This window comes from Macrobrachium nipponense, chromosome 30, assembly GCF_015104395.2.
Source record: "Macrobrachium nipponense isolate FS-2020 chromosome 30, ASM1510439v2, whole genome shotgun sequence".
NCBI lineage: Eukaryota > Metazoa > Arthropoda > Malacostraca > Decapoda > Palaemonidae > Macrobrachium > Macrobrachium nipponense.
In genome coordinates, this window is record NC_087218.1 from 26,030,538 (window position 1) to 26,257,802 (window position 227,265).

The 227,265-nt window shown below is 40.9% G+C and overlaps 3 protein-coding genes across 11 annotated transcripts in view; 1 reads left to right on the plus strand and 2 right to left on the minus strand.

Annotated features, from left to right (window-relative positions):
- LOC135202381 (cyclin-J-like) overlaps positions 1-19,272 on the plus strand; it is a 197,005-nt gene extending 177,733 nt beyond the window's left edge. For 6 of the 7 annotated variants that reach the window (XM_064231754.1, XM_064231753.1, XM_064231756.1 and 3 more), the window contains exon 7: positions 16,789-19,272. In XM_064231754.1, the coding sequence (XP_064087824.1) occupies positions 16,789-16,900 (112 nt within the window). In that variant the 3' untranslated portion in view covers positions 16,901-19,272. Of the gene's footprint in view, positions 1-8,758; positions 8,853-16,788 lie in introns of all 7 variants that reach the window. The other variant, XR_010311725.1, reaches the window with a different exon arrangement.
- Positions 19,273-23,521: 4,249 nt separating this feature from the next.
- LOC135202383 (sodium/calcium exchanger regulatory protein 1-like) lies at positions 23,522-42,992 on the minus strand. The gene is made up of 4 exons (XM_064231760.1): positions 42,834-42,992; positions 25,659-25,831; positions 24,110-24,223; positions 23,522-23,918 (listed from the first exon to the last, which is right to left on the minus strand). Exons 1-4 carry the CDS (start codon positions 42,901-42,903, stop codon positions 23,865-23,867), a joined length of 411 nt encoding a protein of 136 aa, XP_064087830.1. The 5' UTR covers positions 42,904-42,992; the 3' UTR covers positions 23,522-23,864.
- Positions 42,993-64,119: 21,127 nt separating this feature from the next.
- On the minus strand, positions 64,120-202,577 carry LOC135202384 (GATOR1 complex protein NPRL3-like). Of its 3 annotated transcripts, XR_010311726.1 has the most exons (11): positions 202,442-202,577; positions 200,487-200,581; positions 173,380-173,488; positions 144,097-144,297; positions 141,580-141,677; positions 141,276-141,405; positions 140,761-141,106; positions 140,398-140,560; positions 134,342-134,523; positions 128,141-128,265; positions 64,120-72,336 (listed from the first exon to the last, which is right to left on the minus strand). XR_010311726.1 is itself a non-coding variant. In XM_064231761.1 (10 exons), the coding sequence occupies exons 1-9, from the start codon at positions 202,529-202,531 to the stop codon at positions 134,361-134,363; spliced, it is 1,395 nt and encodes a 464-aa protein (XP_064087831.1). In that variant the 5' UTR covers positions 202,532-202,577; the 3' UTR covers positions 120,416-128,265; positions 134,342-134,360. The 3 variants fall into 3 exon arrangements, 2 of the variants coding, with proteins under 2 accessions (XP_064087831.1, XP_064087832.1); XM_064231761.1 differs by lacking the exon at positions 64,120-72,336 and having other exon boundaries at positions 120,416-128,265; XM_064231762.1 differs by lacking the exons at positions 64,120-72,336; positions 128,141-128,265 and adding an exon at positions 130,126-130,830.
- Between the last annotated feature and the right edge of the window lie 24,688 nt (positions 202,578-227,265).

Here is a 227,265-nt window from a genome sequence, read left to right on the forward strand (position 1 = left end):
AATAGATTTTTCCTTCGTCAAAATCCCTTTTCTGGGCTCAGCTCGTGTCGGCCTATGAAAGAGTACCAGAGAAACAGACAAGATGGGAAAAAAGGGACAATGAAAAACAGTGTAAAATGATGGATATAATATAAGTAAATCAATTACAGCATATAAACTAAGCACTTAAACTAACTTATACTAAACAGTAAAACAATAGAACGTTAGTAATCTTAAAGTACTTAAATGGTAATTACAGTAAATTACAGTGATGCATGTAATATAAACAAAAGGGGATTTACTTAACATATTTACAAAATATACAAACTCATTGTGTCCTACCCTAGCATAAAAATAAGGGTAGGTACACTGAAGTCCATCATTAATACAAGTATGGCAAAATATATACAAACACATTGTGTCCTACCCTAGCATAAAAATAAGGGTAGGTACACTGTGTCCTACCCTAGCACAAAAATAAGGGTAGGTACACTGAAGTACATTATCAGTACAAGTGTGGATGTCCCTAGCAAAAAAATAAGGGACAATCCACTATATGATTCAACGGCTAAGGCTATGATATTCGAGTAGCCTGGCGATAGGGTGAGGCATGTTGGATGAGTAGGTAGAGGAGACCTGGATCTATACTACAACTACTATACAGTATCAGGGGAAACAATGTTTCCCGCTGCTACTGCTGAAAACTTTAAAGATTCCAAGGACTTTAAATAATGCCGTTTTAAAGACTGTCGGGGATTTCCATCCAGTATACTTTCTAAGATCCTCAAAGTTCATATGTTGAAAATAATTAATTGAGGTGGCTACTCCCCTGATATCATGTGCTTTTGGGAATGACTCAGGGTTGGCTTGTTTATGAAGTAAAGGATTTGTTGTCTAATACCTTTTTACTGACAAAGTACCACCTTTTTCTCTCATGAAGAGAGCACCTGAGGATCTTGAAGAAGTACGAGATAGAAAGGCTCTAAGAGTTGATACTGGGCAGAGAGAAGGATCCTGTGGAAGTGGGATAACCTTCCAAGGAGCCCACCTTGCAAGAGGATCTTCATTTTTGGCTAAAAAGCTACGATCCGGAGCAAGTAGAACTTCTCCTGATGGGAGGAATTCCACATGACCGCATCCCTGGATAGAGCCGACAGTTCTGAAATTCTAGCTCCTGAGGCTAGGCTTAATAAGAATAATGTCTTCCTCAGGAGCATTATGAATGTACAAGATGAGTTGTCAGTATCTGAAGCTAGTTTGAGGACATCATTTAAGAACCATGAAACTGTAGTAGGCCTCTGAGAAGGTCTAAGTCTAGCACAGGCTTTGGGGATAGATGTGAAATAAGATTCAGTCAGATCTATCTGAAAACCTACTTGAAAGATTTTCTTCAAAGCTGATTTATGAGTGGTATAGTGCTAGCTGCTAAACCTTTTTCAAACAAGGATCTGAAAAAGGATATAGCCAGATTAACTGTCATGGTTGTGGTGTTCGAGTTCTCTCAAGAAAGATGCTAATTTTTAACAGCTGAGTCATATTGTCTAATGGTTGATCTCTCTTATCTGATTCTAGGAAGAGAATATTCTGTGGATCAATATCAGCATCTTTATTAGCCGCAAACTTCATGAAGTCCATAAAGTTAGGGTCTGAGAATTCCTGAGGAAGCGAACACAGTCCTCATTTGTACTGATTGTGATAGTTTGGGATGGGATCCGTTGAGGTCGGAGACCCATTCCCAGAAGAAGAGGATACCAGTTGCTCTTGGCCAGTCCGGTGCAATCAGAGCTACTATCCCTTTGAAAGACCTTAGTTTGCTTATGGACTTTCAAGAGAAGATTCACTGGAGGAACAAAAACATAAATCCTCCTCCACTGATTCCAGTCCAATGACAGGGCGTCCGTGGCATAAGCCAGAGGGTCCAGGTTGGGGGCCACATCAGCAAGGGAGCTTGTGGTTTCGCTTTGTGAGGCGAAGAGATCCACTTGGAGACCTGGGACTCTCAGGCTTACCCACTGGAATGACCCGTCGTCTAGAGACCACTCTGATTCCAGAGGAACTGACCGGGACAGGGCGTCTGCTATCACATTCCTTACTCCTGCCAGGTGAGTGGCAGACAGATGCCATTTGTGTTTGTTTGTTGCTAAGCAAAAATGGCTATCATGACATGATTCACATGCTTGGATTTGGACCCTCCTCTGTTGATGCAATGAACTACCACTGCACTGTCCAAAACTAGCCTTAGATGAGACTTCTTCGGGGGAAGCAGTCTCTTCAGAGTAAGAAATACTGCCATTGCTTCCAACACGTTTTATGTGGAGCTGGCGAAATTGAACTGACCAAGTCCCCTGAACCTGTTTGAATTGAGAGTATCCCCCCCCACCCGGACAGGGAAGCATCCGTGTGAATGGTTAACACTGGAAGGGGATATTGAAGGGGTACTTTCTTGGCTAAGTTCTTTACTTTTGACCAAGGCCGTAGTTGATTGCGGAGGATCTGTGGAATTACTGACAACTTGTCTCGATATTTGGAGTTTGCTCTTGACCGCCAAATTCGATTTATATCTTTCAGCCTTGCCTTCAGAAGGATATCTGTTACCGAAGCAAACTGAAGGGATCCTAGGATTCTCTCCTGGTTTTCTCCTTGACGTTTGTTTGCATTTTAGAAAATTGCCTGACAGATTTTGCTATTTCCTTCCGTTTGGCCACTGGAATTGACAGATTGTGGGAAGACAAATCCATTGGATTCCTAGCCACTGAAAACGAGATTCCGGAGTAAGTCTGGATTTCGTTTTGTTTATCTGGAACCCCAGATGTTCAGAAAGTGAACTACCTTTTTGGTGGCTTTGAGACATTCCTCGACGTTGTTGGTGCCCAGATCAACCAATCGTCGAGGTATGCTGCTACCATGATTCCCTGAGCTCTCAATTGTTGTACAACACTTCTGCTATTTTTGTGAATACCCTGGGGGCTACATTCAGACCGAAGGGCATCACTTTGAATGAGAATGTTTGATTTCCTAGCCTGAATCCTAGGAATGGGCGGAAGTGCCTGGCTATAGGGATATGATAGTATGCGTCTGTAAGATCGATGGAGCAATGTGACGGCTCCACGCGGAAGTAAGGTCCTTACTTGCGAGAGGGTAAGCATTTTGAACTTGTCGCAACGAATGAAAGAGTTTAGCTTTGACAAGTCTAAGATTACCCTTCTTTTTGTTGAGCCTTTCTTTGGCACGCTGAATAAGCGACCTTGAAATTTTAGATGCTTGACTCTCGCAAATAGCTCCTTTCTGAAGGAGTTCTTCCGCGTAATCTGTCAATTCTCTGACGGTATCTGGTGGAATGATTTGATTGGAGGAGGATCTTTGATCCAACTCCCAGCCCAATCCTTTGGACACTATGCTCTGTGCCCAATTGCTGAACCCCCACCTGTGGCGGAAGAGGAACAGCCTCCCTCCTACCTGGGGAGCCTCATTGTTGATGGGCGGGTTGGCCACCACGCCCTCCCTCTGAACTGCCTGCTCCTTGGTCGCCCTTCCTGCGCCACGCTGACGACGTAACCTCTCGCCCTACCTCTCGGCTGTTTGTAGCCTTGAGCCTCATATGAGGGTTGAAGGCCGGCGAGATAGCGTAGGAGTGGATGGATGGAGATTGATTGAGGGGACAAACAGGAGGATAGGCTGGTTCTGCTTCGAACTAGCAGGTTGTCCTTGTTGGGTAACTGGGACCGCCTGCACAAATTGCTGCTGTTGCTGGTGTTTCTGATACGGCTGGAACCTCTTACCAGCCTTCTTCGGTTTCTTACCAGCAGTGGGAACGGAATCTTGTTTCCTCTTCGAGGAGAGGAAATACCCCACTAGCTCTATAAGGCTCTGGTTGAGCCTAGCAGCTTCGTGGTGTACTTCGTTGACAGCGGACTCTGGGAAGAGATCCGCTCCCCACATGCTAGAGGCCAAGAGTCTATTCGGCTCATGCCTAATAGTACATTCTTGTAGAACATGCTTTCGGCAGTTCCTCCTAGCCTGGAAGAAGTCAAAAGCGTCCGTTAGTACCGTCTGGAACTGAGATTTCGCCAAAATCTTGAACAGCGGTTCCGTAGCATAAGAGAGGGCAGCCATTTCCGTAATTACAAGGGAATTGAGGGACCTGCCAAACCTGGTTCGCGCATCAAACTCCGCCTGGATTAGGGAATCCGGCAGTCTTGGTAGCTTCTCGCCGAACTGGTCCATGGCGCAGTCCGGTTTGAGCTTACCCAGCGTGAATGTAGCTGGCAAGTTCTCCCACAATTCTCCGAAAGCTGGGAAGAGCGGAGAAGTAGACTCCGCCTCCCTCAACTGTGGGATGGGCCTCATCCTTTGAGGACTGCCTGAAGGGACTTCTCCACTAATTTCGTGGCGAACGGAAGAGAAAACATCCTCTTCCGTCGCGAAAATAGTGAAGGGACTCTTTGTAGGCCTGGAGTTTAGTATTCGTACAACTCCCAGTCCTCAAGGCAGTGACCCATTCCCGCTGAGCATGATCTCTACTGTATAGTAACCGACTCTCTAGAGATCTTGTTCTTCCTAGTGAGAAGCCGTTGTTAACGGTCCAGCCTAGCATAACAACCGATGAAAGGCTGCGTCAGACCTGGAGGGTAAAACTCGAAGTCCTCAATCCTTCGAGTCCCACACTCCGGGATAGAGATCATCCCATCCTTGAAAGGAGCGTAGGCAGCTACTCTCCATGGGTTCTCCATGGAGAAAGCTGGCAGAGATTCGTGTGGCGGGAGTTGGAGAATCCCAGTGCTTTGCGGGATGGGGAGAATGGAAGAGGAAACCTGAGATAGCCCAGCTACTCGGTCCTCATTTTCTCTAAACCCTGTTAGAGAGGTCTTGGATCGATTGGCCTGATTGAGACAGAGTGCTCGACAACTGTGCGAACATCTGCTCGAATCTCGTCCCCAGGGCGGAGACTTGCGAGCCAACCAGCTCGCCCACCTGTTGCATCACCACTGCTGAGAAACGCAGAGGGATCAAATGGTGCTAGGACCCTGCTCCCCCAGGGACCAGGAGCTAGCCCCCTACGCGTAGGCCAGAGTGAAGCACGGTGGGGGCGGGAGAAGGCACTGGCTCGGCTGGGAGCGCGAGCCCTTCTCCTTAGAAGCCTTGCTTCTGGAGCTCTTCGAGTGAGAAGAGCTCGGCTTCGCTTTCACCGCATCGGCGTAGGAAGTCGACGACTTCCTAGCCGAAGAAGACGAAGAACGACTTCCTCGAAGTTGTCTTGGCTAGAGTCTTCGGTTCTCTCTGTCCCTTCACCTTTGGGGGTACAGAGAGAGCGGGAGAGCGGGTAGTGGGACCTCAGATCCCACAAAGCCTTGGAATGAAGCACTGGAAGAAGGGACAGGAGAAGATCCAGGAGCACCCAGGAAAGACTTGGGCGCCCGACACACCTACCTCAACCAACAAACATCACCACCCCTACCGCCATAGGCTCGATGTTAAGGTCCAGGGCAGCGACGTCCACGGGGACGACTCCTGGGAGGCTACGACCCCAAAGGATTGCTGGAGGTCTTGCTGGATGGAGGCTATCAGAGGGGCAGCGGACAAGGGGTCAACGTAACTGGTCGACTTGCCCGCCGGGGAAGATCTGGACGGCCAGCTTCTTATCCAGAATGTAGGGCTGGCCTTTGGCGGCGTTCTTCCCGAAGCCGCCCACCACCACGCTTTCAGGGTGGCGAGGGCGACTTCCCTCACACAGTAGCCTGAAAGAAAAGCAAGATTAGCTTCCAGTGGCGGAACGGGGTTAACAAACTTATGACTAAGGGTTGTTAGTAAAATGATAAGGAAGCCTATAACGGACTTACCCCATCTCCCAGCTGACCAACCAGGTCCGTAGCAAATGGCGCAGGCCTTCCCTGGGTGCCAGACGATCATCTCACTGTATGGACGTGGCACAGGGGGCATGAGACTGAACCTCATCGTGTCCGCAGGGGTCGTACAACGTAGCGTTGCACGCTTGCGGGGACCTGACAGTTTGGTAGCCTGTAAGTGGAAAGATACATGAAGTACCAGGTAAACACTTACAGTCTAAACAGATGCTCCGCTGGTGCCGGAGCGATATAAAGTTAGATTAAACCAGAACCCCGCCAAAATACGTGTGGTAACTAGGTTGGTTGTGCTCTAGGCTATAGCTCCGCTGATGGCGGGGACACAAAGGAAACCAACCAGGAGTGGTGGTAAATGGAAACCACGACGAAAACGGAAAATGGCGGGGATGGTAGATAAAAATATCATGTTACACAATTCATTGTAAAATTATTGGGTATATCCTTAAAATAATAATAATACAAACCTCCCTCCGCCCGTCTACTAGAAGAAGTGGCGCGGGTAAGAAGCAAGCTCCCTTCCGGTAGCGGGGGGGGGGAGAGATGTAAGGATATAGTAGGCAAGCAACCGACCACTAGAGGTGCCCGCCCCGCCCGCTAGCGGAGCCAGTAATCTATAACCAAAGGTGCCCCGGCTGCGACGGAAGGCTCCTTTCGTATAGCGAGGGAGGTGGCTGAGCAACTGGGGAGGGGGGGAGGAAGGTCTGTGGGTGTAACACGGCGGGAGTGAGAGAGGGGGGAGGGATGGCCCTACTCCTCCCCGCCTCACCGACTACCCGCACGGAGACCCGGTACCTCATGAGTGGTCGCCCTATACCCCCCGCTGGGAGGAACCCCTGGTCGCCTCAGAGAAGGAGTGAGAGAAGGCAACTGAGGTTGTCATGACAACCAAGGGGTCCCCCAGCTCCTCCCTATACCAGAAGGGGGAGGGCGGGGTAGGGTAAGGTGCGATGGAACACGTGACCGCAAGTGGCCTAGGCCGCGAGCAACACAACCGTGAGAGGGCCACGTGAACCAGGCTGTACCAATACAAGGAACAAGCACCTAGGCTAGCCTAACACCCTAAATATAATAAAATTATACATCGAAAAGATGGAAAAGACACTTTTAGTAAAAGAGAAAGAAGCCCAGGAGGAGGCAGACTGTTCCAAGAAACAGAAGCCTACTCGGAGCCAGCGATAGCCGATGAAGAGCAAGAGCCGGGATGCTGGGCCGGAAAATTCATAATAATAGCCCTAAATACCAAACTAAGAGAAATGGTAGAAGGGCTGAACTAGCTAAAACTCGATGTAAAAACAATGAACGTAATATAGTAAGCCCATAAGTATAAGAAGTCCCAGTATGGAGGACCGGGAATTCTAACGAGGCAGCATGGCGCCGCCACGAGACAACCGGGGAACCGTATATGACCTATTAAGAGGAAAATACAGGTACCCGGAAGATAAAAATGAGGTAAAATATTACTTATGAGTTACTTAACTTAGCCGTGGCAATAGCAGAGCGTTCCATGGTAGAATAGAGAGATAAATCCAGAAATAGCACAGCACAAGGGAAAATTGCGTCTTGACGCTAGCGCTAAAAATTAAGGATGTCCGCTAGGGGCGCTGCTGTCCGTGGCGTCCTCTAGTAGTAGTAGTAGCGGCTGCATCGCCCGTTGGTATCAGCTCTCTCTTGGGGGGATTCTGATTGGAAGTTCTAATTGGTGATTGTCTCGTGGTAGTGTTCCACACTCGCCCCTATTATCATACCGACACTTCTTTTTAAGAGTGAGCGAGTCAGTTTTACTGACATTTTCTTAATTTTGTTTTTCTCTGGTAATTTTAGGTTAATTTTACCTAGAAAGAATGATATTATTAAGGATCCTTTCCATAGGCCGACACGAGCTGAGCCCAGAAATAATGAAACAAAAAATTATAGAAAAATAATAGTACTACTACACTCACTACTATTTCTCTAAGAAAAGCAAATATTTTACTCTGTAGTCACCATGAAAATACTGTACATCCGCTAAAGAACTTGAAAATAAGGGGAGTTGGGGAATGTAAACAATAGCGGAGACTGTAAACTGTGCGGTGATTGGCCGACACTTACGGGCGCCTTATGGGGAAAAATGCTGATTGGCTTAGAACTGACTACCTGCTTAGTGACGCGTGCTCTCATTGGCTCACTCTTAGCTGCGCACATGCTTCCTTGTGGTTCTAACTGAGCTCTTATGAGGCTGTAACCTCCGCGCGCGCACAGCGTACATTCATGTAGACAAAATCGATAATTCCTACTGCTCAAGTAGGGATTTCGACCTTTTTGAAACTTCTGAATAGCATAGAAATGCAACAAATAGACAGATTAAACGTTGCCAAATCTACTGGTACTCCTAACTCAATATTGGTTGGGGTGGCATTTACAACTCTGTGGTTCTGAGGCCCTCATATAATATAAATATACATATATCTATATATATAGATATATATAATGTATATATTATATAATATTATATATATTATATATAGTATAATAATATATATATATATATATATATATATAATAGATATATATATTAATATATACCACACACACACACACACACACACACACACACACACACACACACAGATACATACATACAATGATACCTCGTTTGTCAAACATTTCTTATGTCGAACATTCCGTTTTTCGAAAGAAATTTTCTAGAACTCTTGATATTTATCAGCATGTTTGCTGACTTAGATACTTAGGAGTGTGAGTTATGCTAGGCACTTGGATATATGGGTTAGGGTACCACTGGGAGTTTTGACATAGGCTAGCCAATATTAGATTCTGTTAAATATAAACTAGGCAAATCCCTAATAAAATTAAATTTAGGCTAAGCCAGTTTTCCTCTTATTGTACACTTATGTCCTTATGGTGCTTCCAACTCGGCGCAGCACTTGATGATTGCTGGTTCAAGTATGCTGAAGGCATCCAGTTGAGAGGTTGCGTTCGACGATAGGGTAGAAGTCCGTCATTGTAGGTTCGGAGGTAAGCATATTGTTGTAGTAGCCCAGGAGGGTATATGTGTAGCGTAGACTAGTGCTTTATTTGTTTGCTGAGTTTGTTTCCACTTATGCATTGTTGCCACTGTTGTAACATCCCCATTTTGGGTGTTATATATTATAACGATATTTGTTATAACCTCAACTGTGAAGGAGGAAATGATAAGCTATTAATGTATGATTGCTAATCCCTTACTTGTTGCCACTGTTATAACAAAAACATCCCCCTTTTGGGTGTTATATATTATAACTACATTTTTAAAACCTCTTTCATGTAAAGGAGGAAATGATGAGCTGTTAATGTATGTTTGTTCATCCCATTCTCGTTGGGATTTGTCAGGGATGAAGGGCGATGATAAAGTGATATCTTCTTGCTTCAGTTTATTAGGGAAACTACATCTTCGAGAAAGTGTATAAAAAGTATAAGTATATAAGCACATATAATTATAGAATACAAAAAAACAAGCACTGAAGCTCAATACACTAAGGAATCATATCCTACTATATGGGGTAGAACTATTGGATCGAAGCCTGTATGTAAGATTCAACACAAGTACAATAACAATCAGTTACACTTATACATTACAATATTGTGCTTTCTTAATGTAATACCAGTGAACTGAACATGTCCATCAGACGAAGATTTCCCAGGCTCGTTACATAAGCATCCTGCATGCATGTTACATAACATCCTGTATGAAAAAGTGCTTTGAGAGAGTAGGTGACCATAGGGTATTTCCCTACTCTCCTCTTGTAACCCCCAATTTAACTGTACATAATTACCACGTTAAACAACTGTTTCCAATTGTTACGGCCTCTGAGAGAGGTCGCTTCAGGTTCGATGTGAAATAATAAAAAAAAAATATTTCAACACCAACAGTTGAAACTGGGGATATGAATATAGAAAGAAACACTAACACAACAAAGGTTTATTTACAAGCTTACTAACATAGGTAAATGCAGAATGGTATCTCCTATTTACATAAAAAAAATAAATCTTACACTGCATGAACTGGGGGAACAGTGAGGCAATTCAAATACTTGCGGGCCGGTTTAATGACTCGAAGCAGTGGCTTCACAAAAGGAGAGCGGCAATTGCAGACGTCCTCTTGACTCTTCTCTGAAGTCTGCTCGACGTCGAGATAACACGGACAGCACTCCTGAAGACGACTAGACCAGTATCCAACCAACTCTCGAACAACTTTTTTTTCTTATCCTTCGTCGGTCTCTTTCTCTCTTATCTCTCACGGATAATCTCTGCTGCTGCTGATTTCTCACTGATATTCTGACCAGTGGCTCTTACTGAGGATATCTCTCTGTGACTAACTGGTGTCTCTCTTCTACGATCTCTGCTGCTCCTGCTACGACCGTCATATTTATACGGCACTCTGGGGACGGAGCCTACGGCGAACTTCACAGACTCCAGGGATTTCTAGAACTTCTTAGATGAATCTAGACAAGGTATTGCATCAGAAATCGCGGCGTTTCTCACGTCCCGACGAGTTCCACAACACTCCTGCCGATTCTAGAACCATCAAGATAACAGGCACCTCCAACACAATTCGCTAACGCCTCCTTGCTGCCGAACTTCTCGAAAATGCATTCTCCTTTCCTTTATCTTTCTTTGCAGGAAAGCAATTACCATCACACGCCCCCCCAAAAGAGACAAAATAAAGAAATAAACTGATTTTATTTTTTTTTCTAAAGAGGAACAAGAATTAAACAGCAGGGAACAATTCTGCATAAAGCTTTAACCCAGTCAAACACGCACGCTTCTCCACATACACTCACTCGTGTGATAACAGAAAACGGTTAGTAGGCTACTCATTCTGGGAAATCTCTAGAGAGGCTATCAGCTAATACATTATCCTTTCCCTTTATATGAACTATCTTCAGGTTATAGTCTTGTAATTCTAAACTCCAACGCATTAGACGTTTATTCTTGTTCCTAAACCTCTCCAAATAAACTAATGGATTATGATCAGTATGCACAGTTAAAACAGAACCGCTACGTGCGTAAATCTCAGTGTTGCAAGGCTGTAACTAAACCAAACAATTCCTTTTCAATAGTGGAATAGTTCTGTTGCGCTTTATTCAGTTTCTTTGAATAATAGGCAACTGGGAGTTTCATTTCATTCACTTCTTGTAACAAAACCCCTCCTACACCAATATCACTGGCATCGATCGCTAAATTAAATTCCTTAACCAAAATCGGGTAATAATAGAACTGGCTCGTGAATCATTATACCTTTAACTTGTTGAAGGCTTCCACACACGCATCATCAAATACAAAACTGCGTCCTTTCTTAAACAGATTAGTTAAGGGAGCGCTTATTTCCGAGAAATTTGGTACAAATCTACGGAAATACGAAACCATTCCGAGAAATCTCATGGCCTGTTTTTAAGTTGTTGGGATTGGGAAATTCACAATAGCTTCAATGTTCCGATCCTTTGGACAGATTTTACCAAGACCTGTCTTATGTCCTAGATAAGTAATAGAGGCTTTCCCAAATTCGCACTTCTTTAGATTAAGAACAAGATTCGCTTTGGTAAGGGCCCTCAAGACTCTCGCCAAAATCCTTACATGATCCTCCCAAGTCTCTGAAAATATCACAAGATCATCTAAGTACACGACACAGTTGTTGATGCCATTTAAAACTTTATTCATTAACCTTTGGAAGGTACTGGCTGCGTTCTTTGGGCTCGAAACTACCAAATGGCATTATAAAGGTGGAAATTTTCCGGGCTCGTTCACTTAAAGGTACTTGCCAATAACCTTTAGCCAAATCAAGCTTTGAGATGAACTTGGAATTTCCGATTCTATCTAAGCAATCGTCAATCCTGGGTAAGGGAAAATTACTTTGCTTCGTTACACTGTTTACCTTCCGGAAATCAATGCACAATATATCTGATCCATCTTCCTTTTTCACCAGAACTACCGGGGAACTCCATTCACTCTCGCTAGGTACTATCAAATCATTATCTAACATGTAACTAATTTCCTTCCTCACAGATTCTGCCTTCTCTGGGTTCAGACGATATGGACTTTGCCTAATGGGTTTTGTGTCCTGCAACTCAATATCATGTTCTAAAACATTGGTTAGACCTAGTTTGTCACTAATAGTTTCAGGATAATTTACTAAAACATTACGTACTTCCCTCACCTTTTCCTCTTCTAAACCCTGATTAAAAACTTCGAAATTCTTAAGCACCTCGGAGTTTTTCTCAAAGCTAATCTCTTTCTGGGACACTATCACTACAGGCACGGGGCGTTCGTTATATTTCTTAAGCAAATTTAAATGCTGCCACTTTGCTCTACGTTTACCCATATCTATTAAATAATTCAGATTCCCCCTCTTCTCTAAAATCGAAAAAGGACCTTCGAACTTATACGATAAAGAGGGACCTTCTTTCTGGACTAATACTAAAACTTTATCTCCTACACAGAGATGTCTCTCTTTCGCTCTAAGGATCATGCTTCGTTTTTAGTTTCCCCTTGACTCTTCCACTTGGTCTCCTTCGCTAGTTGCCAAGCATCCCTTAAACTGTTTTTATAATGCTCTAGATTAGTGATGTAGTCCTCACTACCTTCTTTATTCATTAAGTTACATTTTAACATTTCCAAAGGACCTTTAGCGGTGTGACCGAAAACAAGCTCAAATGGACTAAATCCGGTAGTGTCGCTCGGGCTAACCTTAAAGCTAACAGAACGAAAGGTAACTTTTCTTCCCAGTCGTGTTCGAAGTTCTTACACAATTTCCGTAAGCAACTCTTTAATGTTTGATGAAATCTCTCCACAATGCCTTGTGATTCGGGATGATAAGGTGTGGAAGTTACGAGTTTGATGCCTAACTCTTTTATTCTATCCTTGAAATATTTGAATACAAAATTACTACCATTATCACTGTATAGTACGAGGCAGACCAAACCTAGAAAAATAATTCAACAATCGTTTAACTAAGGTCCTTGCGTTGCCGCTTCTTACGGGTACCGCCTCGGGATAGCGAGTTAGTCTATCAATGATTGTCAACAGATATATATTCCCTCCCTTACTTCTAGGCAAAGGTCCAACCATATCGATAACTACATTCTCAAAAGGTTCGCCTACCAAAGGAATATTACACAACGAAGCTCTGGGGATTACTTGATTCGGTTTCCCGGCAATTTGGCATTCATGACAGCTTAAAACATACCTCTTTACATCATTTTTCATTTTAGGCCAAAAGTACGCCGTACTAATACACTTGAAAGTTTTATTTACTCTCAAATGTCCTTGCTCATCGTGTGCTAATTTCAAAACTAGCTCACGCAGCTTCCTAGGAACCACTAATTGTTCTGTGATTTCTCCTTTAAAACCTGACTTCGGTCGAACACAACGACACAAAACTTCGTCCTTTAAACAAAAAGTTTCCTTACACACATCATCGAGATCATCATCCAGCTCACACTCAAAAATTCGGGATAGTGTCTCATCCTCTCTCTGCAACTTGACTAGCTCATCCTTATCCAAAATGTTAAAAGCCTAATTCATCACCGTAACTAGGACTAGACACAGGTACATTTACAACGTTACTCTCGACAGCTACGCCTTCCCTTTGGCTATCACTGTCAACATCGATAGAGTCTGGTCTCTCAGCCACACTCATGCCAAGATCAACTTCGCTACCTCTGTCACACTCGTCCGAATCCACGAACTTACTCTCGTTCGAATCCACGAACTTACTCATGTTCGAATCCACGAACTTATTCATGTTCGAATCCACGAACAAATTATGACTGTAGTCTACGTCTGTATCTAAACCCGACCTAGTTACTACCATTTCAGGCACTGGAATATTCCTCACAACAGGATTCACATTCTTGGATAAAGCTAAGTCGTTACCGACAATAATGTCAACGCCTTCAATGGGCAAACTGTCCACAACGGCAAGTTTCACTTCTCCTGACACTACCTGACTTTCTAAATTCAACTTCAACAAAGGACAAAGAACACAAGTGTTAGGAAATCCACCTAACATGACTTTCTCTTCCATATTGATTTCTGCCCTGTTCGGCACACACTCCTTCCTAATCAGTGAGACAGCGGCGCCTGTGTCTCGAAGCAAGACTACTTCCCTCGGATCTACTCCTCCAAGAGAGGAAACTACGCCTTCCGGCAGAAATTCACCAAAAACTTTCCTAGTTTCTCTCATCACATCATTCCTACTTGACGAAAGGTTAACTAGAGATGCTGGTCTCTTACCGTCCTTCCTTTCTACTGCACAATTTCTCGCTAAATGCCCTTTCCCATTACATCGGAAACAAGTTAATTCTGAGCCACTAGATGCCACCCTACTCTTACAAACCTTAGACGTATGACCAGGTTTTCCGCATGTATAACAGGAATAGTCACTTTTACTCACATTGCTATTACTAGGACTGAAACCTTTACTGCTTTGTACTCTACCAGACGAAGGATAATTTCGTTTCTTTCTAACACTCAAATTATGAGTTAGACTATATCCGTCAGCTAGCCTAGTTGCTCCTGCAAAAGATACTTCTCGCCTATCCTCTATATAAAGTTTAATCTCAGGGGATACGTTATCTTTGAAGTTTTCTAACAACACTAAGTTCTTCAAACCGTCAAAATCCTCAACCTTAGCGGGAGTTAACCAATCAAAAAACAGCCTATCTAACTTCTTACCGTATTCTACATACGTAATATTTTCATCCTTTCTCAAATTTCTAAATTTATTACGGTATGCCTCTGGTACTAACCTATATGCGCTAAGAACAGTTTCTTTCACGATATCGTAATTATCACATTCCTCCTTAGACATGCAACTATAGTACACAGTAAGTGCCCTACCACTCAAAACTGACTGCAAATATAAAGTCCACGTTTCATTAACTTCTCAAAACACATGAAATATGTCGTAACATCTTCCTCGTCGAACTTTGGTACTAATTTTAGCACTGCACTCATACCTAACGTATCAGCTCCGTTTTCGTTCTCGCCTGAGTGACTGTTAAGAGTACTTTCCCCTAACCGAGCAATTTCCCACTCATGCATACGTTCTTTCTCTCTCTCTTCCTGCTGCATTACCAACATTTCTCTTGCTGCATTTTCATTGCTTCTCTCTCTTGTTGCATTTTCATTGCTTCTCTCTCTTCCTGCATTTTCATTGCTTCTCTCTCTTTCTCTTGCTGCATTATCATTACTTCTCTCTCAGCCGCTCTTTCATCTCTCATACTTATCTCTTTCTTTCTTTTCAACATACTCACGGAGATCATTCCCCTCTAGACCTAGTAGCTTACCCGACTCGATAAACTCTTTCACCATCTCACTCATTCTGATTCTTTCTATATCCTCCCTGTTTCAAACTGTTAAAAGTGTTGATAGCCTAAGCAAGGTCGCCACAATGTTACGGCCTCTGAGAGAGGTCCGCTTCAGGTTCGATATGAAATAATAATAAAAAAAATACTTCAACACCAACAGTTGAAACTGGGGATACAAATATAGAAAGAAACACCAACACAACAAAGGTTTATTTACAAGCTTACTAACATAGGTAAATGCAGAATGGTATCTCCTATTTAAAAAAAATAAACCTTACACTGCATGAACTGGGGGAACAGTGAGGCAATTCAAATACTTGCGTGCCGGTTTAGTGACTCGAAGCAGTGGCTTCACAAAAGGAGAGCGGCAATTGCAGACGTCCACTTGACTCTGTATTGCAGAAACTAGTTTGCTTGTAAGGCAGGAACTCGCTAAAACCTCTAGCAGGACTTTTTCTTCTCTGAAGTCTGCTCGACGTCGAGATAACACGGACGGCACTCCTGAAGACGACTAGACCAGTATCCAACCAACTCTCGAACAACTTTTTTTTCTTATCCTTCGTCGGTCCCTTTCTCTCTTATCTCTCACGGATAATCTCTGCTGCTGCTGATTTCTCACTGATATTCTGACCAGTGGCTCTTACTGAGGATATCTCTCTGTGACTAACCGGTGTCTCTCTTCTACGATCTCTGCTGCTCCTGCTACGACCGTCGTATTTATACGGCACTCTGGGGGCGGAGCCTACGGCGAACTTCACAGACTCCAGGGATTTCTAGAACTTCTCACGTCCTGACGAGTTCCACAACACTCCTGCCGATTCTAGAACCATCATGATAACAGGCACCTCCAACACAATTCGCTAACGCCTCCTTGCTGCCGAACTTCTTGAAAATGCGTTCTCCTTTCCTTTATCTTTCTTTGCAAGGAAGCAATTACCATCACACCAGGTTACCCTGAAGACTATATAAAGGGCTCTGGTTTGTATACATAGGAAAAGTTCAAATTACTTTTAAAGTTTTTAACATACACCCCATACACTTATTGAAATATATCGTTCTGATTTTCACATCTTAGGTTCCATCTCCAAAGGAATTATCAATACCAGTAATCCTGAGAAAACTGTCCCTTAAATCTTATGGGTTTCATTTTGGGCATAATATTAATACATCATAATATTTGGGACTTATTAGCATATTTTATTATTATTATTTGTGGACATGGAACTATCATATATCAGACTTGTAGAATAATTTGAGTGCAGTTTTCAGTGCATTTGTCTATTATGAAATAAATATCATGTTATGATATGCAAAGGTTTTAAGCAAGCTTGTTCAGCCAGTCAGAAATTTTAAATAATAGGTGTTAGGTCTATTCATACATTACATAATTGTATAAATGTAATGCTGAGACTAGTTATTGTAAGCTTGAATAACTAAATGCGTAACTTTCGCTTTTCATGCAAAAACCAAATTACTTTTATGAGGAGAGTTTATGAGTTATAAGTAGAATTTACGTTATTTAATCTATTAGATCAGGGAAAGTATATGGTATATTTTCATCTGCAATTACAATGTTTTGAATGATTACTGTCTTTCCTTTTCAGAATATATGAAAAGGAGGAGAAGGGTAGTGAGTGTAGTTTGTCTGACTCGGCCTATAGCAGTAACTGTTCAAGTCTGCAAGGATCTCCTGTAACTCAGACTACAAATGAGTAACAAATAAATCTGTGATTATGATCTCAAATGCCTTCAAAAAAGACTTTTTAAGGTTTGTAGTTAAGTTGTGTTATGTGATCAATCAAGTTCTCAAGGATCGACTTCCTACTTCCTTATTGCTTATCTCTTAAGAAAAACTGGGGTACCAAAGTATGTCTACTGAATCAAGTGAATTGTATTTAGGTTGAAGTAGTTGTGATTTTTATTATTGTTCCTGTACTGTTTAGTACAAACACTTACAAGAAGAGGGCTTTCCTTACAGTTAAGTTTTCATTTTTCTCTTGTTTTAGTATTAAGGATTATCAGTGTGTTATGTTAAGTGATGTATAGCAGAAATTTGTATTTGCTTCTATGGGTAGCCATGTAAACATACTGAAATATAATAGAAATGTTTAAATACTTAAAAGTTGAACAATACAGAATATTGTACTGCTGTACATTTGCTGTTCTGGTATCTGATATTTTATGAAGACTTGAGGGATTTATTTAGTCTGGTTAAATTTAATTGATAATTTCCATGTGAGCATCCATTTTCTTTGATGGGACCTTGAATTACATAAAGTTGTGACAAAAAAGTTTATGAACTAGTGCAAGCTGTATTATGCAATTGTTTATCAGGTTAGTATGTTTGTGTGAGCTACTTCATAAGAGCTCATCTTGAATTTTTAGATTGTCTAAAAAAATCTTTGGTTAACATCAAGCTTGATTGTAGGTAAATTCCTAAAGTATACCTAAGTAAAACATGATGGCAAAATGAAAGAATTGGCGTAACTTGTTTTAATGAGTTCATACAAAACAAGCCATTGCCTGAGACAATCTTGCACTTATATTTTGTAATGTTGACAGACTTGAAACAAGAGCAAAAAAATACTTAAGGCATTGGTTTACATGTTCAAAATAATTAATGAATTTAAAAGATTTCCTATTTCTGTTTAAAGGTTAGCATAAGACTTATAGTAAGTTCAACTTAGCAGGTTTTCATTATGGTTTTATCCCTTGATTCTCCACAGGGAAATGAACACTGCAAAACACACATTCATTTTTGTCTCTAGTATATCTGTGCAAGTGTGTAGCTTTCTGATTTATACAAGATATCTGATTGTCACTGAGATTTATTTTTATATATTTATACTTAAATCTAGGTAGATTTGTTTAAATATAAAACAGTACAAGTTTATTCTGCTAAATTAAGTATTTTTATGGTTGTAAAGTAGCATACTTCCACCATCTCACTTGGAAAGGCTTAAGGTCAGTTTTTTCAACCTATTGGCTATTTTTCCTTACAGATAAGGAGCATATGTCAGTGTAGCTTTAATACTGCTTATGTCATTACTTTTCACCAGTTTCATGTTTGTCACTTTTTGACTCTCAAGTTCTGATTTGTCATTTTTGTCTTAGTTTTAAATAAACCAGCTGTTTAAGTCTCATTACCATTTGCATCCTTGTTATAGTATGGCTAATGCTTAAATTTTGACTTCTTGAAAAGACTGTGTATATATAGTTTAAGGATCTATTTTAGTACAAAATACTGAATCCTGTTAGTTGTAGAATTATCTCTCAAAGACTTTGTTGTGATGAACTTATATCACTCAGGAATTTTTTGTACACCATAAGGTGTTGGTAATTCCTTGATTGTAATTGTGATAAGCCTTTGTAAAACATTTGTCTTGTTATTTTTTGGAATACCTGACTAGTATATAGTAACATAATTAACAACTGTGGGGTGCTATTGTATTCTAAATTTGATGTGATTTTCATCACATAACTTATTGCTTTATTCTAAGACTTCCAGGTCACCTTGCAATAGCTACAGGTAGTAGCTATCAGTTAGGTATAAATCCAAGTTAACAAAGACACTTAATTGATGTAAGGCAGTGTACTTCATTGATGCATCTTCTTATGATGAAGGTTCCTAGTTCCAGTTGAACCTTAGTTTTAGTAGAATGTGTCATTTGTTTAAGACAATCAGAATTTACATCTGTTAATTATGTGTACAGTTGAAGAGTAGTTGTTTGTATTTGATCTCATTTGGTGCTAAGTGTGATCATAGAGATTGCAGTTGGTCAAAAATTAATTGACTGGGAAAGATTTTCCATGTGTGTATTAATGTTTAGCAATTGCTGAAATAAGACCATTTTACCAAGGGCTTCTTTTCAGCTGTTATATTGTTTTTGCTTGTGCTTGTACTGTATTGAAACTCTTGTTGAGGCAGCATTTATTTTCAGTACTTAAAGATGATAAATATATTTTGTGTTTCTAGTCAGGGGATTTATTGATTTTTACACATGGCCTTTTTGTTGTGTAATGGCATTGTGGACTAGGGCTTGATGTTGAGCCTAGTGAGTATTTGCATTAAAGGAATTATATGTATTTCAAGTTGTGTTCCTTGAAACTTTTTAAGACTCATTTTCCAAAAATAACTAAAGGTGTTGTCCTAAAGAGGATAGAATGATTCATGCACTGCTCCATAAAAGGATTGATTCAGTACTTGAAAAGAAGGAAAGCTTGATTTATTACAAGGGTCATTTATTTGTAGGCGTTTTATGCTTACCTTAACATTGTTGTAAGTGGTTATTTCAAAACCATGTAAATGCTTTAGAAATAATACTGGGGAGAAAATTCCTAATTAGACTATTTATTTGGGATGAATCTTACTTTCTGATAAAGTTAGCTTATATCTCCATGCCGATAGGCGAGTTGGCATTCAAACAAAAGATCGAATGGCTGCCCAGATGTCACTAGTAGTACACCTGTTCTCCACCAGGTGTGTTTCGAATGTTTTAGGTCTTGCCGCCATAGTGTGTAGGTGCTTGATGGAGTATTTCATGCCTGTTTGCTACCACTATCCTGGTACAGTACATATATTTTACTAGTATGCGTCAACTATAATCAAGGCTAAAGGTGCGTCCACACGGTCGAACAATGTCCGATGGACAAACATTGTTACCATATCATAGGCGAAGCAGGAAGACGTCAAGCGTTGAAGCGATGGAAGTAGATCTGGCGACAAACTGTGATACCAGATGAGGTTGTATACCAGTGCTTGTACTCTGCTCACAAGGCAAAGACCGGTAGACAATTGTTAATTGGTAACAATGTTTGTCCGTCGGACATTTCTCGACCGTGTGGACACACACCTTAAGGACGTTAGATTCTGTAGGAATGAATACTTTGTTAGCAGAATGTTGATTAATTAGGAGATAATTCTTTTTACACTGGCTACGGTGGTTTAAAATGTGATCTTGAGAATAGATTGGAGGAAGTAGGGATTTTTTTAAGGACTTTCCACTTAAGCTCATTAGTAGAGGAAGAGAAAGGAAGCAGATAGGTTGCAAAAGCAATTTGTTAGGACAGGTTATCAACCTTTCATTTCTCCCCCTTATCCAGGTCCTTCATCATAGTTATCCATAATCAGTCTAGGCTTTTCCTTTGGTAATGCTTTAGTTAGTACCGAGGCTGCTTTAGTTAGTACCGAGGCATTCTCTGTATCTTCATGTTTCACAAGCCCTTTGCTTTATTTCATTACCTTTCAAGGCAGCAATTCCAGTATCTTTTGGTGGATGATAATGCTGGGAAGGATTTCCTTGAATCACATCATTAATAGTTTTCAGTCTTGCCCCCTCCTCCCACACACAGTGTTTTTCAACATCACTAGAAAGTTGCATTGCCATGTTTCTTATAAATTGTTTAAGCAAAACCCAGCCTCCCCACAACTTAGTGAGCTGTCAAGGAGAATTCTGATGAGCTAAAACATTTTAAACACCTAGTGGAGAACTGGTATACTGGACAGTCATCTGAGTAGCCATTTGATCTTTTTGAATGCTAATTCACCTATCAGTGGGGAGATATAAGGTAACTTTAACAGTAGGTAAGTATCCAAATCATAAATTTAATTATGAAAATTTATACATAGGAAAATTGTCCAAAGTACTGAAAAATATTGTGCTTTGTGGTAATATTTTTTTACATGGTTGATTTATTGGTCATATGAATCATTTTCATGTATGATTGTGTGTATTTATAACTCCAATATTAACTGTGTGGTATTAGTGAGTAATAAGTGAACAAGTATTATTCCAATGATTGCAGGCTCTCAAAATATACAGTGGATCCCCATATTTGTGGGGAATGTGTACCAGACCGCCCTGCGAGTAGCTAAAATCTGTGAATACTTAGAACCCTTATAAAAACTTAAAACTGCCTATTTTGTTCATTCAAACTCAAGAAAAATTCACTAAAAATTATATATGGTGTTTTAAATAGTTTTATTGTAAAAGGTGTATTTAATCATGAAATTGATATGAAAATACAGAAATTTGCAGATATTTCTTAGAAAAATACCACATCTGCAAATAATGGGTAGATTTGGTCCATAGAGAGATCCGCGAATGCCAAGAACATGAATACAGGGGGTCCACTGTAGTCCTGTCAGGAAGCTCATTATATTATAGACCAAGAATATGCTAATTTTACTTTAGCAGCCATCTACTGAACAGGTTAGCTTAATTTTAACTGTTTGCCAAACATCTCAGAATCTGAAAAAACTGTTTGATATGCAGGGTTCTGGGATTAGTGCTATCATTGCACCTCATGTAGTGCACTGTAGGCATTATTGAAAGGTGTTTGGAAGGGAATGTGAAATTAAAGCCAAAGGCCAAGTGCTAAGATCTATTTAGTTAACGCTTAAAGGGAAATAAGTGCCTCTAAGGTGGTTTGTGTAACAGTAGAAAAACATCACAGTTGCACTACTATGAAACACTTGCTAGGATAATGTGGAAAGTAAGGTGGAAGAAATTATGAATGGCAGGACATTATAATAAGAGCAAAAGGGGTTGTAAGCACACTGAAAAGAGCAAGTACAGTAATGCCAGCAGTGCACCAGTGGGGCTGAAATGATTCTTGGGCATTCCATTGAGGGAGATGTGTATTTCTGATGATATTCTCTCTCGACCTGGTTCAGAAGTCGCGTAAAGGTGTTGGTCCCGTTGCTAAATAACCACTGTTTCCATGCAACATAAACAATAAACAAACTAACCAGTGGGGCCGAGGGTGGTTGCAGCATCCCTTCGGCATTTGCTGCATCCACACTAGACTTAGTTTTACCTCCATTGCCACTTCCTTTCTTCAGTCTTACTGTTTAACACCTTTTAACTGTTTGAGATCTTTGTACTAAGCTTTTAATTTGAATATCTTGGACCATGTGCAATCACTCCAACTTTGTTTTAAGCACTGAATAGCTAAAACTGCTGCATTGCTTGGCTTCACAGGTATAATTTCATGAGTTATGTAAATTGTTTTTAGGCCAGTAATTGCCTCGTCTTGATGGGTAAACTGATTTTTATCTAAAAGTTATTGCCTCTTCCAGTTGTTTATTTGCAATTATTATTTTTTGTGCCTAAAAGGTTTGCAATAATTAGTATTTTATGCCCAATTGGTTATTTGAGGTGGCATGTTTAGTTACTATTGTGAGTGAACCTGGGGCTCAAAATGCTGGGTTTTGTCTAGTCTTTCATAATACATATCAGTGTTTGGATATTTATAAAAACCTGTTTAGATGTTTGCCATCCACTCAATCTTTGAATCAGAATGCTAGTGTTATGGTAATCTTGAGTTTAAGAATTCGCCTATCACTAAAAACTGTGGGGGGGGCTACTTTCTCATGGTTTAACATTAAGCTATACCAATTTGTATATTGCAGAATTTCTCCTTTTACATATTTGATGTTAAAGGTCTCCCCCAAAGGCTTCACGTCAGGATTAGCTGCTGCTGTTTTTTTTTATCTAGTGTTGTCAGAGCTACATTTTGGGTGAAAGATTCATAAATTATTTTTCATAACCAATTAAAAGTTTCAGGTGGTCTAAATTTATATCACTGACCATCCATTAAAAAAAAAAAAAAAAAAAAAAAAAATAAAAAAAAAAGTGCAAGACCTTATAAACTGGACATTTGTGAATAACTGTACCAGAGAAAAAAAAGTTGAATAGGAATGAAATGGCAGAGCTTTTGCAGTTAATTTTGTTGTGAAGGAACGAAATTAATAATGACATGGATGGTCAAGTTATGGTCAAGAATAAGAAATATAGAATTAAATTTGTTTTAGGTTTCATCTTTGTAACCATTCTTACTCATTTTGAGTAGTTGGTAACACTTGACCTGCTACATTCTAATTTTGATCTTCAGAATTCTTCTGCTAACTGGTTAAGCTCATAATGCAGTTTTTGGTGGTGTAATGTGGTATGGATTATGATACATGAAAATGTTGACTATGTTGAACAGTTTAGTGTAGTTTTAGTCAAGGCCACCATTTATATTCCATTTTCGATTATTCAGTAGAATGCAGTTCAGATGATGGCTCCAATCCAGCATCTTGGCTCTGGTTGCTTATGAGGTTCTCTACCTGGGAACAATTTGAGAAATTAAAATTATATTTAATTTTCCCTTAACACTGTTAAAATTAGCTACAAAATTCGTCAGAACTTGTAGATGTCTAAACCAGTGTGTGTTATGTCAGTGGAAGTCTACTGCCATTCTTATTGTAACTTCATGCCAATTTACAAAGTATTGTACCACAGACCTTAGTTGTGCCCAAATCCTTTACAACTGGCAAGACAAACAAACCTCTATAACTGATATTTAATAGAAAGATTACAAAATACAGATATTTTATAACCCTCTTCAGGTCACACCATCAATATTTGACTTTTGACTAAAGTCCTTGTCCTAATAATCAACTCATGGAAAAATAGTTAATTAGGAATACTAGTGACAAAAAATAGTTAACTAGGAATGCAGTGATAATGTAAATTACTTTCTCAAACAAAAATCACATGAACTGGTAACATAGTGGATGTACTAGTTATAATTGCCTCAAAACCTCTCACTTAACATAAACCATAATTTGTGAGTTTGCAATGAATTTTAACAATTCTTGCAATAAAAAGTTGAAAATGCAGTTCCAGACACTTTAATCTTGGCGCTTGTAGACTCGCTTGCTGACGACATCATCAACTTTGCATTCCTGGAATGAATGAAAAATTCAACTTTTCAGACTATGAAACTAATAACTCAATAAGAACTACTATCACATTTAATATAAATTACAAAAACTCATTCATATTTATGTTTAGTTAAGATTTACAAAAACTGCATACATCTAACTCATGTTGATCACAATAGTTAAAGCTAAATATAAAATTATAGCCAACTTACCATTATCATTTCTGTGTCTGTGAACTCTCTGGTCAGAAGGGAATCCTTTTCTTTCTTTTCCTTGTCTCCAACTTGATTGTGTGTCATTTTGTTTCCATCTAGGGTAATTGTAGACTGCAAGAGAAAAAAGGTAAAAATAATGTAAAGCTATTCAAAATTAAAATTAAAAACTATTGGGGCCAAATTAATAAAACTTAAGCTACACTGAACAAAAGTAATTATTGCAAATAGATGCAAAGTGGCGTTTTATTCTTTGCTACACTAGGCTGACTAACTTATTTGCCTTTAATACATTCCATATTGAAATACCAAAATCACTGAAAATCCAGTCTTTTCAAGTACTAGTGCACAAATGGTTCAACTTAATGCAAATCTCTATTGTCACTACAGAAATTAAACGGACTGCTTTTCCCATTGTGGTGTTGGGTATGAACTATGAGCTCTCTGCAAGCTTCCTGTGTACAAACGGAATGAACTCCCATGAAGTCTAGTATTCTTGATAGCCATCCATACTTAAATTTCTTTATCATTCCTTTGGAACTTTGCTCTATTACTGCATATCTACTGCTTTTCTGAGGAAATATTCTACATTCCTATTTTATTTAGTCAATCCCATTCAATTAAAAACAGGTTTTACTTTCTCACTTGTCTGGACAAAGCAAACCTCAACAGAAAAGCAAGACCACATTCCCATTTAGTAGCATTCAAGAGAATGGTGGAAAAAAAGCAAAATATGCAGAATTGACATGCTCTTAATTATGTGTAATCTTTTAATTTCAAGATTAAAAGTAGTACATTTGAAAGAGTTAACAGTACATTTAAAGACTTAATTTAGTTATTTCCTTTGTTTTCTTTAAATATTTTCTGTCATGAAATAAACGTCTTCAATGTAAGCAGAATTCTGTGGTTGAACCAGAACCATAAAATATGTTTTTAGTGTGACAGGAACAGCTCAACAGCATTAATCTACTACTGATCACCTACGGGATATTAAGTTTAATTTGCCAAACTATACGTAATTTATGTAGTAAGCATAAACTGCCTTCCTCTGTAGGGGTAGTGCCTCCAGTGCACCCCATGTGGTTCACTGTAGGTATTACTTGAGGTTCTTCGCAGTATCTCAACCCCTAGGGGCAACCCCATTTGTTTCTTTTACTGTACCTCCTTTCATATTCTTCTTCCATCTTTCCACCCTCTCCAAACATTTATTCATAGAGGTTTTCCTCCTGTTACACCTTTCAAACTGTCATTTAAAGTTTCAGTGCTGAATGACCCCTCAGCAGTGCACTGTAGGCACTACTAGCTGCAACCACTTTTGCCCCTTTTACTGTACCTTCTTTAATAGTCTCTTCCATCTTTTCCAACCACTCCCAACAATTTATTATTAAAGCAACTACAAGGTTTTCCTCCTGTTACACCTTTCAAACTTATTCATTCAACATTTAAGCGCTGAATGACCTCAGTGGTGCCAGAGCTTGGCCTTTGGCCTACATTCTATATTCGATTATTAAATTCATAAAATGCCTATAAATTTTGTGGTATCACTTACCTTCACTACTCTGCCATCAGCAGTGGTTTCCTCAAATTCCTCCCCCAGCTTAAACTTTATCTCAGTTGTCTTAAAGGTGGTGACAGTCTTTAGGCTGTAAGTGTCATCTTCCAGAGTAATTTCCACTGAGGGGGTAGCTGTATTACCCATCTTCCTCATCACCAAGCCAACACCTGTGAAGTATAAATAAAGTTATTATATAAAACTAGCTGCTGTACCCGGCATTGCTTGGGATAAAAATGGGCACTTTTATAAAAGCTTTGAAAAGCAGCAAGCCCCTCACATTACCCTTACATTATGTATTGCTTACTTAAAATTAGGCTTACAGCAAATTCGAGAATGTGGCAGCTTAAGTGTCGGCTGTGAACAAACCTCAACCCTTACAGTCCAGTAAAATTTGTGTATAGTAGTAATACTGAAGCAACCTTGAAAAAAAATCTTCCAGAATACTTCTATTACTGTGAGATCTGCTCAAGTCAAGTGACCAGTGGAGCACATTTAATTTATCAAAAATCTACAATCCTTACAAAAAAGTTATACAATTAAACATTCACGATATTTCCAAGTTATCTACACAAAAACAGTTCTACTTCATACAGTGTATATTACATACATGGCAGTAGGAAGGCTTCAACCTAGACAAATTATGACAGTGACCCGCATTAGAATTTTTTTTTCTTCTTTTTAAGCACTACTATCCTTAATCCCACCAAATCAGAGTACAAAGGTCCCCCTTATTCAGCTTAATTAAATTCGTGATTAGGAACTACAGATACCATGAGGGGTCAAATTTCTTAAAAACTTAAGTAATGTGAGATGGCCCATGATTACTAAGGGAATGGGCTAAAGGATAAAACTTGTGGTTTCCTAAAGACTCAACAGCAATTTTCAAGTGTTACGAGTCATACGGCCACATACATAGTTGGACTTAATTTTTATTAATTCGAATTTATACCTCTGCGTTGTTACTGCGATTTCACAATTGTTCATTGTACACAAGAAAAAACACCAATAGGAATCTACTTCAAATTAAAAACAAATGGGGAAAATTCAAGAGATATTTGTTCAACTTATTCACTTCTAGGAAGAAAATGCAACTCGTGTGACAGTGACCTTGTACCAACTGGATGTATTCTGTTAAGACTGATGGTAGCAACCAATGCAAAATCATAAAACTAATATGCAGCCAACTGTAAACTTGACCAAAACTAATATGCAGCCAACTGTAAACTTGACCAAGACAGAAAAACAAGCAAGATGTGACCCATTAACTTTACTGCTTCCATCTGCCTGTCATTAAGGTACCTTATTTCCATCTTCCCTTTACAGAATGAAATTCTGAAAGCAGGGAGTCACAAACAAAGCTTCACTCTCAAGCAGAACAGCTGTATCAACAGTAAAGTTGCTAACCCTAATATCTAACCTGAATAGAGAACACAATACCGCAGAAACTACGATGGAATTGGGTGGGGGGCTACTTGAGAAGGGGTGATAGAAAGAGAGACTGCAAAACAAAGAGTTAAAATTGTAGGTTACCTAAAAGGAAGAGTGGGAAGCCCTGTAGGTGGTCGTGCCCTCAGTACACCTGTAAGCATTACTTAGGTCCTTTGTAGAGTGCCTTCGGCCTCTAGCTGCAACCCATTTCAGTCCTTTTACTGTACCTCCTTTCCTATTTTCTTTCTTCCATCTTACTTTCCACCCTCCTCTAACAGTCGATTCATTGTGCATCTGCGAGGTTTTCCCCGTTACACCTTTCAAAGATTTTACTGTCAATTTCAGTTTCAGCACTGAATTACCTAACAGGTCCCAGTGCTTGGCCTGTCCTAAATTCTATATTCAAATAATTTAATTCAAGAATCGGAAGATATCAGGTGATCTGAAATGAAAAGGGAACAAGAACGCCAATCTGAACATGAAATTAAGGGATGGATAAACAACATCCGGGAAGATGAAGAAATAAATGCAATGGCAGAAAGCCAAAAATTATAACGAAAAGGCGGGAACACAACGAAAAAGGCAAGACGGCTTTTCAAAGATTTTACTGTCAATTTCAGTTTCAGCACTGAATTACCTAACAGGTCCCAGTGCTTGGCCTGTCCTAAATTCTATATTCAAATAATTTAATTCAAGAATCGGAAGATATCAGGTGATCTGAAATGAAAAGGGAACAAGAACGCCAATCTGAACATGAAATTAAGGGATGGATAAACAACATCCGGGAAGATGAAGAAATAAATGCAATGGCAGAAAGCCAAAAATTAAAACGAAAAGGCGGGAACACAACGAAAAAGGCAAGACGGCTGAAACACATCGATTGAGAAACAATTGAAAGAATTAAGGAAACTGAGACAAGACGTTAAAGAAAAACTGCGATTAAGTGTGTTAAGTGACAGAACTGATAAATGAAGATCTCGAAAGGAAGTGCGATAGGCAGAAATGAAAGGAGGAATGATGGCGGTAGGGAGATGGCCATGGGGCAGTCAAAGGGAGAGAGCGTTCTTACTGAAGGGGGTCCCAATTTACTTCAATTGGCGTGGATGTTAAGCCTTCATTTAACGCTATTCGGTCCCCGAAATCATGAAAGATGCCAAGTAGCATTGCAAAGTAAATGCTGTAGTTGAGATACAAAATATGCACAGAGGAGCCTCAATCACCCCGGGGCAAGTTGATTGCTTGAAACCCTCCCTGCCCTTCAGAGCCACTTGGCAGCAATAACGCAGCTGGCTGACCGGAGGAAATGGCCTCGCAAATTAAATAAAATTGGTGTGGATCACAGCGAACCGAGAAAAAAGAAAATCATGTCTGGCTTTAAAGTCTCACAGTTGAGGCCGAGGCTTTACAGAAATATGGTACAATCAAGTTAAAACTAATTCTGTGCTGTCTGGCTTTGTAACTAATTTTCAGTATTAACTACAAAATTATAATGTAGGTGTCGGTTGAGTTCTCAAGTGCTTCGAATATATGCAAAAATATTCCAATTGCATATGGCTTTCTATAAACTTAAATTACGAAAAATAACGGTTTACACCCGCTGAAAATATTAAAACCTTTAGTCTGATGGTTGCTATCCATAGGTGTCATAAACCCTACAAAATTGTGTGCAATATTTTCATTTAATGTTACTTGAAACGGAGTTGCTTCTCGATAGGAATTCGAGATCTTACCTAAATAATGAGTCCAATCGTCAAGATGACTATTCCACCGTATTCCCGCTCCCAATAGAAAATAGACTCTTCGTTCATATTATATGAAAGAAATGGCAAGTGTGTTTCTCCCTTTCTGGCCAACAATAAAAATTGCAGGAAGGGCAGACAAAGTACTGAACATTTGCCATCTGGTTTCCGACAAAACCGTACCGTAGAAATGGTATTATACCGTCTGAAAATTTTGGTCTAGGTTAGTAGTAAACTATCACGTCACCTAGCAACCGAGCTCTTCCATGCATGCATGCAAGCAAGAGCAGGACTAGCTATTTGGGTCGGTAGACGCATTATTAGCTTTACGTTTCTATGATCTGAGTCACACACAACACACACACACGTACACTGCTCCAAGGTTTCGTGGGCCTTAAACAAAGAAACCATTTAGTGATGACCATGAAGGAATTCTGACAATCATAATCTCTCTCTCTCTCCATACCAATCACCGCATTAAAAAAATAAATGTATTGAGTTTAGTGCCTACAAACAGGCACTACAAACATAACCCTGGCTCGTTGTTCACGATGGCACCACGCCAATCGTTGCTCAAGCAGGGATGGATAATTTGCTCGTTGGCTCACGCGAATGATTAAACTGGCAAGGGAAAATCCTTGACGTCAAGAACGACCCTGACGATTAAAAAATATATACAAAAAAAATTAAGCTAATCCTTTTTTTTATTTGGTGATTATGTCATGGCTCACAACCTATCAATAGACCAAGTGTTGTACCTCTGCTATTTCTGAGTAGTACTCGAAACTAAGAGACTTTAGTATCACTCAATAATGTGCAGCCTTGGGTATTGGTAATTTCGAACAAAATAAAATAGTTAAGGTTTCATTTTTATAAAGGAACTAAATTAATCGCATAACTACAAGCAACGAAAAATAAAGTTAGTCTGTTTGATTGATTGATACATTTTACTGCAGTTTATGACAAAGAATATAAAGCATTGCTTTCTCAGTTACTAATTTTATTTTATAATTTTTTTTTTCTATGATGGGTAATACTATACTGTGCAGCATACTTTGGAGTAAATGGCCCATTTGGGCTTGGTCTATACGAATACTTATAACCATAATAAAGCAACTAAAAAAGAGAAACGCGCACACTACCAAATACCAAACCAGCACATCCATAGAATACGGAACATATCACACACACCCCCACCCCTCGTCCATATAACTTGCGCGGCGCAGCCGAGTCCGGTGTCGACTGGCTTCACTAAATATTTAAAGGGAACTTCTGATTAAATATTTAAGAGCTGTATAAGGGTCATGCAAAATGGCGTTTCCTTTACAAATATTTCGTTAAATATTTTATTCTCCTGATATGAGAACAGAGGCCCACGCCTTGACGATAAATAGTTCAGTCAACTCACTTGGTTAGTAAATTATCACGGTTTCGAAGTAATTTTCGTTAAATTACGTTAAATGAACTCCTTTCTTCAATGAAACTATAATAACGTCAATGTCTCTAGCAACCATTCAATTGACTGGTCGTAGCCGTGGATGGAGAATGGGAGAGAATCTAACAGAATGAACCATTATACAATCACAGATATCACCCCTCCTCCATAACTACAAGTGGTGTATCATTGTATATTATGCAAATCACAAAACTCTGGATCTCGATCAAGACAACTGCCTTCATAACATGAAAGTAACTACTAAGAAAAAATGGCAATAAAACCCACAGGTATTTACGTAACGAAAGAATTCAATGGCCACAGTCCCACCTAGAGATCGGAGGAGTGAAATGACATAGTACATTCTCCCTTGGCACCCAAAGCGGACATTCTTCCAGATCTGGAATTCTACACCAAGGAAGATTACTTCAATAGGAAGTACTCCGCAATATCTCTGAATTATATATAAAAAATAAATAAATTGACCTCAGAATTACACTATACTTACAGGAAGCATACAGAAAACTGTGCGTATTAGTATATATTCCAAACAATCTTCTACACGAATACAAATACTATGTTAAATGCGTCCTACTCTTTCGTGCTGTGACGGTGAATGTGGGTCAGGGTAAAAAGTCAATATGGATCCATCAAATTTTTAATCTCAAAAATTCCATAGAGAATCTCTTTTCATTGGTAATCTGGGATTCTCCAAAGGAATTCTAGGGCTGAGAATAAACATGAGCATTCCCACTACCTCCAGCACGTGGGAGGAAAATTCTTCAATTTTATTAACTCACAAGGACAAAAAGCCTAGAGGGGAAAAATAGGAGCAATTGCTTACAACGCAGTAATTTAATTTATGCCAATAACTTCTCCTTAAATTGCCAACGGTGTTGAATCCTTGTTGGAGAATCTCTGACTCAAATCATGCTCACTAACATCCTGGCTTCATTTTTCCTGCAACCGTCCCTTTCAAAGCTCGAGCCATACTCTCGAGAATTAAGCAGTCACCTAACTAAACACGGGTAACGAAGTTTTTCGTAAAATGAGATAGTACTAAGTATATGAAAGGATATACAGTTAATACTGTCAAAGTTAGTTCATCAAGTAAACGTGCATCCGGTACCCTAACAGAGTACCAGAGAAAGAGGTGTCCACTGTATCACCATTATTTCTTAAATTATATTATCAAATTACGGGAGAGCAGAATCCCATTCCGTAATAAGACCTCCGGACAAAATGTAATTTTATACTGAAGCAAAATAGTCATAATGGGTTTACAAAACAGCACACATTCAAGTTATGGCCGAACACTGTGTCCTGTACCAATAATGTAATTTTAACATACACAACCCTGTTATGACAACTACATGACACACAGCACAGAGCAGGGCCGGGAGAGGCCACAAACTTGTGGAAAATCAAAACTGTCTGATCGGCAATCGATTAGATCGAGGTCTGCCATACCGCAATTCGATAAATAATAGAATACAATGGGGCCGGACACGGACACTGCAAACCTCACTCTCATAAAGAACTAGTAACAACCGCAACCTTTAACCAGTGACATCTGCTGTTACCGGTGCTCTGATAATTATTGTTTTCATGCCAACTTAACAAGGCGTGATCCGACCTCCAGGTCCCTCGGGACGCGTGCAAGATTCTCTGCTCAGGCATAAGTTATAAACATTATGCTCCTGACTTAAAGTGGTCTTCATAATGTATACTCATGCTTAGTATTACTCATACTAATAACAAGGATCAAATAAAGACAAATTAAACACGTGAATACAGTCTGTTATATGTAGAGACAAAATTGAACAGAAACAGCGTAAATTCATATTTCACCAATGAAAATTTAAATTTTTATGTGCTGTTTTACATGCGCACTATTTTTAAAATTTTCATCCTATTAAATATATCATAAATACTCTATCCTATAATTTCTGTATCTTTAACTCAAAGCGAAACTCCGTTTTCAGACAATTTTAGGCTCTTCCCAACAAGAACAAGAACAACAACGTACAAAGTAGTTTGTGGAGTAAGCGACAATCATGTACTAATGGTCAAGTGTACTGTCCAGTACCCAAATTCGTTAACGGTAATAGTTTGAGGGAGCTGCTCACCTACCGAATGTGTTTCTGATGCAAGAATCAGATTTCCATAATAACTATACTAATCCTATTTGATAGCAAGATGTAATCACAGCGAACAACTTGCCAAATCTTCGAGATTGTTGTAAGCCTAGTTTCAAATAAACAACATAAGACTAAACTTTTGCTGATTTGAGTCGAGTAGTCAAAGAAAAACCCTAGATTTCCTTTATGTTTACTTAGGGGGCGAAACGACACCCTCCATTTGACAAATCACAATAAAGGAGTTAAAACCATTCAGTATCAAATCTGGGCAATTAAAACTACGACCGATGTCCCTCATTTCTGGATTCCTTCTTGGGCTTGCTCTCTCTTTTTCCTAACACTATTCGTTACTAAAAAGACTGCTCACCCTAGAGGCACCGTCGGTGAAGTCCAAGAAATGTGTAAATTAGAAATGTAAGGGCTTAAGTTGATTTTTACTGATAATATATAGCATTCACCACTCCATATACTATTAAGTCTATGCACATAAGACGACACTAATAAAACCAATAAATGTTTAAAACGTTAAATACCAAACAGACAACCTCTTTAATAAGTGCTAGTGCTGCGACATCAGCGAAATCAATATGGTAGATTCCTTGACAAACATACCCGACTTGACAACAAATTTGACTTGCTTGCTCTAATCTTGATCAAAAACCCCTTCGCAATGTAAGTATCCAAGTAGGTGTTACAAATATACGCTAGTTATTAGGGTCACAGGCAAAAACATTATAAATATTTGCTGGTCATCACAGTCACTAGCAAAAACATCAACTGCCAGTTATGATAACTAGGCGTATATTAAGACATAACGAGATTCATGACCAAAATCCAATGACTAACTTATTTTAATAAGGCAGATGACACGGTCTTAATTTGGATTACATTAAAAATTAAACTATTGTACATATTACCTAACAAAATGGGATGGTTATCTTCTTACAACACATCCAAAACCGAGTAAAAGCTAGTAAATAAATTACTTTTACTACGGCAAAAATCAAATGCAACAATTCTTATTTTTTACCGAAGTGACAACTCTAACATTAAAACCGGTAAACTGTATATTTTCCGCTATTATGACCCACAGCGTGACGAAGATTCTATAGAACCGGAAATATACGTGATATCCAGACATAAATAGCGGTGAAAAGTGAAGAAAAACAGGTTTCATTATTGACGTGAGGATCCCTTAACCAACCTAAGTAAAATTGTGGAGTCAACGTCAGGCATAAAAAAATTACCTGCCTAACACTCGCACAATATAGTGTTTATACAGCATATAATATACATATGTATGATATACATATATCAGTAACGAAAATTTGTTGGTAATCCTCACTCAATGCCATTTCTAGATTAGGTCAAGATAAAGCCACAAATGTTAAAATCATATAAAATGACTTTACTCCCGTCAAGAAACATACATTGAGAAGCCAAATCACAATTCTTCATAGACAGACAATCCTCTCTTCCCATCAAAAATGAGCAGATTAAGAGCCTCATATAAAACCTGCACTAAAGTAGGTCAACAGTCCCTTGAATACTTAACAGTACATGCGAAAATGGACTTTCAGAAAAACAAGGCCATGCAGTTGCACAAGCTCCGTTGACACTGAACAAGGAGACTGCTTTCGGTCAATGAACTCAAATACCATGGCGCCACAAACAAGGCTGAAAGAACAGTCACACCTACATCTTAATAAACATCGTCTTATGCTACAAGCAACTAAAGTTCCGTTAAGGGAAGTCTTCGAGATCTTGTCCAGCTCATCTGATCCTTGTACCAGGCACTAGCAAGAAGGTCGACGGCCCTAACACGACCTCTGCCACAGGCTGTAAAGGCCAGTAACTTACTGATGAGCTCTAATACTGTGAATACACAGAGTAGCTACTGCAAATACGGAACGACTATATTATTCACACAGATTTAATATCAAGGTAAAAAGTGATTATCTTGGGATGGATCCACTGAAATTTGTATTGAGAGAGAGAGAGAGAGAGAGAGAGAGAGAGAGAGAGAGAGAGAGAAGAGAGGGAGAGAGAGAGAAGAGAGAGAGATGAGGAGAAGCGAGCGAGAGAGAGAGAGAGAGAGAGAGAGAGAGAGAGAGAGACTGTCATTTCAAGTTTGTTCAGCCGTTCATTCGATAATCTAACATGTATTATAACTACAATTTCGTTCTATTGAAAGGTACAAAATTTCACCAACCTTCCAACGACAAACTTACGTAAAACCGTATAATACTTAATACACAAATCCATTTCCAGGTTTTTGCAGTTTCAGACCCAGAAAAAAAAATAAACCAACGTCCAGCTTCGCCTTCACATACTTATGTGAACCATCTCACTTCCCATAATGTCATACACGAAGATACTGAACAGAGGCACGAAATACCCATTATCAGACCCTCTTCCTTAATACGGATTTGGTTTGACTTCGCCTGCCCCGACCGGTTTCTGCGGTAATGGTGAAGATGATACATTTACGCAACGTTGTTTCGCGGTTTCGTCAAGACGGCCTCTTAAGATATTCACCAAGTTGCCTCTGAAACATTGTCTGTGATCTTATGCAGATTCATGACGCCTACCAGAGGATGTGGCTGTCTGCGTGAGATCGCATCTCGCAAAACTGATATAAAGATTTACAGGATTACATTATGCAGATACAGTTTCTGACCTCCACTTCTCCTTTCCTCACTTTGCTTTACAAGGCCTGCCCATCACTCCCCCCAATCCCATTTCCCCTCAGCATCCCTTCCTTTCATATCCCACCAGTTTAGGGCAGAATTACGTCCCACAGGGAGATACTGTATCCGAAGATTAGATGTCACCATGATAGCTTACATTCTGGCACGAACAGATTTCCCCTCCCCCTAACCACTCCTCTCCACTTTCCCCCACAACTTTCATCATATGCTGTATTAATGCAGGCTACCTCTTCCACGCCATGGAAATTAATCTTGGTTACCCAGCTGCTTCTCTCATGCCCAATATAAAACAGCCAATACCGTTGACGTCAGTCAATATGAAACCACATTTCCTGAATATTTTATAACAACTGCTGCATTTACAGCTTCCTTTTTCATCTATTATGCTCACCATCCGACTCTTAAAAATGAGTTACTCGAATACACACATTTCTATTTTCTTAAAAGCGTTCTTCCACTCTTAAACTAGTTTACATTTTCCGCATAACCTCTCTCTCTCCTTAAGGTACACGTACTGCGGCATTTCTAAGAGCTCGCAGTATTTTCCTCGATAACCTGTTTCTATCTTTTGCAGCCTTTCCTGTTTCAGTGATGTTCATCACCGCTGTACGGTATTAATAACTCTTCCTATCAAGAGAACATCGTATTACTTGTGTTTCTTGAACATTTATAATCTTTGTATTCTTTGGTATATATATTTTTATTTATGCCTTCCATTTCCTCCACAACTATGTTTTACATTGCAGAATACTCTTTTCATCTTTATTTCAAAATTATATCTCCTAACACTTCGCTAACGCTCCTTTTCACTTCGGTTTTTATCTCTTACAACCTTAAATTTTGTTGATGTCCTGCACCGTCGCTTATATACAGTCGTCAATGAGTATTGTGTCTACACTAAGTCCTACCGTTTTCTTTGCTACAGCTTCAATTACATCTAGAGGGATTTTGCATTCTTAATTCAATTTGCTCCTCCCATTTGACCAAGCCCTAATCTTACCGGTCTATCAAGATACAACTATCATTATAAATATAACTAATTTTATTTACCCAGCCCGTTAACGATCTACAATATTTTCTCCTCTTTTCGATTTCCTCCTGGTATCCTAAGAACCCTAAATGTAAGTTAGAAGCCCAAGATTCGTTAATGCTACTCTTGTATTTAATATTTTTATTTACCCATTCCTCCTCTTCGCATCCCTTTCCCTAGCTTCCGTTATAGCATAGCTTTTTCACAGCTTTATCCTATAATATCTAATATATTAACGCTTTGCGTATGCACTTTTTTTTTCCCTAAGTCTACAACACACCCGCCCATTTCTTGTCGATCAGCTTTCTCATCGTTTCAATTTGTGTGCAACTGACCGACCTTAGTCTAGCTTCTGTTCAAGTCACTTCCACGACATAAACCCTTTTCTCATTCGGCACATTTCAGATTTCCACAAATATTTCCTTTGTTAACCTCTTCACATTGATTACAGGAGACTTCAAATAACAGATCAATAATATACTTGAGGAAACCGATGACACCAAGGTACATAAAAAAATGACCTTATGGTGATTTAGTCAAAACGTATCTAGCATGAAACTAGTTAGTGGTAGGATATTACATGCAAGATAGTTCCTCATTAGATAAGCGGGTTGCATGCTCGCCTACCGATTTGGTAGCCGGAGTTCGCTCGCCGCTCTGCGAACGCGGAATCTGAGGAATTTATTTCTGGTGATTAGTAATTGATTTCTTGATATGTGGTTCGGACCCCACAGTAAACTGTAGGTCCCGTAGCTAAGTAGCCAACTGCTTCCTAGTAGAGCTATAATCGGCTCATGGTCTGGTTAAACTAAGATAAACTTAACTGGTAAGGATAAAGGATTCTCGAACACAGGGAAATCCTCAAGATACTCATCACTTCAATAAACAGTCACATACACGATAACTGCATCAAGATTACAGCAAATATTTGCAGCAACTATTCGCCGCGAAGGGGCCAATACCAGAAAAACTTATCATCGCCAGAGGTTTTAAAAAAATCCCTCAAGTCTCTCATAATCAATAGACGATACTGAGGTTTCATGATGACAGTCTTATTTCAGGCGCCAGACGTTCGCTGAATCCGCATCATTTGACCAATGAACTTCTCTGATATCTGAGCACACATTATCTTGAGAAAAAGTTGGAACCCTTTAGTCTTTTTGGTTGTGTCCATTTCCCAGTTCACCTTTTTTAAAATTAATCTACCTACTTAATACAATGTGATTATTTCCATGATAGAATTGAAATCAAAATGAAACTAGAGAATATCGCACGTTAGAAAAAACAGAGAAAGAAAAAGCATGGGCTGGAACAAACGAGACTACAATTCTCATGACCACGTGTGCCGTCAGTCTTCCGCCACCGCCAGGGGAGGGGTTGGGACTGTGAGGGGAAGGGAGGAAGTAATGATCATTCCTCCAAGGTGGAAAACGCTGCAGCTGCGCCATCGGCATCGTACGAGACCGCGCCTCCGCCGCCAGCCAATAGCAAGCTGGCATTTCTTCAAACCTCCTAGATCGTCATATCCACTCACCCCACCCACCGGCGCTGCAGCACGGTATACTAACTCCAGACTACAAGCAATGAATGGGTTGAATACAACCGATGTTACCCTATTCAACCTCACACGCTGGGTTTCACAATCACCCATTCAACCATACTACTTATCGCGTCCCAAATTTCAATCCTTACTTATTCATTATCCCAAATAACGAATGAAAGTGAAACCAGGACAAGAAGACAATGGGACTAATAACTAAACACCACAAACTGGAAATTACCGCTATAAAAATATGCTTCGAATTTCAAGAGGATGCCTCTCCGGTCATAAGTTAAGAGTTGGATAGTTAAGAGTTCAAAAACACTTTCCCAGCTTGTGTAAATTGAACAATAGGATCAAATTTCCAAAATCAATCACTCAAAGACATTTGTAAAAGGGCCTGATTAGGTTGTATTCACTATTCTTTATGGGCTCTAAAGACTTTACTAAGCCGCTTTCTTAGAAAACCTAGAAACAAAAATTGAAGAAAAATGGAAAGATAGAAAAAATCAAGTAATGAAAATTGATCACTGTATGAAACGGCCAGAAATTAGTACAACAATAATTATAAAAAAACAAAAAAAAACAATTTACAATAAAATATGAAGTGAAAAGAAAAAAAAAGGAATATTAGGACTTAAAAGAAAAAGTTCTACCTGATGTAACCTGTGACCACACAAATCTGGCTGATAACTTTGTGAACTACTTTGAAAAAAAAAATTTGAAGAATGTCATAGTTTAAAGGAGGTCCGTTCTGATCTACCGGTGATCATAAGGAGTAACAGCAAATTCAGTACCTAATTTAGATGAACTGAACATTAATGACTTTGAAAAAACTATAAAAAAAACCTGAAAATTACCTCTCAAGTGACAATAGAGGCAAAAAACCAGATCCGTTGCGGGAGCTATATTTTGATACTGTCCAAATGAGTTTAGCACAGGCATCCTTCCCAAATAGTGAAAAGCTTGCTTGTATAAGGCCGGCTTACAAAGGAAAAGGTGATAAAGAAAATCATATCTTCTTAAGAAAATCTTGGCTTAGAAGCTATGATTTTCTTTATCACCTATATTGAACCTATCGTACTCATCAAAACTTATACGTGGCAACGGTAGTACACGAACAAACGTAACAACACTTGAAACAACTCAATATAATACCTGATGTTCAGCCAGATTACAGAAAAAAGCTACAGAAACTACCTAGTGCGCAATTCCAAATATGATAAAAATGGGGGCAAGTGAAAATTTGGTATCCTGGTTATGCTCGACTGAAGTGCAGCATCTGATACGGTTGACTATAATCTGCCGCTTGAACTGAGAGCAGTAGGCACTGAAGATGTACTCAAATGGTACAAAAGCTACTTACAAAACAGAGGTTACAGTTGTTATATGTCAAATATGATATCAAAAAAAGAAAGGCCTAACTAGAGGAGTGCCCCATGGCAGCGTCCTGAGTCCACTGCTGTTTGGCATTTACACAATTGAACTACCAGGAATTTTAAACTAACACAAGGTTAGTTATAAACTGATGCCGATGATAATCATACTCTGTAATTTTCTCTCGAAACGGTAATCAGTAATACAGAGAGAGAGAGAGAGAGAGAGAGAGAGAGAGAGTCTGCGAAAAAACTAAAACGAAACTGAGGTAATTCTACAGAATTGTTCCGCACGGACTGCAAGGAACGTAACCGCGGGTACGACATCCACTAGGGATTAGGGCGTTCAATGTATTTCGCAGTGTTTAGTACTGGTCCCCGGGGGCTAATTACAGTCGTCTGAATAAATATTACTTAAAATTATTGTCCAAGAGGTAAAACTGCATGGAAAAACCGCAACTTCCATAGTCTAGGTCGCCGCGGAATAGTACCCTAGATCTACCGAATATGTATTGTGACAAGACATGCAAGGAAAGCATATAAGCTATTTGAATCTGGAGTACATTGTAAGTCAGGTGAGAGAGCATTGGAACAAGAGTATGCAAAAAATATCGCATGAAGTGAAGATCATACAAGAAAGCACATTTAAAATAGAAATAAAGACTCCTACTCTGCAGGAGCTACGATACTGATGGAAAAACACTAGAAGACAATATTGTAAAATATAAGCAACCTATTTGAAATCGCACAAGGGCCGCCAGAGAGGGAATAATCCCTGTGGAAGGCTGTACATAAAACCAAACAAGAATATCTAATTTATTAAACGTTCATACGAGGGGGGGCGGGGGTTGAGTCGAGGAAAGTCATGTCGTAAAACACCAGCCCCAAACTACCAATTTCCCTTCAAATATTATTATTCGGAGAGAGAAAAATTCTATCATTTCAACGGAAATCAATATTCACACAATTTTAGTTCGGCACAACTCATCTGTGCGCAAGTGGGGGTTTCATAATACAATTATATATTAATAATATGCAACCTTCGACTAGTACGCGTGATCTGGTTGGCGCACGGCTGCCATACGTAGCCTTGGTTACGCCATGGGAATTAATCCAATCCCAAAATATATTCGATACAGACCTGCAAAGGCCACTGGGGCATTAGTGGGTAAATTGAAAATCCAGCGTACATGTTTTTTTTTCTTTCTTTTTTGAGTGATGTCAAGGGCCAGACACCGAATGCATTCACCTCTCTTAATACTAACTAATTTTGTTACTTATATTTAATATATTCAGTAGTATAGCCGTTTTTAAACTTTGCTTGGTTAAGCTTCAGTTTCTCTTACGGTTTAGTCTGCTTTAGTTTGTGACCGTGTGATCTCCGATTATCCTGGACCATCTCTGATTTTTACCTTTTTGACAATTAACCGATCTGGTATTCTTGGATCTTTTTGTTTACCTTGTAACTTCATTTTTGTGCCTCGAGTGTCTCATTAAAGGACGAAAGCGATCGGTTCGAATTTCTGCCTATTACTTTTAGTGGTATTTGCTTATATCATGGAGTCACGTGCAACTACTGTGATTTTCAAGCACGTATATATATCGCCAAAATATGACCTACGCATATTATGATCCCGCAGATAATCACCAGGGAAGAAAAATTTCAGAACAGCTTTTTCTTTGTTCTCGACAAGAATTACCGTTAGGTTGGTAATGGTAGACTAAACGGAGCCTGAGTCTAAATAACACTATAAAGTTAATTCGTTAGCATGACCTTTACAGAACTGAGACTACCTATAACAGCCACATGTAAAAGTAACTAACAGCATTCATAAATGATAAGCCTATATTCGGTACCACCTAAATATACCTAGTAGTAAAAAGGTTCTGTCGCTACAACAGTAATGTGAGCATTGGAAACTAGTGTAAAAAGGCTGTTGAGACCACAACCTTGTGATTCCATGGTGATGACAATAGTAGGTACCAGGCGCTAGGAAATGCACATTGTTTTCATATGTGTATACGGTACGATCAGAGTATTGTTTGAGAGAGAGAGAGAGAGAGAGAGAGAGAGAGAGAGAGAGAGAGAGAGAGAGAGAGAGAGAGAGAGAGAGAGAGAGAGAATGGCTTCATTAATTTTCAACAAATTTGAGTGATTACTGTCATGGAAAACTTTGATAATTGTGTTTACCAGTACGCTTATTACATATGTTTATTAAATACTTTGTCTGAAGATTATGATAGGTCGCAAATTTGTATTTTTACCCCCACCGCAATATTGTATAGATATTCTTTAGGGTACCTCTAGTCATGAACCACTTGCAATTGTATAAATAGTGGAGTCTACATTTTCTGAGAGTATGGGTATTTGACTAAAATGCGACAGAAGGCTTTCAGAAAGCTCCTGGGATAACTTATCCCAGGAACTTCAGATTAAACCGGCAGCCACTCCAACTAAAAGTGACCAAGGCTACCCAGTGTTTGCCTCGTATCGATTCAGAAACCTTATCAAATATGACTTGTCACGTAAGTCTATAATTAAGTAGACAAAGTCTATTCAAAATTAATTTTGACAAAGTACCAAATTCAAACCAACCTTAAAGTCATGAAAATTTGACAAGATACGGGGTATGGTAAATAATCGGTCTAAATCCTAATGCAAGTCTCATTTGGGGATACACGATAATTAATTCTAGTAACGATCAAAGATTTTTACTTCGTCTCTTTGAATCCCCAGTTCATTTCTAAAGTAAAACAAACTTAAAATTATCTTTTCGGCAAAACCAGCATACCAATACCAAAAATGAGAATAAGCTTAGCATGGAACTAACTTCATATGCACAGTATATACTAGGTACTACTGGCCAAGGCACATGCACTGTTACAAATAGCAATAAACTTTTGTATAAATATATACTATTTCGAAGCTTACAATATCAGAAAATAGGCATAAAAGAAAAAAGTGTCAATTCTGTTCTGCCTATACCTACTAAGCTGTGCTTTTGTAATTGGCTAAGGCATAAAACTGCCAATTTAGCGAGGATATTCATAAGGAACAGTCTTGACAATAAATTACATTACAAATGGAATGGGTAGATCTATATAACAAGGTATAGACCTAAATAACGTAACATTCTCGTCCCGTTCCGCCTACTGGTGGGCTTCTGTAATTGACCCAAGTACAAAATCGCTAATTCGACAATATATAGAACACTCACAAGATACTCTGACGGCTTTGGCTTTATTAGGAAAACGGAATAGGCTTAAGTGGCTCTCCTCCTGCTCTGCCTACGCTGTGCTTCTGTAAGTGGTTAAATTACCGAAATGGATTGAACCCATCAACTACAAAACTCAAAAAGAACCTGGATTAAGATATACGATACTTCGAATAAGCTTAAATAAGCAATTCTCGTCCCGGTATACCTAGTATTGCTTTGCTTTTGTAGCCTAGGCCTAATTTGCTGAACTACAAAAGTAATTTACTTACAATAATATTCATAAACCATAGGCTTCAGATACCGAAATACGATATTCTGACATTAAACGGAACAGGTCTAAAAAAATCATCCTCGTCCCGGCAAAATCTGTTGCTGACGCACGTTTTCACGAGGTTGGGGGCGGGGGGGGTGGGGGGGAGGCGGAGGTTAGACATCTGTCACGCGGCGTGCCGGACCCGCGGTGTATATCGATTGTGCCGCTCCCAACGTTATACCAGTAAACAACAATAATCTCTGAAAGTACGACATGTGCACGGTGAGCTCACACTTACCCAGAGCCTTCATGAACTCATCGAAGTTCTCGGATGTCTCGAGCTTGTACTTTCCTACAATCTTGGCCATTTTTTGTCACTGGTGTGCTTTCAACACAAGATACGATGAGGTGGTGTTACCGGGGCGGCGACTTGCTCACGACTAGACAGAGGGAGAGAGAGACGCTCGCAGTTGCCAGCTGTATCAGCGCGCATACGCGCTCCTACGGTGTCGATTCTCACGCACACATTTCGTTACTGCACACACACACGCACATACACAAACGCACTTACACACAGTCACATGTTAGCATCCTTAAAAAAATTATCACAGTCTTGCCTCTCTTGAATCACGCTGACGACGACGCTGGACGAACTACAATGAAGGCAGTTGTAACATTTAGATTCATACCATTTAGCTACTTAAGGACGCGGCCTTGTAGTAATATTTTATAGCTTTTTATTTTCTTAATGTCTTCCCACTGACGTACGGTAGTTCATTAAAATTCCAGATACGGATGAAAATAGACTCAGGCCAACAGATTCTTCTGGCTTTGATCTACAATTCCGTATTGTGTGCATCGAGTCAACGGGTTACAGGACTATCGCTTTTCGTGTTGTTCGATCGTCCATCAATTATGCACCATGACATTTTCCAATGCGTTCTATACAACTGTTTCCATCAAATATCGACCTGGAAATTGTCGTTTTCTCTGACTCGTTTTAAAATTTCGCAAACTGTGAAGCTTCTCTTAGCATAAGCCTATCGCTTTCCTCACGGTTAACTGGGCCTAAAGTGAATTCTTCCTCCCCCGCCAATATTTCTCGTTTCCACTAGGCCTTGGTGAAATCATCGGCAATAACAAAGTTAATAATAATAATAGCTGTGCCTGTTATCATCTCTCTCTTCTCGGTTTATCTGGTAGGATTCTTTATATATATATATATATATATATATATATATATATATATATATATATATATATATATATACATATACACACACACACACACACACACACACACACATATATATATATATATATATATATATATATATATATATATATATATATAATAAAAGGAGCCCATAAAATCACCAAAATATAGAGAGAAATACTATATTTCAGAGACTGCTGTCTCTGAAAGAGTATTTCACTCTATATTTTGGTGTTTTTATGGGCTCCTTTTATTAGATGGAATTCTGTTATAACAACATTGTTTACCAGTCATATATATATATATATATATATATATATATATATATATATGTGTGTGTGTGTGTGTGTGTGTGTTTAATCTATTGGTAATTTTTACCAGTTACACGTTTAATTGTAATAGCCGCAATGCCCCTCTTAACTCGCACACCAGACCAGTTACTCTACCTTTACTCTCTCCTTAAAACTGGTCTTATATTGCAGGCATTTTCCTTTTACTTTCAAACTTCTTACAGAACTGGTCTATACAAACATCTGGTACAAACAACCTTTGCCCTGTCTTAAACTACAATGTTCTTTCCAGTAACTATTGTTAATAGTTTTTTTTTTCTTTATAACCTGGTTACATTCCCAAGTATATTAGACAATATTATACTCCTATAAATCTTAGTCTCGCCTACCACCTTTAAATTCATAAGACTTAAACTGCCAGCAAGAAGACTAAAAGTATTTACTGTCCCTCAGCCCTTGGTGACAACCCCAAACGGACGTGACGAGTAATTACTTAAAGTATTTTGTACATTGTACTGCTCAAGGATGGGACGACTGGGGGGAGGCTTGTTACCCACTCACCCTCAATGTTGATTTTGAGTGGGTTTTATATCATAGAAAATTTTCTTCACACTACTTATTCATCACACTGAAATGAACTTTTTTCTATTGTTTTTTTCTTCCCCTTCCAGCTTGCCACTTTTTTCCTTTTTTCAGATAACTATAACCTTTATTTTCTTTACATTATAAAATACTTTCGTGGAAAAATATTGTTGTATAAAAAACATAAAATAACTATAAAAAAAATTTGGTTTGTATATATAACATTACCTATAGGATTGTACATACCTAGTTCAACTAGGTCAAAATTGACACACACACACACACACACACACACACACATATATATATATATATATATATATATATATATATATATATATATACATATATATATATATGTGTGTGTGTGTGTGTGTGTGTGTGTGTGTGGAGAGAGAGAGAGAGAGAGAGATAATGCTGTTATAAACTAACACATGTAATGAGCTATAATTCCAGTGACCCCACAAGTGATGTTGGTTCTGACACTGAATATAACCCGCTGAAGGACTCTAACTTAGCAAGTCTTCTGATAAAGGACATTCATACAGTCGTGTCCTCTGTTACCCTCATAGGATGCATGGGATCTCAATGAACTGACTCAAGATATCTCTTGCTCTGCGTCACTTCCTACGAGCCTGGTCGGCGACTGCTCGTTCACTATTAGTCTCTTCGTCTATGTTATTAGGCCAATGATCTTATGTTTTAATTGGGTTAACTGTGCGACTCAATAACCTATCTTAAAAGGACTGTTATTTTCTCATTTGCCCGAAGTTCTGTAATTATCGTTCCGGTCAAAAAAAAAAAAAAAAAAAAAACTGGGTCAAGGAGACTGAGCCTTATTTGCTTGAATTACAATTGGTGCATTCGTGAGATTGTTTTTTTGCGCACAGATTTTAGAAAAATGGCTCTTGTTTTTGCTTTTATGGAAACTGGCTTGTCATGAATAGTAATAACATTTTGCATGTTTTAGAGAGAAGATGCCCAAATGAGCATAGACTTCATAATTAATCTCGTTCATTCTTAATTGACATTAGATTGTCTATTAAGGAATTCAGTTTTGGTAAAGACAAGAATGATTTGTTTAGATGATTACAGAAAATGCGGGATTGAAAAAGTTAAAGGAAAATACACAATGAAAACTAGTGCAATTCGTACGAGAGGGAAAATTCGGACTTCAGTGAGGAACAAGGTGGAAAAAATTGACAAAATCTAGTGGGATACATTGTGCCCCTGTTGGCCTAACCAGTGATTGTTAGAAGACTGTTGCTAGGTCGTATCCAGAGCAAAAAAACAAGAGTACTATATACATACATATATATGTATGTATGTATAACTGAATCACGAAAATTTGGAATGTGATAAATCCATAAATAAAGGTATAAGCTACGAAGGAAAGATAAACAACGGAGTTTCTGCAAGATCTTTCGACTCAACGTCCTTTACTTAGCAGACAAAACAGTAAAGGACGTTGAGTCGAAAGATCTTGCAGACACTCCGTTGTTTACTTTCCTTCGTGGCTTATACCTTTATATATATATATATATATATATATATATATATATATATATATATATATATATATAATATATATATATATATATATATATATATATATATAATATATATATATATATATAGCAACCCCATCTCGAAGAGGTGGGCACAGAGCCGCACGGTCAACACTATCTAGAACCACAGTGCTACATATGTAAATGTTCACAAGGTACTTTCCCACAGCAAGCAAAGTCCGGTCCACGTCCTGACATGAACAAACAAATCTAACAGCCTTGTTTAAATCGTGATAGAAATGGCCCTTGGCCTTCTGTTGAAGGGGCTCAGACAGGCCGCTCTGGTTCCCAGACATGAGTCATCGGGGCTTGAGAAGACGCCTGGGAAGTAGCCATTTGAAATCGTCTATCTCCTCAAGCGAGATCTGAAACCGCGACATTTTCAATTAAGGGATGGCTTGCAGGAGGGTGTCCCGCCCATCAGCGAATTCGTGTTGCCAGATTAAACCCGTTCACTGGTTTATTCCAACCTCGATTTTGGTTATCTAGAAGTTTAATGGTGTTGCTTAGAAACTACGCTGATATGGATTGCTGTTCCAGCTTTTACATTTTTATGCAACAACAATGAAAGAAATATTGCCTGAATGAATCAAAACTAATGTCTCAAAATATCACCAGGTCTACAGATATAGATTCGTCGGTTAAAACATATTGATGAGATACCAGCGTGTATACCTAGGTCTAGGTATACCGTATAACTGGGCTTGGAGCCAGGACGGAGGACTGACTGATATGATAAACTGGCCAAGTTCCCAAATTTGCGGACAGGTACAGTGAGTGCAATGGCTTAATATTTTAAGTTTAGCAGGCAATTTTCCAGGCCTTCATTATGCATCAAAGAGGGAGAGAGAGAGAGCCCATATGTACTTTATCTGATATTACAACACAACAAAAAATATAAAATGTGTGTGCGTGTGCGCGCGTGTGTGAGGGGGAGAGGAAACTACGCACTTTATCTGATACTACAACCCAGGGCAATAACATAAAGTGTTGATGTATGTGTGCACCGAACGAGAGAAATCAGTATACATTTAACTATCAGACATCTATAAAAACTGGACGCAAACGCCACTTGTTCAAAACTATCCATTTATTTCCACAGTAAGGAGAGTCGGGAGTTCGATTTCGATAATATACAAATCTCATTTTCGGTGTTTGGTTCCCTTAGTTTATTTTGGCTTAATACGAGGAATTTCCGCTGAGGTTATTAGACTTCGACCATCTTAAGATGAAAAAAAAAAAGACCCTGATCCTCTTCCCCTAAGACTTAAGAAGATCTTAATGACGGCATAGATTCCATTTCATTCTCCAAAGCGTATTTCCTTTCTTCCTTTATAGGATTAAGAATGAGGTTGTTATCTTGCGGTCACTCGGATACAAGCGGTTTCAGCCTTCGTGTGCTCGTGTTGTGACTGCATTTCAGTAGTCATAAATAATCAGTCAAAACGTGTGCAGTCAGTCAGTAGTCCAAATACTGACCAGATATGTTACGTACACACACACACACACAGACACACACACACACACACACATATATATATATATATATATATATATATATTATATATATATATCATATATATCATATATATATATTATATATATATGATATATATGTATATATATATTATATATAATATATATATATATATATATATATATATATATATATATATATATATATATCTAATAAAAGGAGCCCATAAAAACACCAAAATATAGAGAGAAAAGTACTATATTTCAGAGACTGCTGTCTCCCTCTTCAGGTAGATGAATGAGAAAAGTTTACAGAAAAGGTGGTATTTATACCAAGAGGTCCATCCACAGGCAAGCCAATTTAGGTAACCCCCGCTGATAATCTTCCTTTAATCTTCTTAAGTGTTGGTTGAATGAAAACCTTGTCGATCGTATCTGAAATCCATGCTCCTTTTGAGATGCTCATTACCTGCCTCTCTTTTATTAAGGCCGATTCCATCATTTGACTCTTGTACCGGCATTTGCTGCTATAAATTACACGTGATAAATTCCAGTTTATTCTATGGTTATGTTCATTTATATGGTTGAAAATAGCGAGTTCTGTTGTCCATACCTAACTGACCGTTTGTGTTGGTATTAATCTCTGGGGAAGTGATTTACCTGTAAATCCGATGTAAGATTGGTCACAGTCCTGGGATGGGATTTCGTAAACCCCGGTGTCCTTGGGAGATGTCTTTTGTTGGACGTTAATCAGGGATTTGGCTAAGGTGTTTGGGTAAGTAAATGCAAAAGGGTTAGATTTTCCGAGGATGTGGGTTACTCTCTTAATTGTGTCCAGGGGAGGAATGTGTTTTATTTTATTGTTGGGTGTATCTCTGGTCTTGTATTTAGGGGGTATGTAGAAAATTACGCTTGCTTTGTGATTGCTTTCTCAATTATTATTGGTCAGGATACTTTAAAGACGAAAGTTCCTTGCAAATTAGTTCAAATTCTTTTTCCAGGAATTCTGTTGTTACAGAACCTTTTTAACCGTCATATATATATATATATATATATACTAATATTATATATATATATAGCATATATATCTATATATATATATATATATCTATATATCTATACATATATATATCCTCTATACTCGATATTATATATATATAATATATATATATATATATCTATTATATATATATATATCTATATATGAAGATTAACCTCCAGCCACGGTATTATGTAAATCTGAGCTTTCCGAGCGGGGGGGGGGGGAGGGGGAAATAAATTAAATCCTTTTCATCGTTACATAAGGTGGGTTATTGTGCTTATATATGGATGGCTGTTATCTATATACAGATCAGCCATCTAGCAACAAAGGATTGGAGAGATGGATTTACCTCGTTGAGGCATATCTCAGAGAGAGAGAGAGCTTCAGTACAGTTTAACTGAAAACTCATTGGACGGAAGAGGATTCAACTTCGGTGTGAATTGTTAACTGTAAGGTTATTATTATTACAATTTTGTCACAACGTAACGAGGGCTTAGTTAATTCACTTAACTGACTCGTTAAGTTGAGTGCTCTGAACTGGCGTCACCATCTATGGACGAAACGAGACAGGTTATTGCAACACTTGTATAACGAGAGCGACAATTCCATCACTGATATAACGAAAGCGACACTTACACCACATAAAAAGGATAATAAAAACGTAGGGAATAAAATTGAATCCGCTTATGATACGCGATCACGCCTGTAACGGTCAGTTACTGCTGTAGCTTACAGCAGATGTAATATTCTTTCTAGCGAAATTTTTTTATTACTAAATTTTTTTTCGAGCGCCTCAGTGGCGTGGTTGGTTTAGTGCTTGTTTCTGACCTCGGTGGTCGCGGGTTCGATTCTCGGCCATTCCATTGAGGAGTGAGAGATGTGTATTTCTGGTGATAGAAGTTCACTCTCGACGTGGTTCGGAAGTCACGTAAAGCCGTTGGTCCCGTTGCTGAATAACCACTGGTTCCATGCAACGTAAAAACACCATACAAACAAATACCAAATTTTCCTAAAATTGGAGTTACTTTAAGCTTTCTTTATTTACAGCGTTGTTTGCTGAAATCTAAGGTTATAGTTAGTCCTATATGCCACAGCTATATAACTTGCCAAAACTTTTATGTGATTTAATTTTGAATATTTGAACATTCCTCCATTCATTACTCTTTCAGTTTTTATCTTGCTAAAATAAAATTTATTGAAGTCTTTCTTTAGCACCTCATTTCCCTAGAATATATAATTTTTTACCACAATATCTGCTGAGATTTATTGCATATCTCATTAACTCACTTTTACCTAGCCCATATTTATACACAAATTTTTATTTTTCTTTTTACATCATTTACGCCCTATGCTTTTTATGCACTCTTATCAAATTACTCCGCTCTTTCTTGTCTTTTATCAAGTACATGCGCACTTATCTTTTATCCTATTGTCTGCGTGCACTTCATTTGCAACATACATAATCTTTTTATCTCTACTCGTTCAAGAGCTATTGTTTTAAATTTTGTTTACCCAGATCTTCGGCTTGAACAACTTTGCAAAAGTAATTTTTGATCACGTCCCTATTATAGGCCGATCGTGATCTACCTTCCTGCATTAGAAAAATAGAGCTTTCGTTCTCGTCCTTTTACCAATATGCTATTTTTCAACCCCGTTCTACTTCAGGCAGTTTAACCGCAATACAGCAAAATTAATCGATGCAGTGGTTGCAAATATTTTGCGCAAACAGCAAACAATCGATGGTCGAGTTCGAATACTCATTGACCCTTTGCGCAGCGACTTCTCGGCAGCTTTTTCATGCCGCTCTGAACGAACAAACCTGCTGAGGATTTGTTTGACTGTAACTGACCTAGCACATTCCAGTAGGATTACATTTAGCGTAAATATGCAAATATGGAAGAGGAATTACGCTGGCAATATAAGAATAATGATGAGGGAAAAAAACTGGAAAGACAGATTTAAAACCGTAAACTAGAAAAAATGGCATCTTGAGCATTCCTTAAGTAGAAGCAATCAGATTTTCCTTGAGTTTACTTTGAGTAAGATTTTTATTTTTTGCGCATTATCATCATAATTACACATTCCGAGACAGGCAATAAAGTTTGTTCTATTAAACAGCAGCGATTCGTTGATAAAAATGTCAAAGTAGCTTTACAAAAATTTCATATATATATATATATATATATATATATATATATATATATATATATATGATTTTTTCTCACAAAAGGCAATTACAGAATGTTCTACTGTTTAAGATCTCGGCCAATTTTTCCAGAGAAGTCTTCCCCTCCCATGGTTGCGACCCACTTAAGTCGACTAATACTAGGGACATAGTTCACTACTAATGACAACAGAAGCCCAGTGCTATTTAGCGTACCAAACCTTATTACATCGAAATCGTTTCTTTCATCCAAGGAATCGAATCTAGACACTGACTTGTAGTACAACAGGGCCTGTAGCTGTTGAGTAGAGTATCATGAACGTTTACACATACAAAGACGTGCATGAGTCTATAGAACAAAAATGTGTTAAGCCTACTCCTATTGTGGGCCTAAAGCTCGGTCTATAGGGGATCTGATTCTATTGACTTCCACCCGCATCGCTGTAGATCCCATCTGGGCTAAGAATCAGCCGAAAAGATTCCCCCTTTGTAACTATAAGGTATTTAGGTTGGTTCATTTCTGTATGTTAGCCATTTGGAACAATTTCATCTTTGATGATGATTTGGTAGCATCCATTTGACTGTTCTACTTTCTATAGATTCTTTCGGATACGTTCAATACGAGTGATAATGGTTTGTCGTGACACCGGTTTGGTTGAATAAAATCAATAAACTGATCGACGGCACTAAACCACAGCGCTCATGCTGTTATATACAATAGTACGCGGTGGCAGTTTGCTTCCGTTCGTCATTCTATCTGTTAATCTGTAGGCGAGAGTATTCATAGACTAAAAAACGAATGTTATGTATATTTTGTGAAAACATTCAGTATGTCCAGGTTAACCGATTACCTTTGCTATCCTTGAGAGAGAGAGAGAGAGAGAGAGAGAGAGAGAGAGAGAGAGAGAGAGAAGAATACTTTAGTTTTTCTTTCTACTTCTCATTCTCAGAGGAAAACAGATACATTACTTATTCTGGGAAATGATACTGAAGTCCTCAACTGCCTAGAGAGGGTTATAGTTATGATTCCCACCATTCGCAGTTTATAAAATAAACGCACAACACCGGATAACCAGATCCAAGAATAACAGAGGGACAACTCAATGCATTCTGCGTGCAGACAACGGAAAATAAAAAAGAAGGCTATTTTCCCGCAATTGGGAAAATTACCCTGATGCGTTGGACGACGGCTGCAAAATGAAAAGAGAGAAAGACACGCATGCGCATATTTGCGCCTCAGTCCACTCCATATACATCCCGATTCATTACCAAGAAATACCGTGCTGTACCATGCGGGTACGATGCCGGGTTCGCAGCTGTAATGTATGTGTATGTATGTCCGGCTGTGCGTACGCGTATGTATGTATCTACGTACATGAGAACCGAGGTACTCTCCCTCATCCCCCGTCAAAGACCAAAGCATTGTAAACTAGGCTCAATTTGTGGCTCTTTGGCAAAGGCCTACCAGTTTCCTTTAGCACTAACGAAGAAAAGATCGCAAACTCTTGATCTCAAAGGGGCCTTTCAAGCGTCACGACGCTTCAAATAGCCTCAACGACGTCAACTACGGCAGCAGACGGTTTTAGATGGGAGTTTATTTATCGCTCCGAGGTAACTCATATCTTCTTGCCCTTACGCAGGGGTGGAAATTCTTACGTTTGATTTTTTAAAAATCATATTTCGTCGTAAATATTTTTTATTTATTTTGTATTAGACTGTCCTGTGTTGGATTGTAGGTGTATGTGGCTATGAGCTGAAATTATGTAGATTATGATTATCAGTATCTTTATTTATTTATTTGCTTCAGTTTACAGTGCACGTCAAATTTCATATATTATTTGATTGTAAAAATGTACCAAAATTGTCCTTTTTTTAAATACTCCTGTATTAATATTAAGGGTCATTCATTTACTGACCGTTTATTGCGTTCTGAGAATTCTATTGCTTTATGACCCACGCTCCTGCAGCAGATTTTGTAGAAGAGCCAAACCCTTCCGGTAAGATGAATCACAGTAAACCACTTGACTTTTCGGTTGGCACCTGCTCATTTATACTACGTAGTCTGGCAACGAATTAGAGCTGTTGAGGATGGACGACCAAAGACCCGGGAATTGATAATGAATGCGAAAATAAAATCCAATCACTGCCCGGTTAAGAAAACAAGTAAAAAATGCGTCTAAGTTTCTTCAGAGCAATCGAGTCTTCTGTAAAGCGAATAATGCTGCATGAACTCTCAGTCACGGCAATGTTGGTGGTTAGTGCTGTTGGCACTTATAGCGGTGCAAGACGCACGATAATGGGTAACTTTGACCTTAACAAGAATCGAATTTACTGTGGCTAGAGGGCTGCAATTTTGTTGTAGTTGAGGATTGGGGACGGGGGGTTGTGGATGATCGATACCTATTTGCAACCTTCTAGCCTTAGTTGTTATTAAGATCTGAGGGCGGAAAGAAAAAGTGCAGACGGACAGATAGAAAACTAAAAAGGTAGACATGCTAACTACACACTCTGACACTAAGATATCTAGATGAAAAGGTTCACACCGGTGGCGTTAGGATCACCTCGTCGAGGCTCTCCAGTTCTGTTACTTCTCTCTCTCTTCCCACCACCCAGCTGCAACCCACAAGTCAACCAACAACCAGGCACACTTTCAATGGATTTTTCCCGACAATGGCCTATAACGCTTTCACCCTCGGCCAGTACCAAAGCTGAGAGAGAGAGAGAGAGAGAGAGCGTTTATAAGGGCAAGATGCGAAAAAGTGTGATTTGAATACCAAAGTTGGTAACGTATACAAAGACACTAAACGATGAAAGTTTTGGTTGTTAAGGATAAACGTGACTATAACATGCGATCACATATCGAAAGCTAAGAAGCAACAGCTTAATTGCATATAGTACTAATCCTTTCCATTATTCTTTTTACCATTTTATTTTCATTTATATAAATATGAACTCCACCGAACAGTCGTTTTTGCAAGTTACAGATATTTTTTTCCCCTTCTAGTTTATGAGGGATGAAATCACATGACAACCAGAGGATCATCACGTGATAAATCTAGTTTGTTCAAGGGTAAGACGGGCTATTGCCTGACGTCATAAACGGGTGTCACGGAAGGAAAGGTCATCCGTCGATGCTGTTATCAAAGGAAATTCGAATGTCATGCGAGCTGGAACATATAGAATGTTCACTTGAGAATTGGCCAATCCTATTATTCCTCCAAGATCCTAGAACGTGCCTGGGGCTCGCTGAAAGTAACTTATAAAGAGCATAATTGCAACTATTTGAAAGAAAATAAAATGAAAACTGCCTATGTATACATAGTATACAGACACACACACACAATATATATATATATATATATATATATATATATATATATATACGTATATAGATATCGTATTAACCTTTTTCTGTTGGTCCAGTGCCTTCTCATCCCCTGCTGCGACACGCAATAGACCAACTTCGGGTTTGTGTGTTGCATGTGGGATGATTTTCAGTTAGCCGGGTTCATAGTAAATTATTTCTTAATTTCTTTATCAAGTCTATGAGTTGCTGTGCGACCGACAGACATACATATACGTATGCAGTACACACACAAATACATACACATATAGTACATACACACATACACGGCGGGTTTCAACATCGATTTATTAACATAAACGAGAGACAAATCATAACGTATCGTTTCCATATCAGTGAAAAAGAACTATGCAGTATTAGTACCAACGCCAAACTTTCGCTATGGGAATATTTACAACAAAGTTCGAAAACCGGTTCGCATTCCCCTTTCAGTCATTTACGATCGCCGATTATTCATTCACAATGGTTTCGAGTATGCGAGGAATGCCATCTTGAACAGAGGTACGCGGAATGAAAAGGACAGGACAGGACAATGACCGATGGATGGGACAAAGAACCAAGAACTCGGGAGAATAAATGGTAGACGTTTATGAATGAATGGAGGCCAATAGGGGTTTGGAGTTCAATGGAGAGAGAGAGAGAGAGAGAGAGAGAGAGAGAGAGAGAGAGAGAGAGAGAGAGAGAGAGTTGAAGAATGATCATGTGATTTTCTTTTTTCCTCATGATATCATGTTTTGAACCCTTGGACTGCAGTACCAGAAATTGTGGGTAAAGCTGTGCCAAGGATAATCATTCTCAGGCATGATTGTGGTTGTTACTATGCCTGATTGTGGTTGTTACTATGTCATTACTATATAATATAAAATCGCCAATAATCTTATTGGTAATAATTAATTCATTACAATACAATGCAAGTTTGTAACGTTATTACCTAGCGAATGTTTGCAAAGTTTAGACGAATATTTATGCAAATCAGCTCTGCATAATTAATGAGAGAGAGAGAGAGAGAGAGAGAGAGAGAGAGAGAGAGAGAGAGAGAGAGAGAGAGAGAACGTAACATCATCAAGCAAGAGTAAATATAGTGGTCACAAAAAAAAGTTGTAGTTGTTCATACAGTGGTATGCGAGAACATCTGATATGCATATCTTTCTCGGAATTGAAAGGTCACTCGAGAGAGGAGCCGAGCTTGCTTACATTTGTATTGTCTTTACAAAAAAGAACTATAAAGCCACCAGGAATTATAATCATATATAAACATGTAAGTATATTTCAATCTCTGAATGTAATATTTTGATTTTGTCAGCTTTGGCGTAGCGATTCTAGTTTCTTATCAAAAGCATGTAAAGATTTTATGTACTTTGTAAAACTATTTTAAAGCAGTTTTTACAATTTAATTGATCTACATTAGTTTGTAGAAAGCCCTGTAATGATTTTGAGTAGTTTGTAAAACGCAGGTCATGCATTTTGCAAAATGCATTACACTTTTTTTTAACGCCTGTGAAGTGTTAATAAAGTGTGCTGTATTTCTCAGTATTCGGGACCAATTTAGTGATTTTATGTACTCTGTAATCGTATATGTACGCTCTTTACGTAGCCCGTTCAGCAAACGTAGTGGTTTCAATCTTTCATTCAGAGGGAAAACCAATAGGAGCCATGGAAAAATGCTCCATAATCTAGACGTGGAAGGGACGTTACGGGTTTCGATTACTTATGTGGTTAACAGATTTTGAATATACCAGTTGTTGCAATCTAGTTTTGTCAATTCACGCCAGCAAGAGAAAAATATAGCTAGGCTTATTGTAATGTATTGAGAAAGGCCTGGCCAACGTCCAGCATGCTCGACCTTGCTCACTATATTTTTACTTTCCAGTTCTTTCAAACTATTCTCAATTTTACATTTATAATGATAAGGAACAGATCTAGCTTTAAAATACTTTTGTCCCTTGACCATTTGGCCTTTAAAAGAAACATCACTATTTATTTCACCGTACACTTGCATTTCAGCTTTATCATAATTTGCTAAGCGTTTCCTTGTTGGTAATGGTGTTAAATTCAAATTATTAGCATCATGCCGTGAAATAGTGGACGCACCACTGCCAGTGTCTAATTCAAATTTTAGGGGAAACCCGTTTAACCTTAAAGTTTCTCTATATGGTTCCTCATAATCATCGACAAAATCAATAGAATTCACATTAACATAAAAAAGTTTCAATAAATCATAAGAATCATGGAAATTTTCATTAATAGGAATATGCTTACTAGTAGACTCGTTTACATCATGCACTATATTAATATTCCTAGATTTATTTCTAGCCTTTTTATTGGGACACACTCTACTAACATGGCCTTCCTTACCACAGGAATAACATTTAGCATTCTTAAATTTACAATTATTAGCTAAATGGTTATCACGCCCACAATGAATGCATTTACTTTGAGCTTTACAATAATCACTTTTACCTCTCCTTTAGGAGTCTGCACTAGAATTAGGCATAGGCCTAGTTACCTTATGCCTAACCTTGTTAACAGTACCTGTAGGCCTATTATCTGTAAAAGAACTTGAAGTAGGACTACATTCGGTAACATAGGCAGTTTCTAAATTGGTAACCTTGTCAAGTAATTCACGAGAGGAGATTGATTTAAACTCAAAAGGATCAGCTAATCAAATCTTAAAATAAACTTCATTATCAATACCAACCAATAATTGTTCCTTAATTCAACCTTCGGTCAAAATCACTGTTAAATTCACACTGTTGAGCTAACAATTTTAGTTCTGCATAATATTCCTTCGCTGACTCACTACTTTTTTTCTTCACCTGTCTTCTTGGGACCTAAGTACTAAAAGGACGAGGATGCAACACTGATGTTGCAATCTAGTGCGAGTAATGCACTTCAACGAGATAGAATGAAATATACCTAGGCTGAAGCTGCAATCTAGTGCTATCAATGCACTTCAGCAAGAGAGAAAGAGAGAGAGCAAGATATTAATTGTGCTTCTTGCTGATACGTACTGTTCTTATCTAAGAAAGTATTCAAACTTGTAATATCTTATTAAAAGATAAAAGAAAGGTAGGAAACACACACGTCTCTTGTAGCTTGAGTATTTGGGACATTTCCTCCTCTTAATGCACTTGTGTATATTTGTATGGGAGAGGACATGAAAGTACATGGTCACGCAGAATTAAATATAAAGGTTACAATAAAAGTTCCATCTGGAGTGAGATAATGATGGCTTGGATATATGTCCTTCGCAGAATCCTTGGGAGAATAGTACATGACATTGTCAGCTGTGCTCTTATGGACACCAAATAGTTGGAAAACCCAGACCTACTAAGGTGAGAACTATCAGAAGCGAGGCTGGCAATGCATGAAATTTTGCAGAAGTATAGCTACAGTACAGGAAAGACATGAAGGGGGATTAATTTTACCGAGGCCCTTCGCGTAACTTGGCATTGGATGCTGATAAAATGAACCGGTAATATGCTGGTTCTACACATTGCCTCGCCCCATAAATTCCTCTCCGCTGAATCGACTGAATTCCCTAGATAGTGGAATGGAAAGGACAGACAAAACTTCTCCCGCCATGGCATGCAAGTGGCGAGACACTCGCGCCATACGCTGTGCATTGTGGGAGTGTCGCGATTGGGACCAAAGCGCGGGAACGTGCAGCTGTCAGGTGTTTCGTATGAAGAAGAAGAAGAAAGAAATAGGGCCCGTCCCTATTCGCACTTTGGCTATGATATCTGCTTTTGAAGAGGGGTATTGACCAGCCAGGGAATCCTACGACGTTATGTGAGCATTATATGTCATGATTGTGAAGTGCAAACGACAACCATCAGCCCTGAGAACTTTCTTTATTAGAGAATCGTATTCATATGATGATTGTGTGTCCTGGCAAGCACTATCGTCTTTAATTGGCTGGATGAATCACACAATTCTAGGTCCACGGATGTCTTTAACAAAATCCAAGTTCATAACAAAAGGACAACTTTAAATTGGCTCGCCTAACTCGGAATTTAAGGAAAAAGCAATTTTCTTGGGCTAATGCTTTAGGTTGGGTCTAGATATAATCTGTTTTCTGGGAATACCAAATGATACAAGCAGCTTGTTTGTTCTGCTTTCTTTGCTATCACAAAATATATGATCCATACATATGTTAACAATTGACGTATGATATCAATATTGAAAGCAATAGAGTACCGTAGTGTTATGCAGTCACCACCGTTCCCTGGGCCACTTGTCTGTTTTCGCTCCATAAGAAATTAGTGGAGCCGAATTTGAAACGGTCAGAAAATCTTTAACAGAGGAAAGTTAACACTGAGACCCATATATTTTAATTAAGAAAAATGCAAATCTACAATATAGTGCACGTAAAAAACACTTGTTGATAATAATAAGAAAAATTAAATGAGAACTAAGCAGCTTATTTTATATAACATTATATAAATATTTATTTTTCTTAGTAAAGTTATATGGATCTAAAAGCTAACTGCCCTGTATTAACGATTTCATGGGCGATACAAATCTGGGTCTTTTACTTTCTTACGGAGCGAAAACAGCCGGATGGTCCAGCATATGACCAGCGACGTCACGATTACGGTCTTCTATACCACGTAAGACGTGACCATTTCTCTAAAACCTTACGTTATGACGTGCTAAGTTATTTGCACTAAATAGACTTCGCATTTAATCGACAAGACCTCGCGTAATCCACAAAATTTTTTTCCCCGAGTTCGTTATTTCTACGGATGTTAACGCATTAAACTGATATTAAGGACAGCAACCCTAACAGGTCATTATCCTGATTAATAATTTTCTAGTGAATTGGCGACAAAATGCAACGAAGGAACGAATACACAAAAACAGGTCAAACAACTAACAGATTAATCTCAACAATGTTGGGAATACAAACAGCACTTCTTAACTGTACACAAGATCTATACATTCTACGACCTTCAGAATTTGGCTTCACGCTAGAAATTGCACTCTTTTGTACTGAAAGTCTGACATAGTTTGTACTGAAAGTCTGACATTGTATTAATGTATTTAACGATTCGAATAGCATAAGGTTCACATGAGTCGATTTTGCCTTGCCAATCGAAACCAATCACTAAGCTAATGGATCGTATATACAGCATAGTTTCTACCTGACTTGTATCAACCACATGACTGTAAACTATGACAAATTGATAAATGGATTGGCACACGCACTTGTGAACCAAAATCATTTATCTAATCTAAAATAATTGGAACTAAGGGATGATGATGTAGAAGAAATTCGTTCGCAACATACTAATACATTTCAAAACTTCACATTTGTAATTTTTTGAATATTCATTTTTGTACCATACAATTTACGCTTAATAAAACTAAAGTGCAATACCAGCACATAGTTCTTGGAAGATGCGCAAAAATAGATAGCAACGTGTTCCTCTTAAGATGTATAACACTAAATTATGCAAATAACGACAATGGTTTTTTTTTTTTCTTTTTAATTCTGATCAATGTGTGCGCGTAAGAAAAATAGCAATACTTAAGAAAATCAGAGGTTCAATTACATGACAATTTTCATCTTTGATTCAATTATTAGCAGTAGGTACATTTTACACTATTTTATCTTTAATCATTATCTATGGGTTTAACCAGGCCACTAAGTCAAGTTAAAAAACTTATAAATAACTAAATAAAAACAAATAAAATGTTATAATTTAATCGAAATTACGGTTAATCTTTAAAAGTATGTCAAGTTAGACAAGACGTCTACTCACCCGATTTCCCAGTCTTACAGCGCCTGTCCGTCTGAAGAAGGCTGCCTGTTCACAGTCTAGGAGAGGAAAGTATGAACTGGTAAGTAATGGCTCTTTTAACTTAGTAAGTGATTAAAACGGCTTTATTTCTTCAAAACCCTAATCCCTTTTTTAATATTTGAAAGTTGCTTTATTGTGCATTTCATAGTGCGTATATAATTTGTAAATTATATAGTATAGCATATAATTTTAAAGCTAAATAACTAGCAAGTCTGTGGCAAAAAATATAACGCTTGTATGAAAAGAAAATAAATATTAAAGCTTTCATTGTCTTTGTAGATGAACATCACTTACAGTGCAGGATGGCTTTATAACTAGCAGCTTAGCATTTAGTTCCAGAGATTAAAACAACAAATCATTCTAAATGTAAACAGCCATTTTCAAGCACAAAATAGGACATTCTGCATCAGTTAAACGAGACCACTACATCCCATCCTGAGACTCTCAAGGCTCCTATGCAGGATTTGTTCATAAATAAGAACTGGAAATTGGAGTGAAACAAAGCTCAAGAAGTTGGACAGCTAGGTGGGAAGAGACTGAAAGGAACATACGAAAGTACTATAATATGCAGCATGCAATACCATGGAGGTTCAAAAGCAGTGTTGCCAACCGTGAGGTAATTACCTTACACAGGTAATTCAGCCTCAAATCTAGGTCTGTAGGGTAATGGGTAATGTCACGAAATCTGAACTAAACGTAGGGTAATTTGTCTTCTATTTGATTTTATATTTATTTATCCATTTGTGTGCAAAAGATATATAAAAAAATCGTATTCCTACTTTTTAATTTTCATTTAGTGTGTCAAAGCAAACGCTGCAACCAACGGTCGGAATCTAACTTGTATGAATCCTGTATGTCGGATTCTCGATCAGTTTCAAATGTTTTGGCGGCCAAGGCGTTAGATTTCACCAGTCATTCGTCTGGCTAGAAGTGTTTGGTGTGTATTATTCCAACTTTGTTAACATTTATACCTAAGTTACTGAATTTGTACTTCAAGTGCGATGGACGCAGGTCCTTCCACGCCTAAGAAGAAAAGGCAGTATCGAAATGAACTTTCAAAGGAAGGCAAGGACAAGCCCAGGAAACAAAAATTGAGACGTGGCTACAGGTAAGAATTTTGAATAGCCACAGCTGTGATTGTGTAACAGATTCTTCCCTACCATGACTTGTTTGTAAGTGACGCGGATATAGGCTAAACAAAGGAAATTTTTAGCTTTTAGGCCAGGCTCAGGGTAATGACAAGAAAAGTAGGGCCATTTTTGTGCCTAGGTAGGGTAAGGAGCTATCAGATGGTTGGCAACACTGTTCAAAAGGATGAGACAAAGAACCTTAAGTACCATCTATGATGTCCAACCAGTAGCGTAGCTTTTGTGGGGAGAGCGGTCACAGGGACCATGTGCCCCCATCCCCCCCCCCTCCAAAAGAAAAAAATAAAAACTTATAGTCTTGAGTTATTAAATGACATATCTGAACACAGAGAGCAGTAAGAAAAGGTTGAAACCACTGCAATAGGTTGAACGACATGACTGTTATAGTATTTTATGATCTGCTTCCAGCTATTGTACCTAGGTGCTGTTAATGAAGTGCAAGAATCAACTTCAGATGTGAATATAGCATCACTTGCAGGTTGTTACCTGAATGCAATATGCCAGTTTGTTTTTGCATTATCTGCATGTGTGTTATTCATAGGCGCCCGCAGCATATTTTCGAAGGAGGGGCCAAATTATATATATATATATATATATATATATATATATATATATATATTATATGATGCTACTTTTATAATGCATATATCTTCTCCTTTGTCTGTATGAAATGTTAGAAAAGAGTTTTGCAATATTTTCAGATTCCTTTGCTAGCTTAGAGTTATACGATGTCTAAAATGTATGTTCAGATTTCGCATAACATAGAGTAAAAGTTAACCCTTAAACGCCGACTGGACGTATTTTACGTCGACATTTTTTGTCTCTCGGGTGCCGACTGGACGTATTTTAACGTCGACATACAAAAGTTTTTTTTTAAAATTCGCGGAAAAATACTTTTAGGCCTACCAGCCGAAAACTCTTGAATCACGCGCCTTTGGGGATGCTGGGAGTTCACGGATCAAGGTGTTGTTTTTTGTTTACAAAATCGTTAAACGCAGGCGCGCAAGCGCGAATTTCTTTCTTGCCGCAACTAAAGTATCTGTGACACATCTCGGAAATTATTTCGTCACTTTGACATAATTTTTTACCATTTTAAATTAGCCGTTACATAGAGTATTATATATGAAAATGTGCGCATTTTTATGTAGAATACAACAAAAAAAAATACTCATGATTGTAGCTTTTATCAGTTTTAAGATATTTTCATATAAATAACGATAAGTGCCAAAATTTCAACCTTCGGTCAACTTTGACTCTACCGAAATGGTCGAAAAACGCAATTGTAAGCTAAAACTCTTATATTTAAGTAATATTCAATCATTTAACTTAATTTTGCAACTAATTGGAAGTCTCTAGCACAATATTTCGATTTATGGTGAATTTATGAAAAAACTTTTTCCTTACGTCCGCGCGGTAACTCTTCCGAAAATAATCATACATGCGATTGTGGTAATGTTTGCACCATTTTAAATTAGCCGTTACATAACGTTTTATATATGAAAATGTGCGCAATTTCATGTATAATACAACAATAAATAGTTGAAGGTTGTAGCTATTCTCATTTTCGAAATATTTGCATATAAATCACGATAAATAGAAAAAAAACCACGTTCGGTCAAATTTGACTCTACCGAAATGGTCGAAAAACGCAATTGTAAGATAAAACTCTTACAGTCTAGTAATATTCAGTCATTTATCTTCATCGTGAAACAAATTCGAAGTCTCTAGCACAATATTTAAATTTATGGTGAATTTTTAAAAAAAACTTTCCTTCCCTCCGCGCGCGGATTCTCCGCCACAAATCTCCGAAATGCGTAAGTCCCATTCTCGGAATATTTGCTCCGTTTCATATTAGGCATTTCATAGAGTTTTATATATGAAAATGTGCGCAATTTCATGTAGAATAAAAAGAAAAATATTTGAAAGTTGTAGCTTTTCTTATTTCCGAAATAATTGCATATAAAAAAATTCGACATTCGGTCAACTTTAGCTCGTCAGATATGGTCGAAAACTGCATTTGTAAGCTAATATTCTTACAGTATAGTAATATTCAATAATTTGTCTTCATTCTGAAACATATTGGAAGTCTCTAGGACAATATTTAGATTTATGGTGAATTTTTGAAAAAAATATGTTTACGTAAGCGCGTTACGAATTCATGCATTATTTTGTGATAATATTTTCTCTGTGTTGCTTTTATCGTTTTACAATTTGTTATATACCAAAATGATTGAAATTTAGTGTACATTACAACGAAAAAAAAAGTAACTTGTTACCTTCAACCGTTTTGCGCACAGCGCGATTTGAATACAATTATATATGAAATTTCGTTTTTGCGCTATCATATATCGCATTATTTATATATGATAATGATAATTTTTTTCATTTCTGATGGTTGCATACTAAACTTCAAGCAATGAGAAAAAAAGGAGCCAAAAATGAACTCTTAATCTTGAAAACTAAGCGCGCTGTGATTTTTTGAAAAAAATATTTTTTCCGCTTACGCGCTCTCTCTCAAACCCCTCCGGCACACGGGAGTCATTTTTTTATTTACCGCTCCGGCGTTTAAGGGTTAATATATAATGTAGAATGTAAAGAGAGAGAGATCAACTTTGCCCATTCCAAGATAGAAATTGTTTCCAATACTTGTCATCGCTTTGAGATTAAGGAAGCTCGCGGTCTCCATGTTGTTTTTATAACATGTCAGTCATACTTGCTCGCTCGAGTCTGTTTCAGACGCGTACTTCTTTGTCGATAACCATGTGCAGATTTCACGATTTTTCTGTAAAGTTATGTCATATTAAAAGCTTCTAGAAAGATTGCACCATCTTTCACGTCCAAAATGTTTTGAGCCCGTCAGTCTCTTGAAGTTGCCCATACAAGGAGAGAGCAAAAACAGTCATTACAGATTTTGAATTCCTGGCGTTTTGATCTCCCCTCTTTCTCTCGCATGTCACTTTTGATTTCATATTAACGTAATTGGTCACTCGTAACTTTTAGATTTTGGATTTCTAAGAGTTATTTAGTATTATTTAGTGCTTTTTGTGGAATCTGAACAAACATTGTACAAGTGTGTAACGGTGCCTTATCTTTTGTGAAATATTGTGAATTGGTGAATTTTTTGAACTAGCTGCAACAGAAAGAAAATTGGTACCAAGGTAATGTGTGTTATATTTTTATTAGTTGCAACTAATAGTTACAGTGTTTCATGAAACAGGTTTAAATTTTTACACATTGCAAATTTTTGTGTTTTGTTTTTGTTTCATTTGAAGTTATTTTTTCTTTTGTGCATTTATTCATTTTTCTTATTGAAGTGATTATTGTGCATTTATCCATTTGCTTATTGAAGTGTGTGTTTTTATTTTATATTCTGTGTGATTAATACTTTTTACAATTTTGATATTTTCCACATTTTTCTGTGTTTTCATTTACATTCACAATTTGATTGACTTAATTATTTTCATTAATTAATCGTTGCACATTTAATTGAATTTAATACTTGTGAATTAATTTCCATTTACTTAAAATTCCTTTCAAGTTTCATTGTTGTTTAGCACTTGTGGATTAATTTCCAAATTTTAATAATTGCCTAACACTTCTGAATTTCGAATTAATAAATTTTCTTGATTTTGTGATAAATTAATTTTGATTTAATTTTACTTAATTTAATTCAAAATTAATTAAACTTTGATTTGTTTTCAAGTAACAGTAATTTCCCTGATATTGTGAATTTCACTTATAAATTTTGAGCTTGATAATAAATTTTTGTATTTAAAATTTTTATAAAGTGTTTCCTTTTTTACCAATATAATTATAATCAAATTTAGGTAGAAACATAAAGTGGTAATTGAACTGTTTTCCTTCAATTTACTTGAAGTGAGTTAGAACCAGGGAAGTACTTAGACTTCTGAAATCAGGGAAATACTTAGACTTTTAAAGTTGTTGATGGAGTGATGCCCTTTAATTAATTTATTTACCTGAGATTACCTCACACCTGTTTTGATGAACTAGGTCTGATTTTTTGTAGTACTGGTAAGTAGTAAGTTGTTTAAGGGATCACTGTTGCCTTTAGAGTATTCAGTCGTTTAGTACCTGTGATGAAGGTTCAGGTGTCTGGCTGTTGTGAGGTAACAATTAATGAATGGTAAGTGTAGTAACCAGATACTTGGCACTTTGTCACAATATATACACACATATATGCAGTGGAATTGAGATGCCAATGATTTAAGTGAAGCAAGATGCGACAAAGAAGAGAAACAATTTATTATGCAAAAAACCTACAAAGTACAGCACAACATGCAACCCAGACTTGGTATGGTATTGGGAAAAAACCTCTTGATTACTATGAACAAACGTCATTCATCAGGGCTGATGAATTATTACAAAATATAGTATTACAAAATATAAATGCTTACAGACAACTTTACCTCTCAGGGAATTACAATGTGGTAAGTGGGAATTAGTCATTAAAAGATTGCACTGCAAAATTTGTCGTAAATATTAGAAAGTATGCAACTTTTGAATATACTGGATTTTAAGAAAATAATTTTAATTGCTGCTGTAAAAGATATATATTTTATCAGGCTTCTGTCGAGGAACACAATTGCTACGGAGTAGCATGTGGTATACTCAGAGTAATTAATGTGCAAGTTGTTACTTTATATTATGGTAAAACTTCAAATAATTACCTGGCAGAATGTGTAACATTTAGATGAGGTCAACACAAAAATTTATGTAAAAGTTATATAAAAATGTAGAAATACAACAGTTTGAATGGTGCTAACAGGTACCTGCAGAACAAGATGTAATACAATTTAGTTAATGCACAATATGCAAATAATTATTTAACTGAAAGAATTACATTTAGCTGAGATCAACATATAAAAATTGTATAACAACGTTATACAGAAAAAAATTAGAAACAATTTTAATGATGCTAACAGGTAGCTGCAGAATAATAATGTACTACAATTTAGCTTGTGCACAACATAGTACGTATATACATATCTATTAGATGAGTAGTCAAACACCTTTTCAGCACACTAGGTTGTAGAAAATGCTTGAGGAGGTCAACTTCACTCAGTCTGTCTCCCTATGGTCTGTAATGCGTATTCTCTTTACACTGACAACTGGCAGTACCTCCCAAAGGTATCGTATCTGCATCTTTAGTTTGCTACACGTTGTGTAGTTTCTACTGCTCTCCAGTCTGCAAAGTTTGTAGTCATTTGGTTTTCCTTCAGTAATTTAAAGGTATTTTCTTATTGATGAATGTTTCTTTGGGCCTCCCTATTCTCTCATTGTCTTTGTATTGTTTCCATTCCAACTGATTCCTTCACCATATTCAGGGATGGTGCCAATTTATAGTCTACTCTCTCCTTCCTTGCACCTTCTTTAGCAAGCTCATCAGCTCTCTCATTGCCTATGACTCCAATGTGTGAAGGCACCCGACTAAATGCGACCATTCTGTCTGCTCGTCTGATCTGTGATAGCAGGGCTAAAGTTCTTCTCACTATGATATTTGATTACATTTTTCTTGGTATTAGTGGTTGCAGGGCACTCAGGCTATCTGTAGCTATTATGGCATTGTCCTTACTCCTTTTTATGACACTCAGTGCAGCTGTAATACCTAGAAGTTCTGACCGTAATATGGAGCATCCATCAGACAATCGTAATTAAACTGAATATAGAATTTAGGCCAAAGCCCAAGTACTAGGACCTACGAGGTCATTAAACACTGAAACAGAAATTGACAGTAAAAACTTTGAAAGGCGTAACAGGAAGAAAACCTCGAAGTTGCACTATGAATCAATTGTTAGAAGAGAGTCCTTACAGACCTTACATCTTGTTCGGGTTGCCCCAGGTCCCTCAGTGTGAGGCACCTCTAATGTCTACCAGAGAGTTGCTAGTACATCTTCCGGTATATTTTGCATCTTCCAATCTTGGATGGTCTAGGATGCAGCTTAGATATTTGTTGAGCTTATTCTTATACACATCAACGCTCACTCCACATGTGTTCCTCAGATGAGCTGGCAACGCATTGAATATACTCTGCATTATCGATGCTGGTGCGTAGTGGATAAATGTCCTGTGTGCTTTCCTTATTTTTCCTGGTATAGTTTTGGGCACTATTAATCTACCTCTGCTTGCTCTTTCTGATATTTTTAGCTCCATGATGTTTTCGGCTGTTTCTTCTATCTGTTTCCATGCCTGAATTATCGTGTAGCGTTCTCTTCTCCTTTCTAGACTATATAATTTTAAGGATTGTAGTCTTTCCCAGTAGTCAAGATCCTTAACTTCTTCTATTCTAGCTGTAAAGGACCTTTGTACACTCTCTATCTGTGCAATATCCTTTTGATAGTATGGGCACCATATCATACTGCAATATTCAAGTGGACTACGAACATATGTTTTATAAAGCATAATCATGTGTTCAGCTTTTCTTGTTTTGAAGTGCCGTAACAACATTCCCATTTTTGCTTTACATTTTGCCAATAGAATTGCTATTTGATCATTGCATAACATGTTCCTATTCATCATCACACCAAGGTCTTTAACTGCTTCCTTATTTGTGATTGTCTCATTATTAGGTCCCCTATATGCGTATAGCTTTCCTTCTCTGCTCCATAATTTATTGATTCAAATTTATCAGAGTTAAATACCATCCTATTTGCCTCTGCCCAATCATATACTTTGTTAAGGTCTCTTTGTAGCGCTTTCCTATCTTCATCACAAGTAATTTCTCTACTTATTCTTGTGTCATCGGCGAAACTACTCACTACCGAGTCCTTAACATTACTGTCTATGTCTGCAATCACAATAAACAGTAATGCAGCTAACACCGTACCTTGTGGCACACCAGACATTACCTTATCTTCATCCGATTTCTCATCGTTTGCAATAACTATCTGTTTTCTGTTGTGTAAGAATTCTTTTAACCATCATCCTACTTTATCCACTATATTATGCTTTCTAATTTTCTTCGCTAATATATTATGATCTACCTTGTCAAAAGCTTTTGCAAAGTCTAGGTAAACCACATCTGTTTCATTTCCGCTTTTCATATTTTTGTATATGTTCTCACGGTGGACTAACAGTTGGGTTTGTGTACTTTTTCCGGGTATGAAACCGTGTTGTCCTATATTAAACAAATGATTTTTTATTAAATGTTTCATATTTTTCTTCATTACCCTTTCATACACTTTCATGATATGTGATGTTAGACTCACAGGCCTATAATTACTTGCCTCTAGTCTTGATGCACTTTTGAAAGTAGGGGTAATATATGCTAATTTGTGCTCATTATAAATCTTGCCTGTATCTACACTTTGTCTTAATAATATTGCAAGTGGCTTTGCAATAGAATGAACTACTTTCTTTAACAAAATAGCAGGGACACCATCAGGCCCTGCTGCAGCTCCATTTTTAATTTCATTAATAGCCTGCACAATATCAGCTTCCTTAATATCTATGTCTGCTAAATATTTACTATTTTCATCCCTTACTTCTATATCATTATCTTCATTATCAATTCTAGGGGTGAATTCTCTCTTATATCGTTCTGCCAATATGTTGCATATTTCCTTTTTTTCATTCGTTAATCTCCCTTCAATTCTTAGAGGGCCTATTTCTATTCTTCTTTTATTAATCTTTTTTGCATACGAGTATAATAGTTTGGGGTTTTGCTTGATATTTAACAGGGTATTTTCTTCCAAGTCCCGTTTTTCATTTTCTTTTGATTGTATAATCTTTTTTTCTGCATTTTCTATCTTACTTTTTAGTTCTATCACTTTCCATGCATTTTTTTCTTTTGCAAGACCTTTTTTCCACTTTCTTATTTTCTGGAACAAGATCCTTCTGTCTCTTGGTACGCATGACTGATGTTTACTTTTCTTCTTCGGTATATATTTATCCATTATTTTCTCTAATATTTTATATAATATCTCCGTATTTCCTTTATATCATCACTTATAAAAATGTTATCCCAATCTTGTTTAATTCTTCATTTATTTCTGACCATTTTATATTTTTACTGTAGAAGTTGTATTTTCCATATCCTTCCCACTTTTTCATTTCTTGCTTATCTCTGTTTTCACTTGCTTTGGAATGGACTGTTAATTCTGACATTATGGTCTGAAATACTCGCATTATAAACTATTATAATTCACCTCGTTCACAAATACTAGGTCTAAAGTAATTTCCTTTCTTGTTGGCAGGTGATTTATTTGTTGAATGTTGTGTTCTAGTAGCATATCTAATAGCTTTTCAATTGCCTCTTATCTTCTGCACTACTATTACTCTCTTTTTTTATATGTATAAATACGACCACAATCTCCTGTTCGTTCTTTCCAGCCTACGAAAGGAAAGTTAAAGTCTCCGGATAGGAGAATAGTCCAGTCCTTGTGATTTCTACATATATCATCCAATTTTTCTATTATTGTGTCAAACTCTTTAGTATTAGGGGGGTCTATATATTACTATGTTCATTAATTTTTCAGATTCAAATTCTACCACTATTAGTTCACAATCTGAGTTACTACATTTCTCATATATTTTTCCTTGTTTTTTGTCTTTCCCATATATCGCAGTTCCCCCTTGATTCCTATTTTTTTCTATCTGATCTATAAGTTTGGAACCCTTTTATTTGATAGTCATTCCCAGTCTCTTGGGAATACCAGGTTTCACTTTTATTCATTATATCTATTTTCTTTTCAATTTGGGTTAGTTCTTCTAAGTACTCTATTTTTCTTTTTGAGTTACTCGTAACTAAGCCCTGCGCATTCATCACTATGATGGTTTGCATGTTTTCTCCTTCATTTAATATGGGTAATAATAAGGATTTTCCCATGTCTCTTTCCTGTTCTGGTATGTTGTTCTTTTCTTCATTTCCAGAAATTCTGTCATTAAAAAATCCAACTTTTCCATAATATTTGATCTTCCTTCATCACAATTATTCATTTTGTGTCTGAATCTGCAATTTTCTCCGTACCTGCAGTATCCTCTTGCATCGTAAATACAGTATTTACCTCTTGAGCTGTATCTTGGAGCTGATGCTTGGAAATTCTTTGCTGACACTCCATATCGCGGTGATGGCTTGCTTTTGTCCTGCACCTCATATTCTTTGTTCCTCTCTTTATTTCTTTCTTTCTTATTTTGGATTTTATTATTTGATTGATTATTTAATTGATTTTGATTCATGGCTACAGGGTGCATATATTTACATTTTTTGTCGAACTTACATCCTTTTCCTTCTTTTAGGTTTTTGCATATTTTTGGATGTAGATCTCTGCAGTCATCCTCATAGCCGTCTAGGTATGCACACTTACCATAAATTTCATAGTTGTGACATACCTTGGGATGTTTGTAGTAACATCTTTCTCCGAATCTGCAATTGCCTCTTTTCAAAAGGTTGCAGACTTTGTCTTTCTTGTCTATTTTTTCCTCTTTCCCATCAGTGTGCAGATCTGGGTAGAGCCTCTTTGGGATTTTCTTTTGTGTTGTCATGTCGTGATTTATTTCTTCGTATGTATGCTGCTTGATTGCCTCATATGTAGTATCAATGAGTATCTCTGCATCCATACTTTTATCTTGTTCTTTGTTTTCCTTATTTTTTTCTGTCATTTCAGTTTTATTTACTTCTCTTCCGTTTTCCTCTTCTTCTTCTTCCTCTTCCTCTTCTTCTTCATCCTCAACTATTTGTACATAAAGTCTTGATTTAATAACATTGTCTATCCATGATAGACATGTTGAGCAAACTATTCTGGTATCCTTACTCATATCTTGCATTACTTCAGCACATTGAGGATGCGTTGGAATGTTGCATGCAGAACCTTTTCTGATCAGGTTTTGTGGATTAACTATTGCATCAATTAGGATATTCACAATGTTCACCTTATTCATTTTCTTTGTCGGAATATGTTGACTGATGTAAATTTTCTTTATGAGTCTCTTGACCACTTGGATTTTATTTGGAACTTCTTCAATTATTTTCAAGATGTTTTCTGTTGATTTGTTTCGGTTTGAAGGATCATATCCTTCTAATATGTCTATGAATGCTTTTGTATCTTTTTGGTTAGGGCTGTTGTTGACCTCATAGATGAGAAATGCCAGCTCCCTTCCTGCTACCTCATCGTATTGCAAATCTGCTAAACATGCTAAATTTCGCCATTTTTTTCCACAGTTGGAACTTACTGCCATCTTGATCTGATTTACAGTATTTCACTTGATAAACTAACTTAGTAGACGCTTTATCCTACTATTTTCACACTAATCTTATCACTGACAGTTCACAAACACTTCTAGATATTTTTCAATTTCCAGACGTATGTTAAACCCGTGATATCTGTTGATTAATCAAACTGCGGGGGGAACGTCTCACCTAGCAAAATGGCACTGAGAGAGAGGAGTGGAGAGTAAGAAGGAAGAAAGAGAATATGAAAGGGGGAGCAGTAAAAGGAACAAACAGGGGTTGCAGCTAGGGGCCAAAGGCATACTGCAAAGAACCTTTAGTAATGTCTACAGTGAACCGCATGAGGTGCACTGAGAGCACTAACCCCCTACGAGGTGATGATCGCAATGACAGAGAGTATGTACACCTCATCTCCATTCTGATACACAGTTACCCCGCTTCCTGCTCTTCCATCTTCCAAAAGTGAACCATCTGTATAATAATGTTACCTGCTCCCCCTGACTAGTGTCCAGCCTCTGAAAATAGTCATTCTTCATCAATGCAGGGTTCACCCCTTCTTTTTTCCCTTTTAAAGTTGATCGTGATATCTCGGCAACAAAGAATAAAAAATACAGAAAGTTACACTGATTTTTTTTTCAATAGTTCCATATACTGTTCAACTGAAATCGAGCATTTCTTGAAAGAATACTGCAGTTATATACTGCATATAAATATTATACAATATAATAAGGATACCTTCAGTTTATATAGAACTGAAAGAATACACTGCAGAATGGAAAGAAAACAAAGTGATGTACTTAAATGTAGCAAATCTAAGATCTGCAGAGTGAGGAGCAGTTGCAGGGGTTGGCACAATCATGTTACGATAGTTGTTGACGAAGCGATAGATGATTTTGCCAGGTAAACGAACCTTCCTCTCCTCTTCTGATTTAAGTGATGTGTCTTCATTTTTATTTGTCTGTTTTGATCAGATACAGCATTATTAGCATGATGAGTAAGAGGGCACAATACAGAAGAAAAAACTAAATAAAATATTGTAGTTTTTTTAATTTTTTCTGCTCAAAAAATGTGTGGGTATTAAGTGCCTGTATTTTGAGATATGAAAGTAATATGTAACGAGATATCTTTGATCTTAAAGGAAAATAGCAAAATCTGTTGTTATTATTATTCCACCAGATAAAGTGCTTAATGCTGGTTCTTGAATATGTAAAAAATCACAATTTTTAAAAGTAAATAGTATTTTTCCCAACTATACAAACCTGAAGTCCGTTACAATAGGAATTGCTAATGGCGAAGCTGGAACACGGCCGTTAAAACTCTTGAACAAGGTCGTTAGGCAGTAACTACCGTCTGGTAGGCGGGGAGACCCACTTGCCTGGATGTTAACATTCCACTTTGCTTTTGAGGGATGGCATGGGGTAAGCATTAGTGTAAAAGCCCTCAGGTTTGTATAGTTAGGAAAAATACAATTTACTTTTATTAAAAATTATATTTTTTCGGATGTGAGGAAAAGACTAAGCCACTGGTACCGTGCACTCAGGGAAAACGTGCAGGTGACATCATTGCCAGCTGCAGAGAACCTCCTCCCAATCTTCTCGCAAAAATAGGAGAAAGACGTGTCCTTAGCCACTTCTTCCTTGGTGAGTCAGTACTAGAGAAAGGTTATTGATGGCCATGTCAAGGATGTCAAGTCTTCGAAAGGTTCAGCAACATGCTAATAGGACAAAATAACAATTGATCTGGATCATCAATTACAAACTCCAAGGTGCAGGAGCTCATGAAGGACCTGAACCTGTAAACAAATGCAAAGTGATTTGGAGTTCACTACGACATCTGAGACAGAGTCGAGACCTTGATACCCACCTTTTAAAGGGTGATACTGAAGAAGATCCATGCAAATCATCCATCCTCTTCGTCAATGCCAGAGAGAGAAGAGATGGGGTCTTGAAAAACAAATCTCTGTCTGATGATGTTGCAAGGGTATGTCCACCCTAAATGGGAGTCAAATGCCATCTAGAGACCTGAGGTCTCTGTGATGGCAACACAGAGAAGTTTCTCATAAGCATTAGAATCTCTACTGAGGAAAAACAATACTACTTATGTGAAAGACTAGGGCAATGAGGACCTACGTCTTTCACAGTTGAACCAGAGAAAAGTAACGCTCAATTCTGACCAGAGAAAAAGTCCCATCAATGGCACCAACCAGCAAAGACAGCTGCGATCCCTGGAATGTTACAGAGGACTGAAAGAGTTATCCAGCTATTTCTGTTGCTGCTCGGCAAGATAGCCTATGCTTGCAAGAAAAGCTGGATAGTCCTTCATCCATGAAGACACAGGGATTGTACTGCCTTAGGAACCACTCTTGTCACTGGTGTTGAAGGTTGGGTCAGGGAGGAACCTCTCGTTGCCCTGGAAGTAGAGTTGGCAGGTCGGGTGACAGGCAAAGTCTTCCGTCATTTATTTTTAATTCGGTGTGAACAATGTTTGTTGAACACTTACAAACAGAAAATGAAGAGAGAAGACAAAAACAGTCGAGTTTGTCTGAAAAAGACGTTCTGAGTCATCGCAGTGGCCCATGGGTCAGGTGTGATGAAGCAAAAGACTTACAGACTTCTGTTGTACTGGAGGGGGGGGGGGGGGGGGGTAAACAGAAAGATATTGAGTCAACTGAAACATATCTCTATTTGGTGATTCTCACGAGGCATGAGACAGGAACTCTAAACAACAGTCAAATGACACCCAGAAACCTAAGGTCTCTGAGATGGCCATACAGTAAGGTTCACCATTTGTAGTTAACCCTCGACAGAAGAGAAACAATAATAAGATGGACAATCTCTGTTAGAAAGCAATATCCTGCCCCTCACTCGACTCTGGAGGTCAAGTTGCTTGCTAGTACACTGAATCTTGAAATGTGTTTGGCTGATTGAGCTATCAAGTGCACAACAGTTGTCCTCAAGCACCTGATGTTAACCCCAACAGAAAGGAAATGCAACCCTCTTGTTTTGTGATAAATGCCACTACTGTGGTGTTGTTGCTTAACAACACCACTGGGTACCTCAAAATCAGTCCTGAAACTCTTGGGAGGCCCGGAAGGCTGTCTATTACTTGGTCAGTGCATCCGATAATAGATGCAGGTCATGAGGAGAATATAAAAGTAGTGGTACCTCAAGATACAAAAGGCTCTACTTATGAAAAACTCATGATACGAAAGCTAATACGAAAAATTTAACGGCTCTACATACGAAAAGTTTTCAAGATACGAAAGGTTTCTGTAAAGTCCGAGATTCGCCCGAACCACCGATAACAATTTTGAAACTCACGCGCCGCCAACTGAGTAGACTCGCCACCATCCTCCTGCTCTCCCATTGGTTCCTGATGCTAGTCACCGCCATGAGATCCTTCTCTCCTATTGGTCAGCATCCCTCCCATGATGCATCTATGTACGTAGCGGCGTGCCACGGCCACTCGGTGGCAGCATCGTTATTGTACGCACGCGGTATTCGTTCGGTCTAATGATTTCGTTTAGTAACGTACATTCATTAGTGATTTCGTTGCAGCATACGTACTTTATCGTGTTGTGTGAAAACTTTATTCTACTTATACATAAATTACGTACAGTATATACGTAGTCATGGGTCCCAAGAAAGTTGAAATTCACGGAAAGAAGCGAATGCTCTCTTTGGAGACAAAGATGGAGATTATCAAGAAGTATGAAGCTGGTATGCGATTGAGTGTGATCGCCAAGGAATACGGCCGAAATCCGTCGACAATAGGCACCATCCTTAAGCAGAAGGATGTCATCAAAGCAGCTACAACCTCCAAGGGCATCACTATTTTGTCCAGCAAGAGGACCCACGTGCACGACGAGATGGAATGGCTGCTTCTTGTCTGGATAAAAGACAAAGAAATCGCTGGTGATACGATAACGGAGACGGCAATCTCCCACAAGGCCAGCGCTATTTTCGGCAATTTGATGGCCCAGGCGGAAGACAACGGAGGGGAAGGGACTTCAGCGCCAACCCCAGAGTTCAAGGCTTCGCATGGGTGGTTCGAGAAATTTTGTAAACAGACTGGCATCCATTCAGTGGTGCGGCATGGGGAGGCTGCCAGCTCAGACACGAAAGTGGCCGAAGCCTTTAAAAAGACGTTCGACGAGATGATGACCAAGGAAAGCTACAGTTCTCAGCAAGTCTTCAACTGTGATGAGACTGGCCTTTTTTGGAAAAAAATGCCTCGTCGGACGTACATCACGGAGGAAGAGAAGAAGCTACCCGGGCATAAGCCTATGAAAGACAGGCTTACGCTCGCACTTTGTTCGAACGCCAGTGGGGATTGCAAGGTAAAGCCCCTACTGGTGTATCATTCCGAGATTCCTCGAGCCTTCAAGGCCCACAAAGTGCTTAAGGAGAAGCTTCCAGTGATGTGGAGGGCTAATGCAAAAGCCTGGGTAACGAGGCTTTTGTTCACGGAGTGGGTAAATCTGTGTTTCGGCCCGACAGTGAAGAAATTCTTGGAAGAGAAGCGCCTCCCCCTGAAATGTCTGCTGGTGTTGGACAATGCCCCTCCCCACCCTCCTATCCTCGAGGAAGATATCCTAGTGGAGTATTCCTTCATCAAGATTCTTTATCTTCCGCCTATCACCACCCCTCTCCTCCAGCCCATGGACCAGCAAGTGATATCGAACTTTAAGAAGCTGTACACAAAACATCTTTTCAAGAGATGTTTCGACATCACCGATACCACAAACCTCACCTTGCGTGAATTTTGGAAGGAGCATTTCGACATCGTCATATGCATCCGACTCATCGACCAAGCTTGGCAGGAGGTTTCGAGGTGAACCTTGAATTCCTCGTGGAGGAAACTCTGGCCTGATGCCGTATCTGCCCAAGACTTCGAGGGATTCGACGTGGGCGAAGCTGGTGCTGCAGATTCAGAAACAGTTGATGATCCTGAAACTGTTTTGCAACCAGATCTTGACGAGATCGTTGCACTCGGCAAGTCCATGGGGCTGGTCGTCGACGAGGACGACATCAACGACCTTCTCGAGGAGCACTAAGAGGAGCTTACGACGGATGACCTGAAGGAGTTGGAGGCCATGCAACATAACGTCGTTGAAGAGGAGTTCTCTAGCAGCGGCGAGGAGGAGGAGGAGGGCGACCCTATGACAACGGCAGAAATTAAGGATGTTCTAGCCGCTTTTCATAAAGTGCAATCGTTTATAGAAAAAAAGACACCCCGAAAAGGCTCACACAGGTCGTATGCTTGTGCAGTTGGATGACGTTTGCCCGAGTCGTTTCAGGAACATTGTGAAAAGTAGGCAGAAGCAATCTTCCTTAGATAGTTATTTTTTTAAAGAGGCCTTTAGCATTAGCAGGAGTAAGCAAAAAGGAAGAACCAAGTGATAATAAACAGAAAGTTGAAAGTGGTGATGAAGTTGAAATTTTGTAAAAAAAAAAAAAAAAAAAAACAAAAAAAAAAAAAAAACTTACGTAAAGTATAAAAAAGTAAAAAAATTACAAAAATAAAAAAAAGACAAAAAAAAATGTTTAAGTTTAGTTTTTTGTAAAGTTAAGTGTTACAGTTTTGTTAATGTGTTTCGTAAATTTTAGTTTAGTTTTCCTTACATTTTTTTTATGTTTCGTAAAGTTAAGTGTACACATATGTACGTACGTATCTGCCGTTTGTCCTCCTCCTCTGCCGCCACTTTTGGAGATAGCCTCACTCGAAAGGTAAGCTTCCACATTTTACTACATACGTACAGTATTTCTTGTATACCATGTACACTAATATGTACACTTTATTTACAGGTAATTAGCATTACGTTATTATGTTAGGTATTGAATGGTCCAATTTGTTGTAGTATTTCATGGTTATAGGTCAATTTAGCTTTATTATGAAATTTACTAGGGTGTTTTTGGAGGGCTTGGAACGGATTAGCCATTTTACATGTAAAATGTGGTCACAGATACGAAAACCTCATGATACGAAGGGCGCCTCGGAACGGATTAATTTCGTATCTCGAGGTACCACTGTATACATATATTCAAAGGATTCTGTTGACTGAGCACCAGCCTAATTCTTTCCTTGTCATTCAAGAGAGCAAAAGGATTAAGGACTAAAGGCAGACCTCCATCATTCTCTAATGAATAGAGTAAAGGCAAAGCTTGTCTGAAGCAAGGCTTCTATGACGACAACAGGATACCAAAGATGACTATCTCTTAGCTGAATTGGCTGCTCCCAAAATGAGATCACAGGAGAGGCAGAAGATCTATGGAAGATGGCTGAGACCCAGAAGAAATCAGGTACTTCTCTTGAAAGATACCAAGTCCAGAGACTTGACAGACAACTCATCTTTCAAGCACCAGCAGTAGGAGAACGCCTGTATGAACGTTCTTCAACAACGTTCTTCCTTCTTCCCCATTAGAAAGAAGGTTGACAGAGAAACATGTATATGCACTGTCTCAGAACAGAACAAAGGCGCTTTTTAACTAATCCTTTGCAGCCTGAGACTTTAGGCCTCACCTGGAGGGTAAGCAAATGCCTTGGCACATTCCTTGACTGCCACGGTATACACCACTCCCAAAGAGAGAGGCAGAACCGAATACAGGTTTGTTCCTAAGGGTCAAAACAACTTCGGGACTTACAACACTGGCAGTACGAATTAAGACAATGTCCCTTTTCTTAGCACCAGAATTTCCCACAGGTTGCTGATTAGTGCTGGGTAGGGATGAAAACTCATAGGGGACTGCCTGGAGGGAAACAATAGCAGTGTCCTCCAGACTTGATGTCTCTTGTTGTGAGAGGGAATACCCTTTGTGGCAACGAGAAACATTGTGAGACCTAAGATTGGTAAAGAAGAATCATTCCTGTCACGGCAGCAGAGGGGAAAGCCAGCTCAATTGGGCGTCTTGAAACTAAATGAACTCCTTGTCCAGAGAAAAGGTATTCATCTAGTCAATAACACCATTACAAGGAAGGAATACGGCGGTCCTACAAAAACCCTGGTCTCTCCTGGAAGACCAAGGGCCTCAAACAGTGAAGGTTATTCACAGGGGAAGCTGCGGTCCTATTCCAGAGATCAATGTGCTGACGAATTGGCAAAAAGACCTGCTGAATGAAAATTGAGTGTATTTGTATCTAAACACAACCCTTGAGTTTTTCCGAGGTGCGAAACTCACGATTTCCTCTCCTTGAAGGAAGATTTGACTGGACCTAATGAAACTTTTATCAACTACTCAAGTGTATGACAACCTAATCCGAGGATCAATCTCGAGATACTAACTTTTGTAGCTGAATTCCAAAAAAGACAAACTCTTTGGAATTCTCTCTGTATGCCTTGCACCTCTCAGAACAACCAATAGAGTAAAGAAAACAGGTAAGGGAAGGTGCATCCCTACCTGTCCTGTTAAAAGAACCAGCAGGAGGGGTAGATTGTGGGAGATCATTAACTTGTGATGACTGCTCACTGGGAAGGAGGGTGCTTATGCCATGGCAAAGCACCAACCTGAGGAGAGCAAAAGTTCTCCCTGACAGGGCTGAGCTCTCGATTCAGCTGAATCCAGTGAGCCGAACAGGTCACCTAATGCAACTATGAGTGGCATTTGTCTGCTAAGAACAATCGCTTTCCTACAATATGCACTAGTCTCCTTTGAGGCTGAAACCCCTCGAGAAGAAAGTTCAGAGGGATTGTTTCTTCTATCCTATGTGCTCGTACCCTAAGATCCAAGACACAAGGATGGAACCTGACCGAACACTTAAAAGTGCTGGCAGACAGTGTCAAAACACCTAAATGTCTCGACACTTCTCCCACCATTCCTAAACCAGATGGGAGAGCTAACTCCCCTATACTTGTTGAGAAAAGCCCAAGATTCCGTAAAATCCTGGCAGTCCATATAACACAGCTCTTTTTCTATAAAATATGAGTACTCGGCGAGCTCTCGAAGTTCCAAGGAATTCGACTGCTCGGCGAGACTCCTGAATCTCATAAAAATGGTCATCGAGAGTGGTCTTCTATTGACTTTCAAGTGCTCACGATTCCAAAGAATCAGAGCACTAGAAATTCCAAGGAATTAAAGCACTTGACAAGACTCCCGAATCTCATAAGAACAATCATCGGGAGTGTCTTCTCTCGCCTAAGTGCTTGGAATTCCAAAGAATCTGACCGCTCGGCGAGCGCCAGTAATTCCAAGAAATTCCAATGTTCAGCAAGACTCCTGAATCTCATAAGAAAAATAATTGGGAGTGGTCTCCTCTCTCCTTCCAAATGCTCACAATTCCAAAGAATCCAAGCGCTCGGTGAGCCCCAGAAATATAATGAAGTCAAGTGCTTGGTGAGACTCCTGAATATTCAATCATAGGGAGATCTCGCATTCCAAGCATTCATGATTCCAAAGAATCCGAGTGCTTAGCGAGACTCCCGAATTTCGTAAGAATGATCATCCAGAGCGGTTCTTTCTTGACTTTCAAAGAAATTGAGGAGGCACAGCCACAGAACCAGTCTTAGATGCAGGCATCTAAGAACTGGACTGAGAGTGCGACTTCCATAGATCGCACACTCAAGGTTCCCAAAGACGCAAGACCCCATAGAACTTTCTAAGGGAACCTCCTCCCCGTTTCTCCAGGTGTTCGAATCCTCAGAATCGAGGCACAAGGTGGGAACCTGCCAAGCGCTGGCATGCACTCAGCAAGTGCTAGCAGTAGTGCTGGCAGGAAGAGATGAAACGTGAATGTTTCACTCTTTTTCTTGCCTTGTGCCTGAAATGACAATTTGTCCAAAAAGGGATTTTGACGTAAGGAAAAATCTATTTCTGGGCGATTGGCTCGTGTCGCCAGCGAAATATCCTTTAATCTATTATTTCTAGGGTAAATGTACTAACACATACCAGAGAATAAATAAAATAAAGAAAAAGGTCAGTATAACTGACTCGCTCACCCTCCAAGAGGGTGTCGGTATGAACACTAGGCGAGTGAGACCACTACCACGAGCCAAATACCAATAGAAATCTCCCACAACAAAAACCCTCCATGAGGAGAGCCGACCCACAGAGTGAGCAGCTCGTACTACTACTACTCCATCCCATGCTGCCGACTGCTGCGCCTCTGGTGGCCATCCTGAAGTTAGCAGACAATCTTGGGCGAAGGGATGGGTAGGGTGGGATTTCGCTGGCGACACGAGCCAATCGCCCAGAAATAGATTTTTCCTTACGTCAAAATCCCTTTTCTGGGCTCAGCTCGTGTCGCTGCGCGAAATCGTACCAGAGAAATAGCACAAGATTGTAAACAAAAGTAATAAAATAAATTAGAATAGGTCTCAATAAAAATAAAGTAAATATAAAAAAGAATATAATTGCTAAAAAGATACAAATACACAGTGATACAAAATAGAAATATGCTTAAATTACCCTTAATTCTAAACATGTTTCTTATCATAAGGTAATTTACATATGTACAGAGGTAAATTGGCTTACATGTAACAAAATGGTAACTGTGTAAAGGCATGTATCAAAAATATAATAGCAATTAAAGTAATCAAATGAACAAATTAAACAACAATGATAATATATAAGGAATGCATATGACTTAATATACAAAACCCGTAACCATTATAAATGAGATGTATCCCCTAGCATAAAAATAAGGGGTAACATCCATGAGATCAAAATCCATAATCATCTGTGAGTGTCCCTAGCAAAAAACTAAGGGGCACCCACTACATCATCATGAAAAGCAGCTAAGACACCAGGTGAATGTAATGAACACGGTAGGAATAGACGAACTGTTGGGTGAAGCAGGTAGAAAGGAGGACTGAATCTTCTACTACAAATTAACTAGAATCAGGGGAAACTATGTTTCCCGCTGCTACTGCTGAAAATTTCAGAGCTTCCAAGGACTTAAGGTAATGGCGTTTGAACACTGTCGGCGATTTCCATCCGGTATACTTTTTTTCAACTCATCGAAGTTCATGTGTTGGAAATAATTAATTGAGGTGGTGGCTACTGCCCTAACATCATGTGCTTTCGGGAAAGAGTCAGGATTGGCTTGCTTAATAAAGTACAGGATTTGCTGCCTGATGCCTTTAATGGATAAAGTACCACCTTTTTCCCTCTTAAAGAGGGGACCCGATGAGGATGAGGAGGTCCTGGACAGAAAGGCTCGTAAGGTTGTAACTGGGCAAAGAGATACATCTTGTGGAAGGGGTAGTACCTTCCAAGGTTCCCACCTCATCAAAGGATCTTCATTCTTTGCTAAAAAGCTACGTTCCGGAGAAAGTAGTACTTCCCCTGTGGGAAGGAATTGAATATGATCCGGATCTCTGGATAAAGCCGACAGTTCTGAAATTCTTGCTCCTGAAGCTAAGCTTAATAAAAACAGGGTTTTCCTTAAGAGCATTATAAACGAGCATGTGACATTATCGGTTTCTGAAGCCAGTTTTAGAACATCGTTTAAGAACCATGAAACTGACGTAGGCCTTACAGAAGGTCTAAGCCTAGCACATGCCTTAGGAATAGACGAGAAGTAGGAATCCGTCAAGTCTATGTTGAACCCAAATTGAAATATCTTTTTCAAGGCTGACTTGTTTGTCGTAATCGTGCTAGCTGCTAAACCTTTTTCAAATAAGGATCTGAAAAAGGATATAGCTGAATTAACAGTCATGATTCTAATATCAGATTCTCTCAGGAAGATTGCTAACTTTTTGACAGCAGCATCATACTGTCTCAAAGTTGAATCCCTTTTATCGGATTCCAAGAAGAGAATATTCTGAGGGTCAATATTCGCATCTCTTTTTGCCGCAAACTTCATGAAATCCATAAAGTTAGGGTTTTGAGAATCCCTGAGGAAGCGAACACAGTCTTTCGTTTGTACTGACTGGGAGAGCCTGGGATTGGGGATCCGAAGAGGACGAAGGCCCAGCTCCAGAATTAGGGGATACCAATTGCTCTTCGGCCAGTCTGGGGCTACTAGAGCCACTTGACCCTTGAACGTCCTGAGTTTGTTTAAAACTTTCATAAGAAGATTCACTGGGGGAAAGACATAAATCTTCTTCCAGTTGTTCCAGTCTAGAGCCAGGGCGTCCGTGGCATAGGCCAGAGGGTCCAGGTTGGGGGCTACATAACAGGGAAGTTTGTGATTCGCTTGAGATGCGAAGAGATCCACCTGTAGCCCTGGGACTCTTTTGAAGGATCCATTGGAACGAACTGTTGTCCAGTGACCATTCCGACTCTAGGGGCACTGATCGGGATAACGCGTCTGCTATGACGTTTCTCACTCCAGCTATGTGAGTGGAGGAGAGATGCCAACTGAACTTGTCTGCCAGGGAGAAGATGGCTACCATCACATGATTTAGATGACGTGACTTGGAGCCTCCTCTGTTTATACAATGTACTACCACTGCGCTGTCCAGAACTAGCTTTATGTGGGAGTACTTTGGTGGGCGCAACCTTTTTAGAGTCAAGAACACTGCCATTGCCTCCAGTACGTTTATATGGAACTGACTGAACTGAGGTGACCAAGTTCCTTGAACCTTTTGGACCTGGGAATACCCTCCCCAACCGCTTAAGGACGCGTCTGTGTGGATGGTAATCCCTGGTGGAGGGAACTGAAGGGTACTGACACTGACAAATTCTTGACTTTCGCCCACGGCCGAAGACGATTCTTTAGAATCAGAGGGACTGAGGATAGTTTGTCCCTGGACCTGACATTTGCTCGTGAGCGCCAGATTCTGGTTAGGTCTTTCAGTTTGGCTTTCATTAAGACGTTCGTCACTGATGCAAATTGGAGAGAACCCAGGATCCTCTCCTGAGCTCTCCTTGACGCCAGTTTGTGACTCAGAAATTGCTTGACTGACTTCGCTATTTCTTTCCTTTTGGTTGATGGAATCGACAGAGTATGGGAGGATAGATTCCATTGAATGCCCAGCCATTGAAAGTCTGACTCTGGAGTGAGTCTTGACTTGGTCCTGTTTATCTTGAAGCCTAGATATTCCAGGAACTGAATCACTTTCAGTGTAGCTCTGTTGCATTCCTCGACTGTTGAAGCCCAGATCAACCAATCGTCGAGATACGCTACTACCATAATCCCTTGAGATCTGAGTTGTTGCACTACCGCTTCCGCTAGTTTCGTGAACACCCTGGGTGCCACGTTGAGTCCGAAGGGAACTACCTTGAAGGAGAATGCCTGGTCTCCTATCTTGAAACCCAGATACGGACGGAAGTGTCTTGCAATAGGGATATGATAGTAGGCGTCTGTAAGATCGATAGAGGTGGTGACGGCCCCACGGGAAGTAAGGTCCGCACCTGTGAGATCGTGAGCATCTTGAACTTGTCGCAGCGATGGCTAAGTTTAAGCGGGACAAGTCTAAGATTACCCTTCTTTTTTGTGAGCCTTTCTTTGGCACGCTGAACAAGCGACCTTGAAATTTTAATCTCTTGACTCTCGCTATAGCTCCTTTCTGAAGGAGGTCCTCTGCGTACTCTGTCAATTCTTTGGAAGGAAGTTGACGGAAAGGTCTGGATGGAGGTGGGTTCGTCAACCAGCTCCAACCCAGGCCTTTTGACACTATGCTCTGAGCCCATTCGCTGAAGTTCCACCGGTGGCGAAAGTGAAACAGCCTCCCTCCTACCTGAAGTTCTTCATTGGTTCTGGTAACCGCCTCGGCCTCCTCTGAAGTGCTTTCCCCTGTTAAAGGGGCCTCCCGATCCTCTCCCACGAAAGGAACGCTTACCTCTGCCTCCCTTACCCGAGCGGTCATACTTCTGTGAAGCTTGACTCTCGAAGGCTTGATTGTAAGCTGGAGAGATGGCGTAAGAGGTGGAGGGCTGAGGCTGAGGGGATATCACATAAATTGGCTGTGATTGAGCCTTAGAGGTGGAAGGTTGGGCTGTTTGCACTAAGGGCACCGCTGGACTTGCTGAGGAAAGCGTGGCTGCTTTTTCTGGTAAGGATGGAAACGCCTAGGTTTCCTCTGTCCCTTACCTTTAGGGGTCAGGTCTTGTCTCCTCTTAGCCGTAAGGCCCCAACGGTCCTAAGGCTCTGGTTCAGCCTCGTAGCCTCTGACTGGACTTCCTTCACCATAGCTTCTGGGAAGAGATCTGCTCCCAGATGCTAGACGAGAGTAAACCTATTCGGCTCATGTCGAATGGTTGCCTCTTGTAGGACATGCTTCCTACAATTCGTTCTAGCAGTGGCAAACTCAAACATATCCGACTGTACCGTTTGAGTCAGGGCTTTGGTCATGAGCTTAAAAAGCGGTTCTGAGCCATAAGCTATGGTTGCTACCTCGGACATAGCCATAGAGTTAATTGATCTGGCTAATCGCGATTTCGCGTCAAATTCAGCCTGAATAAGGCCATCTGGGAGCCTGGGTAGCTTTTCACCAAACTGCTCCATAGCACAGTCCGGTTTGAGTTTGCCAGCTGAGAAGGTGTTTGGCAAGTCCTCCCACAGTTCTCCGGCTGAGGGGAGCAACGGAGATGTGGGATCTGCTTCCTTCAATTGAGGCATGGGTTCCCCCTTCTGGGCCGCTGGGATGGTAGACCTCGCGATCTTTGTCAGGAACGGGAGCGGGGTACTCTCATCCATTGTGAAAATGGTAAAGGGACTCTTGAAAGGTTGTATCCTGGTATTAGAACAATCCATGTCCTCTAAACATCTGAGCCATTCTCTCTGAGCCTGGTCTCGTGAATAGAGGACTGTCTCCTTTGGTACCCTATCATCCCGAACCATGGCTGAAGCTGTAAGCCTTGCGTAGCCTATGAACGGAGGCTGGAGGTCTTCCGGGAAGAACTCGAAGTCCTCTATCCTTCGAGTTCCGAATTCCGGTATGGAAATGAGACCGTCTTGGAAGGGGGCGTATGACGCTACTCTCCATGGATTGTTCATCGAGAACGGAGGTAGCGAGTCATACGGAGGAAGCTGAGTTCCACTCGAATTGGAAAGTGGAGGAGAGGCTAGAGGGGCTTCTCTCAGTCCGGCTATAATGGAGTCTTGGGAAGTAATTCTATCCGACAGACGAGAGATCATTTGTTCCATGCTACTCTTTAGGGACCCAACCAGGTCGCCCACCTGTTGCAACAGGCCAGCATTGGAGTCCAAGGCCGGAGCTGCTGCGGAGGTGGAGGGGTGGCTCTGAATCGGAACCAAGGGTAGCGGAACTGGTGACTCTGCCGGGGTGCGAGATCTCTCTCTGGAGGATTTACTCCTCGAGGACTTAGAGCCGGAGCTAGAAGCTTTAGACCTGTCTGCTCCGGGATTCGCAGCCGGAGACTTACGTGAGGAGGATGACGCCGAAGTCGACTTCTTAGACGACGACGACGTCTTAGTCAAGGATTTCACTGCTTGACCCTTGACCTTAGGTCTAACCGAAGCGTCAGGAGGAGTATATAATTCATCACCTGTAAAGCCTTGGAAGGATGGAGAGGTTGCAGGAGTAGAAGAAACAGTTACACCCAAGGGTGACCCTTGGGTGTCCACCCTACTTACCTCGACCAACAGGTCGTCTACACCTACCAATAGGTTCCACATTAATATCTAAAGTCGCGACGTCCGTGGAGATATCCTGGTCTTGATCAGTTAATGAGGCAGCCAGCTGTTGTTGGATGAAGGCGATAGTATGGGGCCGCCTCTACTGGGTCGACGTATCCTGTCGCCTTGCCTCCAGGGAAGATTAACAGCGCCAACCGCTTCTCCAAGATGTAGGGCATACCCTTGGCGGCGTTCTTCCCAAAACCGCCGACCCAGGCCCGCAGGGTTGCCAGTGCGGTATCCTTCACTGCCGGCGCCTGGAAGAGAGGGCGTAGATTAGATTTTAAGAATCACTTAAAACTAAAACTTAAAATATAACTTAAACTTAGATGCCTTAAGTTAAAGTGGATGATGAAAACTTAAGCACTAAAACAGAAGCGGAGCAGCAACCGGAGATGGAATACTCACCCCTTCTAAAAGCTGGCTCACCAGATCGTAACATATGGTACACGTCTCATGGTACCAGACCTGGATGTCCCCGTGCAGAGTCGCGCATGGAGCATGGGACCGGCAAACTTCGTGTCCACATGGGTCCTGAAGTGTGGCGGCGCATCCCGGATGCTCACAGTTGGTGGCCTGTAAGTGGGAAGACACATGAGTATCTTAAAGAATAACACTTACAGGCTAAAGGACAGCAGAACTCCGTTGCATGCCGGAGCTCGGAAAAAATTTGGGCATAACCCCCCCCTGCCTCGCCTGAATAGGCTATAATCCCGGAGATATCCGGTAAGACATGTAAGGGAGGGGGGGAAAAGGTTTAAGGTACTTAAGATAAACTTATAGTTAATCTAATAACGCTTAAACCTAAAACTCAAACGAACCGGACCAAGTCCAGTGCGTAGCGGAGTGTAGTAACTCAGCAATGCGGAAAGGTTAGCAGGGACCCACTGTATGTTCCGGTCCACTCTACTGGGTGGACTAACACCTTCCCGCTGGATGCCAGGACTCCGATCAGGAAAGGAGTCCTAGCAAGGTCGGGAAGAGCGAGAGACATACAGGCTCGAGCGAACCGGAGCGACAAGGAAGCAACGGATGGGGGGAAAGGCCAGTACCCCCCACCACATCACCACCGGGCCGGACCGAGAAGCCGGAGAGGTCGCGTCCAGTCTGGGTCTGTCCCGTCTCCCTGGCCCCTCCGCCTGGGGGAAGAGAGGGAAGCATGCTCGGGTATGTGGAGCGAGCGTGGGCAGACCGACCCACCCTCCCCCGACTCTATGGAAGAGCGGGAGGAGGGGGGAGGGGGGAAGGGACTGGGCAGGCGTCTGGCTGTCTCGTGATCGCGTAGTGACCACGAGACGGTAAGACTAAAATAAGACAACTAAGCCTAGGACCAACCAACTGATCAGAGAGATGCTATCGGGAAGCAACTGAACTGAAAAGCGGTAGCATGGAGACCCACTGGGCCAAAACCGACTGATCAGAGAGATGCTATAGGGAAGCAACCGAACTGATGAGCGGTAGCATAGGCTCAAGGAGCCAGGACCTAGGCTAAGCCAGACGCCTAACTAACCTAACCACAACAAAATACATGGTATAATAAAATAAAATAAAAGAAAGAAAACAATATAGTAGGAGAAAAAATCCAGGAGTGTACGACTAACCCGAAGGAAAGTCTACCACTCAAAGCTAGTCAGAGGCCGATACTAAGAGCCGGGACTAGGGTCTGGAAAGAAGAAGCCTACATAAGGTAAAAGACATGCATGCATGACAAACCTGAGTAGACAGTACCCTAAGTAAAACGGATAATAAATATAGAGCGTACATAGATAAGGGGATGTTCTAGGTATGGGAGACCGAGAACGAACCCACCACGCGGCAGAACCATGCTGCCATGCTTCTGACCCCGAGTTCGTATTTATACCTAAAAAACGGCAAATACTGACTGAGGGCCGGAAAAAACCAACTAACCATAAATACTGAGTACTTAACTTAGCTGCTGCAATAGCTGCACGCTCCATCATAGATAAATCCAACGAAAGGGCACAAAAACACAGAGAGAAAAATATCACGTGTGACTCGTGTGCGCTAACTGAAAAGGATGGCCACCTAGAGGCGCAGCAGTCGGCAGCATGGGATGGAGTAGTAGTAGTACGAGCTGCTCACTCTGTGGGTCGGCTCTCCTCATGGAGGGTTTTTGTTGTGGGAGATTTCTATTGGTATTTGGCTCGTGGTAGTGGTCTCACTCGCCTAGTGTTCATATCGACACCCTCTTGGAGGGTGAGCGAGTCAGTTATACTGACCTTTTTCTTTATTTTATTTATTCTCTGGTATGTGTTAGTACATTTACCCTAGAAATAATAGATTAAAGGATATTTCGCGCAGCGACACGAGCTGAGCCCAGAAATTGCATTTTTCCTAACTATACAAACCTGAGGTCCTTTTACAATAGGAAGGTACTAGCGGCAGCTGGATAGGTCGTAAGCTTTCGAACAAGGGGTTCGGTAGTTAACTGCTTGTCCGACAGGCGTGCGCGCGCGACTGGGAGGTAAACAAATCACTTTTGCTTTTGGCCCAAGCAAAAACTGCAGAGTGAGGGGTGGCATGAGGTGGGACTATGTGTAAAAGGACCTCAGGTTTGTATAGTTAGGAAAAATGCAATTTTGGACAAATTGTCATTTGTTCCGACACGGCATACAAACCTTCGGTCCTTTTACAATAGGAAGACTCACTTCTTGGTGGGAGGAATCTGAGTCTTTTGTGAACAGACTGGTGTTCGCCCAACCTTGGAATGCCTCCCTGGTCGTAAGAGCGAGGGAGGGATCCAAGCCTCTGTCCGATTGATCGGGGTGTGCACCGCAGGATCAATGGTCAGACCTCTGGACCAAGTACTAAGAGAGAGGCAAGCGTATCTCTTCGTACCAGCAAACAAGAACAAGTTCCTATTGCAAGAGGCAACATAAAGTTATGGTTTGTCTCTTGTTGGCATCCACTTCCCCCCCCTTGTAGGAGGAAGTGGTGGATATTCGCTCCCATCCCTAGTGAAAGGGATAGGATGGGGCTCTGTCGAGTAGCTCACCGGCATCTCGTCCTTATCCAGCAAGGTGATGACCGTATCCCTCTACCCACAGGTAGAGGGGAGAAAAAGATAGGAAGAGAAGCCAGTCACTCTCTCATTCACTTATCTATTCTTACAGTCACACCAGGACTCGATGCTGTTCAGCATGCTAGGGTCTGGGTTAGCTACACAACGTGTTGAGCAGCCACCACGGGTCCCAAGGAAAACGATCCAAGGACCTGTGGGCAATATCCAAAAGGTAGAAGGAGGTGCCAGTGGTCTGGTTGTACCAGACCCCTGCCTTCAGTACCTGCGCCACGGAGAAGTTCTTGTGTAACTCGAGGGAGTGTACTTCTAGGTCATCTTGGTGCTGACGAAGAGTCTTCAACACTCAGCCTGGGATGTCGAGTTTCTTCAGAACGCGCGGTCGCGCTTTCACAGGACAAAGCAGCATCTCCTTCGCATCGAAGGCGGTGAAGTTCATTAGGGAGGGGATTGTGAAGGACTCTAACCGATCGTCAGGAACCGAAGGGTTCTGAGTCTTCGCTACGAAGTCGGTACGAAATCGAGCGTCACGAATCCCCATCCCCTGGATGCTTGACTTCGCAGGAAAAGAAGGGAATGGTCGTATGACCTATCCCTCTTCTCAACTTCGGTGATGTCCTGTACCCATACTGGTCTATCCGTCTGCAGCGAAGTGTCTCACATTCTCCTATCCCCATGCAGTGAAGTTCTTCTCGGTAGTGGATAGGACACCGACACTCAATGGTGGGTGTCGATGGTATGGGTACTGTGACAAGCTATTAAAACGAAGTAATGATTGCTTTGTAACAACAGAACTAAGTCAACAGCGTAGTTCGTAACTGACTCGGGAGCTCTGACAGCTGCCGACTGACTGCGGTTTGGAAGGAGGCAAGTTGTCCAAGCATCCGAGCAAGTCACGTGACCTTCGCCTTAAAAGGGTTATGCCAAGAGACTAAACAAATAATTTGTTCGTCACCGATGCCAGAAGGCAAGGTGATGATTCTCTTAAGGCATGTGCCCAACAGGCGAAAGTCAATTGCCTTCTAGAGACCGAGGTCCCTCATGGCAAGATATCTCATAGTATAGTTGATTCTCAGCTAAGGAGAAACAACACTATGTGTCCGTTGAAGACGAAGGTGTACAGAAAAAGCAACCTACGTCTTCACAGCTGAACCGAGAGAAGGATTCTCAAGATTCTGAACCTGTGCTACAAAGACTGAGAACGCTAACCGCTATTCATTGCTGTCCGGTGAGGATCGTAGTTGCAATAAAAGCGGAGCGCTTTTCAGTAATGAAGAGACAGGAATACTGCCTGAAGAACTGCTTCTCATGGGCTGAACTATTTTGGAAGTAGAGCTGTCAGGTCGGAGAGTAGGCGATGTCTTCTGACACATCTGTTAATTCGGGGCGAGCAATGAATAATTGCACACCTACGAATACGAGATATTTTGAAGACAAACTCAGATGTCTGCAAAAATCATTCGCATTATCGGGGTGCGATGCAGCGGGAGACTAGTACAGACTTCTGTTACCGTGCGGTAAACAGAAAGATGAAAGAGTCCAAGAGATATCTCTGTTGAAAATTCTCGCAATGTCGAAGGCGATGAAATCGAGCGTCACAGCAGTAGATGGTCCTTCATTATTGCGAGAATCCCCGTTAATCAGAGACCTAAGTCCATGATTGTTGGGCAGAGATACGGTTCGGTAGTCAATCAAACCAGGGGAGAGAGAGACGTAACCGACAGTGCATCTCCGAGACCTAGCTGATACTGAGCTGCTATCAGGCAGTTCAATACGCAGTAGCTCTCGGTGACTCGTCATCCTGAGTTGCCAGGTAATCCATTATTCCACGAAGGAATGCGTTCGGCTAGAACCATCGAGCATAAAGAATACGCTGCGAGCAATTATATTTAAACGAAACGGATTTCGGTAAATACAAAAGCTGATTTGGTGTTGTCATGACAATACCAGTATCTAAAATCGAAACTGATAACTGCTGGGAGGTTGCAGGCAACCCCGAGTTGCAGTTCAATTAAGATACAATTCGTCTCGGTCACAAACCGTAGAGTTAACTACGGTATGCGCCTACCCCCCGGACAATTCAACTGTTAAAAGAATCATGTCGCGAGGGTAATATACGTAGTATATTTGTAGGTTCTGTACCACGACCTCCATCCTAAATTCTTTCCTCTCGAGGAATGAGAATAAGGATTGGAGATCGACCGCCTTCGTTCTCTAGTCAAGAGAGTGAAGGAGAAGTCTTTCCCAAAGGAAAGCTTCAATGGTGAACAGAATACCGAAGACGATAGTTCAAGCCAAACTGGAAGTTCTTGTCCGTTCTTCTCTATTCCAGGTTAATCGCCTACTGTGAGATACTCTTCTTTCAGCAGCAGTCTTCTTCCAAATGCTAGAAATTACAGGAATTCGAGCATAAGCGAGGTTCCCGATTATCGTGTAACAATTATCGGGATTCTCGCTCACTTTGGACCGTGGTCTCGCCTAAGTGTTTGGAGATCGTAAAAAACTCGAACACTCTGAGTGCGCTAGAAATTCCGTAGAATTCTAAGCACTCTGCGAAACCCCCCACCGAATTCGTCAAACGATATCGGCTGGTGGACCTCTCGATTCCCGTAGAAATCGAGAAAGGGGCAGGATCCCTCCTCAACGACCGGGACTTACGTCAGGTAGGAGCCCCGAAGGTCCCCCCCGGTAGCGCAGCCCCTAACGTGGGATCTTACAGAGAAATCTCTGTAGGATCCCTCCCCTTTCCCTCGTAGCCGTAAGGAGAGAGGGAATGGGGGAGGAATTGGATACTGGCTCGCCTTCCCAGCAGAACTAGCAGTTGGAGAAGAAAAGGAGCAGCCGGCGATGGCCTCTCAGAGCCTGGGAAAACGTATCGTCAGGAGAAAACGTTTTCCCGAGGAGGGTTACGAACTCATACTGTAGGTAAGGGTCTGCCGCCACTGTGAACGTCGTCTGGGTGGGGCTGATCGACACCTGACAGGAGAGAGCCGATACCGTCCTCCGACTCATTCCAGTCCTCGTCGAGGTCGAAACCTCTCAGGAGGACCGAAGGGGTATTCAAATACGGTGTCCGAAGACACGTAGAAACGCCTCTGTCGCAGTAGAGGAGGTGAAGTAGCTTGTTCGACCGGCCAGAAACTGAGAGAGCCTTCTTGTCCGGAGACGAGAGACTACCTGGTTCAACACAGTCGGCAAGCTCCGATCGCGGCAGACCCACCGTCGATTTGGGTTCCCTCTCGGGCCCCAAAACGACTCGAGCCGAGACGTGGCTCTGCTGGTGGGAGCGGCGATCCTTCCAACCCCGAGGTCGTTGTGCTGACGAATCAGCGCCATAACCTCGGCAAAGTTCCTCTGGATCTCGGAAGTCACAACATCTTGCAGAGTAGGACCGTTAAGCCCTTCGAACAAGAGCATATTCCGAGAACCTTCCTCCTAAGAAGGGGGAACAGCGACAGCCCTCTCGGTCTTCTCCATCCACTTGCGCATACGTCCTGGCCGGTCCAAGAACCCGTGCCTGGGCCACTTAGGGCGTCGTGGTGGGATCATGAGGGGCGCACCCCTCACGATCACTCCTCAATACCTCGCTCCTTCCGGTGTAACCCGAGGAGGTTGAAGGTACGGGAAGAGGCAGACCTGACGCTCCCCCTCCTCGCTCGCTGGCAGAACCAGCAGGCTTGGAGGGCTGCAGGCGATCGTCAACCCGCGGTGGCGATCGAGCTGCAGGCCTGGTCGAACCGTCTCGCTGTGGAGAACGGCTGGGACTGAGCACAGCGGCCCCGATCTCGAGTGTCAGACGAGCTGGTGCTGTTTGCCGTATCCGATCGCTCTCTGTGAGAGCGACGGTCAGGCGACCTGCAGGCTCCACTGTCACAGTGAGACCGGTGCTTGTCCTCACGGCATGTCACGTCGCTGGTTCCAGCCGTGGCTGGCACCGGCGAACGGGAGGACCTCTTCCCAGCCTCAGTCCCGTGGCCGGCAAATTCCCGTGGACCGTCACGTTCCCCGGGTTCAAGCCAGCTGGTCGCCGCGAGAGCGAGAGCTGGTCTGGTGAGAGTCGCGTGAGCGGCTGTCACCAGTCTTCCGCCCCGTGCCGTGAACCTGACGCTGAGCGGACTCAGAGGTCTGGTTCCTGGCTGCACGGTCGCTGGTAGGCGACCGTACACTCGGTACCTCCCGCGAACGAGAGGCCGAGACGGACCCTGATGCAGTGGCAGAACCACTGACACCAGGCGAGGAAGTACCGGTGTTAGCCGGTACCCCTCTGGTCCCCGTAGTCTTCTTCCTTGCGGAAGAAGAGACGGGCCCCGCTCCCGAAGGAGCAGGAGGACCAGCGGAAGGAACCCTCCCTCCCGCCCACCGAGGTGAGACGGGTCCCGAGAAGCTCCCGAGGGAGACTTCTTAGGAGGGAGGAGGCAACCTTCTTCTTCCTCGGCTGTGAAGCCTTAGAAGTCGAAGGGAAGAGGCGGCAGCCGACGACGATGAAGAAGATGAAGACGACGACGACGACACCTTCCTCCTCTTCTTCGTCAGCTTCCTCAGGACAGACGTAAGATCTGCTATCCAGGGCGGAGCCGGGGCTGCTGTAGCCGAAGCCACAGGGCCCGGACGCACCTGTACAGACAGACCAAAGTCTGGGGTAGTACCACCACGAACAGGGACGACGTTAGCAGGTATGGGCATCTCAGGAACAGCAGGCACAGCCAGCACAGCATCGGCAGGGACAGCCAGCGCAGCAACGGCAGGGACAGCCAGCGCAGCAACTGCATGGACAGTCAGCACAGAATCGGCAGGTAACTGCAGGCAGCACCGGAAAACACAGGAGTGAAGCAGCAGCCAGCAACATCCTGGTACCGGCGCCAGGTCCAGGCGGCGAGCTCTAGGGCAGCGGAAGTGTGGTCGCGGCAGCGCGGCAACCACGAGCGGCGGCGGCACGCCCCCCTCTCGGTACAGCGAACGGCACTTCACAGCGGCTGTAGGCAAGACTGTTACCACGTGAGGCGAGTACACCAGGTGAGGAGGGACGTCGTCACCTGGAGTCGATATCGTTGTCGTGGTCACCACTCCATGGGTGACCGCAGCAGGCCCAGACATAGAACCGCCGCCACCCTGGACACTGAGGCACGCCCTGCAAATCGACGGACGCCCATACCTCACCAAGGTCCACCCTCGTGGCAATAGCACCTGCGGAAATAACAGTAGTAGTGATTAGTAAGGGGGAAGTCCCCTCGCGCGGGGGGTGAGCCCCACACCGAACGAGCGGAAGACCCCTAATACAATTGTACATCGGGCACCGAGCGCCCTCCCCGCGCTCGACGGATCGGGCAGGAGGAGAACCCAGACCTAACCACCCCCCGAAGGGGAAGGGCCATCTGTGGGAGGTTAGCGGGGGGGGGGGGGGGGGGGGGGGATGTGGGGTGGGGGGGGGGGGGGGGGGGGGATTCTCGTTCCCCACCCCCGCCCCCACAGCACCCATGTACCCAACAATAATAAAAAGAGCCCGAGAGCAATCGTGCCCTCGGCACCGAATGCACGGGCATAAGGATCAATTCCCTGACTGAGCGGAACTTGAACCAAAATAATATTGATGCAATCAATAATAAAAGGAATAACATGAAAAAGAATCTTGCATTACGATTCACTTCACCATGAATAAGGGCTCGGAGCGAGCGCATTTGCGCCCTCGGTACCGAGCGCAAGGGTAAAAGGATCCATTCCCGATTATGAACGGAAACCTTGATCCATAATGAATTGATGCAATCAAAATATATATATGAAAAAATGAAAAAGAATACTGCGCTTGCGATTTCACTTCATACAAAATAAAAAGGGGAAGGATCAATTCCCGGCCGGGAAATAGCGGAAACATTGATCCAAGTAAATAATGCAATCTCAATAAAATATGAAAATGAAAAAGAACTGCACTTGCGATTTCACTTCATTCAAATAAAAAGGGGAAAGGATCAATTTCCGGGTAAGAGCGGAAACTGATCCAAAATGAGTATTGCTACAATCAAAATAAATATATGAAAATGAAAAAGAATACTGTACTTGCGATTCCACTTCCATACAGAATAAGTTTTCGTGCCGAGCGCATTCGCTCGGCAACGAGCATACAGGTCAAAAAAAAAAAAAAAAATGAAAAGCACTTACTGTCGTTTTCATCTACACATTTTCACCAATATAAGCTCGGAGCGAGCGCTCTCCCGCCCTCGGCACCGAGCATACACAATACGAGGATCATTTCTGGGAAAATGAATTCCCGCACTTACGCCCTTCAGTCCCGGCACTCGGGTAATCGGAGGGCGTGGAGAAACCAAGATCCTGTAATTCACAATTGAATTCAATGGAAATAAATATGAAATGATTGTACTTACAATTCAGTTTCACTAGATAAATAGAAAAAGAAAAACACAACCATGCGAAAGCAACGACGATGAAGCGGGCAGAGAGCGATGATACACGTCTACACGCCAGCAGGCCGAAAGCAAAAGTGATTTGTTTACCTCCCAGTCGCGCGCGCGCGCCTGTCGGACAAGCAGTTAACTACCGAACCCCTTGTTCGAAAGCTTACGACCTATCCAGCTGCCGCTAGTACCTTCCTATTATAAAAGGACCGAAGGTTTGTATGCCGTGTCGGAACAACTGGGATGGTAAGAGGTAGCTCTGTCAGCAGCTAGGGATGCTTACGATTCAATAGAAACATGAACACTCGGAGCGACTCGTGAACGAGTGCCCGACACTGCACTGGTCAAGAGGCAGAACCCCTGGACTGGTGACAGGAATGCAAACCGAAGCTTGCGCTCCCACAGATCCCGAAACACAAAACCCAGGGGCATGCAATCGGTTCCTGAACTCAAAGGTTGGGAAGAGCCAACGAGAAATCTCACAGCCTCCTCAAGAGGAGGCAGCCCCTTAGAAATCCTGCAGGAGAACTTCTTGGGGAGAGGGGGGGAGAGAAATAGCCTTCCTCTTCTTTGGCTGAAGGGGGCCGATCCTGTTTCCTGGGACCTCCTTGAGCCTCCGAAAAAGAAGGGGAAGGGCAGTGGAGGATGATATTTCTTCCACAGGACTTCTTCAAAAGGATGGTGATTACGAATTGTCAATAGCAGTGGCAGGAGTCACAGGGCAGCTGGGACCAGAGGCACAGTAGAAGCTGCTAAGTGACCAGTCGTTAGGGCAACAGTATCAATCTAACAGAAGGCACAGCAGGGGAGCCACACATACACACAGAGGTAGTGCCGCAGCATAGTAGTGTCACAGGTACACTCCCACAGGTTAGGATAACCAACAGTGAGATATCCAACCATATACTGCTGGTCTTACAACTGCTCACTGTCAATCTGCAGAAAAAAGAAAAAGAAAAAAATAAAATGAGACTCCTCTCATTCCATAGGGCCTGCCCTCCAATGCGAGAGGAGACCCTTAAGAGTAAGTCCCCAATTGTCAACACACACTCCAACCCTCCTCCTCTCCTGACAATCAAGTAAAGAGGGTGACAGGATTTATCTCCCGAAGAAGAAAACACCATAAGAAAAGAATATCAGGAAAGAAAAACTGAGGGTGCAGGCTCCGAAGTTTTCCTCCTGACAGCGTAAGCAGCAAGAGGAAAATCTCCAATAAAAAAGTGAAAACATATATACTGTCATGCCCTTATAGTCAAAAGGTGTGCTGATGTAACAAGGGTGAATGTTATGCCCTTAGCTGCCTATCCCAAGACACACATGCTGGGGGAAAAGTGGCTTGCAAGACTATTACAAATTCTGGGTTTGTATATTAATAAATGCCAAACACAGTATGAATACCCACTGGGAAAAGTGAGCTTGACGACAGTCAGGCAAGAGCTCATGAAAACATGTCTGCATTGCGTGACGGCTGAAAGCAAAGTGGATATCTACATCGAGGCAGGCGGGTCTTCCCACCTACTGGACGGTTGTTATTATTATTATTGTAAAGGACTAGTTTATCCAGACCTCTGAGCCTAACAACAGCTCTTCTCGGGCTGGTTTTCAGGAATTAATTCTAAAAAAAAAAAAAAAAAAAAAAAAAAAAAAAATTTAGACTATTTAGGAAACTGGTTTTACTAAGGTTTTACTCAGCAAGAATGCCTTTTAATGTTGATTTCCAAAAATATAAGTTTCTTTGATGGTTCCAAATTGGGCAATCAACTAAAAAGTGTTGGACAGTCATTGGTGTCTGGCATGTACTGCATTTCATTGAGTCGAGATGCGAATTTGACATCAAATGACCATGTGAAAATCTAGTATGGCCTATATGCAGTCTTGTTAATAAAACTTCTTTAGCTCCTTATTTTTAAGATGATGACATCCATGAATTAACTTCACTTTTTTTATTTCTCAGTTTGTTTGTAGTTGGCACTGATGTCCAATCTGTTTGCCAGTCTTGATATAATAAAGGTTTAATTGAGGTTATCGAGTCTGATACTGGGACGTGCACGCTGGATGGTAGTTACCGCCTAACCACCTTGTTCAAGAATTTTAACGGCCTTGTTCCAGCTTCGCCGTCAGCAATTCCTATAGTAAAGGAAAGAGCATTTGTATATTGTGTAGGAACAAATATACATTTCATGTGCATCAAAATGCCCCTAAAAAGGATAAAAAATAATTTTCAAGTAGGGCTCACAGCTGTAGGGTTTATCTTCCACTAAAGTGACTGCCCCTTACTACATTCTTGGCTACGCCCATGTGAAACACAAGGTACACTTTAAGTGTTCGGGGTACAACAAGAATGAAGACTCAAGAGGCAAACCCCATAGAAATATGGGACTAAGGTTAGATAAAAATAATGATTGTTGACCATGTTGTCATTTATTTTCTCAAAAATATGTTAGCTGGCCCTGATAGCGCCTTTGACTGAACATGTTAAGACTTCATAATTTGCATAGCTCACCTCTGACTTGACTTATCCAGTTCAAAGTACGTACAGTATTACCACAAAAGATACATGAAGGGGATGGCTACAGAAAATCTTATTAAGAGTAATTCTTATTCCCATGTAAAGCTTGAAGCTCTCTTTTGGTTAACTAAAATACATAGCTATAAAATTTGGGCACTAAAAGTAGGCAATGCATTTACAGTAAGAAAGGATACAATGCAGCTAACAGTAAAGTATCTCTATTATGAACTTTCAGTACTGTTTACAGTGGAATGGTAACTATATTGACCATTTTACCCATACAGTACATGTAACCATTGTTGTCTTTGCTTTCACTATTTCTCACATCCTCACCATTGTGATGGTAATTGCTTCCTAGCAAAGAAAGATAAAGGAAAGGAGAACCCATTTTCGAGAAGTTCGGCAGTAAGGAGGTTTTCGCGCCTGTTCTGGAATCGTCGGGCGTTTTGTGGAGCGCAAACACGCGCCAATGTGTCGGGAGAAATGCAGCGTTTTCTGATGCAATACCTCGTCTAGACTCATCTAGGGAGTCCTAGTAAACTCGGGAGTCTGTGACGCTCGCCGTAGGCTCCGTCCCCAGAATGCCGTATAAATACGACGAACGAACTTTGGAGAGAGAGATTGTAAGAGAGATTTCCAGTTAGTCACAGAGATATTTTCTCAGTAAGAGCCACAGATCAGATTATCAGTGAGAGATCAACAGCTGCAGAGACCTTCCGAGAGAGATAAGAGAAAAAGGAACCGACGAAGGATCAAAAGAAAAGTTGCTCGGGAATTGGTTGGATACTGGTCTAGTCGTCTTCAGGAGTGGACGAATTATCTCATGTTATCTCGACGTCGAACAGACTTCAGAGAAGAAAAGGTCCTGCTAGAGGTTTTGGGTAGTTCCTGCCTTTCAAGTAGACTAGTTTCTGCAATACGGAGTCAAGAGGACGTCTGCAATTGCCGCTCTACTTTTGGAGAAGCCATCGCTTTGAATTATGAATTGACTAGCAAGTATTTGAATTGCCTCACTGTTCCCCCAGTTCATGCAGTGTAAGATTCTGTCTTTTTATGTAAATAGGAGATACCATTCTGCATTTACCTTTGTTAGTAAGCGTGTAAATAAACCTTTGCTGTGTTAGTGTTTCTGTCTACGTATAGTCGTATCCCGAGTTTCAACTGTTGGTGTTGAAATATTTTTTTTTATTATTATTTCATATCGAACCTAAAGCGGACCTCTCTCAGAGGCCGTAACATTGTGTCGACCCTTGCCAGGATATTTCGACACCGTAACATTGTGGTGACCTTGCCTAGGCTATCAACACTTTAACAGTTTGAAACAGGGAGAATATAGAAAGAATCAGAATGAGTGAGATTGTGAAAGAGTTTATTGAGTCAGGTAAGCTACTAGGTCTAGAGGGGAATGATCTCTGTGAGTATGTTGAAAAGAAAGAAAGAAAAAAGTATGAGAGAGAGAGAGAAGTAATGAAAATGCAGCAAGAGAGAGAAATGTTGGTAATGCAACAGGAAGAGAGAGAAAAAGAGCGTATGCATGAGCAGGAAGAGAGAGAGAGAGAGAGAGAGCGTATGCATGAGTTGGAAATTGCTCGGTTAAAGGAAAGTACTCGTAACGGGCGGACAGGTGAGAACGAAAACGGAGCTGATATGTTAGGTATGAGTGCAGTGTTAAAATTAGTACCAAAGTTCGATGAGGAAGATGTTACGACATATTTCATGTGTTTTGAGAAGTTAATGGAACGAGTAGGTTCTCCCTCCTAAAGAAACATGGACTTTATATTTGCAGTCAGTTTTGAGTGGTAGGGCACTTACTGTGTATAGTTGCATGTCTAAGGAGGAATGTGATAATTACGATATCGTGAAAGAAACTGTTCTTAGCGCATATAGGTTAGTACCGGAGGCATACCGTAAGAAATTTAGAAATTTGAGAAAGGATGAAAATACTACGTATGTAGAATACGGAAAGAAGTTAGAAAGGCTGTTTTTTGATTGGTTAACTTCCGCTAAGGTTGAGGATTTTGATAGTTTGAAGAACTTAAGTGTTGCTAGAAAATTTCAAAGATAACGTATCCCCTGAGATTAAGCTTTATATAGAGGATAAGCAAGAAGTATCTTTTGCAGGAGCAATTAGGCTAGCTGACAAATAGTCTAACTCATAATTTGAGTGTTAGTAAGAAACAAAATGATCCTTCGTCTGGTAGAGTACAAAGCAGTAAAGGTTTCAGTCCTAGTAATAGCAATGCGAGTAGAAGTGACTATTCCTGTTATACACGAGGAAAACCTGGTCATACGTCTAAGGTTTGTAAGAGTAAAATGGCATCTAGTGGCTCAGAATTAACTTGTTTCCGATGTAATGGGAAAGGGCATTTAGCGAGGAATTGTGCAGTAGAAAGGAAGGACGGTAAGAAACCAATGTCTCTAGTTAACCTTTCATCACGTAGGGATGATGTGATGAGAGAAACTAGGTCAAGTTTTTGGTGAATTTCTGTCGGAAGGCGTAGTTTCCTCTCTTGGAGGAGTAGATTCGAGAGAAGTAGTCTTGCTTCGAGACACAGGCGCCACTGTCTCACTGATTAGGGAAGTGTGTGTGCCAAACAGGGCAGAAATCAATATGGAAGAGAAAGTTATGTTAGATGGATTTCCTAATACTTGTGTTCTTTGTCCTTTGTTGAAGTTGAATTTAGAAAGTCAGGTAGTGTCAGGAGAAGTAAAACTTGCAGTTGTGGACAGTTTGCCCGTTGAAGGCGTTGACATTATTGTCGGTAACGACTTAGCTTTATCCAAGAATGTGAATCCTGTTGTGAGGAATATTCCAGTGCCTGAAATGGTAGTAACTAGGTCGGGTTTAAATACAGACGTAGACTACGGTCATAATTTGTTCGTGGATTCGAACGAGAGTGAGTTCGTGGATTCGAACGTGAGTAAGTTCGTGGATTCGAACGTGAGTGAGTTCGTGGATTCGAACTAGTGTGATAGAGGTAGCGAGGTTGATCTTGGAATGAGTGTGGCTGAGAGACCTAACTGTATCATTGACAGTGATAGCCAAAGGGAAGGCGTAGCTATCGAGAGTAACGTAGTAAATGTACCTGTATCTAGTCCTAGTTACGGTGATGAATTAGGCTCTAACGTTTTGGATAAGGATGAGCTAGTCAAGTTGCAGAGAGAGGATGAGACACTAACCTGAATTTTTTAATGTGAGCTGGATGATGATCTCGATGATGTGAGTGAGGAAACTTTTTGTGTAAAGGAAGAAGTTTTGTGTCATGTTCGTCCTAAGTCCGGTAGTGAAGGGGGAGTCACAGAAAAATTAGTAGTTCCTAGGAAGCTGCGTGAGCTAGTTTTGAAGTTAGCACACGTTGAGCAAGGACATTTGGGAGTAAATAAAACTTTCAAGTGTATTAGTAGGGCATACTTTTGGCCTAAGATGAAAAATGATGTGTGTTTTAAGAGGTTTGCTTTAAGCTGTCCTGAATATCAAATTGCCAGGAAACCAATTCAAGTAAGTCCTAGAGTTTATTTGTGTAATATTCCTTCAGTAGGCAAATCTTATGAGAATGTATTTATAAATATGTTTGGAACTTTGCCTAGAAGTAAGGGTAGAGATGATTGCATAACTAATCTTGAGTATTATAAAAACAATCAAACAAATCTAAGAGATGTTTGGCAACTAGTGGAGGAGAACGGAAGTGCTTGGCACTTAGCGAAAGAAAACGCGAGAGGAAGTCAAGGGGAAATTAAAGGAAAGCATGATCTTAGAGCAAAAGAGAGAAGTTTGTGTGTAAGAGATAAAGTTTTAGTACTAGTCCCGAGAGAAAGTCGATTTTTACCTTATAAGTACGAAGGTCTTTATTCAGTGTTAGAGGAGAGGGGAAATATACATTATAGAATTAATGTGGGTAAGAGTAGAGCAAAGGCAATGAATGTAAATTTGCTTCAGAATTATAAACAACGCCCCATGCTGTGGCCTCCGCCAGTGTAACAGTGTTACTGAGTGAGATTAGTTTTGAGAAAAACACAAGAGGTGTTTTAGTATTTATAAGTTTTAATCAGAGTTCAGAAAACGGAAATAGTAAGAGAGAAGGATAATGTTATAGCAGATAGCCTCTCTAGTTTTTTCAGAATGAGTAGCCTAATAACCGTTTTCTGTTATCGCACGAGTGAGTGTGTGAGTGGAGGAGCATGCGTGTTTGACTAGATTAAAGCTTTATGCAGAATTGTTTCCCTGCCGTTTATTTCTTGCTTCTCTTTAGAAAAAAATAAAATCAGTTGATTTCATTTTTTTCTCTTTTGAAGGGGCGTGTGATGGTAATTGCTTCCTAGCAAAGAAAGATAAAGGAAAGGAGAACCCATTTTCGAGAAGTTCGGCAGTAAGGAGGTTTTCGCGCCCGTGTTGGACGTGCCTGTTCTGGAATCGTCGGGCGTTTTGTAGAGCGCAAACACGCGCCAATGTGTCGGGAGAAATGCCGCGTTTTCTGATGCAATACCTTGTCTAGATTCATCTAGGGAGTCCTAGTAAACTCGGGAGTCTGTGACGCTCGCCGTAGGCTCCGCCCCCAGAATGCCGTATAAATATGACGAACGAACTTTGGAGAGAGAGATTGTAAGAGAGAGATTTCCAGTTAGTCACAGAGAGATATCCTCAGTAAGAGCCACAGATCAGATTATCAGTGAGAGATCTGCAGCTGCAGAGACCTTCCGAGAGAGATAAGAGAAAAAGGAACCGACGAAGGATCAAAAGAAAAGTTGCTCGGGAGTTGGTTGGATACTGGAGTGGACGAATTATCTCGTGTTATCTCGACGTCGAACAGACTTCAGAGAAGAAAAGGTCCTGCTAGAGGTTTTGGGTAGTTCCTGCCTTTCAAGTAGACTAGTTTCTGCAATACGGAGTCAAGAGGACGTCTGCAATTGCCGCTCTACTTTTGGAGAAGCCATCGCTTCGAATTACCATATTGACTAGCAAGTATTTGAATTGCCTCACTGTTCCCCCAGTTCATGCAGTGTAAGATTCTGTCTTTTTATGTAAATAGGAGATACCATTCTGCATTTACCTTTGTTAGTAAGCTTGTAAAAAAAACCTTTGCTGTGTTAGCGTTTCTTTCTATAATCGTATCCCCAGTTTCAACTGTTGGCGTTGAAATATTTTTTTTTATTATTATTTCATATCGAACCTGAAGCAGACCTCTCTCAGAGGCCGTAACATTGTGTCGACCCTTGCCAGGATATTTCTACACCGTAACAACCATCTACTGAAGACAACAAAGCTGTTGTCAATCTTTCGGCTGGTCAAAGTATGTAAGCTCAGAGAAAGCCATAATCTACTACCTGATCCTCATATATTTATAGCATTTTTGTGATCTTTGACAGTTTCTCTTATGACCTAGTAAAATACACCAGAAAGATTTGTTTGTTTGTATGGTTTTTTTTACTTTGCATGGAACCACTAAGGTTCCCTAGAGGCAATAATTTGCAAAGCTTCAGTTTAAAACATCAAAGGGTTAACTAGATATCTCATGACTCTCTGCTACATAAACATTATTGTTAATTACATTACATTTCAAATAGTCTTCCAACATCAAACAGCTAATATGATAAATGACACAGTGTGAAATTATTCTTTGCTTTCCTCTATACTATTGTATTACATCCTTAATATTTTATTAGCATATCATTATCTATCAAAAGAAAGATACTTTTCCTTTGGTTATCAGCAAGTGATTTTTCTGAAAGGGGCAAATAACATCATTAGTTCTGAATCCATCTTTATTTCCTTTGTGTTGATTATATTTCCTTTTTTATAAAAAAATATAATTGCTAAAGCTAGCAAATTCAATACACCAAAAAGTTATTCTTATGCTTAACAGGTTAATCTATATCATATATGAAACATTTACAGACCTGAGCAGTGTCAAACTTTTGGCATTTCGTGGGAAGATTTATAAAGAAAATGACCAGCTTCCTAAGAAATTCTTATATTACCTGTCACAGTTTTTATGTCCGTAAGCAAAACAAACATGATCCCTAAAAGTAATCATAATACCTTTCATCTAATTTCCGGATGCAGTAAAATACAAATAATGAGCTTTGATAAATAACTGGTTGGAAGCCAGACATGGAATAATTAGATGACATATAACACAGCAATAAAATTGATTAGACATCCATTCGTTGGGAAAGCTATGACTTAGATATACCACCCATCATCTTCTTTTCTTTGCTGTTATTATCACAAAGTAGCTGAACCAATCAAAAGTGTAATTACATGGCTGCTAAAAAAAGATATGTAATTAGATAACGGGTAAAAAGAAGAATGAGACAAGGTAAAGAAGTTGGACAGCTAGTTTGAGGAGATAAAAAGGAATGCATTTACAGTAAAAGAGGTGATGCAATGCAGCTGACAGTAAGGATTCTATGCCAAGAAGTTGTAGTACCACCTACAGTGGCTCATGTACAGCATACTACAGATGGTACCCCCTAATGTGGTGCTCCTAATCCAAAACGTTTAATGTTTACAAAAGGAATATTATTGTAAAATGGTGAAAAAGGAGGTGAAATCACATCATCACAATGAAAATTTGGCAATCTGTAAAATACTTGTGCATAGACATCTCTTACATGTAAAAAGTTTTTATTATTAACAAATCTATATTACTTAAGGATCATGCTAAAATTATAAAAAAGCTAGAACAACAATGATTTCCTAGTGTTGTATCAAAATACAAATGTCTCCTCCATTTTGAAGGATTGCCGAGTAATGTACAATGAAATAATGTAGCAAAACAACTTGTGAATTGCAACTTTTTGCAGAATAAACTGTTCCGAGGTTACGAAGCTTGTTAATAGACGTTATTTCCAGGGTTACGACGCCTACAACACTCATCTGGGAGATGAATATGACACCAAAAATGCAAAATAATCAATATTTGAAGGTTTTTTTGATGAAAAATGCCATAAGAATGCAGTGTACATAGTTTTCAATGCACCCAAAGCATTAAAAGTAAGGTTTTCTTGGATTTTTGACGATGTTCCGGCTTACGATGATTTTCGGCTTACGACGCATCTCAAGAACGGAACCCCCGTCGTAACCCTGGGACCGCCTGTATATCTTTATATATATATATATATATATATATATATAAGAATAATATATAATATAATATTATATAATTATAATATATATATAATATATATATATATATATATATATATATATATATATATATATATATTATATATATATATATATATATCATTATATATATATATATATATATATATATATATATATATATATATATACAGGCAGTCCCCCCGGGTTACGACGGGGTTCTGTTCGTTGAGACGCGTCGTAAGCCGAAAATCGTCGTAAGCCGGAACGACGCTTGGAAATATGTCTTAAACTAATAAAAAAGTTATAAAAACCTTACTTGTAATCCTTTGGTTACACTACATGTTGTTTCCTGTAGTATTATGTACAACCTGGAGTTATTTTCATAAAAGAATGCTGGTTCTTGAAGGTAAAAACTATTGTAATCCTCTGGTGACACTACATTCTTGAAGTTTTATGTACAACCTGGAGTGATTTTGCAAAATCTTGAGGGCTACAAGAACAGCTGATTACTATTTACGTATCATATAGACTAATTAAAGTAAATGTATCTTTAAATAGGCTTATATATTAGTATCAACAAAACATTTCCTGCCATGAGTCAGAGGCCGTTTAATGAAACGAACACTTCTCTGTCCTATCTGTTCAGAAAATAAACGTTACGTCAATCCCCGAGACCATTGTTGCCAAAGCGTCTCTCTCTCTCTCTCTCTCTCTCGTCCTCTCTCATCTCTCTCTCTCTCTCTCTCTCTCTCTCTCTCTGATCAAATTACATTGGAAACTTGACATACGATTGCCCTAATATACGAATGTTTTGAGATACAACAGAAAATTTGCGAAAATACAAGCTTTGATATACAACGAAATATTTGAGATACGATTTTGCGATGAGTGTTTAGTTGTATAGGCGACCGATAAATGGCGTTCAGTCTGTTTGTTGGTGCTGCATGTTAACACGTCGTTGTTTAGTTCGTTGTATTTGCGCCTATTTTTCGTGTTATTTTGTCTATTTTATTATTAACCATGGGTCTCAAAGCTAAAGACAAAGCAGGTGATAAGAAAAAACCCAAGAAAATGATTTCGATGGAAGCAAAACATGAAATTATAGCAAAGCATGAACGTGGCGTTCGTATCGTCGATTTGGCAAACGAGTATGGTCGAAATCCTTCTACAATATCCACGATCATCAAGCAGAAGGAAGCTATAAAAACCCCCGAGACCATTGTTGCCAAAGCGTCTCTCTCTCTCACTCTCTCTCTCTCTCTCTCTCTCTCTCTTCTCTCTCTCTCTCTCTCTCTCTCTATTTCTCTCTTCCTCTCTCTCTCTCTCTCTCTCTCTCTCTCTCTGATCAAATTACGTACTGGATAATGTCTCTCTTTGGATACTTCGATTTTGCCAAATATTGAGGGCTACAAAAACAGTTGATTACTATTTACGTATCATATAGACTAATTAAAGTAAACGTATCTTTAAAATAGGCTTATATTATTAGTATCAACAAAACATTTACTGGCATGAGTCAGAGGCCGTTTAACGAAACGAACACTTCTCTGTCCTTAACTCGGAGCGTCGGAAGACGCCTCTCTCTCTCTCTCTCTCTCTCTCTCCTAAGGTATGTCAAAACTATGAAATATATGGTAAATGTGCATACTTAGATGGCTATGGGGATGATTGCAGAGATCTGCATCCAAAAATATGTAAAAACCTAAAAGAAGGAAAAGGATGTAAGTTCGACAAAAAATGCAAATATATGCACCCTGTAGCCATGAATCATAATCAAATAAATAACCAACCAAGTAATAAAATCCAAAATAAGAAAGAAACAAATAAAGAGAGAAATCAAGAATATCAGGTAAAAGAGAAAAGCAAACCACCAATGAGATATGCAGAGGTGTCAGCAAAAAATTTCAAAGCATCAGCTCCGAAATTCTACTCAAGAGATAATAACTGTACTTATTATGCAAGAGGATATTGCAGAAACGGAGAAAATTGCAGATTCAGACACAAAATGAATAATTATGATGAAGGAAGATCAAATATTATGGAAAAGTTGGATTTTTTAATGTCAGAATTTCTGGAAATGAAAAAAAGAACAACATACCAGAACAGGAAAGAGACATGGAAAATCCTTATTACTACCAATATTAAATGAAGGAGAAAACACGCAAACCATCATAGTGATGAATGCGCAGGGTTTAGTTACGAGTAACTCAAAAAGAAAAATAGAGTACTTAGAAGAACTAACCCAAAATGAAAAGAAAATAGATATAATGAATATAAGTGAAACCTGGTATTCCCAAGAGACTGGGAATGATGATCAAATAAAAGGGTTCCAAACTTATAGATCAGATAGAAAAAATAGGAATCAAGGGGGAACCGCAATATATGGGAAAGACAAAAAACAAGGAAAAATATATGAGAAATATAGTAACTCAGAATGTGAACTAATAGCGGTAGAATTTGAATCTGAAAAATTGATGAACATAGTAATATATAGACCTCCATAATACTAAAGAGTTTGACTTAATAATTGAAAAATTGGATGATATATGTAGAAATCACAAGGACTGGAACTATTCGCCTATCTGGTGACTTCAACTTTCCTTTCGTAGAATGGAAAGAACGAATAGGAGACTGTGGTTGTACTTATACATATAAAAAAGAGAGTAATAGTAGTGCAGAAGATAAGAGGCAATTTGAAAAGCTATTAGATATGCTACTAGAATACAACATTCAACAAATAAATCACCTGCCAACAAGAAAGGAAAATACTTTAGACCTAGTATTTGTGAACGAGATGAATTATGTTAAAGAAATAATAGTTTATAATGCGAGTATTTCAGATCATAATGTCATAGAATTAACAGTTCATTCCAAAGCAAGTGAAAATAGAGATAAGCAAGAAATGAAAAAGTGGGAAGGATATGGAAAATACAACTTCTACAGTAAAAATATAAAATGGTCAGAAATTAATGAAGAATTAAACAAAGATTGGGATAATATTTTCGTAAGTGATGACATAAGGGTAAATACGGAGATATTATATAAAATATTGGAGAAAATAGTGGATAAATATATACCGAAAAAGAAAAGTAAACATCATTCATGCATACCAAGAGACAGAAGGATCTTGTTCCAGAAAATCAGAAAGTGGAAAAAAGGTCTTGCAAAAGAAAAAAATGCATGGAAAGTTATAGAACTAAAAAGTAAGATAGAAAATGCAGAACAAAAGATTATACAATCAAAAGAAAATGAAAAACGGGACTTGGAAGAAAAACCCTATTAAATATCAAGCAAAACCCCAAACTATTATACTCATATGCGAAGAAGATGAATAAAAGAAGAATAGAAATAGGCCCTCTGAGAATTGAAGGGAGATTAACGAATGAAAAAAAGGAAATTTGCAACATACTGGCAGAACGATATAAGAGAGAATTCACCCCTAGAATAGATAATGAAGATAATGATATAGAAGTAAGGGACGAAAATAGTGAATATTTAGCTGACATAGAAATTAATGAAGCTGATATTGTGCAGGCAATTAATGAAATTAAAAATGGAGCTGCTGCAGGGCCGGATGGAGTCCCTGCTATTTTGTTAAAGAAAGTAGTTCATTCTATCGCAAAGCCACTTGCAATATTATTAAGACAAAGTGTAGATACAGGCAAGATTTATGATGAGCACAAATTAGCATATATCACCCCTACTTTCAAAAGTGGATCAAGACTAGAGGCAAGTAATTATAGGCCTGTGGTCTAACATCACATATTATGAAAGTGTATGAAAGGGTAATGAAGAAAAATATTATGAAACATTTAATAAAAAATAATTTGTTTAATATAGGACAACACGGTTTCGTACCCGGAAAAAGTACACAAACCCAACTGTTAGTCCACCGTGAGAACAGATTCAAAAATATGAAAAGCGGAAATGAAACAGATGTGGTTTATCTAGACTTTGCAAAAGCTTTTGACAAAGTAGACCATAATATATTAGCAAAGAAAATTAGAAAACACAATATCGTAGATAAAGTAGGAAGATGGTTAAAAGAATTTTTACACAACAGAAAACAGATAGTTATTGCAAACGATGAGAAATCGGATGAAACCAAGGTAATATCCGGTGTGCCACAAGGTACGGTGCTAGCTGCAATACTGTTTGTTATTATGATTGAAGACATAGACAGTAATGTTAAGGATTCGGTAGTGAGTAGTTTCGCTGATGACACAAGAATAAGTAGAGAAATTACTTGTGATGAAGATAGGAACGCTCTACAAAGAGACCTTAACAAAGTATATGATTGGGCAGAGGTAAATAGGATGGTATTTAACTCTGATAAATTTGAATCAATAAATTATGGAGACAGAGAAGGAAAGCTATATGCATATAGGGGACCTAATAATGAGACAATCACAAATAAGGAAGCAGTTAAAGACCTTGGTGTGATGATGAATAGGAACATGTTATGCAATGATCAAATAGCCATTCTGTTGGCAAAATGTAAAGCAAAAATGGGAATGTTGTTACGGCACTTCAAAACAAGAAAAGCTGAACACATGATTATGCTTTATAAAACATATGTTCGTAGTCCACTTGAATATTGCAATATGATATGGTACCCACACTATCAAAAGGATATTGCACAAATAGAGAGTGTACAAAGGTCCTTTACAGCTAGAATAGAAGAAGTTAAGGACCTAGACTACTGGGAAAGACTACAATCCTTAAAATTATATAGTCTAGAAAGGAGAAGAGAACGCTACATGATAATTCAGGCATGGAAACAGATAGAAGGAATAACAGAAAATATCATGGAACTAAAAATATCAGAAAGAGCAAGCAGAGGTAGATTAATAGTGCCCAAAACTATACCAGGAAGAATAAGGAAAGCACACAGAACATTAATCCACTACGCACCAGCATCGATAATGCAGCGTCTATTCAATGCGTTGCCAGCTCATCTGAGGAATATATCAGGAGTGAGCGTAGATGTGTTTAAGAATAAGCTCGACAAATATCTAAACTGCATCCCAGACCATCCAAGATTGGAAGATGCAAAATATACCGGAAGATGTACTAGCAACTCTCTGGTAAACATTAGAGGCGCCTCACACTGAGGGACCTGGGGCAACCCGAACGAAATGTAAGGTCTGTAAGGTAAGGTAAGGTCTCTCTCTCTCTCTCTCTCTCTCTGATCAAATTACTGGATAATGTCTCTCTTTGGATACTTGGAATTTGCGTTGTAATCTAACCAGAAACTTCGTTTTGTTATTACTGGAAACAAGCAATGATTTTTTCATTATTTGCGCTTTTGGACTGTTATATGTAAACTAGTATGTATTCATTCGCTCGGAAACTAGTTCCGCATATGAGGCGTCACTAAAAAACATAGAAAAATACAACATAAAAAGTGTCGAAAATCATCATAATCTCAAAATTTTTGTTGTAATCTAACCAGAAACTTATTTTTATTAATATACTGTGCTAAACTATAAAGGATTTTTATCATAGTATGCGTTTTTTAAAAGCGTCGTTAACTCGGAGCGTCGGAAGCGTCAGCGTCGTAACCTCGGAACAAGCGTCGTAACCCAGGACGGATTTTTCCATTGAATATTTAAGAAAAAGCGTCGTAACCTCGGAACGTCGTAAGCCGGAACCGTCGTAACCCGGGACCGCCTGTATATATATATATATATATATATATATATATATATATATATATATATATATATATATATATATATATATATATATATATTAATTCTGCATACAGTACTGTATTCCCTACCAAGATTCATGATGGGCAGTACAATCACTGTTTTCTAACATTCATTCTGACAGTTCTTTAAAAAGGTTTTGCATCTTAAACCACTTTTCAAATATAGCTATCAATGAAAACATTAGTTTAATCAAACTACCGTACAAAGTTAAACCTTAATTCTCGTGAAGGTAGCCCAACAAGGGACATGGATCATGCCATGATTTCTACATTCAACTTCACAAACTGCTAATATTTCCACATTACTTTTAAGACAGTTCTGATACATAAAATTATTTATGAATTGTAAATAAAATTAAATATTTGACCAAATATTACTTCTTGAAAGGTTCTTCACAAAAAGGAACAAAATCTTCTTACACAAAAGTCACAGAATTATAATAAGATAATTTAAAACTATTTCTGCAAATTAATTCACAATAATTTTAATGAAAATAAGATGGGGTGATTTTGAACAGTGATTTTCACATGAAAGTATGAAAATTGTGTACTATATAGCTCATGAATAGAGAAATTTTACAACCTAAAGCCAATGTATAATAAATTTGAACCAGACAACAAACCCTTTGTCATCATTGCATTTATAACAAACAATGCTTTTGGGGCACACTAACTTTTCCTCTCATCATTTCAGAAACAAAAAATTCTTTATAACTTACATTATAAATATTTTTTCTCTAAATTGGGATCTGTGTAAATTTTTCCCTTTTAACCAGCACTATATAAACTGGAACTATAATACAAATAAACACAAAACTCATGAATCAGTACCAATGGTTACATAAAAAAAAACTTGAAAATATGACCTAATCATTAATGAATCCGTTTAATGACAATGATGCTAAGGGCAAAATTAATCTCTGTATAATCTTCCCTGCACATGTATGATATTTCTTGTCACCTCTATTAAAAACGTATGTATTTTCATATTGCACTCACACATTCATAATGTATAAGGATTAAGACCTTAAACCTAAATTCTATTTACAAATAAAAATGATAAAACAACAATGGAAAATTCTCCACTAGTAATTACACAAGCTATCCTCAATTTGACTTTGTTTACAACAACACTGTACTGCAGTAAGAAAACTGTCTGACTAGCTCTGTACCATGAACAAACTTGCCTATTTTAACTTCACTGAAATCTGCATACATAACAGTATGTATCATATATACAGTGCAAATTCTATCCTAACACCTATGAGGAATTATACATGCTGTGGTGTGTAGTAATCTGTGAATAATGTCAAAGAATAATTTTTCAATAACTGCAAAGACATGCAGATTATTACTGTTAGTACTTGATATTTTAACCAGACAAGTAGACATGATGAATAACATTCTACAGTCCAATGGTGTTCTCTACAATCTATCTATATATTCCATTTACAATGCAAATGTTTCACAACCTGCAAATTAACATCTGAAAGGATTATCTTCCACTTCCTATTTATGAAATGCAAAATCACCAGAATATTGGTATAATTGTGGATGTTCACTACTATTAAGGTAGACATTATCAAAAGTTGTGACTAATAACCCAAAATGACTTTTGCAAGAAAATTAATCTATCCCTTTAAATATTGTAAAAACACAGAAATTCGTGACTTTGGGAAAATGTAATTAAGAAAACAGCAAAATGAGAAAGAGGTAATTCTTATATAATTTGTTTGAATTTGATTTGATAAAAAAAACCCACGACTTACTCTGTACTCTCTTAAATGATACCTCTGAGTAATATAAAACAATAATTTTTTCTTCATCCCTGATGGTGCTTTCTACACATTTTCTTTATGAATTCAATGCATATCCTTATATTCTAATTAAACATACACTTTGTATTTCAGATGGAACCTGTTTAATGGCCTTAAAGGCTGCTAATTCCATAAAAGCAAACCATCAACAGTATACTAATCCTATGAATTCTTGTCCTCTCTCAATGACTTTTTTTTCTTAATTCACAACACCACTACCTTATCAGCTGTGATATACATAATAAAGAACAGCTGAAATAACAGAATGATTCCATCAAGGTGAAGGAGTGCTATATATGTACTAATATGGACATATAAAAAACTTTAAGAAGTACAGCATACAGTACAATATAAAAAAATTACCTGCTTAATCAAATTGTACCATAACTGTCCTTATTACGAAAACCAAGTATATTAAGTAATAAAGAAGTAATGAGTTTGCTATCATAGTTTCATTAAGTATATTTAAATATGACCTTTTTTATAGTAAAATAGATTTATATAGACTTACCAAGTAATTACATAGCTATTACTTTCATTTATTTGCAGCCGCTTAAATTTAAATTTTGAGGTAGCATCACCTCTGTTCTAAGTAGGTGACTAGTCTTGCCCCCTAAGGAGAGAGTAAGGAACGACTTAGCAGAAAATCCTCATTCTGTTTATACTTATGTCCACCAGAGGGGAGGAGGGAGGACTTCGATCATAAATTACTTAATAAGTATATATATAACTTTATTTTATTATAAAACTGTCATTTTTATATAAGTAACTTAGGAATAATTACATGGCTGAATCCCACATTGATGGGAGGTGAGATACATGGACACATTCTACTCTAAATATTGTCATGTAATGAATTAGAAATAGAAAAGTTGCTAGCATTGAAAACAATGCTTCTTGTTCCTTGTTAGTTAAAAGAGCTTGCAATATAAATTGCATTTGGTTGGTGGTCAACTTAACAAGTAGTGGAGCAGCGGTAAAGCCGAGGGTCACAATCAATAAAGAGGGAGTTTTGTCCTGGAGGAGTACTCTGACTGCTACCAAAGCATTAGTGAAAGTTATACAGTCAGGGAATTACCCGATGGATAGCAAAACTTCAAAGGTGCCCTTGCCCTGGGCACTGTACCTTAATAAAAACAACCAGATTATGTTGTCAAATACACTGAAGTAAAACCATAACCTATCCACTAGAAGTGCCAGAAGCTCCAAGTACATTGTACCTGGCCCCTCCCCAAAATTTGACACATCACAAGGTGAAGAGGCAGTAGGATTTCGAAAATCCTATGCTTCCATCCCTGATAACATGCCAGTAACAAATTTGCAAGTTATTGCCAAAAATTTCTAAACACTGTTTAACCCTTTAACGCCGATTGGACGTATTAAACGTCGATATAAATTGTCTGTTGGGTGCCGATTGGACGTATGGTACGTCGATATACAAAAAGTTTTTTTAAAAATTTGCGGAAAAATAGTTATAGGCCTACTAGGCGAAAACTTTTGAATCACGCGCCTTGGGGGATGCTGGGAGCTCACGGATCAAGACATTGTTTTGTTTACAATAGTTACCCAGGCGCGCAAGCGCGAATTTCTTTCTTCTCGCACTAAAAAGTATCAGAGACACATCTCAGAAATTATTTCGTCACTTTGACAATTTTTGCACCATTTAATATTAGCCGTTACATGGAGTATTATATATGAAAATGTGTGCAATTTCATGTAGAATGCAACAAAAAACAACTCATGGTTGTAGCTTTTATCAGTTTTGAAATACTTTCATATAAATAACGATAAGTGCCAAAATTTCAACCTTCGGTCAACTTTGACTTGACCGAAATGGTCGAAAAACACAATTGTAAGCTAAAACTCTTATATTCTAGTAATATTCAAGCATTTACCTTCATTTTGCAACAAATTGGAAGTCTCTAGCACAATATTTCGATTTATGGTGAATTTATGAAAAAAAAAAAATTCCTTATGTCCGCACGGTAACTCTTCCGAAAAAATCATAAATTTTTTCGTCCGATTGTCGTAATGTTTGCACCATTTTCAATTAGCTGTTACATAAAGTTTTATATATGGAAATGTGCGCAATTTATGTAGAATACAACTAAAAACAATCTATGGTTGTAGCTTTCATCAGATTTGAAATATTTTCATATAAATAACGATAAGTGTCAAAATTTCAACCTTCGGTCAACTTTGACTTGACCGAAATGGTAAAAAAAAAATGCAATTGTAAGCTAAAACTCTTGCATTCTCGTAATATTCAATCATTTACCTTTATTTTGCAACAAATTGGAAGTCTCTAGCACAATATTTCGATTTATGGTGAATTTATGAAGAAAAAAAAAAAAAACATTTTCCTTACATCAGCGCGGTAACTCTTCTGAAAAAAATCTGAAATTTTTTCGTCCAATTGTCATAATGTTTGCACAGTTTTAAATTAGCCGTTACATAAAGTTTTATATTTGAAAATGTGTGCAATTTCACGTAGAATACAACAATAAACAACGCATGGTTGTAGCTTTTATCAGTTTTGAAATATTTTCGTATAAATAACGATGTGCTAAAATTTCAACCTTCGGTCAACTTTCGGCTCAACCGAAATGGTAGAAAAACACAATTGTAAGCTAAAACTATTACATTACAGTAATATTCAATCATTTACCTTTATTTTCCAACATATTGGAAGTCTCTAGCACAATAATTTGATTTATGGTGAATTTATTAAATAAACTTTTTCCTTACGTCCGCGCGGTAACTCTTCCGAAAAAATCATAAATTTTTTTGTCTGATTGTCGTAATGTTTGCACCATTTTGAATTAGCCATTACATAAAGTTTTATATATGAAAATGTGTGCAATTTTATGTAGAATACAACAATAAACAACCTATGGTTGTAGCTTTTATCAGTTTTGAAATATTTTCATATAAATAACGATAAATAGAAAAAATTCGTCCTTCGGTCAACTTTAACTCGACCGAAATGGTCCAAAACTGCAATTGTAAGCTACAACACTTACAGTCTAGTAATATTCAATCAATTACATTCATTTTACAACAAACAGGAAGTCTCTAGCACAATATTTCGATTTATGGTGAATTTTTGAAAACAGCTTTTTTTACGTCCGCACGTTACGAATTCATGCATCATTTTGTGATAATATTTTCTCTGTGTTGCCTTGATCATTTTACAATGTGTTACATACCAAAATGATCGCAATTTAGTGTAAAATACAACGAAAAAAATTAACTCGTTAGCTTTAACCGTTTTGCTCACAGCGCGATTTGTATACAATTACATATGAAATTTTTTTCGCACTGTCATATATCCCAATATTTATATATGATAAGGATATTTTTTTTTTCATTTCTGATGGTTGCATACTAAACTTCAGGCAATGACAAAAAAGGAACCAAAAATTTACTCTTAATCTTGAAAAGTAAGCGGGCTGCGATTTTTTGAAAAAAACCTTTTTTCAGCTTCGGCACTCACTCACGAACACCGCCAGGATACGGAGACGATTTTTAAAATACCGCTTCGGCGTTTAAGGGTTAAACTCCTTCAAAATGATGAGAAACGAACAATGCTCATACTAACTATAGTAGATTGATTGTCGAATGGACGTACGGGATTTACATACATCTTTAGCTTTCACTAGGAGGAAAATGCTTCTATTAAATCTGAGCGTGTCTCAGACGATAAAGTCCATTAGGATAAAGGGCAAGATGTTCTAATCAGAAGACAAGACGAGCTCTTGCCCTAACACCATGGGTTATGGATGGCCTGGGACTTCTGGCTTTTCAGGCAATACCATACAATCCAACTGGGCAGAGAGAGCTCTTTTCCTCCTCAGAGCCAGTGAACGCTTCTGGCACTAAAAGAATGAGCTGGCACCAGGTTGCAGTTGCTGCCAAGAGTTCTAATCAGAGAAAGAAACTAGCCTTCAAACCTGAACATTCAAACTGGATAGAAAACTCTATCCTTCCTCAGAGCTAGTGAGCCTTACTGGGCACTCAGAGCAAGAGCTGCCTTCATAGACAAAGCTAGTGCTGGGCTATTGTTTGCGCTAGGAGAGCAGGGCACCAGACAAGCTCTGAATTTGGGTGCAGTATGGCGCTCCTGGAAGACATGCAAGTCCATAAAATTCTTAAGGGAGAAAGAAACGGATCCAGATCTCGAATGGGTCTCTTTCCTTGCCTAAATGCCAAGGAAAGACAAGCAAACCACATCTTCCTTGCTTGGGCATGTCAGGAAATTCAAAGGAAACTAAGATAAGGATGCCAACAAACTAGGTCTTTATGCTTACACATGAGCTATGCATAGTTCGATAACCCTTAACGGGGTAATAGCAAAAGGAACATGGATGTCCCGCAGAGAGACGTAGGGCCTGAGATACTGGCTTCATGAAAGTCAATCCCCAGGTCTGGAAGATGATGAGAGAAGATTGGGTTCCATATCTTGCAATGGTCTCTGCAATACATCTAGAAAAGGTTTTCAATTGATAATCCTCTGGACAGTCTGGAGTCGGTCAGGGGAAGATCTGGACAACCTTGGTAGATCTCTTGAAATAAGGTTGTCCGAAAAGACACGGTGGGGGATGATCCTGTAGTGTCCACCCACAACTGAGCAGATTCATGGACCATGATATGAACCAGAATAGGGCTAAGCAGACAACGTAACTTGGAGATAGCCTGACGATTGTGTTGCTTCTCCTTGACCGTGATGATGAGTATGAAGAGAGGAGGTCTAAAGGATCTGTCTATAACATGGAGTCTGTTGCACATGCTATAGGGATGGTATGGACCACAAAAGGAGGAAGACAATGGTTCCTTGAAGGAGCAAACAGGTCCAAGGCAGGTCTGCCCCATAGAGTCCACAGATCCCAGCAGCAGGGGATCGACAGTCCCCTTCTGACGTCTCAGTATGTCTGATAGGACTTTAGTTCTATGAATGGATCAAGTGACTAGAAGACTTGATTGATCTGTCCACAGAAACAGGATTCTCTCTATGGAGATGGGGAGATGTGGGGTATACCCTTGCTTACATAAAAATTTAAACTGTGGTCTTGTCTGAGTGGTTACCATAGTATAGAAATGCATTAACCCCCAAAAGACGAGGAGCCACTTTTCTGGCTTTCCAACTCCCGACGCTGAGCCACTTTAGTGGCCCGATTTGAACCGCGCGCCAATACTTTCAGAGACAGATTTCTTATACCAGTACCGTGCTCTCTGATGCCGTATCAATGCTTCAGTGTCATTGGCTAAATGTTATTACATCATAATGACATCATTAGAATCCTGTTACTTAATTGGTTAAAAGGTTATGACGAGGAAAAAAGCAAAAATTCCCGGGAAAACTTCAGTCTCGGCGTTGGTTTTGAGTGTTTCGTAACGGGCTCTCGATAACTATTATCTTTTATCATTATTTTTGTAATTATTACAGGTTAATATGGGATAAAGACATGATAGAATGATAATATAAGTTTTAAGTGATAACAGGAATTACCAGTAATGGAATAATTTGTGTATCCTATAAGTGAATTTGTAGCAAAAGCTAATATTTTTTTGAATGAACATTGAGATATCATGGTTGGCATCTTGGTTTCGAGTGATAATCTTTATCATAATTCTTATTTTTCGTAATTATTGCATGCTAATATTGGATAAAAACGAGATATAGAGAAAATGGAGTTAATACGAGCTGTAAGTTATGTAAATACATCGCATATCAGTAGTTGCAAAATGTTTTTACCTTATTTATTTTAGGTTGAAAGTTATGGTGTCCCCTTCAGTTTCAAACGAAATCACTGACATTTCATTTTATGAAACAAGTGACGAGGAACTTTCAGATTCTGATGATACTGATAGTGAAATGGAAAGCGACAGTGATGAGGATGACGGATCATCTTCAGAAAGTGAAACAAAGACATGTGCATCAGGTGGTGTGTGGGCGTGCCTCATTGGTGAGGATGCTGGCCCTATTCCAGTGCCATTTAGTGCCACCCCAGGACCTATGCATTCTCCACAGGCCGACGCCCCCCCAATTGCTTATTTCAATTGATTTTTTCCTGATTCCTTTATACAGACTGTAGTCAATGAAATAAATAGGTACAGTGATTCATTTGTATCTAATAAGAGGGAGTATTTGCAGTGCCATCCACGATCAGCCGTTCATAATTGGATTACAGATGGGCACACTAACATCAAAGAAATGAGAGCTTTTATTGGCATAGCTCTCAATATGGGAATTGTGAGATTACCAGAGATAAACGATTACTGGGACACTTGCCATAAACCAATCTCCCAAACTTGGTTTCGGGAACATTTTGCCAGAGACAGGTTCAAACTGCTCTTGAAATTTTTGCACTTTGCAAACAATGAAGAAATGCCTGCCCAAGACTCTCAAGATTATGATCCGCTTTATAAGATCAAACCAGTTATTGATCATTTTGCACATGTCTTCAAAAGACATTTTCATCCCTCGCAAAACATTGCCATAGATGAAAGTATGGTAGGTTTTAGAGGTCGCACACCTCATCTTTGACAGTACATGCCACAAAAAAGGCATGCAAGGTTTGGTGTATAAGGGGGTCAGGCAGGAAGATAGGAGTGGTGAGGGTTTCACTTACAATTTAGTGATGCGTTTGAAGAGGCAGGCTGACCTTTTATATCAAGGTTACCATCTAGGACTTGATAATTATTTTACCTCTCCCCAGCTATTCCAGGACCTGTACAACATGAAAACTACTGCTACTGGTACAGTAAGAAAAAGTAGGATGGGGCTTCCAAAGAATTGCGTAAATGCCTCCTTGGCAAACCAGAAAGTGTGTGAAAGGAGGAAGGGACCTCTTTTGTGTGTTGCATTCAAGGATGGTAAAAACCAACCAATATTTCTTTCAACAAAATCAAAGGGGGGTTATTCTGACTATACAAATAGCAGGGGGAAGGTGGTAACAAAACCCAATGTTGTCATTGATTATAACAAATGTATGGGAGGCGTCGACCTCAAAGACTCAAAGCTGTACAAGTATTTGGCTGAGAGGCGTACAGTCAAATGGACAACAAAGGTGGCCTTTGCTCTTTTTGGGACTGCTGTTCTAAACAGTTATATACTGTACATAAAGCATACAAGCTCCCAGAACAGAATGCCACGAAAGCACTACATGCTTTCAATAATTGAGGCTTTGGTTGAGGACTACAGACCGAAAAGGCCATCACACAAAAGAAGGAGCAATGCAGAGATTGCTGCAAGCAGGGAAGCTCGAAATGAGCCACCTTCTCATGAGATTGCAGTTCCTGAAGATGTTCATGAGTTACATAAATTGACCAAAGGTAAGCTGAGAATGTGTGTCGCTGGGCATTACGCAGAGTACGCTCTACTTGGGAATGCCAAAAATGTGATGTTGGGCTTTGTGCTGCATGCTTTGCTTCATATCATAAGAAGAACTAAGAATAAGTACCGACTTATGGATGTACATAATTTTTCCTTTCTTTTGTTTAGTATACTTTATCACATGTAGATATATAAATGAACATGTGCATGCACTCACGTTCTTATATATTATGATATATAATATATATATAATATATTATATATAATTAATATAATATAATATATATATGTTATTATATATAATTATATATGTATATATGTATATATATATTATAATTATATATATATAATATATATAATTATATTATAATAATAATATATATATATTATAATATTAATATATGATAATTTAATATATATGTATATATTATATATATATATATATATATATATATATATATATATATATAATATATATATATATATATATAATATATATATATATATATATATACACACCAATGCTTGTTTGTGCTGTGTTACTGAACAAGGCATCATTTCATACGTTCAGAGGTGTTTGCGTTGAGTAGTTATGAATTATACTCTAAAAATGTTCTGAAAATGTTGTATATCCATCTGCTTTTGCTTTCCCCTGAATGACAAGTAAATTTAGAATATTATAGCAATGAGTTTACGTAAATTGATCAAGCAGTAATTTATGAAATTAGGATACAAAATTTGTCTTCACTAACACTGGGAATATTGACCAAATTTTGGATAATAAAGGAAAATCTAAAAAAATATAGAGAAGGGAATAATACAATTTAAAAGGTGTCCATTTCATATAGAAAGGTTCTGCCTTGAACTTGCAATTTATTTGAAGTGAAAATAGTAAGTAATAAAGAAGATATTAACAATAAACTACAAATAATGAATTGTGCGTAACCCGTGCGGATCAGCGTATCAATTTTAGCTACGTATGTACCACCCGCTGTTCAAATTTACCGCGTCTTGCGGGGGTTAAGGTCTAAAAGCATTGGAGTTATGTGAAGAAACTTCCAGCTCTTTGAGAAGGAAGTGAAGATCTGTCTTTCAGTTCCTTAAGAAGGCTCCCCAATCCAGAACCAAAGCGTTCAAAAGAAATCCAGGACTAGGTTCACAGATGAAGGGGCTTCCTTTCCAAAAGACTAAGTTCAGGTAGCTGTGAGTAATTAGATGCAAGAGGAACAAGGACTCCAGAGAAAGCTTGTGTTGTCAGGAGGCCAACATCTGGTGGGGACAAGGAAGGGTGCTTCCTGCATCTCCAAAATCCATTCAATAACCATGAAGATTGAAGGAAGAGGCTATCTGGTTCATCCTCTATCCGCTGTGGGCATGCCAAATGGGCAAACTACTAGGATGTGCAGAATCGCAAACAACCGTGCAAACCAGCTGCCAACTCTGCCGACTTTATGACAACCAAGTGAAAATTTTGAAATCCATGCAGATTCAACAAAAACGGAACTTGATAACGCTTAGCGTGGAAGAAACAATACCCTTGTACAAAACAAAGACGTGCAGAACTGTACGCACAGGAAAATTCTGAAAAGTTATCAATGGTTTGAAAAATTCCATAACCATAAGAACCTGAGCACCATGAGCTTACACTAGGCTTATAGAGGTGGCCACCAAGTACTAGAAAGATACAGTGGACACCCTCGTCTCGAAGTTCAGCAACCACGGATTTAGTTATTAGTGGATTTTTCTGTAACAATTTTTTCACTAACTCATGGAAAATTAAGTGATTTGCAGACTTTTTTGCCAAAAAATTGACTGATTACTATATTTCCATGTTATTTTTGTGACTAAATACATTTTGTATCATAATAAATGTATTCAGTCACAACAATAACAAAAATAGGCAGTTTTAAGCATTTTTAGAGGGGTATTTGGTGTTCCAGCTATTAAAATACAGTTATAAAGTTTTTAAAAGGGATTTCAATATATCCCGGATTTTTGCTAATCGTGGGGGTTGTGGTACCTAACCCATGCAAAAATGGGGGGTCCACTGTAATGGCGAGTGCTCTAATGCAGGTGCTGGGTGCTCAGACAAAGGCACCAGGCACTAGGACATGGCGCCAGGAGCTCGGGAATGGGTCCAGGTAAATGAGAATTGGTCCATCACAGGAAAACTGGACTGAAAAGGTGTAAGGCACTTTTCTTCCTTGGGTACTCAAGAAGGGTCGTCCAACAAAGAATGAAACTGTGAGAGGACGCTAGCTTTTACTGTTAACAGAAAGCAGAGAACAGCAACTGTCAATATGTAAATCTTCAGTGGAGTGAAGAGCCAAGACACTTACAGCATTCAGTCTTTGCCAGAAATTTCGGAACTAAAGGAAAATTGGAGGACGCACTGCAAGTCCTTTTGGGTCCGTCCAATTTGACCAATGTCTTGTAGGTGCCAGAGTCTAGAGCAGTGGTTCCCAAACTGGGGGAAATTTGAAGCTACCAGGGGGGAAATATTTACACTACCTACTGACTAAAAATTTAATTTTAAATTTAATTCTAAAGTAGAATAGCAAACAAAAGTCCTTTTATTTGTTACTAACCGCTCTTTCTGGCTATGCGGTTAGTTGTTACTAACTGCTCTCTATCCACTTTACTCTTTAACTATATGTTTATCAGTATATTTGTACATTTGAAAAATAAATTAGTAAATGGTCACAGTGTGTTTTAACTACTCTTTCCCTCATACACATGAAATGGGATATCTGGATGGTTGAATTGGGTGCTGGGGGAAATGACAGAAAAAAGTTTGGGAGTATAATGTTCCGGGGATGAAGGCAGGGAAAAGAGGGCAAAACTCTTGGGCCATCTAAGAGCAGAGATTCTTAGCAGACGGAAAAACTTGAAAATCCAAGATATGCAACTTAAAGTTGACAGGAGGACTCTGGCCAGTGCTCCTGCATCAGTCCAGAAATTAGGACTTCCAACAATCTTGGCAATTAAGTCTATATCTGACAAGGCACTAGAGTGAGGGAAGACGAAAGACACTTAGTCTTGCTCCTTTTTAAACGAAAGCCAAGTTCTCAACCTTGCTTGGATGAGTAGGAAATAGCCAAAAGAGGGAACTTCCTTCAGCAACTCAACAACTCTGACTTAGAAGTCTTGTCCGGAGGCAGACTTAATCCCTGTTCAATGGGAACTGGCACACAAGACAGGCCAACAAAATGTTCTTAAAATCTAGGCGCCGAACCAACAGTGACAAATCTAGAAATCTTTCATTTGGGGGAGTACTTACGATTGTCAGTAGTGGTTTTTGTTGAAAATGTTTGCTACTGATAATGATTTATTGAAAGAAAACAAAGTTCTATTATTCATATACATGGGGGGAGTACGTGACTAGGTGGCGGCCCCCTTAAATCCGCCACTGCAAACCAAAGAGGAACTGGTGCTGGGAGCCTGAAAGCTGGTGCCAGACAGACAGGTGGAAGCACTTTTAACTGAACCATGCAAACACTGAATGCTCAAGACACTGGACACTCAGCCCCCTCTGGTTGCTCAGCTCTCGACTAGGCTCTCAGCTCCCACTTGATGGTTGTAAATGCTTGATGCTCGAATCCCATTGGGCGCTTGGATCTCACTGGGCGCTCGGATCCATTGGGCTCTTGGATCCCACCAGGTGCTCAGCTCCCACTGGGCACTTGGATCCACTTGGCACTCAGATCTACTGGACCATAATTGGAAGATCTGCCACTTCCATGACTGAGATTCACCCGAAAAACATCATCGACACCACTTGAACAAACTGAGACCCATAACTGTTTACACTGGGATCTGAACACCAGAGGGCAATGAATACACATCCCTATGGACGACTGTTCAATGATTGTCCATCAAGACCTGCAGACAGTAGGTTCGACTGAGGGGCACTACACGGAGGCAAACTCCTTCAGACTTTCATAGACCAACAGTATTTCTCCTCCCAGGTTTATAGGAGTTTGACAGGGACTGGGTTTAAGAGCTCCAATAGGGCCTGATGATTACATCCTCCACTACACATGTTGATACACGAGACCAGCCACCAGCTCAACTGAGGGGCCGACTACCTGTGTGTAACCACCCCCCCCCATCTTCCCTTGGACTTCTAATGTGCTTCCTCCCTGGTTTAGGGGAGTTTGTCAGGGACCTTCTGTCTAAGAGCATCAGGGGACAAATAGCCACCTCCACCACTGCACAACACTTCACTATTACCAGGTTAACATCTGCTAACCCAGACACAAAAACTGGCAATGGTACAGGAAGGAAGCAAGGGAGCCAGGCCCAGGAGCAAATAGGTAAAAATTTAAAGGACTAATAGCAGGAGAAAAGAGCAAAAGGGGCTGGCGGCAAGTGTTAGCTGGTGCTCAGCGCCCATTGTACCATAACTTGAGAAAAAAAAAAAAAAAAAATTCAAGCTGTAGATGGTACCAAGCATGCAGCCTGTACTGATAAATGCATAACTTAATCTTGAAACATATGATACAGGTTAGTACATACCAAAAGAGATGTACAAATCCATCTTCATAGCCATACCTAAGAAACCTGATGCAGTTGAATGTAACCTATATAGGACCATCAGTTTAATGAGCCAGATAACAAAGATAATCCTAAAAGTAATTTTAAACAGAATCAAAGAAAACTAACGCCAGAAATTGCAGATGAACAATATAGATTTGTACAGGGGAAAAGAACAAGAATTGCAATTTTCCTCATGCGAATGTTAACAGAAAGAGCAATAGAAGTTCAGAAAGATGTATATGTTTTATAGATTATGAAAAAACATTTGATAGAGTGAGGCACACTGAGTTGGTAGAAATACTACACAAAATAAACGTAGATAGCAAGGACATCCGACTCATTACCAACTTATACTGGAGTCAAATGGCAGAATGGGTAGAAATAAAGAGAGGAATTTGCCAGGGATGTGTATTATCACCAGATCTGTTTGCAATATTTGGAGAGATCATTTTGAGAAGTATAGAGGATATGGAAGGGATTAAAATTGAGGGAGTAAATATTAATAACATCAGAGACCCAGATGATACAGTAATCATTGTGGACACAACTGAAAAACTGCAATCATTAACCCTTAAACGCATATTGGACATATTTTACGTTGACAAAAATTGTCTGTTGTGTGCTTAATTGACGTAAAATACGTCGACTCAAAAAAGTTTTTTAAAAACATTTGTGGAAAAATAGTTATAAGCCTACTTGGCAAAAAATTTTGAATCATGCGCCTTGAGGGATGCTGAGAGTTCACGGATCAAGCTGCTGTTTTGTTTACAAGCGTTACCCAGGTGCGCATGAGTGAATTTCTTTCTTCTCACACTAAAAAGAATCAGTGACACATCTCGGAAATTATTTTGTCACTTTGTCGTAATTTTTGCAACGTTTTACATTAGCCGTTACATAGGGTTTTATATATGAAATGTGCACAATTTCATGTAAAATACAACTAAAAACAACCCATGGTTGTAGCTTTTATCAGTTTTGAAATATTTTCATATAAATAACGATAAGTGCCAAAATTTCAACCTTCGGTCAACTTTGACTCGACCGAAATGGTCAAAAAACACAATTGTAAGCTAAAACTCTTACATTCCAGTAATATTCAATCATTTACCTTTATTTTGCAATAAATTAAAAGCCTCTAGCACAATATTTTGATTTATGGTGAATTTTTTAATAAAAATTTTTCCTTACATCTGTGCGGTAACTCTGCTGAAAAAATCAGAAATTCTTTCGTCAGATTGTTGTAATGTTTGCACCGTTTTATATTAGCCGTTACATAAAGTTTTATATATGAAAATGTGCACAATTTCATTTAGAATACAACAAAAAACAACCCATAGTTGTAGCTTTTATCAGTTTTGAAATATTTTCATATAAATAACCGATAAGTGCCAAAATTTCAACCTTCGTTCAACTTTGAGTCGACCGAAATGGTCGAAAAACGCAATTGTAAGCTAAAACTCTTACATTCTAGTAATATTCGATCATTTACCTTCATTTTGCAACAAACTGGAAGTCTCTAGCACAATATTTTGATTTATGGTGAATTTTGGAAAAAACTTTCCTTATGTCCGCGCGGTAACTCTGCCAAAAAAATAAAAAATTCCTTCGTCAGATTGTCGTAATGTTTGCACCGTTTTATATTAGCCGTTACATAAAGTTTTATATATGAAAATGTGTGCAATTTCATGTAGAATACAACAAAAAATAACTCATGGTTGTAGCTTTTATCAGTTTTGAAATATTTCCATATAAATAACGATAAATAGAAAAAATTTGACCTTTGGTCAACTTTAACTCGACCGAAATGGTAGAAAAATACAATTGTAAGCTACAACACTTACAGTCTAGTAATATTCAATTAATTACCTTCATTTTGCAACAAACAGGAAGTCTCTAGCACAATATTTATATTTTTGGTGAACTTTTGAAAACAACTTTTTTTATGTCCGCGCATTACAAATTCATGCATCATATTGTGATAATATTTTCTCTGTGTTACTTTGATCGTTTTACAATTTGTTATATACCAAAATCATCGCAATTTAGTGTACAATACAATGAAAAAAAATTAACTCATTAGCTTTAACCGTTTTGCTGACAGCGCGATTTGTATACAATTATATATGAAATTTTTTTCGCACTGTCATATATTCCAATATTTATATATGATAATGATATTTTTTTTCATTTCTGATGGTTGCATACTAGACTTCAGGCAATGACAAAAAAAAAGCCATAAACAAACTCTTAATCTTGAAAACTAATCATGCTGTGATTTAAAAAAAAAACTTTTTTCTACTTTGGTGCTCACTCCCGAACCCCACTGGTATACGGGAGACACTTTCGAAAATACCGGCTCAGCGTTTAAGGATTAATAGACACAGTTAACAGGGAGAGTGAAAAAATGGGACTGAAAATTATTGTAAGATAACTGAAAGTTGCAGTTGCATCAAAGGATCAAGATACACCAAATTTTAATATGTATATTATAAACAACTTAAGTATAAAACAAGCTAACAGTTTTGTTTAACTGGGCAGTCTACTAACACAAGATGCAAGAGCAAAACAAGATATTGAGATGAAGATTCTGATGGCTAAAAACTCTTTTAAGAATATGAAAAACCTTTTAACAAATTACAGAATTGGAACTCAAGAACAACAGCTCTGAAAGCCAAGTTGAATGCAGCAGAAATGTGGTTTTATAGAAGAATGCTGAGAATATCATGGACAGATAGTGGCAATGAGATCATGGTGCCTCTGTTAGATATGCATTGGCGCCAATATTCTATTATCAGTGGTGATAACTGGAAATCAGCTCATTTTGCCGCCAAAAATAGTTGATTTTCGGCGCCAGACAAGTGCCATAAAACCAGATCACTAATAACAGAGGCCGCCAATAACCAGGGACTGACTGTATTACATTACTTGAAGATGATGGTTACAAAAGCAATGTTTATTTTATTACACTACTCGGCAACATTATTACAATACTTGTCATAAAGAGGAGTTTAACCAAAGATTGTAAATTCACTACTGTAGCAGTATTTATTATAAAAAATATCACTTCAGTAGCGATTGCAAATATTGGTTCAACAACGAAGCAATGTTTACGTTATAGTATGCCACTTGGTAATGGAGAGTTAAACAATTAACTGCAATTTTGCTGTAAAAGCACACGACTAATAATACTTGCCTCTTATTTAGTAACAACAAAACATGGGAGAAACTCATCCTGATAGCTTTCGGCTTGAACACTGAAGTCCGGTTAAATAACTTTTAAAAAATGTACAGCTGCTGCCAACAACTGATGTTAACACCAGGCGTCGCAAAAACAGAATGAGTGTCTTCTTCCAAGATGTACCTAACTTTCGTTCGGGGGTGAGACTAGTCATCTACTAGAACATCGTTGTCACTACCGCAAAATTTGAATTCAAGCTGCTGCAAATAAATGGAACTAACAGTAGCTATGTTATTACATATTGGTAAGTCACTTTTTATATAAAACTGTATTTTCTCGTATATGTTAAAACACCAGACATGTAATCAAATTACAATATTATGCAATTTAACCAGACCAATGACTTAAAATTCTTATCTTTTGAATAACGAGAAAATGTCACCACAAACTGATATATAGAAAATGCCCACCTGTATGATGATAAATAAAAGTTTTTATTTCATCTAAATTATAAATGTAAACACAAATACTACTGTATCAACTCTGCCTATAATATATTAATAGAACTGAAATTTTAAGTTTGTCTTCAAACCTTTGTACTATCCTCTTATGGATGTCAGTACGTACTTTACTGAAGTACATAAATCTTATTGTGCTGCTCTTTGTAACTGGTACTGGTATATATTTTATCATGACTGCTGGCAATACCTCTAGAACCTAAAAAAAGAAAAAAACAAAATATGTATAAAAATTATATTTTTATAATAAAATAATGTTTTGTATATACAGGCAGCCCCCAGTTAACAGAGGTATCAGTTAACGGCTATCCAGGTTTACGGCGCTTGTCTAGCAACGCTGTTAACTGGATTTTCGGTGCTGATCTCTGGTTAGCAGCGCCAATTTCTAGTTAACAGCAGTGCCAATCTCTGGTTAATAGCGCTAATGTTCGGTTAGCGGCGCCGTTAAGCAGGCTTTTAGTGCTGTTATCGCTGATTTTTGGTTAGCAGCATCAGCTGGGAACGGAACCCCCTCTGTTAACCGAGGGCTGCCTGTACTTACCCAGGAATTATATAGCTATTAGTTTCCACGTACAGCAGCCTAATTCAAATTTCGCGGGTAGCACTTTAATTTGATCAGTGTAGGTATACAGTGCCGTCCCCCAATGGTAATACTATGAATGACTAATTAGCTAAGCACTTCATTCTGTTTTATGCATAATGTCCATCAGAGGGGAGGTGGGTGGGCTATGATTTTATAATTACTGGTAAGTACGTATATACAAAACCGTATTTTATTTTAAAAACATTTGTGTATATGTGACTTACCCAGTAATTATACAGTATAGCTGATTCCACACTGAAAGGAAGTAGGATCATGGGTATATTCTACTCCAAAGCATTAAGTCATGTAATGAATTTGAAATAGAAAAGTTGCTAGCATTGAAAAAACAATGCTTGCCATTCCTATCAGTTATGAGAGCTATGCAGATGAATACTGCCTCTAGTTGACGCTTGTAGTGGCATAGTGGTAGAGCCGAAGGTCACCTTCATAAGGGAAACATTGCTTGCTGGGAGGGGAATGGGAATGCCCCTATGGCTAGCAAAGTATGATAGGTGCCCGCCCTTGCCTTGCGTGCAACACCAAAATAAAACAACCAGAAATCACTGACACCCACACTGAATGCATTCGTCTCATAGAGCTATCGGGTGCACAACAGATACCCTTGAACACATACATGTTAACCAAAACAAGAGGGAAAGAAACCCCCTGGTCCAGTGATAATGCCAACTCTGTGGTGTTGTTGACAAAACAATACCACTAGTCGTCTCAAAATCAAAAGCGGAAACTCTTGGGAGGCCCGAAAGGCTGTCCTGAGTTTCAGGAAATTAAGAGAAGATAGTATTCATCTCAGTCACACACCAGAAGAATTAACTTAAGGTATGCGCCTGTTACTCGGACAGTACAACTGATAACAGACGCATGTCGCGAGGAAAATATACAAGTACGTATATTTGTGGGCTCCTGTTGATCGAGCATCAGCCTAATTCTTCTTCACTTCAAAAAGAAAAAGAATAAGGACTAGAAGCAGACCTCCTTCATTCTCTAATGAAAAGAGCGAAGGTGAAGCTATCCTGAAGGGAAGCTTCGGCGATAACAGGACACCAACGACGACTAGTTCATGCTGAACTGGTCGTTCCCAAAACGGGAACACTGGAGAGATCCTAGGATCGAACCAAGAACGTAGGCTCTTGCATCTGAACTCTGGGAAGTATAATCTGTAGTTCCTCTTATTCCTTCATCCTGCCCAGTGTAACCCAGGAAGTAGAGAAAAAAGGGAGGATGACTGTTCTTGCCTGCTCTTCTTGTAACTAGCGGGAGCAGGTGATAACATATACGATCATCAACTTGCGGTCATGATAGCAATCCAAAGACTCAGGAAAACGTATTCGCCTCAGCAAAAAAAGAAAGAAAAAAAAAAGCTTCCTTAAGGGAGAGTATATTAGGTTTGAAAACCTTAAGTTCATTTAGTGGAAGTTACCATAGTAAAAACTACAGTGGGTTAAAAAAACACCACCGGCTTCTTTGTGTGTTTAATTCTGAAGAACGCTTACACACCAACTGTCACAGGGCAATCTACCTATCTCAAAGAAAATGATCTCCATAACAGACTGCGTTAAACATATTTACAATCAACTTTATTGAGGATGAAATCAATTGTAACACTCTTTAGTACAAAGTTTAACACTCAATTTTAACACTCCTTAATACAAAGTTAATCAATACAGTATGCATGAGCAAAACAAACCAATTTTTACAATTCCCAAAAGATTTGTCTTGACCTTTTAAATTTTTCTTTACTTAAACCCTTAGTCAATATATTGGTAATCATACCATTTGTTGGGCAATACTGCAACAGAATTACCTTTCTGTCATATTGATCTCTTCATATAATGATATTTAATGTCAATATGTTTTGATCTACCATGAAACTGAGGATTCCTTGACATAGCAATGGTAGACTGATTGTCCTCTAAAATCAACATTGGGTCTTACATTCAAATTTCAACAAATCTCCTGTTAGTTCCTACAACCAAACTGCTTCTTGTGTTGCAGAAGCTAAAGCTTTATACTCTGCTTCAGGAACTGAAAAAGCCTCACAGCTCTGTCTTTTACTACTCCAACTTACACCACCACCACCACTAAGGTGAAAAGACTAACTGGATATTGACTTGCAATCATCCGTGTCACCTGTCCAATCAGCACCTGAACACCCAGTGATCTCTGAAATACCATTATTGCTATATAAAATTCCAACATTATGTGTACCCTTTAGATATCTCATTATACACTTTACTGCTTTCCAATACTGAATGGTAGGTTTAGCACAATACTTAGCAACACTACTCACTGCAAACATGATATCAGGCCTTGTTTTTACAAATACAATAAACTCCAAACAGCTGACTGATACATGCTCTGACCAAATTCAATGCAATAATCAGGTACTTTACATAACTTCAGACTTGGATCAATTGGTGTTTCTATATGCTTTGAATTCTCCATGCCAATTTATATTTTCAGTATAAGATGATTGACCAATCCACACTTGACCTTTGGAAGTATCTTGTACAACGTTTACACCCAAAAAATAATTAAGCTGACCAAGGTTTTTCAGTTTATATTGTAAAGCCAAGGACTTTTTATTTAAATTTCCTTCATTAGTTTACCTGATTTACATGCTAATATTAAATTATCAAAGTAAACAACTATGATACAGCAATCTCCTTCTGACTATATAGATGCAAGGATCTCCTGAAGTTTGCACAAAACCTAGCCTTTTCAAACTGTCATCAAGAGAACAATTACAAAATCTTGGAGACTGTTTCAGTGCATAAATACTTTTCTTTAGTTTACATACCAAATTTTCCTTACCTTGCTCTACAAACCCATCTGGTTGTTTCATATATATATATGTACTTCCTCAGTAAGTAAACCATTTAAAAATGGTAAGGTCACATCCACATGATGCAGTTTCAAACCCTTTTAAACTACAAAGGCAATCACAGTACGAATAAATTAAAAACTTACAATAGGACAAAATGTTTCATCATAATGAAATATGACAAAATTTTAATCAATTTGTACTTTCAATAGCTAACAAATCCTTGGTTTTAACAATAGGATAATCTCTTGTGCCAGCTGTAAACCAGTTAAAAACAATCAAAAGATTGTAAAGCAAAAAATCTTTGGTATCTGGCAACTCATGTGTATACAACGTGGAAGCTGGTCACAAGCCAGGCATAGAACCTCGTGACACATGTCCTTCACCCAACCCAATAAGAGAAGGGTGGCTAGAGGTGGGCAGTAAATGTTAAGACCTCAGGTTTGTTAGCTATGGAAAATACAAATTGATTAAAACCAAAATCACTCCCACTATCAATGCCTTCAGGCAGATAAAAACGAGCCCAAGTTGAAGCAACATGTTCAATGTCATTATTGTTGTCATAAAGGTCACTATCACTGCCATAATCATCACTATCATACTCACAATGGCTGTCCAAATCATCAGCACTTGTTTCTGAATCATTATGATAAGCAATATCAGCCATTATAAAATAAACAAATGCTTATTTTTGTGTAAAAACAAAATTAACTTTCATCAGCCGGGCAGACTAAAAAATAAAAAAGTAGCTTGATAAGCCAGACCCCCCCCCCCCCCCACACCTCCAACCTCACATGCGTATAACACTCCTAAACCCTCAAATTATAAGATATTTGGCAAATTTGCTTCCTAAATGATCAACAGAAGACAGAGCTAAAGCCATACATTTGAGGGAGGATGGAGGGAAGCAATGCATGAACAATATAGATGGTTGCAAGTTGGTAGCAAAGAATGCACCCATCATATGGATGGGTCATCCTTCATGGGTTAACACCATTCTCTCCTTACTACTTTTCAACCTCCACACTTTCAGTCTTTGCAAAGGAAAGTGATGAGTATCGCAGGCACGGTAAACAAAACAAAATGTGTTGGCCTAAAAGAATGTCTTGATATTCACAAATTACTTTAAGGTATCTATATTTACCGGCAACTTGCGACTAAAATAGTCTATGGCTGGTAAACAAAATCCCAAAAGCAAGGTATAACCTAAGGGATTGGCACAATCTCCAAGAACTACTTTAAAGGTAATTATTAACCAGCAACTTGCACATAGCCTAATCCTGATAAGTAAATAATAAATGCAAAGGTTTTGAGATACAAGAATGGAATAACATTCAAGAATTATTTTAGGGTAATTATTTAACGGTGTCTTGCTTATAGCCTATGGCCAGTAAACATAATCTAAAAACAGAAGTTTAGCCTACAGGAATGATGTAAAATAGAAATTTCTTAACGCAATTATTAACCGACGACTTGCACTTAGCATAAGGCCGGTAAGTAAAACATATGCAAAAGTAAAAGTATTTGGCCTAATTGAATGGCATTATATTCAAGAACTATTCCTGGAGAATACAAATATCTGGCTTGATGAAAAGCTGAATTAAACAAACAAAGGACAATCGAAGGCTACGAATGCATTCCAGTGGTTGTGTAACACTACCAAAATCCGGTGATATAACCGGAAAATAAGAACAAGCTGCTGTAAGCACTTGATATTTAGTCAAGCATGGCAGAAAATAGAATGAAGTGCTTAGCTAATTAGTCATTTCTAGTATTGCTGTTGGGGGATGGCACTGTATACCTACACTGAGCAATCCAAGTGCTACCCGCAAAGTTTGAAATAGGCTGCCGTACGTGGAAACTAATAGCTATATAATTACTAGATAAGTCCCATATACAAAAAAAAAAAAAAGACATATAATATGTATAAAAATAATGTATACCATTCAACAGAATTCTACATATGCTACAAGTACTATCAGTATCACTTAGTCTGAACATCTGAAGAAGTGTTTAATCAAACCTGGATCAAAAACTTGCAAAACAACCACAACAATCTTAATCTGTCAAATAAGTGGTGAATTGGTGGTGATGGAAATGTTGCTTCTGAAATCTACTGGTAAGTTACCTGGAAAGAGTCATTATTCATTTCAGCAAAGTATGAAACTCAATATAAAGCAAGTGGTGAATTGAAGTTAATGAAAAAGTTGCTTTGAGAAAACCTTCCAACATTTCAAGTTCTTGTACCCTCAGGAAATAGCTACTGCTGTCAGCTATGATAAAAACCAGTTATATTTTGTCTCTGAAATCTACTTTACTAGTAGTTACCTGGAAAGGATCCTTATTTCTTTCAGCAAAGTATGAAACTCAAAAGACAATTTTTGGCAAAAGTAACTTCAGTATATACAAAGTAAGGGACAATAATGAGATGCTTTGATGCTCAAGTTAATACAGTTCTCCATTGTTACACACTACTGCAGTCCCAAGTTGTTAAGAAACCAATTTCAAACGAGCTTCGAATTCGTTATATTTTGTGCCAAAATGGGCAATGTTATATAGTTTACCTTTAGTGTTCTTAACCACTCCATAGTTAAAGAGAAAAGTACCCCTCACACTTCTTAGCCCAGGCCATTGACAAGACCTTTACCTGCTATTCTCGAAGACGTGATTTTCAAAATGGTTGGATTTCCATACACAGGAAATGAGCACCAATGAGCATTTATATTATATATTTATTCAGTGTAGATGAAACCTATTCATATGGAACAAGTCCACGGGGCCCTGACTTGTAATTAAAGCTTCAAAAGAATTTTTTATCCAAACAAACTATGTAAAGCAAAATTTAAATACCTTTTCATATCATCCAAGGTCATATGGTCTGATCTGTGAGGTTTAGTGATTCATCAGGATGCTGGCAAGTATAAAGAACCTGACGAAATTTGTCAATTATTTGTAAAAGTTGAGATCTTCGAAGATTGGCTCTGTACATCATTTCCTCTAGATGGTGTTTGCCACGGAAAAACATGCACAACCTGTTTAAAAGAAAAATGCTTTCAACATTCCAATACAAATCCAATTAATACTCAATATTCAACAAAATTTATTATAAATTTTCATAATACAATTTATTACTTGAATACTTACCTACTAATAAAGTTAGCTTATATCTCAGCCGTGATCAGCGAGTTGGCATTCAAACAAAAGATCGAATGGCTGCCCTGATGACTGTCTAGTACATCTGTTCTCCACTGGGTTGTTTTGAATCTTTAAGTTCTTGTCAGAATTCTCCTTGACAGCCCACTAAGTTGTGGGGAGGCTGGGTGGGGTCTACTTTAATAGTAGACAAGTATCCAAATACTTTTCAATTTTATTACGAAAATCTATATTATTTGGGATGAATCTTACCTACTGCTAAAGTTAGCTGATTCTGTCAAAGAGAAGAGCATGGTGGGTAGTGCAGCAAGACAAAAACCTGCTCAATCAACTGAGCTAAAGGTTTCTTGCATGAAACCCAGTAAGATCCTTTCAGGATCTTACTGCCACCAGAAGTTGGATTCCATTCAGGGAGCAAGGCTCTCATACATGTGCAGCGAAGAGCAGCCTTGTGGAGAAAACAGCTTCGCAGTGTGAGGGGACCTCTCATGCTACCCAAAATATAATAACAAATAAATTATTTTGATATAAAGTTTTATGTACAGGCAGTCCCCGGTTACTGGCGGTTTCGGTTATTAGAGATCCAGTTTTATTGTGTTTGTCTAGTGCTGAAATGTGCAGAATTCTAGTTATTGGCCCAAACAATAGAGTACTGGCATTGATACATACCTGACAGAGGCGCCATTAACCGGTTATCGTCGCTGTTAAGCTCTGAAAATCGCCAATTTTCGGTTATTGGTGATTTTAGCTTATCATCAAGCTGTCAGAACAGAACCCCCACCGATAACCAGCGACTGCCTGTATACTTACCAAGTAATTATATAGCTACAGGTTTTCAACCACAGCAGCCTAAAAATTCAAAATTCATGGTAACACTTCTATTTTGTGTAGGTGGTTAACCCCGCCCACTTTTGGGAAAGAGGAACATCGTAGCAAAGAGCTCAATTCATTTTGTGCCCTAATGTCCATGCGAGGGGAGGAGTGTGGGCTTCAATTATGTAATTACTTAAGTACAGGCAGTCCTCGGTTATCAGCGATCCGGTCTTATAGTGCTTGTACAGTGAAGACAATAACTGAATTTTCGGCAAGGATATTCTCTGATCCCTACTTATCCGCTAATTTTCGGTTATCTTTATGCCATCAGGAACGAACCACCACCATTGATAGGAGGTGGGATACAGAGACATATTCTACTTCAAAACATGATGATAAGTAATGACTTTAAAATAGAAAAGTTGCTAGCATTGACACAATGCTTGATGTTTCCTTACCTGGTAAGGTGAATACTACAGGTGAATACTGCCTCTGGTAGGTGCTCATCTTAACCCCATAGTGGCGTGGCAATATAGCCATGGGTTGCCCCTACTTTACTGGGAACTTAGCTGCAAAGGAAGGATTCCGATGGATAGTAAGGCTTAAAAATGTGCCCTTCCCCTGTACGAAAAACCAGAATAAACACCAAACAATGCTGTCACCTACACTGTAAAAAAACCACATCCAAACTAGTAAAAAACATGTGAGTACTCCTGGTACAATGTACCCCTAGACTCCTCATGGATTCAACACCCTGAATCAAGGCAAGGACATAGAGGAGGGAAAGAGAGCTCCCTACGCTTCCTCTCCCAACACCATGCCAGCCATGGATAAAGGTTCTAAGGTACTACAATTTTTGACACAGTTTCCACTTCCTTCAGGTAACAATTTGCGAAGACTGACTTGCACTTCCAATACGTAGATTGTAAGACGGACAAGAGGGACATGGTATTGTGCTTAAAAGCAAGAGAGGTGGCGTCAGCTCAGACCTCATGAGCTTTTACTTTAACAGAAGGCAGGATGTCCTCTTGAATCCGTGAGTGAGCTTTGGAAATCAAGTCTCTTAAAAAGAAAGCTAGACTAGAGGATTCTTTGACATTAGATGTGAAGGGTTCCTTACTGAACACCAGACATGGTTAGAAGGTTCTAACTTTTAGGTCCTCTGCAAGTAATATTGAAGGACTCTCACTGGACAAAGAAGTCTCTCTTCTTCCTCTGGTCCAAGGATGTCCATCACGCTTTTAATGGTGAAAGAGAGAGGACATGGCTTGGAAGGGTCCTCATTCTTGGTAAAGAACCCAAGAGAAAGAAAACACAATTCGCTTTCTTGAGCAAAATCAACTCTCTTATCAATATCCTAAAGCTCGCTGATATGCTTGGCAATGGCCAAAGCAACAAGAAAGTGTCTTCCTAGTAAGATTTCTTAGTGAGACAGAGGACAGGGGTTCAAAGCATGACCTGAAAGCCGATTTAAAACTATGTCAAGGTTCCAAGGGATGTTTTCAGACTTTCTTTGCTTAGCCATATAAAAGGATTTGATGAGATCACTGAGGTCCTGGTTAGAGGAAAGGTCAAGACCTCTATGCTTGAAGATTGGACTCAACATAACCCTATACCCCTTGATGGTAGAGGACTTTAACTTCCTGGAAGACCTCACATAAAGCAGAAAATCTGCAATCTGGCTTACAGACATTTCAGAAGACGAGACGTTATGTCGACTGCACCATCTTTGGAAAACTGTCCATTTGGAATGATAGACGTTGCTGGATGACTGGTGTCTGCATCTAGCAATAGCGTCTGCAACTGTCTTTGAAAAGCCCTTTGCTCTGACAAGACTCTGGACAGTCTGAATCCTGTCAGGGACAGAGCAGACAACCTTCAGTGGAACCTGGAGAAATGGGGCTGTCTGAGAAGAGACTGCTTTTGTGGACGGAGCCTCGGGAAATCCACTAAAAGTTGAAGGAGGTTCAAGAACCATTCTTTGGTGGGCTGGAATGGAGCAACCAGGGTCACTGAGACATTGCGATGGGAAGTGAACTTGTAATCACCTCTCTTATCATGCCGAATGGGGGAAAGGTGTAGACAAAGTCCAACCAGTCCAGAAGCATGGTATCCATCCCCTATGCCAAAGGATCAGAGGCTGGTGAACAGTAGACAGGAAGATGATGATACCTTGATGTCACCAACAGGTCTATGGTTGGTCTGCCCCATAACTTCCACTGATCGTTGCAAACCAAGGGGTCTAAGGTCCATACTGTGGGAGGACTTGCTTGCAGCGACTGAGCTCATCCACTAAGACATTCAGCCTCTCCTGAATGTATCGAGTGATGAGTGTGACCTTATTCTACTCTGCCCAGAGAGGAACTTTTGTGGCCTCTCAAAGGGAGGAGTAACTACCTCCCTGCTTGTGGATACAAGACAGGGAATTGTGTTGTCCATATGAACAACCAGTCTTGCCGAAGATCAGAGGTGAGAAGTACTTAAGACATAGGTGAATACCCTTCAGTTCCTTGATGTTGATATGTAGGTCTCTTTGTTCTGTGGATCACTTCCTTCCCAGAAACTTCTTGATCCCCTAGCAGAGCTCCCCAACCGAGGTCTGAGGCATCTGAATATAAGTCTAGGTTGGGGTTTAATGGATGGGATTTTCCTTGAAGAAGCCTTTCTTTGCACAGCCACCATAGGTGGTCTGATTTGATCTCTGACATGATGGGAAAGATGAAGGAGTCTGGTTGGGATTTCCTGTTCCAATTGGCCTTAAGAAAGAACTGACAAACTCTCACATGCAGTCTGTCCAACTTTACGAACTGCTTGATGGAGGCCAGGGTCCCCAAAGGCTCATCCACTGATTAGCTGAACAGGATGGGGGAGAGAAAACTGCAGACTGTGAGAAGATGAATCATCGCTTTTGGGGGATGGAAAAACCTGAAAAGTCTGACAGTCCAGGATCATTCCCAAATATAGAATCTCTTGTGTTGTGGTCAGTTGAGCTTTCAGTTCATTGACAGAACTTTAGCTACAGACAGTCCCTGGATATCGTCAGACTCGGTTATTGGCAATCCGGTTTTATGGTGCTTGTCTAGCGCCATGAAATTAGTGATTTATGGCACCATAACAGGTCGAGTTCTGGTTATCGGTGCCGTAAAGAGCCTTACGGCGTGCCATAAGGTGCCGATAATGAGTTATGGCGCCATAACATACCTAACAGAGGCGCCATAATGGTGCTCATGGTGCTGATAACTGGTTATCAGTGCCATTATGGTGCTATAAATCAGCGAGTTTCGGTTAATGGCAGTTTTCACTAATCAGCACCCCTCCAAGAACGGAACCCCTGATGATAACTGGTGGCTGCCTGTATTGAGTCAGGCGAATAGTTTTCTTTAAGTACTCCATGCACTTCTTTGATGGGGAATGGCGAAGCCAGTCGTCTATATAAAGGCAGATGTTGATGTTGAGGAGATGGAGCCATTTGCTAAGAGGAACAAGAACTCATGTAAATACTTGAGGGGCTGTTGAGAGGTTGAATCACAAGGTCCAAAACCAAAAAACCCTGCCCTAAAAAATAAACAAGAGGAACTTCCTGGAGTCTGGATGGATGGGGACATGGAAGTAGGCATCCTGCATGCCCAGGGTGATCATCCAATAACCTTGTCGACCGGATGACACAACTGACTTCTTTGTCTCCAAATGAAACTTTGTCTTCTGAACGAAAAATTAGGGTGCTGACATCAACAACAGGCCTCCAGCCCTCTCATTACTTGGGTATTACGAAGAGATAGTTGTAGAATCCCTCTGAATCGTGATCCTCTACCTCTTCTACAGCTTTTTTGAGGAGCAGGGAGTTTACTTCCTTTGAAAAGGCCAAAAACTTTTAGGAGCCAGACATGTAAGCTGTCAAGACAATAAAGACGTGACTAAAAACTGGTGGGTATTCCAGGTACATGGTATGCCCAGGCTCCCCCAAGACTAGACACCCTTTATCAAGGTGAAGAGATAGAGGGTAGAAGGAATGCTTCCTATGCTTCATCCCCAAATACCATGCCAGCCACTGACAACGGAACCTGGCTACTGCAGTTCTCAAACACTGTTTCCACTTCATGCAAATAATGTGTCACCATCTCAGTAAATCTCGTTACTATTTTACAATACAAATATATACTCAGAATTTGTTACTGATTTTAGTTCTTATCTATTATGATATTGTGTGAGCTGTAATTATGATTTTACATATTTTGTCATTATTATATTTATTGCTGATATTTTACTTTTTCATTATTACTGTGATTACTATAAAGCTGGTTTTTTTTACATTCAAATTTCATATTTAGCCCTCTGGACCTGACTACTGTAACCACCTAAGGTCTCTAGTTGAAACTTAACTGTTATGTCTCAATGCATTTTTTTTTCTCACCAATATTATTACTGTTATTACCAGTATTATGATTACTATCTATTATGCTACCTCAGCTATTTTGTGGATAAGTGCTGATTACTCATTTTTTAATCATGTTGCCTCATGTATCTAGATTGTGTATGTTACTGTCTGTATTTTGTATATTCCATGTATATGGCCCTGAGCTGAAATAAAGGATACTATTATTATTATTCCTGCCTACCAGACAGTAATTACAACCTAACCACCTTGTTCATGGGTTCTAATGGCCATGTTTCAGCTTCATTGTAAGCAATTCCTAATGTAAAGGACCAAGGGTTTGCATATTGTGTAGGAACAATTTAACAATAGGTATGATTCATCCCAAATAATACTGTTTTGAACTAAAAACCTTTAACCACTAAGAAATTCCGAGGACCCAACTTTAATCATACAGCAAAATCAACAGACCCAATCTTCATCATGCTGCAAAATACAAATTCATGCTATTTATTGAGCTGATATCATCAAAAAGGCATGAGTATTCTTTACAAGGACTTGACCTTACTTTGAAAAAAGTTTAAGATCTTCTGGATTTTGGGCTGCCTCCACTTTCATGACCATCTCCTTCTCTGCTACAGAAAGGAAGGTGTCTAACTGACGGCGAACGGAATCATCTGGGATGGTGCTTATACTTACACCTGGGCTAGGACTTCGTTCATCACTGCAGACTGCAATTTCAGTATCAAATTATATTTATAAAATGCTTAGAAATACTGTCATCACAAACAATTTTTCAGAGTAAGTACAGTATCTGTCTACATCAAGGTACATTATCAGCAAAATCTAACAACATATTTCCTTGCAAATTATAAAAAAAGAACAGAACTAGAATAAAAACTAGTCATAAAAAAATAAGAAATTACTGTACCTGAACCAAGGTCACTCTCCGATGCTGGCTGACTCAACTGGGCTACAGCATGGTGAAGAGCATCACGAGTTGTATCGTTATGATGATGTATGTGTGGGTGTGGGGTAAGTGAAGGTGGATCATGGGTAAGTGGTGGAGGTTCATGGACTGTTGGCGTAGGAATACTTGTGCTTGCAGGAGAGCTTGTTCCATGACTACCTAACTGTCCTGTTCCACCAATATCTCGTCCACTTGATCTGGTTACTCCTCCATCCGGGGTGATTGGTGGAGCCAAGTAAACATAAGTATGAAGTTGCTGGAGCAGACCGTGTCTTAAGAGCCACAAAACTTGCTGCACTTGTTCTTGCTGTGAGAATGGAAATTCCCCATCACAAATACAGTAATATTTAAATTTGATAAATTTTCTTACAAAACAGCAGTATATGATCTTGCAGTCATAAATATATGTAATGCAAACAGTACAAATCTCATATCAACTACATGAGTAGCTAAAGATTATTAACCATTTACTGTACCTGGTGCTGAGCAAAGTTCATTGGATGGCACTTGTCACTCAATGAACTTGGTAAAGAGAATTCTGCCAAAGCTCTATGAAGTGATGACCCTGGGAACTGTTCACTGAATCGTTCTGTTAATGGGCTGTTTCTATGAATAAGAGAAATAAAAGTTAGTCTTTCCCCTTTTTATAGCACTTGAATTACCTTTAAAGTCATAGATGGATAAAGTGATTTCATAGCTGAAAAAGAGACCAAATATAGAACAATAATCTTTCCTTTCTTTTCTCACATGCAATTAAATAAAGAGCAAATGAATACTTACATAGCTGTAGGAGCATTTGGTGCCAAAACATACACATTAGTATTGCACAATGGATATATAACTGTAGCTTTACCCCAATAAACCAGGTGACCAGCAAGCTGAAATTAAATTTAATTTTTTAATAAAAACCCCATTCTTTTAATACATCTTGCTAAATTTCCCTATAACCCAATGACAGCTAAATAAAAAAAACCTTGCATCAGTAGTTGAAAATTATTTATGTACTTGTGACAATCACATTGAAACATTTAAAAACATCTTATTTCACTTCTCATTGTAGATTAGGAGCTTCATTAGTTAGCAAATTCTACTTTCATTTTACAAAAAGACAAAAACTTCTTTAAACATGGAAATCTATGACCTCTAAGGAACAATAGTCTTCTTCCATTTCTCATTGTTCAAGATCATTCACAGCAAAGTGATGACTTTGTAGTGGTGCAGTATATATGTTATGACATATGGTGATTTGAAAATACAGGCAGTCCTTGGTTAACATCAGGGGTTCCATTCCTGGCTGATGCTGCTAACCGACAATCAGTGATAACAGCACTATAAACCTGCTTAATGGTGCCGCTAACCAAATATTGGTGCCGTTAACTAGAGATCGGTACTGCAAACTGGTTGTCAGCACTGCTAACCAGGGATCAGCGCAAAATTAGAAATCACTCCAAAATATGTAAAACATATATCGATAATAAAGACTTCAGTATTTTAGGCCATACCACCAACCCGCACGACCTTGTTATTCTAGAATCGCTCTTAATTAAACAACTTGTTCCGTCGTTGAATACCCATACGTCTTCCTCCACTCTGTATTTGTCTTGACTTGTGTTGTTTATTTATGTTTTTATGTTTACGTTTAGTTTAACGCTGTCACTCCTCTAGGTCGGTCCTTAACTTCTTTGTTCTGTAACTGCTTTCAATCTTTTGTCAATTTTTGCTTATTTTATGTTCATTTATCTTTCATTTTAATGTATGTCCTTTTAAATAATTTAACTTCCCTTAATTAATTTTAATGTGTATATTTTGTACACTTGTAAGAATAACTTTAACTTTTGCATTTCTGAATTTTTAATTTTTAGTTTTGTTTTTACAATTTTACTAGGAAATTTATTTTTCATTTTAACAGCCGGATGATGTAATTAACTTGATAATTACAAAACGTTGCAATAAAGACAGCATGTACATCTGTGTGTGTGTCCTCTTCCCGTTCATGATGGTATATATATATATATATATATACGATATATATATATATATATATATACTCATATATAGAATATATAGATTATATTATAGATATATATATATAATATATTATATATATAAATATATATAAAGATATATATATATATATATATATATATATAGAATATATTATATATTATATATATATATATACTATGTATATATATTATATATATATATATATATATATATATATATATAAACTATACATTATAATATATATATATATATATATATATATTATATATATATATAATCTATATAGATATACATATCTAGATAGATAATATTATATATAATACTATATATAGATATATATATATATATATATATATATATATAATATATAGATATAGATATATATAGATAATATACATATATATATACATACATCAGGGTGATATGAGATAAAGAATATGAGATATATAGATATATAGATATAGAGAGATATATATATAGATATATATAACATAGACAGTATATATATATAGTATATATATATATAGAGTAATACCTACATACATCTATATATCAGTATATACTTATCATAATACTATCATAAAATAGTATTAATATATACACAATACATATCTTATATAATACATATTAGATATATATATATATATTATATTAAATATACAAATATATATTACTATTATATATATATAAATAATATAGAGATTCAGTATATATATAATAATATATAGATAATAGATATATAAGATAAACTATATATTAGATATATATTTCATATATCATACTATATATATATATATATAATACATTATATATATAATATATATTATACTAATATAATACATACACATATATATATATATATATATATATATATATATATATATATATATATATATATATATATATATATATATATATCATATTTTCTGCATGTAGAAGATATAGAAAATTGGTATGGCATTAACAAAACCTGTTCTCTAGTCTAGGTTCTTATTACTGTACTCTTGTCTGCTTTTCTAAATTACTGCCTTCACTACAACTAACTTTCATCCTTTTCAATTTTTCATAATTTTCCTTTAATAAATCTTAACACTTTCTTTCCTTTCATCTTCTACTCTATTTTGTCTTGTCTAGCAAGTTTAATATTAAATATTTGTTAAACAATAGTATATTTTTAGATTTACCTTGATTTAGTCACACAAATGAAGAATTCAGACTTGGAGCAAAATATAAATGTGTTCTATTTTCCTTTTCTTAAAAAAAAACCATGGTTTACATAAATGTACTCACCATAAAAACCTGTGGAAGTGTGAGGTCAGCATCAGCTGCTAGAGTGTAGAAAGGACACAGAGGTGATTCCACATACAGTAAACGGCGTAGAGCTGGCGATGCATCAGCAGATAAAGAATGCAACAGCTCAGAACGTTCAACCAGTAATAGTAGTGTGTGATATGGTTTCAGTGACTGTAAGCCTTTGAGTAACCCCTCATACTGTTGAATAATAATAAATAAGCAATGTTAAGAATACTTCAGAATCACTGTATACTATTTAGATTTACTGTCTAAACATTTTAGTTTCAACACTTTTCAGTTAATCATAATAACCCAAAATGCATGTAAAAAAACAAAACAAAAAAAACAGATGACTCCAAAATAAGATGAAATTATAAATTCTTTAATTGTTCTTCATAAAGTGGGAATCAATTACATTACAGGCAGTCCCCGGTTATCAGCGGCCTTGGTTATCAGCAACCTGGTATTAGGGTGCTTGTCTAGCACTGAGAATCGCCTTCAATCAGCAAATTTCAGAGCCGATACATACCTTAAAGAAGCACCATAAACCGGTTATTCACACCAAAATTTGGTTATCAGTAGTGATAAGTGCCAATTTTCAGTTATTGGCGATCTTCACTTATCATCAACCCATCGGAACGGAACTCCTGCCCATAACCAAGGATTGCCTGTATTTTCTTATAATAATTATGAAAAGCACATGTACAGGCAGTTCCCGGTTTACAATGGGGTTCCATTCCTTAGACGCGTTGTAACTCAAAATTTGTCGAAGATTATTCAAAATGCTAAGAAAAACATACTTTCAATGCTTTGGTTGCATTGAAAACTATGTAAACTGCATTTGTGTTGTATTTTTCATTAAGAAACTTCAAATATTGATTATTTTACCTTTTTAGTGTCATGATTCTTTCGCCGGATTGGAGTCATAAGCGCTGTAACCCTGGAACGTGCATCGTAAACCTAGAAATAATTTCTGGTGAATATAATTGAAAAGAGTCATATCTCAGAACGTCGTAAGCCGAATCCTTCGTAAACCTGGAACTGCCTGTACTTCTAAACAAATACTTCATTTTTCATAGATTTCTAAATAGTTTTGTATTTTTACCAAAGTAACATATTTATGATATCTATTATCCCTCTTACGCCGACTGGACGTATTTTACGTCGACATTTTTTGTCTCCCGTGTGCCGACTGGACGTATTTTACGTCGACTTACAAAAGTTTTTTTTAAAATTCGCAGAAAAATACTTATAGGCCTACCAGCCTAAAACTTTTGAATCACGCGCCTTGGGGGATGCTGGGAGTTCACGGATCAAGGTGTTGTTTTGTTTAGAATCGTTACGCAGGCGCGCAAGCGCGAATTTCTTTCTTGCCGCACTAAAAAGTATCTGTGACACATCTCGGAAATTATTTTGTCACTTTGACATAATTTTTGTACCATTGTAAATTAGTCGTTACATGAAGTATTATATATGAAAATGTGTGCATTTTTATGTAGAATACAACAATAAAAACGAAAAATATTTGAAGGTTGTAGCTTTTCTTATTTCCGAAATAATTGCATATAAAAAATATATAAAAAAATTTGACATTCGGTCAACTTTAACTCGTCAGATATGGTCAAAAACTGCAATTGTAAGCTAATACTCTTACAGTATAGTAATATTCAATCATTTGTCTTCATTTTGAAAGAAATTGGAAGTCTCTAGGACAATATTTAGATTTATGGTGAATTTTTGAAAAAAATATTTGTTTACGTCCGCGCTTTACGAATTCATGCATTATTTTGTGATAATATTTTCTCTGTGTTGCTTTTATTGTTTTACAATGTTTTATATACCAAAATGATTGCAATTTAGTGTACATTACAACGAAAAAAAGTAACTTGTTACCTTTAACCGTTTTGCGCACAGCGCGATTTGAATACAATCATATATCGCATTATTTATATATGATAATGATAATTTTTTTCATTTCTGATGGTTGCATACTAAACTTCAGCCAATGACAAAAAAAAAGGAGCCAAAAATGAACTCTTAATCTTGAAAACTAAGCGCGCTGTGATTTTTTGAAAAAAATATTTTTTCCGCTTCCGCGCTCACTCTGAAACACCTCCGGCACACGGGAGACAATTTTTTTTTACCGCTTCGGCGTAAGAGGGTTATATAAAAAATACCAAGACCAGGGTACCTGTACTATGCTATTATCATCAGTAATGATGTTTTTATGCAAGGTTTTTCACTTTACTGGTCTGAAGTGAAAATTTTCGTCTTATCTCATATATTTCTTGTGTTAACTCAGGTCTTTTCTCCTCCTACAGGTCTTTTTACCATTATAATGTATACCACATTCATATATAAATACAGCACTACTTTTCAGACTATCTCCTCTCCCTTCATCACAACATACCTAAACTCTCTCTATCTGTAAAATCTTAACATATTGTTCAGCCTCTTGGTGCAACATATTTCAGAAACTTCTACAAAATTTCCTCTACTTGTCAAAGTTTTCATAACAGAGTATTTCTTAATGTGTCAGAATTTTGCTTGGTTTACTTAAGGGATCTGGACGAAGGAAAAATCTATTTCTGGGCAAAGGACCTGTGTCGCTCTGTGAAATAGGTTCCTTTAGCACTATTTCTAAGATAAAATATTGCTATAATACCAGAGAAAAGCTAAATTGGAAATGCCAGATTATTCTGGCTCGCTCACCTTTATTATAAGGGGTCGGTATGGTTTCTGGGGCAAGTGAAACCACTACCACAGGTCCTTTTCCATTTAGCCTCTTCCTTCTACAAAAAAAACCTCAACTAGAGAGGAGACGACCTAAGGCTCACTACCCACTACCGTTACGGCTAGCGCCTCTGACGTCATTCCTGCAGATAGCACCCAAGCTTGGCCTAGACGGGGGGGGGGAATAGATAAGGGTGGGATTTCACTGGGCAACACAGGTCCTTTGCCCAGATATAGATTTTTCCTTCGCCAAATCCCTTTTCTGGGCTCAGCCTGTGTCGCTCCGTGAAATAGTACCAGAGAAAATGCCAAGCTTAGGAAGTGGAAGTACATAAAAGGGATTTTGACGTAGGAAAAATCTATTTCTGGGGGAAGACCTGTGTACTTTTCTAGGTCGTCAAACTTCATGTTTTGAAAATAATTAATTGAGGTGGCAACTGCTTGGATATCATGGACATGTGGGACTGAATCCGGATTAGCTTGCTTAACCCTTAAACGCCGACTGGACGTATTTTACGTCGACATTTTTTGTCTCTCGGGTGCCGACTGGACGTATTTTACGTCGACATGCAAAAGTTTTTTTAAAAATTCGCGGAAAAATACTTTTAGGCCTACCAGCCGAAAACTCTTGAATCACGCGCCTTGGGGGATGCTGGGAGTTCACGGATCAAGGTGTTGTTTTGTTTACAATCGTTACGCAGGCGCGCAAGCGCGAATTTCTTTCTTGCCGCACTAAAAAGTATCTGTGACATATCTCGGAAATTATTTTGTCACTTTGACATAATTTTTTTACCATTTTAAATTAGTCGTTACATGAAGTATTATATATGAAAATGTGTGCATTTTTATGTAGAATACAACAATAAAAACGAAAAATATTTGAAGGTTGTAGCTTTTCTTATTTCCGAAATAATTGCATATAAAAAATATATTAAAAAATTTGACATTCGGTCAACTTTAACTCGTCAGATATGGTCAAAAACTGCAATTGTAAGCTAATACTCTTACAGTATAGTAATATTCAATCATTTGTCTTCATTTTGAAAGAAATTGGAAGTCTCTAGGACAATATTTAGATTTATGGTGAATTTTTGAAAAAAATATTTGTTTACGTCCGCGCGTTACGAATTCATGCATTATTTTGTGATAATATTTTCTCTGTGTTGCTTTTATTGTTTTACAATGTTTTATATACCAAAATGATTGCAATTTAGTGTACATTACAACGAAAAAAAGTAACTTGTTACCTTTAACCGTTTTGCGCACAGCGCGATTTGAATACAATCATATATCGCATTATTTATATATGATAATGATAATTTTTTTCATTTCTGAAGGTTGCATACTAAACTTCAGCCAATGACAAAAAAAAGGAGCCAAAAATGAACTCTTAATCTTAAAAACTAAGCGCGCTGTGATTTTTTGAAAAAAATATTTTTTCCGCTTCCGCGCTCACTCTGAAACGTCTCCGGCACACGGGAGACATTTTTTTTTTTACCGCTTCGGCGTTTAAGGGTTAATAAAATAAAGTATCTGTTGCCTAATTCCTCTTAGTTATCGTGCCTCCTTTTTCTCTAAGAAAAAGAGAGCCCATTGTTACTCGAGATGTTCTGGTCATAAAGGTTTTAAGTGTATGAACAGGACATAATGATTTATCTTCTGGAAGAGGAAGAATTTCCCAAGGTGTCCACCTATTCTGTGGAGCTTCATTTTTCGCTAAAAATTGTCTATCTGGTGAAAGTAAGACTTTCCCAGATTGGAGGAATTCCACATGTCCTGGATTCCTAGAAAGGGCTGACAATTCAGAAATTCTAGCTCCAGAAGCCAGAGCTACTAAAAATAATGTTTTTCTTAGTAGTGCTGAATAAGAACAGTTATCATTGTCTAAATCTGATGCAAGTTTAAGAACATCTTTTAAAAACCATGATATTGATTGAGGACGGTTTACCGGTCTCAAACGTGCACATGCTTTCGGAATAGAGGAAAAGTATGTGTCCGCTAAATTAATATTGAAACCTATTTGAAAAATCTTTCTTAGGGCAGATTTAATTGTGGTAATAGTGCTAGCAGCTAAGCCTTTCTCATGTAATGATCTAAAGAAAGAAATTGTAAGATTCGTATCCATTTCTTGAACATTCATGTCTTTCAAAAATATAGCCAATTTTTTCACTGCGGAATCATATTGTCTAATTGTAGAATCCCGTTTATCCGATTCTACAAACAGAATATTTAATGGATCTATGTTTGCTTCTTTTTGTGCCGCAAACTTCATGAAGTCCATAAAGTTAGGGCACTCAGAATTCTTGAGGAAGCTGACACAGTTTGCGTTTGTACTATCTGTGTTAGGTTCGGGGATGGAATCTTCTGGGGTTTGAGTTTCATCTCCATGATAAGGGGATACCAATTGCTCTTTGGCCAGTAGGGTGCCACTAGTGCCAGCTGGCCTTTGAATGATCTTAGCTTGTGTAGTACCTTCAACAGGAGGTTCACTGGAGGAAAAAGATAAATTCTTTCCCAATTGTTCCAATCCAGAGACATTGCATCGATAGCAAAGGCATTGTTGTCTATGTTGGGAGGCACATAGCAAGCTAACTTGTGGTTGGACTCCGAGGCAAAGAGGTCTACCTGGAGTCCTGGAATCTGAGTTGTAATCCATTTGAATGAATTGTTGTCCAGTAACCATTCTGATTCCAGTGGGGTCATTCTAGACAAGGAGTCTGCTACTACATTCCTTACCCCTGCCAGATGAATTGCTGACAGATGCCAGTGGTTCTTTTCCGTTAATAGGAATATTGCTATCATTACATGATTCAATTTGTTGGATTTGGATCCTCTTCTGTTTATGCAATGGACTACTGTAAAGCTGTCCGATACGATTCGAATGTGGATCTTCTTGGACGGTTGTAATTTTTTCAGTGTTAAAAACACTGCCATCGCTTCCAATACATTGATGTGGAATCGACGGAATGTTTCCGACCATGTTCCTTGAACTTTCTTGAGGGGTGAATATCCCCCCCAACCGCTCAGAGAAGCATCTGTGTGGATGATCAGAGATGGAGGAGGAAATTGCAGCAGAACTGATTTGGATAGGTTCCGTTGTTTCGTCCATGGAAGAAGTCTCTTTTTTAGAATATCTGGAATTCTTGAAACCTTGTCTCTGAATTTGAGATTTGCTCTTGATCTCCAAACCTGATTGATATCCTTTAATCTGGTTTTCAATAGAACATCTGTTACTGATGCGAATTGAAGGGAGCCCAGGATCCTCTCCTGTTCCCTTCGAGATGACCGTCTGTTTTTGATGAAGCGTTTTGTAGCTTTTACTATCTCTTTGACCTTTTTGGACGGTAGAGATAGCTTGTTTCTTCAGGTCCCACTGAATCCCTAACCATTGGAACTGAGATGCTGGAGTCAGTCTGGATTTTGCCATGTTTACTTGGAACCCTAAAAATTTTAGGAATTCCAGTACTTTGGATGTCGACCTTCGACACACTGCTTCGTTGTTCGCCCAGATTAACCAATCGTCCAGGTAGGCTACTAACAGTATTCCTTTCTTCCTCAATTCCTGAAGTACTGTCTCTCCTAATTTTGTGAACACCCTGGGTGCTACATTGAGTCCAAAGGGCATTACCTTGAATGAGTAGGCTTTCTTGCCTAGTTTGAATCCTAGGTACGGAGAGAAGTTTCTGGCTATTGGGACGTGATAGTAAGCGTCTGTAAGATCTATAGAGGTGGTGATGGCCCCACGGGGAAGTAAGGTCCGTACCTGTGAGATTGTCAGCATATGGAACTTGTCGCAGTGAATGTAGGAATTCAGCCGAGACAAGTCCAGGATTACTCATCTTTTGTTCGAGTCCTTCTTTGGGGCACTGAACAAACGTGCTTGGAACCTTATGCTCTTCATCCTCTTTATGGCACGTTTCTGAAGAAGATCCTTTGTATACTCTAAGAGGTCCTCTGTTGGTTTTTGGAAGAAGCTGACTGGAGGGGGAGGGCCCTTCTCCCACTTCCAGCCTAGACCTTTTGATATTATACTGTGGGCCCATGGACTGAAGGTCCATCGACCCCTGAATAGGAACAGTCTCCCCCCTACCTGGGAGATCTCACTGGTTGGTTGCTGGTCTAGTTCCTCTCCCTCCTCGGAATCCTCTACCTCTGGCTCCAACCCGCAATCGAGAGCCTCCCCTGGCTCGACTACTCCCAGCATGTCTGCTATATGGGCGAAAAGTACTTCTCGCCTCATAAGCAGGATTAAATGCTGGGGAAGTCACAACTTGGGATGAAGTCGAAGGTTGAGGTTCCGAGGGTGGTTGGACCAAGACATATTGCTGTGGTGCTGGTGTTTTAGAGGTGGACGGCACTGCCTGCATATATCCATGAGGACGGGCCGTTTGGTAAGGGTTATACCTTCTTGCCTTCTTTTTGGGCCCTTGTTGATGAGATGGTGCATCAATGTGGCGTTTGAAGGGAAGACCCCACCTTACTCTCAGACTCTGGTTAGTCCTGGCTGCCTCATGCAAGATGTTATTTACTTCCTCTTTGGGGAAGAGGTTTTCTCCCCAAATGGATGATTTAATTAGCCTATTGGGCTCATGTTTCACTGTAGCCCCAGCTAAAACATGTTTTCTACAGGCCCTTCTTGCTATTGCAAAGTCATACAAGTCCGCTTGAAAGGTCTGCAGTAGAGCTTTCGTTAAGACTCGAAAGACTTGCTCATCCTCATAAGTTGTGGCTAGCAACTCCGCCGATGTAACGGAGTTGATAGATCTGGCTAACCTAGTCCTCGCCTCGAACTCCGCCTTGATCATATGGTCGGGGAGTTTGGGCAATCTTTCGGAGAATAAGTCCGAAGCGCAATCCGGCTCCAATTTACCCGAAGTAAATGTTGCCGGAGCATTATTCCAAGTGTCCAATCCTGTGGGCAAAAGAAGAGATGTAGCCTCTGTTTCCCTCAGGGCTGGCATCGGTTTATCTTCCACTATTGCCTGTAAGGTTAACTCCGCCACCTTAGATGTACAAGGTGACGGAATTCCTTCGGGGGTGACAAACATTGTATATTTCCCCTTGTGCGGCGTCAATTTGGTATTGACGCAGACCAACTCTGATAGAGAACGGACCCAGGCAGCTTGGGCCTGTTCTCTGGGGAAGATCACCGTTTCCTTTGGCACTTTGTCAAATCTGACTAGCGCATGTTTTGCTACCCTAACAAAGCCTGGGAACGGGAACTGTAGACCGGCTGGGAAGAGCTCAAAGTCTTCAATCGGTCTTGTACCACACCCCTCAATAGTCAATCTCCCATCTACAAAGGGAGCATGTAGGGCCAACCTCCAAGGGTTTTCCTTGTCAAAGGGGGGAAGCTTTGAAGCATCCGGAACCATCATTGATAGGGCTGGTGTTCCGGAGCGAAGGAGACCGGAGAGCATCTCCTCAATAGGCCTAATTCTCTCCGTCAATGACAAGAGAGCCTGATTGGAGATGTCCGGTGTTGGCCCGAGGCGTGCATCTAGCCTCTGATCTATTACTCCACTAACCCTAGCTAACAATAGGTTAGTGAAGGCTTCAGGGTCGAAGGACTGTTCCGCCGCCTTTGAGAACGTTCCTGTCCCTTCGTTAGGGGAAAGATTTATGGCAGCAGGCTCATTGATGGACGATGTCGATGGCTGTGAAGCCGAAGACAACTCCTTCGCCGCTGGCGGAACAGGCTTCATGGCCTTCTTTAAAGTCTTTTTGACTTTAGGAACTACCTATGGCATTCCTTGTTTTTCACTGGGCTTTGAAAAGCCCTTAAAGGATGAAGAAGAAGCGAGGGAAGGAGAAGGACTGGGAAGGGAACTCGCTCCACTTATCTCCCCACCTACCTGTTCCTCCGTGACCATGGGTTCGGCGTTGATGTTGATCGCCGCCACATCCTCCATCAAATCTTGTTGCTCCTCCAAGGTGGTCGTGGTTTCAGCCCGGATGGCCTCGATGAGGGGTTCGGCAATGTCTCTGGCCACCGCTGTAGTTAGTGTGGCCCCGAAAAAGATCATGGCGCAGAGGTCAGCATCAAGCACATAGGGCTGACCCTTAGGTACATTTTTGCCGAAGCCCCCCACTCATTTGCGAAGGGACACCCTAGCATCGTGGTATGCCGCCGGATCCGTCTGTAAGTTAACATTTGTTTTAGTGGCGGATCCGTTGATTGATTTAGAATTCTTATGACTATATTCCTTAAAATATCTAAGCCAATTTCGTAATGTCCTTACCTGTTCATTGGACATGATGGCCACCAAGTCGTAACAGACCGTACAAGCGTCCGGATGCCAGACCACGTAGTTGTCAACTAGCATGGTGCAGTTGGCGTGCGACCGGCAAACTACGTGGCCGAACAGGTTCCCCAACGATGCATGGCAGCCCTCCGCCTGGCAACGGACCACCTGTAATGTGAAAAGTCTCAATGAGTTTTCTTCCCTGGTGGTATTTATTAAAACTATCGGCGAAATATTTCGTCGCCAAAATATTCCGTCTAGACATGCAGTTAAGTATTTTCTAGAGAACTCTACATTGCTTCTATTTGTCTGCGAAATATTTCGTTGCCGAAATATTCCGGTACCGACGTAGTACTAGTTATCCACAACGTGTATTAACTAAGTTAAAAACTCGTAAGTTTTGTCGTTTATATTTGTCAAAGAAATATTTCGTCGCCGAAATATTCCGGAACCGACTTAATACTAGTTATGAATAACTAGTCCAAAAAACTCATAAGTTTGTGGATTGTTGTCGGCGGAATATTTCGTCTCCGAAATATTCCGTACCGACGTAACTGCTTAAGTTTTCTAGAAACTCTTTCTTTTCTAAGTTGTCAGCGAAATATTTTGTTGCCGAAATATTCCAAGACCGACGTAATATCAATAATTGGCTTATCTTCAGGAGGCTTATAAACTTTAAATGTAATAGCATAAACTGAGAATTCCCTTAAGAGGCATGCTTAAACATATACGCCGAACTTCGTCGAAGCCGAAGAAGAGGACAGTTTGCCTGTTTATAGAACATCGACTGAGAAGCTGTTGTATATTAGATAATGGCTTACCTCTATAATTACCGAAGCTAGGAATGAATCAGTTTGAATTCTGGCAATGACAAACTTTGAGTACTATTACGTTTATACCCTGCCTCTAAATATTCCATTAAAAGTATACGTACTCTGTTCGCCGAGGCTCCAGAGATAATAAAAATAGTAATTATTATATGAAATAATATCCCTTATTTAATATATTAGATTAGAGGTTTGTTTGTAATAATTCACGTTGCCTGGCTCTACCCCTGGTAGGCTAGGCACATAATACCATTCCTTGGGGTATTTTTTATTCAGTCTAATTATAACAATATATCACAAGGTGCATAGGAGTTATCTCTAAATATCTAGTACTAATCTACATATCCCCTGGTATCCCTTAAATTCCCATTGTGATGGGAAATTTTCCCCGACCATACCAGCAAAGTCGTTTTTTAGACCTACAACGCTAGGACGAGAAAAACCTACTATTAAGCTTATCAGGCTTATTAATTTAAGCTAACTAGGGGTAATTTAACCATGTATCCAGTTAAGGATCAAATATGGTTATCATTGTGAGACTAGCCTAGATTCGAGAAGGGCTCATGAGCACCGAAATACTTATGTTGCTAGTATATAAGCCATATCAATATGAAATGCAACCAATATCTGTACTAACAGAAATATCACATTTTAATACTTTATAATTAAAGCTAAGCCTATACATATATATAATTTGAAACATGTCATGCGGAATTCGCTGTAGCTATGCCGACGCTCAAAATGGCGGTCTAGCCAGCCGCACCCCCAACTTATATTTTGAGGGGCCCAGGCCAATAGCATACTTAAATTAACTTAATTATGAAATAAAACCAAATTGGGGTACTCAACTTCGTAGCAGAAGCAGCTTGAGCACTCATATTCATTCGGATTAATCCAAATTTCACTGATTAACACAGAGCGTAATTTTACAGCTTTTGCCGCACGACTCTATTTTGCAGGAATGGGATTGTAGCGCGTGGGTAGTAGTACGTAGTAGTAGTGGCGAGCGAGGATGAGTGGTGGGATTTCGTTGTAGCGGCTCCCACCAAAGAGGGGGATTTTGAAGGGAACCTTCTAAATGGTAGAAGTTCTGTGGTTTGCGGTAACACAACGCCCTTATACTTATACCGACACCCTTTGGGTGATCGCGCTGAGGGTAGTAACTTCAGCATAACCATGTTAGCTTTTCCTCTGGTATATTATAGTTTATTTATACTAGAAAAATGAGTTACAGGGATTTTTCATCGGCAGACACAGGTCGAACCCAGAAATAGCTATAAAGGGATAATCAAAAACAATTAAGGTTAGTTGCTTATAATCTAAATTAAGTTACAAACAGGTAACATAATGGCAATACAACCTTAAAACTAGACAAAATTCAAATCATCATAGTAATCATACATTAAGATGAAAGGCAGTTATGAAATAATCAATATGTACAATATATTACATCCAAGGACCAGTACGACAGTGACGTATTGGGCTAGGGCAAGAATACCGTATATTTCGGCCTAAAAAATCATGCCAAAATTAGGGGATTGACTTATCTAACGGTAACAAAAAGTGAATCTTTATTATTTTGGCATATCGGTACAGGAATCCAGGCTTTACAGTTGGCTAATAACAATGACAGCCTTGTTGAGGTAACTATGTATGTAAATACCAGTATTAAAAACATTTCACACAGTAATACGGCAATAATAATACATTAGAACATCCATTACCTTAAATAAAATGAAAAAAATCAGAGTAACTTGAAGAAACCCCAATCGCACAGCAAGTGTAAACATTGTGTTGCTATTTGTAGTACAGTAATTGAGAAGGATGCGTTCACTCTGACAGTTTTGTATTTACCGGGGTATTGTTCAAAAACATTTATGGTATGAAATCTTTATTTATCACTTTAGACAAAATTAAAAAAATTGTATTTAATAGTAAGTATGTATTTAAAATCCTTCAAAATTACTTGAGTCATCGTCACTTGAATTAAACAATTCATCAGACAAATTATCATTCACGGTTTCATCATAAGGATCCCAGTTTGAATCTGGTGAATCAACTGCAGGTTCGTTTTCCCTCAAATGAGCCTGTTTATGGCATAGAAGAACCAATGGTCAAGGAATATTCCAACATAATAATAAAATACCGGCACGTCGTTTTAACAACCCAATCAAAACATTAACTTGGGTATCAGTTTGTACATACATATATACGTAGGCTGTTATGCAGCGTTAGTTAGCGCTTTGTTTGTTTACATTACACTCGAGTAACGTATCTTTCGTTTCGTCATTTCCAATCATATTTGCCGGTATTCATCTTTTATATATTACACAGATTTGTTAATATACCGAGTATATTACCTGTATTTCTTATGGTAAGTAGAGCAACATATGTACCGTAATAACATTCAGGATATTTTATGATACGTTTTACCCTGCTGCTTATTTTGAGCGTACGGTTGGCCTAACATTTTATAGGTCGACTAATATACCCGATATTAGTTAAAATCATAAAAATTTACTCAGAATTGGGGGGTCGACTTATCTTCCGGTCGACTTATACGCCGAAATATACGGTACTAATGAGGCCGGTAGGAAGGAGAAGGGAAAGGAGAGACATAAGCTGGACTACTTACTACTAACTCCAGCAGTGCCGGGGGAAACTGTGTTTCCCGCTGCTACTGCTGGAAATTTAAGGGCTTCTAAGGACTTAAGATAATGGCGTTTGAATACTGTCGGGGACTTCCAGCTTGTGTACTTCTTCAGATCTTCAAATTTCATATGAAAAAATTTATTGAGGTAGCTATTGCTCTAATATCATGTACCCGTGGGAAGGACTGCGGGTTGGCTTGTTTAATAAAATATAAAATTTGTTGTCTAATTCCTTTTAGGGAAATAGTGCCACCTTTTTCTCTAATGAACAGAGGACCAAAAGATATTAGGGTAGTCCTGTCTAAGTATGCTTTCAATGAAGTGACTGGACATAAGGATGGGTCCTGTGGAAGCGGAACAATCTTCCAGGGGGCCCACCTATCTAATGGATCCTCATTTTTTGCAAGAAATTGGCGATCTGGAGAAAGTAACACTTCTCCTGAAGGGAGAAACACTATATGACCTGGGTCTCTAGATAAAGCCGACAGTTCAGATATTCTGGCTCCTGAGGCCAAACTTATGAGGAATAGTGTTTTCCTCAGGAGGGATAGATAGTCACACGAGGTACTATTAGTATCAGAGGCTAATTTAAGAACATAATTTAAGAACCATGACACCAACTTGGGCCTCTCAGTAGGTCTGAGTCTGGCGTAAGCTCTGGGGATAGATGTAAAGTATGAATCTGTTAAATCTATCTTGAATCCGAATTGGAAAATCTTTTTAAGAGCCAATTTGCTAGTAGTAATGGTACTAGCTGCCAAACCTTTTTCAAATAATGATCTGAAAAAGGATATTGCGAGATTCGTGGTCATGGTTTGTGCATTAGAGTCCCTCAGGAATGCAGCCAGTTTTTTAACTGCTGAATCATATTGACGCAGGGTTGATTCACGTTTATCAGATTCTAAGAACGTGATGTTCTGAGGATCGATATCAGCATCCCTCTGCGCTGCAAACTTCATGAAGTCCATAAAGTTAGGGCTTTCTGAATTCCTGAGGAAGCGAACACAGTCCGTGTTTGCACTAGCTGTGATAGTCTGGGGTTGGGAATCCGTTGAGGGCGGAGCCCCAACTCCGGAAGAAGAGGGAACCAATTGCTCTTGGGCCAATTGGGAGCTATCAGAGCAATGTGACCCTTGAACGTCCTGAGCTTGTTCAGGACTTTCAGGAGGAGATTCACCGGAGGAAAAAGGTAAATCTTCTTCCACTGATTCCAATCTATAGCCAACGCGTCAGTGGCATAAGCCAGAGGGTCCAGGTTGGGGGCCACATAACAAGGGAGTTTGTGGTTCGACTCCGTGGCGAAGTGATCTACCTGAAGCTCCTGGTACTAGCCGACAGACCCAACTGAATGACTCCTTGTCCAGGGACCATTCGGACTCCAGTGGGACCGAACGTGATAGCGCATCCGCCACCACGTTCCTTACTCCCGCTAGGTGAGTGGCCGATAGGTGCCACTTGTTCTTGACTGCTAGTGAAAAAATGGCTATAATGACATGGTTCACGTGGCTTGACTTGGAACCTCCCCTGTTGATGCAGTGTACTACCACTGCACTGTCCAGCACCAGCTTGATGTGAGATTTCTTGGCTGGATGAAGTTTTTTCAGGGTGGGGAACACTGCCATAGCTAGTACATTGATATGAAGCTGGTGGAATGGAAGGGACCATGTTCCCTGTACTTTTTTGTACTGTGAGTACCCGCCCCAACCGGTTCGTGATGCATCTGTGTGGATCACTAAGCCCAGCGGAGGGAACTGTAGTAGAATTGTCTTTGACAAATTCTTGATTTCCGTCCAGGGACGGAGACGCTTCCGTAAGATTGCCGGGATCAGAGCTAGCCTGTCCCGGGATCTCTTGTTCGCTTTCGAACACCAAACTCGGTTTATATCTTTTAGTTTGGCTTTCAACAGGACGTCCGTCACTGAAGCGAATTGGAGAGAACCTAAGATCCTTTCTTGGTTCCTCCGGGATGTCTGTTTGCACTTGAGAAATTGTCTGGTTGCCTTGGCTATTTCTCTCCTTTTAAACGGCGGGATTGATAGAGTATGTGAATCCAAATCCCATTGAATTCCTAGCCACTGGAAGCGGGACGCCGGGGTTAGCCGGGACTTTGTCCTGTTTATCTGGAATCCTAAGTATTCCAGAAAGCGGATGACCGTGGCGGTTGCTTTGCGGCAAGCTTCGATGCTTGTGGCCCACACGAGCCAATCGTCCAGATAGGCTACTACCATGACTCCCTGAGATCTTAGTTCCTGGACTACTGTTTCCGCCAACTTTGTAAATATATCCTGGGGGCTATGTTGAGCCTGATTGGCATTACTTTGAAGGAGTAGGTTTGGTTTCCTAATTTGAAGCCTAGGAACAGGCGGAAGTGCCTTGCTATCGGGACATGATAGTAGGCATCTGTAAGATCTATAGAGGTGGTGATGGCCCCACAGGGAAGTAAGGTCCGCACCTGCGAAATGGTCAGCATCCTGAACTTGTCGCAGTGAATGAATAAGTTTAGACGGGACAAGTCTAAGATTATTCTTTGTTTGTCTGAGTCTTTCTTTGGCACGGTGAACAAACGACCTTGAAATTTTAAATGTTTGACTCTTGACACTACTCCTTTTTTAAGGAGATCGCGGGAATACTCTATCAATTCCACTGTTGGTTTCTGATAGAAGGTGTTGGGTGGGGGTGGACCTTGGATCCAACTCCAGCCCAGACCTATGGACACAATACTTTGGGCCCAATTGCTGAACCTCCAACGTTGACGAAAGAGGTACAGCCTCCCTCCTACCTGGAGTTTCTCATTGGGTTACTGAGGGGCAACCTCCTCGCCCCCCCCATGAACCTCTGCCCTTGCTGGCAGCCCTTCTGCTGCCCCGCTGATGAAAGGCGTCTCTAGCCCTGCTACCCCTGCTGAACCTATTGAAAGCCTGAAACGCTTGGTTTTCAAACGTCGGGTTGAAGGACGGGGAGACAGCAAAAGAGGTTGAAGCCTGCGGCTGTTGTGGCTGTGTCAACAACATGAACTGCTGTTGTGGTTGGGTTGGGTCTTAGAGGTTGATGGTTGGGGAACCGGAACTGCTTGGACCAGTTTGTTGTTGTTGAGGAGCCTGGAAGGGCTGGAACTTCCTAGGCTTCTTCTTGGCTTTGGGGTTCGGTGCGGAAGACTACAGTTTCCTTTTGGAGACCAGTCCCCACCGAACTCTTAAACTTTGGTTGAATCTAGCAGCCTCATGTTGTACCTCGTTCACTGCTGAGGCCGGAAAGAGGTCCAGGCCCCATATTGAAGAGGCCAGGAGCTTGTTGGGCTCATGCCGGATTGTGGATTCCGATAGAACATGCTTCCTGCAATTCCTCCTAGCCACAACAAAATCATACAAGTCACATTGCATCATCGACAATAGTGACTTAGAAATGATCTTGAACAACGGCTCCTGTGCATAGATAAGAGCCGCTGCTTCTGTCATGACTAGTGCATTGAGGGATTTCGCAAGTCGCGTCCTGGCATCGAATTCTGTCTGGATGAGCCCATCAGACAGCCTGGGTAACCTCTCACTAAACAGAGAGATGGCACAGTCCGGTTTTAACTTCCCAACCGAGAAAGTGGCTGGGAGGTCTACCCAAAGGTCATCTGTTCCAGGGAGTAGGAGCGAGGTCGGTTCCGTCTCCCAGAGCTGTGGCATAGGCTCATCTCTCATTGCTGCTTGCAGAGTGAGTTCTGCCACTTTAGATGTGAACGGGATGGGAGTCTCCTCGTCCACAGTGAAGATTGTGAAGGGACTTCGGAAAGCCGTAACCTTAGTGTTTACACACGGATCCAAGCTTGTTGTGCTTGGTCACGAGAGAGGATAACTGTCTCTTTTGGGACCTTATCCTCTCTTATCAAGGCAGATTCCGTAAGGCGGACATAGCCTATGAAAGGGGCTTGCAACCCTCGCGGGTGGAACTCGAAGTCCTCAATCCTTCGAGTCCCGCAGCCCTCAATCGTAAGCATCCCAGGGTCCATACAGAGGAGCCTAACAAGGTAACCTAACCAACAAAGAACATGCATGCATGAAAACTGAGTCGGTAGGGCGCCGATAGGGTATGAAGCAAGAACACGTGCTCGATAAAATCCCCCGTGTGGAAACTAAAACGTCAATAAATGCATCACATGTAGGAATATAAAGATACTGCTAAGTAATAATCGAGCTCACATGGTATGGGAGACCGCGTGAGACACGAAACGATGAAACACAAAGGAGCAAGGTGATGTAGTGGCGCGGGGCCAGTGCCGCATGGGTCGCCGACTCATAAAAACCTAAATAATTCGGTTAAACGTGCCAAGGGCAGCCCCTAAATAGTGTCAACTATTAATAGCAGTGCTTAACTTGGATGCAGTAACAGCTTGACGTTCCATGGTGTAAAATAAGGGTTCCAAAGCGAGAACACAACACAGCAAAGAAAAACCCGTGTGCAGCGTGGTCATGCTATCAAAGGAATGACGTCAGAGGCGCTAGCCATAACGGTAGCGGGTAGTGAGCCTTAGGTCGGCTCCACTCTAGTTGAGGTTTTTTGTAGAAGGAAGAGGCTAAATGGAAAAGGACCTGTGGTAGTGGTTTCACTCGCCCCAGAAACCATACCGACACCTTATAATAAAGGTGAGCGAGCCAGAATAATCTGGCATTTCCAATTTAGCTTTTCTCTGGTATTATAGCAATATTTTACCTTAGAAATAGTGCTAAAGGAACCTATTTCACGGAGCGACACAGGCTGAGCCCAGAAATATGTTTTCTTTTTTTTACCAGTGGTCCATCAATCACATTACATTTCACCCTGGCTCAATATCTGGTAATCTATGAACATTTTAGAAATGACCACCACTCATAAAATGGTGTCTGTCTGTCTGCTTCTCTGCCACCAAATTTCAAGCTTCTCTTATTCCATTTAAATTTTTGTGATCTTAACCAACTCCTGTGGCATTCACTGCTTTCTTTCTGATTACTATAGGCTTCATCCTCATTAATGATTTTATGCCAAGCTAGTTCTCATCTGGGCTAGGCCTTTATGCCCAGCTTCCAAGATGGGCAGGGCCTGACTACATAGATATTTATTTTCCAGCTGCTGGACACCACATCTCTCCACCATGTCCTCATTAATGTGATCTCCACACTGCAATCTGGCCAAGAATTTTAGCATTCTCTAGACACAAATTTCTAAAATTTACTCCATTTTCTTTGTCAGCAGCCATTACTGTATATGCTACTTTGAGTAACATTGCACTTACTTATCAGTAAACTAGCAATCTATTCACATTTGATTTTAGCTCTTGCTACTTAAATTTTCCCTACATATTTGGATTAACAAAAACAAGCCTTCCATGAATTAATTTGTCATAATTTCACCCTTGAAAAATGATATTTTCATAATGAAATTAAGTTTCAATATACTTACCATGTAGTAATTACATAGCTATACATACAATCCCCAGTTACAACACAGTGGTTCTGTTCTTGAGATGCGTCATAAGCCAGAGCATTGTCAAAAAGCGTAAAAAATCCTAGGAAACCCTTACATTTCAGTCTTTGGGTGTATTGAAAATTATATAAACTACATTTTTCTTGTGTTTTTCATAAAAAAAACTCCGACCTTCAAATATTGATTATTGTACCTTTTTGGAGTCACATTTTTTCCATCAGATTGGCATCATAAGCATCATAACTATGGAACATGCGTTATAAACCTGGAAATAATTTCTGATGAAATAACTGAAGAGCGTTGTAACCTCGGAACGTTGTAAGCCGAAACAGTCGTAAACCGGGGGCTGCCTGTAGTTTCAATTCTTGTGGCAGCTTTATATTTGAAAAATAATGGTAACACTGATTATTTAGTGCAGGTAACAGGCCCCGCCCACTGCCGGGCGTACTGGAAAAAACTTAGCAGAAGGGTGGGCTCTAACTGTGTAATTACATGGTAAGTATACATGAAACTTAATTCTATTATGAAAATATTTTTCATATAAGTAACTTACCAAGTATAATACATAGCTGAATCCCACACTGAATGGGGGTGGGATACACAGACATATTCTACTCCACAACATTAGAGAATGGTAATGACTTTGAAATAGAAAAACTGATGGCTTGCAAAGTATAAAGAAGTGCCCTTGCCCTGGGTTCAGCACCAATAATACAAAACAAACAGATAACACTGTCACCCACACTGAAAAAACCACAACCCATCCACTGAAACTGGTGGGTACTCCACAAACATTGTACCCCCAGGCTCCCCAAAATTTGACACCTTACTTCAAGGCAAAGAGAAGACTGAGAAATTGCTATGCTTCCTACCCCAATACCATGTCAGTCCTTGATAATGGTCCCAAGGTACTGCAATTACAAACACTGTTTTTCAAATAGTGAGACGCAAAGATCAATTTGCACTTCCAGTAAGTTGATTGCAGAGTGTGCGTAAGGAACTTGTGTCTGAAAGCTAATGAGGTAGAGACTGTCGAGACTCCTGACATCAAGAGATTTCACTTAAAAATAGGGAGAATTCCACCTGACTATTAGAATTTGCCTCAGAATTGAAGTCTCTCCAGAAGAAGGGCAATGCTTCCTTTGTCAGAGGGCAAGACGGGTTCTTGACAGAACACCAGAGGTTGATGGGTGGCCCTCTGATTTTCTTGGTTCTCTTCAGGTAATTACCTGAAAGCTCTAACAGGAAAAAGAAATATTTCTATAATAAAATTAAATTTTGTCCTAGCAGCTAAAAAAATGTTTTATTTGAGGTAGCGATTCTTTTGTTTTTAAGTGTAGGTAAATGGCCCTGCCCACTTTCGGGAAAAAGAACAACTTAGCAGAAAAAACTGATTTGTTTATGTATATGTCCATGTGTGGGGAGGCGGGCGGGCTCTCATTCTATAAATACTTGGTAAGTAGTACGTATATGTATACTATACAAAATCAAATTTTATTTAAAAAATACCATTTTTGTATATGTAACACTCTCAGAGTGCTTGTTGATTCCTTATGCCTTACCTGTTAAGAGAGCAGCAGCGTGATTATACTGCCTCTGGTATCATGCGCATTTTAACTATGTAGTAAAGACAGGGCAGTTAAGCCAAGAATAGCTCATCATGGAGCAAAGGAGGAAAGTTACACCTGTAAGCGGGAGCTTAGCTCTGAAAACGGAGACAGATATTGAAGAATTGGCACAGAGCGCTCGGAAGCTGGTGCCGGGTACCCGGGAGCCCTGGAGCTGGCACCAGGAGCCCAGAGATGTAAGTAGACACTCGGGAGTTGGCGCTGGATGCTTGGAGGAGATGAGGAGTGTCTCCTTGCTTCCATATGTGCTTTAGAGCTCTGGTTTGTCTGAATGGACTACTATAGTCTTGTTGAGAACTATGGACAAGTATCCCTGCAGTTTTAAGAGAATTGCAAAATTTCAGCAGGTGGAGGGAACCGCCCCCCACTCCCAAAAGTTTTGTTTAGATAGACACCACTGCAAGTCCAACCTGAACTACTGAGCTGTGGGAAACACGCAGGACTCCTGCAGTCCCTGTCCCAGTTGTTCTTGAGGAAGAATTGCAAAACTTTCCTATGAAGTTTGCCCGATTTTATGGCAGTCTCAATAGACAAAAGTCCTCCAAGTAGGCTCATCACTGATGGGCTAAGCAAGATGAAATGGTCTAGAAACCAGTGAACCATTTGGAGGCAGCTGCAATATTCTTGGCATACAGAAAAGCCCGAAAAGTCCGAGAACTGAGACTGATCCATAAACCGAGGATTTCTAGTGACAGGGCCAACTGGGACTTCAGAAGATGATGAAAACACTGTATTTGAAGCAAAGGCAGGCGAATCTGGAACGCTTATAGGAGTATACCTACAGATCTTGCGACAATTTCTTCTGATGGTTACATGCAATTTCCTTAACAGTGTCCTGCAAGATAGAGGTGATGTTGGCCCAGGGAAGAAAATAACAGATCCAATTTCTGTGACTGGGTGACTCCCTTAGTGGTAAAGGAACACCAGAGTTCTCTTTTCTTAGGTGTTATTGAAGTGAAAAGAGAGGAGCGCTCTACAGTCATCCCTAATGGTCTTGTCTGCAAAGGACAAAACTCCTACCCAGTCAAGGTGAATGATAATGTTTGGAAGTGGACAGTCTTCTTAGCCCATGTTACCACTATACAGTCAAGGGAGCTAAAAACTTCAAGAAACCTTGAAGATATTCTTAACAAGGTGGTCTAACTCCGTCAACAAAAAATTATTTTCGCTGACGAGACTGCAGAGCATTGAGAAGAATTGAATGAGAAAAGAGGAGTCCCCACTGTGAGAAGGCAGTGACTCCCAAAGAAGGAGCTTCCCTGGTAACGACAGGTAAATATCTCCTTCGAACTACATGAGAGGGTGGAAAGACAAAATAAGCTTCCCCTTGCTCTTTTTTAGCAGAAAGCCAATCTTCCACCTCCTTGAGAAAATTCTAGAGGACAAAGTAAGAACATTATTCAAGCTACGTAACTGTCACTTTAAAGGAGCTAATAATGATTCATCCTGCTCTAAAGGTTACAACAAAAGTGGAGAAACATACCTGGAAGTGGGTGCGCCGTGATATATTTTCCAAAATTTCCTAGAGTTTAACATCAATAGGCAAAGAAGATCTGGTAAAACTGCGTCAGGCACTGGCAGCGGGCGCTTGGGAGATTGTGTCCTTTCCCTTGCTCCTCCTTGTCCCAAATAACTACAGCAAGGCTACAGGAAGGCTGTGGGCTAGTACTGGTCAGTGCCAGGAACTGGGCACTCACCCATATAGCTACAGCATAACTACAAGAAGGTTGAGAAGTACTAGCCTTCTTATTTAGCTTAACTGGAATTGGATCTGAATGTCGATCCACATCATCTAAAAGGTCTTAAGAAATGTAGAAGAATCCAGGAATTATTTCCTGTGCCTCCTGTCCATGTCAGAATCATCAGAAGTGTCACTACAGGGCTGGCATTCATACAATAATTTTCTTACATTTATGATAAAACTGAATCTGGTACTATGTAACATTTGTGATAAAAATGATATTGTTATAATACAATAAAGTTTCATACATACTTACCTGGCAGATATATACATAGCTAAGACTCCGTCGTCCCCGACAGAAATTCAAATTTCGCGCCACTCGTTACAGGTAGGTCAGGTGATCTACCGGCCTGCCCTGGGTGGCAGGACTAGGAACCATTCCCGTTTTCTATCATATTTTTTCTCTTCCACCTGTCTCCTTGCGGGGAGGCTGGGTGGGCCCTAATCGTATATATCTGCCAGGTAAGTATGTATGAAACTTTATTGTATTATAACAATATCATTTTCATACAATCAACTTACCTGTCAGATATATACATAGCTGATTGGCACCCTTCGGTGGAGGGTAAGAGACAGCTACTTCTGGAATAGACAGGTAAACAACATATGTTGTAGGTATAAAAAACCTTGGTTCCTACCTGATAGGTGGTAGACTTTGTGGCTGTAGCCCAGGAGTCTGCATCACCTCAAGAAACTTTAGCGAGATATGTGATCTATGGCCAAGAGTTCTTGTGGGTCTGCCGAAGGGGTCTTATCCACTTACTCGGCAGAGCCTGAAAGGACTTTGTCAATGGGTGCTGATCCACTTATATGACAACACACCTTATGAAGGAGCACGCAACCAATCCCGACCACCTGATCCTAACCACCATGTTAGTATTAAAAATTGCTCCGAGTTATCCCCAAACTCTTCACAACAACCATAACTCTAATCCAAATTGCACACGCACACATTAATTTTCAAAAAAAAATTTATGATACTCATCTAATAAAAGATATCACAAGAGTTCCTTACTGAACGAAAGTGACTGGCCGCCTGTGCGGCACCTGCACCTGCTCAGCAGAAAGTCTAGAACATATCTATTAGACTTATGCATCATTTAAAGGATTGGTGTTAGCTCCTGTACCCAGGATTGTGCCCGCAGACACGAAAGGACCTAAAGAAAAACATTTTTTGTAGGTCACACGAACGTCCTTTAAATAGTGAGAAGCAAACACTGAATTACACCTCCAATATGTCGCTTCCAAGATATTCTTTAGTGACATATTTCTCTGAAAAGAGAGAGACGTAGCTACTGCTCTCACCTCATGAGCTCTCACTCTCAGGAGTTTCAAAGAGTCATCCGTGCAAGCCTTATGAGCGTCGGTAATGACGTTCCTGACAAAAAAGGCTAAAGCATTCACCGAGCACCAGAGACCTTGTCTAGAACCCCCCAACTGTTTCTTTCTCTGCATGTAAAACTTTAGAGCCCTTACTGGGCAAAGAGACCTCTCAGTTTCCCTGCCGACGAGACCCGATAAGCCTTTAACTTCGAAGTTTCTCGGCCAGGGATTCGAAGGATTTTCATTCTTCGCCAAAAATAAATCTTTGAATGCACAGATGGCTGAATCTAGTTTGAATCCCACTTTATCACTAAGGGCGTGCAGTTTACTAACTCTCTTAGCCGTCGCCAGTGACAAAAGAAACAAACATTTTCTCGTTAGGTCACGAAACGAGGCCAAATGCAGAGGTTCAAATCTTGCCGAGGACAAGAACTTCAGGACCACGTCGAGATTCCAGTTAGGGGGAGATGTAATCTTAGACTTAATGGTCTCAAAAGATCTAATCAGATCGTGTAGATCTCTATTATTTGGCAGATCTAGGCCTCTATTTCTAAAGACGGCCGAAAGCATACTCCTATAGCCCCTTATAGTGGCTACGGAGAGACGAGATTCCTCTCTCAAATATAACAGAAAATCAGCGATTTCTGTTACAGAGGTACTGGAGGAGGACAACTTCTTCGACTTGCACCACCTTCTAAATACTTCCCACTTTGACTGGTAAACTCGGATAGTGGAAGTTCTCCGGGCTCTAGCGATCGAGCTCGCCGCCTTGCGAGAAAAGCCTCTCGCTCTGACAAGTCTTTTGATAGTCGAAAGGCAGTCAGAGCGAGAGCGGGGAGGTTTTGATGAAACCTCTCGAAGTGTGGTTGTCTGAGAAGATCCATCCTTTGTGGGAGGGATCTGGGGAAGTCTACCATCCACTCCAGCACCTCCGTGAACCACTCTTGAGCTGGCCAAAAGGGGGCTATCAGGGTCACTTTTGTCCCCTTTGATGTCACAAACTTCCTGAGCACTTGCCCCAGAATCTTGAATGGGGGAAATGCGTAAACGTCTACATGAGACCAATCTAGAAGGAAGGCGTCTACTGTTAGAGCTCTGGGGTCTTCTACTACTGAGCAAAAGACTTCCAGTCTTTTTGAGAGGAACGTGGCAAAGAGGTCGACATGAGGAGTCCCCCAAAGAGACCAGAGACTCCGACAAACTTCTGAGTGGAAGGTCCATTCGGTGTGAAGGACCTGGTTCCTCCTGCTCAGCCTGTCTGCTCTCACGTTCCTTACTCCTTGAACAAACCTCGTCAAAAGGGAGATGTTCCTCTGGGATGTCCACAAAAGAAGGTCTCTTGCGAGCTCGTATAGGGCATACGAGTGTGTCCCTCCTTGCTTTTGAACGTAGGCAAGGGCGGTTGTGTTGTCCGCATTCACTTGGAATATCTTGTTCCTCACTAAAGGCTCGAAGCTCTTTAGGGCTAGGTGTACGGCAAACAGCTCTTTGCAGTTTATGTGCCATGACACTTGAAGAGCATTCCAGGTGCCTGACACCTCTCTCTTTCCCAAGGTTGCTCCCCAACCTTTTTCCGACGCGTCAGAAAACAATACAAGGTTCGGGTTCTGAGTTTCTAAAGAAGTACCCTTGTTTTCCTTCAGTGGGGGCAACCACCACTCTAAGTGGCGTTTCATCCAAACTGGAATGGGAAAACTGTCCGAAAGTAGTCCTGTCTTCATGTTCCACGATCTTCTGAGGAAGAACTGAAGAGGACGGAGATGAAGTCTTCCTAGAGGAAAGAACTGTTCGAGCGAGGAAAGGGTCCCTAATAGGCTCAACCATTCCCTCACCGAAGTACGTTCTTTCCCTAAGAAGAGAGAGACTTTCTCTAAGCCTCTCATTAGTCTCTCTTGAGAAGGAAATACTCGAAAACCCCGAGAATCCATCCGAATCCCCAGATAGACCAAGTTCTGGCTGGGGATCAGATGGGACTTCTCGAGGTTCACGAGCAATCCTAAGGTCTTTATCAGGTTTAGTGTCAAAGCAAGGTCCTCCAAACACTGTCTCTCTGACTTTGCTCTGATGAGCCAATCGTCCAGGTACAGAGAGATACTGATACCTTTCAGGTGAAGCCATCTCGCCACATTTTTCATCAGGCTCGTGAAGACCTGAGGAGCCGTGGAAAGGCCGAAACACAAGGCTCTGAATTGGAAGATCCTTCCCCCCGTCATGAAACGGAGGTACTTCTTCGACGAAGGATGAATCGGGACGTGAAAATAGGCATCTTGGAGATCCAGAGACACCATCCAATCTCCTTGGCGAAGAGCCGCAAGGACTGATGCAGAAGTCTCCATGGAGAACTTCTGTTTCTGAACAAACTTGTTCAGAGCGCTGACATCTAGAACTGGTCTCCAGCCCCCCGAGGCTTTCGCAACCAAGAAAAGGCGATTGTAAAACCCTAGGGAGCTTTGATCCAGCACTAGCTCTATTGCTCTCTTGTCCCACATTTGATCCACCATTCGTTGAAGAGTATCTTTCAACACAGGGTCCTTGTAATTGGCGGACAATTCCCGCGGAGTTGAAGTCAGGGGAGGATTGTCCAGGAAAGGAATGAGGTATCCTTTCTGTAGAACAGACATTGACCAAGCGTCTGCATCGATGAGAGTCCAGGCTTCCGCAAACCCCCGGAGCCTGGCACCTACTGGTGTTTGGAGGAATGCAGCTTCACTTTCCCCTTTTAAAGAGACAGAAAGAAGCTCTACCTCTCTTCTCAGTCGCTTTCCTTTTAGAGGGAGCTCTAGAGGGAGGACCTCCTCGAAAGGGCTGCAAAGGCATATTAACACCTTTCTTCTCTCCCACCGTCACTGGTCTCTTTTTCCTAGACGATTGAAGGAGAAGATCCTGTGTCGCTTTCTCCGTCAGCGAACGGGAAATGTCCCTCACCAACTGCGAAGGGAACAGAAAATCAGACCTGGGAGCGAATAACAATGCTGCCCTTTGCGAATGAGAAACTGCTTTCATCAGAAAAGCGCTAAAAACAGATCTCTTCTTCAAGAGACCGGCTCCAAATAAAGAAGAGACTTCCCCTGAGCCGTCCTGTACCGCCTTGTCAATGCATGACAAGATCGAAAGGAGTACGTCAGGATCGAGTCCTTCCGAGGCATGGGCCTTCTTGGCCATCACCCCAAGGGACCAATCCAGGAAGTTGAAGACTTCCAAAATATGAAAGAGTCCCTTGAGAAGATGATCCAACTCCGAAAGACCCCAAGTTATTCTTGCATTATGAAGGCTATGTCTCCTGGATGCGTCTACCAGACTGGAAAAGTCAGCTTCAGCCGAAGCTGGGAGAGTGAGCCCCATATTCTCCCCAGTCTGGTACCAAATACCTCTCTTGCCCGTAAGTCTGGGTCTTCCTGCCCAATTTCTCTCTCTGCGGGAGACAAACTCCTAATAGGAGAGGGGCTAAGAGCGTGTACGGAGCCCTTATGAATAAAAGCAGACGTCTCGCGCCTGGAAGACTCCTCGGGCTTGGTTGGCGCCTCGGGCCTGGCTGACGACTCGCGCTTGGCTGACGCCTCGCGCCTGGCTGGCGCCTCGCGCCTGGCTGACGCCTCGCGCCTGGCTGGCGCCTCGCGCCTGGCTGGCGCCTCGCGCCTCTCTGGCGCTATATCCTTGTTTGGATGACGCTTTTCTGGTGCCTCGTGCCTGGCTGGCGCCTCGCGCCTCTCTGGCGCTATATCCTTGTTTGGATGACGCTTTTCTGGTGCCTTGCGCCTGGCTGCATTCTCGTGCTTGGCTGGCGCCTCGCGCTTGGCTGGCGCCTCGTGCTTGGCTGACGCTGCTGGCTTGACAGACGTATCATGTCTGGCTAAATCCTCGCGCCTGTAAAGTTGCTCGTGCTTATCTGGCGCTTCAATCCTATAAGACGCTTCTTGTCTGGTAGAAAACTCGTGCTTGGCTGGCGCCTCGCGCTTGGCTGGCGCCTCGCGCTTGGCTGGCGCCTCGCGCTTGTCTGGCGCTTCATATTCGGCGTATGACTCCCTATCGGAAGACATCTCGCGCCTATAATACACCTCACGTCCCACAGGAGCCTCACTCCTGGCGGGAGAAGGAAGACGAGACTTCTTGACAGGAAGCCTCACGTCTTTTCTACGAGGAGGATCTTTCGAAAGGACTCCTACCAAGGCGGATAACTGTTCTTGTACAGCTAAAATAATCCTCTTGGAAGCTTCTCCGGCGTCTTCTTCAACGGGAGAGGGAGACCTCGAAGGAGTTTTGTCAAAGCCAGGGGACGTCAAAACCCTCTTAGCCGTCTTGATCGAGGGAGGCGCTTCTTCAGAAAAACGTTCGGGGCTTGAATCTAACACAGGTTCTTTCCAGTGCCTTTTCAGGGGCCTGGAAAGGTCCGAATCCTTCCACCCTCGTCTAGGAGAGGGAGAGGCGGACGAAGAGAAGCACTCTCTGAGGACGCTTTTCCTATAGCGGTCCTGAGCAGTCTGTCTAACTACAGAGCCTGCTGTAAGGGACGCCTGACCTGGGGGGAATTCTCCACAACCTCCGTACGGCTTTCGACTTTTCTTCTCCTCTGGGCTTGGGAGCTTGAAAGAGGTCTAGGCCTGGGAGCGTCGCAGAGACGGTCAGACGCCCCCTCCACAACACTGGGGGCACTCACTTCACTAAAATAATCACTTTCACAATCCTTACCTTTCATGGCAGCCATTTTGGATTTCATCCTATGAAGTGTAGCTTTCAGATCAGCGATTTCCGAGGCCGAATCTGAATGTAAAGCAAGTGAGGGCCCTGATACAGAATTAGAATCAAATGCACAGTTTAATGAAGAGTTAGAATCATTAAAAGGCTCAATAGGCCTTGTACTACCCGCACCCTTAGATGCAGCCCTTCTGACTCTATCCCTCTCTAACTTCTTCAAGTAAGAAGTTAGAGTCTTCCATTCCTCAACATTCAACCTCTCACATTCATGACAGGTGTTAGAAATAGAACAGTCAAAACCTCTACATTTGGGCATACAGTGTGAGGATCAACCGAAGCCTTCGGTATCCTCACCTTGCAGCCTACATTCACACACACACTCACACAACCACTTGAATCAGACATTCTTGAAGAAAAATCAAAAGCAAGTCCAAATCCAGTCCACGGTAGCGAATGCCAAAACAACGATCCAGGTACGTCACCAAAAAGTCCAAAAAAGATGATCAATTGTCTTGAAAAGCGAATTCCAGTCAGGAGGTAGTAGCAACGATGTTGATACCACCGGCGACAGAAAAAATATGATAGAAAACGGGAATGGTTCCTAGTCCTGCCACCCAGGGCAGGCCGGTAGATCATCTGACCTAGCTGTAGCGAGTGGCGCGAAATTTGAATTTCTGTCGGGGACGACGGAGTCTTAGCTATGTATATATCTGACAGGTAAGTTGATTGTATGAAACTGAATCTGGTACTATGTATAATACTTTTCCCAACTATCATACATTAATATGATGAAACTGGGATTTGACTAGTAGATAAAGAAGCATTTTCACCAAGATTAAATGTTTTGCTGATAATATTCTGATTATATTACTGGGAGCATAGTGAAATGGTGAAAAAATGCAATAATTTTCAACATTAATACAATATATTTCCATGAAAAATTCGGTAAAAAAATTATAACTGAAGTATCAGTATGACAACTAGGTGCACTAATGAGATGCCTTTCCAATGGCTGTCTGTCAATAACCAGGGTTGTGCAACAGGTTCGACTGAGGGGGTTGACTACCCATGGCAAACCCCACCGACCTCCCTTGGACCTCCGGTATGACTCCCCCTAGGTTTAGCGGAGTAAGGCAGGGACCTTCTTCTAAGAGAATTGGCGGGATGAGTAGCATCTCCTCCACTGACGCTGCATTGTCACTCGTCACCTTACAGGAAGTAGTGCCGCATGCATACATTTTACTACTAATGCCTTCATTGACACACTTAACTTCACCACTGAATTCCACTAATAGGTTAAATTTCTTGACAAACTTAAGACTCTAGATTGGCAATAGCATCAGGTGCGGAAGCATGGGAGCCAAGCACAGAAGAGGGTAGATTAAAAGGAGAAGGGCTATTAGCTGGAGAAAAATTGGGAAGTGGGGAGAAGGAATAGTGGAGCTATCTAACCTAGGCTAGGGTGAAATTCTAGGCTAAGGGAAGCTGGTTTCTTGGCTCTAGAGGCCACTTTCCTCTTTCTATCCCTCTCTAATTGTCTAGATGAGATTAAGTACCTTCTAGTCTTGCTAATCATTATATTTAGCTCAAGTTTTCTCCCTCCTATATTTCTACCCACTACATTTACTGCAAAATGTATGAAAATCATATGAAGATTCAATTAAAATATCCTGAAAGCTATTAAAGCTTGAAGGCCACTCAAATAAGCAATAACACTAAACTGGAATCCAACTATATAACGGATAATCAGTAAATGAAAGCTGCAGCAAACCCCAGATATTACTCGAAAGCCGGCAGAAACACAATGAAGATATAGATATCTGCTAAATCGTTTCCAGTATTCCCAGCAATGGGTGCAGCCTGTCACCTACACTAAACAATCAAAGTGCTACCACAATTCTTTAAACCTGCCACACTAGTTACAACTATATCTATATAATTAATACTTGATAAGTTACTTAAATTAGTATATTTAATACTGTATAGCACACTTACATTGACAGGGTGGCCTGTGGCTAAACTGCGGTGTACTTTTTGGGGCAAACAAAAGCTGACCTCAATCCACTTATTGAGTCTAACTTGAACGATACCTGATCTACACAACCTGTGGTCAGACAAAATTCATAATACAGTTATTTTGAAAATAGTACATTTTTATAATAAAATAAATTTTTGTATAAACTTATCAAATAATTACCAAAGCTATAGTTTCCATACCACACAGCAGCTAAAGATTAAAAAAACACGGTAGAGTTCTTTTGTTTTGGTGTAGGTAACGATCCCACCCACTTCTGGGGGGATAGGTACAACATGGCTAAAGAGCTCTATTTGTTTATGGTGTATGTCCACGAGAGGGGAGAAGGGTGGGCTCCGATCATGTAATTATTTGGCAAGTACTACAGTGCTCTCCCACTTTTATGCAGTATTAGGTTCCAGAACCTGCAATGGAAATGCAAAAGCAAAGAATATGCAAAAATCCTGTCTAAAAATTCTTATAACTGGCTTATAAATGCCAAATACCCAGTACTCCATAAACTACCATAAACTAAAATGCCTATAACTGTCTATTTTAACCTTTCACTGCTTAAAATATACCTTAAATTATCATACTAAAACAATTTAATATTTAAAACAAAAATACACCCTAAACTATCATCCAAAAACATCTTAGATTATTACCCTTTTATAACTGTTACTCTTAAGTATACATATATGCCCCCTAAAATGCTTATAACAATGATTTACTAATTTTAAAATATTAATTTTAATGTAAACAGCAAAATATCTATAAAATGTTTAATACAAATTAAATAAATCTGTCTTACAGAACGTATGACAACTAATCAAGTTACCCTGTATTGTATAAATAAGCCATTTTCTCTGACACTACTGAAGTATTAATCCTTTTTAAAATTATCACTGATCCCCTTTTTTTATAACTGTTTATTCATTAATTACCGTATTCTTTCATATTGTGTATTTGACTAAATATTGATTTTTTTTTAGAAAAATTATTTACAGCATACGTACTTATAAAGTACCCTACGTAGTTATGTATCTATCATGCGCATTCCAGGTTGGGCCCTGAACAGAGTGTAATAGATACACGATTCTCTCTCTCTCTCTCTCTCTCTCTCTCTCTCTCTCCTTAAGGGTAATGAAAGCTGTATTTGAAATGATATTACTGTGCAGTTTTTGATGATAAAGCATTTTGTACAATATTTAAAATATTTGCTAATTATTTTCATTTTATTTTCCCATCTGCTTTTACTTTTATATAGTGTACAATATGCTTCATCAAAAATCTTTACAGCAATATCATTTCAAATACAGAGAGAGGAGAGAGAGAGAGAGAGAGAGAGAGAGAGAGAGAGAGAGAGAGAGACCTATTATGCTCAGTATGGGACCCAACTTGAAATGGGCTTAATAGATGCATAATTACATTACAGGCAGTCCCCGGCTTACGACGGTTCCGGCTTACGACGTTCCGAGGTTACGACGCTTTTTCTTAAATATTCAATGGAAATTCCGTCCTGGGTTACGACGCTTGTTCCGAGGTTACGACGCTGACGCTTCCGACGCTCCGAGTTAACGACGCTTTTTAAAAAAAACGAAAAAAGCATGCTATGATAAAAATCCTTTATAGTTTAGCACAGTTACATAAGAAAAATAAAAATTTGTTTTTGGTTACCATTACAACCCAAAAAAGTTTTGAGGTTATGATGATTTTTGACAACTTTTTTTTTTCGTTATTTTTTTAATTTTTTAGTGAACGCCGCATATGCGGAAAGGAACTGAGTTTGCGCGGGCGGAATGAATACACTACAGGGGTATGCGCAGGTTTAAAAACAGGTCCAAAAGCGGCAAATTCAATAATGAATCAAAAATCATGATTGTTTCCGAGTTCATACAACACAAAAAAACAACAAGTTTCTGGTTAGATTACAACACAAATTCCAAGGTTACGACGTTTTGTTATGCTTTTTTAACGATACCTCATATGCAGAACTAGTTTTTGAGCGGAGGTGCATAAATTAATTAACGCTATTAAACTGTATGGTAAATTGACCGAACAACGACCTCGGACGGTCGAGGACGCCAAGCGTAACAATACGAAAGGACGCCACTTCAATCGCGTGCCTGCCTGCATTTCACTAGGTTGTGTGCTGAGACGTTGCTGAAATTCCTTGCCATTTTCGCAAATTTACAATGGCTCCTAAACGCCAAAGTACTTCCTCCGATGATAGTTCATCCAAGAAGAGGAAGGTCATCACGATGGAGGTCAAATATACGTGATAAAGCGTTCGGAGAAGGGAGAAACTAACACCGAAATAGGCCGTTCTTTAGGCTTGAGCAGGACCACGGTGGTAACCATTGTGAAGGATAAGGAACGTATTCTGAAGCATGTTAAGGATGCTGCACGATGAAGTCAACGGTGATAAACGAGAAGCAACGTAGCCAGAGCATTGTTGAAATGGAGAAATTGCTCATGATCTGGCTGGAGGACCAGAACCAGCGACGTGTTCCGGTGAGCTTAAGTGTGATCCAGGAGAAGGCTAGAGCGCTGCATGAGGCAGTAGTGAAAAAGTTGTGGCGAAGGCAGTGCTGGTGGTGAATTTTCCGCGAGTAGAGGTTGGTTTAACCGTTTTAAGGCTCGTGCAAATTTGCATAATGTGAAGCTGCAAGGTGAAGCTGCTAGTGCTGATAGCGAAGCAGCAGAAAGTTTTCCAGGTGGTTTTGGCTGAGATAATTAAGGATGGTGGTTACACGGCTGACCAAGTCTTTAATGTGGATGAGACTGGATTATTTTGGAAAAGAATGCCAAATCGAACGTACCTTTCCAAGGAGGAGAAGTCAGCACCTGGCCATAAAGCTGGAAAGGAGCGACTGACTTTGCTGTTTGGGGCCAATGCAAGTGGTGATTTGAAAACTGAAGCCCTTGCTGGTGTATTTGGCCGAGAATCCCAGGGCTTTCAAGGGCATTTTCAAGAGTCAAACTCCCTGTGATTTGGAAATCTAACAAGAAGGCGTGGGTTACCTAATGGTCTTCGAAGATTGGTTCAATGACCATTTCGTGCCAGCAGTGGAGCGGTATTTGACTTTCGAAGGGTCTGCCTTTTAAGGCCCTCTTAGTCCTGGACAATGCCCTGGTCACCCTTCAAATTTGAGCGACATGCATCCTAATGTGAAGGTGGTGTACCTCCCACCCAATACCACACTCGCTGATACAGCCAATGGACCGGGAGGGAGTAATAGCTAATTTCAAGGCTTACTACCTTAGAAGGGCCATACGTTTTGCTTTGAGGGCCATAGAAAGCTAACAAGGAGTTGACACTGAAGCAATTCTGGAAGGGCTACAACATTGCAGATGCAGTGAAGAACATTGCAAGTGCTTGGACGAGGTGAAGACGACCACTTTAAATGGGGCCTGGAGGAAACTGTGTCCACAGTTGGTGCACAGTTTTGAAGGCTTTGACCAGGCAGAAGACGTCGAGACTGTGACGAGGAAGATCGTAGGGCTAAGCAAGAGGCTGAAACTAGATCTTGAACCTGATGATGTAACAGAGCTGCTGGCTTCCCATGGAGAGGAATTGTCTGCAGAGGACTTACTAGAACTTGAACAACAAATGATGAGGAAGAGGAGGCGGCACCAGAGCCAAACCCAGGTCATTAACTGTGAAAGGCTTGTCAGAGGGTTTTACTCATCTGGAGAGAGCCTTGGCTTCTTTGAGGCAGAAGACCCTAAACGTTTCTAGGTTTGACAAAATCAAGAGAGGAATCATGGATTTGGTGACTTTCTACAAGGAGACCCTGAAGGAGAAGCAGACGAAGAGAAGTGTGCAGTCCAGGCTTGACACTTTCTTTCACAAGTCTCCAGTACCACCACCTCCCACTCCTAGTCCTGGTAAGGAATTCTGAACTGTTTTACTTAATTTATGTGTTTTACATAGTGTACATATTAAAAATGTGTTCAAAATTTTTTCAAATGTAACAACTAAATGTAAGAGTAAATAGTAACTTCATTAATTTTCATCATTTGTAATTTTATTGCAGAAGTGGTGACAGTTCCAGATCCCCCTGTACTACCTGTACAGTTCCAGATCTCCCTGTACTACCTGTGACAGTTCCAGATCTCCCTGTACTACCTGTGACAGTTCCAGATCCCCCTGTACCTGGACCCTCTGTATCAGCCCGCCCACCTGTACGTGTACAATCAGGTAAGCAATTTCATTTTTCTCATTTTCATGTTGGAAATTGTTTACACCCTACATACATACGTACACTAACTTACATAGTGGTACAATGTGTTTGATGTTGCATAACCTTATTATTTTTTTTTTTTTTCATTTCAGACCCCTTTGATAGTGCCAGTGACCCAGATGACCCTGAGCCTTTCCATGGTTTTGATGCCTCGCCCTATACATCAGGTAAGGAATCCTTAACAAATTTGTATAAAATGTTTTATAAATTGCTAATAGAAATTTTATTAAAAGTGTACATATGCTACAATTACATCCACCTTATAATATATTTATGTAACCCTATCATTCTTTCCAGATGTAGATGTTCCCTCATCAGTTGATACGAGTATCACCTCTCCAGAGCCCAAATCAGTTGATACGAGTAGTATCACCTCTCCCATTTTCCTTCAGGTAAAAGAATTCTTCATTTTTTATATTGAAACATACGTATTTCTGGGCTCAGCTCGTGGGTCGCTGCGGCGAAATATCCTTTAATCTATTATTTCTAGGGTAAATGTACTACACTTACCAGAGAATAAATAAATAAAGAAAAAGGTCAGTACAACTGACTCGCTCACCCTCCAGAGGGTTGTCGGTATGAACACTATGGCGAGTGAGACCACTACCACGAGCCGAATGCCAATAGAAATCTCCCACTACAAAATCCCCACAAGAGGAGAGCCGACCCACAGAGTGGGCAGCAACTACTACTACTCCATCCCATGCTGCCGACTGCTGCGCCTCTGGTGGCCATCCTTTTCAGTTTAGCGCACACGATACACACGTGCCCTTTTTTACTCTGTGCTTTTTGTGCCCTTTTCTTTGGATTTCTTTATCATGGAGCGTGCAGCCATCGCAGCAGCTAAGTTAAGTACTCAGTGTTTATTGCTATTTGGTTTTTGGTTTTTTTTTCCGGCCCTGAGCCCGTATTTGCCGTTTTTTTAGGTATAAATACGAACTCTAGGTCGGAAGCATGGCAGCATGTTCTGCCTCGTGGTGGGTTCGTTCTTGGTCGCCCATACCCAGAACATCCCCTTACTTAAGTACGCTCTATTTTATTCATCCGCTTTGTTTAGGGTACGGTCTACACGGTTTTGTCATGCATGCATGTCTTTTACCTTATGTAGGCTCCTTCCATCCAGACCCTAGCCACGGCTCTTAGTATCGGCCTCGGCTAGCTTTGAGTGGTAGACTTTCCTTCGGGTTAGTCGTACACATCCTGGATTTTTTCTCCTACTATTTTGTTTTCTTTCTTTCATATTATTCATTTGAATTATTTATATGATATTTGTTTAGGTTAGTTAGGCGTCTGGCTTTGCTTAGCCTAGGTGGTGGCCCATAGGGCCTATATGATACCGCTCTTCAGTTCGGTTGCTTCCCGATAGCATCTCTCTGATCAGCTGGTTATGTTTCTAGGCTATGTTGTCCATTGTTTTGTACTTACCGCCCATGGTCACTACGTGATCACGGGGCAGCAGAACGCCTGTCCAGTCCACCTTCCCCCCCTCCCGCTCTTCCATAGAGTCGGGGGGGGTGGGTCGGTCTGCCCATGCTCGCTCTGCATACCCGAGCCCGCCTCCCTCTCTCCCCCAGCGGAGGGAGTAGAGGGACGGGACAGACCCAGACTGGACTCGACCTCTCCGGCTTCTCGGTCCGGCCGGATGGTAAGGTGGGGGGGGACTGGCCTTTCCTCCCTCCGTTGCTACTCCGTCGCTCCGTTGCTAGCCCGAGTCTGTATGTCCTCTCGCTCTTTCCCACCTTACTAGGGCTCCTTTTACTACCGGAGACCTGGCATCCAGCGGAAAGATGCTAGTCCACCCAGCAGGGTGACCGGGGCAGACAGTTGGTCCCTTCTAACCACTCCGTCTCGCTGAGTTACGACACTCCGCCACGCACTGGGACTTAGTCCGGTACGTTCAAGTTTTATAGGTTTAAGAATCTATTATGTTAAACTAGTAAGTTTATCTTAAGCTACCTTAAAACCATCCCCCCTCCCTGACCTGTTTCACCGGATCTCTCCGGGGTTATAGCCTATTCAGGCGATAAGGGAGGGGTTATGCCCAAATTTTTCCGAGCTCCGGCATGCAAACGGAGTTCTTCTGTCCTTTAGCCTGTAAGTGATAGTCTTTAAGATACTCATGTGTCTTTTCACTTACAGACCACCAACTGTGAGCATCCGGGATGCGCCGCCACACTTCAGACCCATGTGGGACATGAAGTTTTGCCGGTCCCATGCTCCATGCGCGACTCCGCACGGGGACATCCAGGTCTGGTACCACGAGACGTGTACCATTTGTTATGATCTGGTGAGCCAGCTCTTAGACGGGGTAAGTATTCCAACTCCGTTTTAACTGGTCTTCATTTGTTATAGTGCTTAAGTTTTTACATTAATCCCTAACTTAAGATAAAATTCATGGGGTTTTGTAGCCCCTATAATTTTAAGTTAAGTTAAGCTTTTTAAATTGGTTGGTTTTTTAGTTTTAAGTTTAATCTTAAAATCTAATCATACCCTCTCTTCCAGGCTCCGGCTGTGAGGGATACCGCACTGGCAACCCTGCGGGCCTGGGTCGGCGGTTTTGGGAGAACGCCGCCAAGGGTATGCCCTACATTCTTGAGAAGAAGTTGGCGGTACTAATCTTCCCCGGAGGCAAGGCTACAGGCTACGTCGACCCAGCAGAGGCGGCCCCCGAACTATCGCTTTCATCCAGCAACAGCTGGCTGCCTCGTTGACGGACCAAGGCCAGGACTCTCCTCGGAAGTCGCGACGCTTGATATTAATGTTGAACCTATGGTAGGTGTAGACGACCTGTTGGTCGAGGTAGTACGTTGGACACCCAAGGGATGCCCTTGGGTGCTACTGGATCTTCTACCCCTGCAACCTCTCCATCCTTCCAAGGCTTACGGGTAATGAACTATATACTTCTCCTGACGCTTCCGTAGACCCAAGGTCAAAGGTCAATCAGTGAAAACCTTGACGAAGACGTCGTCGTCGTCTAAAAAGTCGGCGTCGGCGTCATCTTCTTCTCGTAAAGTCTCCGGCTAGGAATCCCGGAGCAGAGAGATCTAAAGCTTCTGGGTCCGGCTCTAAGTCCTCTAGGAGTAAATCCTCCAGGGAGAGATCTCATACTCCAGCGGAGTCCGTCGTTCCGCTTCCTTGGGTTCCGGTTCAGAGCCACCCTTCCACCTCCGCAGCAGCTCCGGCTTTGGACTCCAACGCTGGTCTGTTGCACAAGTGGGCGATCTGGTTGGTTTCTCTGAAAAACAGCATGGAACAAATGATCTCCCGGTTGTCTGATAGATCACCTCTCAGACAACATTATAGCTGGACTGAGCCAAGCTCCACTAGCCTCTTCTCCACCTTTCAGCACAGGGGAGCCCATTACCCCCGTATGACTCTCTACCTCCGTTCTCAATGAACAACCCTTGGAGAGTAGCGTCATACGCCCCTTCCAAGACGGGCTTATCTCTATCCCGGATGTGGAACTCGGAGGATTGAGACTTCGAGTTCTACCCGGAAGACCTTCAGCCTCCGTTCATCGGCTACGCCAGGCTCACCGCCTCAGCCATGACTCGGGACGATAAGGTACCAAAAGAGACAGTCCTCTATTCACGAGACCAGGCTCAGAGAGAATGGCTCAGGTGTCTAGAGGACATGGATTGTTCCAACACGAAAATCCAACCCTTTAAGAGTCCGTTTACGATCTTTACGATGGAAGAGAGTACCCCGCTCCCTTTCTTGACAAAGATCGCGACAACCCACCATTCCAGCAGCCCAGAAGGGGGATTCCATGCCTCAGCTGAAGGAAGCAGATCCTACGTCCTCCTTTACTTCCTTCAGCCGGTTGAATTGGTGGGAAGATTTGCCCAAAACCACCTTCAGCTGGCAAACTCAAACTCCAAAGACTGTGCTATGGAGCAGTTTGGTGAGAAGCTTCCTAGGCTTCCAGATAGCCTTATTCAGGCGGAATTCGATTCCAAATCGCGGGTTAGCCAGGTCTATTAATTCCATGGCTATGACTGAGGTGGCTACCATTGCCTATGGATCGGAGCCACTCTTTAAGCTTCTTACCAAATCTTTGACTCAAACGGTTGCAGTCGGATATGTTTGAGTTCGCCACTGCTAGGACGAATTGTAGGAAGCATGTCCTACAAGAAGCAACAATTCGGCACGAGCCGAATAAGTTTGCTTACGTCAAGCATCTGGGGAGCAGACCTCTTCCCAGAAGCGATGGTGAGGAGTTCAAGCAGAGGCTACGAGATTGAACCAAAGCCTTAAAGACCGTTGGGGTCTTACGGCCAAGAGACGACGGAGGATCAAGCCGGTAAGGGTACGGCTCCAAGGAAACCCAAGACGTTTCCAGCCCATACCAGAAGAAACATCCACGCTTTTCTCAGCAGGTTCCGGCTGTTCCCTTGGTGCAAACAGCCCAACCCTCTACCTCAAAGGCTCAATCGCAGCCGATTTATGTTATCTCCCCTCAGCCTCAACCCTCCACCTCTTACTCTCTCCTCCCAGCCTACAATCAGGTCTTCGAGGGTCAAGCTTTCCCAGAAGTATGACCGCTCGGGTAAGGGAGGCAGAGGTAAGCGATCCTTTCGTGGGAGAGGATCGGGAGGTCCCTTTAATAGAGGCAAGCATTTCAGGGGAGGCCGAGGAGGCTACCAAAACCAATGAGGATTTTCAGGTAGGAGGGAGGCTGTTTCACTTTCGCCACCGGTGGAACTTCAGCAAGTGGGCTCAGAGCATTGTGTCAAAAGGCCTGGGTTGGAGCTGGTTAGCGAGCCCACCCCCATCCAGACCTTTTCCGCCAACTTCCTTCCAAGGAATTGACGGAGTATGCAGAGGATCTCCTTCAGAAAGGAGCTATAGCGAGAGTCAACAGGTAAAATTTCAAGGTCGCTTGTTCAGCGTGCCAAAGAAAGGCTCACAAAAAAGAAGGGTAATCTTAGACTTGTCCCGCTTAAACTTAGCCATTCGCTGCGACAAGTTCAAGATGCTCACGATCTCACAGGTGCGGACCTTACTTCCCCGTGGGGGCCGTCACCACTCTATCGATCTTACAGACGCTTACTATCATATCCCTATTGCAAGACACTTCCGTCCGTATCTGGCTTCAAGATAGGAGACCAGACATTCCTTCAAGGTAGTTCCTTTCGGGCTCAACGTAGCACCCAGGGTGTTCACGAAGCTGGCGGAAGTAGTAGTTCAACAACTAAGATCGCAAGGGGTTATGGTAGTAGCGTATCTCGACGATTGGTTGATCTGGGCTTCAACAGTCGAGGAATGCAACAGAGCAACACTGAAAGTGATTCAGTTCCTGGAATATCTAGGCTTCAAGATAAACAGACCAAGTCAAGACTCACTCCAGAGTCAAACTTTCAGTGGCTAGGCATTCAATGGAATCTACCTCCCATACTCTGTCGATTCCATCAACCAAGAGGAAAGAAATAGCGAAGTCAGTCAAGCAATTTCTGAGTCACAAACTGGCGTCAAGAAGAACTCAGGAAAGGATCCTGGGTTCACTCCAGTTTGCATCAGTGACAAACATCCTGATGAAAGCCAAACTGAAAGACCTAACCAGAATCTGGCGCTCACGAGCAAATGTCAGGTCCAGGACAAATTATCCTCAGTCCCTCTGATTCTACGGAATCGACTCCGGCCGTGGGCGAAAGTCAAGAACTTATCGGTATCAGTGCCCCTTCAGTTTCCTCCACCAGGAATTACCATCCACACAGACGCTTCATTAAGCGGTTGGGGAGGATATTCCCAGTTCAAGAAAGTTCAAGGAACCTGGTCACCTCAGTTCCGTCAGTTCCATATAAACGTACTGGAAGCAATGGCAGTGTTCTTGACTCTGAAAAGGTTACGTCCGCCAAAGTACTCCCATATAAAGCTAGTCTTGGACAGTCGCAGTGGTAGTACATTGTATAAACAGAGGAGGCTCCAAATCACGTCATCTAAATCATGTCATGGTAGCCATCCTTCTCTCTGGCTGGACAAAGTTCAGTTTGGCATCTCTCCTCCACCCACATAGCTGGAGTGAGAAACGTCATAGCAGATGCTCTATCCCGATCAGTACCTCTAGAGTCGGAATGGTCACTGGACAACAGTTCGTTCCAATGGATTCTTCAGAGAGTTCCAGGCCTACAAGTGGATCTCTTCGCAGCTCAGCGAACCACAAACTCCCATGTTATGTGGCCCCCAACCTGGACCCTCTGGCCTATGCCACGGACGCCCTGGCTCTAGACTGGAACAACTTGGGAGAAGATTTATGTCTTTCCTCCAGTGAATCTTCTCATGAAGGTATTTGAACAAACTCAGGACATTCAAGGGTCCAAAGTGGGCTCTAGTAGCCCCAGACTGGCCGAAGAGCAATTGGTACCCTCTAATTCTGGAACTGGGTCTTCGCCCTCTTCGGATTCCCAGTCCCAGGCTCTCCCAGTCAGTACAAAAGAAGACTGTGTTCGCTTCCCTCATGGGATTCTCAAAACCCTAACTTTATGGATTTCATGAAGTTTGCAGCGAAAAAGGGATGCGAATATTGACCCTCAAAAATATTCTCTTCTTGGAATCCGATAAAAGAGATTCAACTTTGAGACAGTATGATGCTGCTGTCAAAAAGTTAGCAACCTTCCTGAGAGAATCAGATATTAGGATCATGACAATCAATTCAGCTATATCCTTTTCAGATCTTTATTTGAAAAAGGCTTAGCAGCTAGCACGATTACGACAAACAAGTCAGCCTTGAAAAAGATTTTTCAATTTGGTTTCAACATAGACTTGACAGATTCCTACTTCTCGTCTATTCCCAAGGCGTGTGCTAGACTTAGACCTTCTGTAGGCCTACGTCAGTATCATGGTTCTTAAACGATGTTCTAAAGCTGGCTTCAGAAACTGATAATGACACATGCTCGTTTATAATGCTCTTAAGAAAAACTCTATTTTTATTAAGCTTGGCCTCAGGAGCTAGAATTTCAGAACTGTCGGCTTTATCCAGAGATCCGGATCATATTCAGTTCCTTCCCACAGGGGAAGTGCTACTTTCTCCGGAACGTAGTTTTATAGCTAAGAATGAAGATCCTTTGATGAGGTGGGAACCATGGAAGGTACTACCCCTTCCACAAGATGTATCTCTTTGCCCAGTTTCAACTTACGAGCCTTTCTGTCTAGGACCTCCTCATCCTCATCGGGTCCTCTCTTTAAGAGAGAAAAAGGTGGTACTTTATCTATTAAAGGCATCAGCAACAAATCCTGTACTTCATTAAACAAGCCAAATCCTGACTCTTTTCAAAAGCACATGATGTCAGGGCAGTAGCCACCTCAATTAACTATTTCCAACATATGAACTTCGATGAGTTGAAAAAGTATACTGGGATGGAAATCGCCGACAGTGTTCAAACGTCATTACTTAAAGTCCTTGGAAGCTCTGAAATTTTCAGCAGTAGCAGCGGGTAACCATAGTTTCCCCCGACTCTACCTAATCTTTAGTAGAAGATCCAGTCCTCCTTTCTACCTGCCTCACTCAACAGTTCGTCTATTCCTGCCTTGTTCATCTACGGTTACCTTGTGTCTTAGCTGCTTTTATGATGATGTGGTGGGTGTCCCTTATTTTTTTGCTAGGGACACTCACAATTGATTGTGGATATTGATCTCTTGGATGTCATCCCCTTATTTTTATGCTAGGGGATACATCTTATTTGTAATAGTTACGGGTTTTGTATATTAAGTTATATACATTCCTTTATATGTTATTATTGTTGAGTTTGTTTTGTTCAACTTATTATGTTAATTGCTCTGGATTTCTGATACATATCTTTACACAGATACTATTTTGGTACATATATGCCATATTACCCCTGTATATATGTAAATTACCTTAAGTTAAGGAAAATATTAGAATTAAGTTTAATTTAAGCATATTTCTATTTTGTATCACTGTGTATATGATCTTTATTAGCAATTATATTCTTTTATTTTATTTTATTTTACCTTTTATTTGAGACCTCTTTTTTGTTTTGTTGATTTGTTTTTTGTTTACAATCTGCTATTTCTCTGGTACGATTTCGCGCAGCGACACGAGCTGAGCCCAGAAAAGGGATTTGACGTAAGGAAAAATCTATTTCTGGGCGATTCTTGGCTCGTGTCGCCAGCGAAATCCCGCCCTACCCATCCCATCGCCCAAGATTGTCTGCTAACTTCAGGATGGCCACCAGAGGCGCAGTCGGCAGCATGGGATGGAGTAGTAGTAGTTGCTGCCCACTCTGTGGGTCGGCTCTCCTCTTGTGGGGATTTTGTAGTGGGAGATTTCTATTGGCATTCGGCTCGTGGTAGTGGTCTCACTCGCCATAGTGTTCATACCGACACCCTCTTGGAGGGTCTGAGAGCGAGTCAGTTGTACTGACCTTTTTCTTTATTTATTATTCTCTGGTATGTGTTAGTACATTTACCCTAGAAATAATAGATTAAAGGATATTTCGCTGGCGACACGAGCCAATCGCCCAGAAATAGATTTTTCCTTACGTCAAAATCCCTTTCACACTACATATGTCAAACAGTAATAACATGTGCAGTAGTTACAGTAGTAGTAACTATCATTTTATATATTTTTTATCATTCCAGACTCCCAAGCACCTGCCCATCCCACTCCATAGCCCAGCCACCCACTCTCTTGTACCATATGGCCATCCCAGTAAGCAAGCCAACCACTAGAATTTGGTAAGGACATTTTTTTTTATTAATGTTTTATTATTACATATGTAATAACCATGTTATGTATGTAACATACATACTATATAATCATATGTACTATTACATTATCATTCCAGACTGGCATGCACCTGTGACTTACATAAACCAGACCTCTACATAGCCTACATGTCTTCATTTGCTGAAGGTAAGGAATTCTCAGTTGTGTTTAATGTTTGCATACGTACAATAAAATTTTTGTACACCTAAGTGGTTACATACTGTCCTTTAATATTAATTCTTCATTCCAGACTGCCCATCATCCTAGCCTGTTATCTGTGATAAAGCACACTGAAGTTAGGTTTGGAATGCATCCTTATCATGAATGCTCTACACCTCCACCTCCATCTCCCACAACCTAGACTCACTAAAAGTTGGTAAGTTATGTAAGGAATTTCTAAATTAAGTTTTATACTACATGTTATATGTGATATTAAACCACTGTATGGTGCATATTACTGTATGTAACTTACTATGCATAGAGTACTTACTGACAAAATTATTTTTTGTACATTCCAGAACCCCCTGAATGATGTAGGCTATGGGGCCACATAAGACTTTGTCCATCCAGGGTTACATTGAACGACAACTTTAAACTAAAAGTAAGGAATTAATTAACATACATTAACTCTTTTAGTACTCTTGATATATCTACAGTAATTAACATATTGCATTCACAACTTTCTGTAGTGTATATTTTGTACACTAATTTTGTTACTTTTTCCTTCCAGAACCAACATTTTTCACACAACTCCAGGTTGTTACTAACAAATTACTACTACAAGTGTCATCAAGGGATAACTACAAGTAGAAGCACCATTTTTGGATGGAAAAAACCCTTCAGGAAAGTATACGTATCACATGTAACATGTAGTGTAACAAAGTATGAACAGTAAGGTTTTTACATACAGTAGTACATATTACATACGTACATAACTTTTTTTTACAGGAATTTCCAACAAGTTGATTATGTACTACATGTTATAAACCACTGTACGTATGGTTACTGTATGTAACTTACTAAACATACATAACATGACTTAACTTTGATACTTTTTTGGTACATTCCAGAAAACCAGGAACCCCCTCCATGATGCAGGCTGGATGGGGCCACATAAAACTTTGTCCAGGTTACTACATAACATAAAGGTAAGGAATTTAATACATAGTGTAGTAAACATACATTAAGTAAGTTTATACGTACATACTAAAAAAAAGTGACCAAGATCTCTCACATGGGATAAGTGATCAAGGTCCCTCATGGAATTACGTACATACTGTTACACTCCCTGCTGACAGGGGGTGTAGACCAATCATTTATACTATGCATACCAGTTGATATTAAACCACTGTATGGTGCATATTACGGTATGTAACTTACTATGCATTGAGTACTTACTGACAAAATTATTTTTTGTACATTCCAGAACTTCCCCCTGAATGATGTAGGCTATGGGGCCACATAAGACTTTGTCCATCCAGGGTTACATTGAACGACAACTTTAAACTAAAGGTAAGGAATTAATTAACATACATTAACTAAGTTTTATACAGTTATATATGTGATATTAAACAACTGTATGGTGCATATTACTGTATGTAACTTACTATGCATAGAGTACTTACTGACATACTAATTATTTTTTGTACATTCCAGAAACCCCCTGAATGATGTAGGCTATGGGGCCACATAAGACTTTGTGCATCCAGGGTTACATAGCAGGACAACTTTAACTAAAAGTAAGGAATTAATTCACATACATTAACTTTTTTACTCTTGATATAACTCAAAGTAATTTTGGAATTATAAACTAAAAGTAAGGAATTAATTAACATACATTAACTCTTTTACTCTTGATATCTATAATTTTACATATTGCATTCAGGACTTTGTGTAGTATTTTGTACTAATTGTGTTATACTTTTACCTTCCAGAGCTACCAGACTGGGATTTTAGTGTACTCCAGGATCTACCAAATACTACTACGAAGTGTACAGCAATGCATAATATAGTGTTTAGTGTATAATTCTAACCTAAGGATTAAGTGTATAGTTACATTGTGCTTTATAGTGTCACAAGAGTTTAATAAAGAATTATACCTTCAAGAACCATCCTTTGCCATTGAAATAACCACACTACACATCATGCAATATACTTGCATGTCACACAGGTAAGGTCTCTAACTTTTTCTTAGTTTAAAGCATATTTCCAAGTGTCGTTCCGGCTTACGACGATTTTCGGCTTACGACGCGCCTCAAGAACGGAACCCCCGTCGTAACCCGGGGACTGCCTGTATTTATAAAGTATGCTGTAAATCATTTCTATCATAAAAATCAGTATTTAGTCACATACAAAATATGAAAAAATACAGTAATTAGTGAATAAATAGTGTTGCTCTACAAAGAAAAAGCAAATTGGTTTTAATAATTTTAGAGATATTGTCAATAGAAAATATCCGCAAATTAGCGAAAGTTCACTGTGGAAAAGTGAGCAAGAGTTGGTGAAGTAGAATGAGCCATTGGTTGGCAAGGACTTGCAACATCTTTGCCACGCACCTGTCTTCTCTGATATTGAAACCTCATGCGAAGAGGACTGCACGGAGAACCTCTTCTGACATCATGTTTTGAGAGACAGACTCATCTTCATTGAACTTGTAGCAACACTAATGCTAGTGTTGACAAGCAGGGCTGGATCACTGTATGACTTATGTCCTCCTGCCCTGTGCCAGAATCGGGATGGTGAGCTGTCTCAAAGGTACAATCCCTACCTGGATGCAGCACTAGTTCTAGAGGGGGGAACCCTAGACCAGTGACAGGAGTGCAAACCGAAATCTGTGCTCCTGATGCCCACCGAAACACTAGACCTAGTGTTAAGTGTAACTGGTCCTAGTCCTGAAGGATTAGGAGAGCCTACAGGATATCCAACTGCTTCCTCTGTGTAAGGAGGCAGACCATTTGAAGTCTTAGGGGGCAGAGAGGGTACCTTCTTCTTGAACTGACAAAGTCTTAGGAGAGGAAGAGGAGGCGGCGGCATTAGATGATGATGACTGAAGATGTGGATAGTGACAAGGATGATGACGACGAAGATGAGGATGATGACAAGGACAAAGACGACCACACCTTTCCTCGACTGCTTGAGTGTATGATGAGATGATCCGAGGATTTATCTTGAAATACCAACCTTTGTCACTGAATTCCGAAAGAGACAAACTCATCAGAATTCTCTCTGTCAGCCTTATACCTCTTGGCAAAACTGAGAGGGTCCAGCACCAGGGGGGCACTCTATCTGTCCTGCTAGAACCAACAACAGGAGGGGTAGATCGTGGGTGATAATCAAACTATGATGACGGCAACACAGGAAGGAGGGATAATCTTCTAGTGCTAGCTGGAAACTGGTAAAAACAATCAAAGATTGTAAAACAAGGAATCTGTGGCATCTGGCAACCCGTGCATATACGCTGCCGATGTTTGGTCATCAACCAAGCTCGGACCCCCACACTATGCCAGTCTTTCCTTTTACCGCTTTGGAGAGCGAAGTTTTGCTTCACTCTCCTTTTCCAAGCCGGTTTTCTTTTTTTCGTAGCCTGCGTTTTATTTCTTTTTATTCAGCCTAGAAGTTCCGTGGATGTTTTTAGACAAGCCTTCCTTGTTGCCATTTTGAACTTCCTCAGGACAGATGCTGTTGCAGTGGATACAACTTTGACTCTGCATCAGCATAGCTTGCGTTGTGTGTGATTGGCTGGTCCACCTCCGAAGAGAGTGTTGCCCCTTGAGAGAGACAGGACCCCTTGCTTTGGTTTGGCGTTTTAGTTTGAGAATGTGTGTATTGACATTTGTGTTTTAATGTATCTTTCACACATGCCGGGGGTGGTCTGAAGTTCGAATCCCGGCTTGGCTAACGCGGAATCAGAGGAATTTATTTCTGGTGATAGAAATTAATTTCTCAATATAGTGTGGTTCGGATCCCACAATAAGCTGTAGGTCCCGTTGCTAGGTGACCAATTGGTTCCTAGCCATGTAAAAATATCTGATCCTTTGGGTCAGCCCTAGGAGAGCTGTTAATCAGCTCAGTGGTCTGGTAAAACTAAGATACAGTAATACCTCGACATACGAGTGTACCAACATACGAAAAATTTGAGATACGAGGAAAGTTTCGAGCAAATTTTTGCCCTGAGATACGAGACAAATTTGAGATAAGAGGATAAGAGATGGTTCCCGATGTGGCCGCTAGATGGCCGAGTGTGCGAGAGACTGCTCACAAGGACAGCATCGCTCGCTCTTTCCCGTCGGATCTCCGTCACGGCGTAAAGTTATCTCCGAGCATTGGCCGTAGTGTTTACATTTTTTATGTGTTTTTTGCGTTAATCAGTGCAGAATTAAGTAAATAAGCAATGGGTCCAAAGCAAGCGAGTGCAAACAAGGGTAGTGAAAAGAAAAAGCGTATGATGATAATCGAGATAAAGCATGAAATAATCGAAACATGAGAGTAGTGTACGAGTGACTGAGCTGGCTCGCCAATATGAGAGGAGTACATCAACAATATGTACCATCCTCAAGCAGAAGGATGCTATAAAGAGCACCAAGCCTTCCAAAGGACTAACCATCCTTTCCAAGCTGCGCACTGATATTCATGACGAGATGGAGAGGCTTCTTTTAATATGGATAAAGGAGAAACAGTTGGCGGGAGATAGCGTGACCGAGACGATCATCTGTGAAAAGGCCAGTGGAATCTACAATGACTTGAAAGGAAAGCAAGCAACTGAGAGAGGGGAGACTTCGAAGCCAGTGGAAACCTTCAAAGCCAGTCATGGCTGGTTCGATAATTTAAAAAAACAGACAGGGATACACTCGGTTGTGAGGCATGGGGAAGCAGCAAGTTCCGACTCGAAAGCCACAGCGGACTACGTCAAAACCTTTGCCTCAGTTATCGCAGAACAAGGATACATTCCCTAACAAGTGTTCAACTGCAATGAAACCGGCCTTTTCTGGAAGAAGATACCCAGAAGGACATTCATCACTGCAGAGGAGAAGAGACTACCGGGCCATAAACCCATGAAGGACCGGTTAACTCTAGCCTTGTGTGCCAATGCCAGCGGTGACTGTAAGGTCAAGCCACTGCTGGTGTACCACTCAGAAAACCCACATGCTTTCAAGAGCCAAAGGATCTTGAAAGAAAAACTGAAAGTGATGTGGCGCGCTAATGCTAAGGCTTGGGTTACGCGGCATTTCTTCACAGAATGGGTTAATCTGTGCTTTGGTCCGGCAGTCAAAAAATATTTGGCCGAGAAAAGCCTGCCAATGAAATGTCTCCTGGTCCTCGACAATGCCCCTGGTCACCCTCCTGGTCTTGAAGAGGACATTCTTGATGAGTACAGGTTCATCAAGGTCTTTTATCTCCCGCCCAACACCACGCCACTCCTCCAGCCCATGGACCAACAAGTAATTTCTAACTTTAAAAAACTGTACACGAAGCATTTGTTCAAGAAATGCTTCGATGTCAAAGACAACACCAATCTCACCCTTCGTGAATTTTGGAAGGAACATTTCAATATCGTCCATTGCTTAAAAATTATTGACGATGCATGGCAGGGTGTCACACGAAGAACTCTTAATTCAGCATGGAAGAAATTGTGGCCAGCTTCTGTCTCTGAGAGGGACTTTGAAGGGTTCGATACGCCAGACCCTGATGAACCCGAACCTATTGTGGTGGATGAAATCGTGTCTCTTGGAAAGTCCATGGGGCTGGAGGTAGATGAGGCAGATGTGAATGACCTTGTCGAGGAGCATCAGGAAGAGCTTATGACACAGGAATTGATCGAGCTCCAGGAGATGCAACATTCAGAGGTGTTGCAGGAGCTCAGTAGCAAGGAGGTGGAAAGAGGAGGACCGCCTTTCTACGAAGGAAATCAGAGACATGTTAGCGAAGTGGCAGGAGTTTTCTGATTTTATGGAAAAAAGGCACCCGGACAAGTTGGCGTGTGGTCGTGCGTTAGCCTTTTGTGACGGCACTCTTTTACGTCATTTTCATAACATTTTGAAGGGGAGACAAAAGCAAACATCCCCAGATAGGTTCCTTTTAAAAAGGCCGGCAAAAAGTAAAGGTGAAAGAGAGTCAAAAAGCGAGGCAAAAAGAGCCAAGCCAGAAGAAGAAAAGTAAAAAAATGAAAATGAAATCAAATGATATTGTTATGATACAATAAAGTTTGTTCATACTTACCTGGCAGATATATATATATAGCTGTATTCTCCGAAGTCCGACAGAATTTAAAAACTTACGACACACGTAGTGGGAGGCCAGGTGGTTAGTATCCATTCCCGCCGCTGGGAGGCGGGTATCAGGAACCATTCCCATTTTCTATTCAGATTTTCTAGTGCCACTGTCTCCTGAGGGGAGGTGGGTGGGCACTTTGATTATATATATCTGCCAGGTAAGTATGAACAAACTTTATTGTATCATAACAACATCATTTTGTTCATGAGACTTACCTGTCAGATATATATATAGCTGAATCCAACCTTTGGAGGTGGGAAGAGACAGAATAGGATTTAGGAAACAAATACATGTAGATGATTGACATCTTGGTTCCTTACCTGTTAGCATAGCTGACTTCGTGATTACTGTCACCCAAGTCTGCTTCTGCTTTACTGACCTATGTAGCTGGTGAGTTCTAGATGATCTGTCAACGGGGACGTGACCACAATGCGACTAGACCATATTGACCATACTATGAGGGCAACGAAGCAATAAACCACCACCTGACCAAACCTAGCAAAAGTTAAGGTAGCCTATCTTAAGCTTAAGACTGGGAAGTCCGCCTCTGGCGGCCGACCCAACAACCATACACACAATAAAATTAAAAACTCCTCCTAACCATTTCCTACAGGATAGGATGAGTGCTACTTCCTGCCCCCAAAATTGTCTGCAGAAATGTATGGCCCTAGCGAACAGCAGTTCTTGTATGTCTTCACGTCCCGCAGGTAGTGTGAAGCGAACGAAGAGTTGCTCTGCCAAAAGGTGGCACCGAGGATGTCACTGAGTGCCATATTCTTTTGGAAAGCTACCGAGGTTGCGATAGCTCTCACTGTCCTTACAAGATGAATGAGCCTCCTTGATGGTGTCTCTCAAGAAGAACGCCAGAGCATTCTTAGACATCGGCAAGTCTGGCCTTCTTACCGAACACCACAAGTTGCTTGAAGGACCTCGACATTCCTTCGTCTTCCGCAAATAAAATTTGAGAGCCCTGACAGGGCACAGGACTCTCTCTGGCTCTCGTCCAATAACTTCAGCCATCCCCTTGATCTCAAAGCTCTTGGGTTTGCTGTGAACAAAGCTTACATATGATGTTCAACTGGGTAATTTTTAAATAAATTGTATGCTTTACATTTTCTAAACAACTCAAATGTTTTCTTGCTCTTTGTGACAGTATCGGCTGTGTGACGTCGTGAATGGACTGTGATGTCGTGAATGGGCATGTGACATCATGGGTTCTACCGACTGCATGTATGTTGCTGCTCTGAGAACCGATTTCTCCCCATATTTCACCGATGATGGAATTTTTCATGAAGATTCATCGCTATCCATCATGTATGTGTCCTGGGAGGACATCTGGTTACTGTACAAGATGTCAGGATGCTGTTTCGCCATCTTCACTGTCACCAAGACCCTTGACTTGAGCTACACTCCATGTCATGATGTCATTCTCATACACCTCTGCCTGTGATGTCCACTTAGGTGGCATCTCTCCTAAGCCCACTGAGCAGTGATGGGACTTTAAACTTCGTCCATGATGCCATTGTGGTCGGTTGTAACCCATCAGTATGATCTTCCTGGAGCTGGTATTTGGATAGACTGCTGTGTTTGGTAGTAGCTATCCCGGAGTTTGTGGTAGCTATCCTTTAGTTTCAACTACCGAGAGGTGGAATCCATCTATCTTTATTTCAGATACGGAGTCATCCAAAATGGCAGCTGTTTGAGCATCGCTTGGGCTATGGGGTTATCTTTCCTTGGATGGGATGTTGTCACATTTCTTGGAAGCGTGTATCCCACTACTGGCCCCCTAGCAGTCCCGCCTCCCACAGGACTCCTCTACGTTGGCTCTCGCGTGCTGCCCTCGTGTGGGGCCCCTTCATTGTCGAAGCCTACTGGGTTGCTCCTTATCACTCCACCAATGAGGCCATTGACCAGCGCTGGTCTTAGAGATGTCATGATGTCAGTCACAGCGTCTTCACAGCCTTTGGTGTCAGATGCGGTGGTCGTGCATCCTCCAGTTATGATGTTATCGTCTTATCTCGCTGAGCCATCGAGGCTTTGGTTCAAAGGGTCTTCAAGTGTTTTGTGAGTGAGGTTTTCTGATGTATCTACGAAGAAATGTTGTAACGGAGAGTCTCTTCCCAACTCCTGCTTGTAAGAGACCGCATAGAGAGAGGAGTTTCCACTCCTCCTACCTCTCCTCCATCGCCTCCTCGCCATCGTGTCAGACATTGCAGGATCAAGGTCTTTGTGGTTTCGTCAGCTGCGAGTGAAGGAGTGTGTCAACATCTGCCCTACAAGCTCATGTTTTTCCCCATACGTTCGCGTTCATTAGGTTGGAAGTGGAGCTAGTGGAAGGAAGGCATTCCACGAGCGATCTTTTCACTGATGTTCCGACTTGTTTCACTCCACATGACACGAACATGAACAGGTGTCGTCATCTGGTCCATGTACGTGGTTCACTGCCTGACATGTGCTTGACCATGTACATGTACATGATTCAGCACATATCCAGCTACGTGATATGTATTTCCCCAAACGTTCACATTCATGAGGTTGGAAATGGAGCTAGTAGAAGGAAGGCATTCCCTGAGCTATCTTCTAATTGATGTTCCAACTTGTTCCACTCCACATAACACGAACGTGTACGGGTATCGTCAGTCCACGTACTTGATCATCACTTATCTATGTACATGATTCAGCACATATTCAGCTGCTTGATATGTATTTTCATCCTGTGTCTGTATACCAACATCCATGGACGTGTAGTGCCATGATCATGTCAGTACACCAACATCCACTACCAAACACCAACTTCCATCAATGTAAACCAATGTACACGTATGTGTACCATTACCCATGTCCGTAGATCAAGTTACATTGTGTTGGGAAGCATAGTTATTTTGACTAATATTAATGACCTACCAAAAGGTCATTCACAACGTCTGTGCAAATGCCAGTCGATGAATTCATTCAATCAAGCCATCCCACCTTCATTGGGATTCAGGCCTACTTTATGGTTAGATACTTGGGTCTAGGTCAAGACACTTCGAGGAGAAGGAAGGTAAGGAAATGCTGGCCTTTCTATTTTAGTCTAGCCTAAGTAATTGTATTCTTAACTGCAAGTAGCTAACACAACCTAGCCCAAGTGGGTAAGGTCTTAGCCTAGCCTAGATAATTCAGAAGCCTTCTTAACCTAGCCTAAGTAGTTGAGTTCTTAGCCTAACAAGTGCCGAGTTCTTAGCTAACCTAACCAGTTCAGGGCTACAATATCCTTAGCCTAACAAGTTTAAAGCTGCTTTAATCTAGTCTAAGCAGTTTTAGCCTTCCCTGTCTAGTTCTAAGCTACTTTAACTTGGTCTAAATGGTTGAGTTCTTAGCCTAGCCTAGCTTCACTAGTTCAAGTTACCTTAATCTAGGTTATCAGATGAGTCTTTAGCCTAGCTTAACTAGTTCAAGGATACCTTATCCTAATATAAGTGACTGAGTTCTTAGCCTAGCCTAACTAGTTCAAGATTTCCTTATCCTAGGCTAAGTGGTTAAGTTCTTAGCCTAGTCTAACTTGTCTAAAGCTACCTTGACATAGTCTAAGTGGTTGTTCTTAGCCAAACTTAACTAGTCAAAGCTACCTTAACCTAGCATAATTGGTTCAGCTCTTAGCTTAGCTAAATACTCCAGTTCTTAACCTTGCAAGTGGTTAACTCACGAACTAACGTAGCTAGTATCGTTGGCAAGAACCTTCCTTTCTATCTTACCTTAGCCTAAGTGCTAGGATTATGGCATAGCAGACCTATGGGGATAAGCTCTTAGGCTAACCTAGAATGAAAATTAATGGGTATACTAGTTAAACCTTCGCTGGCCTATTTATACTAGCATAGGTGTTGGGTCCTAGTGCTAGCCTAGTTTGAGCAAACATATTTCTCCATATTTCTGCGAACCTAAGTGTTGGAGTTCTCAGCCTAGCCTACTTCTTGATTATGCAAGATTTTCCATGCTTTAAGAACCTGGCTTTGGGTTAGGCTAGGTTCAATACCTAGCTTAACCTTCTCCATATGAATGACCAGATCAGTGAGGTAACTTATAGTCCGGTGGCCTTACTTTCGAATTACTATAGGCTATAAGCTAGCCAACACACAACCACCACCGACAACCAAACACAAACCAACCACCCGAGACCCACAACCCCACAAAAACTCAATAACCTGACAAATCACTGCAGACAACACCAACAGCCTGAAAGAACAGACAACCACACGACTTCCCCAAAGACTTCCCCAAGTACAACAACCCGCCAAAACCAAAACCGCCCAACCACCACTCACAGATACCGAAAATGCACCACAAACCTCTTCAACCTCAGCACAACCAGACAGAAACACGCACAACAACTTCACCACCCCAAAAATCTATCAAATAACACCAAAACAACTAAAGACCAAAGGATAACGGCTGCCAAAACCAACACTAACTTGATCAGATGCCCTCACTGCTTACAACTCTCGTAACAGACTTCCACTGACTTACCACAGAGCGCCACAACAGACATGCTTCTGATCGCCATTTAACCACTCCCATTCATTCTTCCACCAATCTCTCTCTCTCTCTCTCTCTCTCTCTCTCTCTCTCTCTCTCTCTCTCTCTCACAACTTTTGGAGATGTTGTCAAATATAAACTATCATTACTCCTCCATAACTGTCATGCAAAAGTGTACAGTAGGAGATTTGGAGAATATCTGCAATGAGTTTGTTTTAGGACATCCCCCATAGAGTCCCCTATTATCTTATCAGGCTTTTGAAGAGTTAAGCCTCATCTTGGTCACAGATTCTAGCATTGGAGATGGAAAATCCTTTCTGCCATCAGCTCCTTTCTTTTGACAGTAGAGATGCACCAGTGTGCAGTCGACACCACTGTGGAGCTCAGGGTAGGCTACTTCAAACCAGGAGGATTGTGTTAATCAATATTCCAGACAGTGGAGTAAAGACCTATGTGTAGAGTGGTCTTTGAACCAGGAAGTAGTGGTGTACCGTTTTTTTCCTTAGGGAAGATCAAGGTTAGACCTCTTTTCCTCTCGCTGCAACAAGAAACTGGGAGTGAGGAACCTCTTCCTCAGACAGAGGAAGCTCTTTAGCATCTTTGGCACAATCTTCAGAGTCGGCATTCCCTCAGTTCTGCCAGATACACCAGGTCCTGGGCAGAGAAATCTGTCGGAACCGTTAGGTACTGGACAGAGTAATCTGATGGATCCATCAGGGATTGAGCGGAACTACGAGCCCCAGAAATTTCAGGGTGTCTTTGGTGATTCCCCTGTGTACACAGGTGGAGTGGTTCCCAGAGCTGATACGTATATCTTCTGTCAGCAATTCTGAAAGAAATCCTTCATGGACCCTTCTTTACAAGCCTCGTGGGGAAAGGTTCCACCAAGCGATAAAATCTCTGTTGCTTCATGGCCAGAGACCGTTGAGTATCTCCTGAAAGCGGAAAGGTCTTCTAGCAAAGCAGCAGGCCAGATACCTAGCTATCTCAGAAGAGCTTTGTCAGCAGTTTACCGGGGACAAGTGGGCCACGTCAGTGAGCTGTTATGGGGTTTCCTTTTCTTTCACAGAAATGAAAAGGTCTTTCCATCTCAGCTTTCAGGAACTGCAAGGCCAACTTCAGTTTGATCCTGCTCCTTAAAGGCTCAGACACCTCTTCATCCTGGGAATTAGTGTTGTTTTTGGAGTGTTGTACAGTTCTATTCAACAAAGGAGCTCAAATATGAAATGTGCAATCTTACTCTGGTCTTGAGTAGTCTCACTTGAGCTCCATGTAACCACCAAGTCAATAGTTAATAGGAGATCTGACTTCGAGACAGTTCTTCCTGTTTACACTGACTTCCTCGTAAGAAAGAGAGTTAACTTCATGGCAAAACCAAGGGTGAGAGGTCTGTGACCTTTGAATTGTCCCAGATTTTGTAAATAAGACTCAGAATCCCTCGGTTCATGATGAAAAGTTTGTCTCGTTTTCATTCTACTCCAGGAATGAATTGGTGGACAATGATCCGTAGGAGTTCTTGCCTTATCCTGTCAAAAGCTCTGCCCTGCTATCTAATGATTCTCCACCTAAGACCAAGGGTTATTGACTTTGTGTTGGCACCACTCTGTCAAGAATGGAAGTTTCCAAGATCTTGTCATTCTGGCTACATGAAGTGACTAAAAGGAGTACTCCTTATCAGATAGTTCTACCTCAGAGTCTGTGCAGGCTAGAGCATATCACATCAGAGGAATGAGTCCTCTTTGGCAATTAAGAAGAATTTGTCTGCTCATAGGGTTTTGAATGTTGGTTCCTGGCTTAAGCAGACCACATTCACTTCCTTTTCCTGAAGGACATTGCCCACAGGTCCTTGGACACTTTCCCCATCAAGTTGAGTAACTCATCCAGTGCTCCCAGCTGGACAGTTGGTATCTTACCTAACATAATTGTATGGGAGAGAGAATGAGGCTGGTCTCCTCCTTTCTCTTTTTCCTTTTTCTTCTTCCTGGCTGGAAGGTTGAAGAATTTGACACATCATAAGCTGGAACTGGTCTGATACAGGTAAGTGTGGAAGCCATATTGGCTGCAGTATTTGTGTTCCTATACAAATAACAAATCTGTTTCTCAGTAGCACTTACTCCTCTCTCTAACAAGGGGAGAGAGGAGTGGTAACAAATCCCTGTGGCAGATGTGATTTGTTGCTTGAACAAACAGAATTCTTTTTACCTTCCATTAATACAATGAATCTGGGCATCTCTCACTGTGTTTCATCCTAGAAGGCTGAGTTTTTTTAGATACTCTTTTATCTATTCTCTCATGGGCTCACACCCCCTTCCTTAGAAGACAATCTGCTAGGAGAGTAGTCAGGCGGGCTGAATTCCCAGCTGGTTCTGGATACTTGTAACTCCCTTCAAGTATAAACCTATCCTATTATTAAGACCGAAGGTTTGTTCAGCGTATGAACAAATGAAAAATTTTTAATCAATTTGTATTTTTCATACTAACAATCCTGAGGTCTTAACGTTAACTGCCCACCTCTATATCCTGGGTTGAATGGTGTGTTATGCCCTTGCAGCCGACCCCGAGACACACGCTGGATAAGGTGGCATGCAAGGCTATCACAAAAAGTGAGTGAATATTAATAAATATTAAACACAATGCATTATATTCAATATACTATATAAAAATAAAAATGAAAAAATTCCACCAGGAAAATCGAGATTAACGACAGTCTAGCAAAACCTCATAAAAACACATCTGTATCGGAGGAGCACTAACAAATGCACTGAAGTTCAGTGCTTTTGGTACCACTCTTTCTATCAGCTTACTTAGCTGTCTGATTGTTCCTACACAATATACAAACCCTTGATCCTTTACATTAGAAATTGCTTACGGCAAAGCTGGAACACACACTTTTCATCAGCTTAGTTAGCTTCTTGACAGTTCCTTCATAATAAACAAACCCTTGGTCCTTTACATTAGGTGAACCACAAAATTTAAGAGCTGCTGAACAACCATCTATCGTCACTGACCAGCAGAAATTAATTGAGCTCTTTAACTACATTGTACTTATTCCTCTCAGGAAGTAGTTGGGGTGGTTATCTACACCAAAACCAAATAACGCTACAGCATTTCTTTAATCTTGAGCTGCCGGGTAAAGTGAAACTATAGCTATGTAATTATAGTGTAAAGTGAAACTATAGCTATGTAATTATTTAGGAAGTAACTTATATATATATAAAAAAATGAATTTCATAAAATTCCAGCTTTTTATAGTGATACAATATTTGTAAGATAAACTAAACTATGTACTTTGATAAAGAGAGAAAAAAAAGCAATAACAAACTAACTTAACTCTTCATGAACTTGTGCAAGGTGTTGAGCAAGGAGACTACGCTCTAAAATGAGTTGGAAAGGTGAAACCTGGCCATCTTCAGGTAACTGGGATGCCTGCAAGATCAAAAGTAAGAAGTAATCAATTCAGAAAAAGAAGCATAGTAAGAATACTGCCAGGCACAAAGAACAATGAAAGGGTTTTCACATTTCTTTAAGATTCTTTTTCCTGCCATATCTCCTTTGTCTACAAAATAATACTACAGTTACTATTTGCGCAAACATAGTGTTACAAAAATTCTACAGTATTCTAGAACCCTGATTGAAAATTACCCTTAAGGGGGCCGGCCGGAACCCCTATATATGGTGGTATAGGGCGAAAAATGCAGTCATGAAAAAATTCATGGAGCTTCATATGGCAATTGAGAATACGTATACAAAATATTTCGTCAAAATTCCTCTTACTTTCGGAGTTACAGGGTAATTAGTAAACATAACTCAATAAGCCTAAAACATTCATCCATACAAGAAAATGAAATATTTCTTCTGTTATCGTAAATTTTGATAATTATTATCAAAGAAATTGGGAGAAATGGCATCTGTAGACATTCCATGGGTCGCAGAGGGGAGTATCAACTGTTCAACCATGATCAGTAGGAGCACAGACTTCAAGTAGACTACACGTTCGAGTTTCACCTCTGACATTCGCTTGCTTTTACATATGCTTATCTATGTTTCGGCAAGAATTTCATCATGCCAATGAGGAAAAGACAAGGAAAACATCCCACTAACATAAAGATGAAGAAAATTCGCTCTAATATGATTACAGAATATCATAATATATGCGATATCAGCGTAGTTAGTGAAGAGAGAGAGGGAGGGTTGCGTAGTAAGTAAACGCCCCCGTCTTGCCTGAAGCACACGTCACACTGTCCCCAAGGCTACGATCTTTGAGCAAAGGGATCTTAATTTATGATAAATAACATAGTTTTGGTTTATTAATACCCAAAAAGGAGTATGAAATTCATAATAATCATGATTTATTAACATTGTCTTTGTAAAAAGAGAGTACAACTTCGAATTTCACCTCTTGACATTCTCTTGCATTTACGTTTGTTTATTTTTGTTTTGGCAAGAATTTCATCATGCCAAAACGGAAAATACTAGGAAAACATCTCGCTAACATACAAAAGAAGAAAATTCGCTGTAATAAGCCAAGTTAGTGAAGGAGAGAAAGAGAGTTGTGTAGGAAGGAGTGCCCCATCTTGCCTGACGCAGTGCCCCAAGCTACGATATATGAGCATAGGGATCATCATTTATGATTAAATTATGATAAATAAAATAGTTTTGGTTTTTTTTATTAATAACACAAAAAACAAAAAAGATATATATATTCATAATAATCATTATTTATTAACACTGTCGTTATAAAAATACGAAGAAAAACTTGGAACGCCCGTATCTCAAAACTATAGTTATTGACCTTCAAAATCTATCTTCTCACTTAGTTTTAAAGCTATAACATTGGAATTTGGTATATAACTCAGAAAGACGTTATAGAACAATCAAATGAAGCTCTTTTTTCCAATTTTTGTTTCGTCTTTTTTTTTTCCTAATTTATAGGGTTTATTTTTTTAACAATAAAAAATTCATATCTAGCAAAAAAATTACTTAGAAAAAAAACTCATTTGATTGGAGGTCTACATCAGGTCTATATATGGTAGTAATCCCAGGTCTTAATATTAAATATCAAGGGAGGAGATAGAATTTGAAAAATGGTTATTTTTGGGCTAAATCGCCCTGGCGTCACAAAACCGAAGGTCAGAGGCGAAAATCATATGCGGTTAGATGTCCCAAGTCACCTTATTAAGTGGTATGAATATCAAAGTCCTGTCCTTAAAGAATGGCATTAGCCGGCCGGCCCCCTTAAAGCATTTCAATAACAAGAGGTTACTGACAAAGAATCAAGATACTCACCTCATCATGAGCAGTTAACATTATCTTAGCTTCTGAAGACAAGAACTGGCAACGATACTCCTCGTGACGTAATGCCAGTCCTAAGCGCATGCTGAGGTCATGGTAACAATTAACAACATCATGGTTAAGGGTTGCCTGGAAAAATAACTAATGAATGACAGAAATCCTTTGAAAATCAGTTTTTGAATAAGTTGCAAAAATCTGTCTTACAGCTCCAACAAATATTCTGGGGTATGCAATTCTGCAATGGCAGCTGCTCTACCATTCTAATATAACAATTTGTCAAAAAATTTATTTTTCCTAACTATACAAACCTGAGGTCCTTTACAATAGGAAGGTAACTAGCGGCAGCTGGAACAGTCGTAAGCTTCAAACAAGGGAGTTCAGTAGTGAACTGCTTGTCCGACAGTGCGCGCACAGCGCGACTGGGAGGTGAAGAACCACTTTGCTTTAGGCCCAGGAAAATGCAGAGTGAGGGGTGGCATGAGTGGGACTATGTGTAAATGACCTCAGGTTTGTATAGTTAGGAAAAAATACAATTTTCAACAATTGTTATTTGTTCCGATACGAATACAAACCATCAGTCCTTTACAATAGGAAGACTCACTTCTTGGTGGGAGGAATCTGAGTCTTAAGAACAGACTGGTGTTCGCCCAACCTTGGATTCCCTCCCTGGTCGTAAGAGCAGAGGGAGGGATCCTAGCCTCTGCCCAATGATCGGGGTATAAACCGCAGGATCAATGGTCAGACCTCTGGACCCAAGTAATAAGAGGGAGGCAAGCGTACCTCTTAAAACTAGCAAGCAAGAACTTGTTCCTATTGCAAGAGGCAATATGAAGTCATGGGTTTGTCTATTGTTGGCTTCCACTCCCCCCCCTTGTTGGGGGAAGTGGTGGATATTCGCTCCTATCCCTAATGAAAGGGATAGGATGGGGCTCGGTCGAGTAGCTCACCTGCATCGTATCCTGCTCCAGCGTAGTGACGACCGCGTCCCTCTGCCCAAAGGTAGAGGGGGAGAAAAAGATGGGGAAGAGAAGCCAGTCACACTCTCATTCACTCATCCATTCATGCAGTCACACCAGGATTCGATGCTGTTCTACCTGCTCGGGTGCTGGGTAAGCTACACAATGTGTTGAGCAGCCACCACGGGTCCCAAGGAAAAAAAGTGTCCAAGGACCTGTGGGCAATATCCCGAAAGTAAAAGGAGGTGAAGGTGGTCTGGTTAGACCAGACCCCTGCCTTCAGGACCTGCGCCGCGGAAAAGTTCTTGCTGAACGCAAGGGAAGGACCAATACCTCTGACTTCGTGGGCTCTCAGACGAAGGGTACGGATGTCGTCGCTACCATCAGCTTCGTACGCCCTCCTGATCACCTCACGTAGCCAGAAAGAAAGTGTGTTCTTGGATACTTCTTTCTTGGTCACCCCAGTGCTAACCAAGAAGCGTCGACACTCAGGCCTGAGGTGCCGAGTTCTCTTCAGATAGCGCCGTAGCCCCCTCACAGGACAAAGCAGCATCTCATCCGTATCGTTGTTGGTGAAGTCCATTAGGGAGGGGATTGTGAAAGACTCGAACCTGTCGTCAGGGATCGACAGATTCTGAGTCTTTGCTACGAAGTTCCGGACGGAATTGAGCATCACAGATCCCCATCCCCTGGTATGCTTGAAGTCGAAGGAAAGACCATGAAGTTCCCCTACTCTCTTTGCCAATGCCAGGGCCAGCAACAAGAGGGTCTTGAGGGTCAGATCCCTGTCTGACGACTCTCGGAGTGGCTCGAAGGGCCCTCGAGTCAAACTCCTAAGGACGAGAGTCACATCCCACCCCAGGGGCCTGAGTTTTCCCTGGGTGGACAAGACCTCTCAAAGCTCCTCATTAGCAAGGAGATCTCGAACGAATTTGAGAGATCCACTCCCCTCTGTTTCAGGACTAGGGCCAGGGCGGCTCTATATCCATTGACTGTGGGGACAGAGAGGAGCTTCTCTCGGCGAAGAAACATGAGGAAATCCGCTACCTGCTGAAAAGTGGCTCACTTTCCCTGGTACACAGCTGCAGAGGACTGTCTGACGTGTCCAGCCATCTCTGTTGCTGCTCGGCGAGAAAAGCCTCTCGCTCGCAAGAGATGGTGGATAACAGCCAGCCATGAAGATGTAGAGACTGGACTGTCCGGTGGTACCGTTCTACGTGTGGCTGGACGAGAAGGTTGAGCCAAGGGGGAATCTCTCTCGGTGCTTCTGCAAGCAGAGCCAGCAGGTCCGGATACCAAATGGGCTGGGGCCATTTGGGAGCCACCAGGATCATCCTGAGATTCGGGGTGGTCAGCACTTGGCTGATCACCTTGCGAATCAGGCTGAACGGGGGACAGGCGTATGAGAAGAGGTTGTCCTACAGGTGTTGAAAAGCGTCCTCTGCAGCTGCCCATGGGTCCGGCACGGCTGAAAAGAAAACCTGAGGTTTCCTGTTGTGCCGGATGGCGAACAGATCCATTACTGGACGCCCCCACAGGTCGAAGAGCCTTTCCGCCACATCTAGGTGTAGGGACCATTCGGTCCCTATCACCTGATCCCGATGGCTGAGCTTGTCTGCTACTACATTCCTCTTGCCTGGAATGTAGCGGGCTGACAGCTCTACTGAGTGAGCCACGGCCCACTCGTGCACCTGCTGCGTCAACTGGTGCAACAGGAGGGACACTAGGCCCCCCTTGTTTGTTGACGTATGCCAATACGTACTGTGGTGTTGTCGCACATCAACACCACCGAGTGTCCCATCAAGCGGTCCTGGAACTCTTGGAGAGCGAGGAACACAGCCTTGAGCTCCAGAACATTGATGTGAAGGTGCTTGTCGTGATGGTCCCACACTCCTGCAGTCAGCAACTCCTCCAGGTGTGCTCCCCATCCCTCGTTCGACACGTCTGAAAACAGCAACATCTCCAGGGGGGAAGTGCGGAGAGGCACTCCTCTTAAGAGGTTCCTGTCGCCCAGCCACCAGGCTAGGTCCTGCCTCACCTCCTCCGTGAGAGACACGGGGAAGTGTGGTGGGTCTCTTGCCTGTGACCAACTCTCCTTTAGTCTTCACTGAGGAGACCGCAGGTGAAGATGCCCGTGAGGTACTAACTTCTCGAGTGACGACAGGTGGCCGATCACGACTTGCCAATGCTGAGCTGACTGTTCCTACCGGGACAGGAACCGGTCGGCTGCCTCCCTGAATCTGCTGATCCACGAGTCCGCGGGAAGACTCGTCCTGCTACCGTGTCGATCAGCATACCCAGGTACTTCATCCTCTGCTTGGGCTCGAGGTCGGACTTCTCGAAGTTCACCACGATCCCCAGATTGCGGCAGAACTCGAGGAGTCAATCCCTGTCCCGTAGCAACTGCGAGCGGGACAGGACCAACCAGTCGTTGAGATACCTCAGAAGACGTATCCCTGACAAGTGGGCCCAAGCAGACACCAGAGTGAACACTCGCGTGAACACCTGAACACCTGTGGGGCCGTTGAGAGACCGAAGCGAAGTGCCCTGAATTGGTACACTGTCCCGTCAAGGATGAAGCGGAGGTACTTCCTGGAGGATTGATGGACGGTATTTGGAAATACACGTCCTTCAAATCCACTGAAAGCATGAAATCGTTCTCCCTGATAGAGTCGAGCATGGAACGTGCCGTCTCCATCGTGAACCAAGACTGGCGAACGAATCGGTTCAGGGGAGAGAGATCTATCACTGGGTGCCAGCCCCCCAGAGACTTCTCCACCAGGAAAAGACGGCTGTAGAAGACCGGTGACCGATCCCTGACGATCTCTACAGCTCCCTTGCTCAGTATGGCTTGGACTTCCTGTCGAAGGACTATGTCCTTTGGTGTTCCAGGAATGTAGGTCTGAAGATGGACCAGGTTGGAGGTGAGGGGTGGCCGAGACTCGAAGGGTAGTAGATACCCCTCCCGAAGAACGTCTACTATCCAGGTCTCCGCTCCGTAGCGCTGCCATGTTGCCCAATGGCTTGCCAGGCAACCCCCCACTTCCGGCAGCAGGTGAGGGGGAATGCCGTCCCTAGCGTTTCCCGCCTCTCTTCGACTTCTTCTCTGCTCCCCCTCGTGGGAAGGAGGGCTGGAGGAGGGCCGATTGCGTCCGCTCCTGGCAGAAGTCGAAGGCAGAGTCTTTCCCCGGGGCTTCGACGATGCGATCGTCTTAGCAGCCGAGGAAGTGCTAACCAAACTCTTGGGCTTGGCCGCAGTCGATCGAGGCTGCCCAAACGCCTTCGAGACTGCCTGGAGTACCAGACGGTCACTGTCATCAGTGCGCCGTCTCTACACCGCAGCGTCCACCATCTCTCCTGGGAAGAGAGAGGAGGAACTCCGCACTGGCCCATTGCGAAGACCCAGTGCCGCCTCACGCCCAGCCGCCCTGGTCACTCGGGTGGGGACTGCGTCCCTACGCCGAAGTACCAGGTTGGCCCACAGGTTTGCCGTCTGGTGGGCGAGGAAGGAGATGGCTCTTAGATTAGATTAGATTATAAAATTTTTGGCACATAGCCAAGCGCCGGAGCCAGGGGGCCATTCAGCGCATATATATCTTACGAATAAAAAAAGTCACTGTCGCACAAACAAACATACACAGAACCGATCAAACATACAAATCATTCATTCATAAAAACCAAACAAACCTAAAACAATTAAGAGAAAATTAAAATTCATAAAAAAGACCAATATTTTTTAAAAATGTCATAATTTGCTCTGCCTGAGCACCTTCACCTAAAATATCGGCAAGAGTCTTATTTGCCAGCAAACAAGCTCTACGTTTGTTTTCAAAATGAGGGCACTCCACCAAAATATGCACCACAGTCAAATCCACATGACAGGTGGAACAGCGAGGAACCTGCCTATCCGCTCCACTCGTCATTAGATACCTGTGAGTATATTTAGTGTGGCCAATACGTAATCTAGCTAAAACTATCTCAGACCTTCTATCCATCCGGCTATGAGGCCAAGGATGAACAGAAGGGCCTAATCGACTTAATTTAAGATTATTATCTAAAGTAGACCAGTGGGCCTGCCACTGGTCTCTACAATAAAATCGAATGGTACTTTTAAAATCGCAAACAGGGACGCCCATGTTAGAAATGTGCCTAAGCCTAGTTGCAGCCTTTGCAGCAACGTCGGCTCGCTCATTCCCAGCAATTCCAACATGGGACGGAGCCCAACAAAACCTAACAGAAAATCCTCTTCTATTAATTAAAAGATAAAACCAATCTTGTACTTCTTGCACTAAAGGGTTGCAAGAGACTAAGCTTTTGAGAGAATATAAAACACTCAAAGAGTCGGTAAAAATGGTAAAAACCTTGTTAGTACAAGAACTATAAAAAATATATTTAAGAGCAGTCAAAACTGCCAGCAGTTCAGCTGTAAAAACAGAGGAATTAGATGGAAGCTTCTTTTTAATATTATCACTAGTCACTACAGAGCAACCAACACCATCAGAACCCTTCAAACCATCAGTATATATATGATGAGAATCACCATGTTCAAAAGCATGATCCAAGAAACTTGCCATCAACTGATCACCAGAACTGTTGCTCCTGCTGTCCCTAATTGGGCAGATTTCTAAGCGTGGCCTATTCCAAGGAGGAAATTTTGAGGGCAAAATTTCAGCTACTGCAGGAGGTAGTAATCCCACCTCCCTGGCAGAGCTTGCTAGTCGAACTTCAAGCGGCTTTGGCAGTCTAGGTCTATTTGGGGCTCTATCAGTTGGTTCTCTAACGTACTTATAATTAGGGTTTAGCTTTGATGTAAGTACTCTTGATATGACTCTCAAGCCTAATTCCTCCCTACGGATAAATAGTGGGGGAAAACCTGACTCAACATATAGGCTTTCTACTGGAGAAGTTCTATAGGCTCCCGTACAAATACGTAAAGCCATATTATGGACAACATCTAATTTCTGCAGTGTTGTCTTGCATGCACAACCATAAACTTGACAACCATAATCAATTTTGCTTAGGCATAAAACCTGGTACATCCTCAAAAGGGTCATTCGATCTGCCCCCCAATAAAAATTAGACACAACTTTAAGAATATTAAGACGAAGCTTCACGTTACATACAACTTCATTAACATGTTGAGTAAAAGTTAATTTTTTATCAAATGTAACACCTAGATACTTAATGCTATCTTCATAAGGTAAAATCGAATCATTCAAAAACAGTGTAGGGATCTCTTCCACTCTTTTTAATCGACAAAATCTTATAGCTTTGGTTTTTTCTGCTGAAAATTTGAATCCTTTAGAACTGGCCCATGATGTTGAGGCATTAATAGCAGTCTGGATCATTTGACAAGCTTCGACAGCTGTAGACTTACTACAGATTATTGCATAATCAGCAAAGGCCAGACCATGCACCCCAACAGGAACTTGTTCTAATAGACCGTTGACAGCTACATTAAAGAGTGTTGGACTAAGGACGCTTCCCTGAGGTAACCCTTCTTCTTGAGGGTAAGCAGAAGAAATGTAAGAGCCCACTCTTACTTTCAGGTAACGTTCTGTCAAAAAATCTTTAAGACAATAGAACAAATTACCCACAATACCCCACTCAAAAAGTTGCATAATGATACCCCCTCACCAGGTAGTGTCGTAGGCTTTTTCTAGGTCAAAGAACACTGCAACAGTCTGGTTTTGCACAGCAAAAGCATTCTGTATAATCCCGAGTAAGGGAACATCAAAGGGTCAGAAGTACCTCTATTATTTGAATCCAAATACCACACAAGTCGAGCATTGACCATCCTCTCATAAATCTTGCTAACACAACTGGTTAGAGCAATTGGCCTATAGTTCTTAGGAAGGAAGGAATCTTTAAAAGGTTTTAAAACAGGTACAATAATCGATATCTTCCAAGACTCTGGTGAAGTTCCTGAAAGCCAAAAACTGTTTAAAATGTCTAAAAGAAATTGTTTTGTACTTCTAGGCAAATTAAAAATCATTGAGTACAGTATATCATCTTCCCCAGGAGATGTTGGGGAAGATAACGAGATTGCATGATCTAATTTTTTCATAGTGAAAGGAAGATTATACGACTGAATTTGAACTAACAGCAGGAACAACCGTGGTACCGTCCCTAATATTCCTGAATGCAGTAGAGTAATGTAGGGCACTAGATATATTGGAGAAATGCCTAACAAAGGTTTCTGCAACTTCTCCAGAATCAGATATGAGTAAGCCATCAATTTTCAATATAGGCAAGAGAGGTGGAGAAAATTTCCCTTGCAGCTTTCGGATTCTGTTCCAGACTAATGACATAGGGGAATCATATTTTAATTCACTTATATATCTGATAAACGATTCCCTCTTTGCTTGCTTAAATGTTATCTTTTGCTTAGCAAGAGCTCTTTTATAGATAATGATATTGTTATGATACAATAAAGTTTTATACATACTTACCTGGCAGATATACATAGCTTTTACTCCGTCGTTCGACAGAAATTCGAATTTCGCGGCACACGCGGCAGGTAGGTCAGGTGATCTACCCCCCCACCCCGCCGCTGGGTGGCGGGAATAGGAACCATACCCGTTTTCTAATTCATATTTTTTCTTCCAGCTGTCTCCTGAGGGGAGGCTGGGTGGGCCATTTAATTGTATATATCTGCCAGTTAAGTATAATAACAAAACTTTATTGTATCATAACAATATCATTTTTATACATTCAACTTACCTGTCAGATATATACATAGATGATTCACACCACTGGTGGAGGGTAAAAGACAGCTATTACTGAATAGACAGTAAACAACCATACGTTGTAGGTAAATAAATAAATAAAAACCTTGGTTCCTATGTGTTTAGACAAGGGTCGACTTCCTAGCTATTGCTAGTAGTAGTCTGCTTCGTCTCAAGAGCCTCAGCGAGGATGTGACCTATGGCTAAGAGTTCTTGTAGATCTGTCAATGGGGTCTTATCCACTTACTTGACAGAATCTAGTGGTCATTTGTCAATGGGGTCTTATCCACTTACATGACAATACACCAATGCCTATTGGCATAATTTAAGGAGCACAACACCGATCCCGATCACCTGATCCTAACACGAGGGTTTGTGCTTAATTTGAAAAGAGCTATCCCCAAACTCATTTCAAATAACCCCAGAAAAATAATACACTTATGCTAAAAATAAAAAATAAAAAATAAAAAATAAAAAATAAAAAAATTTTAATTCACTAGTTAAGGATCAGTGTCGGCTCCCTATCCCAGCAACGCATCCGTGGACACGTATAACAAAGAGAGAAGGATCTCTCATAGGCCCACTTGATCTCCTTCGTGCAAAGAGAAGTCAACACAGAGTTGCATCTAACCCGTTATAAAGCTAATATGACTCTCACGACAATATTGTTTTATGGAAAGAACAAGAATTGTTAAAAGCTCGCACTTCAAGCGCTTTTAATTCTTAGCTGTTTGAAGGAAACGTCAAGTTACTCAAGAAGTGCTTTAGAGATTCCACTCTTCCAAAGAAGACCAGGGCTTTCTTTGCAACAGATCTCTTCTAGATGAAGCCCAGAGCCTGGCTTGCGCCTGGCTGGCGCCTCGCGCCTGTCTGGCGCCTCGCGCCTGTCTGGCGCCTCGCCCCTGGCTGGCGCCTCGCGCCTGCCTGGCGCCTCGCCCCTGGCTGGCGCCTCGCGCCTGCCTGGCGCCTCACGCCTGCCTGGCGTCTCGCGCCTGGCTGGCGCCTCGCGCCTGACTGGAGCCTCGCGCCTGACTGGAGCCTCGCGCTTGACTGGCGCCTCGCGCCTGCCTGGCGCCTCGCCCCTGACTGGCGCCTCGCGCCTGGCTGGAGCCTCGCGCCTGCCTGGCGTCTCGCGCCTGGCTGGCGCCTAGCGCCTGGCTGGTGCCTCGCGCCTGCCTGGCGCCTCGCGCCTGCCTGGCGCCTCGCGCCTGCCTGGCGTCTCGCGCCTGGCTGGCGCCTCGCGCCTGGCTGGTGCCTCGCGTCTGGCTGGTGCTTCGCTTGCCTGGCTGGCTCCTCGCGCCTGGCTGACTTCTCCCCACTTGCTGGAGATTCGAGCTTGTTAAGAGTCTCGATGAAAACTGGCGATGTCCACCTCGGACACTTTATTTGCCTGATTCATTCGCCTCTAGCGCATCTGCGCCAGATTGGAGGCCTACTCCTTCTCCTCATCAGACAATGACAGTGTTTAATTGGACTGTCTTGCTCTGGCGTCTTTACACCTGTTTGGCATTTGGCGCCTGATTGGCGCTACATTGTCCGAAAGTCTGAACATCCACAATCGTTTATCAGAGAAAGAAAAGGGTGGAAGAAATTCTTTCACTTTGAGCTTATGGCCTCTGCAACAAGGGGAGGTATTTTAGTCGGCTACATCCAGTAGACGATAGAATCTAATAGTCCGAGAGACCAGTCTTCCTCCGAGGAGGATCATACTTGATACTTTCAGTTGCTAACGAGCAGCTCCCTCCCACCTTTTCCCCACCTAACTGTTTGAAGAGTTTCTCTCGTTGCAAAATCTTCCCTATCCTTGCACGAAGGCAGGGAAAGAGCCTGGAAGTTTAAGGAGACTCCCGAGCTGAAATTGGGAGGATTCCCGATTTCTAGCTCTTTTAAATATATCTCTTCGAACCTTCTGGGAAGTAGTTTTTGAGCCCTCATCGTATTCCAAAGACTCTGTCAGCAAACGTTTAAATCTTATCTTCTTTTGTAGATAACAACGTAAATACATTGCCTGGACAACGACTCCTTTATCTGAAAGCGTTGATCCAGGAATAAACGTTATAGTTCTTTTGCCAAACATACCATGCTGCAGGAACCCATTGCCGAGTCTTTCTAGAATTTGATTCCAGATTCCAAGCCCAAAATCTCACTTGTCCTTTTAGTCGATTAGTACCAAGAGAGACATTGATGAGGAGCAGTTCCATCTTGTCAGAACCACGGAATCTGAGGCCCAACCCAAATAGGATCCCATTGTAACTATAAGATCTCCAAGTCTTGTCGTATAGAGGTATTGTGTAAGATCCCGAAGATCTTAATGTTCTGCTACTTTCCAATTTCCCTTATAGAGACAGAGTATAGCCTTTTACTGCGTTCTTTGATAGCAGATACAATACAAAGGTAATCTTCCCTCTGAAAGGGAAGAAAAAACCGCTATGTGGTTCACAGAGGTATCGGAAGAGGACAGTTTCCTCATTCCCTCAAGCACGATCTGCAGTAATTATATATCTTATCCATGACTACTGTCATTTACCTTGAAACATCCTCTCATTCATGTCCACTTCTGGTCAGTCTGCACGCAGACAGACTCAGAGTGGAGAGGTTGTTAAGGTCCATTTAAAATAGATGTTGAAAGAATATTCAGACTGTCTTGATAAAGACTTCCAAAACCTGCTGTGAGAAGAACGTGACCTCTGCGAATCCAACCTCACTAAGTCTAAAATGAGGCATAACATATATCCTCTCTTTCTTTGACGCCCTCTGTCTTACATTCTGTAAAGAGTTTATCCTTTTAGGGAAAAAGACTAAATTTTATTCCCCTTTCTATAAACATAAAGATGGCGTATATTGCTACCTCTCTCTTATATTCTTTCTTCCTGTCCTCGTGCCTGGGCAACGAGAGAATGGAAAAATTCTATCATCGTTATTCTGCAAAACAAATTATTATTATCCTATTCTCCTACTAACTGATCCAGGATCGAGGAGAATCATTCAAGATTCCTATCCTAGGACATCAGGCCGTAATGTACGGTTCAGATACTTGAAAGAGCCTCTCACCCATACTGAGAGCTCCTACGAGTCTTTTCCAGTACCAAAACATTACAAGGTCTTCCTTGTTATATGTTTACATGGGAGTAGGATAATATACCATCCTGTTAATAACAATGAAAGAGGAGAAAGAGGAGCTGCATGGTTCAAGGGACTAGCCGAAACGTGCAATAAAAAAGGGGTTGCCAAGGTCTTTCCTAAACCTGCACCCAGATTAACTTATGAGTCCGATATATTTTCTATCCCTTGTCTCATAAGGTTGAGGAAAGCGAGAGACCTCTAAAGATATCAGTTCTCTTCACCATGTAAAGGTCTATAAAGCAGAAGAACCCACTTATCCTGACACGTACTACGTTCGCCTGTGCGATATCTAGAATAATTGTCAGTAGAGGGTTGATCTGGCAAAAAGAGTTTCTCCCAAAACAACTCCTCTTGCCAGGAAAGAAGTCGCTCACGCGACCACTATGTTACCTGACATGAGAAGTCTGTTCTTGTTAGAGACTTCCGCAATTTCAGTTAATCCTGACAAGGGCCACGGCCGCCTGTGCGACAACTTGTGTCACTGTCAGGAAAAAAAACTGATCTTGTGTCAGTTCTCAAAGAGGAAACTCTTGGAAAGTCTATCTCCAAATACTGAGAAATTGGAGATCCTGATACCTGGTCTGCGCCTGGCTGCGTCTTGCGCGCGCCTGGCTGACGCCTCGCGCCTGGCTGGCGCTCGCGCCTGGTTGGCGCCTATCGCCTGGTTAAAGCCTGGCGCTCGCGCCTGGCTGACGCCTCGCGCCTAGCTGGCGCTCGCGCCTGGTTGGCGCCTATCGCCTGGTTAAAGCCTGGCTGGAGCCTTTATGGCCTATTACTCGCAACCTTGGTCAGGAAATCTCGATATCAAAATAAGAAGAGGTGCTGTAAGAATCCTATAATTCTACAGTACTTCCATAGTTGGATGTTTCTTCTCAATTTTCCTCTAATACGAGTATATCGGAAGGGGAATTATTCTTTCCTCGGTTAATTCTTCCGTATCCCCCCCCCCTTTTTTCCTGAACGAGAAGGACCACTCCAGTGCGAGGGACTGAGTAACTTCCCAGCTCTATGTAGGAAAGCATAATTTGCTCTAAGGTATATCTATTAACTAATTATTTCTAGTTAGAGCCAGGCGTCTGGCTGGCGCTTATGATTCCTTATGGCATGGTTTGAGGAAAAGGAAGCAGTCTACAGGAAGACTGTTCGTCTTCTTCTTGCTAAGAGATCTATGACGAAGACTTCTCGCAGGTTCTCACAACTCTTTGCAATAAATGTTAGACATACTTAACAGTTTATTATCGTCGATCGAGGTTCTCATGGACTCGCAAATTCTTGTATTGCTTTTATTTAATAACTCGCTCAAACGAGAAATATTTTGGATGGTGCTCTAGGCTTATTGCACCAAGCTGGCGCAATTCGCGCCAGGGTGGCGCAACTTGCGCCAGGCTGGCGCAACCTGCGCCAGGCCGGCGCAACCCGCGCCAGGGTGGCGCATCTGCGCCAGGCTGCGCCTCCTTACTAATTATCTTTATGTTATGTGCCAGAACATCTGTGTCTTTATGGTACCCGACATCCTTTCATATGTTAATTCCGTTCTTATTATGAAAAACTTTTATATACGTAGTATAATCCATTCAGGGAACCATTTCCCACTAAAAGAATGTTTCCATCCGACTCATACAACTTCTGCGCAATATCCGATTCTAAATACGGTTGTGTCCTTTTTCGAAAGACTTAACCATACCGTAGTCTTGAAGTGAATCTCTATTACATCTCTCTTCTCACTAAGTATGTATTCTAATAAGCCATGCTTTCGTAAGTATGAGTGCATTAAATAATATCATGTTCTGCCTGCATTAAGAATCCTTTAATCATGTTACCTACGGTAAACAGCATTGAAAGGTTGTAATATCCTTCTTATTGAAAGATTCCTAACAAAAGGCAGACACTATATTATTTATGATAGCTTCAGTATTCCCTCAATCCGAGGCTAAGACCACGATTGTAGGGAAGATACGGTTAGTTATCCCATTCCGCAGGAGAAAGAGCTGTAACCGACTTCTCACGACTGAGAACAAGATGGTACTGCGACTGCGTTGGTTGGTCTTCAAAGCGAAAGCAGTCTGGCCTTCCCTTTCCATAGTTGCCAGTTACTCCATTAAATAAAGGAATCTTATAAATTATTATCGAACTTCAGGAAGTTTTTATATAAGCATAATTAAGCTAAAACGAGACTTCGACAAGTCTAGAAACTAAATAGGTGTCGTCTAAACAATTCTTTTAACCTATTCCTTCCTAGGAAAGTCCTAGAAGGGTACTGGTAATTCATGGAACCTCTTCTAACACGAAGAAAAATGTTCTATCCTACTCTCATCCACCAATAAAGATATGCTTCTCCGATCACTTCTCGAAGACACGATAGCATCATAATAACTCAATACTCTAGCTTAATAGAATCCTCTATAATACTGTTACATTAGGTAAACCGTATTAATTTAGGAAATTTTGTAAGGATTTCACTTGACCATTATAGCATAAATTTCGGTATGTGTCTATGCCTTGCCATACCGTAGTCCAATAAGGCGATTTGTCCTAAGCATGGTAGGAGCTAGAAGCTTAAAAGTCATACTATATGCTTTATCACTCAACGAGATCCATATATTCATTCGATTGACAAACAATCTCAATCGTTCTCATCATAATAGATTTATATCTAAAAATGCACCGATGGGGAATCTTATGTTGAAATAACAATTTCATACCCCCATTGGATAGCGCTCTCGTCTAGTTGCGAAAAAAAAAAAATTTTCGAACAATGACTTTATCACAAATGTTATCGAATGATCTCTCAATATTAGAAGGCCGCTAAATCGTCGCCTGATTCCGAAAGGTGGATCGATTAATATCATTCTAATTTTGAATAATTCTACCAGAAGCATTATACGAGGATCTTCGCCAATTTCATTCATTTGAAGTTCTTCTATCCATCGAGGAACCGTACGCATAAAAAGGGAGAAACACTGTTTTAGGATGCCTTTCCAATGGCTATCCCTGGCAGTCTGGGACGCTCTACAGACCTGCCGAGGGACGCCTGACCGGTGGGGATTCTCTGAAACCTCCTTACGGTTTTCGACATTCCTTCTCCTCTGGGCTTGTGAGCTTGGAAGAGGTCTAGACCTGAGAGCGAGACAGAGCCGATCAGACGCACCCTCCATTGTAATGGGGAACACTATATTCACTTCTTACGTTCTAAGAGTTCGTATTCGAACTATATCCAAAGTCTACAATTTGCAAATATGATATTGTAGATTCTGCGGAGTAAGAAGGTGATGAGGATGCAACAACTACTAGTACTGTTACTACTATAATTGCTCGTTAACACAAGAGCTAATAAAGCTTCTAAAGGATGGTTACTTTTCTGACTTCCCCCAACTAGGAAGAAAGATATACATTTCCTCAATCAAACTCTAACCCTTATTTGTATTAATGAATAAATATAAGTAATTCCCTTCATGAAAGTATACGTAATTCACTTTCGTGAAAGTGAAGGACGAGTGTCTACCGAAAACTTCGTAGTTACACGTCACAATCTTCGAAATTTTCGAAGTTAATTTTATCAAAAAAATTCTAAAAGTTAACAAAAGCGTATGCCGAACCAAAGATCCATTACTTCCCTGTAAAAGTTAGCCCAGACGATCGATGGCGATGAAACACGAAAATCCATCAGGAGGAACTGCAAACGTTGTTTACATTCCAAGCGACAGAAAAATATGAATTAGAAAACGGGTATGGTTCCTATTCCCGCCACCCAGCGGCGGGGGGGTAGATCACCTGACCTACCTGCCGCGTGTGCCGCGAAATTCGAATTTCTGTCGGACGACGGAGTAAAAGCTATGTATATATCTGACAGGTAAGTTGAATGTATAAAAATTTTATTTACCAAGCAAGGATATCTACATCACATCCACCAAGGTACTAGAGGACGAAGAGGTTTACCAGAAGTTCGAGGAATAGACAGCATGGCACCACACAGCAATATATTGATTAAATACTCATAAGCAGATGTTGGGCTCTGAAAATCAGTTATCTCTTTATCAACTTCAGTAGATTTTTTGAATAATCCCCCGTCAGCCTCCCCTACTTTCCATTTTGGTAAACATGGAGATGGAATATTTTTCATATACTTTAAGTGAATGGGCCAATGATCACTCGCCATGATCATTCTGGTCTACTACCCACTGATAATCTAACCTCAAAGACGAAGAGCAGATAGTGAGGTCAATGGCTGAATCAGTATTATGAAAAACATCATGTCTCGTAGGGGAACCATCATTCATTAAAGTGATGTCATTTAAGTCAAGCAGCTGTTCTATTATTAAACCCCACCAGTCGCAGTTTGGCTCTCCCCAGAGGGTGTGCTTGGCATTAAAATCTCCCATCAAAATGAAAGGTCACCTTCAGGAGTGATATTTCCCGAGGTAGCCGCGACCTTGGACACTGAGGGACCACAGGTCCAACCAGGAGACTGCCTGGAAAGCCGCCATGGCAGTGGATTCCAGTGCAAGTGCCTCTTGCTGAGAGAACCACAGGTTCTCCGACAGCAGCTGCTGCAGAGACACCCCTGGAGTTAGCCTAGCTAGCTCCAGGTTAACCTGTTTGGGCGGCATTGGATCCTCCGTAGGCACAAAGAACTTCCTCTGTCGCAGTAGAGGCGAGGGAAGTAGCTTGGACGACCTACCAGACCGTAGCGAGTCCACCTGGCCCAGCACCAAGTCGGCCAGCTCTGATCGCGGCAGACCCACTGTCGTCCTGGGTTCCTTCTTAGGACCCCAAAACGACTCAAGCTAGGACGTGGGCTCAGAAGGTGGAAGCGGCGATCCTTCCCTGAGGTTGTGGTGCTGATGAATCAGTGCAATGACCTCCGCAAAAGACCTCTGGATCTCGGGAGTGACTGCGTCTTGAGGAGTAGGACCATCAAGCCCCTCCAACAAGAATGCCTCTTGAGACCCTCCTCCTTCAGAAGGAGGAACAGCGACAGACCCCTCCTGGTCTCCTCCTACCACTTGCGCGTACGACCTGGTTGGTTCCTAAGACCGTGCCTGGCTCGTAGGGCGTTGTGGTGGGGCCGTGAGGAGCGCGCTCCTCACGATCGCTCTGTGTCGCCTCGCCCTTCCCGGTGTAGCCCGAGGAAGTTGAAGGAACCAGAAAGGAAGACCTGACGCTCCCCCCTCGCTCACCGGCAGAACCAGTGTGCTTGGGGGGCTGCAGGCGATCGCCAACCCGCGGTGGAGATCAAGCTGCAGGCCTGGTCACGCGGCTCTCCTGGGGAAAGCGGCTGGACCGAGAACAGCGGGTCCGTTTCCGTGCGTCAGAGGAGCTGCTGCTGGCTTCCCTACCTGCCAGGTCCCGATGGGAGCGGCGGTCGGGAGACCTGCAGAGTCCACTGTCGCAGTGGGATCGGTGCCTGTCCTCACGGCTCGTCGAACCGCAGGAACCAGCTGAGGCTGGATCCTGCGATCGGGGGGACCTCATCCTAGCCTCGGCCCGTGGCCGGTCTGGGACCGTCACGTCAACCCTGGTAGCCTGCGGCTCGCTACGAGAGCGATCGCTGGCCTGGCGGGAGTCACCTAAGCGACTCTCGCCAGTCTTCCGCTCCGTGCCTCGGTCCTGACGCCGAGCAAACTCGGAAGCCTGAACCTTGGCTGTACGGTTGCCCGCAGGAGACAGTACACTCGGTACCTCTCGTGAACGAGAGGCCGAGCCAGAACCTGGTGTAGCGGCAGAACCTCTAACACCAGGTGAGGAAGTACCGGTGTTAGCCGGTGACCCTCTGGTCCCCGTCGTCTTCTTCCTTGCGGAAGGAGAGACGGGCCCTTCTCCAGAAGGAGCAGGAGGACCAGCGGAAGAACCCCCCGTCTCACCGGAGCGAGACGGGCCCTTAGAAGCTCCCGAAGGAGACTTCTTAGCGGGGGAGGAGGCAACCTCCTTCTTCCTCGGCTTGGAAGCCTTGGAAGTCGAAGGGGAAGAGGCGGCAGCAGACAACGACGATGACACCTTCCTCCTCTTCCTCTTCTTCTTCGTCAGCTCCCTCAGGACAGACGTCAGGTCCTCCATCCAGGACGGAGCCGGGGCTATTGCCGAAGCAACACGGCCCGGCTGCACCTGTCCGGAAGGACCCGCGACTGGGGCAGCAACACCACTGGCAGGAACGACGTCGGCAGGGGCTGGCTCAGGCACGGCAAGTACAGCAGGTACGGCAAGAGCGGCAGGTACGACAGGCAGGTCAGGAACGGCAGGAGCAGGAGACGGGGCAGCAGCCAGCGACATCCTGGGAACTGGTGGCAGATCCAGGGGCGAACTCTTCGGGCACCAAAAGTCGGGGGCTGGGGCGAGAGCAACGAACCCCGGAGGAGGTGGCACACCCCTCCTTGGAAAGCCAGCAATCAGAGCCTGCACTGCAGCCGAAGGAGTCACTGAAGCCACATGTTGAGTATAAACAAGGTGAGGAGGGGCGGCATACCCCGGGGTCGACACGGTGGTGGTGGTGGTGGTCACCGGTCCATGGGTGATCGGAGCAGCACCCGCCAGATGATGCAGCAGCCCCCGAACGCTCGGTGTGTCCTGCAGACCCAGCGAGAACCATACCTGGCCGAGGTCGTCGCCCGCAGCAGAAGCACCTGAGGAGGCAAAGGTCGGGTTAGTAAGAGGGGTTACCCCTCGCAAGGGGGGGACACGTCCCACCCCGAGCGAACGGAAGACCCCGAATACCACTGTATGTTGGGGTACCTCGCTCCCTCCTCTACGCTTGACAGATCAGGCGAAGAGAAGGAAAGAGAAACCCCCCTCCCAAGGGGAAGGAGCCATACACGGGAGCTGAGATGGCGGCAGGAAGGAAGACGATGTGTCTGTGACCAAGGGAGTCGCCGGAGAGCTTTCCAAGGACTCCTTGGCAGGCTTACGTCGCTTCCTCCTACCTTCATACAGCACCCACTTCCCTTCTGACCAAGAATGATATACATCACAGGGCTCGGTCCGAGAGCATTCACGCCCCCGGCACCGAGCACATAATAAATGAGGATCTACTTCAGGGAAGGAGCGGAAGGCCCCGCACTTACGGCCCTCCGCACCAGGGCAAACTCTGCGGGGGGGCGCGGGGACAGCTCCCGATTCACAAGGATCCATTTCACAATAATTGGCACAAAGAAAAGAAAGTACACGTACTAACAGTTATTCTTGCACACAAAAACAAATCTAAGTTAGAGAATAATTAGAAAGCATACGACGAAGAAGCGGGCAGAGAGAAATGCAGAACACGTCCATCCACCAGCGCAGCCAAAAGCAAAGTGGTTCTTCACCTCCCAGTCGCGCGGTGCGCGCACTGTCAGACAAGCAGTTAACTACCGAACTCCCTTGTTCGAAGCTTACGACCGTTCCAGCTGCCACTAGTTACCTTCCTATTGTAAAGAACCGATGGTTTGTATTCGTATCGGAACAACTTCATTATTATTGTCACTGCAGTGGTTCCAAGAATATGTTATTGTTATAATACAATTAAGTTTGTTCATACTTACCTGGCAGTATATATATAGCTGTATTCTCCGAAGTCCGACAGAAATTTCAAAATTCGCGGCACACAGCATTGGGGGTGGGGGGGGCGGTCCAGGTGGTAGTACCCATTCCCACCCGCCGCTGGGAGGCGGATATCAGGAACTATTCCCATTTTCTATTCATATTTTATCAGTGCCACTGTCTCCTGAGGGGATGGTGGGTGGGCACTTTTAATTATATATATCTGCCAGGTAAGTATGAACAAACTTAATTGTATTATAACAATAACATTTTGTTCATGAAACTTACCTGACAGATATATATATAGCTGAATCCCACCTTCGGTATGGTGGGAAGAGACAGAATAGGATTTTTTTTGGGAAACTAAATTAAGTAGATGATTTTACATCTTGGTTCCTCACCTGTTAGCATAGCCGACTTCGTGATTACTGTCACCAAAGTCTGCTTCTGCGTTACTAGAGTTGCCAGCGAGGTAGAGACCTGTAATGCTGGTGAGCGTCTAGATGATCTGTCAACGGGGGCGTGACCACAATGTGACTAGACCATATGACCATACTTCTGAGGGCAACGAAGCTAAAACCACCACCTGACCTAACCTATCAAAGTTAGTTCCATAACTTCTAGGCTAAAGTTAAAAAAGGAACGCGCCTCAAGCGACCACCCTTCAAAGTTAAAAGCACACCTATCCCTTTTCTATAGGATAGGATTCGTGTTGCTTGCTGCCCCCAATAATATATCTACGGTATGTATGGTCCTAGCGACTTACAGATCTCAAATGTCGTCTTCACATCCCGTCGGGAGTGTGAAGCGAACACAGAGTTGCTTCGCTAAAGCGTGGCACTCAGGATGTTACTGAGTGTCATGCCCTGTTGAAATGCTTCCGAGCCGCCGCCCTCACCTCTTGAGCATTCATATTAAGAAAAAATCTCAAATCTTTATGCAAACATAATGAATGAGACTTCTTAAAAGAACTCCTTTGACTATAATGTCAGGGTGTTCTTGGACATGAACCAGTCTGGTCTTTTACGGAAACACCGCAGATTGTCCGTTGACCTCGACTTTCTATAGTTTTATCAAAATAAAACTTGAGAGACCCGACAGGGCACAGGACTCTCTAATGACCCTTGCCCAATAATTTTGTGCCATACCCTTGGTCTCCAAGCCTTCGGGTCAAGGGTTAGACAGGTTTTCGTTCTTATCAAGAACGGAAGGCTTAGAGGACAGACCGCATTATGTCCTTTAAAGCTAAAACCTCTGATGATGGCTAAAACCTCACTAACCCTCTTTGCCGTGGCTAGAGGTTAGAATGTTAGCCTTTCTGGTCACGTGTATTAAGTTCGCAAAAAGGATAGGTTCGGAATGCTTTTGGCATCAGAAAACTCAGACTACGTCTAAGTTCCATGCCGGAACCTGCGATCCAGAGAATTTCAAGATCTCCCCAGACCTCAAAGATCGTGAAGCTTTGTTGTTTGACAGAACCGAATCTCTGAGCCTAGAGGCCGTCAACAACATAATTGCATATTCTACAATAGTTAGGACTTCTAGCTTATCTCATACTTCATACGGAAAGATAGAACCATAAAGAAATTCACAGAGGTCGAGGTGGAGGAACAGTCATTTCCCTTCACTATCTCCAGAAACGGCCCACCTCCGATTGAACACTGAAAATAGGCAGCACTGCTTTGCCTTGGCCAAGAGACTGCCATTAATCTTGAAGATCTTATCGCTTCTCGATAGTCTGAACGCCTTCAGACTCAGAGAGGAGAGATATTAGATACTTCACTAAGTGACGATGTTTAGATTACACCGATTCTCTCGGGAAGGTCTTTGGACAATTCTCTGAATTACCTGACCTCTGTGAATCCAACCTCTTAGAGGCCAACATGTGGCGACTAAAGCTAATCCTCTAGGATCATGAATAAGGGAACAACTTAAGAGGAAGCTCCTTCGTCTTCAATATTACGAAAAACTTAACGAAAGGACGCCCTCAGTCTCTCCTCAACTTTCGACATACTTCTAAGTGAGGATTACTCAGACGTCAGTAGTTGTTGCCTTCGATCGAGAAGACCCGCACGGACGTGCATAGTTTAACGAACCTCTTGAGGATCGTTACGTTCCGTGCCCAAGCCCATAACCAATTCTCTCTTCTTGAGCTATGAGAGAGCTGAGAAATTATCCGAGATGATTTGGGCCACTCGATCCAAACTCACCCTTCGAGGACTGGAGAGCCGACCATTTGGCTTCCAATTCTTTCAGACAATGTGCCAGAACATCTGTTCCTCTGTTCGGATGTCTGGCACCCTCTCGCTATCACCCGAGGTGATCCTCAAGCCGTTGAGAGAAAATTAGAATTATTACTAGATCTTTGATGTTATTCCAATTTCTTCGTGAGGAAAAATTGTAGAGGTCTGAATTGCTGTTTATTCAGGGAAAACAAGCTTCTCCAGCGAGGAAATGGTCCCCAGACAAACTCATCCATTCCCTCACTCAGCCTGCTTCCTTCCTAAATAAGGCTGCGCTTTGCATAAGCAGGAGAGCATTATTATAGTGCTATGCCGCGGTAGATTCGTACAGAATTCTGTTACCGTGCGGTAAACCCGCACCGAACAAGTATAAGAGATATCTTGTTGAAATTTTCTAAGTAAACGGAAGGCATGTTCATTCATGATTACTAGAAATTTCCTCAACCCGAGGCTAAAATCCATGATTGTAGGGCAGAGAGACGGTTTATTCAGCCATTCCCGCAAGGGAGAGAGACGTAACCAACCGCGCATGACACCGAGCTAGCCGGTAATGCGTAGATGTAACAGCAGCCTTGTTCATCGTCTCGCACTATCTGCCTGAGTTGCCAGCTACTCCTTTTACGAAGGGATAGGTATGAAATTATCGAGCAAAAGGAAACTCTCAAGCAGGCATATTTAAACGAAACAAAATTCGCTAAATACAGAAGCTGAGTTGGTGTTGCAGTTCAATTAGAATACTTCTCGTCTAAGTCGCAATCCGTAGAATAACTAGGATATGCGCCTACCCCTCGGACAATTCAACTGCTTAGTAGAATCAGTCGCGAGTTAATATACGTAGTATATTTTATAGGATTCTGAACAACGATCTCCATCCTAAATTCTTTCCTTCAAGAAAACAAAATAAGGTGGATTGAGTCGACCACCTTCGATCTCTATCAAAAAGAGTGAAGGAGAAGTCTTCCTCGAAGGAAGCTTCAATGGTGAACAGAATACTATCTGCCTGAGATGCCAGCTACTCCCTTTACGAAGGAATAGGCATGATATTATCGAGCAAAAGGAAACTCTCAAGCAGGCCTATTTAAACGAAAACAGAATTCGCTAAATACAGAAGCTGAGTTGGTGTTGTCGTAACAATACCTGAAGAGTTGTTCTTACTCCGAAAACTCTTGGAAGGTTGAAGGGAGTGTCAAATAAATACATTAGAACAACAGTTCTTTCGGCTTCTATCCGCAGAGGTAAATACGATATGCGTATATGACTTGACCCATGCGTTAGCAAAATGACGCAAAGATAAACTACGTAAGTATTGTAGTAATTTGAACATCGAATTCTCTAATACATCTTTCCTCGACGAGGAAGAGAGAAAGAAGGAAAGGAAAACGACTGTCCACGTTCTAATGAATGAGACTTTTTAAAAGAACTCCTTGACTCTTTGCCAAGATCTTTGCCAAGAAAAGGGAGTAATATTCGAATAGAGATCATCAAGAGAGAACCGAGGATCGAAAAGGACCGTTCAATGTTTTTATTTTTTGATATTGGACATAAGACTTCCTGGATCTAGTCTACAAGTCTATTTCTTACTCCCCGGATGAGCCTCTGAAAATGAATGAGAGCTCTTCCGAAATTTGTTAATGAGTTTATCCGCTTAAACGATAAAAACGTTAAATCTATGTCAATGAGAACTACCCCATTTATGAGGGGTCCCCCCACTTAAATGACAAAACGTTTAGTATCTTGACAATGGGGAAAACGTCCTTACTTGACAAAACTATTAGCACTTTGCTAATAGGGGAAAAACCCTTTAACATGACCGAAAGTCACCCCGGAATCCGAGTATATAATCTTCCCGATTCTCAGAGAAATCGATGAAGAGGAAAGAGGGATCGAAGAAAAAATTCGGGTATGTCTCTCCGCTAACTCCGAAATCCTTTTTTAAAAATTTTGTAAAGGAATGTCCGTGGAGAGTCCTGAAAAAACCTCCTCTTGACGAGCGTTTATAAAGCGTCAAGCGTCCTAGAAACGTCCTGAACAGCAAATAAGACGCCTTCTACAAGTCTTTTCTCTCGCAAAGCGTCCTGCCGAGCTTCCACCGAAGCGTCCTGGCGAATGTCCACAAAGCTGTCCTCATAAGCGTCCTGCCGAGCGTCCTCAAAAGCGTCCTGCTTAGGCGTCCTGGAAAGCGTCCTGCTGAGTGTCCTCAAAAAAAACGTCCTGCGTAGCTACGAGCGTGTCTGAGCAGAGAACACCAAGTCTTCTGAACGACGTTTCAGAGAGGAACTCGTTGAGCGCCCTGATGCATGCAAGCCCGCCAGAGGCGTCCTGGCGAGACCGTTCGCCAACATCTCAATGTTATGACGAACCGCGTTTTGCGTATGACGTTGAATATTTTCAAGGGACGTCCTCATGCGAGTTCCATGGAGAGCCGCACGCTGCTCCTGAAGTGTGTGAACACTAAAGGAAGACGTATGGCTTTCGTCTTCAAGACGGGCCTTAAAGACCTTCATACCTTCTTACAAAGACAGTGGCCGCCTGTGACAACTTGCGTCTTAGTAATGCAAAAGAACATCTCCGAAACGCACTCAGCAAAGGAACGCAGAGCTTCCGAAAGACACCCTCGCAAGGTGCTTGCGAGCGTCCTGGAGAATGTCTCTACTTATAGGACGTCGAGGCACCTCCAAAAGCTTCCTCACGGCTAAATTGCCCTTCTTATGCCGAACCAGAGACATAAGTTGTTTGACTGTGCAAAGCAGCTTGCCGGACGTCAAACTTATCAGCTTGCTTTTTCGAAGTAAAGCGAACGTTACATAACGTATACGGAGCGCCATGAGGAGAGGAGAACGAATACCGAGCTGCTCCTCCAAAAAGGTGAATCTAGAATGTCCTTGATTACCAAATTCTTTTGGAATGCTAGCGAGGTTGAAACAGCTCTAACTTCATGAGCGTTCACATACGCAGGAGGCTCAAATCACTCTTCTGGCAAGATGAATGAGCCTCCTTAATATGACAATTTGTCCAAAATTGCATTTTTCCTAACTATACAAACCTGAGGTCCTTTTACAATAGGAAGGTACTAGCGGCAGCTGGATAGGTCGTAAGCTTTCGAACAAGGGGTTCGGTAGTTAACTGCTTGTCCGACAGGCGCGCGCGCGCGACTGGGAGGTAAACAAATCACTTTTGCTTTTGGCCCAAGCAAAAAACTGCAGAGTGAGGGGTGGCATGAGGTGGGACTATGTGTAAAAGGACCTCAGGTTTGTATAGTTAGGAAAAATGCAATTTTGGACAAATTGTCATTTGTTCCGACACGGCATACAAACCTTCGGTCCTTTATAATAGGAAGACTCACTTCTTGGTGGGAGGAATCTGAGTCTTTTGTGAACAGACTGGTGTTCGCCCAACCTTGGAATGCCTCCTGGATCGTAAGAGAGGGAGGGATCCAAGCCTCTGTCCGATTGATCGGGGTGTGCACCGCAGGATCAATGGTCAGACCTCTGGACCAAGTACTAAGAGAGAGGCAAGCGTATCTCTTCGTACCAGCAACAAGAACAAGTTCCTATTTGCAAGAGGCAACATAAAGTTATGGTTTGTCTCTTGTTGGCATCCACTTCCCCCCCCTTGTAGGAGGAAGTGGTGGATATTCGCTCCCATCCCTAGTGAAAGATAAAGGGATAGGATGGGGCTCTGTCGAGTAGCTCCACCGGCATCTCGTCCTTATCCAGCAAGGTGATGACCGTATCCCTCTACCCACAGGTAGAGAGGGGGAGAAAAAGATAGGAAGAGAAGCCAGTCACACTCTCATTCACTTATCTATTCTTACAGTCACACCCAGGACTCGATGCTGTTCAGCCTGCTAGGGTCTGGGTTAGCTACACAACGTGTTGAGCAGCCACCACGGGTCCTAAGGAAAAAACGATCCAAGGACCTGTGGGCAATATCCAAAAGGTAGAAGGAGGTGCCAGTGGTCTGGTTGTACAGACCCCTGCCTTCAGTACCTGCGCCACGGAGTTCTTGTGTAACTCGAGGGAGTGTACTTCTAGGTCATCTTGGTGCTGACGAAGAGTCTTCAACACTCAGCCTGGGATGTCGAGTTTCTTCAGAAAGCGCGGTCGCGCTTTCACAGGTCAAAGCAGCATCTCCTTCGCATCGAAGGCGGTGAAGTCCATTAGGGAGGGGATGTGAAGGACTCTAACCGATCGTCAGGAACCGAAGGGTTCAGAGTCTTCGCTACGATTCGGTACGAATCGAGCGTCACGAATCCCCAT

Bases quoted from the DNA above. Each gene is read 5' to 3' on its own strand.
- LOC135202383 (XM_064231760.1), bottom strand. From the start codon at position 42,903: ATGGCCAAGATTGTAGGAAAGTACAAGCTCGAGACATCCGAGAACTTC. The intron at 25,832-42,833 runs GTAAGTGTGAGC...TATACTTCACAG, and splicing joins TGAGTTCATGAAGGCTCTGG to GTGTTGGCTTGGTGATGAGG. The intron at 24,224-25,658 runs GTAAGTGATACC...TTTCTCTTGCAG, and splicing joins CTGATGGCAGAGTAGTGAAG to TCTACAATTACCCTAGATGG.
- LOC135202384 (XM_064231761.1), bottom strand. From the start codon at position 202,531: ATGCGCTTAGGACTGGCATTACGTCACGAGGAGTATCGTTGCCAGTTC. The intron at 173,489-200,486 runs GTTAAGTTAGTT...GTCTGACCACAG, and splicing joins CTTGCACAAGTTCATGAAGA to GTTGTGTAGATCAGGTATCG. The intron at 141,678-144,096 runs GTGAGTACATTT...ATTTAATTTCAG, and splicing joins CACTTCCACAGGTTTTTATG to CTTGCTGGTCACCTGGTTTA.